Source organism: Necator americanus, chromosome III (assembly GCF_031761385.1).
Source record: "Necator americanus strain Aroian chromosome III, whole genome shotgun sequence".
NCBI classification, from domain to species: domain Eukaryota; kingdom Metazoa; phylum Nematoda; class Chromadorea; order Rhabditida; family Ancylostomatidae; genus Necator; species Necator americanus.
This window is the reverse complement of record NC_087373.1, coordinates 4,547,553-4,763,045: the sequence shown is the minus strand read 5'-3', so window position 1 is coordinate 4,763,045 and position 215,493 is coordinate 4,547,553. Positions and strand designations below refer to the sequence as shown.

At 37.9% G+C, this 215,493-nt stretch overlaps 18 protein-coding genes across 35 annotated transcripts; 11 read left to right on the top strand and 7 right to left on the bottom strand.

Moving 5' to 3' along the window:
- Positions 1 to 34,957: 34,957 nt before the first annotated feature.
- RB195_008620 (uncharacterized protein) lies at positions 34,958 to 47,131 on the top strand (the record flags this gene model as incomplete). Of its 2 annotated transcripts, XM_064195210.1 has the most annotated exons (6): positions 34,958 to 35,045; positions 46,134 to 46,357; positions 46,433 to 46,517; positions 46,599 to 46,672; positions 46,751 to 46,999; positions 47,063 to 47,131. In XM_064195210.1, 6 exons carry the CDS (start codon positions 34,958 to 34,960, stop codon positions 47,129 to 47,131), a joined length of 789 nt encoding a protein of 262 aa, XP_064046354.1. The 2 variants fall into 2 exon arrangements, with proteins under 2 accessions (XP_064046354.1, XP_064046355.1); XM_064195209.1 differs by lacking the exon at positions 34,958 to 35,045 and having other exon boundaries at positions 46,145 to 46,357.
- Positions 47,132 to 48,046: 915 nt separating this feature from the next.
- RB195_008619 (uncharacterized protein) lies at positions 48,047 to 57,784 on the top strand (the record flags this gene model as incomplete). Its single annotated transcript, XM_064195208.1, has 29 exons — positions 48,047 to 48,128; positions 48,226 to 48,392; positions 48,580 to 48,677; positions 48,746 to 48,905; positions 49,248 to 49,361; positions 49,424 to 49,507; positions 49,889 to 50,056; positions 50,197 to 50,267; positions 50,543 to 50,657; positions 50,831 to 50,928; positions 51,157 to 51,321; positions 51,640 to 51,754; positions 52,170 to 52,274; positions 52,601 to 52,714; positions 52,774 to 52,878; positions 53,144 to 53,262; positions 53,319 to 53,408; positions 53,527 to 53,640; positions 53,840 to 53,951; positions 54,005 to 54,112; positions 54,420 to 54,555; positions 54,918 to 55,024; positions 55,109 to 55,177; positions 55,295 to 55,467; positions 55,521 to 55,626; positions 56,949 to 57,139; positions 57,200 to 57,344; positions 57,419 to 57,541; positions 57,608 to 57,784. 29 exons carry the CDS (start codon positions 48,047 to 48,049, stop codon positions 57,782 to 57,784), a joined length of 3,531 nt encoding a protein of 1,176 aa, XP_064046353.1.
- Positions 57,785 to 60,987: 3,203 nt separating this feature from the next.
- Positions 60,988 to 68,509, top strand: RB195_008618 (uncharacterized protein; the record flags this gene model as incomplete). Of its 2 annotated transcripts, XM_064195207.1 has the most annotated exons (11): positions 60,988 to 60,996; positions 61,159 to 61,376; positions 61,434 to 61,560; positions 61,621 to 61,740; positions 62,785 to 62,859; positions 62,978 to 63,177; positions 63,575 to 63,664; positions 63,742 to 63,864; positions 63,984 to 64,140; positions 68,352 to 68,447; positions 68,504 to 68,509. In XM_064195207.1, 11 exons carry the CDS (start codon positions 60,988 to 60,990, stop codon positions 68,507 to 68,509), a joined length of 1,221 nt encoding a protein of 406 aa, XP_064046351.1. The 2 variants fall into 2 exon arrangements, with proteins under 2 accessions (XP_064046351.1, XP_064046352.1); XM_064195206.1 differs by lacking the exons at positions 60,988 to 60,996; positions 68,352 to 68,447; positions 68,504 to 68,509 and having other exon boundaries at positions 61,339 to 61,376; positions 63,984 to 64,146.
- Positions 68,510 to 71,584, bottom strand: RB195_008617 (uncharacterized protein; the record flags this gene model as incomplete). 3 transcript variants are annotated; one of them, XM_064195204.1, is made up of 7 exons in its annotated part: positions 68,538 to 68,560; positions 68,593 to 68,611; positions 69,527 to 69,630; positions 69,733 to 70,013; positions 70,085 to 70,182; positions 71,360 to 71,476; positions 71,546 to 71,584. In XM_064195204.1, the coding sequence occupies 7 exons, from the start codon at positions 71,582 to 71,584 to the stop codon at positions 68,538 to 68,540; spliced, it is 681 nt and encodes a 226-aa protein (XP_064046349.1). The 3 variants fall into 3 exon arrangements, with proteins under 3 accessions (XP_064046348.1, XP_064046349.1, XP_064046350.1); XM_064195205.1 differs by having other exon boundaries at positions 71,366 to 71,476; XM_064195203.1 differs by having other exon boundaries at positions 68,510 to 68,611.
- Positions 71,585 to 71,618: 34 nt separating this feature from the next.
- On the top strand, positions 71,619 to 74,067 carry RB195_008616 (uncharacterized protein; the record flags this gene model as incomplete). Of its 2 annotated transcripts, XM_064195202.1 has the most annotated exons (9): positions 71,619 to 71,668; positions 71,796 to 71,842; positions 71,900 to 72,006; positions 72,349 to 72,432; positions 72,510 to 72,634; positions 72,693 to 72,851; positions 72,910 to 73,043; positions 73,764 to 73,814; positions 73,955 to 74,067. In XM_064195202.1, the coding sequence occupies 9 exons, from the start codon at positions 71,619 to 71,621 to the stop codon at positions 74,065 to 74,067; spliced, it is 870 nt and encodes a 289-aa protein (XP_064046346.1). The 2 variants fall into 2 exon arrangements, with proteins under 2 accessions (XP_064046346.1, XP_064046347.1); XM_064195201.1 differs by lacking the exons at positions 71,619 to 71,668; positions 71,900 to 72,006 and having other exon boundaries at positions 71,837 to 71,851.
- Positions 74,068 to 75,868: 1,801 nt separating this feature from the next.
- On the bottom strand, positions 75,869 to 80,339 carry RB195_008615 (uncharacterized protein; the record flags this gene model as incomplete). Of its 2 annotated transcripts, none has more annotated exons than XM_064195199.1 (5): positions 75,869 to 75,909; positions 76,037 to 76,130; positions 76,525 to 76,670; positions 79,975 to 80,074; positions 80,148 to 80,339. In XM_064195199.1, the coding sequence occupies 5 exons, from the start codon at positions 80,337 to 80,339 to the stop codon at positions 75,869 to 75,871; spliced, it is 573 nt and encodes a 190-aa protein (XP_064046344.1). The 2 variants fall into 2 exon arrangements, with proteins under 2 accessions (XP_064046344.1, XP_064046345.1); XM_064195200.1 differs by having other exon boundaries at positions 80,148 to 80,288.
- Positions 80,340 to 90,520: 10,181 nt separating this feature from the next.
- On the bottom strand, positions 90,521 to 109,991 carry RB195_008614 (uncharacterized protein; the record flags this gene model as incomplete). 3 transcript variants are annotated; one of them, XM_064195198.1, is made up of 41 exons in its annotated part: positions 90,521 to 90,537; positions 90,640 to 90,801; positions 90,886 to 90,952; positions 91,014 to 91,171; positions 91,266 to 91,370; positions 92,215 to 92,421; positions 92,629 to 92,776; positions 92,849 to 92,995; positions 93,146 to 93,226; positions 93,689 to 93,846; positions 93,909 to 94,100; positions 94,198 to 94,314; positions 94,526 to 94,664; positions 95,615 to 95,788; positions 96,297 to 96,349; positions 96,460 to 96,530; positions 96,644 to 96,756; positions 97,721 to 97,806; positions 97,862 to 98,009; positions 98,072 to 98,212; positions 98,967 to 99,101; positions 99,239 to 99,332; positions 99,408 to 99,523; positions 100,289 to 100,368; positions 100,462 to 100,668; positions 100,732 to 100,810; positions 100,987 to 101,037; positions 101,596 to 101,691; positions 102,097 to 102,155; positions 102,229 to 102,325; positions 102,383 to 102,525; positions 102,961 to 103,099; positions 103,158 to 103,238; positions 103,297 to 103,362; positions 104,745 to 104,854; positions 104,918 to 105,037; positions 105,094 to 105,184; positions 105,246 to 105,361; positions 106,656 to 106,757; positions 107,271 to 107,354; positions 107,849 to 107,900. In XM_064195198.1, the coding sequence occupies 41 exons, from the start codon at positions 107,898 to 107,900 to the stop codon at positions 90,521 to 90,523; spliced, it is 4,602 nt and encodes a 1,533-aa protein (XP_064046342.1). The 3 variants fall into 3 exon arrangements, with proteins under 3 accessions (XP_064046342.1, XP_064046343.1, XP_064046341.1); XM_064195197.1 differs by lacking the exon at positions 91,266 to 91,370; XM_064195196.1 differs by lacking the exons at positions 91,266 to 91,370; positions 107,271 to 107,354; positions 107,849 to 107,900 and adding an exon at positions 109,952 to 109,991.
- A 493-nt stretch (positions 109,992 to 110,484) lies between these two features.
- Positions 110,485 to 114,971, bottom strand: RB195_008613 (uncharacterized protein; the record flags this gene model as incomplete). Of its 2 annotated transcripts, XM_064195194.1 has the most annotated exons (7): positions 110,485 to 110,538; positions 110,644 to 110,716; positions 111,759 to 111,840; positions 111,972 to 112,080; positions 112,219 to 112,586; positions 113,392 to 113,456; positions 114,895 to 114,971. In XM_064195194.1, the coding sequence occupies 7 exons, from the start codon at positions 114,969 to 114,971 to the stop codon at positions 110,485 to 110,487; spliced, it is 828 nt and encodes a 275-aa protein (XP_064046339.1). The 2 variants fall into 2 exon arrangements, with proteins under 2 accessions (XP_064046339.1, XP_064046340.1); XM_064195195.1 differs by lacking the exon at positions 114,895 to 114,971 and having other exon boundaries at positions 113,392 to 113,434.
- On the top strand, positions 114,286 to 120,699 carry RB195_008611 (uncharacterized protein; the record flags this gene model as incomplete). Its single annotated transcript, XM_064195192.1, has 3 exons — positions 114,286 to 114,326; positions 119,159 to 120,029; positions 120,079 to 120,699. 3 exons carry the CDS (start codon positions 114,286 to 114,288, stop codon positions 120,697 to 120,699), a joined length of 1,533 nt encoding a protein of 510 aa, XP_064046337.1.
- On the top strand, positions 119,319 to 120,245 carry RB195_008612 (uncharacterized protein; the record flags this gene model as incomplete). Its single annotated transcript, XM_064195193.1, has 1 exon — positions 119,319 to 120,245. One exon carries the CDS (start codon positions 119,319 to 119,321, stop codon positions 120,243 to 120,245), a length of 927 nt encoding a protein of 308 aa, XP_064046338.1.
- Positions 120,700 to 120,742: 43 nt separating the features above from the next.
- On the top strand, positions 120,743 to 121,258 carry RB195_008610 (uncharacterized protein; the record flags this gene model as incomplete). 2 transcript variants are annotated; one of them, XM_064195190.1, is made up of 1 exon in its annotated part: positions 120,743 to 121,258. In XM_064195190.1, the coding sequence occupies one exon, from the start codon at positions 120,743 to 120,745 to the stop codon at positions 121,256 to 121,258; it is 516 nt and encodes a 171-aa protein (XP_064046335.1). The 2 variants fall into 2 exon arrangements, with proteins under 2 accessions (XP_064046335.1, XP_064046336.1); XM_064195191.1 differs by having other exon boundaries at positions 120,860 to 121,258.
- Positions 121,259 to 122,421: 1,163 nt separating this feature from the next.
- On the bottom strand, positions 122,422 to 126,825 carry RB195_008609 (uncharacterized protein; the record flags this gene model as incomplete). The annotated part of the gene is made up of 3 exons (XM_064195189.1): positions 122,422 to 122,635; positions 126,647 to 126,749; positions 126,810 to 126,825. The coding sequence occupies 3 exons, from the start codon at positions 126,823 to 126,825 to the stop codon at positions 122,422 to 122,424; spliced, it is 333 nt and encodes a 110-aa protein (XP_064046334.1).
- Positions 126,826 to 129,365: 2,540 nt separating this feature from the next.
- Positions 129,366 to 137,464, top strand: RB195_008608 (uncharacterized protein; the record flags this gene model as incomplete). 2 transcript variants are annotated; one of them, XM_064195188.1, is made up of 10 exons in its annotated part: positions 129,366 to 129,533; positions 129,593 to 129,690; positions 130,834 to 130,894; positions 131,478 to 131,597; positions 132,625 to 132,771; positions 133,260 to 133,346; positions 133,516 to 133,564; positions 133,671 to 133,744; positions 133,839 to 133,986; positions 137,319 to 137,464. In XM_064195188.1, 10 exons carry the CDS (start codon positions 129,366 to 129,368, stop codon positions 137,462 to 137,464), a joined length of 1,098 nt encoding a protein of 365 aa, XP_064046332.1. The 2 variants fall into 2 exon arrangements, with proteins under 2 accessions (XP_064046332.1, XP_064046333.1); XM_064195187.1 differs by lacking the exon at positions 137,319 to 137,464 and having other exon boundaries at positions 133,822 to 133,881.
- A 2,722-nt stretch (positions 137,465 to 140,186) lies between these two features.
- On the top strand, positions 140,187 to 148,374 carry RB195_008607 (uncharacterized protein; the record flags this gene model as incomplete). 3 transcript variants are annotated; one of them, XM_064195185.1, is made up of 13 exons in its annotated part: positions 140,187 to 140,233; positions 140,293 to 140,386; positions 140,448 to 140,573; positions 145,367 to 145,466; positions 145,533 to 145,659; positions 145,710 to 145,833; positions 145,890 to 145,946; positions 146,047 to 146,108; positions 146,312 to 146,443; positions 146,502 to 146,636; positions 147,420 to 147,547; positions 148,147 to 148,249; positions 148,308 to 148,374. In XM_064195185.1, the coding sequence occupies 13 exons, from the start codon at positions 140,187 to 140,189 to the stop codon at positions 148,372 to 148,374; spliced, it is 1,302 nt and encodes a 433-aa protein (XP_064046331.1). The 3 variants fall into 3 exon arrangements, with proteins under 3 accessions (XP_064046331.1, XP_064046330.1, XP_013291000.2); XM_064195186.1 differs by lacking the exon at positions 145,890 to 145,946; XM_013435546.2 differs by lacking the exons at positions 140,448 to 140,573; positions 145,890 to 145,946.
- A 1,156-nt stretch (positions 148,375 to 149,530) lies between these two features.
- RB195_008606 (uncharacterized protein) lies at positions 149,531 to 154,663 on the bottom strand (the record flags this gene model as incomplete). 4 transcript variants are annotated; one of them, XM_064195183.1, is made up of 13 exons in its annotated part: positions 149,531 to 149,620; positions 149,724 to 149,831; positions 149,892 to 149,990; positions 150,050 to 150,128; positions 150,661 to 150,815; positions 150,951 to 150,998; positions 151,097 to 151,191; positions 151,261 to 151,306; positions 151,614 to 151,657; positions 151,724 to 151,762; positions 151,813 to 151,954; positions 152,043 to 153,698; positions 153,734 to 154,663. In XM_064195183.1, 13 exons carry the CDS (start codon positions 154,661 to 154,663, stop codon positions 149,531 to 149,533), a joined length of 3,531 nt encoding a protein of 1,176 aa, XP_064046327.1. The 4 variants fall into 4 exon arrangements, with proteins under 4 accessions (XP_064046327.1, XP_064046326.1, XP_064046329.1 ...); XM_064195184.1 differs by lacking the exons at positions 150,951 to 150,998; positions 151,097 to 151,191; positions 151,261 to 151,306 and adding an exon at positions 151,553 to 151,570; XM_064195182.1 differs by lacking the exons at positions 150,951 to 150,998; positions 151,097 to 151,191; positions 153,734 to 154,663 and having other exon boundaries at positions 151,553 to 151,657; positions 151,822 to 153,521.
- A 2,336-nt stretch (positions 154,664 to 156,999) lies between these two features.
- On the top strand, positions 157,000 to 158,959 carry RB195_008605 (uncharacterized protein; the record flags this gene model as incomplete). Its single annotated transcript, XM_013435547.2, has 4 exons — positions 157,000 to 157,109; positions 158,469 to 158,571; positions 158,648 to 158,759; positions 158,829 to 158,959. The coding sequence occupies 4 exons, from the start codon at positions 157,000 to 157,002 to the stop codon at positions 158,957 to 158,959; spliced, it is 456 nt and encodes a 151-aa protein (XP_013291001.2).
- A 1,168-nt stretch (positions 158,960 to 160,127) lies between these two features.
- RB195_008604 (uncharacterized protein) lies at positions 160,128 to 163,152 on the top strand (the record flags this gene model as incomplete). Its single annotated transcript, XM_064195180.1, has 6 exons — positions 160,128 to 160,148; positions 160,345 to 160,445; positions 160,501 to 160,620; positions 160,679 to 160,770; positions 161,775 to 161,909; positions 163,094 to 163,152. 6 exons carry the CDS (start codon positions 160,128 to 160,130, stop codon positions 163,150 to 163,152), a joined length of 528 nt encoding a protein of 175 aa, XP_064046325.1.
- A 3,007-nt stretch (positions 163,153 to 166,159) lies between these two features.
- Positions 166,160 to 199,466, bottom strand: RB195_008603 (uncharacterized protein; the record flags this gene model as incomplete). Of its 2 annotated transcripts, none has more annotated exons than XM_064195178.1 (13): positions 166,160 to 166,217; positions 166,704 to 166,720; positions 166,785 to 166,993; positions 169,408 to 169,470; positions 169,706 to 169,787; positions 170,037 to 170,149; positions 173,377 to 173,425; positions 174,095 to 174,187; positions 192,266 to 192,307; positions 195,570 to 195,654; positions 196,675 to 196,756; positions 199,142 to 199,182; positions 199,261 to 199,466. In XM_064195178.1, 13 exons carry the CDS (start codon positions 199,464 to 199,466, stop codon positions 166,160 to 166,162), a joined length of 1,140 nt encoding a protein of 379 aa, XP_064046323.1. The 2 variants fall into 2 exon arrangements, with proteins under 2 accessions (XP_064046323.1, XP_064046324.1); XM_064195179.1 differs by having other exon boundaries at positions 166,704 to 166,723; positions 199,261 to 199,415.
- Positions 199,467 to 215,493: the final 16,027 nt, after the last annotated feature.

The following is a 215,493-nucleotide window of genomic DNA, read 5'->3' as shown; positions in this document are numbered from 1 at the left end:
AGTTGAAAATTTACATCGTTCTCGGGTGACTCGTATTCATCTCCACTTAGCGAAATGCAATAATTTTTCCGAGAAAATTTCCCCTGGAGAATACCCGAATAGACCGAATATATAATGTATCCAGCCATGTCTCTAGTTTCGCTACATTATTCTCAACTAAGCACTTATATTCGGGAAGGGGAAAATTGAGTAGAATCTCATTTTTTATCTTTTCATTTCTCATTTTTATACATTATTTTTGAACGAATTGCTGCGTTTGAGGATGGCACAGTAGATCTGCGATCAAGCCTTGACCCTCGCTTGGTGCAATTGGACAGCAAAAATTAATAGTGGTCCAATATGTGTCACTATGTCAAAACCTAAATCCGTGAGGATTTCAATAGTTTGTCTGTATGCTCTCTTTTTTTATTGTTTTTTTTTTAATTTTGACTTTTAGAAAGTTTTGAGGTAGCCGAGTATTCTCGTTTTTTTTCTGAGGATCTGTGCAATTTTTTAAGATTGTTAGGTTCAAGGATCGCGCCGAGTAATTATTTATTATTTGTAAGTCTGATGACCTAGCAGGCAATGATTATGTGCTCAGGCACATAAATTAGTCTTCGAATCTTCTTCCGAGTAAATCAGGATCAACCCCTTCTGCTGATCAAAGGGGATAAAAGATGAGGTGCATGGCGTTGATCACAATCCGCTTGGGACCCGCGCCACCACGTTCACTTCAATTCAGAATCGTTTGAGGTTCACGTTCGTGTTCGTGTAACTGGCCTATACAACGACCTGCGGTGGCTAGCCGATGTGTCAAGTCAGTATTTTTATCCTCCCAGGTAAGTCTGGTACCAAATCTATCGATCCCGGAGAGATGAAAGGGTTGGTGAGCACTAGAGCGGACTCGAACCTCTGATCGATCGTGCAGTCACAGCGGAATCTTCTACCCGCTGCGCTACACCCGCCTATATTGACTATATCTCCTCATTTTCGATATAAATATCCGTACGGAGGAGAATTTCTGTCCTTCGTACTTATCTACGGATTAAAGCATACTGAAATAAATTTTACCGCATCCCCCGGTCCCAGGAGAATAGCAACGAATGCTCGCATTTCAAATTCCTTATTTTATGGAAAAGCGAAAGTTTTTCCGTTTTTATGTGTTCTTGGTCGAAAACAATCCTGTGTCATGCGCATATGTAATAAATCTTGCACACATATAACGTGGAATAAATCACTACATAGTTATCCAGAATCGTCAATTTTTCGTTAACGAGCTAACATTTGCAGAATGTACTTTAGATTTACAAAAATATTAAGTTAAAGCCACGATATTAAGCTATATATTAAAAATCGACGGATTAACTAGCTCATTAACTTCACAAATAGATATTAGACAAATATAAAAGTTTATTTCTAAAAATGACCTTTTTAAATAAGAAAATAAGGGACAATTAGAAGGTTTTCTGGAATGTGCAAGCTGCAAGCTGCAACACATCCCACGCACCTCCTCAGTCGTTTTTTCTTCTGCTCATTAAAAGCGTCGAAGATTATAGCGGACATTAATAAGCTATATAAATAAATTAAATTAATTGATCAAATTGAATTACTGAAATGATGCACCGTTGACACACGAAAAAAATAGGAGCTAGAGAGAAATTTACCTAATTATTCACGAAAGTTGGGAATAATCCCAGAATAAATTCAGTATCCAACAACTTGAAAGAAAAAAACACCCATGTCTCATGCAGGCATACTTTTTCACTTTCACAATTCGACGATTCTGCGGAACTTCTAATAATTTCTCTGACTCGTTGAATATTGATGCCGAAAAATGATGGAAGTATAAGGTTACATTTTGTACTTTTCAAAATTGTGAGCTTATCTTAAGCCTAATATGGGGCTGGTGTAGTGCAACGGTTAAAGGTTCCGCTTTCTGCACGATCGATCGAAGGTTCGATCCTATCCCAGTGAAAACCAAGCTCTTCATCCAGCCGGGGTCAGTAAATTAACATCAGAATCATCTGGAAGATAAAAACTCTGACCTTATTCCTATGGTAGCCCATCAAGTCATTGTATAGCTCAGTTATAGGTCAGTTACACGTTCATAAACCTCAAACGATCCTGAATTGAAGTGAACGTGGTGGCGCGGGTCCTAAGCGGATTGATTAACGCCAGACACTTTATCCTTTATTCCTTTTCCTTTATCTCACTATAATCTCATTAATTTTAAGGTCATTTTTGCATTTTTGTGTAGGGGCCACATGCGAGAATTACAGAGTCCTTAACATTTTATTTAAACAATACCCAAAAAGTACAGCAGCTTATACAGTTGAATCCTGTGCTCATTTATAATTTAATCCGTCGCTTTTTGCAGATTTTCTGGATTTTACTAGGAATCAAGAGAAGGGGAGCGTGACATTTAATAATATACATGTATTGTATTTGTGGTTATGGATAATATAATGGATAATATGATAATATAATGAATACTTCTCTAATCTAATCTCTTTTATCATCCAGTAGAAATCTGGAAAAGTTTTTTTTCTTGGAATTATAATGAAATCGAATTGTATCCGATGGAATTTTCTCGGATTTTGTTTTTCATTTAGCGAAGCAATGGAGTGAGAGCTTAAAAGAAATGAAAATAGAGGGAATAGTGAGGAGTTATAACCAGTAAAAACAAAGAAAGTAGTATTTATCCTCTGTAACTTGGTGGATATAGTCTTATAGAAGATGAATAATAAAGATAAAAATAAGTAAGGTAGGAAAAAAATGGAAAAAAGAGGATAATGAATAAAAAAAAAAGTGAATACAAGGAACCATAGGTTTGCATCAATTCTATGTCGTTTAGATGCCTACGGTAACCACCTACTCAATTCTATGTGATCTATGGTATTTTAGCGGTAGTTCGTGAGAAGATAAATAGATCTTTGATTTTTAGAATTGGTTAACTATACCACTGAAGTGATCTTTGTTACATATGTTAGTTGTCATCACTAAGCACTTATCAGCTAAGGGTCCACTATATCATTTACCTAGGGGAAATTACTAGTTACCATAACCAAGAGTGTCACATAACATTTAAAATAAATTACATGTAATTTATTTTGTGGTGTACGGTAGATTTGCTCGAATTACACACGTCGGAATTTTTGCTACGATGAAAAAAAAAATGCGGATAATTGTTGGGAATTACATATTTTTCTGGGATTTTTTTCACCTCGAAATAAATTCACCTTTAACAAGTGCTTTACAAATTATTAAATTAAATCAATTATCAGCAAAAATCTTTACAGAACTGCTCAAAAATTACTGAATTTGACAGCGAGACTACAAATTATTAGATTAAATAAATTATCAGCAGAAATGTTTACAAAACTGCATAAAAATTACTGAATTTGTCAGGGAAAACGAAAAAGTACAGATATATGTATGCTTTTGATGGATTGTGTGCATTTTCGTCGAAATTCGTGCGAATAACATGCTTCTCAAGTTACACGTTCCTGAATTTTTCGGGAAGTGCATGTGGGTGCAGTTGATTTAATTGCCTGAGCATGAACATGGGTCGGTAAACTAAAAGAAACGTGCTCCTGGGAGGGCGCGCTCTTCCGCCTCATTTCAACTAATTTTTAGTCTTTTTTTTCGCCATAGAAAAACAATCCACATATTTTAAGGATAGAATAATCGATCGAGACAAGAGCTGTAGCAGGGTAGAAGGAAAACACGGAGTATTTCGAGTTTTGCGGTTAAAATTCACTTGAAAGCTATATTTTTGTCGATCCCCCAGGGGAAATACACATATGTATGTGGTTGATGGATTCACTGTTCAAGAAACAATTTCTTATTCTCGGCCCAGATAAATAATCTTTCCTATAGGGTATTTCTTTTTTTTGCGAAACAAAATCAAAAAGTCGCACAAAATCACTACCGAATCGTATTCGCGAATATTCGAATGGCAACGTTTCGAAATGACGATAAATTTTTGGTGTGATTTTCTATAGAGAAGAAATTTCAAAGCAATTTTTCGGAATTGCCTTGCACTACATGGATTTTATAGATCTTTGAGACTGCTTAGCTAATCAATAATGTAGTTATGTATGCGTATAAATAATTTCAAATTTGAATTTATTACATTTCTATAATCAACAGATATAAGATTTCTGGGACTTCTGATGGCACGCCTGAAACGTTTTCAGGAATGCAGTGAGTTCGCCTCGAACTTGAGTCGAACTATCGTCAATTTCGTATGCGCAGTGAATTCTTTCACAATTCCTCTACACTCATCTTGAAAGCATCACCCCGGAATTTGAGGTGGTACGGATTTCAGGTGGAGTATTCGTATACGGGATCGTTGATTAGGGAGAGAGGGGTGATTCCGTCCAATTCTTCCTAATTCCCGTAAAAAAACGGCCTGGAAGATGCGGCGCGCGTGCACAAGGCTCGCGCGCTCCAATCGAACTCGTTGTAGAAAATAGCGCGCCGGAACGCTTGAACCCGTATCTTCCGGGCCGTTTTCCACGGTAATTAGGAAGAAATGAACGGAATCACCCTCCTCCCCATAATCTACGACGCCGTATACAAATACTCCACCGGAAATCCGTACCACTCCAGATTCGTGGGTGATGCCTTTAAGGAGGCTAGTATAGGAATAAAAGTTCTGGCTTTTTTTTTGGTTTGGTGTTATTTTCTTAGAAAAATTTCTTTTTCAGAATTTTAGCATGGAATGAACGAAAAGAAAGTTTTTGATCTTTGTTTTTTTTTTAAATTAAAATATGATGTAGAACTAAAGATGTATTAAGTAAGGAGATGTGGATTCTGCCACAAAAAAAAAAAAACGGATCGACAATACTGTTGAAAGTTTCTTTCTCATATGTGGTTCCTTTTTCTTTGCCGTTTCCCCATTATTTCGTTGAATTATGTACATTCCCAGAAAAAAAGCTTACATACATACATATATTCGGAAACATGAGCAGCCTAGGATTTATCCCCTTCAAAGTCGATGACGGAGAAATTTTTTCAAATTTTCATCAGTAGAAATATACTCGAATATGAATGTTAGAAGATTAAAAATGAAAACAAAACTTTAGCATGAATATCACATGTCCAAAGAGTATCCAGAGAGTTTAGAACTGATCAGGGAAAAATGAGGCCAGTGCTGTGAAATTGAATTCCATCCACTTGTATGGTTCATTCAACGAACACGGAGGGATGATGCTGCGCTTATGAGACTTTGAAATTGAATTTACGCACCAACACAAAACCGATCCATCACATATATTCACTCACGGAGCCATCTCAAAAAATAAGCAACAAGTCGTTGGTCCACGTATCTGCGGGTATTTTATATTTAGGTCCCGTTTTGCTTAATTTATACGTTTTCAGCTTTGCTTAATTTATGCGCTTTCAGTTGTGGAGAAGGCTACAAACGAATATCTTTTAAAAAAATAAGTTCGCTACAGATTTAGAAATTTAGTTTGAAATAGAAGTATTTCGTCGATTTCACAATTTTATAAGGAAATATTTATTTGCATGGGGTGGCGCAGTCGGTTACAGGTCCGTTGTAGCCACACGGTTGAGGGTTCGAAACCGTCCTAGTGCAATAAAAGACTTTCATCCCTCCGCGGGCGATAAATTGGTACCAGAATTTTCTGGAAGGATAAAAATACTGACTTGAAACATCGGCTAGTGCCCGTGAGTCATTTATAGGCCAGTTACACGTTCGTGAACGAACTCAAACGGTTCTGAATTGAAGTGAATGTGGGGGCGCAGGTCCCAAGCGGATTGATACGCCTGTGAATTTGTCCTTTTGACTTTATGACTTTATATTTATTTGCATAAGCGAAGCGAGGTGAAAAGAATAGTTCTAGAGAGGTTTTTAGTCCAAAACGAAACTGGTAATTTGTTAAAATTCGCAATCGTTTCCCACGGATCTGTGAAAAAAATAATTTTTCCATGAGATTTTTATGTGAAATTCGTTTCTTTTACGAATAGAAAAAGAAAGAAAAGTTCTGGATATAACTCATTTAAAAATGATCAAGACAGTGATAAGAACAAGAATTCCTCCTGAGGTTTAGGTTGCTAATGATGCTTCGTAAGCTGATTATTACTCCTACGCATTCCGTAAGTTGTATCTGTTTCTGACTACTGTAGCTATACTTACTTACTTACTTATTATATTTACTTATTAGGATTAAATACTTCGATTTATTTTCTCCTAACAGGAAGCTGAAAATATTTAGCAAATTAAGTCTTGGGTTTATTCTCTCTAACCACCTTGTGTTCTTTTCCAGAAAAAAAAGTATCTAAACGATAATAAACTAGGTAATTTCACATTTATAAACATGCTCCGGTTCAATTGAATTAATTAAGGTGCATAAAATTTAATAAAATAAAACAAAAATGAGAAAAATTAAATAAAAAATATATAATGATTAATGAAACAAAAATAAAATAAATAACAAATATAAATATATAAATTTACGTAGTGCATAATAAAAATAAAAAAATAAAAAAGAAAGAATAATAAAAATAATAATGAAAAAAAGTAAGTTTGGTAAGTACTTGTTAAGTGCTTCCTGTAATTAAATACATTAAAAATGTTGTTGTTGGAGCGAGCCTAAGCACGAAAAATTTCCGCAGATTAAAGCAATTGGCTTCGGAGATGAATATGTATTGGTAGTGCAATATTGCGTGTCTGCAAATAATGTCGCGACAAATTCGATTCCTATTCGTCGAGTCAAAACGAGCTGAGAAACTTGGTGCAATTACGTAATGGGGCTGCGCACAAAGCGGTGCGGTTGTGAAGTTAACGGTTGTGATCGTGGTGGGACCCTCAGTAGCTTCTCCCATCTCTACAGTTCATGTCGATCACAACCGCCAGCTCAACCGCGTCGCCGTCGCTAACGCAAATGCACCGTGCTTCAGGTCATTTTGATCCGACTATACAACAAACAACACTTGTCAGTCTGTCTAGGAGCACATTCACTGCAAAATAGTAATTTCATTCCTTTTTCTTTCGTTTTGTACTATCACATACTTATCAGGATTCATTTTTACGAAATTCTGGAACAGTACAAATGGGAAAATTTGAAAAAAAAAACAGTAAGCATAGCCAGAGAATACGGTCATTGAATAAATTTCCAGTCTTTGTTTCCTTTGTCTGTTTCCCATTCTATTTTCGTTCCACCATCCATCGAATACGGTAGGTAGGGGGGTAGAAAGGGAAGTACGGTAAATTATTCTGGAACTGTTTGAATGGGGCATAGATGGTACCAAAATATTCCTATTTTTGGAAGAATTTATTCACGTCGAAGATCATACAGTAATCCTTAGGAAGCAACGACCTGTAACTCAACCGTACTAGTATGTAGTAACAGGTGATATTTTCGAAAAAAAAATGTTTTTCCAGTGAATTTGAAGGTTTATAGTAGAGCTTAGTTGGTAGGCGACACCTTCACGAATCGATTGATTCCAAGATACATTGATAACTGATAAAGATCAATAAAGATCAAATTGAGGCGGGTTATAGGGAAAATACGGTTTTTTTAACCTTTTTTAAACGTTCTGGTGCGGTGTTCTATATTTATTTGCCTATTTTATGTTAGACTACTATATTTTTTCAAGAAAAATGAGGTTTTCTCAGGCATTCCGGGACGATACCAGATTACATCCATAGTTTTTCAATTTCTTCTTGTTTTGTTTGTTTTTTTTCGTTTTTTTTCCTACCCTTCTGACTGTTTTTCTTTCTACCTTTATTCCAGCGCAAAAATCCACCATATTGTTCCGCTATTCCCACGCAAACATCAGAAATTGACCGTTTTAACGCGTATTGAAGAAAAAAAACAAATCCCGAATCTTTAACGACCGTGGCGCATTTCTTCTGGGAAACCAATAAAATGCACCTGTATGCGAGGAAGAAAAAAAAAGCTTGGTTATATCATAAAATTGATGATATTTGATATTCAATATTTATTCTATGTATCATTTTATTTTTATATTATTATATTTATTTTATATTCTTATGTATTATTTTTGTTTATATATTGAATATTTTATACTTTTGCCCAGAGAGTTAAGAGATAGAGCCAGAATTAAGTGATATTTTATCGTCTACTGCTATTTCTGATGTTTGTGGTTTTCCGAAACGAACTGGACATGTTGTCCGCATCGAGTTTCATGGATTAGTCGAAAATAAAAAAAACTTCTGCACGAAATTGTGATGTGTGTCATGAATGCGAATGACGTCAACTAACGGTTTTCAACAGAAAAAAAAACGAACGAGGATTTACCACATGAGTTAGTGCTTAATGCATTAGTGGAAGCTGTATCGGATGGGGAATGACATAGAGATTCTGGAAAATTTTCACTATGCTGATGAAATTTGCTTGGAAATGTGGAAAAAGTTGCAAGGAACGATGAAAACAAATGAAAAGAGAATGGTGGAAGAATATTTCTATTGATTTCTACTCAAAAAACTCAAAAAAAAAAATGCGGAAAAAAACTGGAGAAATGTAGTGAAAAATCTCTTTGAGAAGAGGAGAAGAAATATGTTCGAGAACCCTCAAGGGTTGTGGCTCGAACATAGCCAAAAATTCGGCGAGAAGAAAATAAACGAGGATTTCAGCAAATTATCCGGAATGTTTTCGAAATTTCGCTTAAAATAACAAAACTATGTATAATTAGATCCACAACACTATTCCTACACCTCCCTTCCAATAATTATGAGTTTTATGCGAGAACACGTCCTTGAAAGGAATATACTTTTCATAAGGTGAATTAGTACGAGTTTCCAGAGTTGTAAACATGCATCGTAAGTATTATTTTCTTTTTCTACAGCCCGAAAACAATTCCCAGTAGAGCTAATCCCATTATTTTGATGCAACGGAAAACTCGTCCTCTCAAAATTATTATGGGCAGAAAACAAAAACAAAGACATTATTTTCTTTTGAAAAAAAAAAACGAATTCCCCTTTGCAGAAATCTTAGAAATTTCGAAAAAGAAGAATTCTATGGGCTGGTTCGATTGTCGAACGTGACCAAAATCTCGGCGAGAAGAAAAAAAGGAAAGAGGATTTCAGCGGAGAGGATTTCTGGAATATTCTCGAAACTTCGCATAAAATAACAAAACTGTAATGGGATCAAGGACACTATTCCTATTTCTTTCCAATAACAGCGATTTTTATGCAAGAACACGTCCTTGAAGGGAATCTACTTTTTTTTGCTGTTTGATACTTTGAGTTTTTCGAGCAACTTCCATTATCAACAAAGCTTTGAGTGAAAAAAAAAACGAGGAAACAAGAACGAGGAGGAAATGGGAAGGAAATGAGTGCTGTGCTGGAGGCAATTTCTCTTCGCGTGGGACTAAATTATCCACGTAACATTCTGCCCGATGGCTATACATATAATAGATCCAGAAATGTCGCCAGAACATCAATATCACCACCACCGAAAGCAAATTTTTATGTTTTCAATTCCATTTCTTTTTATCAGAAATTTATTTCAAGCATTGCGGAAAAACTGCGAGATCAAATGGACTAGGTTTTATTTAAATTAAACTAATTTTATTTTTTTTTTGAAAAAAAGGAGGAAAAATGAGCCCATAACAAGAATTGCCTTTAGTTTAACTGTTCAAATCTGCCTCAGATGAGTCGGGGATCCAAAAATAAAATAAAATTATACTTGTTATATTTCTTTATATTAATTAAGCGCTAATAGGATTTTTTTAAAGCTCCGTCATATCATTTTGACAGGAGATATGAGAAGATTAAATGTCATGTGGGCGATTCCGACAAAAATTCCGCGGAATTCCACAGGAAACGGTAATTGTCGGCTGAAAACCTATTTGTTGGCATTTTCTTCGTTTTCGAAGAACAATAGGGAAAATCTCGGGAAGTGAAAGCGTTTGCAGCTATTGTTCTCAAAAATTCCTAGAATATTTTACCCAGAAAAAAATGTGAAGACTCAAAATATGTGGTGGGCGGTCGGAAAACTTTAAATACGTTTAAAGTTTAAAAAAATTTATTGGAAATATTAAAGTGAATAATAGAGGAGGTTGAAGTAACTCTTAGAGCAGAATTTAGAGTGAATGAGTTCCTTCACGTTGTTTTTTGCACATATGACGGTGGAATCCGAAAAAAAAACCCCATTCAACACTTTTTTAAAAACCCATTCCGGACATCGGCGTCTCCATCACTTCCACACTATTCCTCGTCAGCCCTGATTTTACGATCGTGATGGTGTAACCGCAATATCTCTACCCCAGCACTTTCATCCAGCATCCATGAACTAAGATATTTTTGGTTCGTAGATAACAACACCCATGGATTTCACTTACTGCCGTCAAGATTTCCACCAAAATATCATTTTAACGAATTTAAAAATGAGGAATAAATGTTAGAATTCATGTTTGTGGTTTCATTTGTTTCAAGAAAAAAAATCATGTGAATTTAAGAAATATTTTTTTAGAAATAAATGTACGTAATTGCACAATAACGATGAAACTTCTCGTCTCAATTCTAACCGTAATTCCTAATCTCAGTTCCTGATTTCCTAATCTCTCTACCCCGATACAGATTAGAGAATTAAAATAGAGCTAAGGCACTTTTTTAAATGAGGATGTTTTTTTCTTCAAAAGTTACAAGTTTTATTAGTGTTTATTACTAGAATTTATTAGTATTAGTATTTTGGTTTTGACATTTTCTCAAATTTCTTTCAACAACTGCAACGTTTCGGGATTTTTGGCGAAGTGCAACAAAACAAAGAGAATTTGACGACGAGAGTCGATGATGGGGGTGGCTGCGAAATGAAACGAAGAGTCGCCCAGCCATATGGAACAGATTTTAAACAAAAGAAAAAGGCAAACGAAAGAATGCACATCAGAAAAAAAACCATGATAGGAATGGAGAGAGTTTAAATTCTACCCGGAAGCATCCGTAAATTAGCGAAATAAGGCTGAGCAAAGATCTCAACATTCCATCCGTTCATCTAATCCACGAAGTGTTTCTTGATCATATTCCTCTTGTTCTTTTCATGAATTAAAAATCGGAAAGAATCGGGACGTGGGAAGAACGAATAAGGAAGTATGTGGATGCTCGTAAGAATCAGAAATTACGAACAGATGACGCAATTTCTCCGACCATACGTCGTTAATTATTTAACGCATCAGTTTTTTTTTTGTTAGTATGTTATATACCTTTTTTTATTAGTATTGTACTATGATTACATTCTTAAATTCATAAGGATGTAGTCACTGGCGTTAATCAATCCGCTTGGGACCTGCACTACCTCGTTCACTTCAATTCAGAATCGTTTGAGGTTTACGAACGTGTAACTGGCCTATACAATGACTTGCGGGACTAGCCGATGAGTCAATTCAGTGTTTTTATCCTCCCAGACAAGTCCGGTACCAATTTACGGACCCCGGAGGAAAGAAAGGCTTGGTGAGCACCGGGGCGGATTCGAACCATCGACCGTGAGGCTACAGCGGACCTCTTGCCGACTGCGCTACACCCGCCTTACTTATTATTATGATATTCTCGTATTACTTTTAATATTACTTTATTATTATTGTTACTATTATTATTATTACTATTATTATTATTATAACTATTATTATAACTATTATAACTATTATTATTATTATTATTATTATTATTATTATTATTATTATTATTATTATTATTATTACTGTTATTATTACTATTAATATTACCATGTTATTATATTAATGATGAAAGAAAAGAAAGAAACGACAGAACAGGAACTATAAATTCGATGCTTCAGCCTGAGGATTAGAAGGAATTGTAAACAATACGTCTAAGCGAATAAATGAACGAAAGAACGAATAAATGAATGATTCAGAATCTGAAGCTTAGCTGGGCTCAGACTGCTAAGACCTCGTGAAAAAAAAAATTGGCAGATATCGACAAATTATCCAGCACACTCGAATTCACCTGCAAATACCGAAGTTAATTTTATAATGCACGATATAAGATAGATAGAATATACGATTGATTGAATGGATGAATGAATTAGCGAATGAATGATGAATGAATGAGCGAATGAACGAATGAACGAATGAACGAATGAACGAATAAAACAACTCGAACGAATTGAACGGCGAGCGAACTTGAGTTAGTTCTGCCTATCTATGTTCGTCCTGTAGACCACAGTGTGCTGTCGATTCGTCAGTGTGAATGGCATGGAGAGCACAACGCGTTGCGGATGCGTTGCGGTTGCTCGGGCGAACATAAGTGTCGATGGACATACATGGTTTTCGATACAGAATTGAACAAAAGAAGAAGAAAGAACAATAGTGTGGGAAGGTTTTGCTTTTCTCACTTTTTACTTTCTAAATTCTTAATTAATTCTTTATTAATACTTAATTCTTCTCTTAATTCCTTACTTTTAAAAATTTTGATCTGTAAATTAGAAACAAGTGGATGATTTCGAAAATGATCCGCGACATTAGCGCAGATAATCCTGAGATCCGGATGAAGTACAGAAGAATAGAAGGATGGATTTGAGGCGGATAGCATCAAGGAATCTTGACCAGCCAAACAACTAGTCACTGAGATGTAAAATAAAAAACAAATAAATATTAATAATAGTAAAGAATAACTAAAAGTAATGGACAGTTAATAGATGAAATTTTGAAATTTTTGGGAGAAAATTAAAAGAGGTTCGCGTGTCCAGAAGGGCATTCTAGTACTCTAGGAATAATTAACATCAGGAAAACATTTATCGGACGTTCAGTTGTCATGCCATGTCAGTATCAACTGACGCAACGAAGCGATTTCGGCCGAAAATTGGTGTACGATTAATTTTCCGTGTATGAGAGCCCCACCAACAGCTGTCAACAGCGAGAAACAAATGATTTACACTGTGAAGTTCGACGAACTCATGAAATTGGGAGTGATTTTTCTAAGAATTCAATAACTTTTTTTTAGGAAGATTTTTCTCGAAATTGAAACAAGTTTTCTCTGAAGAATCATAAAACTTCTTATAGAAATAATGGCGAGTGATCCTTTGAGTAATTCGGAAAGTTGACAATAAATTTCTTTTTTCTTCTTTTTTTTGAGCTCAGGTTTTTTTTGGAAATTGGAACAAGTTTTTCTTCCGAAGTATCATAAAACTAATCATAATTCTCTTACGACTCTTTCATATGAAAATTTCGGAGAGTTCCACTCTTTTTCGTTTAATTTTTTCCATCATAGAAATGGCGGGTGATCCTTTGAGTAACACGAAAAGTTGACAATAAATTTTTTTCTCCTTTCTAATGGTTAGATTTTTTCGAAAGTGGAACAAGATTTTCTCAAAGCACTCATAAAACTCGTCATAGTTCTCTTAACGACTCTTTCATATGAGAATTTTGGGGGAGTTTCTGTCTTTCCCATTTCAAGGTTTTTTTTTTCGTTCGTCGCAAAGAATTCATGAGAAAATACTTGTTCGTAGTTGAAACATTCGATAAAATCCCTCCAGACCAGAGGATTTGAGTCGATTAAGTTAATATTTATCCTGAAATTACCGCAATTAATCTGAAAAAAGGACTAAAATTTCTAAAATAAATATTCGAATCCGATGAGAATTACTGTGATACTGTAGTCAGTCGTGACATGTACTGTAACGTCAAAGGCGTGTATTCAAAAATTGCCCGCCACAAACAGTAAAAGCAGTAAAACCTATTTATAATATGTTTTTTTTTTCTTTTTGGTGCACTATCTGTGTATGCGAATAAATAAATAAAAAAATAAATAAAATCTATTTCCGTAACGATACAAATTAAAAGAATACCATAAAATCCACAAACGAGTAGAGACTGCAACTGAATCTATTGCCCCCAGGCGTTCGATAAAAAAATGAGTAGTTTTTGTGAACGACTAATACCCTTAAATGAAGCCAATAAACTCTTTACAAACAATCCCCTCGGATTCGTTGCTCTTACAACTTAGCAAAAAAAAAATCCGAAAGCGTAGGATTTTTACGATTATTAAGTTCCGCGAGAGTGGAAATGACGGATTTAATGACGTCATAGTGCTCTACTTCACTATAGTTTACAATATGTAGAAATCAACATAGAATTATGGAAAATTTCATAATTCTCCTCTTGAAATTAACGCATTTAATCTGAAAAAAAGAGTAAAATGAAATTTTAAGAAAAAAATTTAAAGGAAAGATTCAAATTTGAGTAGAAATAATTTGATTTAGAACAAAAGAAAAGAGAAACGTTGTGAACAAAAAAAGAATTCTGGAAAATTCCATCAACTAACTTACACAGTCAATATTAGTAATCATTAGTTATTGAAATTAAATCCCTAGCGGGGAAACATCTGGTTCTTTCAATTTTTTTTTTCATTGGTAGAAAATTGTGTTTACATGTCCGACAAGGACACAACGACGACAACCTTAAAAGACAAAATTAATTTTGAGATGAAAAAAATCGCCATCGCAACGTAAACAGTAAGCTGCTCATTTCTATATTCTCAAAAATTTCGAAAAATTCTCTATTCAAAAAAGAAGAGGAGAACAGTTGCGAAATTTTTTCTCAATTTTTTTTCTCAAAATTTACACAATTTTTCCGAGAAAAAATTCAAGTCAGAATTTTACTTTATTCTCGAAATCCATTCGTATGCACTTTTGTACTAAAAACAACCAGGTTTGAGACTTTTCCAAAAATTTTGCACCAGTTTTAAATGACCGGAATCAACTTTGTTGATTTATGGATCTTTAGTAATCCTGACTGAAAAGTGCTAATTCCATTGATACAAAAATGATGTGAAAATTACCAGAAATGCTGATAATTTTTTCTTTCAGACATCAACCTTTAAATACATTGAATTCTACTCAAGAAAATTTTAAAGAAAAAGAAAATATCCTGAATTATTTGAATACAGCAAGCGAGTCTTTCAAATTAGCTGAATTCAATCAAGGGTTCTTTTGGCGGAAAGACATGTTAGGCACTTTTTTTGAGTTTTCCTAGTTCGCAGTAGATACACTGTGGGATTAAAGATGTAGCTTCACAATTTTTCAACATAATTAAACTGGGAAAATTTTGAAACTACCATTAGAAATAAAACGAGAAGTTTTATCGCCGTTGTGCAATTATGTGAATTTATTTTTAAAAAAATATTTCATAAATTTGTTAGGTTCTTTCTAATGGATAAAATCACAAACCAGAGTTACAAATATCTCGGGAGCAAATTTTTGATTTTTCTGGATGATGAAAGCACCTAATCTTCTGGGACGAACTAAAAATAGTTAATGTTTACGTTCGACAGCATCAAATCTTTTGGAATTTCTTAAGATTTCTCCTCTAATCATTTAGGAACTGCTTTTAAAGAGGTTCACAGATCAGAAAAAGAGGCAGATTTGGCGCTGAAAAAAAAATTCCATTAGAAAATTAATTTTTCAAAAAGCTTATTTACGTGATTGTAAAGATTAAACTGAAGATGAGATGAAAGTAGATGAGCTGATAAGCTGAATTGGAGAGAAACAACACAACAATTATCCATAATCGTAGGAATTTTAGCTAATTACAAAAAAAAGAGTTGCTATTTTATCGCATAAAATATTAAATTTATGAAAATGTGATTTTCTTGGATGTAATTTGCCGTGTCCGGAGGCTACATATGTTCGTCGATGAAAGAATGGGGCCGGGAACGAATAGAGGCGGAGCCATTGAAGGTCTATTCTTTGGTCATACGCTTACTTCCCGTTTTCGTTCATTTCCCCTAATTTATTGATGTTCGTCATTCCGGAAAGCGAGCGAAAGGTCAAAAGCGCCATAATTATAGCTGCGGTAGTGAGACCAGGTACGCGAAGAGAAAATTGCGAAAAATTCGTTGTTTCCATTCGGGATCAGCTCCGAAGTTTCCATGCGATTTCAAATCATCGGCATCATGGAAATCTCGGAGCTGATCCAGATATGGTGTGAGTTCTTGCTGCCATAAAAGTGTAATTATTTTATTTCCCAATGTATATTGTATATTTCTGCTTATTCTTTTCTTTTCCTAGTACAGACGGAGAAAAGGTAGAATTTATGGTGAGAATTTTGATATCGTTCGCTAGTATTAACCATATGACGAAAACTGGTCCTTTCTCTGCGTCTCTGACCCATATTACCGGCTAGTCCTTGATCGATTAGCAGCCCCTACTTCTATGACTTCTGACATTTAATTGATTATTGGTAAGGGGTTCAGTGCATACAGATATATTAGAATTTTGACGTTTTTGAGAATAAAACCGCATATTTTGATTTGTTTAATTTTTTATTTGTATGCATACAAATAAAAACATATTATTAAACTAAACATAAACATAACATAAACAAATAAAACATAAAAACATGCATCTATTTACGTCTGCATTGATTTATCCATCTCTAATTCTCTTGCAGAAAATGTTATGTCACTAAAAAAAATTTCAATGAAAATGATGAGCTGCGTAAAAATTATCGGGAGAGTCAAACATACAGCGAGGCAGAATACGGATTTTTCTTAAACAGCAGGACAGCAGTTTAAAAGAATGCCGAGGAAATCCGAGAACATGTGACGACGAATATTTTGCGAAACAATGCGAAAGAAAAAAACACAAGTTTGTTTTTTGCAGTATTTTACACCCATACATATCATACGTGGGACTCAATTTCGAAAATTTTCCAGAAAATTATTTCTGGTGCACCATTGGTGCATGTGAATAAATAAATAAATAAATAAGCAAATATTATTGCTTAATATGTGATATTATTACATATATCATTATGAAGAATAAAGGATAAAGTGTCTGGCGTTAATCAGTCCATTTGGGACCCTCGCCACCACGTTCACTTCAATTCAGAATCCTCTGAGGTTTACGAACGTGTTACTGGCCCATACAATGACTTGCGGTGGCTAGCCGATGGGTCAAGTCAGTGTTTTTATCCTCCCAGACGAGTCTGGCACCAATTCATCGACACCGGAGGGATGAGGGGTTTGGTGAGCACTAGGGCGGATTCGAACCTCCGATCGATCGTGCAGGAAGTGGAACCTCTAACCGCCACACTACTGACATATAACCAACCGATGTGTCAGGCCCATCAATATCATTATATGTAGCCGTTATGGATTCGGGAGGGGGTGGGGGGGGGGGGGGGAGAGTAGATGTCATCAGAGGATTCTTCGCTTCCTGGATTCTGGAGTAGGAGAACGACATATCTGACGCGTTTTCCGCCACGAAAAAGACTGCGCCAGGTTTCACTACAATAAGTTAGGTGCCGATTTTTTTTACAAAATGTTCTGACTCAGACAATTGTGTTTTCTTCTCTCTTCTTTTTTTGTGCACCATTGGTGCATGTGAATAAATAAATAAATAAATACTATGGATATGATATTATTTATGAATTTTGTAATTACGGTACGGATTCTTCACCTGATGGTTAGCAAAACCATGGATTTTACGTTTAAGTTACGTTTTTACGTTTAAGTTAAAGTGGACATTGTTAGCCCACATAAATTTCGTTAAAATCCTTTGAAATTCCATGTTTTTGGTGGAATCGAAGATTTTAGAAGAGAATTTCGTCACCTCACGATTCCTCATAACTGCTTTCAACAAAAAAAAACATTGTCGCGTATCACGATGGTAGGTTTGCGTGGGTAAATTTTATTTCTAATTCATTCTGGAGCAGAATACCACTATTGTGATTCGGGTGAATGAATACGAAAGATATCCATGAAATATACGGATCTTTGATATATTAATCTCAAATAACTAATATATCACAATGCTTCACACAATAACATTTTGATATATTGACGAAAACATATTTACATACATGTGAAGCACAATGGAAATTCATTCGTCATTTCATTCGTCAGGATTCCATCCATGAATAAGAGAAATGAGTGCTTATCAATCACCAATGACTTTATGCCGTTCGTAACAGTCTGTGAGCTATAAAATTGTCCCATATGAAGTTCCTTAACACTATCCAGACATCAGTCCTTAAAGGCATCACCTCACAAATCTGAGGTGGTGTAGATTTCAGGTGGTGTATTCCCATAAGGGATAGTAGATTATGGAGAGGAGGGCGATTCCGTCCATTTCTTTCTAATTGCCGCAAAAACGGCCCGGAAGATGCGGCGCCGCACAAGACTGGCGCGCTCCAATTGAACTCCTTGTAGAAAATAGTGCGCTGGAACGCCCGAAGCCGTATCTTCCGGGCCGTTTTTTTACGGCAATTAAGAAGTAATGGACGGAATCACCCCCTCTCCATAATCTACGATCCCGTATACGAATACTCCACTTGAAATCCGTACCACCTCAGATTCGTGGAATGATGCCTCTAAGGATACTGCACAGTACGTAGATCTCATACGCCTGGGGTGAAAATCTGTATGTACGTAGTGGTTCACCAGCCCCGTTAGTCGGTGAGACTGATCAGTTTGGTTCCCTGTCCGGAGGTCTTGCTTGGTCCACCAAGAATGAGGCTCGAGGCTTGGCAGGGAGAGAGGAGGACATTGATGCGATGTGCTCAGCTCTTTTAGTAGTAATTTTTTCGTGGTAAAATAAGAGTCGAACCTGGATGACATTTCTCATCTATCCGAAAAAAAACGTCATTAAATTCTCCACCGACGAAGATCTCTGTGATGAAAATATGCATGTTGAATCATAGATTGGAGGAATTTCTCAAATCCTCCACGAGTACTTCCTTCTTCCTTCCTATCTTCACGTTATTCCGAGACTATGGATGATCTAATGGTCATGTCTGTGAGTGAAAGGTTTAACGTAGTGTTAGTTCCTCGAATTCAATTTGATGGTTCAATTTAATTACGACTGAATGAGTAAAACCAAAAGGAATTCATGCATGGACCAAATCGTGCCGCTAACTCCACGCCACCGATTGCTCCTAGGGTGAAATTTACTCGAAATTCTCGATTTCGTGGATGGCGCCAGTAATTTTTCAATTCGTGCCGCTTACGCGGAAGAATTCATTCAGTGGCTTTTTTCACCAAGAACACAAAGAGCATCGCATTTTTCTTCAATGGTAGGATACCACGAAATTGACGATGTTCCGATATCTTCATGAAAAGATGGGGATAAGGAGTGAAGATTACAAGTATGAGCGCGATGACGCTCAATTCTCACCAATCGTTCTGAAAAACAGCGTGGGAAACTCGGTCCTCATGTTCGAATTCTCCTACGAGACACGTCATAACGCCATCTTTCTACAAGCGCCACTTCTCTCTCCAGCATTTCTATTGGCTTTACCTGAAAAGGCTATCTGCTGGGATATCATCACTGGCTATTGTTCGCTTCCTCGCACGGTCGAATACAAAGGTGTAGCGTCTTATGGTGTTTCGTAGGAAAATCCGAACTAAGGTGTTTCCCACGCTGTTTTTTAAAACGGATAGCGGGAATATGGAATTATAGGATAAAGGATAAAGTCACTGGCGTATCAATCCACTTGGGATGCGCCAACGCGTTTCACTGGAATTCGTAATCGATGAGGTTTTGAAACGCGTGTTGGCCTATAGAATGACTTGCGGGGGCCAGCCGATGATCAAATCAGTATTTTTTTCTTCCCAACAAGTCTGTTGCCAATTTATCGACTCCGGAGAAATGAAAGGCTTGGTGAGCACTAAGGGGGTTTCGAACCCTCGACCGTGTGGCTACAACGGACCTCTAACCGACTGCGCCACACCCGCCCCAATATGGAATTGTCACGCTCATTCTCGTAATCTACATCTCTAACCACATTTCTGAGCGGGGAGCTCTCAGCATCATTAATTTTGGGGCATGCCTCAAAATCACATCCACTGGGCTTCAACGACAATTGATGCCTTTTGGCATCGCTCACGGCTCTGGTCCATCAATTGTCGTTGAAGCCCACTGGATGTCTGGAACATCTTCAATGTCCTCAGCGAACGCAACAACGTTTTATTTACAGTCACTGATGTAGGCACGAGCTTCAAACACAGGTTTCTTTCACTTGCGTGAGACTAAATTTTTCCAGGATAATCCTTTCAAGCACGCAAAGACACTGACCACATTTTCCTCCTGTTTACGAACTGCTCAGGTTTCTGAAGCGTAGATCAAAGCAAGAAATAATAGTAACATTCGTCAAAGCATACATGAGACATAGAATTCTAAACGAGCTTTTTTCCATTCTTGGATGAATGGAACCACAACGTAATGAGACAACAATAACGTACGCATATGCAACGGATACACTACTACTCACTGTTTATGGCTGTTTATGGATGTGTGTGTGTGCCTTATGGATGATACATGGATACGACAGTGATGGGAATGAAACCAGGAGTGGAGACGTCCGCAGTATGTTTGGAAGTCATACACAGAAATTACTGGAGAGATACGTTTTTTGCGCAGGTTAGGAAGGAAAGACTCAGTTCTCCAGATATTCTTGATGATTTACGGTTCCCTTAAAGAACGGAATTACTCATAGTAGGGCCAAAACGACATGGGCACGGTGCAGTTCGCTATGCGGCTGCGCTCGAGGCGGCACGGTGGGACGTAGCGGTTGTTATCGAGGAGGGACCCTTGCTACCACCTTTCGTCGCTGCAGTTCCCGATGATCCCACCTCGAATCCAATCGTTATTTCCACCTCATCGCTTCGAGCGCAGCACTTACGCAACTGCATCGTGCTTCATTTCGCTTTGACCCTATTATAACCACCGATAAATAGGAATTTGTGAAGTTATAGAAACCACGTCCAACTCGGCAATTGTGGCGCAGTGGGTAGAAAATTCCGCTATGACTGCACGATCGATTGGTGGTTCGAATCCGCCCCAGCGCCAACTCAGCCTTTCATCCCTCCGGGTCGATAAATTGGCAGCAGAGTTGTCTGGGAGGATAAAAACACTGACCTGGGACATCGGCTAGCCACCGCAAGTCATTGTATAGGCCAGTTACACATTCGTGAACATCAAACGATTCTGAATTGAAGTGAACGTGGAGGGATCGGTCCCAAGCGGATTGGTTAACGTCAGACACTTTATCCTTTATTATTTACGTCCACGTTTGGTGTGTTATGGTTGAATGCAATGAAAAAGATGACAAACATAATTCTTTACCTGTAATGTCTTTTTTTCTTTATTTGCCATGCTGTATGATAGTAAACATCTGGATAAATATTTTGCACTAATATCTTCTGGGATCCACAAACAATTAGCTCATGACTACAGTGTTTGCATTTAGTCAGAAAATTTAATCGCTTTAAGCGTGCAGCGCCAGCCGAAATGCACAAGCGATCACAACATCCAGGCGGCCGTAGGGGAGGGGTCTCTGGGAAGGAACCTTTTTAGAAATACAAAAAAAATAAATGAAAATAAAAAATAAATGGAAATAAATGGAAATAAATATAAATGTAGAATCTAAGAGTAGATATAGATATAAATACTTATATATGTACATTACAAAGTGCATATGAGAATAAAGTTTAATATAGTGTAGTATATTAAAGGAAATAAACAGAGTTTTCAAATTTTTACTTCTATACAACTTCCATAAATATAAAAAAAAAGCAGTTTCTACACAACTAAGCGACATTTGAGTAGAATTCCGGCGAAATGCGAACATAAATGCACGTCGAAAGAATGTTGACGCTTAAAAACAAAGGATTACATGGGTATTAAACAAGCCATTAGTTTGGGATTCGTGGAACTGGCATAATAGCATTTTTCTCCGAAATAACATCACATTTATACTACTTTCCGGGACGTAAAGGAAATGGAAAACTCGTGTAAATAGACTTTTTAAATCCTAGATTTTTTTTGAAAAAATCCTTACAGATTGACCATTTCCTGTAATAGGACAAGAGAATATGTCAGGAAATTTTGTCAATATCGAGAAAAAATTAAAAATAAATGGAGACAAGCAAGTGAAGTACTGGTTATAAAAAGAACAAATTAATGAATAAGTGAATGAAATGAAGAATAGAGAAATAAAATAAAAATAAATGAATGAAATGAGTGAACGAATTAGTGGGGGTTATGTAAATAAATAAATAGGTAAATAAATAATTGAACGTTCTCAATGTGCTAGGATTTCACTTCTGGATTCCAAATATACGTACCGCATTCAGTTGAATGGGTTCTATACGCGGATGCTAGTGGAATAATTAATTGTAATAATGGTCGAATGTATTTTGGCGAGGGATGGGCGAATGGGAAAGAGAATGGATAAAAGAAAGAATGAATATGTGGATGAATGGATGAGCGAATGAACGAATGAATGGGCGGATAAATGAGCGAATAGAAGTGATGAGGAGAAAAATTCCAGCGATTATCATGTGTCCAAGCCGGAAATAGTGGCACACGTGGCTGTGCTGCTTTAGTTGTATAGGTGATTAATCAGTGAAGGAACGAGTAAGCAAATAAGTAAATATGATGGTAATAAGCAAGTAAGTAAATAAAAAAATAAAGTAAATAAAAAATAAGTAAAATAGTAATAAGTAAATAAGTTAATAAGTTTATGCAAATGTGCTATTTTTTTTAAACTACTAATTGTTTGTATTAACTTGTTTATCCTTTTTTTAAATTCAAGCCGATCAATTTCGATTAAATCAATTAAAAAGATCAATTAAAAAAGGTTATGGTGGATTTTCTTGCCCAAGTTTAAATCCACGATCTTGCACATAAGCGCTTTGTATTTCGTGATGTATTCTTCGCGTTTTATTATTTTTCCTTTTATTCTCTCCTTTTATTCTTTCTTTTTATTCTGTTTATTCTTTTTGATTTCTCTCGTATTCTACATGATCGTCCTAAATGTGTGAGAGTAGCGAAATAAATGGGAATCGTGCGGTAAATTATTTTTATTTACCGTTCATTAGCGCCTAATTCAGTTCCAAGAGATGTAATCTGTTTGGGTATCATCCGATGCGTGGTCATTTTTTTAGTCCAACAAAAATTTTAAAAAATCAATATTCGAGTCAGAGCTCCGATATCCAAAAAATTGAGTTGAGTTTTCTGTTCCAGAGACTCGTGCTACTATGTTAAAGACATAGTGCAAACATCCACATATTTATTGATCGATTGATTTCCCGCAAATAAGGCTAAATGCACAGCAAGACAATTTTTTTACTATTTTTATTTTCGAAACGCAATCGGGTTAGGAATGGCTAAGCTCCGGACAGTTGGACAATTGACGTTCAAAGCCATCCACATGATAAGCGTTGGAATAGAATTTCCTTGAGAAAACTTTGCAATAAGCGGATATTTCCGGATTATTCAATGGGAATATGAAGCAGCTTCGGGAAGAAACTCTAAGAATTTAGGAAAACAGAACAGAGGGCACCGGGGAAAAAATCTGAAAATGGAAAAAGAAAAAGAAAGCGCTGGGAATGAGAGTAGAAGGACTTCCGAGACTAGAGAAAATTAGAAAATGTTTGTATTTTAAATTTACACATTAAACATAAAATTATAATTAACGTAACATATAATTAACGTAAAATATTAGAATTAATTTGTATTTTACACATTATACGTTCTTAGTGGAGTTTTCAATTAAATTTGGCCGTCTGTAAACCTGAAATAAAATTACTAATAAATTCTAAAAAAAAATTGATTTTAGTAAATTTTCAAGGAAACTTCGTAGTAAAGTATAACATTAATATTAAACTTTCAGAATTAGCAAAATGTTCCTCAAAATATCGCTTAGGAATCGAAAATCCGTAGAAAAAACTCGTAGAAGAGATTCTGAATTCTTAGCGATTCACCACTATGGTTCTTATAGTGGAACGCTTTGAATTCCTCAGGAATTTCTTCTCAAATATTCAATAACGGAAGATTTTTTCCCGGGAAAAGTTTTTTTCGGGAATTTATTATCATGTGAGCTTGCTGGAATAGAAAATTCCGCATTCAATGGAGTACAGCATTTATCGGCGTCAGTCGACTGAAAAATCACTAGCTAAAGGGCAAACATTCGAGAAGAATGGCAGTAATTTTCCACTAAGGACCTCAATTACTTTCGTTAGCTGTGAAGCATTGCTGGAAAGCTGTCAACAGCTGTGCGGAAAACGTACATATATTTACTTAAACTCCGCTACGATTCTCGTTGCTGTCGCCTATAAATGAATGTCAATTCCTGAACGAAACGGGGAAATACGACTTTAATTTCAGCGTAAGAACGTAAACAAAAATAATGTAAACAGGTGGAAATCCAATTACTATATCTCAGAATAACTTTCTCGAAGTTTTTAGATAACAGAATTAATGTTGAAAAAATTGTAAATGTTACAGAATGGAAAAACCGTGAATAACCGAGCCTCTACTCGTTTAACCCTGATATTTTTCTGTTTTGTTTATTTATTAGTTTCTACTAGTATTTATATTATTTGTTTATATTTTTATTCATATTTGTATTTATTATTATTACTTCATCTATACTTTATTTTTTATTATTATTTATTAGTTTCTTTTATTAAGGTTAAGAATTCTCCACCATTTTTTTTTTGATTTTCTTCGAATATCAGACTGAGGAACTGTGTATAATATCCTGATTAACTGCCAAAGTCGGCTTAGGAAAGCAATAAGATAGAAATTAAGGATAATTTTTTAAGAGAATCTTTCGAGAGAAAGAGAACTTTTTTAGAGAAATTTTTCGTTTTGAAATGAAATTTCTCGATTGCATGGAAATTTTCTGTTTCATATAAGTCGGGCCGGTACGTGAGTTTCATGAAAATTCAGTAGATAACAAAAATTTAAAAATCCTCACCCTCAGAAATCTAAAAATCCTCATCCTCAAAAATTTGAAAGTTCTTATACTTGTTATTTGTATTAATTTATTTGAAATTCTAAAATAGAAATATCTTTTGAAACAGTGTCCACCTGCCTTCAGCTCAACTCATCTGGAATAAGAAGAAGGGTGCAGTGACAGTCCAGGGATTCTTAATGTTCGATTCTGGCTTGAAGCTAAAAGTAGTAATTGGGAGCTTTTGTTCAGGAAAATTCTGGATTCCTTAATTCCTTATTGAGAAATGAAGGTAGGAAAAATATGAATAAAATAATGAATGAATATATGAATGAAATGTGAAGAAACAGACATGAAAAATAAATATGAGGATAAGAAGATTTGCTAACCATCCAGTAGTCTAACTCTGATATAATCGATCAACAAAATAATCAATAATATATCGGATCAGCTAGGAAAATAATGGAAGAATTGTGGTTTCTCATTTCTCAATAATCCCACTATTATTCCTGAACCTCTACTGACTCCTCGAGCCGTATGTTCTGGTGCCGAACCAGAATTATTGCTGCGTTTACCTATGGTGACTGGATCAAGGTTGTCCAGAGTTCTCAAAGCGTAGGTATTCGACATCATCCTCTCCGAAATGAGCATCATCGTTGCAGCGAAGATCTTCGATGAGAAAAAAAAATCCTTCAGTTTTTCCCTCGAAAAACTCATTTTGTCCGTGCAGCTTGAGGAGCTTAAGAGGGCAAGCATGAAATGAGGTGATGTCGTCCGCCGCAAGATCGTGTTAGAGCGAAAAACCCGGCCCTAGGTACCTTGGATTAGGTGTTCGGATATTTTCAACCACGATGACTAATGGATCGAGCTGATAGGAGAATTCTGGGATGAAACTGAAATACAGAAGAAATTCTGAATCCCACCGCAGTTGAAAAACAGTTGGAGTTTTCGCGTGCAAAATTCTGCAGACTAACAAGAATTAGCTGCAAAAGCGCAATAATTTTTTCCACATATTTTTTTGAAGTAAAAATTAAGAAAATGAGATGCGTATATAATTAGCGGCTAATATCTCATGATAATTAATTTCAACAAATTATATTTTGCATAGAATCCTGCACAAACAACATTTATTACAAAGAATCACAATTACCGTATCCAAGTCTGCAATCGGAGGGACCTACATGTTTTGTTTTTTTTTCCAGAAACGGAAAGAAAAAGAAAAAAAAGAAAAGGATAGAAAAAGGGAGATTGAGTACGACCACAGGTACGATTACATAGCTGAGGTAGATAGAAAAGTGCTGAGAAGAGAGGACGAGTGTCTTTTTTTTTCTTCTGAATGAGTACTTCAGTAATTTTTCTTACTGGGACCTGAATTGTGAATTTATTTTGCTTTAGGAATTTTTTGAGACGTATTTCCATTTTCTCTAGAAACTTCATTAGACGATTTTTTGTCAACGCTTTTATTACTTTTTTTAACTTTTAAAGAAAATGTTTTCTTCTGATGTAATCAGAATTTTTGGTTAGCTAATATTTAGTGAATAATAATTTTCAATGATTTTCAAGTGTGATAAATAAATAAACAATGAAAAACAATGATAAATAGTAGCAATAATAATAATAATAATAATAATAATAATAATAATAATAATAATAATAATAATAATAATAATAATAATAATAATAGTGATAATAATAGGTTGACAAACAATAATTTTAGATATAATAATAATCGTCCAGACATGGCCTTTTTTTCTATTTTTTTCCTTTTTTCACAACATTCTTAACATCTTCTTCGTTCATCCTCGCATCCGATCCCTTACGTTCTGAGCTGGGTCATGTTTCTTACAAGCGTAGTCACTTAAGTTGCTTTCAGTTCGGAACTTAAAGCGTCGGATTCGAGGAAGGTGCTAAAAATGTTGCAAAAAAAAGAAAAACAAACGGGAAAAACCGAAAATAAGCTATGTCTGGACTATTTTTATATTATTATTTTATTGACTATTATATTATATTATTGTATATTATACTATGTATTATACTATTATTGACTATTATATAATATATCATATTTTATTGACTATTAATATTTTACTCTACTGGTAATGTCCAGCGACGTATTTCTGGTTGAAGCTTACCATTAACGATATTATCACCTTTAGCCGGAAGTTGAATAAAAATAGCCGCTGTGTCGATATTTCTACGTACGAGGCCAGGACTGCCTTCTCATAAATTTTCTGGAAGCATGCATGCGTTGTATTTACAGATCATCATCCTAGTAATTGGGAGTCTTAATGACTTCCGTAATCCTGTCCTTCCTGTCGCTGCTGTATTAGGTTTTATTTCTCCGAAGTCAAAAGACTCTTTCTTGTAACTAATTTAATTTATTTTTTATTTTTTAAAGTTTTTATCTGATTTTTGCCTAAGTTTGGAATTTAATTTTAATTTCCTTCATCTAAACCTATTGTCCATGAATGCTAGTGGCGCTTGTTTATCGCTTAAACCCGCTTCCTGTCTCTATGCTGTGTCCCCCTTGCAGGAAATTCACAAAAATAAATAATAGATAAATAAATAAGTACAAGTACTCCACAAATAATAATAAATAAATACATATTGAGAAGAACTGAAAGTGAATAAGAGGTTGTTTTTCCAATCATTTCCCCTTTCCCGCTCCCGGATAACGTGTTCACATCGTGAATATCCAATGACTTAGAAGAATTAATGACTAGTGAGGCTCGATGAGTGACTTGACACATCGGGTGGTAAATAAAACATAAAAATAAACATGGAAATTGACTATGTCTGCCACAAAAACAACATTTTGATTAGTGATTGACAGACGAACGGACAGACAGACGGACAGTCATTTGAATATGCTGACAACGTATCAAATATTCGCGCGGGAATTTTTCGGTCTACAAAATTTTGGAATGTTTTTCTTCTGTCGCCATATCAATCAAATGTCATATGAAACATTCACGAAATAAGTTTTTTTTTTGACGAAGCTCAAAAAGTAAAATAGTGACTACTTTTCACGATATACAATTCATGGAATATGATGGATGATGGAAAATTTATGGATCATTCAGATGATATATATTTTTGCATGTGGAGAGCCAAAAAAAGGAGAAAAATTGCGAAAAGGTGGAGAGAAAGTAATTAATCCGTCTGTCAATAATTATCTAATCTAGTAATTATCCGCTATCTACTAATTATAGCACATAGCAACGGTTTCGCTTCACTCAATGTGTATATAATTTTGTTTATATGTTTACCCGTTTACGCAAGAGTAATTAAAGATGTTATTACACTAAAATATTTTAATAGAGTGAAACGACATCCATGGGGTACGTAGGGTCCCATAGCAGAGATCAAAAGACATTCAAGGCTCCTCCTAGACGGGTCTATGATTTTTGAGATTGAAATTGGTTCGTTGGCGACGACGACGACAACATCATGGGAATCGAGGGATTAGAGCGGCGCAGTAATGTTGAGCTCAAGGATTTTATGTCCACATATTTTTCCTCCGTGATATTTTCCTCCTTTCCTCCTTACTGAATCTTATTTTTTTCACAAAAGATACAAATAACTGCTTAAAAAGTAGTTAGTTATTTATCTAATATGTTGCTAAATGATTTTTTTTGTATCAGTATATTTGCAATTTAAATTTAAATCAGAGTTTTAAGTTGACTTGTAAATTGTAGTTTAAACAAAAGGGTCACAGAAGGTGCTGAGCTTCATCCAGTCCCAGTTAAACGAGTTCCCGAAAATGTGATCAATGAAATACAAACTTTACAAGTATGATATCGGGTTGAAATGGGTTTTTTTTCAAATTGTAATATTTTTTTGGGAATAAGCCACTGAAATATTCAGTTAAATCTTCAAAAATAGACAAAATAAAGTAGAGAAATATCCACGAAATATCCATGCCAGAGCGATAAGGCTTTGCTAATAGCAATTGTTTTGATTTTACGAAAATCGAAAGGTGGAAAATCGTGGACGCGGTCCCACGGTAGGCTTCAATTTTTCACACGTTGCTTAATAAGAGTGAAGTAGACACAACAAGGAAGCTGGGAGTCGAACATCAACCGTTCATTCGAATTTTATTCTATTCTAAATTTAAACGAATCTTTCATTAATTTTTTTATTTTATTATCACTCGTAGCATTTTATTTTATCTACACATTTTCATTGTTATTTTTTACATAATATAATGGGCGGCACTTTTATTCCTCGGCCAATCACAGCGGGACTCCGAAAAGCAGCGAAAAAACGCCGAAAAGTGAGTAAATATACTAATTTAGTATGGAAAAAATCAGAAAATAGAAAAACAAAAAATAAAATGAAATGAAAAATAAATAGTATAAGTAATATAGTAGTAAAATAAATACTAATATAAATATATCAAATATTAAATTATAATAAAATAAATATAATACTAGTAATATAAGTGTGTTCCATTTTTTATCTTTCTTTTCTGGTGCACCATTGGTGTATGTAAATAAATAAATAAATAAATAGATAAATAATAAAATAAGATAATAATAAATAAATCATTCATAGATTGTTCCAGTGTAAACAAATCTGACCATCAATGGGGACTTTCTTACACTTTCATGTATTATTACCAGTAAACTTGGAATAGTATTTTTTTCTGGATTTCAGGAACGATAATCCAGCATTTTAATGTACTCAACTGCGTCTCAAATAGTTTCCTTTTTTAAGTGAACTTTTCTAATCGATAATAAAAAAATACATAGTTATACAGTGATTAATCTTCATACATTGGTGGTAAGCACAAGTTCAAATTCGTTTAGTTTCTTTATGAACCAGTTTTCATGCGGTTATGGCTAGAAATGATATATCGTTTCATTTTCTTCTTAGGATTTCAACCGGAAACAGAATTTTTGCACGTAAAGCGGCATATGTACTTTGGGGAAAAAAAGGCAGGACGAAAATTCGTTCTCGACGCAGAACATAATTTTCAACGCTCAAAAGAGACAGCTGACGACCAAGCCGCTTTTTTCATCCTGGCCTGCCATGAAAAATGCAAAGTGGATGATACGGGATACGGCTAGCAGTGAATATTAAAGATCAAAAATTCAGGAAAACAAAACTAAACGGAAAACTTTTGAAAAAAAATAGAGGATTCACAAATTGAATTAAAAATTGGAAGGCATTGAAAAGGAGAAATTCTTGCACAGATACAGATGGAGAAAAATGGGTTGTTATGGATAATTTCGAGTTGGTGCGCATTTTTTTAGTTCATCGCTAAAGTTTCGAATTATAAAAAAATTTTAGGGCTAGATTTCGAGTTTATCTCAGCTTAAAATTCAAGTTATTCGAATTTCATAGAAATATAATGGGATATAATAGTGGGAATATTAATAGTAAATATAATAGTAAAGTATAACAGTACATTTCAAAAACAAACATAATGAAAAGGTTTTTTTTTCCTTTAAAAACTAGAATAGAAGCAAAAATGATTCTCTGCCAACTTGATGAATTATAAGATATTAGTTGACAAACTAAAGCATTCTGTTTCGGAAGAGTTTGGGAAGAAAATCAATACCTATTGTTTTCATGGAACGATCCTAAAAACACATCAAGAGGATAACGCTACTGGGAACCTCTCAACGTGAACATTTTACCATACTAGCTATTCTAAGGATAGGAAAAGAGGGCATAACATTCCAGAAAATCTTGCTTATTATAGGGAAGAGTTTTCTTTTCCAGCCATTCTTTTCCGGATTATTCGTCGTCGATGTCGATGTCGATGAAATTGCTTTGCATACTTTTCATTAAACGAAAATACCCCTCTCATTAAGGGAATTATCCGGGAAATTATTGTTTTTCCAAAGTGTTTTCATTTTATTTTTAACTAGAAAAAAAAGAATTAACCGTCAAGAAAACAGATTTTGTCGTTCGTAACTAAAATACGCTTAAAATAAATAAAAATGGACGGTATTCGGTCACATGTGATTTACACGTGATGGCAGAAATGAAATCCTTGCAAAGAAAAAAATTAACGTACGACGTACGTGGTAAACAATAGCAATATGTCAACAACATTATTGTATTATTTATATTTGTCACCGCAACAACAACGACAACAACAAAACAACTAGAAACAATCAACAACGAATGAACAATGAAAATAGGAGCTGTTGATGAGTTATGAGTTCCCGATACAGTACCCCACCGCAGGGGATTCAATGAATCAAAGCAGCTGTAAGTGTAGAAATCACTTCTTAAGGTGTAAACGGATACTTTTGGAATGTGGATGTCATGAGCAGAATAAGAAACGGTATCCGATTTCATGTCGGCATAGATGTAAGGATAAAGCGGCGACCTATAGAGATTCTATGAGAGTGAAGGTGTTCAAGAAAGAAAGTGAAAGAAAGTGAAGATGATGACAAGGTGACATAAGGATACAAGATAGAGGAGATAAATCCACGGATATATGAATAGGCATCCGATCAATCAATAGAGAGTGTCAAAGAAACGGCGGGATTAAGATGACACAAGATCAAATATCCTAAAATATTTTCCTTGAAAAAGATCGATCGTATCGACCCGAAATAAGAAATTACTAATCGCAAAGAGAGCGCTTTGTAGATATCCTTTTTCTCTTTTTTTTTTCCAAAAAAAAGGAGGTGCTTTGGAAAAAAAGAAAACGCTTCTTTCAACCTTTTCCGGATAATATTTTTATTTTAAGGTTTGGTATTGAGAAAGAATAAATTTTGGAAAGTTAACCAAATATTAGTTATTGAGAAAACTGGAACAAAATGTCAATTATTGTAATAAAATTGAAAATTTATTTCGCAAAATTTTGAAAATTTCGGCAAAATTTAAGAGAAATGATGAATAAATGAAATTAATTAAATTTTCTTTCAATACTCTTCGATTTTGTAAAAAAAAAAAAACGTTTAACTCACCAGATATAAATTTTTTTCTAAATCGTGATTGACTAACATTCTCTGTCAACCACATTTCCACTTAGAAGTTTCCCTCGTTTCCAGAGATTCCGAGAATTCGTAAGAAATGTCACTTGCGGTACAAATGAAATTTCTTAGGTGTGCTAGTTAGAAATAGTCCTCCTTTCGTCATATCGTTATGTTTCCAGTCGATCTGCTGCCGATTTTGAACACCAACGCCATTTCATGGATTTTTCCCATTTGACGCTATTTAGACTTGCAAGTTAAGCCCTAGTCCCACACAAATTTCCTGGATCGCATCCTCCTGTGTCCGAAAAATCGTTCTTTTTTCTGCTACAACCACCTATTCCAACGATGCACTTTTTCTTCTATGGGACCTAGACCCGTATCATGCTTCCGAGCAAAATTCCAGGCAAACTAAATACTTATAGCTTAAGAATTTTTCCTATTTCGTTTCTTAACGTTTTTAACGCAAAGTGCGTCTTGTGATGTCGAGACTACGTCTGATTAGGATTTATAGGAAATTTCCTAGAAAAAAGAGAATACGATTGAGGTGACATTTCTTAGAAAGTCTCTATTCAATTGCTTCCCATTTCTTAGGAATTTTCAATTCAAAACTTCCTCGGGATTAGCGGAAATGTACAAAAGATAGTAATTTTGACGGATATAAATGAAAATAGATAAATTGTACTACTAGAGGGGCGAGGTGATAAACAAACAATAACACAAAATCAAAAAATATTCATTGTTGAATATTTATTGATGAATTTATTTGCATGCACACAAGGAAAAACAAATACTCTCGGAACTGCCACGTGACCAGGAATGTAAACGAATTAAATTAATGGATGACGCTTTCAGGAGAAGCAAAACAAAACATTAGCAACATCAAGAGAATGGTAATAGCGGGACCAAAGCGGGAAGCGAAATGGAGAGTCGTGGACAACCTTACGGACATCCACGACTGTGTTTACGAGGCCGACCGCGACGCGTGCTGCGACGAGGCGCCGATGCGTCGCGGTCGCCTCTGTGAACATAAATTCTGCCAACTTAAGGAGTTTACATATTAAAATGTATGGGGAAAACTCATAACCGGTAAATAATTATGATTAAAAAAAGAGAAAAACGTGGTGATGATTGAGACAGAGAAAGAGGTGTTTGTGATCAGCGATTCCATACTCAGAATCGTAAATCTCTTTCCCCTCTCTTGTTAGCACGTTATTTTTTCCTGCCGTTATGATCTACTATGTTAGTAAATCAGTAAGTTAGTAAGTTAGTTGAGATTGAAGGGAGAAAAAAGAATCGGAAGAAAGAAAAGAAGGAAAGAGAGAAAGAAAAGAAGGAAAGAAAGAAAGAAAAGGTAAGAAAAAAGGCAAGATGGAGAGAGTGAATAAATAAATAAACAAATAAATAAATAAATAAACAAATAAATCTGTGTTTCTGTGCATAACTGCTCACCTGACTTCACGTTCACGTCACAAACGAGCTGGAGGAGGTGAAAAACGAACAAGCGGACAGACAGACAGGTAGTTGACGATCTAATATTAAATCAAAAGAAAGGATTACTGTACATTCCGGTAATTTTTTTTCTCGCTGAATTGAATAGTAATCTAATCGGGAACCCATTAGTTGCCTAATTTTGCACGAATTCAGTGATCATTGGATTGTATCGGACGAGTTTTCCACCTAAAGATCGTGGAAAAATCCTTAGAGTACTTCAAAATTTCTCTTAGTCATTGTTCCTTTTTCCTTCTCTATTCTGGACTTTTGCTGTCTACAGCTAATTTATTTTTATTATCTATATTAGTACTATCTACAGTATACAGCATTCTATATATATGGGTGTACGTGTACAGCAGTGGAAGAGTTTTTCTTTGAAATAATCTGCGACTCACGCGCTCAAGTTCTTCCGGACTAGCGTTAATCCCTTTCCGTAGGTTTTAGGTCTGGAATGCTTAAGGGTTTTTTCCCGAAGAGCTCGACTGATAAAATATGTTGGGAATGCAATTCCTATGATCTATGAACAATTCCTGGTTAGTGAAAGGAAATTGTTTTTTTCCTGATGAAAAGATTCATAGATTAATTGTGTAAGGCTCCACAGTCCTCCGAATACAGTATCCATTGGAGAAACTGGAAATTGTTCCACGTGACAAAGCATATAAATAGGATTCAAAGTGTTTTCGTCTATGTTTGCCACCAATTTATATTTATAGGAAAATCACAGGAATTTTTTTTATGGACGAATCACAAACATTGTTTCTATGAGAATTGTCGATCACATTAGCTTGGTCGTCATGAGTTTTCACTTTTTTTCCGCTTTTGACTGAGGAAACATAGCAACCAATAGCTGGAACAAGAAATAGGAAGCAGATCCGATGAATTCCGCCCATTCAGGATTTATAAATCTTGAAATGCAGCGGATTGTTCGGATTTGCATCAAAAAATAGAAGAAATTTCATTCTCTATTGGGGAAAATTCTATTTTCTATTGGGAAAACTGGAAAAGTCCTGAGACCAGGCATCATTGAGGAAGAAGAAAGGCCTGGAAGCACGATGACGCCATTAGGGCGCCACAAGAATGAGGAACGTGATGGAAATGAGTTCGAAATAAAGTGATTTGCATGCGAGAAAGAAATATCTGCCGGGAAGACGTTGGAAGCACTCTGGATTTCCGTCAGGAATCCATCCATGATCAACAAAATTCAACGCATATCAATTACCAATGACTTTATGCCGTTCGTAGCATTCTGTGAGCTATAAAATTGTCCCATATGCAATTCCTTAACACTATCCAGACCCAAGTACTTAAGGATACTGCACAGTGCGTAGATCTCATTCGCGTGGGGTGAAAATCTGTACGTAGCCCGTTAGGTCGGTTAGACTGGCCAGTTTGTTTCTCCTCTTGAAGTCCTCTTGGTCCACTTAGAACGATATCGAGGCTAGGGAAGGAAAGAGGAGGAGTTTGATGGTATATGTATGTATGACATCAAAAATTTCGGGATTTGAATATTTCAGGATTCTAATACTTAATAATTTAATAAGTTTAAAATTTTTACAATTTGGATAAAGGCGAGGTTCTCCGAAATGTCAGGCCATAAATAAAGTTTCACCGTAACAAGAAAAGAAAATTCAGAAAAAAAAAAGAAAATTTTTTGTTTCTTTTTTCACTAATATTGCCCATATGCTCCTTTGTCGGGGCTCTTTTGTTCGTTCATAAATGGATTTCACTCTAACTACAATTTCTTCAAATAGAATATTGCAGACGACAAAAAAAAGCAAAATTTCTAAACACCCAAAGGCAGAAGGATCACAATTTGTAATTCTAGGTAATTTCATTTTTTTCAAAAAAAAAATTAAAAGATGAAGAAAATGGATGGAGAAAGGAGGAGTTTGATGGGATGTGGATGCGCATCAAAGACTTCCAGCCATTTTCAGGATTTGGATAAAGGTGAGGTTGTTGAAATGTCAGGCCAATAATTCCATTTCACCAAAACCTCGTTGTCACGGCAAGAAAATTTAACTTTATTTTATTGTGTGTAATTGTATTTTGTTTTATTATACTACATTACACAAGTGCATTATTTTAGAAATAACCTGGAGCGAGGGTAAACGAGGGAATCTAATTCTTTATCGTCTGCGTCTCTCTCGCAATATTAATCTCTTGCATTCGTGATTTTCCTTCACTACGCGTCACTACGCGATAGGAATGCTCGTCTTCATTCTCAAGTAAGAAAAAAAAACTTGTGGACATACTAGAAAAAACATTAAAATTGACATTTCTTTTAATTTCACATCCTTATACTTTTATTTTTCTATTTATTATTATTAAAGGATAAAAAGGATAAAGTTTCTGGCGTTAATCAATCCGCTTATTATTATTATTTGTTTTTATTATTAATTAAAAGAATTATTTAATAATTTTTTATTATTTTCATTATTTTATTTTTACTTTATTTTTTATTTTATTTTTTATTTTATTTTTTCCTATAATTTATATAATTTTTGACATCGATGCTAATATACTATATTTGATTACCATATATTTATTATTATAACTGTTATATATTTGATATTTTTGACGAATTTTCCTGCTACTCCTTTTACGAATTTTCCTGCTGCTCCATCATCAAAACAAATTTTCCCTTTTTCATCCGGAAGCATGAATTCTTGTCCACATTAGAAATCCTTTTCTCCAGATAACAACATTGTTGTTAATTGGTTTCAGAGTGTGAACAGCATGTTAACCATCCATTTGCAGAAATGCTTCCGTAAACATCGTAAATAATGCAATAAACACAACGAAATTGCCCTTAATGAAAGACATCGCACTGAAACGACGACACGTTAGAGGGCGTTTATCGATTTTTGGGCTAAGAAAAATTTTCTGCACACTCAAAAAAATTGAAATTGAATTGAAACTCAAAAATTTGAAATCGCAAAAATTGGTAGGAATTTTCTTCTAAATTTGAAATCTGTTATATAATACTTGTTGGTGTTATTATTTTTAGAAATAAAATATATTTCACTTATTCAGATTGTGCATTCCATTTAAGCGTTTTTATGTGCTTCTAGAAAATTTCGATTTCGACTCGAATCCGGCTTCTCGACTTCTTCGAAAACATCTCCTCTCTTTTCTATTTTTACATATTTTAACTATTTCTTCTTTATATTTCATCTATCTTTTTATATTTTCTTACTCTTATTCTTATTGAAGAAAAATCTCCATTCAGTTATAGTTGTTCTTTTACTTACAATATTCTCTTTATTGAAACAGTTAGTAAAGTTAAACTTGACTTAAATTAAAAAATTATTTAATTATCAAAAATTGAGCAAAAAAAAATTAAAATTACGATTACTTAATTGACAAAAGTTCGGCAAAAAATACCTAATTGTTTTTTATTGAGAACCTCAAATACTCCTCTAATTTTTTTTCCGGATATTTATTTGCGAGCTTCTTCGTTTCTGAAATCGGATACCTTTTTCAATTTAAAAGAAAAACCCATCCGATTCCAATAATTTGAATAATCACTTCAAATTCAATTAAGATCGGTTTCCAAAAAATAGAAAAAAATCTTTCCAGCTTTTAATTTTGACTACATTCAGAAAGCATTCTACTTATTTTTTTATGGCTATTTCTTTTCACAATTCTATTTTTTTCCTCTTGATAGTAAGTTCTCAGCGCGGTTTCGCACTCGTTTCCACGTAATCACAGACTATTCATGATGGTAACGCAATCCTCGAAGTGTAATTACATATAAATCGAATGTTGACGTCGTAAGAAATGTCCGTAATTACGGTCACGAGATTTGATGACGGATAAAGTGCATCCGAGCAGCAAAGTTGATGTTATACATTCAGAATGGAGGTCACCGTAGTCGATTACGGTAACGCAGAGGAAAGCGGTGAATTAATTTTATTTCGAGGGAAAATGTCCTCTTTTTGTCCGGAGAAATAAATGTCTGGAGAGCGATTTGATTCAAACCGCAACAGCAGCGATATCATTTAACTGAATCGCAGCCGCATCAGATATATCTTGTGTCTGCAGGGAAATTACATCTATAATACTTTTTTCTTTTTTTTCCCCAAAATTCTGACACAGACAAATGTGTTTTGCTTTTTTTCCTTTTATTTCTTTCGGTTCACCATTGGTATATGTGACTAAATAAATAAATAAATAAATAGATTCGGTACAGAGGTTCCGAATCACTTACTATAGCGATAAAATTACGGTAATAGTTTTTGCGATGCCGTTTCCCGGGCGGCTCTTCAGTAAAGGCGCTAAATGCTGGCTGGCTCAAGGATTCAAGGATTATCGAGGTGTGTATGTATGAGAGCTGTGAGTCAGTATGAATCAAGGAAGGCGCGAAAGAAAAAACCCAAATATTTTGACGGATTAGCCAGTTTAAGGAAAGGAAGTCAGTCATGATGAGCAATCCTTCCATGCAATCATCTCCACACCGCCATTTTTCAGCTATCACGGTAAAATTTTTGTTTGTGGATTATGTAGTTTCTCTTTTCTATTTTCTTATGTTACTAATTTAAAACCTACAAAAGAAGCTTCCTCAATGAGCTGATGAGCGGTTAGGACAACAAATATTAAAGTTTAATGAATAATTGATAAATTGAACCAATAAACAAGGGAATGAACGAAATTTTCAATTCGAAAATGTTCAGCGAGGAAGTTTATAGTAGAAATTTACACCTACAGTAAGGTTGCTTTTTTGTAGTATTGACAGAAGTATGAAGTTGGATCTATTTTTTTATAAAAAAAAAGAATTTGAGGAATTTCCGTTCTAGGATAAGGTTTTAGGATTTAGGATTTTGTTTTGGGATCCACTTTGATTTTTTTCCATCTGACTTTACTGAATTAACTAAAACACTCCTTAAAACCTGGAGTCATACTAACTAGTTAAAAAGAACTATTGATTACTGTATGGAATTGTATTTTTAATAATCGTGAACTGTTTGGATACTAGACCACCGTGATATTTTCAGGAGAGTCGAGCTTTTATCATATTTTTCAGGAATATCCGAGTTTTTTTTTTTCGGGAATGAGTAAAGAGATGGTAGAATAAGGAAAAAATGTATTTTGATAGTAAAACGAAAACAAAAAAGTGAATGAACAGATTCAAGAGTGTAGAGGGACTCCTTTTTTGTTTCAGGATAGTGAAAATTGAATAACTCTGAAGTCAGCTGGAAATACGAGCTTTAAGAGATTTATCTTCGAAAAAGTAGCAAATTATAGGTTAACCCCACTTTCCAAACAGGACCCATAGACACGTCCTTTAAATTTACTCTATTGACCTAGTGTGCTTCGGAAAACTTTGCCACCGATCCAAATCGCTGTCTTCTGAAGACTAGATGAAAAGATTTTTTCTGCACCAAATGTCAATATGGAAAACTTTTGGTACAACAATTATTCTCCACCTTGTGAGAATGGGACCTTATTTATAAATGTAGTACGGTAGACCAGCTAAACAGCGTCAACAAAGAAACAAAATATTGCAGCCATAAGCGAATAAATCTGGAGGGGAGAGTTTGAATGTTAGTAGAATGGTTCGGAGGCGTTCCTTCGCTTCTGAGAAAAACGTAATCGCCGCCTAAGTCGCTCGAAAGTGCATACAAATACATGTTTCACATTTTATAAACGTGCAAGCGACTAAACGCTTTGGAAATTGTCCGGCGGAAATCCGACCATGCGACAGAACAAGCGCAAGAAATTGCATGTTAAATTGTTCAGCTTAGCTTTGAAAAAAAAATCCTACCATGTAACACAACAAAGCTTAGCTATGTAAGAAAAGAAAAAAGAAAAAGACGTTTTGAAGACTATATACATATGCGCACAAATCTACCATAAATGTCACCCAAATGTCAGAGCCAATGAGACAAGGGTGAAGCCACGCCCACAATGTCATTGAACCTATCATAGATGAAAGGTTAATAAATAGAACTAGTAAAACTGTAGTTTATAAAACCAATGCAACTACGCTAAAAAAAGATGATGGAGCTGGTTTAACTGTAAGGTTTTTTTTTTCCTTTACCTTGTCGAATTATGAGAAAAAAAGTAATAGACAAACAACAAACAAGTAAAAATGCTGGAATATTGGAAAAATTTATAATTCTGGTTAAAAATTTCTTGCCCAAATTGAATGAAACAGGAGAAAACGGGAGAAATCCGGCCGGCCGAATACTTTTCCGTTTCACCATCTCCACTAAGGATCTAAGTGTGTTTTTTTCCTTTTTTCCTTTTTTTCTTTTTTTTTTTTTGAAGATTATGTAGATTTTGAAAAGTAAACAAATTATAAATGTATGGAACAAAAAATAAAAAAATAGAAATAATACAATTTTTGCATTGCAGTAAAACGCGGCGGAGCATCCCAAGTGGTTTGTTACGTAAGAGACTTTATCTTTTTTCTAATGTAAAAATAATAAAATAAAATTTAGAACAAAATATGGTAGTTAGATTTCTAGAAAGTATTTTTAAAAGAATGTTCTTTATTCATCTTAGTGGCAATCCTTGGAAAAATACTTTCAATTCATCTTAGTTCCAGTTCATGGCACAGCCATCAGCTATTTGTAATCGTAATTTTTAATTTAAAAAAATCATACACTATAATTTTATTTTTGAAGTGTATAAATAGAAAAAGGGAATGAAGCTACATCGAAATTTTTGGCTATATAAGAATTTTAGCTTTTTAGAGTCAATGAGAAGGATAAAAAATGGGCGGGATTTTTTTTTTGAGCGATGACTATAGATTTCCCTTGCTGCTTCAATGATTCTTAGAATCCTAAATCATCCCGAAATTGAACATCAAGGAATAAAGTGCAATTTGCTATCAAATCCCAAACTATGCAAGTACTATAAGCCATAAATAGCGGTAAACTGGGCTGCGGTCCCATGGGGCCGTCTACGAATCGTAGGGCGGTGCTTTAGATGAATCGGATGTTGCCATCGCCGGCGATTAATCCTATGCGAAACGCATTTATCACCTCAAAACACATCGTATCCGCCAAGACGCTCATATCTTGAGCGTGTCATGAATCAGCGAAACGGTCATGAATCAACGAAAACTCGTCCCCGGAGGCATAACGTCTCAGACAAATACGAAATTTTCGTAATATAGGATTGTGGGGCATGTACGAAGTATAATCGTACCATAAACGATATGATTTTGACTGGAAAATCCTTCCTGAATGTGATCTCTGGACGATCCGGACGTCTTTCCAGTGCTATTTTCAGTCCGTCCACATAATTAATGGAATTACTGAATTTAGAAGACTTTTTCGCCGATAGCATACAAATAAGGAATCATCGTGAATTTCTCCGTGACCGATGATCGTCTGCAGATTACTTTTTTTCCAAGTTTAGTTACGATTTGACGAAGTAATTGTAGTAAACAGCTCTTTCAGGATTCACTAGGAAGAAAAATCTACTGTAATATGTAAAAAATCATGTTAAAGAAGAATGTATGTATGGAAAAAATTGTAGCCATAGAATTTGTATTTACTTGTTTATATTATCTATTATTTACTATTAGACCATTCATACATACATTGTGATTATTTATGTTTGTAAATATGTAATTATTATTTTATTATCCGTCGCGGATTTGAGGCAACTCTTTTCGCATAACATCTAAAGGACGCGTCGCGTAGACGTGGGAAGGTCCCAACGCTGTCCTTCGTTTCGCGCGCTTTACGCGCAATAGCCTTAGAGTTAGCCTCCCAAGCTATGCAGGGAGTGAACCATCGATGCCCGAACGCAAGCCTAGTGGCTACCATACTATGTGCACCAGCTTGTCGTACCCCTAGGATGTTAGAATCCGGTGTCAGTTCCTCACGGTACCCACACTTCAATGAGTCCGGTGCTGGACAAGGGTGACTAGCATTCGGGGACTCGACACTATCTATAAGGTCATTTGTTTAATTATTAATCTATTCTAGGAAGGTCTAGACATAATTAATCATGACAAACTGGACCAACTATGTGTGTGTGTCTCATCCAGAAATTTCAGGATGATTTTAAAATGCATGTAAATATCATAAACAGACACTAGTGATGTTACGTCCGCACGCGATTAGCCATGAATGGACAGCAATTGACGCGCCCCACGACATCACAACAACACTTTGTCACAACAAAAAAATGGTTATCGAAAGCTGCTGACAAACCAATCGGCTGAGGGTAGAACAAAAGTAGATTCTCATAAAAGTATGAAAAGGATAAAGCGTCTGGCGTTAATCAGTCCGCATGGGACCTGCACTACCTCGTTCACTTCAATTCAGAATCCTCTGAGGTTTACGAACCCAAACCCGTGTCAGCCCCATAGAATGACTTGCGGTGGCTAGCCGATGTGTCAAGTCAGTGCTTTTATCCTCCCAGACAAGTCTGGTACCAATTTATCGACCCCGGAGGGATGAAAGGCACTTGGTGAGCACTAGGGTGGATTCGAACCTCCGATCGATCGTGCAGGAAGCGGAACCTCTAACCGCTGCACCACACCCGGCCACATTATAATATTAATACTAATAAATCATAATAATCAAATATGTATATTAGTATCGATATCAAAAAAATATATAAAACATAATATCAGAAATTGAAAGAAATGTCAACTTTAACGTTTGTTCTAATATGTTCACAGGTTTTTAGGTGAGCACTAGGGCGGATTCGAACCTTCGATCGATCGTGCAGGAACCTCTAACCGATTGCGCTACAATCACCCCAAATAAATGAATAAACAAATAAACTGAAGTCGAAGATGCTCCTTTCACCAGGTGCCATTGCGTTACTATTGGAGAACAATGATAGAGCATTCGACTAGCGCTTGGATGTAAACAACGCAAACAAACAATGGGTGAGAAGAGGGGAAGGTGCTATTCCAAAAAACCTCGGTACTTCTGTGTGAACCTCATAGATTGATGCTGAATTGATCTGCCGCCCACGCCCTGCCGAACGCTCGTCTTCCCGTAGAACACGAATTGCCGTAGATTCTCGGTCCTCGGTTGGGACCATTTCAAAAATTGACAGGGAGGCGCGTTACGGACCAATGCATCCAGACGGGTGAGTCCGTATGATTCCGACTCGGCGGGCGTACGCGTAAATGCCCATCATCACTCGCCGTTCCCTGGCGATGATAAGCGTCCGACAGTCTGATCGGCCGCACTAATTGAAAGCGCACATCGAACAAGTGACGGGTGGATTTCGGATTTCTGAACACATGGAAATTCCAGCGATCGCGTGGATCCTGCTGGAAAATCAACTCAATCGTAGTAAAGAATTTTATAAGGTTATAGAGTGGAAAGAACACCACTTCCTCTTGTTCTTCTCTTCTTTTCAACTTCGTATTTGGAAATTGCGAAAAAAATTCTTCTTTTCTATTTTTCATAGAAATGATTTCGGTAATTTTATACTTAGGTTACTCGCCTATGTAAAAACGTTAATTTGCATTTGTAGGGAGAATAATTTTTTTTCGAAAGACGTTAATATTTTGTGGTCACGTTATTTTTTTCGTTTTTTTTTCTAGAAAATTATCCAATCTGGAGTCCAAGAAAGCATAGGGATAGGCGAAGGTTTGTCATTCCGTTGCTTGGTCCTGTGATCTATTTTCGCGCTAGAAGAAAAAGATTGGTGGTTTTGGTGTTCTCTAGGGATTGAAGCACGGCTAAACACCGCATACATTCACATCAGATAAGACAAAAAGGCCAGGAGAACAAAAATGACAACCTATGGAATCGAAAGATCAAAAATCGGGGATCTGGACGATTGGGACCTATGTCCAGGAATGTTAAGGAGAGAAAAATATGAAACGGATATAGTCAAGTCGAATGATAATTAGCTAATTTTCTTTTTTTCCCTCGAAATCAACTAGTTTTCTCCGTTTATTCAAAAGCCTTTTTCTTTTTTCAGGACCTTTTTTTCTTAGTTTTTATTTTTTTAGTCTCTTTACAATTTTTAAGCATTAATTTAGCGAGACAATTTCAATTTAGCAAGTATTCAGGATTTTTTAAAGCAATTTTAAGCAAACACGGAAACCGAGAAAGAGTTCCGGCGAAAAATTAGCGAAAAGAAACGGAAACCTGAGTTCTAAGGTAGTGAGGAACTTTTAGCAGAATTTTCTCGATCTAACGGTAGAAAAATAGAAAAAAATATTTTGTAACGGTGAAACCTCTCTTTCTTCTTTAACGATTTACTTTTGACGCATGTTTTGTTTCATTTCATTTCAATTTTCCTATATCTCTTGGAAATTGTTTGTGATTTCCTGCTTTCATAGAGCGATAAGCCAGGAATTCTATTATCGATCGTAATAGAGCAGAGGAAGATTTTCATAGGTTTGAATTGTAATGGAACTAAAAGAAATTCCCGCAAAATTTCGTGATTCACAAAGTCTCACGTCAGTTTTTTTCTTTCCTGGAACGGGTTGTTCCTGCTATTCCTAAATATCAACTAGCAACTTGTTATTGTTGTTGTTTGTTTGTTTTTTTCTTTTCTTTTCTGAAACTTCGTCTCTTCTTCTGACTGTTCTTTTCGGTTACTCCGGTCGTCCAGCGAAAAAGAACTCGGCAAAACCAATCCGTCGGTTACTATAAGCGACCGTGTATAATAAAACAGGACTAGGAATACGGTAAGACGTAGAAAATCCTGGGAAAATGTTGTTGAGGAGGTCACTCAGTTGCGCCCTTATTTTTGAACGCTTTACCTTACTTTTTTCTCCTAGTAACTTTAGCTTACATGTCACAGATCCTCTAAGACTAATGCTTAGGTCTTAGGGGCCTGACTGATGTAGTTATTTACTTCCAGAAATAACGGCGCCGCTGAGTGCCCTCTCCACAACCATTTTACCAAAAATCCGTATGTCTAGACTTAAATTCAAGTAAATTGCTAGGTTAATCATGTAGACGCGATCGGAGATAAACTTAGCGCTCTCGTTCTCTTCCTGCCGCTACAAGATTACATAGTTATAGAGGATAACGAAATCTCACACACACGAACGCTAGAAACCTATAGGATCTATACTTAAGATAGCGTTAAGACCCTCATTACATATAGTAGGGTCAAAACGACATGAAGCACGTACGCAATTGCGTATCTCTCGCACTTCTTCCCGCTTCCACCCATCGCTGCAGTTTGCGACGGGCCCACCGCGGTTCCAACTGCTGCCCGCACCGCGCCGTTTCGAGCACGTACGCAATTGCACCGCAACTACACCCGTGATTCATGTAGTTTTTACCCGACCCGATACAAACGATCCTCACCACCACTTTTCCTGCATGATTTTCTTCTTATTGCTCACTTTGGGAAGTGACGTGTAGAGCTTACGGTGATCTTGCGAAACTATCGAATGTCCATCTAGCCCGCTGGTCATTCTGCGAACTACAGATTACTCTTCTACAATTGTATTACTGTATTATTCTATATTGTTATTGTATTTTGAAGAAAATTCCCGATACTCTCAAAAAAAAAACGAGTTTTTCCTTCGCCAAATATTTCCTCATTTTACGACGACGACTAAAAGTTGGAGGTTGTGTAGTTGCACAAAGACGTGTCTAGCGCCGTAAATGGAATTCATTTCTGGTACAAGTATTCGAAAAATCCTTTAGTTTTCTTCGCTTCTTGTTTTCCGGCTGCTCTGAAAATTTTTAATTATATTTCTGATTGTTGTGCTTAACTTTGGAGGTTTATTAGGTTTCCTAGAGGTCCCTAGAGTATTTTTTAAAATTTGTATTAGGGTTATTCTTCCAAATATTTTGTTCTTTTTTATGATTTTTTCTTTTTTCTTTTTTTCTTTTTTTCATTGTGAGCGATTACTCTTGTTCCATTGTGTTGTTGTTGTGTAATCTGAATAATTTTTTTAGTTGTAGATGTAACTTAGGGACTTTTAGTGTAATTTATGGTGTTTGTAGCTTCGTTTCGGGACCCCTATTTCTCTAATTGGTCATTTTTTTCACCGTTTTTGTTCCTCGAGTGCCAGGATCCAAACCCGCAACTGCCTTATCCTGGATGTCACCTCTACTGTGCTGGAACTTTTAACATAAAGATAAAGAAGAAAATAAATAGTGAAATAATAAAATAAAGAGATAAAGAATAAGGCTGTAAGTGCCTTGCCCTGCGCTGTACTTGCGATAGTCAGACCACGTGCTCCGACCCCTTCACTTCTGGATGGTGGGCGAAGAGATCACAGGAGCTGCACCCCATCAGCCAGACCCCCTTCACCACCTGAGGTGGCTCCGGCTCCGCTCTGTCGCACCCATGGCACTGATCAATACTTATGAGGGTTGCGCCAGCGCGTTCACTTTATTCCAGAATTCATTTTCATTTTGGATTTATGGATTTGTACAATGTCTCACAAGCGAGCCGATGTGTCAAATCAGTGTTTTTATCCTCGCAGACGAATCTGCTACCAATTTATCGACCCCGGTGGGTTGAAAGGCATGGTTGGCACTGGAGCGGTTCCGAATAATCGATCAAGCAGTCAACGCAGGGCCTCTTACAGACTACGGTGGACTCAGGTCGATATAGGGGTAATAAGATTAAATGTTACGATCTCAGAAACTATTCTGATAGTCAGTTTATAGAAGAGGACTGTTTCTCTATACGGAATATATGTTATTGGGTGACTAGAGACTTAGGGATTTTACCATCCTAATTGTACAGAACAAAAGTGGTGGTTCAGTGGAATGTCTTTATTGTATGAATACAGGTGAGCAGAACAGTTGACAGCAATGCGATCCAAATAAAAGAGCGTTGTCTGCCGCACTCTTTGACGGTAGAAATCGTTATGTGCGAAAATAACCATAACAGCGAACGGTACTTTATACCACGCCCCTTATCTATCATCGGGGTCAGTGATAGAGTAAGTAATGTTCTAACCTTTCTCCATACGGAGTAAATGAAGGTCTAACGTAACTTAACTATTGACTACAGACTAAAGTGTTATTCTCGATTCTCAATGTCTTTTCGCTAAAGCTTCAGGTTATCTCATAGTGTTATCTCTTTCCTCCTTGATCCGCTTCATCATCAGAAGATATTTTTCAGTGTGTGCAGCTATGCGCACTTCTGCACAGTGCTGCGTCTGCAGAAAAGGTCCATTTCTGCTACAAAACTTGTACAAACACATGCGAAAAGTTCACAAATGCTCAGATGAAGAGGTAGATACCGTTAAGAACGCAGTGAAGAGGGCCATCTACGAAAAAGAGATGAAATGTGAGGATTGTGAGAAAATATTCTTCTCCTATGGTGGACTCAGAAAGCATAAGAAGGTAAGTGAATATGTGAATAAATGAAAAGTTTCATGTTTCACGAAATTAAATGACATGATTTCCGCGAATTTTCAGGATGTTCACGAAAAACCCGCCATGACAATATCAGCGGCGAGCAAACCAGACTCGAAGAGTGATCCTTCTATCGAATCCTCGAGAGGTGACCAAGCATTCCTCGACAATTCGAACATCGAAAGTGTCGCGACTCACTGTAAAGGGAAGCATAATGATGGATTTTCAGATTCTTCCATTGTCAAAAGAAAAGAGATCACAAGCTCGGATAATCACAAGGAAATTCTCCAGAGAACTGAAGAAGTTCGTTGAACTTTACTGCTTTCTTTTTGCATCAATTGTTTTGAAAAAAAAAGTTCTTTAAGATGTGTTTTTTTTTAGGTGAAAGCGGAACTCTCCGAGGTCATTCGGGAATTGTTCAAAGCGGATAGAATGGACATCTTGAATCGACTCAACATAGCAGTTTTGAGTGCATTGGAGAATGCTGTAAACGAGATGTTTGAAAATCTCGCAGATGAAATGTTGGAAAATGACGAAGAAGAAGTGATGAGACGTACTCCTAGAAAGATCACCATGCAAACGACTGGAGCAGGCCCGAAACCCCCTCGTACTCAGGTCCAGTGCAATGCCGTAAGTGCAAATTTGCTTAAAAAAAGGAATAATAGTGGATTACACATGCCTCATTCATTTCAGCAATTTCCAAAGATCGACAATATAAACAGAGAGGAAAAGGAAGAAAAAGAAATTTATCGATGTCGATAGTGAACTAGAAGAACGGGTGCAAGATATTCCCTGTAAAAAAAACCTCGAACTCCTGCAACATACTTTATCCTTATCTGTGGTAAAAGAAACCTATGTGAACAATGTGCAGATGAAGTGATTTGGATAAATTGCTCAGCCGATATGGTTTGTAAGTTTTAGACACATATTATTTGTTCTTTTTTTTTCGAAGTAGCCATTATTCCACTTTTCTAAAAGCGATCATTTGCGGCATGAAGAAGTCTAGTGTAGGAATTTCTGGTAGAGGTTCACTTACATTTAGTGTGTTCTTAATATTCAACATAGTTCCTTTTTTTGTTCGTTTTTTGTTTGTGGTATAGCACTCGCATATTAATCAAATGTCTATGTACGTACCTGAAATGTTTAGTCTCGTTCTTTCTCCGTATTTCTAGGAGAATTATTGACGCAGTATTTCCTCACGGTGTAAACGAGCATCTATTAATTTGGTAGCTTGAAAATGTTTAGTTAATCTGTTATAATTCAACACTTACTTCATCATTCGCATTCCAAGTCACTTCTCATAATATACTGATCATTATTGATACCGGTGATTCTGTTTGTTTTCAATTCTTTCTGTCTGTTTTGTTCGAGTTATACTGAACCACACTTTTTGAATGGATACTTTCGTTATTCATCACTGTTGCGTGTTTCCGTTTGTAGAAATTCATAGCATTTAGTAGAAATCATCTGTGAGTAGTTGAAGAATAATAATAAAAGTTCCTATATCCTTCTTCTGTTAACGCCATTTGGGTCGAGGTGTCCCCCCATCCATAGATATGACAATTGTCGCGCTCTATCACTAATATTCACGATCGCGGTCGACCCAGACGTGCCGCCCGACGGGGTACGGCCAGCTGAAGGTATGGATGTCTGTGCAGTTGTTTTTCAGATACAATAATGCCGAAAAATGATATTTTATATGACCCCAGTGGTGCTCAATCAAACAGCACTGATTCAAATCAACTTGTTCTAGTGCCTGGTTAGCTGACGTTTTGTTTATTTTTTTTAAATTTTATTTTTTTTACAGCAGCACTAATTGCATTCATTCCAGTTTCCACTTATAACTCTTTTCGTAGGGAAAAAACGTAAAAAAGATGATGATGGTCCGATACCGAAAAAGAAAAGCGCGACTGGTGGTAAAAAAGGTAAGAACTATGCTAAAGAGAAGGAGAAGCAAAAACTCACAAAGAAAATGAAGAGGCAGTTAGCGGCTGTTCAGCAAAGAAAGGCAAATAAATTGACGGTGGGTTGTCTCTTTCCGACCATCTCATTTCATGCGCAGTTTTTCATTCAAATTTCTCGCAGTTTGCATACTTTCATCAAAGTTCATTGAAAATATCTGAAATGAACTGTTTTTTTTCCACTGGATAAGTCGAGAAGTTGCGAAGAAATCAACTCGGTTATTCGCCCTAATAGCTTTCCCTGTTTAGCAAGAAGAATTGTTCGCAAGCTTAGCTGAATATCAGTTGGATGCAAAAAAGATAAATCAGCTCAGCTCATCAAGCCAAATGCAGAACAAATTGAAAGGGTTTGTCCTTGTTCTATTTATTATTCCGCTATCTTTTATAGTCTTTCTGACCACATGGTTCTATTTAGTTCCATCGACGAGGATGCTGACTTCCCAACGAAAATCAAGTCGATATCCTCAAAAATAAAACTGCCTGCTACGATTCATCAAAAAGAACGAGTGCAAGAAAACTATTATCCTACTGACGACGAAAGTTCTGATGAAGACGAGGAGTTTGACCACACTGAAGTCAGTCTTCGTTTGTTTTTTTTGTTGATTGTGTCCATTATATTCTTTTTTCTTACTTTGAAATGGACTTGAATTTCTCCTATATTTTTCATAGTTACATTTTAAGGTAAGACTCCTTATATGAATGAAAAAGTAGGATCAGTACAAGTAATCGAACATTTTCTATGCTACAAAGTTACACTTTTATTGCATCTGCACCTTTTTTGCACAAATTTCAAACCATTTCTTTCTTTTAAACATATTTTGCTATTGTGAACATAGAGTGACCATTGTGGTTAACCCCATAGTGCCTACCTCCTGTGCTAGAAAAGTGCGGCAAATTAAAATATCCTGTTCTTGCAGGACTGTGAGGCATCGACTTCAACACCTCAGAAAGAGCAAAATCCTGTTGAAGTCGAGGTAAAAGTAGAAGAGAACGATATTTGCCGAGAGTCAGAACAACATGTACCTGAACCGGTGAGGATATATTGCTGCGAATAGTTGTTTTGTGTGGATACCCCTGAGGATCATTTTTATAGGACGCTAGCAGTTCATCTGATGTGCAGATCGAAACTTCAAAGAATGCTTTACTTCCACAGGGAACTAGTACTCTTCCTCCACAGGTGAGTTGGCAATTGCTTTTTTATTTGAATCAGTTGTTCTCAAAATAGAAAATCTATCGGACGCCGCGCAGAATTACTGGTTTCAGCGTCTTTTCAGCATTTTCTTGTAATTATGTCGTTCACCCCTCTTTTTCGTGCCTTACTTTTTCCCTTTCTTGCTGACGCGTTAATATCACATTTTTACTTCTCTGAAACAGTATCATTCGAAAGTTGTTTGCTGGAAGAATTTCCAAAGAACTACTTGTACTAAAATTACGAGGATTTTCTGAAATTCCACCAAGTTCTTTTTCTTTTTCGTGCAATGCGCTTTCTTTTGTTTATATTTCCCACTCTTCTACATCTACACCTTATTGATCCCTTTTAAATCCAATCAACTTTTAGAAAGTAAAAACAGAAGATGGTCAAGATGCACAATCGAAATCCGTAGTACCAGTGATCCAAAGGAAACGCGTGCTGGTAGCTAGGGATCCAAATGTAGAAGCTAAACGAGCGCAGCTGCCTATCTATTCTGAAGAAGTGCCTATCATGGAGACAATAAATGAGAACATAGTGAGTTTAGTCAGCACATTTTATGTGTTCCCCTACTTTTTGATTTATGTTGCTGTCTTCCTTGAACTACGCATTGTATTTAATGTTTATTTCATGTCCTTTAAGATGTAGTTTTTCTTTAAAAAGCTCGAAATTTGCAGGTTACTGTGATCTGCGGAGAGACTGGTTCCGGAAAAACTACTCAAATACCCCAATTTTTGTACGAGGCTGGGTAAGCTTCTTATTCTTTAACATTTTTTTATCTTTTTTCGTTAAAAAAGTGGGTGAAGCACGTAGAGCGACTGTATTTTCTTCTAGCTCTACCTTTTATGAGACATAGAGTATTTTGGTACAGAGAAAGCTTGAAATAAGCTGATAATGATTGAACTCACGTAGGGTACGCATCTTTCATCTGTTTTTTTTTTTTTGAAGTTGTCGAGAATATTCGCAAAAATAAGAAGTGATGATGATATAATCGTTTTTCATAAATTGATCCACATATATTAGATATGCGAATGATGGTCAACTGATAGGAATCACGGAACCAAGGCGAGTAGCTGCAATATCCATGGCCAAGCGAGTTGGAGAAGAACTAGGTGCACCCGAAGAAGTGTCATACCAAGTAAGATGGGTTTAATGGATTTAATATTCTTTCATTTTGTTGTCTTCAGTCGATTTTCTTTCTAATTTTACCTGTTTCCATTCCTCCTCTCTGTTCCTTCCTTTTCCTTAGGAAGGAACATTCGTTCTCTAGCACCATTCACGAGCTTGAGCTTGGTAAAATTTCTAGTTCAGATACGTTATGAAGGAAATCGAACGGACAAGACAAGGATTTTGTTCATGACCGATGGTGTTTTAATGAAAGAAATGGAGTCGGATATTATGTTGAAGAAGTGAGTAACCATTAGATCAATCCCACCACTTTCTTATGGAGGTTTCGTTTAATTTTCTTCTATCTTATGAGTAAATAGTAGCTCAAAGTTGTAGCTGATATGTAATATCTGTTCTACTTACTTCTGCTTGCGTTTCCATTTCTCTCTCTATTTATATCACACGCCTTCTTCTTCTTTTCTTCATAATTCGTATAAAATAAACTAACAGTAATGGTCTTCACTTTCCAGATATTCCGCTGTTCTCATTGATGAAGCTCATGAGAGATCTATGTACAGTGATGTGTTGATTGGAATGCTAAGCAGGATAGCACCACTCAGAGCTAAGACATCAGATCCACTGAAACTGATAATAATGTCCGCCACACTACGATTGGCCGATTTCATGCATAAAAGGTGGGTCTTCTTTGGAAATTTCATGCCACTGGAAAGTTTTTGGAGGATGCTGTAATTGTTTTCTTCCTCTGTTCTTATGTATATTGAGTTGACGATTGATTTTGGGATCTTCAACAGTTTTAATACAATAATATAGGATTTTTAAATTTTCTTCAGTAGTTTACACTCCTCATTAATGTGAGGGGTCAAGGCAAGCGCTTAAAAGCATATTTTTACCAATGCGGTACAATAAGGTTTAGATAGTAAGGACTTAATTAATATAATTTTTACTATTACAATTCAGTTAGTTGATAGATAGTCTGATCTAGTTATGTTTAGATTGTTTCCCGTTTTGGAACCCAAAGTTATCAATGTTGAAGCAAGGCAGTTTCCAGTGACGGTCCATTTTGAAAAGCGCACTCCAGACGATTATATGGTGGCCGCTTTTAGAAAGGTGCAACTTATATATTCTTTTCTCTGATCATTTCTGTCTTTCATTCTTTTTTTGTTTAATGACCTCTTTTCTGGTTTATTTTGTCCGTCCTCGATTTTTTTTTCATATGAAACATCTGTTATGCGTTCCTCTATAGCTGTTTTATTTATTCATTCTTTTTACTTTCATTCTTTTGCTTTTTCTATGACTTCTCAGAATCAATAATCTCTAGTTTCGTACTAGCTTTATTCTCGAAATAAGTAAGTTCAGGACAGAAGTGCCAGCTGATTTTAAGGAATCTTTTTGGGTACGTAATTTATTTGTGACGTGAAATCTAATAGTCAGCATTCTCCCATTGTTCGCAAGCATTCTATTTTTTACGTTTCATTTTTTTTTGAGAAGTTTTTGATGATATCTTCCATCACTTCTTTCTCAGATATGTAGAATTCACGAAGTTCTTCCTGACGGTACTATTTTGGTGTTTGTTAGTGGTCAAATGGAGGTGCGACATCTGGTAAAAAAGTTGGTGGCAAGATATCCGGTGAGTTTTTCTTATCTAGAAATCCGCTTTAGTTATCAGTCCTTATCAGATTATCAAAACTTATTCATTTCGAAAATATATCGTCTATTGTCAATTCATTTTTGCGCTGCATCTTGAAACCTGTTAGAGTTTGAATTACAGAGTGGTGGTCCTTTAACTCTTACTAAGATACGATTTTTTAGTATTATGTGGTTCATGCCTGATTTCAGAGAATTTCTTATTGTATTTTTCTTTTCTGTTGTTTGAAGCTCACATCTGATTTGTTTTCAAAGAACTATTCTTGTGTTACTGGCCTTATTGTTATCAATTATTCGCAAATATTCAAGATTTGCTACGAAAAGAGTAAAGATGGCGAAGTGCTAGTAAGAGGCGGCAAAAAATGGAAGAAGAAACGGCTCGCTGAGGCGCAGAATTTAAAATTAGAGGATTTCAAAGAGAATGTAAGAGTTTGTTTTTCCTTTTCTTTCTCTTTTCGCGTTTATTCTGTCCGAAATTTCAGAGAGTACAGCAGTTTGATGGTGAAGATTTTCTGGAAACTGGTGTTGGAGACACGATGTGGGATGATTACGAGGATGATGATGTAGAAGAAGAAGAGGATCAACTGGTAAGTCGCTGTTTGTACATTTTTCTCAGTTTCTAAATCTGTGAAATGATTTTTATGACAACAGTTGCTTATTTTACCTATCAGGGTATTTTCTTTCTACTTTACCTAACATTTTTCGTATCCTTATGTGAGTGCAACATAATCATTAATTTTTGTATGCTAATGCAAATTAGTTTTACTACAAATGGGCAGCTCTAATCATAGTCGCTTTACTTTTTGTATCATTCTACCTCACGTTAAACGTTTTAATCTCGATTTCATTTAGAACAGTTCTATGCCAGTGCCGCCAAAGGATTGTCAGCCCCTCTACTGTCTTCCTTTGTATTCCCTGTTATCTTCGGAGAAACAACGTCGTGTTTTTGATCCATCTCCGGAAGGAGCGAGGTATAGTCCTCCGACGGCATTTATATACTTTGAGATATGTTATTTTTTCTTTGTAGAATGTGTGTAATTGCGACTAATGTGGCTGAGACTTCGCTAACTATTCCTGGGGTTAAATATGTTGTGGATAGTGGTTATGAGAAGAGAAGGTGAGTGGATTGGAGTTTTATCCTCATTGTCCTTCCAGTTTGCGTGAAGGGAATTCTCGACTAGACCAGCGTTGTAGATTAATGTCGCCTTTAACATGCTGAACACTTTTTTGTTAAGGCTTTACGATCCGATCACAGGAGTATCTCAGTTTGTGGTCGCTCATGTGAGTCAAGCTTCAGCTGATCAAAGAGCTGGAAGAGCAGGTCGAACAGCGGCAGGACATGCATACAGGTAGCAATTTTGATCTATGTTTATCCGCTTGCTGTTGTGAAAAAAGAGTGAAAGATCGTGCTTGTTTATTATATTTTACATTTTTTCTAATTCTTTCCTTGGTGCTAAGTCCTTTGTTAAAAGAAAGATGGGTAAAGTCCTGGAGGTTATCGATGACATGTATGCCATCTTGCACTTTATGCTCTCACAATCTTTATAGGTTGTACTCTTCGGCTGTATTCCAAAATTTCGAGAAGTTTTCACGGCCGGAAATCTTGGATAAACCAGCTGATCAACTTGTGTTGCACTTGAAATCGATGAATATTGTCAAGGTAATGTGTTCCAGATTATGTAGATCAGTTTTTCAACAGTTAGAACATTCAAGGTGGTCAATTTTCCATTTCCCTCTGCACCAGAACCTGAGACGTTAGAAGCTGCTGAGATGAGGTTGATTAAGTTAGGAGCACTAGCAACCACTACAAAGAATGGAAAGGTGAGATTTTTTTAGCATTTCCGAGCTATGAACGATATCATATATATTTATTATCTTCTAAATCTATCCTTTGCAAAAGTGCCTCTAAATACCATCGTAATGTAGTGGCAGATCGTTCGCATAGTCCTTTGAATTAGGTTTATGGCTTCCGATTGCATAGTGATTGGTGATTTGTTAGAATACAGTGTTTCAAATCTCAGGCAACAACCGAACGTCGATTTTATTCCATTTAAAACCTTTTTGTTGCTGAGTTTTTGCTTATGTTTGTGGAATATTTGTATTCAATTACCGTATTTGTGTTTTACAGACGGAAGCACGCATCACTCCATTGGGTCGAACACTATCGGTATTTCCACTTGCACCTGCCTATGCAAAAGTAATAGCGATGGCTAATCAGCATGAATTAATGCCTTATGCGATTTTATTGATAGCAGCACTATCTGGTTAGTTTTCTACTAAACATATTCATTTCTAGTCTTTACGTTTCGCTGTGTTCGTCATTTTTTCTTTTTTTCCAACCGTTACACTTTCTCTGCCGATTTTCATAGAAGTTTCCGTTTCGCTGTTACTCGAAAATTTCTCTATTCACCCTATTCGGGTTCATCCTTTTTTGTGTTCGGAATCCTACCATGTGCTCTGGATTTCTATTAAAAACTGTTTGATGCACAAGCGCATGACCTTTTCAATCATAGAGAAAGGATGCTCATCTGTGAAACCTTATCAGATATTGTTTTAAGTTTGCCTGGATAACCTTTATACGCATGCACAGCACCTCTACTTTCGACTTTTATTGTTTCTGCTTCAGTTCGAGAACCAATGATACCTGTTTCTTCAATCCGAGGCGAAAGTGATGAAGAAACAAAAGAAAAAATGACGGAAGTTTTGAAGTTAAGGAGAGGATGGTGCGGAAAGGTCAGTGCTACGGATACTTCTTTGAGTATCTTCTCTTATTTGCACTTCACCCGATAGTTGCGATTTTTACCTAGCGAATTTCAGGGTCCTGGACGTCGTCTAGGAGACCTGCTAGTTCTTATGAGAGCTGTGAGTTGCAGTGAAGCAGAAAAGGTTGGTGATTTCTAGCGACCTGCACCCAAGGATCACCACGAAATCCTTTTATGTCCTTGACATATTTTCCAATTTTAAGTTTTTGTTGTTTTTGTTCCAACAACCTTAGCCATTCAGATGGATCCAGAAGCTTGCACAAGATTGGGTCTCAGATATAAAGCCATGCAGGAAATTCGTAGGCTTAGGACACAACTAACAAATATTGTCAACACGTCCTTCAAACAAGCTGCTGACGTCACAATGGATCCCAACCTCCCACCACCCTCTGATGTTCAGGCTCAGATGTTGCGGTAGGTTTACAAATAAATATACCCTCGACTGTTGGAGAATGTACCACTTCCAGGCAGATGATAGTTGCTTCGTTAGCGGATCGGATAGCTAAACGTGTGGATCGATCAGCAGGTGATGAGGAGGTACCAAAAGGAGCTTATCAAACGATGAAACTGCAGGTAGGGATTGTTGTGCTGTAATTCTAGTATTGATTTTTTTATCACTTTTTTCTCCTTTTCACTTTTTTGTTGGGAAACTGCCTTTGTTAGAAACCATAATTGACAATTTTTGATTCTTTAGGAGATATTTTTTGTGGCGGAAACAAAATTTATTCAGCTTCAGAGAAGTGTACATTGATTTTTTTATTGTAGTTAAAGTTAAACTATTCTTGGGATTTTCTCTGTATGAATTTCTTTATAGAATCTTTTTTCGAGTGGTTTAGCAACGTGAACTCATTACTGTAGCCACTATTTTCCGTCTAAAGATAGAGCTGAAACGGAACTTCGTCATCTTTTTCATTATTTCTGTTGTTAATGCACACAAACACATCGTTTTCCCCATGGATTATAATTATTGATAGTCAGAAGTCAGGTTTCTTACAGTGTATTAGCGGAACATGAACGGATTTCTACGTCTAAAAGACTAAAATTTAATTTAAAGGCTAATTTATGCCAAAATAACACTAAAATCTCAAATTTTCCATCAGAGTTTGTGCTAGTAATGGGGTGAATTTTTTTTTTCGGGTCCACGGAGGACCCTTTTCAAAAATTGGCAGGGAGGCGAACCCATTACCAGCGTGCCTGGTTTTTGCGTTCAGTACCGGGAGTTGTGGGGTTCTTTGTGCCTTAATGGACCTAATACCCGACACCTCTGGCCACTCCCCGAAAGTGTCAAGTAGTGTAGCGCATTGGATGCGACAGCCAGCCGATAACGGCTGCGCCCTACATCGTGCGAGTTGTGGATCTATTTTTAGCATAGGCTAAAGAACATTAAATCGTGATTTCAAGAAATGTTGCTCCGATATTGATAAACTGTTGGAATATTTTTCTACAAAAAAATGTTTGTATGCTTGGAGAAACAAATAAAATTGGACCTCTACAAACAGACTGTGTTGCAAAAAATAAAGTGGATTGCGCTCCGTACTTCTGAGTCGCCCTATCGTCCACCTATAGTGCGGATTTATTCAAAAACACGGGATTTTGGAAGAGAGAATCCACTTTTTTCTTCAAATTTATTTGCTTTCTACGAGAGAAAATGGTCAATGAACTGTGGTTTAGAGGATCACTTAACTACTTCAATTACCTGCAATTTACTTGATTAAAGGACGCCACGCTGGGTAGTAATTGGAAAAGAGGCGTAGTTTTTGTTGATGATCTGCTCAGGATGGCTCTGTCGCGCAAATAAGTCTCTTCCCGAGAACAAATTCAATTATTATTTTATTTAATTTATCCAATTTTTTGAACAGCCATTTCTGCTTCATGTCAGCTAAGCCGCATTTCAGGAATATGTGTTTATCGATCCATGTAGTGTGATCTACACAGAAGAACCGGACTATGTGATCTATCAGGAAATTGTCCAGTTAAATGATCGTAAATGTATGCAAAACGTAATGATGGTAGATCACGAATGGTTGACGAGATTAGCGGAGCCATACTGTAATTTTGCACCTATGGACCAAGAACAAGTGCCCAAGTGAGTGACCCACCATAAAATAACATATAAATTTCTTCATTATCGAATGTTTCTGCTCAGATATGATTCGGAGAGGGACGAAATTGTGAAAAGTGTCGAAGTAACGTTTGGACCATTAGAATGGCGTCTGAATCCGGTGGATCGACCTGTTCCCAAAGATATTATGCTATATCGATATTTTGCTCAGTTTTTGTTGGCTGGAGAGGTAAGCGCATTATTTGTAGGGATCCTTGGTCGTAAATACGTATTCATATGAAGTAAATCTGTTGATGTGTTTAGGTAATGCCTCTATTAATCGAATACGTGCCAAAAATGTTGGCTCCTCCCACTACAATGGTGAGGTCGTGGGCAAAGTTGCAACGGAGAACGGAAATGTTGCTGAATGCTCTGATTGAAAAAGAGGTATTTGTTTATTGACTTGTTTATTTTCTTAGTCGTTTATTTGTCACTCATTTGTTTTTTTTTCAGGTGCACACCAGGGCAGAATTAATTGAACAATGGCACAACGACGAGAACTATCTGCTAGAAGAATATTTGGAATGGTTTCCTGAGTCCCTCCACGGTACGATTACAGTAATGTGGCCACCGATGGAGAAGAAAGCGACAAAAATGGGCAGAAATAAGATTTATAGCAAAGTTAAGTAGTGACGCTTTTGTAGATACATTTTAATTTGGTAGTTCCCATATCCCTCACTCTTGCACTGATCAATATCTCAAAATACTGGCGCTTCTATTGATTCAGTAAACTTATAGACTTTTTTATTATTGTGATGTGATATTGAAATGTTTTCGAGCGGAATGTTTTGAATCTTCTTTTTTTGTTATATTTGAGCACGATTTTAGTTTATCTGGCTCATTATTTGTTATTATTATTACTATTATTACTCGTTGTTAAGTTGTTATCTCCCGTTGTTATTCCATTAAAAGATTCTATTATACGTTGTTGTTTTTTTTTCTGTAAGAAGGATGTGGTCCGATTTCTTGCTCTCATTTAAAGTCGTGTTGTATATAATCAATCGAAACTAGTAGCAGTGATAGTTTCCACTCTTTGATCTCTTCTGCTTCATATACATCGAACTGAGGAGAATAGAACCTAGGTTTAACCTACTGATGGCAGTTTTCGCGTGCCTGGCACTCAGGACAAGCGCGTTTTGATATATCGTGCTACTGCGGTTCAACTACGTTGTCCGACGGTTACCAGTTTTTTTCCTTGTATAGAAATTTTTACATTTCTACGTAGTTAAATTTACATTTGTTGCAAATCGCGTTTATATAAGAGCTTTTTTTCTCTCATTAATTTTGCTTATATAGATATCAGAGTTTTAAGACTGAAAGATAAGTGAATATCAGTTAGACTATTTGAAGAATAGTTTTGAAAAAGAAAAAACTCGTTGAATCTGATGAAGATGTAATGGAAACCACAGAAAATGATTCTATCTTCAGTGCTGTCTGCGGATAAAGAGTCTGTTTCGGGAATTGATAAGACATTGTCGGTCTCAGATAGTGAGAACGGACAGACGAATGGTTAAAGGCATCACTCCACGAATCTGAGGTGGCTTCCGGCGTTCTGGCGCACTATTTCCTACAAGGAGTTCGACTGGAGCGCGCCAGCCTTGTGCGGCACCTCATCTCCCGGCCCGTTTTTTGCTGCAATTAGGAAGGATCATACCCCTCTCCATAATATACTGTGCCGTATAGGAATACTCCTGAAATCCGTACCACCTCAGATTCGTGGGGTGATGCCCTTAAGCGACGCAGAAACTCATGATGACTAGGAATTTTCTCATCAATTTGGTCCACATGATCAGTTACGTAACTTTCACAAACCAGTCGATTTTTACGAGCTATATTTGAACGTTTTGAATATTGTCACCAATTATCGAAGAAACGAATAAGCAGGACAAGGCAGATGGTCTGAAATTTCATCTCACATAACCCTCTGAAACCAAAAAAATTTATATATACAAACGGATGAAAAGTGGTACAATTGAATTCTTCAAAAGAATGCACAGAAAGTCTGATGTGCAATATGACGCTTGAATTTCTTAGTCATTTTCAAAAAATAGAAGAGACCTCCCTGCCCCACGTTTTGTGCAGTATTACTGGAAGATAATAAACTAGTTAAGCAAAGAAAAGTTTTAAAAAATTTGGGAAATTATGAAAAAGAACCGTTGGAAAGTGTGCGGCTCAACATTGAGACGCGTTGTCCCAAGCGACTAAAATAGGCTGTCGTCAGAGAGTTAATGGAAATTAATTATTCAGTTACAAAAGCTTTATAGAATATAATTTAATCAGTTAGAAACTATTAGCAGATTTGATGCTATTGCTATTCTTTAATTTATTTCTCTTGGTGCAGTTCTCTTCTTTCTCTTAATTGCTATTTGCAGCAATAATGTTGTGTCAGTTTTTTTTTTTTTGGTCCCGCAAACATGTGAAGTTGTAAGTTTTTTCTTCAAATAACGCAAATAGAGCTTAGTAAGAGGTTTTAAATTGAAATATAGAACAGAAAATTGCACTGTATTACATCCCTTTAATTGAGAAGGTAGTGGAAAGTAATAATCATAGGCAAGCACTCACATCATTGATCAATGAGCAATGACAATGACAGGTAAAAATGAATAAGATCAGGGAAGACATCAGTTAGAGGTGATTAAAGTCTGAAGTAGAAACGCTGAAGACTGAAATTCTACCATTGAAAGAAATAAAACCTAGTATACTAATGAAATCCGTTTAGGACCTTAGCAGAATAGCTGCTAAGCAGTAAATACCACGGTACCAGAAGACAACAATGGTGCAGTGCGTCGAATACGTCCCCGTTCACGGTCACATCCTTTAACCGTAGATCATGTTGCATCACTGGGGCAATCACTGGCGCTCTTATTTCCCAACGCTCTAGCTTACTTTTTTCTCTTAGTAACTTTAGTTTACATGTGATACATCCTCTATGACTAATGCTTAGGTCCTAGGGACCTAACTAATTTGACTACTTACTTCGAGAAATAAGGGCGCCATTGAGTGGCTCCCACAACTACATTTTACCCTAGAACCGTAACTTCAGAGCAGGTTAGGCTGAGAGGTACATGCAGGACCATCTTTCTTTTTGTTTTTTTTTTTTTGTTCGCATCCATTTTAGAAAAGAAGACTTTCACTGTTAGCTGGTTGAAACAAAGATTCACGCCCGGGAAGGGGGATTCTCGCCATAGCAAAGAAAACCGAAATGTACTAATCAACATGGTTAAACATTTATTGCAACTTTCATAGATGGTTAAGTAGAAGACCATCCACGAAAATGTGATCTACCGCTAGTCTATGCACTGCTGCTTTCAGATCTCAACATCAGGAATCGAACACTTTTTCTCCCGAACTTCCTGGTTTTCGCTTTAGGGCATAAACATAGGATATTTTAGCTTTAAAGAGTGGTTTTTATCGACCATAATTAATATTTTTCTCGACGTTGACTAGTGTGGTCCTAATCAACATCTTTTACCGGTCAGTAGACTTTGAGATTCACGAATTTTTCCTTCCTATTCAGATTATATGTATCGATCATAGATCGGTGATTGTCTAATGCATGAATGGAGTCGTTTATCATCCTTTTCTCACAGAATTCTGATACATTTTCGTACGATTGCAGCCTGTTGTGCAATCGCCTCAAAACCATCAGTCGATGGGAAGTCTTCCTGTTGCTTTTTTTTGCTCATTTTTGAAATTGATTCCTTTTTTCTTCTTCTTTTGTTCTATTGGATTTGTTTACCTGTCCTATTATTACAATTTTGTGTTGTTTCAATGTTTATACTTTATGATTTTAGTGACACGTGACGTCATTTTCTGTGGAACGAGTATTGGCGATGAATTTAGTGAGTTTTAAGATTCTTTTTACCATGAATTTCTGGAAATTCCCCATTCATTCGGTGTCTCGAAGCACCAAGTTCATTTCTTTTTGAGAATTTTTAACCACGTTTATTTAAATTGAAACTATTTTCTAGCAGGAAAACGCTGAAAAATATGATTGTTTTCAGTCAGAATCCCTGGCAGATTCAACAAAGTGCCAAACTATTGATCGTTTGAGTTATAACGCCTCTCCCACGATCCTAAGCGCTTGGCAGAATGTTGCCAACACCTTGGCTTTTACTTATGAACGAATCCTTCAACTTCCGTCTTTTTCGTTCTGGAGCAGTGTCGTGTACAGCAAAACAATTATGCAGTCCTTCGATGCGGTTCTGAATGCAATCCCGAGGTACATCTCTCCCTCTGTCGAGTTCATGTGGTGATAGAGCAAAGTTCTATGTTCTAGACATTTTGAAATTGATGAATATCGATTGATATTTTGCTACGACAGCTCTGTAGCGGTTGCGGCGGATCGGCTGTACAACTCAGCGTTGGCGATTTTTCTTCGCGTTGCAGTTTACAATAAGAAAATTGTACTTGTCTTTGTATTTACTTAATTACAACTGTAGTAAATCCCGACTTTGTCCACCTAGGATACTTCGATGCCGCCGAAGCAATTTCTGGAACTCGTTCGAGATCGAGGCGTGATGCCAGCCAGGAGGCTGGCGAATGCTCTATCGTTTTTCTCAGAATATGGACAGATATTAGTGGAGGTATAGATTGAAGAGATTTGAAATGTTAGTTTTTTTTTTTACAGTTAAAGAGTGAAGTTCTAAAACCGTCTTTTCTTGTTTTAACGGTACTCTCCGAAAAAGAGGAAGAAGTGTTCAATTACTTCTTATTTGTCTTAAAAGTGGAGAGAATTTCCTTTTTTGATGAAAAAAATCACTTTAAAACAGCTTGACCAGAAATAACTAGTTATTTTGTTCCGAAAACAATTATTCGTTCCTTCCAACTGTGTTCACTGAAAAAAAAAAAACACCTGTGCTATCTTTCTACTATCGCTACTATCGATAGAGTATCGGTAGTGTGCAATTGCGGTATATATTTAACTTGACCACCGTAATTAATTTAGATACGTAATTATAGTTGGGTCAAAACGGCATGAAGCAAGGACAATTGCGTAAGCGGTTACGCTCCAAACGGCTCGGTGGGGATAGCGATTGTGGAACCATCGCGAACTGCAGCAAGGAATGGTGCTTGCTGGCGGTCCCCCGCTCGATTCTAACCGATACGCTCCACACCGCACCGCTTCGAGCACAACTGCTTACGCAACTGCACCGTGCTTCATGTCGTTTTGACTCTACTATACTCAGACTTCCTATGTTCACTGAACATGCGAGCTCTAGCACTTTGCCCGTCGTTTCTTCCGCTCGCAATCGTCTTCAAAAATGTTCGTAGATTTTGTGAGTGGCGTTGACGAGATCCTTCAGCCGTATCCAGATTGACACCTCTAAGTTGGTCCATCCGTGTTGCGAACACATCAGTTCATCCTATTGATTCTCCCTCCATTCCTCTTAATGATGTTTAACATCTCTAGAGGTTCACCCTAGCGTTCTTTTAGTAAATCTATCGTCGACCCTCCTCATAATGTGACCTGTATCGTAATTCGACGCTGAGAATCACCTCTAAACTAAAACTAAAAAGCGTTCAACCATAGTTTGGGGTGTTTACGGTGAAGATAAAAAATTCGAAGATTTTCAAATTATTAGAAACCTAATTAAACCGAACTCGAATATTTTAAACTTCAATTCCAGGTAACAAGAAAGAGGGCACTTCTTGATCCGAGCTTCTCGAATGATTTAGCAAAGATTTGTGCAGAATTAGGAGTGGTGAGTGTTGCTAATTTGTGGATCTAGTTCCAGCAGTCATATTTATAATTATTATTGAAAAAAAAATCAATTCTATCTAGATAATTCGAGCTTTAGCTAAAAGTTATGTTATATATAGGCGATATCAACTTTGGAGAACGATGCAAGTCGTCTGGTGGACAAGTTTTATGCAGAAGAGGGTGTGGCCAAGCTGAAGGTGGCCCGATTTGTTGACGAGTGGCTTTGCACTGCGCTGGCATTGTGCCAGGAGGGTTACATTTTGGTGGATACGTTGTCTCAAGCAGGATTATTGAAGGATGCCGGCAAATATATATCCGAGTTGGTAGCATCGTTATTAAAGGCATCACCCCACGAATCTGAGGAGGTACGGATTTCTGTTGGAGTATTCGTACACGGGATCCAAGACTATGGAGAAAGGGGTGTGATTCCGTCCATTTCTTCGAAATTGCCGTGAAAAAACGGCCCGTAAGGCGTGGTGCGTGCACAAGCCTGGCGCACTCCAATCGAACTCATTGTAGAGTATAGCGCGCCGAAACGCTCGAAGCCGCATCGTTCGAGAAGTTTTTACGGCAATTAGGAAGAAATGGACGGAATCACCCCCCTCTCCATAATCTACGATCCCGTATACGAATTCTCCACCGGAAATCCGCACCACCCCAGATTTGTGGGGTGATGCCTTTAAAGGCGGTGCTGTCCACGCAATCTCCAGTTTTAGGATCCCCAGTCTTGTGGAATGTGTTGGTCGATTGTTCACTACGGAAATGATTATGGATGTTGCGATGACATTGTCGGATTATCCTTTAAGGTGACTATCTAGCTATAATCGTGAAATTTCTTTTTTTTTCTTGAAGAGATTTTCGTTTTTTTCCATCCATTTTCTAGGCGCCTTCTGCGATTACGTACACAGGTGCTTCAATACGGTGTTGATTTTTATCATAGTGTTCTGGTGAGGATCCCCAAGGATCAGAAAATCGCCACTATCCTTTCAATCCTAGAGTTAGAACGGTGAGATCTTTCGTTGGTTGCGTCTCTTCTCAGATCCCTTGCTAGAGTGTAACACTACAGCTCCACAGTTGTGGAAATTACACTCCGGTTGTTGTCTCCAACAATAAAATTATTTCCAGCTTCATTTTTCTGCTAAATGAGAAGCAGAATCTCCAGGAACTTCTGGAAGGATGTCAAAAAGAACAACAGGAATATATTGAAAGAGCACTCGAGAGTATATGTGAATCACAGAGAGCTGAAATAGTCAAAGAACTAGAGAAAAGCGGCTTGCTTACGGTATGATTTTTTGTTCATCTCATTTTTTCTCGTCAATTTCTTATTACAACAATTATACATGTACATCTTTATGAATATGATACTTTTTATTGATTGTTTGAGAACGAGAGAGAAAGGCAGAATGTATAGTTGCATAAGATTAAGGCTAGTAATTATGCCTTACTTTTTGATTTGGTGAATTTTCCCAGAATTTGACAAAGATTTGCATTTAAATCTTTCAGGAATTTTTCAATTTAGGTGTATATCACTTGGCTTTTTATTTTCACAGTAATTTTTTTCTATTTTTTTAAAAATGACTCTACTTGGGTGCACCAAAGAATGGTAACCGTTCCAATTTATCTGTCAGTCTAGTTTTCCTGTGTTAAATCCTCTAATAGCTTCAATGTTTCGCTTCTCGTTTTGTTTTGAACAATTTTCTGGAAGAAATCTAACATCTAACATAGCTTTTATTTTGAAAATTTGTAGATTATTATTTATATTATTATTAAAAATTATCTAGGCTGTATTTTGCAAGCAAATTAAATACAATTATTCAATCAAATTCGGTTCTTTTTGATTTCTTTTTCTTTCGTTTCCTTTCTTTTCCTTCCTTCGTTTCCTTCCTTTTTTTCTCTCGTTTCCTTGCTCTTCTTTCTTTCGTTTTCTTTCTTTTCATTCTCTCGCTTCCTTTCTTTTCTTTCTTTCGTTTCCTTTCTTTTCTTTCTTTCTTTCTTATCATCCTCTGGAAGTTGATGAAAACATGTCGCATCAATGTAATTAGGTCAGCTTGGAATTGCTGAGTGGTTCCAGGAAATTTTTGTCGACTTCGCAGTTTTTTTCTGTGAAGCAATTTCTGTCGAAAAATTTCTTTTCATCACATTTTCTCTATTATAGCGTATTATTGATTTAACTTACTGCTGATTGCTATATGGAATTATGAGCTTCTACTAATTTTGATTTTTTTTGCAGTTTCCTTTCTTTTTGAGTTTGGTAATGATTTCTCTTTACTTTCCTTACAGTTTCATGCAGTTTGTTTGCAGTTTTCAGCCTAAACCTTGTGGATCAACCAATCACTACTTGTTTAAGATTTTTTTTTTGCAAAAAGCAAGGGATGAATTTATTTTTTGTGACACTTTTCTCTCATTATATTTCTTCCTAATTTATCCTCTTTTACTTAGAGAATTTATATTTCGGTTGTGATTTCCCCGTGTTGAACGTTTGTCAGCATCCAGCACGATGTAGGATGCAGCGACGGAGAGCGATCGACTGATTGACAACTGAGTCGCCTACCATCACCAGGGAACGGCGAGAGGTGTTAAGCCATCGGTGCATATGGTGCATATACCATACGGGCGCATCCATACGGATGCTACGCTCGAAACTCGCCTCCCTGCCAATTTTTGAAATGGCTCTGAATACAGAGCCGACTGGATTCTTACAAAAAAGTTCTTACAAAGAAAAAGATTTTTGTTAGTTCTTCTCTTGACATTCAGAAATTTCCGGTGTAAAGACGATGATCTTCGTTCTGAGCCAACTTCAAAAATTGAAGGATTCAGACGAATTAAGGCCTTCCGGCAAAAAAAAAGGAGTTATTAGAGAGTGGCTGAGAAATTAAAAGAAAATAGTTGGTATTAAATTATTTGAAAAATAATATGAGTGGAAGAAGACCGAAAGTTACTTTGACATGTGTTTTCAAATGATTTGAACAAGTTTATGAAAATAGCGCTTATTTTCCGGGCTGATTCTGCTTAACAATGATTTTTTTCCATTGAAAATAGATTTTGTACCGGGGTTTCGAAAAGAATTCAACACGACTGACCACATTCTCACTATTTCAAAACTTATCTAGGTATCCCGAGAGCACCAGAAATCCGCCATTCTACAAGAATATCATCATTGACGTGAAGAGTAGTCCAACAGGGTTATATAATCTCACCTAAAATATTCACAGCCACTGTCGAAAACGCGATGCGAAAGCTGGAATTGGGCCGTGGCTCGAGGAGAAGAGTTTGAAAAGGTCAAATCACCATAAAATTTATCTAAGCTAAACTAATGGAAATGTATTGTCCAGTGATCTTTCTTTTTTTCATTCGGTTCTTATCGGTAATGACCTTTTCTCAAGAAAAAAAAAAATCGCTTCAGATGAAGGAAGTGCTCGAACTGTAAAGTAATTCGATGAGACGTTGGGTTCAGTCCGTTTAGGACCGTCCTGAAATTTTTTCTCTATGATCTGTCAACGCCCAGAAGTGTACATATGTACAATGTAGTGCTGGACACTGTTTAAATAATTAGTGAAGGTGGATAACGGTAACGATAACGTAATCGTTGCGATATTTTATGAGGTGTGAATACAAACCCTTTACTACTTTGAAATTATCTAAAAAGAACGGTATTCTAAAATGTATAACTTTTTTTTTTACTTGTCGATAGTCCAATTTAAGCAACGTTATTACGGCTAACGGCTATTTCGGCGTCGTCACCTTCGTTCCTTAGGGAATGATTACTTGTTCCGGATGAGGCATTCGAGAGGATATATCACAAATGTTCGGATTTTCCAAGCTCTGACGAAGGCGGCGACGTCGAAACGTTAGTCGTAATAAAGTTTGTTAACAATTTTGGCTGCTGCTTAAAGTGGACTATCGACAAGTTGCAATCACTATGCCAAGATTCAAGGAAAGTGGAACTTTGCACTTTTTTTTTACTCTTCCTTACTCTCCTTAGATCCATGAAGATCAAAGCGTCGTGAGTGTTTTCGTGCACTTTTTTCTATTTTTTCTTTTTTTCTTTTTCTTTTTTCTTTTTCTTTTCCCCTCTTTTTTCCTAAAATTTCTCGTGAAGCGTGATTAAAACCAGATAACGTTATATTTTAATATGCTAGTTGTTGATAGATAGCATGCTCTTAAATTTGCGATAAGAATCTGAAAATCCTTGCAGAATCGGAGGAATATTCGGCGCTCGAGAGGTGGATGAGATCTCCACAGACTTTTCTCCATTGCTATCAGTGATATCATTAGTCAGCGACGAATTCCTCTACTTTTTCCATGGTGAACTCTTGCAGCTGACTTGTGTAGTGTACGAATCACATTTTCTTCGCTTCTCCGATCGCCGGCCGCACGTCGTGCTCGGTAACTTCCAGGGACAGGCGAGAAGTGCTGGGTACACGTTCCCATGTGGGACGCAAATACCCCGCCAAAAAAAACCACCCGTCCCGTCATGCGACAGCGGTGGTGAACGCATTATGGCAGCCGACGGGCAGGCCAGCGTTCAAAGGGGTCGCCTCCCTGCCAATTTTTGAATTGGTCCTACGGGGCCGTTAAATTCTCGGCGGATTTCTGTAGTACAAGTAATTTTTTTGGCAAGATACTCCTGCAATTTGTATTTTTCCCCCCAGATACCTGTTTCTATTGGGATTTTTTTCTTATTTTTTTAACGTTTTTTTTTTACATTTCTTCACGTTTTTTTTCCAGATACCTGCTTTTATTGAGCTCCAGTGTAGCGGTCGTGCTCTTTCTCAAAATCATACCCTCTTTGCTTTAAATGTTCACTATTTTCTCATGCGGATAAAAAATTCCTAAACTATTTGGGACCACTTTTGATGTTGATAAACATGATATCATTTTAGTACTTTGATTTTCATCAAGCTTTTATATTTTGTTTTATTAATATTTTTATATTTTTGTTTTATATTTTATATTTATATGGATTTATTTTCTCGAATTTTATACTACAGTAGCTGTTCAGACAAGGTTTTAGTCAAAACTATCTTCTAATTGCGTAGATTCACCACTTCCACATTTCTCAATATTTTTTTTTTGCTTTTTAAGGTATTTTTCTTGGAAAAGAAGACAACAAAATTCCCTGTTTACATTTTTATTTCTGCATTCTGCCGTCCATTTTAGGTTTTCTACAAAATTCAATTTTTTCCTAAATAGACTGACTGATAGACTGACTGAAAATTATTTTTTTTGGTCACTACAAATCATCGTATTACTCATAGTTTATAATTTTGGGAATAAAAAGTGAAATTATGAGAAGTTCTATCAACGTTCAGTTGTGCAGTAGTTTCCTACTGTTCGGCTCTGTTTCTGCTTTGATTTTATTTAAAAATTTCCATGGTTTTTTTCTTACGCTGTGGTGGAATTTTTATTTCTTATAAATATATCAATTAATATTGTGCAGTTTCGTCCGGAGATTTATTGTGGTTCTACTGAATACTTATTCCACGATTTCAGAGTCTGGGTGACGTCACGCGTCTCAACGATGCCGCACGACATGCTATGGAGGAGATGTGTCAGATTTTCCCTCATTTCTCCCCGCAATACATCCACGTAAGTTGTTGGACCGATCAATATCTATGTTTACAAGAGTATTTCAAATCGTCCAGGAATAATTAAAGTTTAATAGGTGGAAAAAGATGATTAAAGGCTTTTTCTGCGACTTTCTTGATCATTATAAGTTCGCGGAGGTCGTCACGATTTCGGCATGGCCAGGTCTGAAAATGTTGCAAGACCTTAAAAAAACCAGGCGTTGTGAAACATATCCAATATCTACTAACTTTATACATGTAATAATTACATTTTTATTTTTATTTCATATTATTTAAGTGTCATATTTTTACACCTAATATTATTATCATATTATACTTTTGATAATAATACAAAGCACAACAAATATCCATGAATTATTTTTCGCTTCTCTTTACTATATCTACAATTCCATTCTTAACCTTTGCTATAATTATTGTTTTCCTTCACCTTATCAAACTTTTCCTTGTTTTTATTTTATTTCATCTACCCTTACGAGTTGTTCCACTCTTTTAATTCAATTAATTAACTTTTTTCCCACGTAGCTATCTATAACGATTTTCGAACTATGCACCTATCTACATCTTTCTTTATGTATTTTCTGTCCTAGATTTTCTGGAAATTTTTACTTCTCCCTTTTCTATTTTTCATCTCCTAGCTTTTCTTTAGTTTTACAATCTCCTTTTATCCATACTCGTTTTTTCTTAATTACACAACATATTTCGAAGACCTTTTTTCTACAGTTCCAGTGTTCACCTTTTTTGTTTTTCTTATATTATCTTGTTTTGGTGTTCGTTTAACTTTTGGAAGTTCTCTTATTCACGCACAGTCTCCTATTTATTTATTTATTTTTCATTATTCACTCATTCATGCATTTATTTTTTTTATTTATTTATTCATTCATTCACTCGTTCATTCATTTGTTTATTCATTCATTCCTTTACTCATCCGCTCATTAATTCGTTTATTTATTCATTTATTTATTCATCCACCAGTTTATTTATTTTTTGTTTATTCAGTTTTCTTCACTTTATTTCGTTCTCTCGTAGAAAACCGATTGGTACATTCTTAGTACCATCTTTGTTTTTCAATGAAAGACCAACCTGTCCTCTCAACTTTTTCGCGGATAACTGTAACAACATCCAAAGCGTGGCGTCATCATTCGCATCGATATCGCAGTATTGTGTCGATTGGCGAGCTGGTGTGGCTGAAACGAACAATTTTAACGGTTCTGGCTCATCCGAAGTGCAACCGGGAACCGGATAATCCAGAACTTGTAGCGTAGTGTGATGAAGCGAATAAGACGTACCAAATTCATCGCAAACGTCATTGTTTTTGGCCAACAACACACTTGTTCTCAAGAACTCTTCAGCTCTTCTGATTTGCCTTCGTTGCATTCTTCTCTGCATTACAGTCTCGTAAGCTGATGCATCGGTTGAGATCACAGTGGGTTTATAGATCTCGTCGTTGAATTCGTATTTGATCGAGGTATCGTCCACGGCCGTTGAGGTACAAGGATGAAAATCACACTGGATACTTTGCACTTCTTCGACCTCAGATGTTCCTTCGCTGGACATCGTCGACAAGTTGCTGAAAATGTTCTGCGTTGGCCATCTCGTGAAACATTGAACAGTCACAACTCGTTGGGCGTTGTTTTCTACCTTTCCTGTTCTGGATTTTCTTCCGTTCTCAGATCGTTTGAAGACGTCTCAGACGTTTGTGTTTCATCATCAGCGAGTGAGAATGATTGGTCTGGGAGCTGAAATTTGAAATATTTGTGTAAAAAGCAACTGGTCCACTGATTTGGAGGAAAAAATTCGGTAATCTCTGTCGATAAATTTTTAAAATAGGCTATTTTATAGGAAGTACATTATTTCTTTCTTTTTTCGCTGGAATTCGATGGAATATAAATGCCATTAGGGTCTCTGAGCTAGTAAATAGGAAAGAAAAATAATTAAAAAAGTTAAATAAATAAATAATAAAAACCAACGGAATAAAAAAACTAATGTTTTATTTTTAAAAAAAGCGAACTTCTGTTTCTATAATGAATTAGATCGCTTGGATGTCCATTATGGTGTGTTCTTTTTCATGTTGAACTGTCTGCTCACTACTTCGTCTATGATTTCATTTTTTATGGATATTGATAGGAAGAGAGTGAAGCGGTAAGATTGCGCGATTGTTTCACCCACCCCACCCCTCCCCTCCCATTCAGGAAAAGTATAAAAAAAAATTCAGGAAAAAAACTGTCTGGCGTTAATCGGTCCGCTTGGGATGCGCCACCGTGTTACACTTGAATTCAGAATCGTTTGAGGTTCACGAACGTGTAACTGAGCTATACAAACACTTGGGGGGACTAGCCGATAAGTGGAGTCAGTGTTTTTATCCTTCCAGACAGGTCCGACCACGGAGCGCTGAAAGGCTTGGTGAGCACTAGGGCGGATTCGAACCTCCGATCGATCGTGCATTCAGCGGAACTTCTAACCGACTGCGCTGCACCCGCCTTCCCCCAATCAGTACTTTCAAAAAATATCTTCCATTGTATGCAGCATAAAGTTAGATGTTCGTCGTTAATGATAGTGGAATGTAGCCGCATCCTCAGCATCCTCACTCATAATAACTAATTTTTAAAAATAATGTGGTCTTTTTGAAAAACTAGGGAACTGATGAATGACATAAACAGTCATTGTACCTTTGGAGGTTGATTAAGTTCAGTTTCACTAGGATTAGGTTCTATGGAAAGAGAATTTCACTGTAGATTGCGAAGCACCTGTGCTATGCGTACTTATTGATTGGCAGCAGCTTCAAAACGACACCGAATCGCTCATTTTTTTCGTGAATTTACACCACCGCTTTTCTTCTTCTTTTTTCGGTTAACATATTTGGTTTTGAAGCAGTATCTTTAGTTCTCATTTGAATCTAGTGTACAGTAATCCTACCGCTACCGTAGTTTGTAGTTCCATGCGTAGTTCGGAGGTGCAACAGGGGTCCGGTAGATTTCGATCCCAGAAGAACGAATACTGTATATCTGACGCTAGCTGTGGTGGCGCCTCGATCTAAAAACAAATGACAACAGTAAATTCCCTTGAAATTCAAGTGATTACTGTAAAATAATACTAGCGTACCTTTAAACTAGTAGGTTGATCAACATTAGTGGAGCTCATAAGCTAACCAGTACACGTGAAGTAACTAGTAGGAATGAAAATACAACCTCTGAAAGCTTCTTTTTATATCGACACGCTATCCGTGTGATTTTTAGTTATGTTTACGTCACTTTGGCTATGACACTACCAATGCGATCGATGCGCTATTAGCGCGCGATGAACGGCTACCGTTGACGTTACGTCGTGTTGAAGCAGCAGATCTGACGCCTAGATCAACATCGGCGCCAACACTCCCTTCGCTATCGTTCCAGAATGATGGTCAGTCCGGTGATTGATGCTGAATTTTTGGGACAAAATACAAAAATTTTGTTTTAGAATTGATTTTATCAGCGTTACCGCGACCAAATCGGACTGATGCGACGCAATTTTCGAGTTCATCGACTCAAGCTCCGAAAGAACCTGAGGGGAAAAATGTATTCAAGGTATTAATCTCTCCGTGTTGCTTTATTTGCTTGTTTATTTGCATTTTATTTGGGTGTCTGTGGTTTTTCTACATGACTGTTTATCTTTCGGGCTTCCTATTTGTCTTTTCTCCCGTTTGATTATCCCTTTTTTACGTCGCATTGTTGTTAGCAGCTATGTTTACCTGGGCGACCGCGACGCGTCTGCGGTAACTCGCCTCCCTTGTCTGATACACGCTCTCCGTGAACTTTATCTGTTCCCTTCTCTTTGTTAACATGTACTGCAGCCTATTCGTATGACTGATTGATTTTCACTAACGTCAGCTATTTCCCAATCGATAATATGTAAATTTTTCCGTTCAGGGTCTGATAAGTCTCGCGCCCATAGTTCCCGCCGCTTCCAGCGTAGTCAAAAACCCCGAAGCGGCTGAGAAGCCCGTAAATGAGGTAAGCGAAATGTTGTTCCTTTCCATCCGCTCTCCCCCTCCATATCTTTTGTCCTTTTATCCAAGATTATATTCTAGGTGATGAAGAAACTTCGAGAAGCTCTGGAATCTCTAAAATTACGAGCAGCTGGCATCGAAGATGGCTTTGAACCACAATTTGGAGTAAACGGCGAACGTTTGGTACCAATGCCGACCGCTAAAAAGTATGAATAGCCAACAATGTGAACCTTAATAGGAAACTCAGAGCGGATTCATTTCCAGATATGCTGGGATTAAGAAATTCAAAATATCCGACGCAGACAAGGTGGCGATCCGTCCATCATATGAGAAATATCGTTACGAGACACCAGATGACGATGTGTATGATGATGAATATGATGATGGATACGAACAAAAAGAATTTCAAGTGGAACCACTAAAGTGAGCTTAGTTTAATGCGTAATTTATGGGACAACAGCTCTGAATCGCCTCGTTTTAGTGCTCAGTCTTCAACAGAAGAAAGTGGCACGGAAGAGTCAGAGAGCCCGGAAAGCACTTCAGTGAGACTCGCTCAAGGAAAAGCGTCACGTGGTCGTGGATCAGGTCCAGCTCCAGCTAGAGGCGGGTCCAGTAGTAGGTTTTACTTATTTCTTTGAATGTTTCTGGTTTCGAGGTTTTTTTTTCTAATATTTGGGACCTTTTATTGCTTTATTATTTTTCTTTTCTAATTACTAGCTCAGAGACCATAGTGACATTTATATTCCATCAAATTCCCGCGAAAAAATGTGCTTCCTCTGATGTCGCCTATTTTATTTGCGCATTTTGTCGAAAAGAGTATAAACACAGAGGATTTTTGATCAGATTGATTTCAATTACATGCATAATAACGGGAGTTACTGGTCCATTACTAGTTTGTTATGTGGTTCTCATAATTCTCGAGGTTTTTTTTGCGATATTCACTTCAAATTATAAAAATTATAGAATTGTTGTGTAAAAAAATAAAGAAATATAGTGGAAAGAAAGAAAAGAAAACAAAATGAATGAAATGCAATAGAATAATATAATACAATAAAAATAGAAAACAATAGAATATTACAATATAATATATAATAAAATATAATAGTTATAAAAAATATAATATATTAATATTGAATATGTTATTAATATATTAAATATATAATATTAATATGTAAATGTAATAAAATATAAAAATATATAATAATTATAGAATCATAAAAATAAAAGAATTACCCGATAGTGATAAATAATAAAAATTAGTATTAAAAATACTAGTACATAAATTTAAAGAAACATATTTCTAATATAGATCATTTTAATTCACTCTTGTTCTAGCAAGCAATGGTAAAGGTGGAACAAATGAGCACTCAGCAGCCGCAACAGGAAGTAAGTGTTTGAGCTACGCGGATTTATGACCTACCAATCGATAATTCGATTTTCTTCACTGGCTTCTTTGCTTTCTGTTTTACTCCGATCGCTTTTTTTTCCAGAGGAAATTTTCTGATCCTAAATTAAATTCCACTTAGGTGCGACGTCACGCACTAACTACACCGGTGGCAGGCAGCGACAAATGAAGGAACGACATAAGAATGCGTTCAAGCAACGTGGTGCCGATCGAAAGATGCGTGGAGCGTACTAATCGATTTATCGATTTCCTAGATTGAATTTGTTGTTAAAGACATTCTCCTGCGTTATCGGTGAGCTGGGCTAACGATTGGGCACTTTCTTATTCTAATATTGACTTAATATTGACTTCTAATATTGATTTTATAATAACATGCAGCAATAAACGAGGATTATAGATAAATATTGTAATAAAATAGGATTTATGCCGAAAAATACCGGAATTTTCTGAACTTGGGTTCTGGTGTAGCAGTGGTGGCTAAGTTTTCACATACTAAAAATATAAAGTGATTAAAATATAAAATGATTAAAAAGAATCCTCTCATCTCTACTACAAAATATTCAAAAACGCCAACGTCAACTAAGTTAACTAAATTTTTATCCGTCACTGCAGAACTATATTTGATTTCATTCAAATCGGCAATATGAATACGCAATTAAAATCGTTCATACTCCATGGTTTCCGCCTTTTTTTAAAACCTTCATTGATTTGCTCATCGATGCTGTGATGTTTTTCTTTCTCCTTGTTGCGCACAGTGTGCTAGTAAGCTCCATTGTGCGTACCCATGTAAATTTAATATATGCATTTTTTTATTTATACTACATTATTTATTTTTATTATAAATTTAATAGATGCATCACTTGGTGGTGGCTAAAATCCGCCATTTTTTCGGTTGCTTATGATTTTGTGTACTATTAAGTATTAATCCCTGACAATAAATTGGGTTCCGGTTTTAGTAAAGCTTGTAAATTTTTTTTCGTAAGATTTTCTGACTCGGACAAAGTGTGGTGCATTTTTTATCCGCCTTTTCTGGTGCAACATTGGTGTATGTGAATAAATAAAATAAATAAATAAATCCATTCTATAAATCTTCCAAAATTATTTCTTCTATTCTAAAAATTTATTCCATAAATCCGTTCCATTAAATAAATCCCTAAGAGTTTTTTCTCCCATTCTTGTCCGTTTGCAGGTTTTTTCCCCATTGATTATTTTCAACCTTCGAGACAAACGTCTTTCCTTCTACCTACCACAAATAAGTATGTCCGCGGGGAATCCTTGTACGGATCATCAATGACAGATCCGAGATCATTCACATCCTTTCCCTGCCCAACACAACACATTCTCGGCCGTGTGCTCTGCTCTGACCTAAGGTAGAGCGCGCTGCGGTTGTTCGCGTCAACATAATAAGTTGGTCGAATATTCTAGAAATTAGGCAAAATTCTCGGATAAAATTCCACATCTGCATTTTTCTTCTTTTTTTTTGAATCTCCAATGGCGTCGTTCTTCCATATCTACCCGATCTGGACGAAATAATCTGGAAATTGCTGTGATCTGCCATACGACGACGGTTATTTGTAATTTGGACAGGAAGCAGACGTGTAGATGTCCAGAAATTTCTTCCTTCCTAAAAAAAATCAAGGAATGAAAAATGTGCTGCGTTGGACATTTATTGAAAAATTTATTCAAAACATTCAAAAATTTGTTGTCGGTCTGTGTTGAATCGTATGAATCTTTATTAGCCTCATTTTAAAGACGACAAAAAAAAAACCAACGATCTGATAATTCGTACCTCAGCATTTTTTTCAGTGCTTATCACAGAGTTTAGAATTTAGAAAAAAAAACAGCAAAAAAAAAAAGAAAAAGAAGATTATAGCACCAATGATTGTGGCAATTGGTGCGGAAGAAGCATGAGTGGTATTTTTTCCCGATATTGACGAATTACGCATTTTATTGACACAATCATTGAGTCACAAATTTTGCATACATTTACACGTATGATAGGAAAAAAAAAACCATTTCTGATGGTTCCACCGGCTTAGATCGGATTCCCGTCTGGACTCATTCGTGTTGGTAGTCCTGAAACGAATAAAATGGTGAGATTTTATGCCGTTGGCAACTCGCCAACATTCATTCTGTCAGCCGTATTCGCGGTATTTACACTCGGAAACTCCGACGTAGTCCACATGAATGCTATTTTTGTTACCATATTTGATTCGATACGATTCCAGTTCTTGTTCACGTTGTTTTGTGCGAAGGGAATGTCGATTCTGCATCTCTGCTCGTTTCAACTCCTGCTGCTGAAATTTCCCGATTAGATTGGATTATTGAGCTTTTAGGAAAATCGAACTAGATCAAGAGATGTCCCTTGTCCCGTAAATCGCGCATTAAACACATCTATTCCTAAGATCAGCCCCTAAGATTCCGTTGTAACATCGTTATAGTCAAAATGAAAGAATTTCCGCCGCCGCTGTAAACTGTCTCATAAGTTGCGCATGTGTTTCTATTATTGTGACGCGGTGTTTAGCGGTGAAAATAGTTCATCTTTTTGTCATCCATGCGCAACTTCTGAGACATATTCAGCTACTGCACCGCAAAATACGAGAAATTCCAACTTGAATTCTACCCCTTCTTCTTCTGGTTGTTTTTTTTTGCATTTAAGCTTTAATGAAAGAAAGCAAAAAAAGAACTTACAAAATTATATTTTTCTTGTTGTTTTTTGGCACGTGCTCGTCGATAAGCGTGACATCGACAACAACAATAACAAAAACAAAAGACGAAAATCACGAGTAGAATGCCAGCAATCACGCTGACCACAGCAACTACTGCTGAGATGTTCACTGAAAATGTACGTTATCGATTTCTCGTTGTTGATTAAAGGCAACATGCCATAAAATTGACGATGTTAAGATTTCTCTTTAAAACGATAGGGTTAGAGGTGTAGATTACGAGTATGGGTCCGAACTCGCTTATTTCCTTGTAATCGTCACGAAAGACGGCGTGGGAAACATCATTCCTATGCGAATTTTCCTACGAGACACCTAATAACGCTGCTTTTGTGCGTAAGTCCTTCAACAGTCCATCCACTGATTTTACTTGAGCAGGCTGTTTGGAAAACCTCATTGATTATCGTCTGCTCGTTTGCAGATACGGAGTGTATAGAGGTGCTGTGCGTTGTATGGTGCTTTGTTGGGGAATTCGTTCAGGAAGGTCGTTTCCCACGCCGTTTTCATAAATAATCGAGGGGAACTGAGCGTGGTCGCGCTCATGCTCGTAATATACACCCCTAACCATATCTTGTGAATTATGAATGTGAGGCTAGAGCCAATTTTGTTAGCACTCTTTATTGTAGCTTTTTCAGCGTCGTCCCTTTTGTCAGAGCATGGAAAGTCAGAACATTTGTAGCATACCCTCTTAAATCCCTCATCCAGAGCAGCTCTTCATGCATAAGATGCTTCATTCGAAATGAAGATCAAGAAGAGTCCAAATTGTTGTGCTTACCTAAGCACCCGCATCGCCGGGATGTTAGGGGACCTCCGCTGTGACTCAGAATCGCTCCGCTAGTACTAATTAGAATGCGACCGCGTTATGACCCTGTAGAACGAAACTGGCAAGGTCTTGATACGAAGCTAGTTTGATCTGCGGTGAGCGTTGAGAGGAATTGCTGCGTTTGAGTGTTTCTGCCCATTTAGATGTTCTTCGATACGAACACGAAGAGCTCCTCCTGTTTTGCTAATGTCTTGTTCCCCACATGTTTTTCACGAAATAAAATAATACACCAGAAACCATGCAGTCGCCTGCCTTGCCGTATTAACATATTACAGAGCGAAACGATCGTGCATTCTATTTCGAATTAACTGCATCCAGATTTTCGGGGGAGTTGCTTCCAACACACTCGCTTGGTCTTCGGAATCACACCTTACAAGACTATTCCTTACCGCTATTCTCGCGTTGTCGGCTACGATAGACAAGCAGAAGTTGATCCTTCTAGAGTCATACACCGAAGCAAATTTTTCCTGTGCAATTAAATCTGAGCCCCGTGGTATATTAGCAATGTACCCGTCAGAATTTGCGAATAGTTGTGCTGTATACCAGATTTCATCCTTACGACTGTACTAAACATGTTCTCAATGACCGACTTTCGGGATTTCCAAGGGTAAGCGGAAAGGCAGTGGACTAATATGTTTTCATCACTGGGTTTCTGGAATCATCCTTCTGCGTTAAAGGCATCACTCAACGAATCTGAGGTGGTGCAGATTTCAGATGGAGTATTCTTATAAGGGATAGTAGATTATGAAGAGGGGGTGATTCCCTCCATTTCTTCCTAATTGCCGTAAAAAAACGGCCCGGAAGATACGACGCCGCACAAAGCTGGCGCGCTCCAGTCGAACTCCCTGTAGAAAATAGTGCGCGAGAACGCCTGAAGCCGTACCTTACGGGCCGTTTTATACGGCAATTAGGAAGAAATGGACGGAATCACCCCCACTCGATAATCCACTATCTCGTATACGAATACTCCACCTGAAATCCGTACCACCTCAGATTCGTGGAGTGATTCCTTTAAGAAAGCACAACTAACTTCCTTTGATTTTTCTCGTGTTAACCATCCGTGAGGGGACTCCTGTTTTAGAAGCTCGAAATAAGTGTCCATCTCATCTTGACTGGGGCATGTAATGCAACAGTCATCAATGTAAGGACAAAGATTTTTTCTAGGATGGGTTGTTTTACTTTGGATATGAATACAATGGTTACTGGGAGAGCTAGTATTTGACACATCGCCAAACGCCTAACTTCTCCGCAGACCAACAGAATTTGGAAATTTGAAATAGAATGTAGAAATAGATCGGTTCTGTTCGATTTCAAACTGTGTGTTATGTCTATTCGGCAAAGAAGGCGACTCTATCATGTCTGGTGTAGTTTATTCAACTTTGTGTGAAACATGTGGGGAAGAATACATTGGCGAAACAGGCCCGGCTCTTTGTGTTCGTATCAAAGAATCATGAACATGGGATGAACCACTCAAGCACTCTAGCGACACATCTCGGGCTCTACAAGCAGACAATGTCATAAAAAAAGCTCATTTCTGCATAACTGCCACGATCCTACGGCTCGCAGAACTTTGGAGGCGTTCTTGATAAACATTAAAGGTCCAAAAATGAATAGAAAAAAAAAGAGTCCACGTTGCTGCGATCAACGCGATGGTTCCGCATCAAGACCTTTGCAGGCTTTCATATACGGTGTTATTTGCGACTCGCATCGTAATTGCTAATAATAATATTAGTTGAGCAATTCTATCCGAGTCCGCTAACGTCACAAGATCGCGGCTATTTGGTTAAGCACAATGAATTGGGCTCTTTTGGTTTTTCGTTTTGGTTTTTTTTTCCTTTTTTTCCTCTTTTCTTTTTCTTTCTTTTTTCCTTCTGGTTTTTCGGTTGTAGCATCTTATGGAATGATGAGCTGCTTTCAGTGAGGCATTTGGGAAGGAGCATTACAAATGTTTTGATTTGCCAGGATCTAACGAAGCCGGCGACGCCGAAACGTTATCCTAAAGAAGAGCTACAACAATCTTGGCTCTTGTTTCACATTGATAATCGACAAGCTGCAGTCATTAAAGGCATCACCCCACGAATCTAAGGTGGTACGAATTTCAGGTGGAGTATTCGGGATTGTCGATTATGGATTATGGAGAGAAGGGTGATTCTGTCCATTTCTTCCTACTCTCCGTAAAAAAAACGGCCCGGACGATATGAGTTCGAGCGATCCGGCGCTCTATTTTCTACAACGATTTCGATTGGAGCGCGCCAGCCCTGTGCACGCGTCGCATCTTCCGAACTCCGGATTTTTTACGGCAATTAGGAAGAAATGGACGGAATCATCCTACTCACCATAATCTACTATCCAGCATACGAATACTCCCCTGAAATCCGTACCACCTGAGATTCGTGGGATGATGCCTTTAAACCAATATTCACAGAACGTCGAACTTTTGCGCTGTTCACCATATCTTTTCTTTAAGAAACCCTAATATTGTCAAGTCCGTGGTTTGCTGCCCTTAACTGGTCAATCAATCCGCGAACAAATCCAGTACCAGACAAATACAGAAACTAAAAATTATTAAGTGAACGGGATGAATTAGCTATTTACCCCAGCATTTGTTGTGTTTGACATCGTTCAGCTCGCATCCAGGAAAATACCAAGCATACGGTAAACAACGTTCAACAGTCCCACCGCAATAAAAACATTCCTAAATGTATGAATACATATGGAAACGTGGAATTAGGGCGATTTATAATGCTCGTACTTGTAAGTTCACTTACACTTCCTTTTGCCACACAATTCTCGCATGTTTGTTTCTCTCCTGGCGCAAATTCACAGTATTTCCGTTGAGTCTCAGTGAATTCACCGAGACCGACGAGATCCGTCAATGATTGTGCATTGCCGACCGCTATTAGCGGCATCCACAACAGCCATACACCTGTTGGTGCCGCAACTGATATTCGCAGCAACATTTTGTTTATTGGCGAATAAATGTGGCCGATGATTGACGTATCTTTCTGAAAATACGCAAAAGGTGGTCGTGAATGGAATTCAAGTGATACACGTTACGGAGGCAAAGTAATTTTTTAACAGAAAAAAAAGGAAAGAAAAAAGAAAAAAAAAGTGCTCCAGAAGAATTAAAACACGACAATAACAGTATTATCCCCCAATTCAAACGCAAATAATGGATTAGTTTAGAGTCTGGATACTGTTGTGATCCTGCCTCAAATCCCAGTCAAACGAGTGATCACCGTGTCTGTTTCGATTCATCGATTTAAATTATTTTTTTCCGACTTTTTTTTTGGCGAAATTGTAGATTTAATTTAATTTTTCAGATCTTTTTCTTGATAAATTTTCTAGTATTTGATCTCCTAATCGTTTGAAGAAATACAAAAATTACAAAAAGCCATGCTAGTTGTCGAGAAGTTCGCGCTTAAAATTCGATAAATTTTCCAAATCAATGGATTTTTTAAATTTTTAAAGTTTTTTTTTCTCATCTGTACTGATTCTGAAGTGAAAAATTTGAAAATAGTTGAAAAAATACGTAACGCTACTGGAAGAGTTTCAAACACTTGGAACAGTTATCCATTTTTTCGAGAAAATTTTCTCGAATGCGCAGTCATTTGTATCATTAAAGTAGCTAGGGAAGTTAAGCGGTTTATGATAGTTTTCCGTGGAAGGATAACTCTAAAATTCTCTATTTTATTTTCTCACTTGCTAACCTACCGATTTCCTTTAATTGGGAAATTTTCGCGCTAATTATTTTGGAAAAAGAAAGTTTCCATATTAGAAAATTCCGTTGTTTCAAGGACCAAAAAAAAGAGCTGATGGATTTTCTTTTTTTTTGAACAGATTTAGCGCTGTCGGATGCGATTTATGCGATGAAGACGTGATCAATTACTCAACTTGCTCAATCGATAATTGATTGGTTTCATTTCGTCATACACATAGCTTTCTAAGGATAGATGAATTGGGAAACACAATTTGTCGGTGTTTTCTTTTTTTTTTGTAGATGACAATGACAATAAGAGAATTTCGTAGAAACGGGGAATCGATCGGTCGACCGATCGATAACCGCACCCGTTGATCAGACGATCCAACAGATCAATTTCCATGGATCAATAAGTGATTAAAGAAACAAAAAAAAGAGATGGGGATCGGTGAGGTTGTACACACATAGGTTCATGGATTATACTATTATCCTATCTCGCTTTATAAAAGATGCACTCGAATGGAACGTTGTGAAATTTTTTGTGGATTCAGCTGACAGGAGGTACGCTAGCACTAAATTCGTGCACCTCTAGGTCTCTTGGAATTCTTTATCGATTTGTGCTAGTTGTCCTAAATCACGCCTTGTCCACACGTATTTTATATGCATACAATTTGTGGACGTCCCTAGCACATAGCTAACACGAACACAGATAGATCAATGCTCAGATCAATATGTCAATGAGTGATCAATTATCTCTTACGGTTACGGTAAGTTGATTACTACTTGGAATAACATATGTTCACCTCCTATAAAGTGGAAATGAACTGAATGGCAAGAAAAAATCGATAATTATATGAATCATGGTCGTTGCTTTGATTACATAGCATATGTATGTTATATGAATAGCTAGAACAGGAGTAATAACGATAACAACAAGTGCATTATCGATTTTTTGTATTTATTCATAACTACACAAGCACGTTAGCCGACCTCTACCTTGAAGAGCACGGATCCGGATGTTTCCAGAAGAAAAGGTCACACAAGCATTCAATAATACAATATTTTTCGGGGAAAAACGGCTGATACATGGTTGAAGTGGCATGCTCAGAGAAAGATAAGAAGACAACTGAACCCTGAGGGTGTGTCACAAAATTTTCTTAGAAAAAAGTGGAAAAAAAGTCACTTGGATTTTGCAGAATGTCTGAAAAAACGAGATTCCATCAGAATTTTGTAGGGTTTTTGAAACCAAGCTTAAATGACTTTGAAATTTCCACCTATCGGCACATGTGGTAAGCGGAAAGGTACAGTATTCTTTTTGCTTAAATACCTGTACGGTAGGCCCCTACATGGGGAGTGAAGGACTTCTGAAGTGGTTTTTTTTTCAGCAAATTCCCCAGATCTTCGATTCTGTTGAGAGTTGAGAATTGTTTATTTGGGAATTTTTAATTTGATTTTTAAGTTTTTAAAAATTCACTATTTTTCTTTTCTGGATTAGTTCTCCCAGCATAACAAATAAAATTCTGGAAAGATATCGTACAGTAACGAAATAGAATCGGGAGGAATTAATTCGAAAACTATTCGGGATTTGGCCAAATATTTGTGATTTTTTCTTCCAGTGGAGGATTGTTGGTGTCGATCGATTAATACTGAAGAGTTTCAAAATTGGAATCGTTACAGAAAAATATTACTGGATAGCAACGCTACAGGGACTTTTTTTTTACTTAGTTACGGTTTACTTTTCATTAGCATCATTTTTCAAAATTAATTTTTCCTCCAGTTTGACTTTATTTCATGTTTTTTAAAATCATTTCCTGAAATTTGTATTTTTCGTAACTTTGAACATTTGTGAGTTATTTTCAGGAAAAAAATCTTTTTTTTCCATTCTAGAGCATTTCATTCTTAATGAGAATGTGAGAAAAGAAAACCAATACCGAGAAAAAAAATAAAATATAGAAAATAATAAAATAATTCAACTGCTACAACTGCCTTTACGGCGCATTATATAGAAGAGAAAGTAGATCGTTGTACGAGTTTTCCGGATGCCTATTTTCTTCCAGTGAAGCGGAATACACAATACACAAAAGAATTCCGAATGAGGGAAAGGATAATGAAACGGAAACGAGTACTGAACGACAAAACGTCAATAAATCTCTGCGATTCGAAGAAGAATGAAGAAAAAAAGGAAATGAAGCGGAATACATAGATGTTACAGTGCGATCATATTTGTAATTCTATAGGAAGAAAAACTCATGAATATTCATTCCGAAGAAACATGTCATGGTGTCAGAAGGAGAGGAGAAAAATATTTTTCACAATTTTACATAAATATATATATGTACACATGTAACTTACTAGTAATACTAATAACTAGTTATATGTAGTGTGTGTACATATAAATGTTCATTCATATTTTTCACGATACGCTTAGTGTGTACGGAATTGGAATAATCCACGAGTTTTTGTCCGGCTACAACCCCTCCTCGCCCCCCCCCGCGCCTCGCTCTTCCTCCCATCCCTCCTATAACGCGCTCTGCCAGATGGATGCAGGCGCAGCAGCAAACACAACGGTCATATTCAGTATTTATTCATCAGGCATATCGTCATCGATCGATACGCCATGGATATGTGTGTGTGTGTACGACGAAATGTTCGCCATGAATACGAATAGTACGTGGATTGAAGTAATTAGTCATAGTTCATAGGTGTATGGTTGAGTTGAATTAGAATTCCCGATCTGAAACCAGGATTGATAGAACAAAAAAAAACAATTGCTTGAACTGGAAAGTTGCGAATTTAAATGGTGCGAGAACTGGTCCCCTTACTGATTGGCTCCACTTTTGCATCTGCTTCACATCCTGGACTGAACGTATGCCTGTGATCAAATATAATATTGAGGTGTCGGGGAGGGGAAACACTAAGAGATCTCAACATTAGAAATGCAATAAGAATGGGTGGGGACCAGTTCTCGTGGTTACTACAAAGGTTAGCATAAAGATATAATGCTCGAAAAAAGTTTTAAAAGTGATAGGAGAGCAAAACTCCTTCAAAGACTGTAACCGTTCGCAAAGGGTTGTTTGTTATCTCTTTCGTGTCGCGTTTAGGTTCAGTGCGAGAACTGATCCTCGAACATGGATTACTTGATGATATGAGGGAAAAGTCACACTTCTCCGTTGCAGAACTTCTGAACGCTAAACTCAAGGAACTTTGCGACTTTTGACGATTACGCCAGTGCGTTGTAAATTAGAAGAAATAGAATAATAGATTTTAAAAAAAATATTTACAAAAAAAAAAGAAATCTTCTAATAGTGTTCATGTTCCACTTGAGTCTGGACAGATTCGATAAAACCGAATACGTAGCTTTGATTTGCTTAAACCATAAACAGGATGGGAATTTTGATGAAGATTGGATTTTTTTTTAATTTTTTTAAAATTAAAAACTTATCTAATTTTTTAATCTTCTAATTTTTGGCGTATCTGCTTCGTTCGAGCTTGAAATGTCAAATTCACAAACGATTTTCCTTTCAAACGCTTCATCACCTTATCGGAAACATTCGGATCGCATGTAGAATCAATAGAAACATATCGACAAGCGCCTACTACCTCGTACCACATCTTTAAATCACAATAATTTTTATAATTTATTTATTTTATTCTTTGTTCGTATAGGAGAAATCAAAACTTTCCACAATATTCGGAACACATCGTAAAATACGTTTTTTTTTTGAAGGCGCAGTCCTTGTTGTGTAAAACTTAGGCGAAATTCTAGTGAGCTCGCTTTCCAACTTTTTTTTTTGTTTTGTGGCACACCTGTAGCTGTTTTTAAATAAATAAAATTCTATATATAATAATTCTATGCACACTTTGTATTCTACCTTATTTTTCTCACATCCATATAGGTCATTATACTTAAAATAAATAAAGAAATAAATAAATAAATAAATATTATATATGATCTCATAAATATAAGATAAATATAGATAATAAATAAATAAATAAATAAATAGAAGTAGAAGTTGTGATGCTACCCTTCAGATCCATCATAGAAAATAAATAAATAAATAAATAAATAAATAAGTAGAAGTTGCAATGCTACCCATCAAATCCGAGATCATAGCACGCAGAACAATAGAGACATTCTGGATAACTGCCAAAAGTGCAAAAATGAACAGGAAGGATGAGCGCATTGCGATCATAAACGTACTTGCCCCTTCTCGAGATCTGTGCGAGTTTTGATCTACGGGGTGGACAGAGAGGTCCCTACTGAAAAAAAATCCCTCAGGTCTATGTCTGGTCTAGTTATGGTACATGGTGGTCTGTTATGATACCAGAGACTAAAAAAAAATGAGATTTCAGATTTCAGGAAGTAAGGTAAGCACCAGGCGATGGGTTCTCCCTCGAGTTTCCCTGAAACTTTGAATCCTTTTGTAAGGTGATGAGGCGCTTGAGGGAATAAAACATCGATGGCTCCGATTTTTCCAGGCTCTGACGAAGCCGATAACGGCGAGACGTTAGCTGTGAATTAAAAAAGATCAATGCTTGGGTACAGATCACAGAAATCGATAAAAGCCAAAACCAATTCATGGCAGCGTTTTTGGAAGAACGCTGTAGGCTAAAAACTAATTCAAAGTTTTTTTTTAACGAAGTGAAAACGTAAAATCAGCTATAAACACTGTAAGAATAGTACAAAAATATAGAAAAGTAATATGAAATAAATAAATAAGTAGTAGTAATAAATAATATGTAGTCAATAAAATAAAATAAAGCAAAATAGAAGTATAATAGTATAATAACATTGTAAATATAATAATATATAAATAATATAAAAAGTAAAAAGTAAAAATAGTAAAATCACTCTATAATGCGCAAAAACGTGTCCACTCCCATTACACACTTTCACTTTCACTAACCATTCAGTATATCTATTATTATTTATTAATTATTTAAAAATTTTATATTTATTTACTACTTATTTATTGTTTACGGGTTCCAGTGAGCACATTAGTGATTAGAGATTTTTTCGCTTGTATCTCTTTTTTTTGAATGATTTTTTAAAATTATTTTTATGTTCATTTGTTTTCTCCGTTCATACACAAAGAAATAACTATACTATGTAACGAAGAAATATTTATATTTATTTATTATTCATTTTTAATCGTTTAAGGGTTTCAGTGGGCAAACTAGTGATTAAAGATTTTTTCGCTTGTATTCAGTAATGTATCTATATATTGTCTGCTGCTCTTTTTTTAAAATGATTTTTTTAAATGACTTTTATATTCATTTGTTTTCTCTGTTCATACAGATAGGAGTAACCATGCATGGAATAAATAAATAAATAAATAAATAAATAAATAAATAGACAAATAAATAAATAGAATTGTATGAATATGAATGATTATGGACGGAAAATAAAGGTAATGTATCTATTTACTCTCTGGTACTCTTCTTTTATAATGTCCATTTTTCTATTTTTATTTTCTCTTAATGTTTTTTTTTGTTTTCTCCCGTTCATACAGACAGAAATAAACGTGTAACAAATAAATAAATTAATTAATTAATTAATAGACAAATGAATAAATGGAATGGTGTGAGTATAACTATGCAATCAAATACAGGTACCGTATATGTGTACTCTCGGCTACTCATTTCTTAAATAAATTTTTAAAATGATTTTTATGTTCGTTTGTTTTCTCCGTTCATATTGTCAGGAATAAACATCTAAGGAAGAAATCAATAAAATGATAAATAAGTAAATAGAATGGCACATAAATATGAATGATTATGGACGGAAAATACAGGAGGAGGAGAAGACGACGACGACGCAACTCTCCAACTCCAACAATACAGGGGGTGTTCAGCTGTTTGGCAACGAGAAACGCTTATGCGCTGGCGGTTCGGCGGCGTAGATTTTTATTGACTGAGTTCTCGCTCTCGTTCGAATACGTGGAGGATGGTGGTGGCATGGCAGCAGCGGCCGACGTGCCCGATGTCGGTAGCGTAGGTAGGTGGGTGGATTTTCGGGAAGAACAAATAAAGAACGACATGTGAGGGTGAGAATCGAGCGAGAGCGGCAGCAAAAGGCGGGGAGGAAAAAAAAACCCCGCCGACCTACCTGGTACCTACACACACACACACACACACACACACACACACATCCGTCCTCACTCTTCAATACAGTTGTCATCTGTCTCATTTGAGTACACGATAATGCACTCGAAAATTCTCCCCTCATCCAGTTATACTTACCTCGAATCACTAACAGTAACGTAGATCACGTAGAGAAGAAGTGGTGTGAAGTTGTTGAAAAATGTGGTTGAGAAGAATTTCATCGAAATTTTCTTTTCTTTTATTTTTTTATTTCTTTTATTTTTTTATTTTCATCCAAATCAGAGGATTTTTTTGCATGAATTATGAAAGCGACGCACAAACAAATAAGTATGCTTCTCCACAGTCATCCTAGTGTTATTTTGCTGTGTTGATATCCTAGAAAGGACGGGGAATCCATCATTCATCATAGTTTTTCCCCCTGTAAAAATTCCCATTTTCTACTGAATCCATTATTATCGATGGCCGAAGCCATATTATAGATTAGAAAAAGAAGATTTCTTCAAAAAATAAAATTCACGACTTTTCGGGCAGCCGGAATAATTCCACACTACAATTATTCTAATTATCTGTTGTAGTGCTATTACTGGGACTTCCAGTACTTCGCCGTCTTTGGATTTTTGATTTTTTTTTTTGGAATTTGTTGTGTTCTTTTTTTCGACGAGAAATGAAAAATTATCCATTTATATCGTGTTCGCCTTCATTTTAAGAAGAATCCTGGGAAGCGGCGAACGATCATTGATCATTCCACCGTCTTCATCTCTCATCATGGAAGACGGAACAGGGATCCTTCCAGAATTATTTTTTTTCCAAAACGAAATTCCATTCCTTACAGCTGTACAGCTGTATTCCTTACGTGTACAGCTTCGATTTGAGCCAGTTTAAAATCGTCATCGATTTGAACGATAATCTTCTAAAATACGAAATTTTCTCGTAATTTTCGCAGCTCATGCGTATTCAATGCAGGAGTTTATTTGTTTGTTTGTTTTTATGTTGTTTATGTTTTGTGTTTTCATGTTAATAGTATAATAAATAAATACAAAAGCAGTTTTGTATGTTTCAATACCTAAAATTCAACTTCGTTTTACTACTGCTAACTAGGACTATTTTTTTAACAATACAATACAATAAGAACACTCATTAATTACGTTTACATATTTATTCTCTTGGGCGGGTGTAGTGTAGCGGTAGGAGGTTCCACTTCCTGCACAATCGATCGGAGGTTCGAATCCGCGCTAGTGCTCACCAAGCCTTTCATCCCTCCGGAGTCGATAAATTGATCCCGGACTTGTCTGGGAGGATAAAAACACTGACCTGGGAGATCGGCTAGCCACCACAAGCCATTCTATGGGGTAGACACGAGTTCGTAAACCTCAGAGGATTCTGAATTGAAGTGAACGTGGTGACGTAGGTCCCATGCGGATTGATTAACGCCAGACACTTTATCCTTTATCCTTACTGATTCTCTTATTTATCTCATCTTCTCTTATTTCCTCTCTCCCTCTTTCTTATTTCTTATTTATTTATTTATTAATGAAATAATGTTATATGCACGTTGTTTTACGACCCTGCATACATATTTAAAAATTCCATAATCCATCGAGTTTCTCACAAAAACGCTCGATAAGCTCCGTGAAATGAAAAAAAAATATGGACGAAATAAACTAATCGAACGAGAAATCATCCATTTTGTGTTCATAGTGCATAACACCACTACACCAGGAAAAAAAGGATCATATACATGTTCGTTGCACGAAAAAAAAAGATGATCGGTCTGTAATAGAAAAATTGACTAAAACACTCAACAACATAAACAAATAAATAGACGAATAATAACGAATAAATGGAATATTCAACTAATTAATTAATAAAGGATAAAATGTAGGATCAATTAGCTCCAGTTCTCCGCGGTATGCCAGTACATTTTTTCATTTCTATTCGAATTTTTGTTAAAAAATTCAAAATAGCATTGAGCTGAATTTTTTCTTCAATCTCACCACTAATGAATATTTCTAGAAAATTCCAAGGATAAAGTAATGGTAAGGTGTACGGGATTGACGAATCCCTGGATGGGGATCCGCGTTCACTTCAATTCAGAATCATCTGAGGTTTATGAACTCGTGTCTGTACCTCATAGAATGACTTGCGGTGGCCGGCCGATGTGTCATGTCAGTGTTTATCCTTCCAGGACAAGTCCGGTGCCAATTTATCGACCCCGAAGGTATGAAAGGCTTGGTGAGCACTGGGGCGGATTCGAACCTCCGATCGATCGTGCAGTCACAATAGAACCTTTCACCGCCTGCGCTATACCCGCCCCCTATGTTTTTCTTCAAATCCGTGATGACCAAAATACTTGAAGAGTAAAGAAACACTGTTGCACGATTCCATTGCGAAGATTTTCTCCAAGATTCCATCAGCAATCAGCCGAATCAATAATTTGATTTTTCATTTTGTTCACATTCTTTGGATGATCTTTCTTCTGAGAAAGAATGGTCCGATGGTCTACTCACTGAGAACCGAAGAAAAAAAAGGAAGAGAAGAGAAAGGAGACAAGGGGCTCGGAAAAGAAAGAACAGATGTTGAGAGATGGAGAGACAATGAATTCCCCAAACAAACGTCAAGGGTTTAAGGTCAAATTCAGAAAATAGTAGAAAAAAAAGACCTGCAAAAATTTGCGAAAATTTTCATTTGAAAAAAAAACACTAGCAAGGTGAATTCGGCTATCGGTTCGGCTGTTGACGGCTACGACGTGTTGCCCCACAAAACCTCTTCGAAGAATCTCTTGAAGATTCCTTGATCTCTCGCGAAAATTCTTAATTTCACTTCTAAAGGTTTTTGTAATTCAAAATAACCAAATAATAAGTTGGATATGGATCGAAAAAGTCTTAATAATTTTTCGCTTGCTGAACGAACTTCTTCCATTCCAGAGGCTCGTCGAGATTATCAGCTGCTGAGAGGGATTTATTCGTCTTGATGGGCTCGTAGATTCGGTTTTGTCGGTAGTCGTTGATAAAGATGGTCGTGGCTGAGAAGGAGCGGAAGAATAGTAGAAAGAAGGGAGAAAGAAAGGAGAACGGAGGAAATTTTCCGTTGAAGAAAGAAAAAACGAATAGAAAAATCAAAAAGATTCTCCAAAACAGTGTATCCAGTCGCCGAATGAGAATTTTTTTAAGAAAATACTCAAAGATTTGAATGTGCAATGTACGCCAAATCAATAAAAATCAATAACAAAATATACATTCTACATCTGTATGAATGTGTGAGGAAAAAACATAAAATTAAAATTTTATTTAAATCGAATGAAATGAGTAGTTTATCGCGTTCTTCGCCATTCTACTATCAATTAGGCGAGGGAGCTGAAATCGAAACAGTGAATATTTCCGCGGTGAAAAATTCAAAATTTTATGAATAGAAAAAAATGAGGATCCAGAAAAAAAAAACGAGAGAAATGATTTAACCTTGACAGAAACGACCACCATAAGGCCAGAGGTCGCTATTGCACACATCACCCCATGTATTCAAAGTACCCGTTTGGCAAACGGGTCGAGAACAGTCCGGTGCCGAAAATCCTATCGGACATGAACATCTATCGACCTTCTCATAGCCACCGTTTTGACAATCTTAACAAATATACATTATGAAAGTTACTTTTGGCAGTAAATACAGTAATTTTTTTTTTGTGACAGTACCGGTAAACAACTTACCTACAGCCGACGTTGACGGGATTGGTAGTGCTCGTTGAAGCGCTGAAGTACCGTTCGTAAGTGTGACCTCAACAGTTCGAGATTAGTTGTTACCGGGAATAATCCTGAAAACATTAGATCGAACTTACCGTAATAAAATTTACAGCGTTTTTCATGGATGAGAATACGGTAAAAGTGTCGTAACCAAAAGTACATGACTGTCGCGAAGCGACACGATAATTTTTGTCCGCGTTGTTTTGAACCTTCCAACCGTTTGACATTGTGAACACGATCGATGGTCCAGTAGCTGAAATAACGGTAGGATCATTACATCGGGATCGTAGATTACGGAGTGGGGGGGGAGTGATTCCGTCCATTTCTCCCCGATTGCCGTATAGAACGGCCCGGAAGATATGGCTTGGAGCGTTCCGGGGCGCTATTTTCTACTTCGAGTTCGACTGGAGCGCGCCAGCAGTGAAATCCGTACCACCTCAGATTCGTGATCCCTTTAAAAGGAACAATGTTCAAATGAGTATTGAGGGTATCTCCTTATTGGAAGTAGAAACATGGATGAATAAACGAATGAATGAGTAGCTGAATGAATGAGTGAGTGGCTGAATGAATGAATGAATCTACAAGAGAATGAATGAGTAAAAGTATGGATGACTGCTAATAGTTGGCGAACGAATGAATGAATAATGAGTAAATGGAGGAAGGAAGAAAGATAGCGAGGAAATTGAGCATTTCGAGTAATGAATGGGAACGAATAAGTCACTGATTGAATGAATAAATCGACGAAACGATGGATAATTGAACAAGTGAAGTAGCGTACGAGCGAACGAATGAACGATTGAACAAATGAATGGATGAATGATTGAGTGAATGAGTCAACGAATGAATTAATGAATCCACGAGGGAATGAATTAGTAAAAGTATGGATGACTGCTAATAGTTGTCAATGAATGAATGGATAAATAATAAATAAGTGGAGAAAGGAAGAAAGGTAGGGAGGCAAACTAGCATGAATGAATGAATGAATGAACGAATAAATGTATGATTGAATTGTTAAATGAATAAATCGAAGAAAGAGCGGATAAACGAACAACTGAGTGAGCGGACGAGCGAGCAAATGAACGAATGAACAGATGAATGAATGAATGAATGAATGAGTGAATAAATAATTAAATAAATAAATAAATAAATGAGTAAATGGATGAATGAATGAATGAGCCAGCGAATGAATGAATGAATGAATGAATGGATGAACGAATGAATGAATGAATAAATGAATGAATGAATGAATGAATGAATGAATGAATGAATAAATGAATGAATGAATGAAAATCCCACTTCTGTTCGGTGAAGCCAGCGCAGTATTAGCGTCGTCAGTTCTCTCATCAACTATAGAAAATGCTGGCGTGAGCCCATTAAGGACAACCACTGAGATCGAGTAATCATCCTGAGAACTGCATAAGATGGTATACATAGAGTTCCCGTTGAGTTTGTACACCGAACTGAATTTCCCTACAGGTATCGGACTTACTGAAGCACCATTGGCTGAAAATAAAGAGATTTTTTCGTGGATTCTAAGAAGCATCTTCGACGAATATGTTCAGCGAGATGACCGCGACGCGTCATCGATTGAAGCGCCACCGCCAAGAGAATATCTGGTATGCGCTGCGGTAGGCGCGTCGCGGTCAGCCATGGTGGAACGCATCTGTCACCGAGTGTAGCCCCGTCGAATATTTTTTTTAGAATTCTCACCGTTCCTAACTCCTATTAATGATTGGTCTTGGTTACTGACAAAAACATATCCAGTAGCACCACTATCGATAAACGCTGAAACACGGCCAGTCTGACGATTAGCGTGCACGGTTAACGAAACGTCCGAGGAGAGCATTTCAGTGTAAGCCTTAACGAAAAACAGTAGAAATTGGTAGGTGAAAAGCTGAAAAGAAAAATGAAGGGAACGAAAAACCCCTACGTTCATCGGTTGTGGCTCGCCGTCATCATTAAAATCACCGAAAAGAATATTCCCACCAGTAATATACGCTGCATCACGTACATCATTGAAATTCTTGTACACAACTGAATGACCCGGGTATTCCGGATCCACAGCATAGATAAATAACTGAATTGGACAAAATCATGGAAAAAAAACACTAGGAAATAAAAACTTTCTAAGAACCTCTGACAACTCTGAAAAATCTGATTCGTTCAGCTCATTTTTGAGAGAGCCGAACTTTAGCGCATTTAGATTTCAGCTAAACAATAAAAGTACCTCCTGTCGGTAAACCTTGGATATCGCAATAAATTCCTCCAAATCCACATTCATCAAATACGGTGCTTCATTGTAGAAAATCTACAAAAGGATCGGCTTTTAATTCCCTCAAATTTGATTTTTCAATTTTCATTTAAAGGCATCACCCGACGAATCTGGAGTGGTGCGGATTTCAGGTGGGTGATGTCTATACGGGGTCGTAGATTATGGAGAGGAGGGTGATTCCGTTCATTTCTTCCTTACTGCCGTAAAAAAACGACCCGGAAGATGTGGCGCGTGCACAAAGCTGGCGCGCTCCAATCGAACTCGTTGTAGAAAATAGCGCCCCGGAACGCTCGAAGCCGTATCTTCCGGCCCGTTTTCTACGGCAATTAGGAAGAAATGGATGGAATCACTTTCCTCTCCTTAATCTACGATCCCGTATAAGAATACTCCACCTGAAACCCGTAACACGCCACAGGTTTATGGGATGATGCCTTTAATTTTTTGTTTTCAGGCGTTTTCATTCAAAACAATCTTTATCCTGTAATCGTTATCGCTCACGATCATTCCGCGTACGAATCGTCCGAGCCCAGTGACAGCAGCACGATAGATATTTGCCAGATTAAATTCGTCATCCTTGACTTGGCTACAAAAACCGGTCCGAGATGACATGGCAGCATTAAAGTCCGTAAAATTGCCACCAATATAAAGTGGTAGCACTAAAAGGGGGAATTTTAGAGCGTTTTGAACGAACATTTTCGCCACACCAATCGATATGCACCGTTTCCATTGCTGCAATAGAGAATCAACTGATAACGCCAAATTGTCGTTGGTTCCTGTTTCGGTCGTGCGAAGATAGCAGCATCATCTAACAGAAGACTTTCTATACCATATTTATCTACACCGATTATTACCGTGTAGGTACGGTAACGTGTATCCGCTTCATCAGGAGTGTTCTTCTCTTGACAAATGCCTAAAAGAACGTAATTCTTGAACATCGTAGCAGTAAAAGAATAAATAAATAAATAAATAAATAAAAATCAGTAATAAATGAAGAAAAAAAAACCTACCAATTTCACATGATTCTCCTGTATAACCAGGATCACATTCGCAGGTATAATTCGTCGTTTGCACATCATAGTAAAGACGTCCATGACGAGAGCAATCTTTTACGACAGCAGTAGGTCCTACAACGAAGCAGAATATGTTGTAAGGTTAAAGGTGTCGCAATAAACTTTTGCTGAAATTAAATTATTTTCTTGAAAAATCAATCAAATCGACCAAATCAATAAAATCATCAGAATCCTCGCCACGCTCCTGGGAAAAAATTACGGAGAGTTACAGCCAAGACATAAACATATTTAATTTTTTTTCTCGAATAAATGTGTTTCAGCAAACCTCGGTAGAATGGAGCTCGATCTCCTATACATTCATAGTTTCCGTCGCTGTCTTGCTGTTGGCAGCTCGCCAAGATACTCATTTGACTTTGTGAGCACGCGAATGAACGCATTTCGGACAAACCATTATCTCCCGTGAACTGAAAAGTGGAGTGTAGTTGGAGAAAAAGTGCACATAACACTCTCAGGCCAAGAAAATTCCCTCCCCCTCCCCTTGACTGTACAATTTCACGTATTTTTACGTTCTATTGTACAAAACGGTTCTAAGTACCTGACGGTGATGATCCAGAACATGTCATTATGACATTGCGAATGATTGATTTTTGGTTTGTAACTCAGAAATGGGGTTAAGGCTAGCACATCACAAAATGGACGATGATGGGACCTCTTATGGATATTTCTAGCTCGAAACGGCATTAAAGCCAGTACATCATAAAACCGACAATAATGGGACCTTTTATGGATATTTCTAACACAGGGACGGCGTCAAAGCCAGCATATCACAAATGGACGATGGTGGGACCTCTTATGGATAATCTCGCAGTTTGGGAAACCTCTGCGATACCTGAGAAAGCGTCACCTTCGTAGAAGTGTCCGCATCGGTTTCCACGAGCCGTTTTCCAAGGCGTTTTCAGGACAACTAGGATGAACTGGGCGTGGCGGCTATGTTCAAACTCTTGATCTATGCCCCTAACTCTATATTTGCCCACTGTGACCCCAACATAGTCAATTTTTTTGACATGCTCCCTTCGAGCGAGAGTTCAGCAGCGCTGGTGCATATGGTAGATCCTTTGGAAGCAGACACGCGACGGCGGGATGCGGGCTGGCGGCGGCCGGAATGCACCTAAGCGCCAACTCGTCCTCAGGGAAACATGTGAGATGAATTGTCTTGGATTGGAATCAGAAAAAGAAGAAGTAATGAAGTGGATGAGAGGAGACGAATCACTATGGGATCATTTTCTTCTTTCTTTCCGCTTTTCCTTTGTAAATTCAGAACAAAATCGTTAGCGTACGCATCCAGAAATATACGAGAAGTACATTAATTGCGGTTACGGGTTAACCACGAGAAAGAATCATTGTCATGATTCACCTGTACGTCGTATTTGTTCTGTGTTCCAGCCGGACAATCCTGGATCGGTGAATTATCGCTCGTACAGAAATATGGCACAAAGAATGCGTCTCCTGCCGCTGTCATCAGCGTCCATTGTTTACGATCGAAGAGTTTCACCTGGTTTCCCGCACAACCACGAATTTCGATTGACAGCTGAAAAATCCGCAAATAAACAATAATAATATGCAGTGGTAGTAATTATAAATAACTCAATAATGAGTATAAATAACAACAATAAACAATAAATATCTGCACAAATATTTGCCAGGCAAATGAATAAGTTCAGAGGTTAAAAACTTTCCGACAAACTATCGTTGAAGTAAAATCATTTCACACCTCAACAGCGCTTCGTCAGCGAAAAAAATCAATAATAACTACTGCATTTATACTTTCGCCAGCTCTATTAAAGCACTAAGGAATCGCAACGTGTTCACCCAGAATGTGTCTTTCTACATACATGTTATCAGTTTGTTTAGCAATTTTCCAGATTGAAGCCGCGCCGCGAGTCGGTCAGGCGGCGCGTTTTTTTGTCGCTACACGGATGCTGCAAAGTATAGAGCAGATTTTAAATTCGTCAGGGTTCATACTCATAGAAATCGATACGTACATTCTAAGAATCTTCAAATTATATAACTTCATTATAAAACGGAAAAAAACGTACATTTGTCGGTTGGACACCTCCAAATACCGTAGCACGTACAGCAGCTCCATTTACTGGAATGATATTGATCGATTCAGTGGAATCTCAGTTTAGTAGTCCAATAGCAATGATTGGTGATAGTAAATAGTTATTCTACAACAGAAAAAAAAAACCAGGAACAAACTTGTGTCCGGTCCTGTAGAGAGAATTTTGTCCGTGAGGTCGGCATATCCTACCTTTAACCGCTGATTGCTTCTGCAAGAAATAGAAAATACCCAGATTAATTTAATTATCGCCATATGTTCGATATTGTCGAACATATGGCGCTCATTAAATTAATGATACGGTGCGATCGATTTTAGAAATACCTGGGAATCCACATTCGAATATGAATGTCCTTGTCGCTATCAGCCATATCAAAAAAGACGTTCATAGTTTGCGGTTTCAATAGGACGGTGTTCGCGTAGAAATTTGATGCTTTCTACGAAAAAAAAGTACCATTTTCACATATTTTTCTGACACGATCTTCTATTTTAGAATTGTCGACAAAATACAATAAATAATATAATCCTGGACGGGCGGGTGTAGTGAAGCGGGTAGAGGTTCCGCTTCCACCACGAACGATAGGAGGTTCGAATCCGCTCTAGCGCTCACAAAGAATTTCATCCCTCCAGAGGTCGGTAATTTGGCACCAGACTTGTCTGGGAGGATAAAACTACCCGGCAAGTCATTCTATGTGGTAGACACGAGTTCGTAAACCTCAGAAGATTCTGAATTGAAATGAACGTAGGGGTGCAGGTCCCAAATGGATTGATTCGCGCCAGACACACAAATTTATAATCTTGGACATATGACGACAGAGGTGATTATTATCATAAAAGAATAGCATGGTTTATATTTTTATTATTATTATATTATTATATTATTATTATTATTTATTATATTTATTTTTTTGTTTTTTTTTCATTTTTATTTGGACGAGTTTCCCGTGAATCGTTTGTCTGAACGAGTTCTTTGCGGAAGTGACTTTGGTGGGAAAACGGAATGGGAAGAGCGAGGATTGCATATCCTACTGTAAAGATGTGCGTAAGATAATATACGGTAATGGTTTACTAAGTAGATTTAGGGCAAAAGAATCATCATTAAAAGGTTTGCTTCTCGAAAAAATATATTGCCATTTATTGATTTTCTACTTTGATCTAATCTTTAATTTTTTTTCATCTATTAGCAAAATTATTTTTTGCAAAAGTAGGCCGAAGAAATTTACTAGGGGTGCGTTTCATTGCAGTACAATAATGTGAATATGTATAGATTTGTTGAAAAAATATAGTGCCATTTATTGATTTTCTACTTTAATCTAGTCTTTGGACTTGCAAACAAGTTTTTGTTGTTTATTTTTTTAGAAAGTAAATAACAATAAGCAGGAGTGAATACGAAAGACTTACTGTATAAAACAGCGTTGTGTTCACTGTCTCATTGTCAGACCCTACGAACATCAAACTTATGTCAAGTGGGCGTAAATCGCTAGAATCTGAAATATTGCTGGATGCAATGGAATAAACAAAAAATGTCCACATGTTACTTACTGTATACGCTTGTGGTTACGGTAATTGTGACGTTTATCGGTTGTCCGATATCGATAGTCCCCAATGAGGTGAGCTTTTGTGACGGGTTCACGCTACGTGCAAAAAGTAACGATTGAGATGGTCCTTGAGTGTAGAGCATTTGTAGGAGCTGTAATTAGAATTTATTCCAGAATCTTCTGGAAAACTTCTAAATCTAGTTGTTATTTGTACCGCCAGGAAATCGGTTTGATCGCTTTGATCGCTAATGATAAGATGTCCGTTGGTCGAGGCTGCGATTTCGCTCAACGGTCCCGAAGTTCTTTGATAGCCTATTTCCCGATCCAATGTCTTCCTATCCAGGAAGAATAATGTCTGGAATGGAATCATTACTATGCATGTACATTGTTTTCAGATTTTGTTTAGATACTGGATTTTCGGATCTTTTCGGGGTTTTTTCCGGGATTTTCGGGGTTTTCGAGTTAGGCAGCTTTCACTTATTTACTTTTATTTCTTATTTATTTATTATTTCACTTGTTATTTTTTATTCACATATTCATTTCTCTTATTTTAATTGATGGTTTTAGGAGAACAAATAAAAAAAATTGTATCGAGACTGCAAGTATTGTAAAAAGTATTTTAGTAAAATTTGGCTTAGGATAACTTATATACATATTTAAATGTGTTGTCATTCTATAATTACAACAGCAAATGGTGAGGGGTTCCATTTGGGGCGGAGTCTACGCATCCTCTGATTGGCAGCTAAAAAAGTGGGCGGAGATATGATTGTGAATCACTATTGAATCCCCGAGTAATGAACAGCAAAAAAAAAGAAGGATGAGCAACTTTAAGCTTTTTCTACTTCCTTGTTGTCTTCACTTAAAAATGAGTTTAAAGTTTCCCTTTCTTCCGATCTTTGGCTCAAAACTGTTTCTTTTCTTTGTTTTTCTTTTGTAACCCGGCATGGAACGAGTGCACTGAAAAATTAAACTAAAACTATTGAACTAACTAACTAATTAAACCTGAGTTAACTGTAAATTGAAAATCACCCTTGAATCCGGAAAAAACGGTAGAGATCCTCATTCATAAGAAGGCGATACCGTACCGTACGAGCGTAATTAGGATTTACCTTGACGTTTTTGTTCACCAGCGACGAATACGGTACCGTTCCATATTGAGTCGTAAATTGAGCGGCTGTTGGTAACTTGTCCACACAAAATGAGACAAGCGAATTCTCATATAAATTCTTTGAACTGGTGACCTTCTAAAAAAAACCACCCATAGCTCTTCTCTTGAGAATTAAAGTGAAATAATCAATTAATAGTGAAATCAATGCAGTTGTCAAAATTTCCCATCAGTTTCGACACGCACAAGATACGCTAAAATGAAAGCACTGCTTACCACCAACGCATCCAGAACCTGTGAGTCGACATATTGCAGACTTGACGATATTTTTCCCCAAGCATATGTGTTATAGACATCGTTCGTAAAATCTCTAAAATAAAGGAAAAAATTTGAGAAAAAAAATTGGAACCACAAGTGAATATCTCTTATCCAATGGAAAACTTACGCTAACGTATCCTCAGGATGATAGACGACCGCATTTGCGTTACTCACTTCGAATCTTATCATACCATAGTTGCCAAACAAGGAGGTCACATTATTTAACGAAGCGACGAAGAATGTCTGACATTTAAACGCATCACACCACGAATCTGAGGCGGTACGGATTTCAGGTGGAGTATTCGCGCACGGGATCGTAAATTGTGGAAAGGGGGGTGTATTCCGTCCATTTCTCCCTAATTCCCATGAAAAACGGCCCGGACGATACGGCTTCGAGCGTTCCGGCGCGATATTTTCTACAACGACTTCGATTGGAGCACGCCAGCCTCGTGCACGCACCGCATCTTCCAGACCATTTTTTTACGGCAGTTAGAAAGAAATGGACGGAATCACCCCTCCTCTCCATAATCTACTATCTCGTATACGGATACTCCACCTGAAATCCGTACCACCTCAGATTCGTGGGATGATGTCCTTAAAATCCATGAGCCTGTGATAATGATTTCTCGTTTCAATTTTAAAACAAGCTTTTTTTTAGCATTGCAATTTTTCAGAAACGGTAACTTACTCTTGAGGCTTCTACGCTTTGCAGCGAGCAGAATAATTAGTTGTTAGAACAGAGTGGGCAAAGAGAAAACAGAGAAAAAAAAAACGTGGGCAGCCAATGATGGATGGCTGAGTGGGCGGAGCATATGCGCTGCCTCATTGGATGAACCAGATTCCGATATGAAAATTTTGCTTGCTTCAATTCGTTAAGTTACACCACCTTGTTTTCTCACTTACCTTTCATTGCATATTTATTCACTATGCTATGTTTTGTTTCGAACTTTAAAAAAAATTGTTTCAAAGTAATAATAGTTAAGTAATAATATAACCATATACAAATACCTCATAATAGTACTCAGGAAGAGTATTTGCGAACCCATAAGCGAATGTACTTGGATTATCCTGGGGGAAATTTTTTGGCACTGGAAAAAAAATTGCTTAGTCAGTATGCAGTATGGAGCTAAAATCACAACACGTGAACTAAGGGCAGTTATGGATTTTGTCTCGAACCTGACCTTTTGGTGTGGTTACGGTAGTCTTGCTAGTAGAACTAGTGGTGTCACCACCGCCAGAACTGGTTATTGTAGAACTGGTTGCGCTTCCTGTAGTGGTTACGGTAGAATCCATGATGGTACTGGAAGTAGATCCAACGGTAGTGAAGATGGTAGTACTAGGTTTTGTGGATAAGGTTGACCCAATAGTGGTCCCATCGGCCGAGTTATCTTAACACATCGTTGGTTGTGAATTCAACTGATTTAGTAGATCAATACGTAATCAATATTCACCTGTGTAGCATTTAAATGGGATACTTCGTTGCATATATTGTACTGTATCGTTCCCTTTTTGTATTACACTAAAGCGTACCTAAAAACAAATCTTATTCGTTCCAATCAATACGGATCGTGATCTCTGTATAATATAATGGATGATTGTGTGAAGTGATCGGAGTAGACTCAGAGCTCGGAGCTGCCTTGGGGCTATTCCTTGATTGATCGTATCGGCTCTCGGGAATAACAATGATCAAATCAGACTCAACTCACCTCAGCCCACCACCATTGACACCCGCCAGTCGCGTTGCAAACGAAAGAATCCTAAAATACGAGGAAAAAATTCTGACAGCAATACTCCACATAGCTTATTTTTTAATTTTTAATTTTAATTTGATTTCTTCTAATTCCTCAAGCATAAATTTTCTTTCTTTCATACTTTGGTCTACTCAGAATTTTTCACTCAACCTTCTTCTAGAATATGAGAAAATTTTAAATTCAACGACTGAGCAAGAACAAACACATAGTACATAATTCCAAAGTCTGATGGATCTCAGACAGAAGACAGAGCAGCGACGATCGCGTACAATGTGAATCCATAAAAAAAAGTGAAAGCAACTGATCCCAGGGGCGCATCGGAGACAGAACATCCGTCGTCCATGGGTCGGCGTGCAGTCACTGCCGAGTGGCCGCTTCATCCACGGATGACTGGCTCACAAATCCACCACTTTTCCCGTCGCTTACGTGCGCGTCGAGCACTTCGAGTCTTAGTTGGAGTATTTGAATGAGGTTTACAGTTAACCTCTGTCACCCACCCGTATGTCATGGCTGCGAAATATTGACTTTCTATTAACATTCAAGCAAATTCTCGTGTATACTTACATCCGTCACAAAAGTGAATGTCGCTACGTCTGTCCTGTTGACGATTACGATTTCCTTAGGCTGCCCTTCGCTACTATAGACGGTGCTTGTGAAAGGCTAAAAATTCCCAGTGATTATTATCAGCACAGACGTTTAAAGGCATCACCGCACGAGTCTGGGATGGTGCGGATTTCAGATGGGTTATGCCTATACGAGGTCGTAGATTATGGAGAGGAGGGTGATTCCGTCCACTTTTTTCTAATTGCTGTAAAAAACGGCCTCGAAGATGCCAAATGAAGCGTGCACAAGGCTGGCGCGCTCCAATCGAACTCATTGTAGAAAATAGCGCCCCGGAACGCTCGAAGCCGCATCTATCGGGCCGTTTTTTACGGCGGTTAGAAAGAAATGGACCGAATCACTCTCTTCACACAATCTACGACCCTATAATCCACCTGAAACCTGCACCATTCCAGATTCGAGGAGTGATGCCTTTAAGTATCAGCGAAAAGTACTGTAATTCACCTGTATACTGTACGTATCACTGTTTACCTCCGCCCTCATTGTAATGTAAAATTTGTTGCCTAGGATTACAATTATTATTGTATTTTCCAGCGCGCTAATAGCGCACGGTAGAAAAAATCATCAAAAACGTACTCGTGGTCGGTCGATAGCTCGATGAGTCAATGACAGGATCTTCGACAAAGGACGAATACAATCGAACGCCAGTGTTGCTAACATCGGACAAGAACACCTGAAAAAAATCGATATTGTTGCTGTTTATCGATTTTGAAGAAAATTTTACGGCAACCTTCGCTGAGCAGTGTCCACTCTTATTGCTTAGGATGAGTGTACAACGTTGTCGTGACGTTGTTACGTTAAAAATACGCTGTCCACTTGAAAGTTTGTTTGGAAGTTCCATCATCGGGCAACCTCTCATCGAAACGTCGGCACCTGCAGGTAATTCGTTGCATTGAAGGACTTTTAGCGAGAAAAATCCGGAAAATTTCTTCAATTTTTTGAGCACATCTACTTTTCACTCATTGCTATTGGTTGATATACATACAACTGTAATTGGATAGATCTTACTAGTTCTTATTCAGTAGTATTATTTACTAGTCCTTAATGTTTTAGTAGTGCTTATTTATCAAGTTGGCAGGCAGTTTTTGTGGACATTTTATTGCTAGCAAAAGCCCTCTCGAAGTTCCACGCCCAGATTTCTCATTTTTTTCTTTTTTTCTGTGATTGGTTGTTGAATGAAGCACTCTCATTGGTTGATGACACCCTAGCTCCTCCCCTATTCATTCGTTGATGTTTTAAGCATTTTTTTTTCAGTTGATTTTTTCTTGTAGAAATGTATTTGAGCGCGGGAAAAATTAACAAACCAACCTTCTACCACTAGATACGTTGGAATAGGTTGAGGATCCGCCTGCCATGAGAAACTTCTCCTTACGCTGCTGCAATCCCCAAACGCTCCAAAACCAACTGATTGATATTGATAGTGCGAAGCGATTACAACATCGGTGAGCTTGAAACGATTGACTATCGATTTATCGATTTTATTCCTGGTTCGGGGGGACACTTACGAGCGGCTTATCATCTTTGTCATACATTTGTGGCACAAATAATCCTCCTGTATTAAATGCTATATGTGAAAATTCGTCGTACTGAAACAGACTGACGGAGTTTTCACTTTCCTCTACGTCTCTAACCATTCCTACCTACCTGTTTGTTCACATTATCGAATAAACAACGCACATATATCTCATCTGATATCCAAATAACATTGATCTGAAATATTAAATGTAAAGAATAATAAATAATAGTAATAAAATATAAAATTGTAATAGCAATAAATAATGTAAGATGAAAAAGTGCAACTAAAAATTGTAATAAAAATTGCATATAAAATTGTATAAACAATGATAAATAATAATAGTAAAATAATAATAATCATTATATATATATGTGTGTGTGTATGTGTGTGTATGTGTGTGTATGTGTGTATGTGTGTATGTGTGTATGTGTGTATATGTGTGTGGTGTGTGTGGTAGGTCTGTATGTGCCACGAAACTCCAAAAAGGGGGTGTGACAGGTCCCAGGGCGTGAAATTAGTGCGCCGACGCCACAGAGCTATAAAATGGGTAAAAAATACAGCGGGTCCAACGGAGTATCACACAATATTAGTAATAGTTAAAAATAATTAATAACAACCCAAAATAATAATAATAATAATAATAATAACAATAATAACAATAAATAATAATAAAAATGATAATAATAATAATAATAATAATAAATAATGATAGAAGAGCAGCTAGACTAAGAAATCTTAACTATAGAGACGAGAAACGTACTTACAGAAAAAAAGGAAATTCAAGAAAACAGTATGATGAAAAAAAATTGGGCTAACGAGAACCACAGCAACCAAATGTTGCTCCAATGTTATTGATTGCCTCTAAATGTTGAATTGATTAGGAAATAAATCTAACGGAAAAAAGATAGGAGTAAAGGAAAAAATAGTAGAAGGAAATAGGATGACTTAGTCGTCAATTTAACGAATAAAGTTTTGTTAAGAAAAAAAAAACAGCCTCGGCTGGTGGTGGTCACAGAAATTTTTTCCTTTGAAAATTCTGCGACAAAAAGAGAAAAGCGATGAGAGTGAAAAATTGAACGAATTGAGGTTAGCGGAATGTAGACCTTTAATCAATCTGCAAAAAAAAAAGAAATCCCTTCCCATGTCCCTCGCCTCCATCCTCTCATCCGTCGATCTTCACATCCCACCCTTCACCCTCTCATCCGTCGATCTTTACAATTTACTATTGAAGTGTGAATCTAGAATTGGAATACGGTAGTTATATAAAAATTAGAATAGAATAGAACTTAAGCTAACAATTGTACCAAAAAGTAGAATTTGAACCAAAAAAAAAAACGGGATCGTTAGGATTTCATAGATCGATGAGATTTGAGAGCAGACTCAGAATATTTCTGATTGATCAAGAGATCAAATGAAAGGAGTCACTAAACAATTGATTTTTCTGGATGATATGCAACCGAAAAAAAAGAAAAAGAAAGATGGATAAATTATTATAGGATTATTTGACTATTGTGTTATTATTATTATTATTATTATTATTATTATTATTTGATTGATGATTATTAATTAGACTCACCCGAACATTGAACGCTGAGGCTAGCCGTTGAAGTTCATCCCTGGCCGTATCATCGCTTATCGGTGGGAATTGAGTGACAACAGTCAACGCTGTGTCGCGAAGTTTCAACGCTAACAAAGAACTCTTCACACACCTCTAATGACAATGACAATGACAATGACAATTCGACTTACACTTAATATAGTCGTACATTAAAGCGTAAAATGGTTGATTAGTGCATCCGTATGATTTAGGATATATGGGATTTTGACTATGCAAAGTAGCTAAGAACACCTCCTTCGAACTACTGGTGTCTGGAAAATAATCGTTCGCATCGTAATGCGTCACAGATTACTGTAATTCTTCTTACTTGTTGTTTTAAATCCGTTCGGGTTGTCTTCCGTGAAAACAGCTATATTATATTGGGTGTAATTGAATTTCTCAAGATGATTGTTCACCGACTAAAAAGTTTTTCTCTGAAGTGTCGAAAAATAACGTGCTCCAATGCCGATCTCCTGTCACCTCCTTAAATTTAGCGAATCCAGCTCTTCCCCAATAGTCTGAGAATGCATTATAGATCACAGTATTGAACGTTAATCGTTTGGCGAACGTTGATACTGACGGTCGCGAAGTGGTTACTGCAATATTTTTTTCAAATGAATTTTTGCAGTCATAAATTGCAAAGAAAAAAAAAATACTAAAGATGAGTTGTCGCTTTTATTCGCTTTTATTCGTTTACCTCACCGGAGGTCCTTGTTTGTTTTTGGGATTTCTTTTTTTTTAAATACGTCGACTTGTTCATAGTTGATAGAGGTCATTTCTTCAGGTTCGCCCGAGCGACCGTGACACGATCAGCGACGCGACCGCGACGCGTTCGCCGCCGCTCGCGCATTTCCTCTGCGTGGTTGGACCCAAACGGATAGTGCATCCCACAATTATTTTTGTTTATTTATTATTTCAATTTGATATTTGTACTCTACAGGAAAAGAGGGGGCGGCGAACTAGACCGCGGTTATTCATCACTTGACCGTGATATGAGACTAGCTAAACGCCTTTCAAGGGTTTATTTTGAGGAGACATCGGGACAGTGGAACGGTATAGGAGGTTATTGTGTGCACGGTTTTCAAAAAAAAACTTTTTTCTGCGAATTTTACGGCGAAAGCGACCTTCGACGTTCATCACAATTCCCTGCGGAATGATTTGGGTTATCCAAAACTGGTGTTTAATAGTGAGTCGATGCTAGATGTTGCCTGCGTCACCATTCGCTAAAATCTCGCTTCCTCTGTCCATTAATGTTGCCTAGCCTGAATTACTCTTCTAGACTCTGAATGATTCCCGACATTTACGGATATGGAACCAAAACTTATAGTAATTTTGTCAACTATCAAATCAATCTAGACTAATCCAGCGAATATTTGCACCGTTTAGGTAACCGTACGTTAAGCTATCAACGCTCACGCGTATTTACAGAAAAATTTCAAAATTTCAAGAGGGAAAATTCGATTTCTATGGGTGTTAGCAGTCTTTACTCGAAGGGAACTCAACAATGAGTACGAGCACATGATATTTAGATTATATAATGACGGGAAGATGAGAGAAACACTCGTGCTGTGTGTGTGAATTAAATAAATAATCAATTAAATAACTTAATTAATTTCGTAAATAATGGAACTGTCAAGATGGATGCTGGATAGCTAAAATCCTAAAAACCACGTACTGCTAAGTTGTTGACCACGCAAGCGGATGAATATCCCCTTATATCACGGACGATAATCCACAATTTTCATTTAATATGATACCGCTGAATAGTTTTTTTTTTGCTGTAGGATTACAGGGGATTCCTTGCATTCTCTGGATAATCTCCTTGTCATTTTCAAGAATATTTTACAAATATTTTTTGTCACATCGAATTTTAAACATTCAAAAACTTACCGGCATCACAATGTGGTCCAAGATATCCGGTTGGGCAAATGCAAACCTTGTTGTCCGGTGAATAACCACCATTAATACAAACAGTTTCATTACAATTGTCACCTTAAAAAAAATTCAAGATTAAATTATTGTTTCAAAAAACTCCACGAAGACCGAAAACTCTTTTCTTGCAATTCATTTAAATTAAAAAAATTCCGGGATCGTGAACTTTAATGAAATTCTCACGAAAATTTAAATTTACAGCACATTCATCCTTAACATTTTAGCAGCTCACTCTTCCAGTTTTTTTTTTCCTTTCTTTTTTTCCCAATTGCCAGATTTTCAGAAAAAAAATGTCGTACTTTCAGAAATTACAAAAAAAAATCCGTAGAGAAGTGTAAAAAAACAGTTTAATCCTGGTAAGATTTATAAATATTGTATTGTATTGTATTGTATAATATTTATAAATATTTAAATATCGATTTAGAAGAAAATACTGGAAACTAAGAGGTTACGTTTTTAAAAATAAATCGTCAGCTTAAATATTCCTAATAAATTATTCTATTAATATTTTAAATTAAGCAATTCTTAATAATAATATTTATTTTGATAGTAATATTCGATAGTAAATAATACCTGTCCAGAATCGATGGCAAACACAAGTTCCGTTCGGTAACAAGAAACCTCCAATGCCACAGCCGACACTCCCTTGGGCATTAGCTGAACAAAGTGTGCGAAAAAATCGATACCGATCAATAAAAGCAGCGGTGAATAGTCCCAGTTCAACAATGGTCGCGCTTGGATCCAATAAGTTATAATCATTCCTTTCAGGACCTCATTTCAAAGCACTAATGAAATCATTCTTTGTTGCTTTTCTCTTCAGGAGCCATTTTTAAAACGTTGCGGATCATTTAAGATCGCAATCGTAAGATAAGGACGTGATCATCTAAGCAATCGCAAAAGATTAGAAAAAGAGTTTGGTAAGCAAAGAGACGCAGGCATTAAAGCTGAGACCTCGCAGGATCCATGTTGATATTCAACTATTTATTAGTTGTATAGTTTTCCTGTTTTTACCGTAATTTTCAAGTATTCTTTTTTTTTTTTCTCTGAGCGACAATTAAACAAAAACAAACAAATATGGTTTGTTTATGCTTCAGAGAACTGTTCCGATGCTACAACACTTGGTAGAAATCTAGTCAAAAAAAATTTCTTACCTCTCCAAACAACAACAAATAACGCTGCTATGAGGATTTTTATCCACCCCATTTTCTGGAAAACAGCGATTTATTCGAGAACTTCGTTTGTTAAAAATTTGATTAAACGAAATAAAGAAATGAAAAGAGTTAAACGTAATTGAAAAATAAGTACAAGCACGGTTCTCCACTTAGGAGAAGAAAATACGAAAAAAAGTTCTCCTAGGTAAAAACCTGATAAAGTTGCTGACTTCTAAGATGAGCTAAGCGAAACTGTCGTCGACTGAGTTCTGCTGATAACGTTGGTTCCGATAAGATTTTAGTAGGGGCCTATGAATGCATGATGCTGTCCTCCCGCGCCACATTTAAGTTCCTTGGAGTTTTTCACACACCCGAAGCCGGCAGTTAGTGAGGATCTCAGAGTTCAGGAAAAAAAAAACCTATTATTCGATTTTAACATTTAAAAACTGATTGCCTTAAAGGTATCACCCCACGAATCTGGGTTGGTGCAAGTTTCAGTTGGGTTATGCCTATAGTTGGGTCGTGGATTCTGGAGAAGAGTGTGATTCCGTCCATTTCTTCCTAATTGCCGTAAAAAACGGTCCGGAAGATGCGGCGCAGCACAAGGCTGTCGCGTTTCAATCGAAGTCGTAGAAACACATGCATATATGTAGTACTATACCATTGTACTTCAAATAAATAATCAATAAACAAATTAATTTATCAATAGATGGATACATAAATACAGACGAGTAAATAAATAAATAAATAACCAGTTTTCGGACACTTTAAAAACCTCATCTCACCTTCGCTTATTCTGACACCTCAATTAGTTTCTTCAACGAACCTCTTCATATCAGTCGTCCCCGCTGGAAAACGTGCGAAAAACCATTTCGATGCAAAAAAAAAATGCTAAAACATTTTTGGTGCTGACAACGGGCAAATTCCTCACCTTCTCGGGGACCGCTTGTTACTCTGTATATGATTATTTATGTTTATAATTTATTTATATGTTTGTGTTATATATTGTTGTTTATACTGTTTATTCATTTACTCATACATTTATCTACTTACATAGTGCTTATTATTTTTACACTTTCTGTTATATTTATTATGTTGTTTTGTTTTATTTGAAAAATTATTTTTACTTATTTATATTTTGTAATGTTCAATTAATACATAATTGTGGAATTCATGCGACCACTTTTTTCTTTTGCAGAAAAATTATTTTTTTTTTCGAGTTTCACGTCCCCATGAGAAGAATATATAGAATATTCATATTAGTGGCTGCTCCTAGAACTTATTTATTTAGCCTATTCTATTTTATTTTATTTTATTTATCTTATTTACTTCACTCGCCTTCACCGAACAAAAAATAAATCAGGAGTATTGACACTTTCTCGAAATTTTTCCTACTGAATCGAACTTTCTTTTTTTAACGCTTTTCACACAATATTTTTCAAAGGAAGTCACAAACATTGATGAATTATTTGATAGTTTTCTTTCTCGAGCGGTCCGTACTTTATTTGGAGAATATTCAAACTCGATTTTACGCCTTTACTCCTTCGGTACCGCTTTAGAACATTATTCGAAGTATTAGATTTTCTCCTCTTTTCTTCAACAATTAAAAAAGAAAAGAATGTTGTGGCAATATGAAATGGAGTGAACCTCATCTTCATATTGATATACCATCAGTGAATTTTCACCAGATCCGTGCACTGTCACCTACTATTTAAAGGCATCACCCCACGAATCTGGAGTGGTGCGGGTTTCAGGTGGGTTATGCCTATACGGGGTCGTAGATTATGGAGAGAAGGGTGGTTTCGTCCATTTCTTCCCAATTGCCGTAAAAAAACAGCTCGAAAGATGCGGCGCCTGCACCAGGCTGGCGCGCTCCAATCGAACTCCTTGTAGAAAATAGCTCGCCGAAACGCTAGAAGCCGTATCTTCAGGGCCGTTTTTTACTGCGATTAGGAAGAAATGAGCGGAATCCCACCCGTTTCTCAAATTTTCGTCCCCATATTGTCTTTGACCATCGGAAATCACATCAGATTCGTGGGGTGATGCCTTTAAGCAGCTTTTTCCATCCTTACTTCCAGTTTCTGAAGAAGGGATCTCACCAACCTGATGAAGCGAACTCTCGCCCCAATAATCCGGACACCATCCAGTCTCCAATGGTCACTAGGCGTCGGCGCAACAAATCCCGTGACACTGTGGGACCCGTGGGACCCGTCTCACACCATTTTATCGCTTTCGGCCGTTATTATGCAGCATGATTTTATATAGAGTTGGAGAATAATTTCTTCTTCATATTTATTTAATTTTTTTTATGGTTTTTATGTTTACGATTTGTTAATCTATTTAGTTTTTATGTCTATTTAGTTCTTATATTTATTTTATGGTTAGTTTTTATGTTCACTCTATGGAATTCCCACAGCTGTCGAATAATGATGTTCTACTTTAAGGAATTATTGGAAAAAATATACTAATAGTCTGGATATATCACAGTTCTCAACTCTTTAGCATTTTTGGTTCATTTCCGAAAAGAATAAAAACTATATTGTTCCAATTTCAAGAGGAAAAGAAATTCTTAAGACTATCAAAAACAATGCTAGCTTATATATTTATTCGGAATTGATACTGTGTTACAATATTTCTTAAGCGTTGCGGATAGATGAACAAATGAATCCTTTCAGCTCCAATAACGATAGCTGGAAAATGATTTTTTAAAGGAAATTGGTTCCGTCTCGCATGAGAATGTCGATATATATGTTTTGAATTTCAAAAAGAGAAAAAAACGCTGTTACAAAGCTTACTCTATGAGGTTTTGGCTTGCGATCGCATTCCATGCCAACTTTTTGCTCTCGTAACATCGATACCACCACACATCTAAAGCATACATAGTTGTGGGTAGCAACAAAAAAAAAGAGCACAGTTTATGATTTCGAGTTTTATTTTCCTTTAAACAAGTCCCAACAAATAATTCTCCAACGTGTCCAGAAGAACTAGAATTTGCTGGTAGAGAATTTGTATGAGTGCGTATGAATAAGTGCCGTCCATCGTACTTGTTAACTTTCTAATTTTATAGGATTTAAAAAAAAAGTACAGCATCTATCTTGTTTAGCTAAAAGAGGCATAAAATGGTTTGTTTGAACTCGTTGTAAGACAGACAGATCTACATCAGAAATCTTCAACGTTCCTTGCAAAGGTTGAATAAATATAATTCAATTCTAAATAATAAATAAATCTTTGTAATGATTGAATAAGTTAAATCGTTAAGTTAAATCGTTTAAATAATATTAAAGAAATTTAATATGAAAAAATTGTACTCGGCAGGTGTCGATTGAGTCTTTCGTTCCAGAAGCAGTTCTACTTGGAGAAGAAAAAAGGGAAAAAGGATATTCTTATATTATTATATTATTATATACCAGAATATTGCATAAGCATTCTAGTAACGATAAGTATATCCATCGATCCATCCATATATCGAAGTGGATGCGAGAACATCTATCCTATCTAGTGTCTAAGATAATAACCTGTTATGGATTACTCTTTGTTTACAATCACGTGGTTTTTTTCTCTGTTCTTTCCAAATTATTATTTTTTATTTCTATGGCCTTCCAACACTTTCATATTTTCCATGGGTTTTATTTAATTCCCGTTCTGTTGAGTTTATGTTTTTTTTTAATTACTAAATCGTCCCATGCCTTTACCGTTACCGAGTGACTAATCCCTCATTCTCATTCTATTCTTTTCTTATTGCTGGATACTTCTATCGTTTATTTGTAGTCGATCCCTGCCCCTTAATCTCGGCACGCCTTTGAGCGTAGTAAATAAATAAGTAAATAAACAAATAAATAAATAAATATCATTTGCATTTTTTCTGGACTATATTAAAAATTGCCTATAAAAAGAAGAAAAACGGTGATACTTTGCTTTTCCGTCGACGTATAAATGTTCTCCTATCGAATACAAGCCATTACACTTAGAACAATACAAGCGATGAAATTCACCTGAAATCGTTCGATTCTCACTGATGATACTCGAAAATGTGTATGTGATTTCAACGAAAACCAATGAAAATTTTTGTCCAAGAAGCAAGAATATTTTAGGAAAAAGAGAAAAAAAAGCACAAGAAACTTACTAACGACATGTCTGATCTCAACATAATCCTCCAGAGTGGCAAACTGATATCCCATTGCTTTACATGAATTTCGTGCATCATCCCAACTTGCAGATTTATTTCCAAAAATCTTAAAAACAGCTACAAAATAACGAGATCTCTACCATCCATATGATCCAAGAAAATATTCTCCGTTTGAGTTCTTCTATTTATATTTTTTTTGCACATGAAAAAAGAAAAAGAGAAAATCCTAACGTTGAAAACTCACGTAATGATCAACAATAGTGCCGTCTTTTCGTCTGTACGGGATCCACATTCCATCGTCTCGAGGATCATGTGGAATTGATTCGGTTGTAGCTTCTTCGATGATTTCAGGTGTTTCACTGTCACTGTCGGTCTCTTCGGTCGTCATCTCGGTGTCAGATTCATCGGTCGTCATCTCCGGAACAGATTCGTCGGTCGTCATCTCCGTGTCAAATTCATCGGTCGTCATCTCCGGGTCAGATTCATCGGTCGTCATTTCCGGCTTAAATTCACCGGTCGTCTCAATCACCTCCGGTGCATCGCTCGTTATTTCCGCTTCAGATTCTTCGAGATTTTCAAGAGTTGTGCTATTTTCGCTTGTAACTGACGACACTAAACACTCGGTTCAGAGTTATGCCAAGATTTAACCAGAAATTCAAATTCTTGGAAGAAATGTTGCGATGGAGGGTAATTTCGAATCCAAAATTTAAAAAAATGAAAGTATCAATTATCTCAATCTATCTATTTTTTTTTTGCTCATTTTTTGTAGTGATAAGGAAAACTGTAACAATCTTAGCGCTAAATGTTTCACAATAAATCAGTTCATTTTTAACAAAAAAAAAAAGAAAGTCCTATAGTCTTTTCATTCTGTACAACTCTTCTTGCGCGTTACTGGATTGGATTCCGGAAAATAAATCCCAGAAAAAAAGGGAGGAAAAGACAAAAATTTTCTGAAATTTGCCAAATTCTTTGCAGCTTTTACACGTCACCAAAAAACCGAAGTGTGCATTTCTCTCATCCCCCAAAAATTTCGCTTAGGACAATAAAACATTGCAGAACAACTGGGAAAATATCGATACTAAATATTCTATTCCATTGAACCGATTGTTTCATTCCACAATACTTTTTTTCTTAATTTATTAATTTAATAATTTATTCATTCTTAATTTATTTATTAGCTGTAAAATAATTGCATTGTACACGTTATTCTTTTCCAAATATCATCGACCTGCTCATTATTTTGTGTTCACGAGGAATTCGCTTACTGATTGCACATGTGGCACGTGAATTTTTTTTCGTCCAAAAAAAAATATTGTACAGCACATGTTATTTGAAAAAAAAATCTCCGGTTCGTGAACAGTGTTTTGTGATTGCGAGAGACGCTGATTTCAAATGTGATGGAAACATTTTTCTTCACCTAGTAAAATCGTTCCAATCCACAGAAAATGAGTGAACCACATTGTAGGATTACGATCCACAACACTGAAAAGATTTCATACTTAGTCTCACGTAAATATATAAACTAGAATGACAAAGACATGATCACTTCGATTTTTTGTAATTAAAGACATCACCCACGAATCTGGAGTGGTACGGATTTCCAGTGGAGTATTCGTGTACGGGATTGTAGATTATGGAGAGGGTGATTCCATTCGTTTCTTCCCAATTTCCGTAAAAAACGGTCCGGAAGATACGGCTTCGAGCATTCCTGAGCACTATTTTCTCCGAGTTCGATTGGAGCGCGCCAGCCTTGTGCACGCGCCGCATCTTCTGGGACGTTTTTTGCGTCAATTAGGAAGAAATGGACGGAATCACTCCCTCTCCATAATCTACTATCCCGTATAAGAATACTCCACCTGAAATCCCTACTACCCCAGATTCGTGGGGTAATGCCTTTAAGAAAGATGAGGCACAAAGAACATTTTCTGGAGAAACAAGAATATGTGGATTTCTCCAGAAAGAACATTTCCTGGAGAAATCCACATCTACTTGGTGATGGCAGGTGCAAAGGGTGGGATTGGGTGTTTTTTGGAAGACAAGACTGGATGTTATGAAACAATAGCAGCACTTATATATGTACGGTGCCCCGTGAATGTTTTCTTTCCGTTGGAATCGATTTTTTCTCATGAATTCACTGGAAGGTTCATTAAAACACGATCTGTTTAAAGAAAGCGCTTGTTTTTATGCACTGGAGTACTTCAGCACGGATATTTCTGAATTAATTCCCCGTATTAGTATTGTTTCCCTCCTGTGGATCCGGAAAAAAAAACGTGGGACAAAATCGAGAAATGTCGTGCACGAGATGGACAGCATGGACCGAGTAGCCGTATCCGGCCGAGTGCTAAGACGAGGGTACGACTCAGGAATGAAAATGTGGACCTTGTCGACGTCATTTGCGTCATAGAATTTACAAACTTCATGTGAAGGAAAGGACCGACTGAGAATTTTGGTGGGGAACAGCTGTTCTGTAAAGATAAACTATCCGGATGAAGGATAAAAGGATAAAGTGTTAGGCATCAATCAATCCGAATGGGATGCGCCACCACGTTCACCTCAATTCGGAATCGTTTGAGGTTCATGAACGTGTAACTGGCTTATACAATGACATGCGGTGCCTAACCGATGTGTCACGTCAGTGTTTCTATCCTCCCAGGCAAGTCTGGTACCAACTGATCGACTCCGGAGGGATGAAAGGCTTGGTGAGCACCAGGGCGGATTCCAACTTCCGATCGTTCGTGCAGACTGCGGAACCTCTAGCCGACTGCGCTACACCCGTCCCGTAAATCCAAAAAACTAAGTATCATTCTTGATTTGACACCTAATTGCTCGGATCCTTTTCATCTTTCTGTCGCTCCTTCAACTGGACAAACAAAGCTTAAACACATCAGTCAAATCACAACGTTGTGATTTCCACAGGTACCCTCTGAATTGGACGGGTGTAGAGCAGTCGGTTGGTGATTCCGCTGTCCACACGATCGGTCGGTGGTTCGGATCCATCCTAGTGCTCACCTAGCTTTTCATCCCCCCGAAGTCGATAAATTGGTTGCAGAATTGTCTGGGAAAATACAAACATTGACACAAGGCCCCGCAAATCATTGCATAAGCTGAAGTTGAGCGACTGGATCACCATAGAGGTTGATCAATGACGTACACCTTATCCTTAATTTATGCTCGGAATTCCTTAGAAATATCCATTAGTGGTAAATAATATAAAAAATTTGCAGCTTAGTGCTACCTCTCTTTTTGGATAAAAATTCGCATAGGAATGAGAAATGAAAGACACATTGCAGAGAGCTGTAGTTAATCGATAGAACTTTGTCGGTACACAAGAGATCCATAAGTTACCGTCATCCTTTATCGCATCCTTATATGCAAATTCTCATCTGTTGACTTGAACTTCTTTGTACTGTGCACACACACATGCACCATCATCTATTACCGCTGTACATACAAAATTTTCCCTGCTTTTGTGAATGATAAAAGAAAATTTTATGGATTCGATGATTGGAGCTATGGTTTACACTTATACTTCCATGTATCGTTGTATAAACGCGTTCACCGATGGATAAGAAAAAGTGGAAGAATCTTGATTGCAGTAAAGCGACGCATTTCTATGGCGTATATTAGAGGAGGAGGGAATTAACAGGAAATATTGTCTGTTCGCTGTCATAATCGATACTTCATCTCATCAAAAATTCGAAAATTCAAAAATGACATCGATACTTTGTCAGGGTTGAGCTGTATGTTGTGTATCATCTCGTTCAATCGGCAAAACCATATTTTATCGGTATCTTATTTTCATTTATCTTAATTTAAATTGTAACATTTATAATAAGTGCTGTGAAGAAAAGATGAACGACAAGCACGAACTTTTTTTTATCTTTTTCACTGCACCTGAGCCTTCTACAGAATACATATTTGTTAAAGCTGCTACCTTATGGTATGGTATGGTGGAATTGAGAAAAAAAAATAGAAAACAAAAAGGTCGACTGTTGGAAAAAAAGGAAGAAGAGAAATTGGAATGGGAGGAGAAAGGAAAGAAAAGGAGAAGAATCAGGATTCAAGGCAGGAAGCAGTTCTATAAGAATTGTGATGTTCTGCGCTTTTGGTGGTTTCAGGCATTGCTGCCGTATTATTTATACCTGTCGTTGTCGTGATTTACATATGTTATTGGTATAATAATTTGTTGACTTTGTCAATGAGAAGATCTCATTGAATTTTGAAAGTCATTATCATTTTAAGGACAGTTTTTTTGCGTTCCCGATCATGAAATCGTAACGAGAAATTGATCGCGTTTTTTCTAGCTGATTTTATAGACGTCAGAAGTTGAACGGTTCGTGTGAAAACTTCCATCAGGATTTCTTTTTGTGAAGGACAACCCAAGAAGAACAAAATTCATCAACATAAAAAGAATACTTATTTTTCGAGACTAAAGTAACAAATAGCATTTTTGGGATATGTGATGTGGTAAAGTTTGGGTACCGTATCTAATGTCATTTACTCAGCTAAACAAACGAGTTTTGGCCAATAAATGAGCCTACATTCAATATGCTCGCGTGCAATAAATATCTGTCCTCTCTTAGAATTTTTTTTTTGCAATTTGATAAATATATTCATGCAGCGAAGATATATGTATATCCACCGATTATCTGTTATTACCTCGGAAACGTTCATCCGACAAACGGGTAGAGACCTGCAACAAATTCCCATTACACCAGGTGAGCACTAAGGGATCAAATAAATTATTAGGTTGTCTCGTACGTTTCCTAACTATTTTTCCAATTTTTTTGATTTTTTTGTTCAGCTACAGAGCTTCTTATCAATAATCTAATCAGCAGAATAGTCAATAGTTTTCATTTACCAACGTGACGAATTGTTCGATCCGTTTGTCCTAAGACGCTAGTAGCTGTGATTTAAAAATGTTGACGACCGCTAAAAGAAACTTTTCGGACAACGCAATATAGCATACTGGATACCATTGCTGGATAGAAAAGTCCACCGTTGGTTTTGTTTAAAGTGTATTTATCCTCTCAAGGAGAAATTAAAAAAACTGTAGTGGTCTCTGAAGTAATTTAATATTTTAATTTCTAAATCGTATTGAAATATCGAGATGTAACCTATGGGCTGTAAAGAGAGTGAAATTCGTGAAGATTCCAGCCGCTAAAACCCCCTTCATATGTTCTTTCTTTCTATTTTTCAAAAAAAAACAGCGCTTTTTTAATTTCAGATCAAATCAGATCCACATGTTTGCTCTTGGCTACGTTTCTCAAAATGCCCCAATAACAGACTTTTTGTGAATCGCTCAACTTTTGACGATCTAGAAAAACCCCATTCAATATTCCCGTTATGACATAGTGTTAGGGAATGCGAAAACTGCTTTGAGATGGTAACGATGTCCAAAATTGAAAGGCAATCTTCGCTAATTAAATTGTCAAATGATCAATAGCGATTAGAAATCACGTTAACAACGACAGGTATAAATAATGCGACAGTAACACACTCAGGTACACACCAAAAGCAAAGCAACAACTGTCGTGTACTTGGTGTTCCCTCCTTTGGACTTCTTACTTCTTTCTCATTATCTGGATGTCGAACAGATGAGATCGCACCCAACTGTTCGAAATCCAGATAATGAGTTCTTCCCGCACTCTGCTACGCAGTGCGTGGCCGGACACCACTGTCGCGTCCAGGAAGCTACATACAACCCACAGAGCCCCGGAGAAATGTCTTCTGAAGTTCAACCGGCGCACACAACACGCTGACGGTCTTCGCAGCTCCGACATAAGAAAAATGTCCCGTCTTTGTGAACCAGTGGAATACATATCAACAACACAGCATAGATGGGCGTTCAGATTTCGAGAAGAATCGACGATAGATGAACTGAAAGAACGCTAGGGTGGATCCCAGTAGTAAAACGCCATCGAGGAAGGCCAATGGGGTGCTGTGTTCGCTGCACGGATGGACCAGCTGAAAGCTTAGCTGGATAGAGCTCAAGGACCTTGTCAACATCACTCGCGAAGCTTTAGAACATCTTAGATGACGATCGCAAGGGAATGAAAAGAGAGGAAAAGATCCCGGGGACGGGACATTTAGTAAAGATGAGCCATTCAAGTATATCAGTCAGTATCTGGATTATTTTTTGTTTCGAGATTCTCAATCTTTCAGAACCAGTCTGTAATGATATGACGAGCAGTGTGATCGCCCTAACCTTATCAGTTGTTATAAAGATACTATTAATTTCACAGCGTTGTAGTTGCGGTGAGGATACAGAACATTCTGTCTTTTGTTTTCTACCACAATTACCTTCTAACTGCTATGATTTAAACGTTTTACCAAAATGAACCACGCTTCTCCTAAGGGCCTCGCCGGTTAGTGGGGCGGCGAAGTGGCGCCTCCCCGGGGCGGGGGGGGGGCATACTCGGGAACAAAAGGGGCCCTGGCCCTCCCCCGGGGCGGGGGGTGGTTCCGGGGGGGGGACCTTTTTTTCTGCCCAGGGACGCCTGCCTCTTCACCCCTTGGTCTCCCCCTCGGGCCGGCCCAAGCCTCCCCTAAACTGCCTGGGGGGCGCCAAGGGGGGCGGTTTGGGGCGGCCCCCCAAATAATTGCGCCCCATGTCCCCCCCCGGGGAAACCCATTTCTCCCAAAAACTCCAGGGACTAGAGGCCTGGAACCCGCCCTTTGGTTTTTAATTTTAGGCAAAACCCAGCAATAGAAGGGAGTCTCCTGATTCCGGAGGAAAGCCTGGTACGGTAGCGCCAGGTAGGCCGGGGGTGGGGGGGGTATGTAGGCGCCAGGAAGGGGGGGGGGGCGGGGGGCGGGTATCTTTTCATACCGCAAACGCCCTCGCGCTCGGATCGGAAACCGTAGAATCTGTGTTGGCACCCGAAGAAGACATCGAGGACGGGGTCCGGGGACCCAGGGAGACGAAGCGACGGCACCCTGACACCGGCGTATGTAACCCGGGAAGAGTTGTTTTTATTAGGAGCAGGCGTGGGTTTGGGGGGGGGGTGGGGTTGGGGGCCACACCAAGGAGGGCAAAGAAAAAAGAACTTTTTGAAATATTTACCTTTCCGGACCGACCCGGCCGCGTGCGGAGGGGGGTGTCCCAAAACAGCTTTTTTTTTTTTCTTCGTTTTCCCCCCTACAACAACAAACGAAGAAAAAAAAAAAGAAGCTTTTTTTAGACTGATAGAAGATTTTCTACAAGAAGATCATGCCTTCTACAAGGTCATAGTTGGCGATTTCAACGCTAAAGTTGGCCCAAGAAGAACGCCGGAGGAACTTCACATCGGGACCCACGGCCTACAATGGAATGACCAGGGAGAGAGGCTCTCCGAGTTCATCATGACGACTAAGACCATCCATGGGAACTCGCAATTTCAGAAGCCCTCTTCTTTACGCTGGACGTGGGAGTCACCCTTTGGAGGGTACCGTAATGAAATAGACCACATCATCGTCAATAAAAGGTTCTGCCTGACGGACGTCGGTGTTGTACCAAAGTTCTATACGGGATCGGACCATCGCCTCCTCCGAGGAAGATTTTCCTTCACAAGGAGAGTAGAGAAGGCCGCCAAGTTCAGAGAGAGAAATCCCAGGACTACCATCAACTGGGATCTCTTCGCTACGCTAGCCGGCTTTTGGGAAGATTCCGCAATGGACAACATCGACGAGGAATATGACCGGCTTGTCGAACACCTTCACGACTGCGCGAAGAAGGCTGAGAGTTTTAAAACCACCAAGAGGCGCCTGTCTCTTGAAACTCTTGAGCTGATACGCCAGCGTGGAGCAGCACGAGCCGCAGGGAACCAAGAACTCACGTCCGAGCTCGCAAGGCTTTGCCGAGAGGCGATAAAGGAAACCCTTAAAGAGAGAAGAGCAGAACGGCTGGCTGAAGTTGCAGAGGCGGGGAAAAGCATCCGCTATGCCCGTCGAGACTTCGCCAGTCGCAAGACGAGGATGACTGCTCTCCGGAACCCAAACGGAACAGCCATTGCATCGAGAAGGGGGATGGAGAAAATCATCTACGACTTCTACTCTGATCTCTTCGACAGCCATGTCCACTTGCCTCCTCACCATCTGAGGGAAGATGGACAAGTCATTCCAGAGGTTCTCCCCGTCCGAAATACGACATGCTATCATGTCGGTAAGAAATCGTACGGCACCCGGTCCCGACAGAATAAGACCAGAACACCTGAAGAGCCTTCCGCCAGTACTCATCAACACCCTGGCGAGGCTCTTTACACGTTATCTGTCGGAATGCAAGGTTCCTAAACAGTGGAAGACCAGCAAGACCGTGTTGTTGTATAAAAAGGGAGATCCACATGACATCGGCAACTATCGCCCAATCTGCCTACTGTCCGTCATCTACAAGCTCTTTACAAGAGTAATCCTTAATAGGATTGAAAAAGTCTTGGATGAAGGACAGCCATGCGAGCAAGCAGGGTTTCGAAAAGGATTCAGCACGATTGACCACATTCACACTGTTTCGAAACTCATCGAGGTATCACGAGAGTACAAGATGCCGCTCTGTCTCACCTTCATCGACTTAAAGAAGGCTTTCGACTCGGTTGAGACGGAAGCGGTCGTGGAAGCCTTGGACAACCAAGGCGTCTCTACTCAATATATAAAGGTACTTCGAGAGCTGTACAGTAACTTCACGACCGGAATTTCGCCATTCTACAAGAACATCATCATTGACGTGAAGAGGGGGGGTTCGACAGGGTGATACAATTTCACCCAAAATATTCACAGCCACCCTCGAGAACGCAATGCGAAAGTTGGAATGGGACGACATGGGAGTGAAGGTTGATGGTCGGCAGCTACACCATTTGCGCTTTGCTGATGACATCGTACTGATAACACCTAGCATCAGCCAAGCGGAACGAATGCTGACCGAATTCGACGAAACATGTGGATGCATCGGTCTTCAGCTGAATCTACAAAAGACGATGTTCATGCGGAACGGATGGGTCTCGGATGCCCCATTCACGCTCAACGGAACGAACATATCCGAGTGCACCAGCTACGTTTATCTGGGTCGGGAACTGAACATGATGAACGACCTGACCCCCGAGCTGGGCAGGAGGAGACGAGGGGCTTGGGGAGCGTACAAGAGCATCGAGGATGTAGAGAAGAAGACCAGGAACACCCGGCTCCGTGCTCACCTCTTCAACACCACCGTACTTCCTGCATTGACCTATGCTTCGGAAACCTGGGCATTTCGCAAGCAGGATGAAAACGCGGTGAGCGTCATTGAACTTCAGAACCAGTCTGTAATGATATGACGAGCAGTGTGATCGCCCTAACCTTATCAGTTGTTATAAAGATACTATTAATTTCACAGCGTTGTAGTTGCGGTGAGGATACAGAACATTCTGTCTTTTGTTTTCTACCACAATTACCTTCTAACTGCTATGATTTAAACGTTTTACCAAAATGAATAACATCCATCGATTTCGCGCTGAGTGACCCCGCATAGCAAGTAATTAGAGTTTGAATAAATTGAGGTCTCCTGTAGTTCGGACAACGAATTGATCACAGCACCAAGGAACGAACTCTGCAACATCGATTTCTCCTTTATGACGACCCTGGTGACATAATCTGGATTTTCCATTTCCGTCGTGCTTCCTCTCTGAGCTAATGAATTCCACTTCCCGGAGAAAAAACTGTGAAGAAGGTTGTTCGTGTATATAGCGGATGCACTAGTCGGACAACCTCAAGCAACTGCGTTGGAAACCACACTTTGTACCTCGAAATTACTTGGATCAACTTAAATAGAGATTGTGATTATTTTTTTCCACTAATTACTACTCTGATAGAGGCGGGTGTAGTGTAGCGGTTAGAGGTTCCGCTTCATTAAGGATCGATCGAAGGTTCGAGTCCACCCTAGTGCTCACCAAGCTTTTCATCCCTCTGGGGTCGATAAATTGGTACCAGACTTGTCTGGGAGGATAAAAACACTGATTTAACACATCGGCTAGCCACCGCAAGGCATTGTATAGGCCAGTTATACGTTCGTAAGCCTCAAACGATTCTGAGTTGAAGTGAACATGGTGGCAGGTCCCAAGCGGAATTGAGCAACGCCAGACCCTTCATCCAATTTTATCCTTTGATTACTACCCTGATATCAAGTGTGACTAGGAAAACACCGTTTTACGTCGAATTCAGCTGCAACGCGTAACCCTTGCAAACACGCCGCATCCAAGTGCGAGTGGTCGAAGATTAATGAGGTCTCCTCAACCAGCCTTCTCAAGTAAAACTAATGAATGTGCTGCTGAGGGGATCGGAACGTGTGCATAGAGGCGCGTTCTAACGTTCCTCGTAGGAAATAAAGCGGCTCATACGCTATTTCTTACCACGTTTAGGGACAGCTGAGCGGAACCATCCTAGATCCCGCAATCTACAACCCCATTTCTAGCTATTCCAGCGAATTTTACCTTTCCCCAGATCATATTCGTGGTATGCTGCTTTTAACACTCTTAGCGATCGTCGTGCTGTATAAGCTAGCTGTGGCACCGTCTAGTTGGAGCCACATGTGAACGGAATCCAAATCGCCTAGTGTGGGACACAGAAAGGTCTTCAACATTTCTGCGTAGCGATCACCAGTCACAGTTACCATTACACTATCTTTCCAAGAAAAATATTGGCCGATCACATCAACCCTTAAAATTCAATGAACAAAATGAAATTTTGTGATGAATCGCTCATCGCTCCTCATAATAATAGATGCCGCGGTCCGTCGCACCTCCAACCGATGTATGCGCGTTCATATCAGCGAGCTGGCTCATTGGATGCTTCCTCTTGTGGAGCCGCGCCAACTTGCGAACATAAGTAGGCGTGCAGCTGCAATAATTAAATCCCGGATTCAGTTAAAAGGATCCATGTTAGGCATGTTTCTCTCGATTGCATGTAGTCTTCTCGTACATTTGCATTTCGCAACCGTCTAGCGGACGCATATACTGATGTGGTTGTTGTGTTGTGTTTCGTAATTGTGTTAATTATTATTTGAATTATCTACACACGTACCTCGCACGCGCTGGAAAGTACACTACCATCATGGGAAAGAGTTCGAACATCGACGCAACGCAATAGAGAGAGCCGCGCCGTTACCGCAGGGTTTGTGAGTAGGCGGCTGGGACCAGCAGGCTTAACCCAAATATATTTCCTTTCCTAAGAGTAGTGTCTTCATACTTCCTCATTTGTCGCCAAGACAACGTAGTCTTATTGTTAGTAGAGATGCTAATAAACATGAAATATAAGTCGAAGTACCCTGTCATATGGAAATACACAAGAAACAATCTTGGTTCAGCTTAAGAAAGTAGTACACAATCAAACTCTACGAGGCCAAGATTCAAAGAAGGTCGAACTTGGAACTTACACAAGAAACAGTTTGACCCATGATTGGAGACAAGAACAATTAGGTGTTTAGGAGGGGTAATTTCAACTGACTATCAGAAAGAGAATCCTTTGGCTATGCACAGCCAGAACCCCGAGTCGCAATATATTTCATGTACTTTTCAGAAGTATATTCAGTTTTTCTTCTGTGTAGGTTCTCCTTATTTTTATAGCGCTTTAAAAAGTGTGAGATCCAACCTGCAATTCCTGCCTTCCCATCAAAAAGTTTATGACGTTACGAAATTTTAGTTTTTCATCCGCATCATCTAAGTCAACGTTCAAACTCAATGATAGGAAGAATAATAGTGTTTTGTGTGCACAGACGTGAAAAGTATAGGTCAACAGACGAAAATTGATGCATAAGCATAGAAAAAATAGTCGATGATGGTGACATTTGGGTGTTCTGTGCACACATCGTTTTATCAGCTTTTATGCTTCTTTCAAAGGCAAAATTCTGTGCAAAATTTGCAGCAATGTTTGATGATGTTTGATGTTTATGGTGGCATTTTGAACCACATTTTCTCTGAGGGATCCACACTGTCTCAACGTCAGTGTTCGCTCCCTCAGATAAGAACATTTACATAGATTTGTATTTAGTATGTCTGTTACTGCACAAGCACGATCAGACCGTAAGACAAAAATGAGAAAAAGTTGTGAAACACCTCAGCACTTTCTACAGTCGGGTCAAAACGACATGAAGCACAGTGCATTCGCGTACGCTCTTGAAACGGCGCGGTGGAGGCAGCACTTGGAACCGAGGTGGGACCATCACAAACTGCAGCGATGGGTGGTGCCTGCAAGGGTCCCAGTACGCTCCTAACCGCACCGCTCCACCCCACCGCCTCGAGAGAAGCCGCGTACGCAACTGCACTGCGCTTCATGTCGTTTTGACCCTAATATATATTCCGCTTGAAAACGCTTTTTGAATCCGGTATATTCCGAGCATTTTCTACGGGAGCAAAACATGACTAATTTTTCTTTCTGAAATGACGATGGGAAGCGTTGGATTCCCACAACTTACTTTGCTTATTGCTGTTTGTGTTGTGTTTATCGACTGTCAGTTACACTATATCAAGATTTTTTTGAAGATTTAAAATCACGGTAACAGTAGTGTTAAAGAAACATAAAAGCGAGGACAGCTTAGATGAATAATAGTTCATAGTATCGATAGTATTCATAGTATCACTGATAATAGTTGATTATCAGTGAAAACAGAACAAATGGTAGAACCTTTCTTTTTTCGATCTCTTTTTTTTTCAAAGAGAAAACAGGGAATTTTTGAAGGTAATCCTTCAAAAATTTGCTGTTTTCTCCTTGAAAAAAAGTGTACCACTGCTATCGTAATTAAAGGCATCACCCCACGAATCTGAGGTGGTGCAGATTTCAGGTGGAGTATTTGTATACAGGATGGGAGACTACGGAGAGGGGGGTGATTCCGTCCATTTCTTCCTTATTGCCGTAAAAACGGGAAGATACGGCTTCATACGTTTTGGCGCACCATTTTGTACAAGAGGTTCGATTGGAGCGCGCCAGTCTTGTGCGGCGCCGCATCTTCCGGCCCGTTTTCTACGGCAATTAAGAAGAAATGGACGGAATCATTCCCTTCTCCATAATCTACGACCCCGTACAGGAACTCTCCACCTGAAATCTGCACCACCTCAGATTCGTGGGGTGATGCCTTTAATCGTTATATCATCCGTATAAAACTTAATATGTAAAATAAGGTAACCATTAGCCGATGTGTTGCCGTTTGAGTTTACCTACCGCTTATAACCCTTCTGTGGAGTGATAAGGCGCTTAAGAGAATAAACCACTGATGGCTTTAATTTTTTCCAGGCTCTAGCGAAAGCAAAAATGCCGAAAGGTTAGCTGTTAATAAATATCAATACCAATCTTCGCTACAGCTCAAGTAAATCAATAAGAAGTAAAGTTTTTATCAACTTTCAGAGAATGTGGAATGAAAATTCAGCTGCTGTGGATTAGAGTGATTGTGCAAGGGAATAAAAATTTGAATTTTAATTTGGATTAGCAACTACGTTTCACACGATCATTACGTAATAAATTAGTTATAAAGTTTGAAAACAATGAATAGCATAAATACAAAGTGATACCAGAGCGGCCGTGAATCAATCGATTAAGCACCACGCATCCTGCAACGCACGCTCTTTATCTCCTGTGACCGGTTGAACAGATCTGATTTTACATTTAGACGTATTATTGTGCGATTATTTTTATTATTAGCCTTTTTACTTGAAAAAAACATCAATTAAAATCTGTTTTTTTCTTCGTCAATGCACCTCGCAACTAAATCTTCATTAAACGTCATAGTACATTCCTAATTCTAAATCTACTCTGTTATTATCCACCCACTATTGCACTCTAAAAACAATGCACCGGTTTATTTGCTACAGCACGCAAATTGAATCGGAATAGCTCTCTCTTCAGTGCAAGTTATAACTCGATTTCCTGATAAACTCTTGTACCAACTCAATATACAGTAGAATCGCTATTTCTTCAACAGAACAGACAAAAAATCTTCTTTTTTCGTCTTCTCTTCACTGCCTCAAACTGATATCTGTTTTAAAATCTGGACAGCAATGGTAAAAAAAGTGTAAGGAAATGTTTTTAAGCTAGTACTGATGTCGATCGTTCCTGGAATTGAAAAATGTTGCTTGTGTCAAATTTTCAGCATTTTTAAAGTTATGATATTAGAGCTGTGAGAAATATCAAATTGTTCTCAATAGTATGTACATAGATTACAAATATGTAACAATCATTTTACTTATAGGCCAGTTACACACGTTCGTAAACTTCAAAACGATTCTGAATTAAAGTGAACGTGGTGGCGCATCCGAAGCGGATTGATTAACGCCAAGAATTCTTTCCTTTATCCTCAGTCCACTCAAACAATTATGGCAGTTTCTATGAGTCTCTGGTAAAACTTTTAACGACAACTATTGTCCTTTCTTCTTAATACCAGAGCACAGCCCAGAGGTTTTCCTGTCAAAACCACCGGAGCTACTCAACTAACGGTTCTTCTGCCAGAAATCAGTGGTTTTTTGACTAATTTAATTTCAATAGTGACTGTTTATTGATGTAAGGATTTTTCCTTTGTCCTATCAGTAACTTAATGACTCATTGAAAAAGAGATTCACGACAGTTTCACTGCTTTTTCACGTCAGAGATGATTTCTGTCATTTTCCTCGAGAACCATAAACCGATTTCGTTGGAAGCACATGGAAAAGAGAAGACAATAGAAGATAAAACCGTGTTCTCACCCTGGAACTCGCTTCTTTTCATTAAAAATCGTAGCAGTAAAAGGAAATAGTGTGGTAGCGCAGAATTCAATACCTTCTTCATTGCAAACCACTTGCACATTTCCTGAAAAAGAAACAAAATAAGGTGGTTCTGATACAGTTACTTCTGATAGAATTCGAATACCTCGCACACAATTCATCACTTCAGCCCTGAACCTGGACCCTGGATGGTTGATGAAAGAGCATAACTTGTGGTCGAAAGAGTAGATGGAAGTGTCGATAACGTTAATATCATCCAAGGAGCTTCAGGTGACGCCGAGGTTGTCCTTAAAATCAAAAAAAGTCACTCTGGATAAGAGCAGAATGAGGACGACGATCCACATGATTCAGAAGTATTCTGTGATGGACTGAATGGTGTTGTGGACTAAGAGGATGACGTGACCTGAGACTCTGAACTAGTGCATGAGAAGCCAAATATCGTCTCAAATTCAGGTCATGAATTCAGGTGGTATGGATATTGATGAAGAAGGCTAGGGCTGGTTTGTTTCTGAGTGGAAATCCCGCCAGTAAATCCAGCGCCTGCCAGAAACTTTTTTTTATGTTGCTGATTCCTCAGTTTGATAAACATTCAATTTTTCACATGATGTCTTGTCTAGCCAATGTTTTAAGAATTGTTATAGAGCATAATTAGGTATCTGGAAATATTGCAGATAATGGCCGAACAGTTTTATATGTTGGAAGCCATAAAATGGACGGATCCTTCGTCCAGTGGTAAACAATCGAAAGAACACTCATTCAAGTGTTAATTAATTTTTTTAGTGGATTCGAATTGGAAAAAACAATTTCAAATGTTAACGAATGAGCAATTACAACAGCCGAGTTTTCACAAATAGGATGAGAAAAACAGATAAGAAAATTTTGCTTAAAAAAATCAGAAATTCGTCTTTGTCTATTAGATTTTCTGGTGAATTCGCGAAGAATGTTCTAGTATTGGCAACGGAACAGTATAGTGGACCAAGCTCAGAGGTAATTATAATCGAAATAACAAGTGAATTCATAATCAAATATTCATAAAGTTGACGTAGTCATGAACATTTTGGTACACCACTTATGAGTATATCAGAGTTTATTCACGATTTCAAGAAGTTAGAAGAACTTTGAATTTGAAAGCTTGAGAAAAAAGGAGTGCGAAAAAATAAATTTAAAGCAGAAAAAGTAAAATTAAAGAAAAGAGACAGGATCAGAAACCTAGTCGAACAACACTATAAGGCTTCAAAAAATGTTTGTGTTTAAGATGGTAATTTTTGTTTATTAGCTAAAGGAAAACCTCTAATTCTGTCCATAGGGGTTGTTTTCATCCATCCATTTCATTCATTTCTAATTCTATTGTTATACAATTGCTTGGGATATTCACTGACTCTTCAATTCAAATGCTTTTTTCAATTCAGTTCTTTTAAAAATAAAATTTCCCTTATAAAATCATGAATTTGACAAAATTTAAAGGGAGAATACCACGAATTTGGGGTAGCACGGATTTCAGGTGGAGTATCCGCCTATATACGAGGTCGTAGATTATGGAGAAGGGGTGGTTCCGCTCATCTCTCCCTGAATCACTGCAAGCAGCCGCCCCCTGAATGCTGTTTTGTACGATGCCTTCTATTGCAGCGGGCCACCCTCGCACGAGCAGCGTCCCTTACTGCCTATCAGGCCAGTTCGAATTGATTTTCGACGAATCGCAACGGGGAGGCGACGCAAAGGGTGGAGCGTTGCAATAGATGGCGTCCGTACAAAACAGCATTCTGGAGGCGGCGAGGCGGCTGTTTGCAGTGATGCAGGGAGAGAGGAGCGGAACTATTTCAGGTGGAGTATCCGTCTCCATAGTCTACGACCCTGTATACGGATACTCCACCTGAAATCCGCACCACCTCAGATTCATTTGGACCATATCGCTACGCTAAAGTTAAAGAATTCGAGGGAGAACTTCTCGAACTTTACAAATTCAACTGAATTTGATATCGGTCGATATCAAATCAGGGTAGGGGCTGGAGTGGCGCAAACGGCGAGAGGTTCCGCTGCGATTGGACGATCAATTCATGGTTCGGAACCGATGCAAAGATACCCAAGGCTTTCACCCCTCCGAAATTGATGAATTGGGGCCGAACTTTTCTGAGTGGGGCAAAAGCACTAACCCTATGTACACATCGGTACACCCTCGCAAGTCATGGTATAGGTTGCGCACGCGTTCATTAACTCCAGCCGTTCTCGAATTAAAGTCGAACGCATAAGAGCATCCCTATGTAAGATGTAAATGTTACATATTACACCTACGAAATGAGAATTAGCGTTGTTGAACGTTGTTAATGTTAAATAAATCCGTATGCTCTAATCTGATGATTTAATTGGCATCCTAACCATAGAAAAATATCAATGATCTCATCTAATTGCATTCAATTACCACTTAACAACATCGAAGATCTCAATCAATGATTGAAACCACTTATATATTTGAACCTGTCTGCAGGCTTGTCCTTCACAATTCGGAACATCTGTTTATGATTATCTCTATTATAAGTTTGTTCTTATGTGTTTTAACGTCATAATATGCAGTTTCATAGGAACTCGCGAAAAACCTCAGGAATTGATCTACATAACTTAGTGCATCTCCAACAATCTTTTCTGGAAATAAAAAATAAACAATGAAAACAAAGTACTTAAACTTCATTTGAAATATTTGTTTAGGATGTGGTATCCGCTTACTCTTTTATTCGTCACTCTAGCCACTTGTTCCGAATATACGGGCATTCAAAATTACACGGATGATTTCGCCAGGAATATAATGTTCCCATTGAGTGCTGCAGTGTACACATATTCGACGAAATGTGTGAATTCTAAAGTAGACAATAAAAGTGTAAGTGCATCTGTATCTGATCTAATCTGATACCTAAAAAAAAGTTCCTTCTGTTTAAGGAAATCACTGGTTATACAGTGGATTGTGGAAATCAAATGAAGTGCTCTATATTTGTTGCCGTTCTACATAGTCATAACGCCGTCGCCCTAGCGTTCAGGTAAGTTGAGCCTGGAACATTTTTTGGAGGAGTATGATAAAGAAAAATAAAAGAACTAGAGCTCAGGGATTCTAGCGAGCCCATTCGAGGATTCCGATTGTTTTTACGCCTTATCTTAAAGGCATCACCCCACGAACCTGAAGTGGTACGGGTTTCAGGTGGAGTATTCAAATACGGAATCGTAGATTATGGAGAGGTGGGTGATTCCGTCCATTTCTTGCTAATTAGCATAAAAAACGGGCCGGAAGATGCGGCGTGTGCACACGGCTGGCGCGCTCCAATCGAACTCGTTGTAGAAAATTGCACGCCGGAACGCTCGGAGTCGTTTCTTCCGGGCCGTTTTTTACGGCAATTAGGAAGAAATGGACGGAATCACCTCCATCTCCTTAAACTACGATCCCGTATACGAATACTCCACCTGAAATCCGTACCACCTCAGATTCGTGGGGTGATGCTTTTAAGTAAATTTGCAAAACAATTGTAGTGAGCTGCTAATGAGCGGCACAACGAACTTAAATTTTTATCGCATGATTCTATGCGTAGCAATAGATACAAAACCCACACAGGCACCTTCCAGAATTTTTTTTTATTTTGCGTCAATTTTTGACGCATCATTTATTAGTATGGGAACGTTTAATAAGACAGAGCAGACGAATTAGTTATTAAAAAGGACAAAATCTCTTACGTATCTAACTACACTTTTGGGATGCGTTTGGGATGCACCAACGCGTTTTACTGCAATTCGTAATCGTTGAGGTTTTGGAACGTGGGTTGGCCAAAAAAATGACTTGCGGGGGCCAGCCGATCTGCCAAGTCAGTGTTTTTTTTATCCTCCCAGATAAGTCTGGTACCAGTTTATCAACCCCGAAGGGATAAAAGGATTGGTTCGGACTAGGATGGTTTCGAACCGTCGACCGCGGACCTCTTACCGACTGCGCCTCGAATTAATTGTACTTAATTGAAATGAGAACAAATGAGAACAGATTAGTGTACCGGTCAAATAATCGCAGAGAACCCCCAAACGAAATTAAAAAAGCTGTTTTTAACCACCCACAACTTATATATTCTTAATTTCACTGAAGAGGTCCAAGTGTTGAAAGCACCACTTTATATGGGAGTATATGTTAACATTAAGCATTTCAGTGCAAGATTTTTACGAGAAATGAACTATCAGCAAGAATTAACCGAGATACTCAATGAACTGGTGAGTTCTATAAGTTCTATTGATGAGATGGATGAGGTTAAATCCTACGATTTTCCTCTGCTTCAGGATTGCTGTAAATTTCTCTCTTTGCATGCAAACTTCCTTCACGTTTTTCGGAGTGTTGCCTTACCCAAAAAAGAAAAATTGAACGCTTTTATTCATGCCTACTTCGGTATTATAGTCATTTTACGTGAAGATAGACTTTTCCTTTGAAAAATGCTTCAACACCTCTATAATATTACTTAATACTTCACAAAAAAAAATTAGTTAATCTTACAAGCATTTCGAAATGTGTTCGATATGTGCAAAAACTCGCAGAAAACATTTTTTCGTTAACTAGTGTTTATTCTCATAATCAACTCTCAAAGTAATATCCATATGTCTCATTTCCGAGGTATAGGTACAGAAAAACCGATGCAATCATGCGAAATCCCGAGGATATTCACAACAAGCGTTCCCAAACATTCATATGGAATTTTTTTTTAAATTTTTTCATCCAATTTCAGAGCCATTAAATTCATTCACAGGGTCACGCTTTTAGATACAATTCCAATGAAAAATTTGCCAATCGATTCATTTTCAGAAGGAGGTGAAATCAGGAAGAGTGTCCAAGTATTTTTACGATGCTTTCAAGAAATTACCCCAAGATGCGTTTTTGAATTACTTTGGGGAAAAATCAGAGTACAAAGATTATGAAGTTTGGGTAAGTTTCTTGCTATCACTATCTCTATGACAAATTTCTGTGAACAATACAATATTAATCAGCAACATCTACAACTGGGTCGGTGCATAATTATGGCGGCTTTTTTTCCGGAACTTTTTGCTTCGTTAAAAAAATGGTGTCTTATTTAGTTCTTTGTGCACGAATAATTCCTTTTCATTCAAGGAAAACCCTATCCTATCCACAAAACCTAAAATCATATCCACAGTAAAGATTGGAATGTAGCGGATTCCGCGATCTCAACGAACTCTTTGGCGAACGAACAATCGGCAAAAGCAAAATTGAAAAGTAGTTCAAATAGTTGAAATCAGGAGGTACAAAGCGTGCAGATAAAGTGAGAAAAGATCGACTATATCAGATTTCGACGAGGAAGTTGGTTGGATGTGTTCACATCACCTCGGCGACAGCAACAAAGTCGGGCGTGCCCGATTTTTCACCGATTTACTAAAGCGAAACGACAAAACTCCACTCTTGAAGAATCTCGTCACTGGGAATCAGTCGTGGCTAATATAAAATAATAATAGATATAATTAAATGATTATTAGTTTGATGAGATCGCGAAATGATTCTGCTGCACTCCAAGATTTCTCGAAGTACTAGAGTATAATATGGTAACGTGGATATGATTCTGGTTAGCATTTTCATTGATTAGAAGAAAAAGATCATTTTCATGCAAAACAGTCAAAGAAAAGTCAATTTCAAAGAAAAGAGTCGGGAAGAAACCAGCAGTAATTATGCACTGACCCAAAAGTATTAGGCTATCCCATACCACGGTCGTCAACATTTTTAATTCACAGCAGCCTTAGTCATAGGCCAAAAGAATCAAGATTCTATTACGAAGACTCGAGAATGACTATTCTGCTGACTACATCGCTGATTGGAATATCTATTGTTGAATAAAAAGATAAAAATATCAGAAAAGCAGCAAAGAAGCTAACATCCTCGCAAAGTTATCCAATGTGATTTGAATTCCAATGAACTAATTTGACTTTAGAACAGAAAATTCCAGATAACTGGATATTCGCATGGAGGTGCTCTGGCAACTTTAGCTGCTGCCCATTTTGTTGCCAACTATCCACAAAAAATTCTGAAGTTGGTCACGTTTGGTCAACCTATGGTGGCCGGCGCTGTTTACGCAAGATATCTTACTCTAAAGGTAAAGTGGCTTCTAACTGCTTGTCGTGGATGAAATATATTCAGTTTCAAAACGAATTAGCAAGCCTGTCGTTAAAAAAAAGTGAAGAAACAGATCTATGCAGAATATAAAAACCATTCTGCTCGAAAATGATTGAATTCTTCCGGTCCTTTTTTGAATAAAGTTCAAATGGAAACGTCATTTGCTACGTAATATTCGTTGTTCAAAAGAGATGAGTCTACGGTCTTCACAGCTGAGAACACATGAAAGTATTTAAGTAGTTTAAGTATTTACTGTTCTTTCGTACAACTATGATATCTTCACTGCTCACTCCACATTCCCTTAGAAAATGATGACCGTAAATGCTAACTTATTGCTTGAATAAGCAGATATATATATATATATATATATATATATATATATATATATATATATATATATATATATATATATATATATATATATATATATGCCTTGTAATGTAAATCAGGTGAAATCATATGATTAAGCTAAAATATGGATATCATGTTGTTCGCGAAAAAGATCTGATGCCCTTCATTCCAGTTCGTATGGACTACTATCCAATAGGACAAAAGGTAACGACCTAAACTATTTTCGTCCAAAATTAAATTTCCAGGTAGTTCTTTAACGTCTGTTATCTAATAAATCACCCCAGCAAGTTTAAATTCTGTTTAAAATGGAGAATTTAGAAATTCTAAATTAAAGGAATGCAGCAGACACTAAAAAAAACATTTTTCTTCACAGGTTTACTATAATTTGTCCATGGCTCCTGATCAGTTTATACTTTGCAAAGGTAAGCACTTATCCTCTTATATATTTCTTATAATACCCATTATAAGTGCTGTAAATGAATGACATCTAAGAATCTGGGCTAATACACACCCTTTAAAACCTTTTAGGTCAGAAGGACCCAAGATGTGGAAGCAGAAAAAATTCCAGTTTGACTAATCACTACCAATATTTTGGAGAAAACGTCAGTGATTATGCAGATAAGCATAACTGTGGATTTCCTAAGTTTATTTTTGACAATAAAGGGTAAAAATGTGGCAGACAAATAAATATTCCAGACGTGTCCATATGGATGTTCAACATTTGATACTTCAAAATTAATCAATTTATCATGGCAATGGAAACACAAACGAAATCAAGGAAGAGGTTCTGGGAAGCTCATCACAGAGTTGTCTCAGGACGCAAATGTTTTGCTGGTACTCAAATGTATAGATTGGAGTTTCACAGCTGGAAATATTTCTTGTTCACGGAAATATTCATTATTTAGATAATTGAAAAAAGAAGACAGAAAAAAGTTTTTCGAATTTCCAATTTTTGAGACCCAGGCTTCTTTGAGTAAACTTTGCTTATAGTAAACTCTTAATATAACGTTAATGCACACGTGATTCAGAAGTGATCAAAAACTATTTCTACCCCAGCAATCTGTGGTCAAGTGAGACAGTCCGTGTTGATAAAAAAGATCCATTTACTCGCAAAGTACATTACGCAAAACATGTCCTTTTCATATTAAACGAGAGAATGGAGCAGCACGTTCAACAGTGTCGTAGTTGACTGGTGATGATTAACAAGACAAGGTGCGAGGAAATCTGCGAACATTGCCCTAGGCAATTATTTCCTTGGTTTCTTCCTTGGTTTCTCATAGAAACCCACAACTAGAACTTTACCATTATGGGTAATTGACGATGGTGATCATGGATATTTTTGAGTAGTCCATAGACGATATTTTCTAGGTCATAATGGTCGATTTCACAATTTTTTGAGCTTTCGGTGCATACCTTACCACTTAGTATTTGCGGATGCAATGAAATGATATTTGACAGCGGATATGGGAATGGAAAAGATGATCAACAATGGGGTGTTCTAAAGGAGAAAACGACGAGACGAAACCAATAAAGAAAAGCTACACCTTATCATTCTTTGCAAACCGTCCTTTTATGCGATACCCTACAAATCTGTTTCCAGGATATTTCCAAAACAAAAGTAGTTCCTCGACACCATCTCAATGCCAACAACTGACTTGTCTGAGCGAAATTCGAAATCTCACGTCTCGTCGCATCAAAACGACCTTGAAATTGCAAAAGGTTGTGCTGAAAGCGGTGCGGTAGAGCCACAGAGACGGGAAACCCGCCTGCTGCGACGGGACTTTAGAAATGAGTAAGGTCCCTCCTCGATCACAGCCCCTAACTCCGCCGGCACTTCAATCGCTTAGGTAAAGTTTCAATTTGCGGTTTTAAAGGCATCACCCCACGAATCTGAGGTGGTGCAGATTTCAGGTGGAGTATTCGTATACGGGATGGGAGACTACGGAGAGGGAGGTGATTCCGTCCATTTCTCGCTAATTGCCGTGAAAAACGGCCCGGAAGATGCGGCGCCGCACAAGACTGGCGCGCTCCAATCGAACCTCTTGTACAAAATGGTGCGCCAAAACGAATGAAGCCGTATCTTCCGGGCCGTTTTTTACGGCAATTAGGAAGAAATGGACGGAATCGCCCCCCTCCCCGTAGTCTCCCATACTGTATACGAATACTCCACCTGAAATCTGCACTACGTCAGATTCGTGGTATGCTGCCTTTAACTTGATTATAGCATTAAAACAGATGATGACGACAAAAAGTTGCAATGTCATCGGCAGTTGATGCATATCTCAATCAAAAGGGTTTCCCTTCTACAATACTATGCGTGAAGATTGGAAAACCGCCGGTGAGTGACGGTGCGGCAGCGCCTGAAACCGTCGCTTGCTCTCACCCTGTCATAAAACAGAAATTAAAAACACTTAGATTCCCCTCCATCCAAAAACTGGCATGTCGTTGAGAATGAGCAAAATGAAAATGACCCAACAAAATAGACTCTATATTTCTAATAGTGTCCCTACAAAATTTTCAGATAGAACTTTTGAGGATCAGAACTTCAGAGGCCTAAATAGAGGGTAATTGGAACAGTGCAAAGTTTATCACGACCCTGCACAGAACTCAAATAATATGCTATATTAACCAACTCATATAATACCAGTCTGAACGTCCGGCTAAAGCTAGACTTCAGACATTCTGTTGTGTTTGCTTCGCTCGCCTTCACTGATCAAAGAAAATTAATATTATTGTCGTTTTCTATGAAACTGAACTTGTGTATCTCCAACAATCTTTCCTTCTTTTTTATATCATAACTAAAAGAGAAAAATTTCATTGTCTTCTTTATAAAAGCGTCAGTTCTACATTTGAAGAACATTCGAACATCAACATCAAACACTCCTCATCAATATATTATAGACAAAATTTAAAAGTATCAAGCGGACTATGGGTTTCCCTTCTGTTTTCTGTAAACAGTCATCAAAGAATCACGTTTTGGCATAAAATGACGTGAGAGATATCATCCTACTGATAAAGATAACGTTCTAGATCACATAAACATCTTACTGCTATTTAAACAGCAGTTTGCATGCATGCTTCCACTTTCTGAGAACGGCATGCTACAAACTTGAGGCGAACGAAGAAGAAAATGGGCACGCGGAGGAATCATAAAAGTGAAAAGAAAAGCGCGCAGTGGCCACGGATATGAAACGGCTGCAACTATTTAACTTTTGCATCATGCACACGAAGTTATTGCGCACCAAATCGACGCTGGTGGACACGTCGCACCCCATTTTACAGCTATCTGGTACCGGCGCACCAATCTGGAGCCGATGGACCCGTCGCACCCCCTTCCACATGTGTCTGGCGCCGGCGCACCAATCTGGCGCCGGTGGACCCATTGCACCCCCGTGTATAGGTGTGTGGCGCCGCTGGACCCGTCGCACCCCCTTCCATATGTGTCTGACGCCACTGGACCCGTCGCACCCCCTTCCATACGTGTCTGACGCCGGTGCACCCGTCGCATCCTCTTCTACAGGTATCTCAAAGTATACTTCGGAGAAAAACATTTTAAAGTCCTTCATTAAGTGATCAAGTTATCAGGACAGTTCATAAAAAGGACTCTAACAAAATATGACTGTCAAACCTGAGATTCTTTAAAATAGCAGTTACAACACTAATCACAATGTAAATAATTTCATCATCAAAATACTAGTCTACCAGTGGACGAATACTAACTAGCTTCATGGAGTTTAAAAAAAAGACAGCAGAAATGCTCAACAACTAATGCAAAAATAAACAGTTGAAAAGTTCGACTTTCAATGAACCTCGGCATAGTTCAATTTATATTATCAAGTTTGATAAACTGTACACGAGGTTGTTATACAAATTTATTGGCTAACGTTTCGGCTATATCGCCTTCTTCAGAGCCTGAAAAGGGCGATATTCAATCTACAATTCAAACGACCAACCTCTCCACAACTAAACTGATAGACTCCACGCCTACTTTCAATCACAAATTCAGCGAATACACTGAATGCTCACCTTATATCGGAGACGCCTAGCATGGACCACTGACAGATCGATCACGAGGACGAATGGTTCGAATGTCACATTCGGATCGGACGAACCATTCGAGATATGGCGCGAGTTCCCGCGTTATCGACAGACATTCACCCTTGCGGTTCATTTTAGGGTTTTTGGCTTGGATCTGTGGCGACGAGTATATCGGTGAAACGGCACGACCGCTGTATGTCCGCATCAAAGAGCATTCTCGTAACCTATTCTTGCCACGTGAGCAGCACGTGGCAAGAATAGGTTACGAGAATGGACACCTTTAGGTGCCCATAGAACACAAAAACACGACGGAGCCGATTTTGAAATTAGGGTCCAAATCTTAGCGCACGAATCTAAAACGTTGGCTCGAAAATCGCTGGAGACATTTTGGATCCAAGCCAAAAACCCTAAAATGAACCGCAAGGGTGAATGTCTGTCGATAACGCAGGAACTCGCGCCATATCTCGAATGGATCGTCCGATCCGAATGTGACATTCGAACCATTCGCCCTCGTGATCGATCTGTCAGTGGTCCATGCTAGGCGTCTCCGATATAAGGTGAGCATTCAGTGTAGTCGCTGAATTTGTGGTTGAAAGTAGGCGTGGAGTCTATCAGTTTAGTTGTGGAGAGGTTGGTCGTTTGAATTGTAGATTGAATATCGCCCTTTTCAGGCTCTGAAGAAGGCGGTATAGCCGAGACGTTAGCACACAAAAATTAACCATTAAAATTTTCTCGTCGTGAAAAGCGCAAGAAGTCCACACTACGACAGCAGAAATAAATAAATCTAATGTGATAAAATCAGTAACTTACGATTTTCCTTCTCGCTGACTTCATTTAACATTTGAATAGTTGTTTCTGCTGCTGAGAAATGATGATTACGTTACTTGAAACAGAAAAAACGATGACGACACACCAACCATAAAAGTGAAAACCCTGCAAAAGAAGAAGACAGACATTAGGGGAGAGAAGTACAGTGAAAAACCTACAAAAGAAAATCAATGTGAAGGAAGCCACCTCACCTCTTGACAATCTATAGTCGGGTCAAAATGACATGAAACACGGACTGTTGCGCAAGCGGCTGCGCTCGAAGTGGTGCGGTGGAGATATCGGTTGGAATCTAGGTGGGACCATGGCGAATTGCAGAGATGGGTTGTAGTAGCGAGGATCCTTACACGATCCCAATCGCTACGCTCCACAACGCTGCTTCGAGCGTAGGCGCTTTCGCAACTGTCCGTGTTGATCCAACTATTCCATTACACGTTGCATTACATAAAACCTACTTTTACATGTACACTAAATGATCAAGAGGAGCAACTTGAGTAATTGAACCGATTTTCATTTCACATAGCGGATAAGGAATTTCGGATTAGATTGCGTGATAAAATCCTACACATGAAACATATGAACGGAGGTACGGAGCAAAACGTTCAGTGGTAATGTTGTGACCGGTGATTAGGCAAAACGAGGAAAGCGGTAAACATTGCCTTAGGCAATTAATAGATTTCCTTTTTTGGATCCTATGAATTGAACGGATCTTGGGTGGGTGGGTCGACGTTGATGCTCACAGATATGCGCAGTCCGTTGGAGATATTTTCCTTGTCCTAATGTTCAATCACAACTTTTTTTTTGCGCTTTTGCTGCAACCCTATCTTCAAGGAATTGTGGGATGTGAAAAAAAAACTGCCAAGATATTTAGTTGCGGATATTTGAATATTCGACGAATCTCCTTCATTAGAGGGATCACAGCCGGTTACTCGTGTGGCTTCATGGTGTGCCCCTAGCTGGCGGGTAGGGGTTAACCGCGACCCAAGAGCGACCTTATACCTGGATCTCCCTCACTAGAGGAATCACAACTGAATCACAGGCTACGTGGCGTGTGCCTAGGTGACGGGAGTGGGCTAATCGTGGACCAAAAGTGACCTTGTAGCTGCCCTGAGACGCAGGTAGATTCAGGGGATGGACTGCCTGTTTCTGCTGTGCCTGGATCGGCTCATAGTACCATTGTATCCCGCACTTCAGTCCAGCCAAAAGCTTGCAATCAAGTGACTGGGAGCTGCAGGAGAGCCGGTTTGGAGTCCTCTACAACAAATATGCCCCACTCCGGAAGGACGAAACGTTCTTCCAAAAACTCATGGGACTAGAGGCTTGCAAACCTGCCTATAAGTTTTAAATTTTTATGCAAGGCTAGGCTACTGAAACGGAAAAGGACTAGGAAAACGATCTGTACTTATAGCGATCGAACGTTTGCATCGCAACCGGCAACGGGACGCCGCCGCCATCTCAACGGCGTGTATGAAACTGGAGTGGAACTGTTCTTCGAAACATGCGACAGTAGATGAGTTGGTTGAGTTCATGTCCTCACCATCACGAGTATAGCAATGAACATCGACTATTTCGAAAAACTTACTACCTCATCCTTACGTTTACGGATGTTGTGCTCCACATTGTGACGCTGCAATGCAGTCCAGTCAGCACTTCACACTATCGATCGAAACACAAACCCACGTGATGGTTCCAATGCTAAGCTAAGGAGAACAAAAATCCGTACTGTGACTGCGTGTATACAAAAGAAAACCACATAAATCTGTTGAAACAAGCAACTATTCAGTCATCATAAATATTTACCTGGTTCCACAGCATTTTGGGCAATCGCCACCCATCATGCGACATAATGATGTCTATTCTTAAGCGTTAGAGCCCTGATTGATTTGATTACTTACTTCGAGAAATAAGAATAATAAACAGTAGAATAGAATAATAATAATAAGAAACAACTACATTTTATCCCTCATGTCGTTTTGACCCGACTATACTAATCGTAAGAAGAGGAATGTTTGGAAGAAAAATTCAAAGGGATATTGTAGAAAACAGAAAATCTGTTATGTTAACAATGTTAGAAAATCAAACATACCGAACGTGTTGTTCCAATATTTAACAGGTGTTGCTGTGTGGAACATACACATACTTTTCATTTTTCCCCTCCATTTCATAGAGTACAACTCTGAAATGCGCTACCTACAATTACAATCGGTGAGAGAAGGAAGAGCTTTACGGTAATCTGCTATTAATAACGTTTGTTTTTCTGGCTTAGAGTCTACACCGTAAGTTCCAGATGGCTAAAACTTTCAATATTTACCGAAGCAATTTTTTACATTGTATTTGGAATATTTGTTGGATGGCATCTCCCGATGATAATAAAAACTGGAGTAAGTTCACAAGTTTAACGCAGGAATACGTACATACAGTAAATTCGTCTTATTTTCCCAGTTAATCTCCATGGATGTGGAGAAAAAACGAAATATTGAAGATTCCGGACAGCAAATGAGACAGAGTAAAGCACCGAATCCATTTTTGTTCAATATAAGGGTATCAGCGAAGAACATGTTATCAATGGTAATTAAAGTTCAGTTTGGTTTTTACCGCCAACACTTCTAAAAAAAAGTAACAAGGCGGTAAATTAAATGGATATTTCCTGAAATCAGAAAAGAACTACGGGATTCAAACACAGTAAATGAAACTTCAAGTGGGCATTGTGTTATAACTTATAGTCGGGTAGTTGCGGTGCATTTGCGTACGCGCTGGAAACAGCGCGGTGGAAGCAGCACATGGAACAGAGTTGGGACCGTCGCAAACAGCAGCGACAGGTGGTGTTAGTAAGGCTTTCACCACGCTCCTAGCCACGACGCTCCACCGAAGCGCCTTGGGAGAACCTGCGTACGCAACTGCGTACGTGGTTCGCGTCGTTTTGACCCTACTATAGGAACTGTAGCATATGCATCGAATTAAACGTTTTTAATATGTTTTGCTTTTACACGAAAGGAAAAATAGTCGGGTCAAAACATGAACATGGTCAAGATATGAGGCACAGTGCAGTTGCGTAGGCGGCTGCGCTCGAAGCGGTGCAGTGGAGCATAGCGGTATATAATCGGATTAAAACGATATGAAGCAAACGACGTGAAGGACGGAGCATTTGCGTACGCACTCGAAAAGGCATGGTGGAAGAAGCGGCTGGAACCGATGTTGGACCATCGCAAACTGCAGCGAGGGTGGTGCCAAAAAGGGCTCCTAACCGCTACGCTAACCCTCACCGCCTCGAGAGAGGCCGCGTACGCAATTGCACCGTCCTTCATGTCGTTTTCACCATACTATATGTACCATCGTATGAGGAGACTGCACGCGGTAGCGTAGCGCCGCGCCTTGCTCTGTCAGACAGTAATCTGATGCCTAATCGCTTTCTGTCAGTATGTGGTTTTAAGCGCCTCTGGTGGTGATACGTTCATTGTTATGCTCAACTGGGAGTTTGTATTCTTGTTAATTGTATTTGTGAATGTTATTGTGTTATAGAGTTTTTTTTTCGTTTCTGGTCAAAAGATGATGTACATTGTTGAAATGCTCGATTAATTGACAAATGGCTTTCCCATTTGAAATGGCAGAAAAGCATTTGAAGAGGCGATAGTTCATCAAGCAAAATTCATCGTTGAAAGTAGGTAGTTAGGTGGTCGAGGAACCCGAAACCCAAACGTTAATCTTAGGGCACCTATGACATTTAGGTTAAGCTACTAAGAAGAAAGGAAGATAGAACTGGAACTACTACTGCCTTAACTTTACTTAAAGGCATCACCCCACGAATCTGAGGTGGTGTATTCGTATACGGAATCGTAAATTAAGGAGAGGGGTGTGATTCCGTCCATTTCTTCCTAATTTCGGTAAAAAAAAACGGCCCGGAATATGCGGCGCCGCACAAGGTTGGCGCGCTCCAGTCTAACTCCTTGTAGAAAATAGTGCGCCAGAACGCCTGAAGCCGTATCTTCCGGCGTTTTTTTACGGCAATTAGGAAGAAATGGACGGAATCACCCACCTCTCCATAGTCTCCCATCCCGTATATGAATACTCCACCTGAAATCCGTACCACCTCAGATTCGAGCAGTGATGTCTTTAACCTCCGAAACAAGCTTATCATAAGTGAACAGCTAACTAATGTCAAGTAGCACTTTCAACGAAAAGAAAAAAAACCGAAATTTCTTCGCATGCAACAACTTTTATCCACATATTGATCTATTTTCCCAAGGGTATTACCCTGAGGAGAGCCTTTGGATTACGTGTTGTAGCTTTTATGAAGCCTGTTGTATTACAAAATTCTCAAGAAATGCGATAGATCGAGGTTATCTACTATATAATAACGGGCTTATTCTGTCACGTGTGTGTGTGTGTGTGTGTGTGTGTGTGTGTGCGTGTGTGCGTGTGCGTGTGCGTGTGCGTGTGCGTGTGCGTGTATGTATGTATGTATGTATGTATGTATGTATGTATGTATGTATGTATGCATGTATGTATGTATGTATGTATGTATGTATGTATGTATGTATGTATGTATGTATGTATGTATGTATGTATGTATGTATGTATGTATGTATGTATGTATGTATGTATGTATGTATGTATGTATGTATGTATGTATGTATGTATGTATGTATGTATGTATGTATGTATGTATGTATGTATGTATGTATGTATGTATGTATGTATGTATGTATGTATGTATGTATGTATGTATGTATGTATGTATGTATGTATGTATGTATGTATGTATGTATGTATGTATGTATGTATGTATGTATGTATGTATGTATGTATGTATGTATGTATGTATGTATGTATGTATGTATGTATGTATGTATGTATGTATGTATGTATGTATGTATGTATGTATGTATGTATGTATGTATGTATGTATGTATGTATGTATGTATGTATGTATGTATGTATGTATGTATGTATGTATGTATGTATGTATGTATGTATGTATGTATGTATGTATGTATGTATGTATGTATGTATGTATGTATGTATGTATGTATGTATGTATGTATGTATGTATGTATGTATGTATGTATGTATGTATGTATGTATGTATGTATGTATGTATGTATGTATGTATGTATGTATGTATGTATGTATGTATGTATGTATGTATGTATGTATGTATGTATGTATGTATGTATGTATGTATGTATGTATGTATGTATGTATGTATGTATGTATGTATGTATGTATGTATGTATGTATGTATGTATGTATGTATGTATGTATGTATGTATGTATGTATGTATGTATGTATGTATGTATGTATGTATGTATGTATGTATGTATGTATGTATGTATGTATGTATGTATGTATGTATGTATGTATGTATGTATGTATGTATGTATGTATGTATGTATGTATGTATGTATGTATGTATGTATGTATGTATGTATGTGTGTATGTATGTATGTATGTATGTATGTATGTATGTATGTATGTATGTATGTATGTATGTATAAAGAAAATGGTCGATTACGAAGATTTTGTTCCTGCTCATTTGTAAACTTTTCCACAACCTAAATACGTGGAGAGTTGCTCACAGTGTCGCTCCTTTGTTTCAGGTAAAATGGTCAACATTACTTTGAACGAATAAACTTTTCGATATACTATTTTGTTTCGTTTCTGTCTTTTTTTTAATAAATCCACATGTTGCTTATGTTCTACATCCTACATTCTACTACATATGTGTGGTATTCTGGAACAGTTAACGGAAATTTTGATTTAAAAAATCTTTAGGGTCAGAGTAATTTCAGTAGAAGTGCTGTTCAGCAGTAAGAAGAGTTGTGCAAGCGAGGGGAGCACATTGAAAACCCGAAAGCTGTAAAATTGGGTGCGACGGACAGCGTGGAACTGTTGTACAGTATTATTTTGCAGTAATTTTTTTTTGCGTGTCGCAGAAGTTAAATGGCACGTTGCAGCCGTTTGATACCCGTGGCTACTGCGCGCGTTGTTCATCACCTCTATGACTCCTCCGTGCGTTTGTTTCCTTGCACGTTTGCCTCAGCTTGGTATTGTGTTCCTCAGAAAGTGGAAACACGAATGAAACCGGCTGCTTAAATAGTAGCCAACAGCTTACATAATTTGACAAAGAACGTTACCTTTATCAGTACGATGATCTTCACATTATTTTATGTTAAACATCATTCCTTGATAGCTGTTGAGGAAAATAGGGAGAACACCCATTCTTCGCGTAATGCTTTAAAATTGTGTATATATTATATTCGAACCGAAGTAGTGTTTGAAGCTAAAGTTTGAATATTCTCAAAATGTAGAACTGACGCGTTTAGAAAAAACTATGAAATTTTTTGTCTTTATATACATTAAAAAAGAAAGAAGAAAATAACAAAACAACATGAAAACAGAACTCTTATTATTTAAAGAAAATATCACTACCACTAATTTTTGAATTTCAATTTAAAAGTATATTTTGGTTAGTTGATGAAAGTGAGCGAAGCGAACACCACACAAGGTCTGAGAGTCCGGCGTAAGCCGGACGATCAGACTTGTATTTTATATCCTTCTCTTTACCCTACTCGACATGGATCCTCAAAGACCAATGCTTAGGTTTTAGGGTTCGGAATGACAGAGCTATTCACTTCGATTGATGATCTGTCGGTTGATAAACTATCGCTTTCTCCGATGGAAACGTGACACCGCATTTAAGTGGCAGACGGGGCGACGTGGACGTGGGACGTTATTAGGTGCATCGTATTGGGACCTGGATCCCAATACGATGACAGATCCGTTTCCCCGACGTTTCTGTGGATAATGAAGGAGAATTGAGCGTGATCGCACTCATATTTGTGAGCTACACCGCTAACCCTATCTGTGTAGAGACCCTAATACCTTCAGTTCAGTGCTATGCTGCCTCTGACCATACAATGGCATTGAGGACTACCGTAGCACTCGCGGGTGAGACACATCACCGTATTTTACCGTGATTTCCCGACTGAAATGTATCTTTGGAATGATTTCGGCTATGTTCATGCTACTTTTACATAGATAGAGCAGTGATTATGCCTTACATGGTCATCAACTGATCCAACCTAAAGGAGCATGAGGGAAACTGTAGTTGGGGGCCACTCAACCGCGTTCTTATTTCTGGATGCTCTATCTTACTTTTTTTTCTCTCCTAGTAGCTTTAGCTTAGAGGATCACTTCAGAGATCCTCTAAGGCTAATGCTTAGGTCTTAGGACTCCAACTGACTTATTACCTCCAGAAATAAGAGTGCGACTGAGCAGCCCTCGAATTACACTTTACCTGGGACATGTTCCTACGAACGGAAACCACAACACCATAAGCATTGCATTTGCAAAGTTACAGATAATGCAATACAAAATAAGATCAGGAAAACTGAATGGAATTGATGAACTCCATAACGAAACAGCGAGAACATTCCCATTGGAAGATGACGCACATCGAAGTGAGTTGTACGCAATTACGTAATTTCTCATTCTACCACGAACACAGAACCTGTCAAAAATTGCAGATGAGAGAATAATTGCGGATTATGTGGCATCTGAGGTGTATGTGTTTTGCTGGATAATGACGGATGCATCCAGGCATCGTACGTATGTGAGAGCGGTGAACACGACATGGGCTCAACGATGCAATAAGTGAGGATATTTGTTGAGGGACGTTTCCATGGACTGTACAGAAATTTTAGGCACTTGTTTGTCTCATCGAGCGATGACAATACGCTTCCCACGATAAATTTAGGTTTTCATAAAAGTCGGAATTCATGGCGGAAAGTGCGATCGATGTTGAAATTCGTTCATATGCATTATCTAGTAAGTGGCATTGGAAAAGTCTTTATTTTTTTTTTTTACTTTTTTATTTTCTGCAGTTGCAACAAACAGTCCAGTGCTACCTATCTCTATGTTATATTCGTGTAATTTTCTTGGTATTTGTTTGATTTTTCTTTCTTCAAATGGTGGGGGACATGAGGATCGATGATGTGCTGGGGTAATCGCATGCGATTTTCAGATCAATTTCGTTTTCAGGATCAGTACGATTGGTTTCTTGCTGCCACGGATGATAGTTATGTAATTCTTGAGAATTTACGGTATCTTCTTTTTGATTGCAAGTGGATTTTGTCGAATTCTCAGTAGTAGTTTTTTTTCACTAGAAACATCATGATACCATTTTTTTTTTACAAAGATTCGGGAAGAATTGCTAGCTGACGCTATGACCATCAACAACACTCGTTGCGATTACTATGTTACTATTGTATAGCGGTAGTACCGCAGACCAACTCTTAATTTTCAGATACCTACTTCTCCAATATTCACCTCAAGAAGCTTTAGTGTTTGGATCTCATATATTCACATTTCCAAAGCTAAACAAAAAATCGTCTTATTCCCTACAAGGATTTATATTAAGTAAAGAAGCAGTGAGAAAGTATAGCCTTTAATCTTTAAGACAACTCTGCCTTGTTCTCTAATTAACTCAGCTTTAGAATTGTGATTGATGGTTTGAAGTCCTCAAAAAACTGTACTAAAGAAAAAGGAAACGAATTAGAACTGATGTGGATGTGTTTCCAGAATAGTGGCGTTCGATTTGTGGATTCACGTGATAGGGAGAATGCCCATTTGTGAGTGCTGGTTTCGTTTGTGAGGAATAGGTAACATCATTGAAGGATTCCATGCACCGATGAAGGATTTTCGGTTGAGCACGTTACGTACTAGACGGATCAAAACGACATTAAGATAGGTGCAATTGCGGGCAGGCGGGTCCCATGTCGATTTAAACCGCTACGCTCCACCGCGCCGCTTCGAGGCCAGCTGCTTACGCAACTGAACCATGCTCCATGTTGTCTTGATCCAACTATAGCTGTTATGGTTTTTGTTCCCTTAATCGTGGCGTTACGGCCAGTACGCGCGGAATCTGCTCGCGCTTGGTCGTGGTCGCGGATCAGTACCCCGAAGAACGCATGCTCTGCCAATCGATAACACGATGCGTTAGGCGGGACCACACTCCTACATAGTACTGCATAGCAGATCCGCGTAAAGTGGTCGTAGTGCGGTAGCTTATGGGCTAGAAATTTTGGAAGTTACAAGTATAAGTGTTGTTTTGACGTCGTAGTGATGGGAAGAAATCTTTTCGGATAAAACTTGAACCCTTCATTTATACGTATGTCTTCTCACTGTAAGACCATACTTAAATAGTGTACAGTCCTAGTGAAATCCTCGACTCCTCTATTGTTTATTTAGCAGAATTTTCAAACATTATTCTAGACGCAGTGTTTTTCCTTCTTCTTCTTGTTCAGAACTTCTAGTCTTCTTTCTAGTTCAAAAAACATGGATTGTGACAAAAATATATTCACTGATTGGACGAATACATTATAACAATGATGTACATTTCTTGCTAATTTCAGAATACTACCGCTGAAACCACAAGAGCATGTTGCACCATATGAGCTGGTTTTTAATACTACCGCTCAGAAATGGCTGGAAAATGCGTCTGATCGAGCTGTTTTTCCATCCGGAATGGATTGCTGTTCAGGTGAGGACGTCATTATTAATTAAGCGTTTGTAACTCTCCCTGAGTGCTTGTGCGGCACAGTTCCATAAGAGCATTCGGTTCGGCTCAATTCCATAGGAACCTTTTTTCCTTCTCCTTTTTTTGCTTTTGGTGTTTTTTTTTTTCTTTTTGGCTGTTTTTTTTTTGAGAGTTTTAGCCTAGTTTCGAATAAGATTTCCTTTGTGCTGTTCAGTTTATGCGAGTTCATTGCATAGAGTAGGCCTATGTACACAGTCTCCACCAAAATTTTTGCACCATAACGTTCAGCCCACGTTCTGCTACAACGCGGTCCAGCCAGCCTTAAGCCGTGCCTGCAATTTCACACTATTGATCGGTGGGCATAACCATACAGTGGCTGCCAAAGGAAGAAAAGTTTTGGATTTTGAACTGTGGCGTCTTCGAAAAGTCGCAAAATATCTATGGTCTATAAACTCAGCAGGCTCAGAATTCTTGCTAATCATGCAAAAACCTCATATTTTTGTCGTCGCGTTATGTATGGGATACGAGTTTTGATCGTACTGTATCCACCAATTTCTAATGCAAATATTTACTTGTCTATTTCTTAATTGTTTCGTTTTCAGAATATCCAATATCCTTTCACACTATTCCATATCGTGGTATTTACGCTTTAGAATTTTTAATCTATCGGCAAAGAATTTTTGGAGTGGATATGCCAGCGATGAGGTTAATTGGTCATACTAATTCCCAGTTTTGTAAAGAAAATGAACAGATAGGATTACAGATACGGAGATGAACGTATGGTGTGGTCAAGTCTTTTCGGTGACCTTATTGAAAACCACGAGTTCTGACAAGCTGAACTGGAACTCTCGAAGTACCATAATTATTTGTACTGCAAATAACAATTGTAAAATTATCACTCACTTTTCTATGTGCTTGTCGTCATCCGTTATAATGTAGAAGTATTTTTTTAAATACGTCAGTAAGAATAAAGAAGTTATGAGAGATAGGAAAGAAGTATCTAGTTATAATTTTACCTCCGGATATTGTTTTTCATGCAAAAAGAAGAGTTCAACCCTCTGAAATGCTCTGGTAAAATTTAGCTACATGTGTCTCGAACCTGAACCTGAGGTTACAAGAATTCTGACCGAAACGGTACTATATCAGTAGATCAAATGCGCCAATGATCGCTTTTTGAGATTTCATGCATAAAATAACTTATAGTAGAGATAAAACGGCATGGAGGCGAGTAGGGTAGCGGTTAGAGGTTCCGCTTTCTGCACGATCCATCCGAATTCGAATCCACCGTAGTGCTCACCGAGCCGTTCATCCCTTTGGAGTCGATAAATTGCTATCAGAGTTGACTGGAAGGATAAAAACACTGAGTTGACACATCGGCTAGCCACCGTAAGTCATTGTATGGGCCAGTTACACGTTCGTGAACCTCAAACGATTGCGAAAGGGAGTGAACGTGGTAGCGCGGGTCCCATGCGGATTAACCGCCAGACACTTTACCCCTTATCCACTTTAAAATGACATGAAGCACGGTGCAGTTGCATCGGCGGCTGCGGTCGAAGCGGTGCTGTGGAGCGTAGCGGTCAGGATCGAGTGGGGACCCATGAAGCACCTTTCATTGCTGCAGTTCACAATGGTCCCACCTCGATTCCAACCGCTTGCTCCACCGCAGCGCTTCGAGCGCAGCCGCCCATGCAATTGCTCCATGTTTCATGTCCTTTTGACCCGAATATGTGCGATCCTTCATCCAATTAACTATATGCATTTTTTCATAGAAACTTTCAGTGGATTCTCTTCCATAACCGTAATTTCTTTCTTCCATGATCCTGCAGAGGTTTTCTTAGAGAATTAAATTCAAACGCTGAAAACAATTAAGTTAAATAGCTTTATTGCACTTGTTGTACATAATCGATACATATGACATATAATTGATTGAAAGGTGCTAGCATAGAGTAACTGAAGGGGATTACTGACAAAAATCGATAACTTTGATTAGGGTAAATCTGCATCTTCTCCGTCATCCTCTAATGTTAGCTGATCCTTTGTTTCATACAAGACACATTTTGTATCACCCCATTTCACCTAAGAAAAAAACTTCAAACTTGACAAAACCAAAAATTGACCGATTGTCCCAGTGATCGATATTGATTGATGCGAAACTTGTAGGACAAAATACTCCACGCACTCCTTGTAATGGTGGTTTCTTAGGATCCTTTTCTTCATCAATTGTATCATTTTTAGATCTCATTTGTTCTTCTAATTTTTTAAGTTGCTCTTTTTGCTTTGTTGGATCCTGCATTGGAAAAAAAAAGTGAACTTGGCGCCGATGTTTTAATTAGCCACGCCCACTTACTGTTTGCTGATCGTCTATGTTACCGATTTTTTTCACTAGTAATGGGTTAACAACAGTTTGTGCGATCGCTGCTTTAACAATGAAATCATTTAAATCCACCTGAACATTAGATCAAATACAGTAAGAATATTACAGTCAGCAACCATAAGAATACTCACATCAGGTGGTGGATTTTTTAAAAGTTCTGAAAAATCAATTTCCTTTTTTGGTTCCACCACTTCCTTTTTTACTGGTTTCCTAAAAACGAATACATCGAAATTGAAAAATTCAAAAAAAAGTGATTTTCAATATGGAAATATTCCGATTGATGCACGTTTGTATATGGTTTCAGTGGCGAGAACTAGTCCCCAACTTTCTTATGAACTCTTTTTCTCGCTCAAAACGTAACCTAACGGTAGAAGGAATAGGGCATGGATTCGCTTTTGTAAAGCAGTTCGTGATCGATGGGAAGACCAATTCTATGGTTCCTTAGAATTTAGTTTTTTTTTTCTTTTTGAAGTCTACAGTCTCGTGTCAATTCAATCATAGATGCAAACTTCGGAATGCTTTTTTTTACTGTATTTTTTTTTCTGAGTTTTTCGCATGAGATAAAAAAGTTCTTGCCGTTCAAAAAAAAAAGAATTAATCAATTCTGTACCCTCAACTTTTGGTCTGTTCCATTATCACTTAGCGTCAGGATTAAAGATCCTTGATTGATTGATAAGAACAAGAAGAAGACGGGATTTCGCTACACAATCCTATCATAATTAATTCCATCGACATCACTTACGGTTTTTCTTTCTTCTCTTTGCTTTCCGTGGATGATTGTGACACTTTCTCATCGCTTTGTGTGTTTTTCCTCGTTTCTTTTGATTTTAATTTTTCAAGCGTTTTATCGTAATCATCCCATACATCCGCTCTGGCCGAAATTTCCGTTATTTCAGTCTGAAAATTAAAAATAAATCGAAAATTACGCAGTAAATGGGTACCGGCTAGTCAGATCTCATGGAAATCACTGATATGAATAAAAAATGACTGGCAATCATGGAATTGTTCAATAAACTAATGGAAGAAACTTACGGAGGGGTTATTATTCATATTTTTTGTTTCTCTCTCAAGAAATGGTACCTGAATAACTAATCATTGCGCTTCGATGACGCCCCATTTTTTATATTTACCCCATTTTTTATATTTACCCCATTTTTCATTTAATTTTCTTTCATTACCTTTTTTCCTTTCAGAAATTTCCGAGTACAAATAACAATATTCACATGAATTAATATTAATACTAGATGTATAGTGTAGAGAAGAAATGGAGTTACTGAAAAATCGATGAGATATCGATCCATGAATAGATCTATGGGACACACAGAGAGCAAGCGAGGCCTACCATTGCTTGAAATTGTGCAGAGTGTGTGCATATCCGCACCGAAAACCTAAGAAATACAAATGAAACTATATTCTGGAAGAGAAGGATAATTGCTGGATATTTGATAAGAATCTAATGCATAAACAAGCTATTTGGATTGGGAACTTCGACTTGGAGACACCACGCGAAGATCAATTCCCTCGATCAATTAATTAGTGATCAGTGGATTGATTTATTTATAAAGCGATAGTATGCCGAAGACTGTAGCTGCGCACAAAGCAAAAAAAAAATCCAGTGTTAAGAGAATAATCACCTCGATAATGGCAGAAATCTGGATAGATAGCGCTGAAATCGATCGATATCATCGATCTGACCCCGTGTACTCGATATAATACAACAGAATTGACCAAACAGACATCTGTAACAAGGATCCTGTATACTTCCATCGATCCAACGAAGAAAAAAAAAAGAAAAAAATAATTACTGTGGTAACTCAAGTGATAATCCATGTCCAATGAAAATTCTAAATGGAATAAATGAGCGTTTTACAAAATATTCAATATTAAAAATCACCTTGATCACCTTGACCTTGACTCCCGTTGATCTTCGAACTGGTCGAGCGGGCGCCAGTAATTCTTCCATTTGTCCCGATCGCGTGCCAGAGTAGCCCAGTGGTTCCTCCTTTCGCGTGGGACACGAAGAGCATCATATTTTTCTTTCAAGGACTTCGTGAAGAAATCTGACCATCGGGTCGGCGGTCTTCCTGTAGTGCGCTTAATATCGCGGGGAACCCAGTCGCTCACGGCTCTGGTCCAACGGTTGTCATTAAAGCGCATCACGTGTCCGGCCCACCTTATTTTACTTTCCTTGGCAAACGCGGCGGCGTCTCTAATCTTCGATCGCTGACGTAGGAGAGAACTTCGAATCCCGTCCCTCACTTGCGTGAAACGGGATACTCCTAGCATCACTCTCTCAATTGCGCGTTCAATGACGCTCACCGCGTTTTCTTCCTGCTTGCGAAATGCCCAGGTTTCCGAAGCATAGGTCAAAGCAGGAAGTACGGTGGTGTTGAAGAGGTGAGCACGGAGCCGGGTGTTCCTGGTCTTCTTCACTACATCCTCGATGCTCTTGTACGCTCCCCAAGCCGCTCGTCTCCTCCTGCCCAGCTCGGGGGTCAGGTCGTTCATCATGTTCAGTTCCCGACCCAGATAAACGTAGCTGGTGCATTCGGATATGTTCGTTCCGTTGAGCGTGAATGGGGCATCCGAGACCCATCCGTTCCGCATGAACATCGTCTTTTGTAGATTCAGCTGAAGACCGATGCATCCACATGTTTCGTCGAATTCGGTCAGCATTCGTTCCGCTTGGCTGATGCTAGGTGTCACCAGTACGATGTCATCAGCAAAGCGCAAATGGTGTAGCTGCCGACCATCAACCTTCACTCCCATGTCGTCCCATTCCAACTTTCGCATTGCGTTCTCGAGGGTGGCTGTGAATATTTTGGGTGAAATTGTATCACCCTGTCGGACCCCCCTCTTCACGTCAATGATGATGTTCTTGTAGAATGGCGAAATTCCGGTCGTGAAGTTACTGTACAACTCTCGAAGTACCCTTATATATTGAGTAGGGACGCCTTGGTTGTCCAAGGCTTCCACGACCGCTTCCGTCTCAACCGAGTCGAAAGCCTTCTTTAAGTCGATGAAGGTGAGACAGAGCGGCATCTTGTACTCTCGTGATACCTCGATGAGTTTCGAAACAGTGTGGATGTGGTCAATCGTGCTGAATCCTTTTCGAAACCCTGCTTGCTTGCATGGCTGTCCTTCATCCAAGACTTTTTCAATCCTATTAAGGATTACTCTTGTAAAGAGCTTGTAGATGACGGACAGTAGGCAGATTGGGCGATAGTTGCCGATGTCATATGGATCTCCCTTTTTATACAACAACACGGTCTTGCTGGTCTTCCACTGTTTAGGAACCTTGCATTCCGACAGATAGCGTGTAAAGAGCCTCGCCAGGGTGTTGATGAGTACTGGCGGAAGGCTCTTCAGGTGTTCTGGTCTTATTCTGTCGGGACCGGGTGCCGTACGATTTCTTACCGACATGATAGCATGTCGTATTTCGGACGGGAGAACCTCTGGAATGACTTGTCCATCTTCCCTCAGATGGTGAGGAGGCAAGTGGACATGGCTGTCGAAGAGATCAGAGTAGAAGTCGTAGATGATTTTCTCCATCCCCCTTCTCGATGCAATGGCTGTTCCCTTTGGGTTCCGGAGAGCAGTCATCCTCGTCTTGCGACTGGCGAAGTCTCGACGGGCATAGCGGATGCTTTTCCCCGCCTCTGCAGCTTCAGCCAGCACTTCTGCTCTTCTCTCTTTAAGGTCTTCCTTTATCGCCTCTCGGCAAAGCCTTGCGAGCTCGGACGTGAGTTCTTGGTTCCCTGCGGCTCGTGCTGCTCCACGCTGGCGTATCAGCTCAAGAGTTTTAAGAGACAGACGCCTCTTGGTGGTTTAAAACTCTCAGCCTTCTTCGCGCAGTCGTGAAGGTGTTCGACAAGCCGGTCATATTCCTCGTCGATGTTGTCCATTGCAGAATCTTCCCAAAAGCCGACTAGCGTAGCGAAGAGATCCCAGTTGATGGTAGTCCTGGGATTTCTCTCTCTGAACTTGGCGGCTTTCTCTGCTCTCCTTGTGAAGGAAAATCTTCCTCGGAGGAGGCGATGGTCCGATCCCGTATAGAACTTTGGTACAACACCGACGTCCGTCAGGCAGAACCTTTTATTGACGATGATGTGGTCTATTTCATTACGGTACCCTCCACCGGGTGACTCCCACGTCCAGCGTAAAGAAGAGGGCTTCTGAAATTGCGAGTTCCCATGGATGGTCTTAGTCGTCATGATGAACTCGGAGAGCCTCTCTCCCTGGTCATTCCATTGTAGGCCGTGGGTCCCGATGTGAAGTTCCTCCGGCGTTCTTCTTGGGCCAACCTTAGCGTTGAAATCGCCAACTATGACCTTGTAGAAGGCATGATCTTCTTGGTAGAACTTCTCCAGGTCCATATAGAAAGCTTCGACTTCTTCTTCTTCGTAGCTTGATGTTGGAGCGTAAACGACGAAGATAGTCAAAGCTGGTATTGGGCCACATCTTCTCATCCGCAGACGTCCGATTCGGGTCGTAAGTTGTTCAAAAGAGTCGATGTTCTTTGCCATACTCGTGTTGACGAGGACGCCAACTCCACCAACACCTCTACTGTCGCATGTTCCTAAGAACAGTTCTTCTCCAGTTTCATATACGGCGTTGAGAGGGTGACGTCGTCTCGTCTCGGTCAGTCCGATGACGTCGTACTTGATCTTCTTGGCTTGCATCATCAGATCTTCGATGGCCGCTTCCGATGCAAGCGTACGTGCGTTATAAGTACAGATCGCCATCCTAGTCCTTTTCCGTTTTGGTAGCCTACATGACTCCTGCAACCCCGTCCTACCTGGCGCTACCGTACCAGGCTTTCCTCCGGAATCAGGAGACTCTTTTCTATTACTGTGTTTTGTTTAAAAATTTTAAAACCCATGGGCAGGTTGCAAGCCTCTAGTCCCATGAGTTTCTGGGAGAACTTCCGTTCTCCCGGTGTGGACATGTGGAGCTTATTTGTTGGAGGCGACTCCAAACCGCCTCCCTTGCACCTCCCAGTCACTTGATTGCAGGCTTTTGGCCGGACCGACGTGCGGGATACAAGGATGTCATGAGTCAGTCCTGGCTCAGCAGAAACAGGGAGTCCATCCCCTGAATCCACCTGCGTCTCTGGGCAAGCGCAAGGTCGCTTTTGGTCCGCGATTAGCCCCCTATCCGCCACCCGGGGACGCGCCACGTAGCCTCGCGACTAACCGGCTGTGATCCCTCTAGTGAGGGAGATCCGTGGTATTAAAAATATTATCCGAAAATGAGAATACTATCTACTCCTAAGATCTCCTTGACTTGAGAGGAACCAAAAATTCTCTAATTTGGGGAGAAAAAGTGGCGAAAAAAATTTCTGCTAAGAAACAGAATTAAAGTAGAAACAACGGCAATAGTAAACGAGCATAAAATTTTCCACTATAGTAATAATATCAATAATAACAATAATAATAATAATAATAAATATGAATATCTCTGACATAATTAAGAGTTAAAGGCATCATCCCAGTAATCTGGAGTGGTACGGATCTCCAGTGGAGTATTCGTATACGGGGTCGTGGATTATCGGGAGGAGGGTGATCCCGTTCATTTCTTCCTAATTCCCGTAGAAAATGGCCCGGAAGATACGGCTTCGAGCGTGCCTTCGCACTATTTCCTACAAGGAGTTCGATTGGAGCGCGCCAGCTATGTGCGGCGCCGCATCTTCCGGACCGTTTTTTTTACGCCAATTAGGAAGAAATGGACGGAATCACCCCCCTCTCCCCACTCCTTTCCATAATCTACTATGCCGTATAGGAATACTCCACCTGAAACTCGTATCACCTCAGATTCGTGGGGTGATGCCTTTAAAGATCACAGTACTATGGTGGAGGATTCTAAGGTGAAAAACTCCGCATAAAGTGGAAAAGTTCCAAAAAATTCCTGAGCAAAAGTGAAGCAAAGCGAAAATCTAATGGAACTGTGGGTGAACGAGTGGCCATAAAGTGCGAACGTCAGGAACTATAGCTAAATGAACTATTTGATTTCAGCTACATATATCCTAGATGTGTATAGCGGAACCTTATCTGAAGATATGCAACATTGTCAAAGTTAGAGTTAATCCCGAGAGAAACATGAAGAATTTTGTGAAAATATAATATGATAACGGAAATGGCAAGGCAAATAAACAAATAAATAGAGATCTTCTTTAATTTCTAGCAGTTCTAGCCTCAGTTTACAGTGTTTTTTTTTTCAAATTTTCAAAGACAACGGTGTGAAAATGAGAATTAATCCAGTGAGAAACATGAAGAATTTTGTAAATATAATATAACAACGGAAATGAGAAGACAAGTAAACGAGTAAACAAATAAACAGAAATTTCTTCAAATTCTACCAGTTCATACCTCATTGACAAGGTATCTATTCTATTTTTAATCTTTGAAGGTAACACTGTGAAAATGAGAGTTAATCCTGAGAGAAACATTGGAGAATTTTGTAAATATAATATAACAACGGAAATGACAAAATAAGTAAATAAATAAATAAATAAATAAATAAATAAGCAAATAAATAAAGATTTCTTCAAATCCTAGCAATACTTAACGCATTGACAATGTCTTAATCCAAAGAGAAAGAAAAAAGAAAGAATGAATGAATGAAGAATTGTGTAAGTATAACAATAACGACGAAAAAGACGCCATAGAAATAAAAAAGAATGAAGATTTCTTCGAGTTATAGCAGTTCGCAGCAGCAGCACCTCTAACTCACAGTGCCTTTATTCGAATATTCAAGTCATAATTGAACCATTCAAATGCTGACCAAATGTTGTGTGTAAACACGAACGGGTGTGAATTGAGCGGAGATTTCTTCGCTGGGCACAATATGTGTGTTTCTTTGAAGTGTCAAATAGTGTCTGGATCTGTCAATGTTTGATCTACGGGAATCAACACCTCCACCCATGGTCATTGTTATTGAACGCCATGCTCACTTATGTACATAATTCCACTAACCCACTACCGAGTCAAAGAAGTTGATTTTAGAGCTGATTTATTGACTACGTGGTTTTTTTTTTTTGTTTCTGCAAAAAAAAAGATAATATAAGTAACATTTGTTGTAGATGTTATTCCGGTCAATCCTCCTCCTCGTCATATCGAATGGTGTTCACGCTCAGATCGCTGATATCGATCGACTTGAACACGATCTATCCAGATTTCTATCGTTACCGAGGTGATTTTTTTCCGCAACTTTGGGTATTTTGGATCGTGGGTCGCAGATTTCTCAGACACAGATATAGATTTCTCATGCCGTTATAAATATGTTTATTCCACAAATAAAGGATAAACGATAAAGTGATAAGTGCTGGCATAAATAACTCTTTTTCGGATGCATCGCTGCGTTCAGTTCAATTGAGAATTTTATCAATAATTATTATTTAATTATTATTAATATTATCTAGTAGTAGAAATAATTATTTATATTTATTATTTATAGAGGATAAAGTGTCTGGCGTTAATCAATCTGTAATCAATCCGCTTCGGATGCACCACCGCGTTCAATTCAATTCAAAATCGTTTGAGGTTGACGAACGTCAGTCCTTTTATCCTTTCGAACAAGTCTGGTACCAATTTATCGACCTCGAAAAATAAAAAACAAATAAAAAAACAACATAATATAATGTATAATAATAAATGAAAATAAAATATAATAAATAAAAGCTTGATTGACAGTAGAGAGTAATCGAATCTCTGATCGATCATTCTGCAGTCACCGCGGAACCTCTTACCGTTTGCGCTACACCCACTCCAGAAAAAGTCATGGATATCCAAAATATATGCATATTATATTATATTTTTGTTTATTATTATACATTGTATTATGTTATTTATTTTTTATTTTTCGAGGTCGATAAATTGGTACCAGACTTGTTCGCAAGGGTAAAAGGACTGACGTTCGTCAACCTCAAACGATTCTGAATCGAATTGAACGCGGTGGTGCATCCGAAGCGGATTGATTAACGCCAGATACTTTATTCCCTATCCTTTATTTGTAAAATAATTATTTGTTGCGGTATGAAAAATCTGGTTTCAAGATAGTACGGGGTTATTGTGCTCCGCGTCAATTCATCCTTCATACAACCAAGTTTTATGCCTTTATGAAATTGACCTTACACATCTTTCGTTTTCGGATCAGCATAGTAAGAAATGTTTTAGTCATTGTGCAATAATAGTCTATTTACCTCCACAATATGTAGCGATCGCAGTCATGGAAAATTCTGGAAGAAATAAGACTAAGTATTCATTGAAAACTATGCGTATTGATTAAACGCCATTGGTCACTGGTACTACTTTATCTCGAATTTCTTTTAGAAGGAGTATCTCGAATTTCTTATCTCGAATTTCTTTTAGAAGGAGTTTTGTATGGAGTAGTTGACTAACGTAGGAAATGTTATTTTCATCAAATTTTCAGAAAAAAAATTAGGGTTACGGTAGGATTGACAAGAGTTTGCGCGTTGCCCCTGTTGCAATTCGCAGAATTATGCGCCCAGATCACTAGTTTTGTTGTCTAATCGTATATGAATCCCTGAAGGTATAACTCGTCCGAAAAATCTCGTGCAAGGATGGGAATACGTCAAGCGCTCTCCAGTGTAGGTCTGCAAACAACATCGCACGCATTTATACCGGATGAAGGGGTAAGTGAATTTGTGATTTTTTGATTCTGAGCTAGCATAGAGATGCAGAGGAATTTAATCAATAATCACATCATAGGACGACCTCGGAGTCAATATCCTTGCAATTCAACGTGGTCCGCATTACGATACAGAGAATGACCGAATACTAGTGATATGTGCAAATTATGATACCGAAGAGGATAGCCCAGGTACGATGTGATAAGGACAAAAAGAAGTGATGAGAAATGAGAACGTCAAGTCGATATATCGATTTTTAGGGATCGACGACAACGGTTCCGGTGTTGCGGCTGTGTTGGAGACAGCACGAGTGATGACTGGATTGGATCGATTGTACAAAAGAAATAACACAATAATTTACGCATTTTTCGATATGAAACAACAGGTTTGAATATATTTCCACAGAAATTCCAGTTGCACGTGTAGAAGGGGCGTGACATTTGGCCGCGTTTGATTGGCTGGCACGATTTACACACAGGATATTGGGTTCTCACGCAGTAAATATTATTTTATGCATTATATTTTCGAACATTATTATTTTTTGTTTGAGGCCACTCATCTTATTTGATTGAATTAATCAAAAAAAATGAAAATCATTTTATTTTCATCTTAAAGTAGTAGTTATTTGTAAGAAATTATCGTACCTGTACGATGTGAAATATTTTATAGCCTTAAATCTGTGTTTGCGAGTGAACGTGAGGTTGGTATGATCCTCATTTGACTAACATTTCGATAAATTCATCTGCTCAGGAACCAAAAATGATTAAAGACATCACCCCACGAATCTGAGGTGGTACGGATTTCAGGTGGAGTATCCGTATACGGGATCGTAGATTATGGAGAGAGGGGTGAATCCGTCCATTTCTTTCTAATTGCCGTAAAAAAAAACGGCCCAGAAGAGGCGGCGCGTGCGCAAGGCTGGCGCGCTCCAATCGAACTTGTTTTGGAAAATAGTACGCCAGAACGCCCGGAGCCGTATCTTCCTAGCCGTTTTTTACGGGAATTAGCAAGAAATGGACGGAATCACCTCCTCCCCATAATCTACTATGCCGTATACGAATACTCCACGAGAAATCCGTACCACCTCAGATTCGTGGAATGATGCCTTTAAATCAATACATCCCGTCTGATCGCTATGGTCTATTTATAGAAATCGATATGTCGATCCTACTATATGCCTTACCCGTTTTCAGCCCATTGTGATCTACGAATAAGCGAATTCTTTAAAAAAATCAATCTAATAAAGATCATATCAATCTTTAGTTTTTTTAAACAGAGAAAGCTCTTAAGAAAAAGGTGGAAAGAAAATTTTTTCCCTTTAATTTATGAAGGATTTTTTAAAATCTTCTAAAGAAAATCTTCAATTCATGCTTAGTTTGAATGGAGTTAGGACCTGATCGCTAATACTTAAATCAATTTTATTTCATGTTCTCGCCGGTAGCCATGCTTTCGTCGAAGAAGTACTGCTACCGTATTTATGGCGTTCAAATGCTACGGTTGTCGGTGTAGTTGTGCTTGATGGTGTTCTACATTACGATCCATTTCCCACGGCTCAAAGTATGCCAGAAGGTTTCGAGGAGGTTCAGAAATTTTTATGCATTCGACCGGATTCCGGATTTTTTGGACAGTGTACGGGCGCGAAGACGTGCATATCCACTACCCTAACTGTTGTCCCCGGGCACTTTCCCACATATTTTTTCCCGCGATTTTTTTCGTACAAAATTTCTCCCTTTGTGCAGTTTTTTTTTCACAGTAACAAAATCCACCTTTTTTCAGATTTTTCCCACGGCAGCACGTGAATTACATGAACATAATCATATGGGTGATTTTATTCAGCTAATTGGACGTGTGAACAGGGACGACACGGTCGTTCAACAGTAAGTTCTTATGTGTTTTAAGGTACAAAATTTAGCATAATCGAAATAATCCAAGTTTTCTTGCTGCATTCGCTCGATCGATTAGTATGAACACTATTGATTGGTCGTTCCGCCCATGGTTATTATTGCTTCGTTTACCTATTCAAGCGGTTAATTCTGTTCAAGATATTTATAGGTATGTGGGTACTGTTTTCTTGTTACTGTCCCATAAGTTATATACATATGGTTTTTAGAATGCATGCGTATTTATTCGCTGATCACTCTTCATTCTTTTTCCATTCCAATCAGGACCTACACTTTCCCACGATTTACATCTCGGACACGTGTAAGTGAATTTCAACCAAAAAAATTTGTTTATCTGTTTAAATTTCTTGACAACATTGTATCCTTAGTTTCTTTTTCATTTTGATAGTCTCCAATTATATCTACGACAATAATTCGGTCCATCCGCCTACTATAAACATAGCAGTAAAAAAATCAATAATCAGAAAGGATCAGTAGATCTATTAAGAAGTTTCTCAATGTTGTAACGGAGGTCCCAAGTTTGCTCCTGCCAAAACTACGCGAATTTAGTACTGGAAATATAGGTAAGTTTATTTTAGTGAAATAAATTTAAGAAATAAAAACATATATTTTGAGCTCGATTCTCACTAGGCCTTAAGGCTAGTATTCCCCATGAATCTAAGTCGATTCGACGTTTAACGCTAGCATTAATACTACCACAAGGACGTCCAACGAGTTCAAAGGAATCACGCCACGAATCGGAGGTGGTACGGATTCCAGGTGGTGAGTATTCGTATACGGGGTCCTAAATCGTGGAGAGGGGGTGATTCCGTTCATTTCTTCCTGTATCAGCGGAAACGGTGGATAAACCCGGAACGCTGTTTCTTACGACGTCCTCAATTGCAGCGCGCCACCCTTGCGCCGTCCCCCGCCTGCGATTGGTCCAAATGGGTTCTCGACGAATCACAGGCGAGGCGGGGTTGAGCGGAGCGCAAACGTTGCGCATTGCAACATAAGCAGTCATAAGAAACAGCGTTCCGAGGTCATCCTTTTCCATTGATACAGTAATAAATCGACGGAATCATCCTCCTCCCCACAATCCACGACCCCGTATAGGCATTACCCACTTGAAACCTATACTACCCCAGATTTGTGGGGTGATGCCTTTAATTAGATTCCTTGTGTCTTTCTGGATAAGATTTAAGCTACGCATATCTGTGAGCGACCCTTAGCATTCGACACCAGTGTCCATCCCCAAGCTTTTTCCATTTTTAAACTATCATTATTAAATATTATTTTTGGGAAGAAAAAAAAATCCCTTTTTAGTGAATCGACGTGGGATTCGTCAATATTGTACGTATTGTGATGGTTTATACATGCTAACCGAACAAAATCTACGATTCCTTACTATTATCGTAGACAGTGTGATACGAACTGTGATTCAACTCAGTGATTCTGATGGTAAGCAAGAATTTCAAGTGTTGCGGACTATGCTTTGTAAAATACGCGTCGTTATCCTAACGTGAAATTACGAACATTTCGACTCGTTATCGATCGTACACATACTCAACAACTTCCCCGTATTCAATTTAAGAGTTTAAAGGATAAAATAATAAAAGGTTTCTGGCCTTAATCAATCCGCTTGGGACCTGCGCGACCACGTTCACGTCAATTCAGAATCGTTTGAAGTTTACGAACGTGTAACTGGCCTATACAATTACCTGCTGGGGCTAACCGATGAGTCAAGTCAGTATTTTTATCCTCCCAGACAAGTGTGGTACTAATTTATCGACCTCGGAGGAATGAGGGGTTTGGTTGGCACTAGGGCGGACTAGAACCTCCAATCGATCGTGCAGGCAGCGGAACCTCTAACCGCTACGCCACATCCGCCCCAATTTAAGAGTACTATAGGGGGAAACGGTCAAATCCTCCCTAACGAATCTCGTTAACTATCACGAGCTCACGGAATGAAGCTGAACAAACTATTTTTTAGTTTTTACTTCTGTATTGATTAATAATTTATAGATTTATAATTTCTGTTTTTTGACCTCAGACTTTTTGACCTTGGGTAATTTGAAAGGTCTTGGACTAGAAAAAAATCAAGCTAAAACGTCAAAATTTCTCGTTAGATCAGAGTCATTTTTCACTATCGATTCGTTCTTAATGACAAATGTCATGTGATAATTACCGTGAAATTTTTGGTGAAAATTCTGGATCGTCTTAAAATCAGTGAAGAGTTGTTTTTTGATACATAGCTCCTCATTCTATCCATTCAATGAGCTCTTTTACTTTTTTTTTCCATTTCCGCAAAGTCACACAAAAGTTCGCTCTACGGCAAAAATTATGACAATCTCCGAGTTTTTCAAGAGGTTTAGAATAAGGATTTGAGAAGAATCTCTCTCGCCAGCTCAGCGTAGCGGGACGAGTTTCACGCTTAGAAACCGGGTATTTGAGGACTGAGCTGGAACCATGTCTAAAGCTCAGAGCACGTATCTATACATAGTTTTGAAAAAATCCATAGAAAAAAAAAACTTTTCCTCAAAAACCACCGACTGACTACTAACTTCATCAAAATTCACTTATTTCTCCGTGAGAAAAATAAAAATAACACTTATTTCTCCGTAGAAAAAAAAATAAAATTGCAGCCAAGGACATCGTGGACGAGTTGTACTTTCATCAAATTGCAAATCATATTTCCGCATAGGATTTTGCTAATGGAATTGCATACGTCATATATCATCTCATCCTAATTTACTGGTCATCTTGAGTATAAAATATACTATATTTTGTGGTAAAATTATTATTATTATTTTTATATTTGTGAAGATCACTTCGGTCGATTGCATGTAAATATTTCACGAACTTTGCTGGGACTGTATTATACTGTATTTTTCTAAAGCATTTCTTGTTCTTCTCGAGAAAAAAAAAATATAAACAAAGGGACCCACCTATGTATATGACAGTTCTATATCCATATTGTTTCTTGTAGTACTGTACTTTGTGGTTTTTTCAGTTGAAAAATTTTGAATAATACTTTGTTAATAAATCATTTCCTTAACTATAAAAGTTCTAGTGTTTTTCGAAATGTCACATAAATCTGACGGATTGAGAGAAACCTTCTCAAAAAAGGACCCCGAGCAGATTTCTGGATTTTCCACAAGAATTTCTTACCATACGAAATAGATTCAATAGCAGATAAGTACATGTTAGTAGAGCTTATAGGTGTGCAACGTCATAGGTACCCAAAAGTCAATCTGATCCGTGGAACTGTAAGCCATATCTGCAGTAAAACTTGGAAACATCACATTTTCCAACGAGAAAACACCGTTTTGTGCCAGTTTCATACCGAAAAATCCAGAAACATGTACAAATAACAATCCAATTAATAATGATTTATTAATTCAAAACGTACATATAAACGGTTACTGGGTGATAAAACACCCCGCACTGGGTAAAAAGGAGAACGACATCACTTGCTGCTGCTACGCGTCGCGCTGCGACGATCAATATTCATCCGCAAGCGTTACGCATGCGCACAGCCGAACGTTAACGCAACCGGGGAGATACTAGTGAAACGATGTTATTATTATGATGATTTTTTTTTAAAGAAAACCAATGCTTATGCTATCCCGCGTAACGTTGGAGTTTGCGCTTGCGAGCGCCCAGCGGTATAAGCGCCACAATGTACACGCATGAGCAACGAGGGAGTAGTACACAATGAAAATGTGTTGGACGACGAGGATAACTCACACGCTCCGCCCACACGCGTAAACGCTATTGATTGATTACATTGGTAGGAGAATGGGACGGAGGTTGTGATGAAGCTCTACGTCCACCAAGAGAAAAAAAAAACATACAGGCGATGACGTCCGGCGTCGACGCAACTCGCTCTGGGCACAAAATGGCGAAAGACGGCCGTCGAGCGAATCGCGCGCGGCGCCTACGCGTCCCTTCGCGGCACAGCACTCAATTCCCACCACAGTATGCCAGATTAGAGTACACACACGAGTTTGGCCACGAATCTCATCACATCGGTTGAACAATTGAGAATGAGGGCATACGTAGGCAGGAAAAGTGTGCGTGTAGGAAGAAGAGGGGGGAACTACACGAATAACTGGTGACGTTGTTAGTTAGTAGACACTAGTATGAATGAATGAATGAATGAATGAATGAATGAATGAATGAATGAATGAATGGACGAATGAATGAATGAATGAATGGGGATAGTTAGCGTTGCCCGCTCGGCATATTTTTCTCTATACTTATATGGGCAATACACGGATACAATCATACTCATGTAAAGGAAGGACTGGGCGGGGCACACTCGTAGACGGCGGTACTCGAGGAGTAGCAGGAGAGCAGGGACGCAAACGAAAACGGGGAAGGGATAAATGGGGCGCTGAGGGAGGAGGAGGGAGGGGGGGGGGGGGCAGAGTTTTACAGACAGATGATAGAGAAGAGAAAAAAAAAATGAAAACCAGAGATGTGTATGATTGACCGGGTGCTTTGAGGAGGTAACAGAAACACAAGGTGCAAATCAGCAAGGATAAACGGGGATTGATCGATCGACTTTATGTGTATGTGGTATGTGTATGTGTGTATGTGTTGGTGTGGTGGTGATGATGATGAATAGTAGTGCATGCTGAATGACAATGACAGTGACAATGACAATGACAATACAACAAGCATATATGACATTGTGCATTGATCGCATAGATTTCGTCAGGGTGAAGAGATATTAGACAACAAAAGGATGAGGAAGGGAAATTACAACTTATTGACGTCATTGATCAAAAAAATCGATTAGCTTGCAAATGTGAATTTGTTACGGCTTACGAAAGAAACCATACAAAAAAAAACATTATCGTGGAAGACGCACGATCCGCAGAGAAAAATCAATAAATTTCGAAAACATAATATAACAACATACACAAAAACACACCGGACACGAAGGCCTGTCGTTGGGGATTACGTTTTGTGAGGAACACGCTGCGCGACCGCACGCAACACGCAGCGCAACCGCCATGCGTGCGCCCGATCAAAACTCACGTTAGACGTACATGAGTAGTGGTAGTAGTGGTAGTAGTAGTAGTAGGAAAATGGAAAATATGAAGAATACAATTCTCGATTACAGTATAACCGCTAGAGAGAATATTATAGACGAGTAGTAGACACAGATGAATAGCAAAAAATCCTCAAGAGAAAAAAAATATATGAAAACACAAACATCAAAGGCGACTGACTCAAACTACGAAACGTCTAGTTTGATTTAGTACGTGTAGTGCGAATGTACGCAACGAAAAAAAAAAATGGAAGGAAAAAAAAATGAATGTACACGGTCATCATTGTGACTGATTGACTTATTGACTGAATGAAACGATGCATGCATATACACAGCAGGTAGAAGAAGAAAAGATTGTGGATGACGGTCACTATCGGGCCCTAACGCCTACGAAATCTTCTACGACCAACGAACGAACAAACGAATGAACTGTATCTGTGTATGTATGTATGTGTGTATGTGTAAGGGTATGTGAGAGTGTGTGTGAATGTGGAAGAAGAGCACTCTGCGATTATGGTATATAAATGGATACTGTATCTTCTGTGGATGAGTGTTGGTTGGTTGATTGGTTGGTTGGTGCGTTACTCAACCGTTGGTTGTTGTTGTTGTTTATGGTAGATAAGTTGGATAGAATTTGGTGTGGACGCAGTTAAAGAAGGGCGGGAGAGAAGGGAGTGCCGAGCATCTTGACTGCACGCGGCTGATATCTGAAAACACGAGAAATTAGAGCAATAAAACCATCTTCACATATAAATAACATCCTTTTAAAGGCATCACCCCACGAATCTGAGGTGGTACGGATTTCATTGGAGTATTTTTATACGGGATAGTAGATTATGGAGAGGGGTGTGGTTCCGTCCATTTCTTCCTAATTGCCGTAAAAAAACGGCCCAGAAGATGCGGCGCCGCACAGGGCTGGCGCGCTCCAATCAAACTCCTTGTGGAAAATAGTGCGCCGGAACGCTCGAAGCCGTATCTTCCGGGCCGTTTTTTACGGCAAATTAGGAAGAAATGGACGGAATCACCCTCCTACCCATAATCTACGACCACGTATACGAATACTCCACCGGAAATCCGTACCACTCCAGATTCATGAGGTGATGCCTTTAAAGCAAAGAAAAAATTGAGATGTGCAAAATGTTTATCGGATTGAAACGTAAATAAACATAGTAGAAAAAAAAGCTGCTACTAACCTGGTGCTAACCACCTGCTGCTAATTGTCTGTTGTTGTTGTTATGTGCAACTGTGCTTCTTTTTTTTAAATTTATTTACACCTTATTATGATAGGTGTGCAACGGTTGCGGTGAGACGTACAGGCCACCATCGCCGAACGGTTGACCAGCGCTCAGATTTGCGTACAACGCAGCAGTCGCATCGAATGGTTGTCCGGCGGCAGCGTTTCGAGCTGCTACGGCGGCCGCCGCGCTCGACGATGAACCTGGCGACGACGGCAGTCCGGTGTAGCCAGGCACTTGATTGAACACTAAAATTAACTAACATTAGCGGTAGGTAACCGCTATTACCTATAGAAACTAATAATTATTGATTAATTCGTGCTAAATTTACTACACATATCATAGTGAACACGACCACTTTGACAGCTAATGAGCATTGCTGGCCAGCACGACAAAATCGGGACCAATTTTGTGTTCGACCCGATTTTGCCTATATCGTACTTCCTAATTATGCTATATATTTGCTATAATACTGTATAATTTACATATTTATAAATTATAGTGTATATAATTATAATTACTGCTAATTACTGTACGTAATTATATTTATTATACTTATTATACTGTATAACTTTCGCCTATATGATACCTCCTTATTATACTATTGTACGACTACTATATTATATATTATATACATTATTACATATTATTATTAAATATTATTTATTATTTATATATGTATTATTATATTAGTTTAAAGTTAAAGTTATAGATATTAGATATTTAGTAGATTGTATTATTGTATCATTATTTATTATTTACATATGTATGTATTATATTATATATTATTATATATTACTGCTGCTAACTGTTATTTTTGCTTAATTCACTATATCGGTACATATTTGCTTAACTGCAGACTTTACCTAATTGCACCTTTTATCAGCTTGCGTTCAATTTAAATGGATTAATTTATTCCCAGCAAAAGAAACCACAGACTAACAAATCCCCATGAAAAAAACTCCCATCAAAACATGCACTTTCATCTTTAATGATGAAGTTGTTTTTTTTAAAATTATCTCTTCTATGAAGTTATTTGTTCAATTATCTCTTCTATTCTGTAGAACTCAGCCAGGCACTAGACGCATCATCTGTCAAGCAGAAACAATTTTTTTCTTCTTCAGTTAATTTCCGTCGCCTCATTCCTCTTAAGGCTAGGGTTTTTTTTTTGGCGCTCATATATGTAGTGCATAGTTCCAGTTATTCCATTCGCCTATCTGAAAATCTATGTCAATTCACAATTATCCCCTGGAATTCTTTAAAATAATCATGAGAAAAAGGACATCTCGTCTGAATAAGGCGAAATAACACACACACACACACACACACACACGCATACGGGTACAGGAAAATCCCTACGGCTGGATTGAGCGAGCTAGCAGACATAGGAATACGATCGTACGATACGATTCTCGAAGTCGAATGAATTCGTGCACCAAGTTCTAAGTGCTCATTATTTAATTATATTTCTTAATTATTAATTATTATTTTATTTTATTTGTTAATAATTAATTTCTAATTAATTTTCAAGTTATTGTGCATCAAACATCAAACAAAAACACATTTGCTCGAATAACATGTTCATATTAATGTAAAACTAACACAGGAAATCTCCTCCAGCTTTACGCTTTTCTTTTTTTCATTAAAATTCCTCTTTCTCTGTTTTTCCTCGCTTTCTCTTAATTCCATTTCAATTCATCTCATTTGATGTTTTGTAAGTAGTTGATTGTACGAATACTATTCCCTTATAGTACGACTAGTATTTTCTTTTTTCTCCCATTTTTTCATTCTCTTTCTTTTCATCCTCTTCTCTCTTTTTGAACATTCTTCTTTTATTTTCTTGTCCATGTTTTGCTCTTCCAGATAAAATTATTGTCTAAAGGTGCAAAAAACACATTTGTACACACCAACATATCTATTCTACGAAAGTGTGCATGCTTCCGATTCACCACATCACGACTACTAAGTTGTAGGCCAATCCTACGTCTCACACCAAGACTCAGGGGTTTCGATTAAAGGTCCCGCCTCAGGGAAGAGTGGTACACAATCACATTCTCTACATATTTAAACCACACTTTCTATTGACCTGCCAGCTCCAGCGGCGGAGCGCATTTCACAAGCATTGGCCTGCCTGCAATAATGTTATTGCGTTTCGTATCAAGCCGAATTCAACGACATTCAGACACTTTTGTAAACAACAGAACACGATAAGATAGAAAACGTAGAGGAGAACGTAAGAAAAAGCAGGCCTCCACCGCAAGAGCTGCACAGTTATTCCAGTGGTATCGTTGGGAAATTTCTGTTGTTTCTTTTTGATGAACTAAAACAACTAAAAGAAAAAGTTGCCTAGCGGAAAAACACGTTCTCAAATGAAAAACAAGGCCGAGACTGCCCCCAACTTCCTCATACTAACGGATATACCTATTGGATCTTCTGGAACCAGGGTACAGTACATAATCATTTACGCACCAACGCAAAATTTGCCACTGAAAAACCTATTTCAGAAAAAAAATGGCTTATGCTCGCATCCACAAGAAAGAAAGGAGGGTAGCAGTGTCTGAGAGAAAATTCGACATTAAAAATTAAATCCTACTACAATATATGATCAATCAATATCCTCAATATCAATTAATCAATCATGAAAAATTGCATGAGAACTCACTCGACGTCATGTTGGGATAGAGCAGGTTACCGTACCCGAATCGAGGTAGATAGGTAGCATACGCTAAACGAATAGCAACGATGAGGTGTTATGAATGGGACTGAGCAGAAAAAAAAAGAAAAGAAAAACTATTAGAAATTAGGCTGATTGCTTCATAGACACAAAAAATAGTTTAAAAAAAACAAATAAATAAAATAGTAGCTAGCTTCAATAAAATCAAAACAACTTTACAATAATCTGATAATACTATTTAATATATAATAACCGAGAAAAACAGGTTTAACAAGCCGAAACCTACCGAGCAGTTGTTCCGGTGGAAGTCCATAAAGATTTCGAGCAGCAGCAGCACGTGATTTATTCAATTGCACAGGGAGCATTACCTTTAAAAAGTCGAGAGAAAAAATTGAATAACATAATGTTATGAAAGAAATAATAACAATGTTGAATGAGACCAAAATTTGTATTCTACTTTTCTTTAATCAACTAGTGATTTCTACCTTTAAAAAGTCGAGGAGAAATTGAACACCATAATATTATAAAAGAAATAATAACAGCGTTGAATAGGACCGGAACTTGTTCAATTTTTTTTCCCGGGATTCACATCATAGGCTTCGTACATGTACACGTACCTCTTTCGGCTGTGCTTTCTTGCATTCGACCATTTTTCCGTTGATTTCATGGAAATGAATTTCGCAGACTTTATCAGACACTTCGTCGTTGTCGAATGTGATGAAGCCGAAACCTAAAACATGTTGATCGTTCCATGAGCAGCTTAAATTATGATGAAAATTAAAAGTAGAAGAGCGCTATGAACTGCTGAACTACAAGTGATAAAAACGGAGATTACTGTAGGGAAGTTGAAAGACCCTAATTGTTTGTAAATGTCATGAAACCTTTCAAAGAAAAATAAAAAAACTCTTAATAGCTCAAGATGAAGAGAACAGAATGTTTGAAATTAAAATCACGTAAGCAAATGTTGTGTCGGAAGAAAAAAACTCATGTCTAAGGATACAAACTGCAAAACGAATTTCTCAGAAAAAAATTCTTGGTTCATAGTGCAGAAGGAATATGTATCTAAACAGGTTAATTAAAAAAAAAGAAAAAACAACATCCGAAACTAAAATAAGAATTTCGAGGCTTTCCTTAAGTTAAATGTTTTATATCAATGAATAAGAATTGAATGTATGGACGAATAACAAAAAATCAGAAAATTCAAGGGAAAAAGGAAAAAAAGGAAATAGATGGTCAATCGTAGGTTTCTATATTAATCCTATGTTCTAGAATAATCCGTTTAGATCCAATCTTGTAACACCAGGCACAAAGTCTAAACACCTTTAAAAAAAAGAAAAGAGACGAAAAAGAATTTGCAAGCAGAATAACTTTTCCGAGAGAAAAATAAATGCTCTGTTCCAGCGAAACTAAGGACGATACCGACACTTTTCTGGGTTTTTGAAAAATTCAACGCTATAAATGGAGTTCCTTATTTCGGAAAAAAATGGCATCCTTTCATTTTTTTTTCTAAAGACAGCACATTCTCGTGATCAGTACTCATCACAGGTACGGTATCGGTATATATATATATATATATATATATATATATATATATATATGCGTTTTAGTGCTGAGTGGGTAAATGGATTCTTGAAACCTTGGAACCTATTTGCATAAGCAAAAAATCCAAGTACTTCGGAGAATTCTTAAAATAACGAGAAAAATCAGGCGGTCAAGCACAGCGCATAACAACCCAGGTCCACACAAGCTCTGCTATCTCCAAGAAACTCCCACAATCTTCCCATAATCCCATCCAAAACAGAAAAACTGTTTTATAAATGAGTTCAGGGGAAGCCTGACCCCCCTCCCCGGAAAAACTCGCCCTGTTTCTTTTGCAGTGCAGCAAACTTTTGTATTAGAGCAGAAATTAAACGAAATGGCGGTCAGTTCATCAAGAAAATCGCTTATATACTGGATCCTAAGGGTAACGACCTCTCCGACTTGTCGGAAATCGAGAGCAGATGGCTGTGAAAGGTAATAATCGTTGTTCGACCATTTAGACGAACAACTAAGGACTACGGTAATATTATAAAAACGGACGAAACTGCTAGTCTTCTATTACGCTATTAATTTTTCTTGTATTTTTTTACTATATACTATTTATTTACTATTACTACTACTTACTATTACTACCATTATTTACTATTTGCCTTTTACAATATTAATTTTTCCTGTTTTTTTTCACTACCTACTACTTGAATCATCCAAAATAGCCAAAGAAGTAAGACCGCAGTAAGCTGGACATTTCTCCCAATAATCACTCCTATCAATCCTCAAAGAAACTTCTCATCTACGCTTTTAATCCGAACGTTTCCAAAAATGACAAGATAATGCATAACGTGTTACGTTTTCTGCTCGTCTCCGGAGAAATTCGTGAAAAACACTCCGAAATCCCTCTCTTCATGGACAACTCTGAAGCAGCAACAGCAGCAGAAATTCGGCCCGGATTCCAGCTTATGCGTCACGCAAAGCGAGAGAAAAGTGCAAGAACACTCGTGCAACATATATTAAATATGTGCTTCTGTAATTACGTATCGTTATCATTGCGGGGAAAAAAAAACCGCGATAAACTCGATGTAATTTCCAGTGTCCTACACACAAAAAAAGTGGTGATGTCTATGGTGGGGCGAATAAATCCAGTTTTCTACGTATATGTGTGTGTATGACGAGTGGATTGATCTGATCCACAACCTGAGGATCCCGGTTCAAAAAAAATTCTGGATTCATGCTGTTATTCATGCGTCGGACAGCTGTTGTTTTACATTCATGTTACTTCTGCGATTACATGGTAAACAACAGTTGCTGTAGACATTCACAGCACGTGGAAAATAGTAGCACAGAATCAAAGATGAAGTCGATTTTCTTCGTTTCGTTCAAGTTTGACTAAAAACATTATATAATATATCATATTTAATATACATATTTATGTATTCGAAAAGTGTTGGCAGAAAACCTCAGGGTGAATTGGGAAAAGGTCTTCCATTTGCTGCTTGGGGATCTCGAACTATTGGGGATCTCGAACTATGTATTCCTAGAGAAGCGGTCGGTTTATAGGTCATGATTTACGGTGAACGGATTTTCCAGGATTACCTAACCCAAGGACAATTTTCAGCAAAGATTCAAAGTACTTTACGTCAATCATTGAAGCCATAAATGACTGAAACACATTTGAATGTCGACGGGAATCCAATAAAACTCCTAAGAAATCCATGAATTTCCACTCTATAAATTCCACAAAAATATTATTTTCCACCTGTTATTGAAAGCTATGAATTTGATAACATTTCGCAAATGTTACGGCTAAACAAAAAACTCAATAAATCACTCATTCTCTGTGGTGAGTTTAATAGCTGAGTTAAATTTATCGCAATTATTCTCGGAAAACTGTCACGGATTTAGATATGAACTTTGCAAGATACGATATTATTAGCAGAAAGAAATTTCTGCACGCTGTAATTTATTATTCAAATTCAAGGTGTTATAAGCGCTGGAAAAACTAGGAAACATCCAGCAATCTTGAAAATTCTGTAAATTTGCATGGCTAATAAAAAAAAAGAGAAATTTGAACGCAAGAATCACAGGGAGCGGCAGCCTCGACAAAGAGTATTTTGTCAACAGAAAATTGTTTAATTAGCAAAGTATGAGAAAGAGAAAGAAGAGGAAGACATGGTGTATAATTAATTGTTGCACACAAAACGGTAAATAAACAAATTCTATAAACTGATTTGAACGTGTTTAATGGGGGAATAAAGGCTTATGAGACTTTGGAGTGATACCAAAGTCAATATTTTGAAAAAAAAAGTCATGAAAAGAAAGCTCACGTTTGAATAAATCATTAAAATTAGAGAATTTTGTTATGTTTGATTTAAAGAATGGAAAAAAAATTAAAATTTAAGATTTCAAAAAAAAAAAACCTACCCCTGTGACGTTGTGTTGCTTTGTCGAACATAAGCATTGCATCCTCCACCTTAAAACAATGGAATTTTCCAGAAACTATTAAGTTCACTAATTACACTAACATAGAATGCTGCTGGCTATATACTGCTCTACCGAATCCTCCAGAATTGTTCTGGAGACCTAGCGCCTATCACCTCTACATAGGTACAGTATTTACAGGATATAGCTATTCAGAGAAGGTAACGGGCAAATGGTGGGAAAATCAAAGTTCCACAGAATTATTCTTTAAAAAAATTGGAAACCATGGTTAAAGTACTGTAATGTATGTACGCAAATGTGCGTCACAAACTGCACAATATATTCGATGACATCATCGACCACTACTTGCTCGTTACCCACTCCGAGTTTTTACGGCTCGACTGCTGACTGCTTCTACACTGTATGTGCTTTTAATCTAGCAACTACAGTACCCTTTGGTTGTTATGCTGGTCTCGCAACGAATTGCTGCCCGCCGTAGTGCTGGGCATCCATCACCCAGGAATCCGCCATACCACGCACAACGCTCGAAAAACAACAACATGCGTCAGGTTCATGTGAAGCTCTCGTCAATATTATTAGCCAGTTGACTATCTAACTTTTTTCTTATTACATTTACTTTACTATATACATATACCTCAACGGGTAGTTTAAAAAAAAGAAAAAAAAATAAAAGAACAAAGAAAATGGAGGAGAAATCTACCTTTCCATACTGTTCGAAGTACGTCTTCATATCCTCAAGCGTCGATGAGGCCGACAATCCACCAATGAACACTTTCTTCGTCTTTGTAACCATCTGAATTTATAATCGTAGAATTTTCTCACAGAAAAAAAAAATTGCCACAAACAGGGACTGTTTTTTTTAGAACGCTTTCGTTCCGTACAACTCTATCACACCACCACTCTACTTCATAATTTTTGTGCTACGGTAACGGGGAATTTCTGTGTAGCAAACTATACACAGCATTGGTGACCATAACTCTCATAACCTTTGGCCACTGTAAAATTCTATCTACAACGATAATACACGTGAAAAAAAAAAACACAAATGAATCACGATTGTTTTTTTTTTTCAAATATCTCTACAAAACTGTACATACCCAGCTGCTGGAAACTACTCGAAACTACAACACTACAGTATTCCGCTACTTACATCCATACTACAAAATCTACACATTCTACTACAGTCCCTTATTTTTAGGGTTGGCCACTTCGCTACAGTCACGCCTTACTGGAAACTCGTAGTGAAGTGGTACAACCTGTAAACGGGTTGTTCTACTACTAACTATGAGGTTCAGCATGAAGAAGAAAAAAATCCGCTGCTTCTGTACCATTCTTCGCTAATCTTTTTCTAGGATAACTGACAGAAAATTCATCACAAACTAGTACTTGGTTCACACGTGTGATCTGTTGAATACAAAGCTTCACATATTAGTTTTTCTACGGGGGAAATGCAGCGGCTTTTCATCCCAAAGATTACAATTACACACTAATTACGGAATCATTAATTACACCTATGTAGTTCTAACAGTACAAAGCTACCGTACATAGGCGTCCGCAAGGACCTTCACCTTTATTGTCTCGAAAGAATGGAAATTTGGGAATGATAATAGATGTGCACAAAAGATATGAAATTTTTTTGGAAGGTCGAAAGAGGAAGGGAAAGACTACAGAGCAACTTCTCGCTCTGAGACCTAACAGAATCATTTTTCCAGAAAATGCAACAAATTCAAATATAGAAATTCTCGATTTCATTGGCTCAAATTTCACAGAGATTCATCCCGTGTAATTTCATAACACAAAAATAAAAAAAAACAGCAAAAATTTCAATATGCTTGATTTCAATATGATACTCGCACTAGTTATCATGTTAGTTAGTTATGAAGATACTCGTTCATACTCGTTCGTTTTCCAATTTGTGCATTTTTGCGTATTTCGAGTGCAGTTTAGCGTGAGTCGATGCAATCAGTTAGCGAAGAGAATGCTTCGATATTAGACCATGCCATTAATAACGCAATTTTTTCCAGTCGCATCTTTTTTAAAATCATAATTCTTGAAAACATAGCTGCAAATTTACCAAAAAGCTTTTTTGGAAAACACTGCAAATAATATTGAAGATAATATTTTTGTTTCAATGGAGTTCTTTTCATTTTAATTTCCAAAAAAATAAGAGGATAAAACGAGGTCGAAAAATTCTCGAAAACGACAAGGCGTTATTTATAGAATATATACCAAATTAGTGATGAAAAACTAATTAACTGACCAATTTTTTATAGCTTTTTTCAAAGTGGAAATTTCCAGTGCAATTCAATGCAAATGTTCCTCAAAAATCCTCCTTTTTTCACATAAAATTCTCACGATTTTTATTGTGAAACTGTTGTTTTGCTATCATTATGCGGATCTATTGTTTTCTCATATAAAGAAAGTAGAACAATTTTCATGTGTTCAGCAAATATTTTCGAGTTCTCAACATTGCTTGCTTGAACACTCCAGGCAATTATAATACTCGCTGCTTGTGAAAGCATTCACAATTGAGTCGGTTGAGCAGTCGGCGCAAAATGCCGGAAGCAGGTCCGCCACGGGGTATGCGCCAATTGTCGCCGCCGACACTGCTGACGGGAGGAAACGAAGGTGGTGGAGTGGTGGACGGGGTGGGATTCATGGTAGTGAAACTATGAACAGAAACAGACACACAAAACGCACAACGCCCGCCGATGGATAGAGCGGTGTGGCAGCGAGCGCCATTCTTCCACCACGACGTATACGGTGACGAAGTGGACCGACGCCGGCAAGCAGTTGAGCAGCGTAGTCCGGTAGCGTTGCCGCTAGTAATATGTCGTCACGGTACAACGTTGTGTAGTTTGCGATAGTATGCAGCTCTCGTGCCTATTTAGTGAGTTGGGGCGACGAGAGTCAGGTCGGTTGGTCGGTCGGCCGGTCGGTCGACAAGTGTGAGAGTAATCGAATCGACGTCGATTAGCACTAGCACGCAGCACTTACGTTGCTGCGAATAAGCGGAATAGCACAGGAAGACGAACGCGGGTTGGACCAGCTGGAGCAGCCGAACACGGCCAACTGCAATTATAATTGTGTAGTTGCAGATTAAAACACTAATCTCTATGGTAAGAGTGACGCACAAAGAACATAGAAATACCTCTAAAAGGAAACCATAGGGAAAGAAATACATAAGATGAAATTTCTCCCACTATTATAAGTGGTTTCTAAGCACGTAACAGGCACAATAGCGCTACAGAGGATAGCTTAAATTCGGTTAAAAATAGCAGTAATTTAGTTCCACTAATACGCAACCCTATTTATAAAGTAGTAGAAAAGTTTAGAAAGAAAAGTATAAAGAAAGAAAAAGAAGAGAAAAGAAAAAATAGAAAGACAAAAAATAGAAAGAAAAATAGAAATAGAAAAGTATAAAGTAGTAGAAAAGTTTTCTGACCAAAAAAAAAACCAAAAAGATACAGCTAAGAAAGAAATGTTTTAAGCAATCTACATATTAAAGAAATATATGAGCCCTATCCACTTTCCTCGCAATAACGTATTCAATAAAAAGTGGCCGTTTCCAAGAGACTGAACACAATCAGCTAAATTCATTTAATACATGCCGACTCTGCATAATTATTACGAGAACACCATCATATATGATCTAATGAAAGATTTAGAATATCTGGAAGAAAAAGCTAACAAATCCCAAGCATTGCCAGTGTATTGATCACAAGAAAATCTCGTGCAAATAAAAGTGGAAAAACTACTAACAAGTTTTACAAAATATGGAGAAATTCTTGGCAAATCAATCGTTGGAAAAATCCCGGGCAGATCCTTACGGAAATTTCCGGGAAGGAAAAAGCTATTATAATTTGGTCTGAGCTCAACTACATATGTTAACGCGAATGTTAGTAAAAGAAATTAGTAAGACGAAGGGAAAACGGGTAGCTTGCTAACCAATATGTTTTTCTACTACCGATTCTTGTGCTTTTCCAAGCATGTTCCACTAATCTTGCACATAATCCACCGTTTTCTTGATTCTACTTCTGAGAGTCGGACTAGAAAGTGCACCAAAAGTATTACTTTCGGGATAAAACACCCATATAGTACTGTTTCTAAGGCAGTAATCAATTGAAGGAGGTAAAAAATGTTGGAACTGGGTAGTCTTAGCGAATAATGAAAGTTTAATAGAATAATAGAAGAATAGAACAGAAAGAAAAAGATTAGAATAGAAAATAAAAAATAAAACATAGAATATAAACAAAATAAAGAACAGAAAAAATAATAGTATAACAAAATAGAAAGTAAAATATGTATAAAATATAATAATAGAATAAAATAAGCACTCACTCTGTTAAGATCTAGAATTAAAACGCGCTAGAAGAAGGAGTTCGACATTCATTTCATGACTGCGGAATAAATAAAATAATCTAACAGAGAGAGAGAGAGGAAAAAAAAACAGAAATATCCAGCTATAGTGAATTTTCCCAATAAGATGATGCCACAAATTGCTGTCATCGCTGAATCGCTCGGCGAAATCTGATACCTCATCAACACCAAAAATGGAAATTCGACACGTACGTAAGTCGTCGCGGTCATGGAATGAAACGTTGCAAAAATTTAAAATTTAATCGAAATTTTCATCTAGTTTCAATACCGTATACATGTACTACAAAGCATAACAGTAGCACTATATAGCAGTAATGTATTAAGAAATGTAGTAATGTATGTATTAATAAAAACCTTCGGAAAATTCCGAGAAGAGAAAGATGGAGAGAGGTAAGAGTTACATACTTACAGAAAATCACGAACAGAACTTACTGGAACGCACACATGCACAAAACACGTCGCCTGACCAAAAACATGCTTTTGCAGCACAACAACTGCACGCACGAATCGGGAAGAAATGAACGAAACGAGCACGGAGGCTTAGACCAGATTTCTACGCCAGCAGCTACGATGACGATGGTCGCAATTACGGAACAAGTTCGCAACGCGTCTTGTCACACACACACACACGCACACATACACATTCAGATCAAAACAACACCTTACCAGTTATATAGAAAACCCCCGCGTATGTTGTTGTTGTTGTTGTTATTATTAATGAGGCACAATGGAGGATAGAACACGGATAGTTTTTACACTACAACAAACCAGTTTGCACATCGCGTAATCGCTATGGTCCAGAAAAAAAACAAGAATTAGAATCATCGATCTTAGCCAGGACAAAAAAAAACGTTTCGCTAAGCTTCTTCCGTCCACAAATATCCTAGTTCCAACGCCCTCGAAACCAGAGTGTCAGTAAAATTTTTGTTGTCTTCCTCTCAAAAGTGCAAGAGATAGGAGGATTTAGCCTACGGGAAAAAACGTTAAGCCCACTCTTCGATTGCTTCGAGGAAGAGGAGAACGAAGAGGGAAACAAAGTGGATAAGAAATACTTATTATATCGTATTAGTATACATCAGCGACAGGGAAATTAACCATGGAAGTAGAGAGAGAGAGAGTGAGTGAGTGAGAGAGGCAGAAAACTAAGAACTTCCAGCTTCACAGACTCTGGATACAGATAGTCAATTTCCGGTCTTATTCGGGAAGCAAAAAAGAAAACAAAGAAGTCGAAGAATACCCCGAATCTTTCGATATTTTCCTTCATATTTTCTATGCAAACAAAGATTTCCTTAGTGCATTCCACCATTTTCCCACGCCATCGGTTAAGCACATAGCTCGGGAAGAAGGCGGCATGATATCATCCTAAGTTATGATCCAAAATATTTCCACGTTCAATTATCTGTGAAAGAGAATTTGAATTTGAAAAAATATCATCATAACGTTCCGGCAGCTCGCAGCGTTTGGAGATCAATTGTGAAAATTTCCAAAAGGAGAAGGGGGAAAAAAGAGAAGAAATTCTATTCACAACATAAGGAGCTCTCCTCGAATTCAGTAACTAATGTGAAACGGGTTCGTTTGACGCAAACAATTCATACTAGATTTTCATTTTTGCTCCTGTCATTCAGCAGGGGTATATAGCAGCTCGATTCTCCGGCGATCAAATTTCCATGACATTTTTTCCTATGCAGCTGTTTCTCAAGCGATAAGGAAAGTCTATTTTATTTCAATTAATAATTCTTGAGTAGATTTATGTACGTTCACAGCAACGAAACAACACAGCGTATATTTGATGAAGTAAAAAGTGCCGAGAGTTTTCGCCAGATTTATTTAGTTATCCAAATCTGACTACATATTTAAACATAAAAACATGAAATTCCCATCAGAATTGGCAAAAATTCTCGAGAAAAAAAGGTGCATATTTGGAAACTAATTCGGTTAGTCCTCACTACATTAATTTCATTGTCGAAATAAAGTGAGAAAACCCTGAAAGCGCTTCTTCCTTCATCTAACATTAACTTTCTTATCTCTCCATTGTCCAGCTATGCATCGCAGAAGAACTTAGTCTTTGCTGGGGATTCCATCAAAATTTATGCATAACACATGAAAATTTATGCTGTTAAATATTTAAGTATCCAAAATTCATTTTTTTTCGTTGTTATTTGAAATTCTTCAAATTTCGAACAAATATAAATAGTGGATGTAGAAAACAAAAGAAGAAAAACTTCAGCTAATTGTTTGAAACATTGATTTCTTTAGAATCTGTTTTTTTTTTTTTGAAACTATGGGACCAAAATGACAATTATTTTATTGTTTCCTCAGTAACTTAACAATAATTTAATTCTAACACTAATTTTACCTCTAATATACCTTTATCTCTGTGTGCAATATAGTTTAAGTAAAGAAATAAGAAAGAAATTCCTAAGAACTCCTTCCTAAGAAATTCACTGACTGAAAACTGAAACGTGAATTGTACGCAAAAGAGGGCGGCAAGAAACGACGGTGAAATTCTGCGACATTCAGCGAAGGAGGCGAAAAAAAAACCCCTGGTAGCTAAGGTAAGTAACCAAGTTACGCAGGCAATCAACAAGCAATGTGCGCAAATGAGAAAAGAAAACTTCGTATCTTATTTCGTGAATTTATTAAGAGGGGGTTGAAGAACAGGTTCCACCGCCGTGAAAAAAAAGAACACAATACAAATGCGAAACAATTCATTTGCACTTCTTGTTTGAAATCATTGAATTGAAATTTGGCAGGAGAGGTTGAAAGAAGTACGGGCAGAAGCAGAAAAGAAGCTTAAGGGATTCTTTGTAAGTTTAGCAAGACGAATAAAAGAAAAAAAAAACACGGAGAGCAATTGCTGGCTCATTTATGTTCGTTCCCTTAGCTATGGATTTAGGGAATTGCTAGGATTTTGAGCATTTCGCTACTATTTCACCAAAGGCTAGCAGTAAACGCCAATTCACTCACACACTCTCAAAATTCGAAGGCGGAGCTACGCATGCTGTGTGTGTATGTGTGTGCGTTTTGCTGTCCTGTGTCGGTCGAAGCATAAAATGTGGAGATTTCGCCCCCCGTCCGAAAGCAATACATAGTTACCGTACACGCAAAACTCGTATTCAATCAAAACAACGTTTAAATATAGCGCGTTGAGGTGGTTAGGCAAATTTGAAGCGAATCACGCCGATTCGGCGTTGAAGAGCTGCTGCTGCTGCTCCACACAAGTGTCCCACTAGAACTTCATCATCACATCCGAATGAATCGCTTAAGAGGGTCACTAGGAGAATATGCTTAAGCACGAAATGCATGTTGAGGATAATTCCTAACACTAGGAACACTAGGAAGGGAAATGAGGCTCGGGAATGAAAATTTAGCAGAGTATAAAACATATTTAAAAAAAAAAACAAATAGATAAAACGGCCAGTAGTTCCGCTATGTATTAGAGTTGTATTGAAAAAAAAATTAAATAGAAACGGCAAAACTAAGTAAAAATAATAATAATATGATTAAATAATGAAAGAAAGAAAAAAAAGAATATGTAAAATAAAAAATAACATGTAAATTAGATAAAGGAAAAAATTAATTAAATAACTAAAATTTGCATTAAAGTCAGTCAGTTCCTGCATGTCGCGCTTATTATGCTGCATTGTACCGTTACTTTGAGTTCCTCGAGCTCATGAATGAAAAAAAAGTCAATTAATTAAATTAAATGGAGGGAAAAACTAATTAAATAAATAAAATTTGCATTAAAGTTACTAGTTAGTAGTTTAGTAGTTACTGTCGGTTATTACGCTGCATTGTGCTGCTACCTTGAGTTCCTCATTCCCATGAAATGAGCAATGTATTGAATTTGATGAATACGCTCGCTCAATGCGGAAATTTTCGAACGCACAGCTCAGAATGTAAGTAGTTGCAAACATTCGTTGTCTCTTATTTTACGACATAGTTCTTGTCCTTTACGGCCAGTTTAATGTCCGTTCTTTAATTACTGCGTAACGTTACGCCTACGAAAAAAAAGGTCATTCTATGGCAATCAAATTTCAGGTTCTACTCTTCCAAATCTTTCAACAGTGTAAAACAATGAGCAGTATTTTTGTTGTGAAAGAACTTTAACTGAAAGAGAAGAAGTGAAAACGACTTTCAAGGTCGCTGAACTTCGATTGATGTTTCATTTCTAGTTTTCAGTAGTTGTTCCCTTGTCAATTTGTCTACATATTCGCATATTCCAGTTTTCAATCAACCAAAGTGCAATGTCAATTCGAAACGATCTCAAGTTGCAGAAATATCGTGTCAAATTTCTTTTAGTACTGTTTAGTGGAGAGGTGAAAAACGTTCAGTTGGTATTGTATTTCTACTAAAAACTAGCGCTTTCCTTCTTTTCCAACCACAAAACTCCCCAAAATTCCAACGCTGAAGGACTATTCAGAAGTGAATCTTTGCCTCTTCAAAGACGAATGTTTTTCGAATTGTTGAGCCTCTTATAAACTCGTCCATTGTTTGTCAATGCGTCATAACAATCAATGTGGGCATAGAAGAACCGAATGAAAATCCCGAACGGCAACACAGGGGCCCAGGCCCAAGTTGACGGAAATCAAATTCACCACAAGCTACAATAAAAGCAATCACCGTGGTTCGCCTCCCAACACTTCACCAGCGCATAACAACAAACGGAGCAAAAAGCAAGCATTCCACCTAAAAGTAGTGGGGGGAAAACTTGTCCACTCCACAACTTTTTGGGACCTAAACAAAGCAATGCGAACAAAAATTGTTTTTCTCTTCGATAATTTTTTCAATGAATGTAAGAACAGTACAGAAAATCTATCCAAGTAAAAACTATACCCAGGTTATCTGCTATCCCAAAAACCAAAAAAAAACGAGTGGGCAAGATTTCTCTGCTTGAAAAATTTCAAGCAAAAGCTTTTCGTATATCGCATGAAGTGTCAGATATTACCTCAAATTCAAGTACTCAGTCAACTAATTGAAAATTTACTAACATCTCCTTAGAGTATTGTTCAGAAAAATTAAAAAAAGGACCTAAAGCATAAAATATGAACACGAAAAATATTAGGTCACTAACTCTTTCCCAGCGTGGCCTTAAAGAACAAAAGGAGGAAAACCGGTTCAAGCCAATCCATTTAGTATCGAATCCCAGACAAAAAAACAACTCGACCCGGTTCCGAAACAACAGCGAAGAATATGTCTCGAAAATTACGAAACATTTTATAATACCTAAAAACAGAAAACTTAAGTAAACGTAAATTTTATAATACTTAAAAACTTGAAAAAGTTACTGGAGGATACTGTTTAAATGAGTTTTTTTGCCTAAATCAACAGTGCTTAGAGAAAAAACGAATAAATTCATTAGCATGTAATGCGGTACTTAAAAAAATTATATAATCTCCTTTACTGCATAAATCAAAGGAGATATTGTCCTGAAAAGAAAACAGAAAACTAACGGCAAATGGGTAGAGAGTTGATTGAGTTTGATAATGGAAAAAAGGTGGAGGCGGAGCCGTGAACCTTTCATCGCCGTCAATTCCAATTCTCGAAAAAAAAACCCGTTTTCTCTTCGTCCTCAATTCTATCCAGAAAAGACAACAACAAGTTTTCTTCAAACAAAAACACATTAATGGACATTACTCCCGTTATTACGTACGTGTACGTGTAGTTGCCGAGTTTCTAATGGATCGCTGAACATATTTCAATGTATTTTATTTCAAAAAAAAAGAAATGTCACCGATGTCATTTCATTATGAGCATTCCAGCTGCAAGAACAAAAATGGTATGAAAAAATGAAATTTAAAGAAAAAAACTCGACATGCAGCCGCAAAATGTGACATCAGTGAACGGATACAGTAAAAGCTTCGAACGGATTAGAGACAAGCATTTCCGTCGATGATCATCCATATCGATAAGTAGAATGCATGTGTGGTCCGCAGTTGCAGACTTCACATTGTTAATCACATTTTATTTAATGATGTTCAAAAAGTGCCTTCTGGGAATGCGCTATTCGTTAAACTCAAAATTTCACCAAGGGCATCTAAACGCATAAGTTAGACCTTCTATATTCGTTTAAGGTATAATATTAAATTTAAATTAAGCTACAAATAAACTATAAACTGTACATATTTAACTTATATTTAACTTATTATTTATTTATTTATTTATTTATTTATTTAATATTTAACTTATTCTTACTCAAGCTTATTACCCTACATTTCAATATAAATTATATTAAATATATCTCAATAAATATAATTATGCATATAATATAATATAATATAATATAATACATTATAATATATTCCAATATAGATTTGAGGAAATCCTCCAGAGCACACCATCACGGGTGTTTTTCGAGTCCCACAAAACGAAACTGTTGACACCTCTACTGAGTGGAAGTGTCAAAAGGAGTTGTCAACGGGATTGAGGTTAACTGCTTGATCCGGTCCCGTCGGTACGATAAAAGAGATCTCAGCGCTCAGGCTACCCGCGCTGAAACCTTCAATACAGTGTTGATCTCGCAGTGGATCCTGAATTCGGTTTTTTTTTGGTACGGTAACTGAAAAAAGGTGTTAAGTTGTTGAACTCCAAGCTAACATAGTTATCTTAGAGTTCAACAATTCCCACGTAGCAACTATCAACCTAAGAGTTCAGACTACCCGCCGGGATCCATGATTTTAAGAACTCTTTCAACTGTGGAGGTAATTTATAGGGATTTCCTTCGATACAAAGAAAAATTTTGAAAGAAGAATAAACAGAAAAAAATGGCGCGAAAGAAAAATACTCCGGACATTGTTGCGATCGTCGAGAGTTCATTTTTTTGCTGCTGTTTTTTTTTCCAAATTAATCTCACCCTGGTTTCCCAAAACTATGGTAAAAAAAAATTCTGAGAAGATGGTCACGGAATAAACCGTCTTTGACTGTAACTAATGCTCATCTAAGCTATTAGAGCAGCTGTAAAAGGAAAAAAAAGAGTACGATGAAAATGTTTTCTTTTTTTTCTTCTTTAGAATCCTATCAGATATGGAAAGACAATTAATCCTGATAATCGGATAAATTCAATAAAGCTACAGTTTTTTTTCTGCTGGCGATTGACGCTGAAAATCATTTCCTAACATCTAAAACATATCTATCACATAACGTCCACGTCTGTCTCACTAACGCACGAATTAATGAAGTTTTTAGCGGAAACGCACGTCAAGCACATCGTGGTGCTAATATTTCACGATAAAACGTCGACGAATGATGTAATTGCAGAATAATGCGTAATGTTTGGCGACATACACGATCGTTGCTGAAGACAAAACGAACGAATTGAAAAACGACCGTATCAAGCGGCTGCGCGCTCGGCTAGGCGTCGCGCATATATTCACCGACGGATTAAATGCGCTTAAGGGACGTCGAAGGATGAGGATGAGAACGTCTTCGAAGTTCGTCGAGCCAAGCTCATTCCCGGCATCCTACCATTCCATCAATACTAGCTTTTTTTACGGATATTATCTTCAAAAAGCAGTAACTACATAATCCAATTTTATTTAGAGAGCAAAAACCTCATTCATTGCGTTTTCGTAAACAAAACAAAAAAAAAAGAGAGAGCAGCGTTTATAATAACAGAATTAAATAAATTACATAATTTAATTAAACAGAATAATTTTTATCTATACAATATATCTTACATATCTCATATCTTTTATATCTATTTGATTACTTTATCCTGAAAAACAAGTACAATGCAGTTGAAATCATCACAGATGCAGAAATATAACAGCAAATAGGAATCACGTCACTGAAACACTATCTTGCTATTATTTTATTGCATTTCACGGCTATGGAGATCTATCCGGCGCGAAAAAAGAAAAACCCCATCGCAATCCAGAAAGAGATGAATTAGCTGCAGAAGGAAACTGATAAGCTTAGAGGGGAAGAAAAATCGCAGCAAAGGAAAGAATTGACCAGTTGATTGGATAATGACATCTCTTCCCGAAGGGTATTCCCTATTAAGAACTATATATTAATCTCTTTCTCTCTTCCATAAGGGTCCCATCTCAATGAAATAATCCCCTTCGACACGAAAATGAACGAAGCGCAGCAACTCTGTTCGATGTGGATTTATTATAGGAGAGTCAAACCTTTCTAATCTCAGAAATTCCAGAATAACCGTGATGGGCTAGCGATAATCTCCAAAAAAACTCACAGCTTTTTCTTTAATTCCTTTCCTTCACCGGGTTTCGCGGATATTGCATTTATAGCACTCATAGCACCGGAAATCCCAAGAGAAAAGTAAAACACCAGAAAAAAACTTCTCTATGAATTTCCCAAGCAAAAGGAGAAACGTTCTTAAAAGAACTACATATATGTAAAGCAGAAACAAACTGATTCTTTCTCAAGTATAGGAAATGTAGATAAGATTGAGAACAAGAAAAAGAAAATGGGAGAAAAAAATTATCTACCGAATCTTCGAGCGCAAACACTTCGAAAAATGATCAAATGGAGGATAAAAGCGGTAAAAACCCGGAGAAACTCGTCCTCGTCTTTCAAGAACTACATGTTTTTCTCTCTGTTTAACGAATTCCTTCACTTTATAGTAGTTTTTTTTCTCTCTCTCTCTGTCTCACAAGTACTGGAACTCGATTGTTGTCAGCTCGATAAGAACTGACAAGTGCAACAGTATGTGAGTCGGAGCTGCTGCAAAGCTCGATCTCGTAATTAAATTTTTTCCCCGTCAATCGAGAAAAAAGAAAAGATTCTGCTTGTGTTTCCGCTCTAGAGCTAATCAATTGATAAAATCTGCTGAGAAGCACAGACAGACATACACAAACACTGTGAATTCTCTACTAAAAACACGATCGCCACACAATAAACGTTAATGGAAAGCGTTGGAACGTTTTTCGTTCGTTGAACATAGCGCAACTAATCACCAAACGACGACGACGAAGACGACGACGGCGACGACAAAACAACGTGTCACTCGCACGCTTCGCCGCCTCTCACTCTTCACTCTGAAGAGTGAGAAACGACGACTGCGCCAGACCTATCTATCTACCTACCTACTACATTCATTCTCATTGAATCGAGTGTGTAGAACGCGACAGCGACACGCAGCGAACGCATCGACGACCCCCGCCAACCGTAAACAACAACCTCAAACGTCAACGAGTACGGTACGCACAACGCACCCACATCACATTTGATTGTGTACTACTTTTTAAGCAGAACCAAGATTGTTATTGATCTTTATTCTGGCTAACGTCGTTTCGGCGTCGTCGCCTTCTTCAGAGTCTTGATAGCCACAAAATCGTGATGTTAGCGGACCACCAGTTGTTAGAGTTGCGCCGCTAGTCAAGTAAAAGTAGTACACAATCAAACTCTACGATGTCAAGATTAAAAGAAGATCGAACTTGGAACTAACGCACCCACCACGGTTTGGCTAAGGGTTTCAGAGCATGAGAGACTTGAATGAACGTGGGTACGGTACGCACAACACACCCACCACGGTTTGGCTAAGGGTTTCAGGGCGAGAGAGACTTGGATGGTGAAAATCTGGACAAAAACGTCTTCGATACGTATTTTTGGTCAACAAATTGCCTAAAAAGAAGATCATGGGGACGTTTTCTCCCGTTTTCATTTGGAATGGATAGAAGGCGCTTTGTAATTCTAACGAGCAACTTATAAAATATTTATATATTATCGTTATATTGTTATTATTATCTATATATTTATATATTATGATATTATTAAATATTTATATATTATCTATGTATATCAAGCTTTTGAATAATTTCGCCCTTTCACAAGAAAAAAATCCTCAAAACCCGAAATGAATCGTTTTCGTTACGGAAAGAAACGCGATGAAAATTTCGAAAAACCTAAAAAAAATTCCTTAAAATGTATTAGTTCCACACTAGCCACGACCCATTTCGTGCTTTCTGTGGATTCTTCGCCCCAGTTACCTATTTCGCTAGAAGCAAACGCCAACTCAATGCATTAATTGATCCTTAGGCAGCTCTTGCCGTAATTAATCCATCGAGCACTCGCCTCCGAGAAATGAATGAACGGTGGAAAATTCAAATTAACACCGAAAACCTAGCGGATGAAAAAAAAGTACTTGGTAAAACTCTCGTTAGAACAGAAAGGAAGCCAAAACAGTAGAGGAATTGTTGAAACCCTTCCAGAAAAAAAGAGCAAGAGATACAAAAAAAAGCCAGCATGATAAGGTAAAGGAGCACTGAAAACAACAACAGGGAGTCATATCTTTTACACTATTTTTAGAGCTAGAATCAGGTTACTTTTAGCATACAAGTTCACGGAGAAACTAGACGAAAAAAAGGAGGAAGATCCATAAACCAGCATTACTTTGCTCTGAAACCTCTAACTTATAGATTTAGAAGTTACAAAATTTAAAAAAAGCTTTTCGCCTCCGAAATCAGGCTGGAAATTAGATTGAAGGTAGAGGGTCGAAACGTCTGCTGTGATTCATTGCTGAACTCTCTAGAGACTACATCTTCACGCTCATTCATAGAATTGAAACTGAACAATCCTTGAAAATTTCAACCTATTACCGTAAAAAATTCCAACCTATTTTGTTAAGGAAAGTTTGTGTTAACTGTGGTGTTCATTTGTTAAAAGTTTTTCATTCGTTAAAATGGTGTCCTTTTTTGTTTTGCTTCGATCATTTTCTTAGAATAAATATTTTTTGGATTCCAAAATTTTTCCCTTAAAACCAGCACTTAAGCGAGAGTTCAGTTCAAACCGTGTAAAATGTTATTCAAGAAAATTCTCATCACGACGAAGCGAGAAGCCAAGAAAGTGTTAGGAATCCAAGAAATCCACCAAAAAAAAACAACGTTACAACAACACGGAGAACACAAACACGCGATGCCAAGAGACAACCGCTATGCGGCGTCATCACATCATCTCTATCGTAGCGCTCGCAGCAGCGCTGCTAAAGCCGCAAGAAGCCGTGCAGGGATTATGGGCGGACGAACAGAGATAACTATCTATGGATGCATTTTGATGAATGCTTTCCATATGCCTGGTGGCGGCGGAGGAGAGAAAGATTGGAGCGATATTCTATGACGATGACTTCGACGTTCGGCGACATAACCGCCCCGTAGGTCTGGCGCGGACGGATTTACGGGACATTATTGCCCCCCGACTCTAAACTCATCGCTACAACAAAATCCTCCCATCTGGTTTTCCTGTTATTCAGCCCAATAATGATCCTACCAATGATCCCTTAGAGGCATCACGCCACGAATCGGGTGGTGCGGGTTTCAGATGGAGAATGCCTAGACGGGGTCGCAGATTATGGGAAGGAGGGTTGTTCCGTGCATTTCTTCCGAATTGCCGTAAAAAACGGACTGGAAGATGCGGCGCGTGCACAAGGCTGGCGAGCTCCAATCGAACTCGTTGTGGGAAATAGCGCGCCGGAAGGCTAGAATCCGCATTTTCCGGGCCGTTTTTTTCTACGGGAATTAGGAAAAAAAGGACGGAATCATCCTTCTCCCCATAATCTACGATCCTGTATACGCACACCACCCACCTGAAACCGGCACCACCCCAGATTCGTGAGGTGATGCCGTTAACATCGTAAACAGACATCGTATCATCGTCGAACTCGTACAAATCGAATGAGTATGAGAGGAAGTGACTTGTTTGTCTGGACACATACACACACACACTGCCAAACAACGACGATGCGGCAGCGACACAGCGTCTTCGGGGTGGGTAACAACAACACTTGTCATTTCTTTACTCAAATCACTCTTCCTTGAAAATAACTAGTGTTGTTAGTCGTGCTCACTGCAGTAAACCCCCTTCAATAACTGGAAAAATACAGCGAAAAGAATGAAAACCCTCGAAAAATACATTTGAAATCGTTATTTCACATCATATTTACTTTTCAAGTTACTTAACTTATTTTCTTTCTTTATTTTTTCATTATTCTTTATTTACTTATTTTATTTTTATTTTATCTATATTCTTATTTTCTACTATTTTTTGTCCTTTTTTCTCAGGGATTCTAATTTCGGATCTCGCAGCCGCAAACAAATTCCAGAATCTCTTAACCTTGAGCCAATACGACATAATTGTAGCGACCCCAAGACAACTATCACAAAAGTTCCCCATGAAATCGATTCCCTCCTTCTCGCTCAGCTGTTCAACTGCACATAACGTAAAAAGTGTGCCGCCGCCGCCGTGATCGCATATTGCACGCATGTTTAAGGGATACTGTAGGTACGATGCACAATACCTCTCTGTCATACTTCTTCACCTAACATATACCGTAACCTCTACAAATAACAAAAGAAGTAAACATTAACCGAAAAATATGTCAATATTCATTCATGAAGTCGCAAGCTGCGGACCATCGCCGAAGAACTCCGAAATATAGCTGAGAAAGAACAGAAAGATGAAGGTGTAGTGCCGTAAAAATGAATGATACCGTAATGGATTAAAATTATGAATCGTCCTTCAAAAATGACAATTTCCACGTTAGAAGTATTGGAGTCAGCTTGGATTACAGGGTTTTTCTTCTATTTTAGAAGATAAATCGTTGAAAAAGGAAACCTGCAGAATATCTACAGTAATCTACAGTATGAGTGCGGGGCGAATCGACATTCAACCACAACTAGGGACACTTCAGCGAAAAATTATTTTTTAAATAGTTTTAGATTTATTTCCATTTCACAAGAGATCACTACGGATAAATGTTCCCAAAATACAACGTCAACGGTAATTATTGTGCTGAAATTAGCAGTACTATCACAGCAATTGCTGCTCTTGTCCGTGAAAGTAGCAAGATTGTGATTACTCCGCAATAAGCAGATGAAACCAGACATTGTAGAACATGACAGAAAAGAAAAACGTAAGGAAAAGTCTTTAACATGGTCAGATGCAGAACGCAGAAAGAAAAAAAAAGAATTTGAGAAAAAGAAAAAACTTCTCAAGAATGGATCCTAGGCAGTGGGATCGCTGACTCACAGAAAAACAGTTTACGTATTTGCACAAATGATAGAACAAAAAAAAGGAAAAAAGAAAGTTCTGGTGGGACGTGTGATGATTGCCTGGTGGAACGTACATACCATCATTTGGCGGTAATTTCCCATTCGACAGTGCTACTAGGATCGACGCGACGCCGAACTAGTTATATGAAAACACTCGCACGATGTTTAGTTGTTTTCCCACGATCCCCACTTGTTATGGCACCCTCTTATTCCCCCCTCCACCCCCTCTCCAAAAAAAAACAGGTTAAAATCTAAAAACATAAGTGCAAACAGCGCTCAATCACAAAGAAAGTGTATTAAAAGGCTATTCTGGTAGAAAAAACGGTTCAATTGATGTATGTAAACAGGGGGAGAGAGAAGGCCACTCTCTACCTATCACATCTGTTGTAAGCTGACTCAATTTCAAAACTTAAAAGGAACTTAAGTTCCTAAATCTCTTAGGAACATAAATCTGAGCGAATCAACACGACTTGTGGTGTCCAGAAGTTACCCGGACGGAAAATTGAGTGAAAATTGAGTTGTGCTGCTGAGGCGGCGAAAAAAAATATGCATATTCAATGCAAAAAAAAAAAACAGTTTTGTTTTCAAGATCAAAAAAGAACGAGATCGTAAAAGGGGAAGAAAGTAAAAAGTAGAAAAAGAAAGTGCGAAATAACACGTAAATATTTTAAAATAGCTCAAATTACTCCTCGAGAAAAAAAAGTACAATAAAACACCGTCGATACGAGAATTATACTCTTCGTGACACTTTATATCCATCACAAATAGCCAGACATTCGAGCGAGAAAAAAAACAAACATTGACTGCTGCTTGCCTGTTCGCCTACTGCCGCCAGTTCACCTAGTGAAATATGACTTCTTTACTCGCGAACACGAACGTGACTCAACAATTTCTTCCTCACTTAACGCCGACGCGAGTGACAGAAAAATGCAGACCTCATCGAGACATATATGCGAAGCACATTAAGGTCTCATAATTACACCACCACCACCACCACCACCACACACTACACGAACTGAGGAGGGACACCCCGTGGCTAACCTCAATTACTCGCTTATCGCCGCCGCGGATGTGCTGCTGCTGCGAGAGCGCCGTGTCTAAAAGCGTCCACAGCCTTCGTGGAACTTATCGTCGAAATTCCCCCGAGGGATCAGTCGAAAAATCTGCCGACTGAGAAGACCAGGATGGGAGGAAAATTAAAAGCGTAAACAACTAATATGCGAATCAAAAACTTTCTTCTAGCGTTCATCGAAAAAAAAGAACAGCTCTTCTCAAGCAGACAAATAAAAGAAAGGATCTTGTAGACACTACTGCAAACAAACCTATTCATGCGAACTAATCCTGACAAAAAACAAAGTTCCTGAAGAGAAAAACACATACACATCTTTCCTCGCTCCCTCTCAATAACTTCACTCTTAAAAACGGAGAAAGAAAGAAAAAAAAACCAGGAACTAGTTCGGCGATGCCGAAAAAAAAACGCATACCTTTGTCTGCGATCTCTTTGGAAAAGCGACCTTCGGATCGATCTGAAAACATTCATTAATAAAATTGAATAAAATAGAATTTACTCATAACATTTAAATTAAAGTATTAAACAAATAATATCAAATTAAATATCAACAGAATAAGACATCACGGGGAGCAGCGGAGAAAATCGTCACATTATCAACAAATGTGCAGATGTGAATGCTGTGGAAAGGACGCTCCAACCAATAAGAACTGAATTGGCCTCAATTTACACATTCAATTGATGTATGTAAATTTATGTAACAATATTCCCGACAAACACTTTTCCCTCGGCCATAATTTCCTTCACTTTCCTATGAATTTTCCTTCACCAAAAATACAAAATATGTACGGCAGATGGCAATACAGTAAGAAGCAGTATGAACAAGGAGGTCCCAGAAGGAAATCGCCCATTTACATTACTCCTCAAATTATTAGATCCCTCACAGATCTCACATAGGTGCGTGAGAGTGTTCTCGAAACTTTCGCTGACTGCAGGCTGTTTATCTTTTGCGTAACGCAAGGACTACAGGAAGGACTGAGTCATTCGAAATGATGAAATCCAGGATAGGGTAACTAGAAAAAAAGATGATCCCGTGAAGATTTGGCACCGGCAGTGGAACGGTTAAAAGCATCACTCCACGAATCTGAGGTGGTGCAGATTTCAGGTGGAGAATTTTTGTACGAGATCGTAGATTATGGAGAGGGGAGTGATTCCGTCCATTTCTTCATAATTGCCATAATAAGGCATGGAAGATACGGTGCGTCCACAAGGCTGGCGCGCTCCAATCGAACTTCTTGTAGAAAATAGTGTGTCGGAACGCCCGAAGCCGTATCTTCCGGGCCGTTTTTTTACGGGAATTAGAAAGAAATGGACGGAATCACCCCCTTCTCCACAATTTACGATCGCGTATACGACTACTCCACCTGAAATCCGCACCACCTCAGATTCGTGAGGTGATGCCTTTAACTAAGGTGCACAAAGAGAAGCGCTTCTACCTCAAATCTAAACCAACGCTATGAAGGAAAGAGTCCGACACAGAAATTTTGTTTGAATTCATCTTTTTTCTCGTTAATCTCAAGAAAAAATCAGGTTATTGTGTCTGTGGAAATAGATGCAAACATTTAGAAGTTAAATATTTGAATATTAATGAGAATACGAGATGAATATAGGGATAATTATTGTTGGGAGCAGCGATTTTTGTCAGAAGAATGATAGAAAATAATAGAAATCGTCTTTACATTGAAGAATTGGTTTCAGACTCATAAGAGACACATGGAAGGCAGCTCTACTTCGATTATTACATGAAAACATGGAGAAGAGCTGTATCCAAGCGTTATTATTGCGTTATTTTTCCTTATTTATTTCATTATTTTACTTTTGTGTACGCCGTAGTTTAACTTTGCTGGATCCATCTGGTGCAACTTCCCTGGCCAGAAGAAAAAATCCAATAGGTTCGCTTTTTTTTCCAATTTTTTATGGCGTTAACAAGTTGTAATGACCCCGGCAGAAGCGACAAATGATAGTTTTTACCGAAGAAAAAACTTTTGTGAAGGAAACTGCACTGCTCGAAGTGTCATCGCAACTGAAGTTGTATTTCTAAAGATCTTTGATACGTCTAAGACGTCTTCAACAACAAAATCTCGTCTGCAAACACAATAATCCAATCATCTATGCTAATCAAACAAATTGAGAGCGGCTAAGCTTGCTGAATGTCAAAATTTTCAAAATTTCCATCAGCTCATCAGGCATCAGACCACAACATGGAATGTTTGGAGCGACATGGTGAGAAATATTTACGCCAAAAACGTGCAATGCAATTATGTGAAAAACGCTGAAGAAAGATACAAATCGATATGTGGAAAAAAAAAAGCGAGAAGTTCGCCTCATCATTAATTTCTCCCAGCAAACAGGTCCGATCTTTTTTTCCTGATTACAGAAAAGAGAGAACGACTTACCAATTAATAATTTTAGTTCTTTTTTTTACGAGTTTTATGAGCCCAATGTTCAATTTTAAGTGTCGCGATGATTTTGATACATCGTTCCACTTTTTCTTTCGAAGATAATATATGTATTGCGATAGAATCAAGTAAGAGCGGAGGGACTTGGGGGTCGGGCGGTAGATCGGGGGGTAATTTTTCTTGGGGCTATTTTACACTGCGATTCTTGGAAAAAATAAATCTGTTTTTGATCACTTAAATGGTTTTGGAGCTCGCTAAAAAATTTAAAAAAAAATTGAATTAGAGATTAAAAAATTAAATTTAAAAAAAAATCTAAAAGTATTGTACTTATTGGCATTGCATACTGGCCAGCCATCAATGCTAGGGAAGTTGGTTAAATACGAAACCTGCCAGAGATTTAGCATAACCTCATTCCATTTTCACTACTTGTAAAATATAGTTAAACTTAGATTTAAATTTTTAAAACTTAAAATTAAATTTAAACTATTTTTTTAATTCAGGGAAGAAAAATCTCAGGAATAATTAAACGGGAGAGTTTCGACAACTCTCGAAACATTCAGATCCAGACCAACAATGCTGCAAACTTGGTATGGTGAAGGTATTTTCTTGAAGTTTTCCATATGTAGATGGAAATTAGTGAGGAAATGAACGGGTAAAAATTTAGCAAGAATAAACGTATAAAAAGGACTATGAAAAGATTAGAATAATTGTAAAATGATTTTAAAAGGATAAGAATAATTGTAATAAAGTAACACGCACCTCAAAACTATGTACTTAAAACTTGAATTTGGAGAATAAAGAGAATAAAAATCGATTTTGACTAAACAATAATACTTAAGAAGGGTTGGACCACAAGTGTTCATAATTTATGGGAACAGTAGGCTACAATCATTAAATTATACTCATTTGTACATTCCCACAACGAAAAACAAACTGTTGCAGCTGCGCTCCGTAGGCCATAACATGAAAACTCGTACACGTCTCTGTACATACGTTCATAAACCTTGCCACCGTAAATCGATCGAAACAAAAGAGTAGAAATTTCCAGAAATTCATTTATAAATGCAGGAGAACTATACGAGGCGAATCCGTTAAAAAAAAACCTCTGGAAGAGATCTGAGGACGCCCTATACATCAAAATATTCATAGAAACAGGTGAACTTCTGCAGATTTTTTTCATTTCGAGAACAACACAAACCTATGAGCGTAAAATTAGACTATTGGCGTGAAATAATTATATTTCGAATAGATTTTTTTCAAGAGCGTTTTAAACATCACCGAAATCACTAACCACTAAAAATTTTTAAGGTAAAAACTTACCTTTTTACCATCTAATTCGTGTTCTTCTGTAGCCAATACCCTATCTACACTAGCCGGATCGACAAATGTGATAAACCCGAAGCCTCTGAAAGAATATGATCGAGAAAGGCATGAATTTTGCACGTATTTCCATATATTTTTTTCATTTTTTTTCATGGAATGGCACTGAGATTATTGATATTGATTTAACACCTAAAAACAAAAAAAAAATCAACTATAGGGAATGACTACAATTGCAACTATAAATCTTTCAATCTACGAAAAATATCTTTTTTTCTTCGTCATTTAAATAAAGAATAGGTTGGGAAACCCAAACCTTTACATTTTTGCCACTACAAAAATGGTTGCACGCCTAACGTCCTAGAAAATTATCTTGCAGCAAAGAATATAAAAGCCAAGAATTGAGGATAGAATTGAGCGATTTCCTGGGGTTTTCTGCAGGAAAAAAACAACTAGAAACTGCAACGAGTTCTCAAATAGTGAATAAAAAAAGAAATTTCATTAATAAGGATTCGAAATAAACATTTAAAGCTAAAGAGCACCGCTTAGCTTCTGTACTTTTTGCCTAGATCTCAAGTAAAAACACAGTAAACGGATACTGTTTCAAATGGAAACAGTTCCTCTTGTTTTTTTTTTCTTCGAAAAAAAAAACACTCAATTTTAGCCGGAAATATCAAGGTTCAATAGAACCAAAGGTGAAAAAAGTGACTCATAAATTTTCTGCTCATGTAGTTATGTTTTCCTCAAAAGAAAAAGAGAAGTGCAGCGTACAGTAGTAAGAATAATTATTATAAAAAATAATTAGAGTAAGCAAGAATAATTGATGGAATAATTTAGACTCTAGTTCTCAAATAAATTGTGGCCAAACCACTAGAAAGGTAAACGTTTTGAACCACAAAAAAAATGGAGAAAATAAAACACAAATCACTCCTAAGTACAGAAGCCATACCAACATAAAAGCAGTGTTCTTATATCTAAAATCTAAGAAAAAAGGCCTAGTTGCTGTCAAATTTGTGGCCTGAAGCAATAGAAACAGTCTAGGAAGGAAGTTGATCCACTTAACATCAAAACCCCATTACTTAGAGATCAACAGATAGAGACATACCTAGCCCGTTTTGTCGCTGGGTCCCGCATAACCATACACTCGTTAACCTCGCCGAAACGGCCGAAATAATCGCGTAATCCTTCTGAAAACAACGTAGATTTTGTTTGTGAAGCAACGAAAAATGTTAGCAACTAATCCCAATTCTTTTATCATTCCTTCTAAATGATATTTAAATTAAATTCCTAATTCCTTAAATCATTCTATATACTTCAAAAGTTAAAACAGAGAAGCATTCGGTACAAGTCAAGAGAAACGAGCAGCGTGATGTTCTTCGGTTATAAAAATTCTTATTTTTTTAAAGTACAAATTGTAAAAATTCATCAGTTCTAGGTTATAAAAACATGAAATTCTTCTCCATAAATTTTATTTTCCTTTTTACGTCAAAAATTCCCCCTTAACTAATCGACTCAACATCTTAGAGTCATTATATGCAGCTTACGCGGACAACTAACGAGTTGTTTTTTCTACAAATATTCTTTATTCTATTTTTTCCTGCAAATATTCTTTATTCTACTTTTTTCTACAAATATTCTATATCGACTCAAAATTGTTCTGGAAAGAATAAACAATGGTTTTCTGCCCAGATCTACTGAAATGCTAGAAAGAAAAGGTTCGTAGAAAAGCTTGAAAAAATTGGAATCGTCCTCCAAGACTCAGTTCTCCATCCAAAAAAAAACAACTTTAACGTCCTCGACACTTCTCAAATCATGACGTTACTTTTCCGATTGTCGATAACGTTTGTGAAGCAAGAGTCGTGATTGTTAATTAACATTCTTTATTACGTTTCCCGATCGTTGTCTTCGTCAGAGATTGGAAAACACAATAACTGTGATATCACTTTACATCGATAAGAGCCTTTCATGTTCTCTTCTTAACTCTTTTTTTTTAACTCTTTCATGCCCTTTTAAACCAAAAGTTTTTTTTTCCAAAGAGAAAGTTATCATGGTCTCTTCGTTCGAATTGTGTCTAGCGGCATTCTTCTTAAGGGCTCAGACATGTTGTGTCTTTTCCTAGGTACTAGAAAAATGATTTCCCAGTCATTTAACCAGTTTTTCACGAATAGAAAAGCTGATCTCTGCAATCCCTCGAGCAGCCTAGATTCCCGGAAGCTTTTCTCAAAATCTATGAGTTCCAAAAATCCTCCATTCGTTCATATCTTTCGGTTTCCCCAATCCTAGTTTGTCGTTCCTAGCAACTCGTCAACGCCCTGCTCCCCGTTAGTCTTCACTGGACTCGAGCGTGTTTTTGGTACAGCTGCGATAGGAATCGATGCGACGACAACGACAACGCGACAGAAGAAGAAACCAGCCATCCACCAGCAGCCTCCGCCAACAGCACCCGCGCGCTATGCCACTCGCTCTCAAAAACATCAAAACATTCTAGCACGATGGTGGTGGATGTGGTTACGCTGCTCCACTGCAACAATAAACGCTGCATAAAATGATGGAAAAACAACTACACCAAAAACCAGTAACCTCAGAATTGGGATATCTGGTTCCGGGTAACCATGAAAGTGTTACAAAAGGAGCAGAATAGCCAAGAGACAGAGGCTGAATTCCCGAAAACTGATTTCAAGCTGAAAACCTGCATAAGGCAGGGAATATCCAGGATGCAGAGGCTAAATTCTTGACAAAAGATTTCAAGGAGAGGTAAGAACATCATTATCACCATCCGATGCTAAACCACAAACTCTGTTACTTTGACGTTTACTGTAAGCGCTATGGAAAATGGGCCGGTAGAACCGCAGGTCACGCATCCTCGCGTTTTTTTCTTTTCTACATAATGCAAATTTTCAAAATTTGAGCAAAAACTGTAAGAGGCGATCAAACGATCGCAAGTTTTCATAACAAACTCAGAGGAATGGGTCTCATGAGTTCCTCAGCGATTAAAACTTCCAATTATTTCTCATGGATATTTCGATCGAATATGAAAGAATTCCCTATGAATATTCTATAGCTATTAACAAGATGGTTTTCTTATTGCTTCAAAAACAAGTGCTGCAGACAAAAACATATCTTAGGGATGGGGAATGCGATCAAAATGAAGCGGAACAAAAATGAAAATTCCTAGGCGATTATGGTAATAAAGAATCGAATTATTGATTTTCCGCAGCAATCACGGTTTTGGAAAACTCCCCGGACCCTACACGTCTTATGTTCCTGCACAATTTCCTGTGTAGAATCCGGTCTGTCTGTCTGTCATAGCTTGAACTATAAACAGCAGTTACACTTCTTTAATGACTTCCTTCCGTAATAGCAAAAGCAGTCAGTCAGCCACCGGTGCCAGCTACTACTAAAGCACGCACATATCACTTAGTATCTATCATTTCGACGTCGTTGTCGCTGGATGAGCGCGATTGGGGGCGAAAAACAAGCGCTCCCCGTTCCTCTTCGCCTCAAAACAACAACACCACCCCTAGCCAGCTAGCACTAGCACTAGTAGTAACAGCCGCTGCTAACACACTCACCAGCCGTTGTTTGCCAGCTCAAACCACCGATGAACATCTTCCTGTAAGTAACAAAGTCAAAAATAGAACTAGTATAGCGTCAACTGTGCCTTCACGATACCAGGTTATACGACGCTCACCCTGGATCCTGTGCTTGAGATCCGTCATCCGAATCTGCGTTCAGTCGGGCCTCTTCGTGCTTTCCCGAGTCGCCTGTCGGGCTGCCGCCACCGCCACCGCCGCTGCTTGTACCGGTACCGCCACCACCGGACGGTGTGCTAGTCGAGTTGTTCATCGCAGCCGTCGAGGTCGAGCCGCTGGTCGCCGTGTGATGGTGCTCGTCCATAAAGCCACAACACTACACCTCTGAAACGCTATCAATTGATCAGTTCAGCGTCAGCAGACAAATTTCAGACAGTAAAACTTATTAAGAAAATCCCTCCACGAAAAGAAAACATGGGAAAAACGACGTTTTTTTTTGATTCGTCAAGAAACTGATCAAGAGTGAAAGAGCAATGACTTGCTATCATAAAATAAAATAATATATTCTTCCTTTTTCCCAGCCTCCCAACATTTCTGCCAACAACTGAGGGTATAAAATGAAAAGCAATGCTTCGATAACAAAACGCGCTCATCGCCCTAAAATTTTTGACAGACTTGTAAAAGAGCAAGCAACTCAACAGGCGAACATTTTGAATTCATAACCATTTAAAAATTACTTCAAGAAACAAATGATTGTAAAGTTTCGATTAGATGAGAGATGGAAAAAGATGAAAGGAACAGGATTTTTACGGGAAAATCCCTTAGCTGAACTTAGGCGCTGGGATTTATAAAATAGGAGGAGCCATGGTTCTCCTCACTTCCACTTTCTAACACAAACCCCGAGGTGGGCCGCGACTTTTAAAGAGAACTTCAAGTGAACATTCACCTTTTTGCTGCGAATTCTTCACTTTTCGCCTTTGTCCGATGCCATCCTACATTTCACACCCGGAAGTTTTCAAAAACAAACTATTCCGTGAAAATTTCCGTCCTTGTTCCACTGGTCATCTATTACTACTGCTGATTTCTACCGCAGTTCACTTACTGATCGAATTTTCTATTTATTTTCTTTATTGTTTACTACGATTCTGTGGTTTTGGGAAGAAATTTATTTTCAGTGACGAACAAATTTTCCACGATTTTCTGCGTTACCTCTCAATATTTCTCACATATAAAAGTGAAAATGCCTAACTCTTCAAAACAGATCCTTGAGAACCAAAAAAAAAAAAGAAAATTCTAGAAAGAAAATCACTACGCATAAATTTTTTCACATACTTTCAGCAATTTTTCCCTTTGGAGTTCTTTTTTTTACAGAGATTGCGGGCTTCCAAATTCTTACTCAGAAATACATGTTTAAAAGACTGAATTGAAAAAGGAAATAATAAGGAAAAGAGAAGAAAAGAAAAGAGGAAAAGAGGTGAAAGAAACCTATCGAGGTCGACAATAATTCAACAAAATGATTCTTCCATATTCTTATCTGAATCTTTCATAATACTTCTTTTTTTTTTTGTAATTTCTTCTCTGATACTAATGCAGTAGAAAATAAATCATAAGAGGGAATTCTTCTAAAATCCAGTAAAAAAAAAATGTGGCTGTAACTTTGAGAACATACAAAGAAGCTATGGGGAAAAAAACGAATTTCACCAAAACTGCGAAGAACTACTTGTAACATAAAAACAGCTGAGAGGCTGAATTTCAGCGACAGCTGTTCGCTGGCTGACTTGAAGCGTGAAAAACAATTGTTCATCGCTCGAAGATTTCGGGAAATGATCCAAGAAATCAGTGGTCCCGTAACGAAAGACCGGGAACTAAAGAGACTCGAATGACGGATCTAAAGACTGGAAAAACAGAAATTTGAGCAGAAAACAACTGTATGTAGCTATCGGATACGTAGAACGTGTGTGTGTGTGTGCGTAAATCTCGCATGATCTTACAGTAAAGCGGAGATGGAGCCTCGAATCACCACCATCCTCGAACGAAGAAAGATGAAAACATCGGAATTTGTTAACAGCTGTTCCCCTGGATCTCTCTCTACCATGTACCTCTAGAGCGTAGAAAATATACTACGAAATGCTTTTTCAGCATATAATGATACAGTATTCACAGAAAGTTGTACCAACTATTCTGAATATTCGATAACAATTGAGTACATTCGGGAAAAAAGCTCACAGGGATAGAATGATGGAGAAATTCGCAGCTTGGAGAAATTGCAGGTTAGAACTCGCCTCTCAAAGAGCTAAGAATTTCCAGGTGATTAAAGCTTTCTTTTAAAGATTTGATGAAGTAGAGAGGAAAATGAGGGGAAAAAATACACTTGAGAAACTGGGACCAAAAAATAAAATAAAATAAATTTAGAAAAAAAAACATCTTTCAACTGAAGGTTGCTTTTTTCAAAGAATTTCCGAACTATGGCACAATATACATCAAGAAATCAGAAAGAATATCAATCAAAATCCAAAAAGAAAAATCCAAGGAATCACAAAACAAAGAAGTTATTGGAAATTTTCAAAATCTATACTCATTCTCAATGCTAAAAAAAATAGAATAAAATTTTAAAAAGCAGTTAGTTAAAGTTAAAAATATTAAAATAAATCAATTATATTACTATATTAATATCCAAGATATTATGTTCATTACTACGATTCTAAGAGTTCAATAAGCTTAGGTGACAGAATGTCAATAATTTTGGCATCTCCCCTAAAAACTCTGCTTTACATCAGTGCTCCTATTTTTAGGAAAAATTAAAAAAAAAATTAATGTAAAAGCCATTCTACTAAAAATGATGTCAACCACTATATAAATGAAAGCAATCAAACTGAAAAAGCCATTTTTAGAGCCTCTCGTGAGCCGCGTCGTCACGTCAAAAAGAATACACATCATTGGATCAATAATATAAAGACCCACACGTAATGTCTTTTTTTTTTAGAGATTTATGACATCCGCGTAGAGCAGTTCAACAGCTCAAACCGAATAGCTCGGAATGAAAGTAGAATCGCTCTCAAAACCAATTAAAGACATCATTCATAAACTACGATTTTCTGCAAATTTATGGTCGAAAAGCCTGATGAATGAACTAATGATCGAGTTTAAGAATTATCACAAGAAATTTTTGAAATTATTTTAATTTGATTTTTGAAATTAAGAAATCATGAAAGGAATTTCATGAGAATTTTGACACAGGCAGAGCTTGGAAATTTGGAAATGGTAACTCAGAGTCTATTCTAAAGTGAGGTTCCTGACTTGATTTTCTTTGCTCGAAGTTTAGAATAACACCTTAGAAGTTTCTTTCGAGAAACCTAATCACCAAAACGTTCGCCAGGTGACACCTTCTCGAATTTATTCTCGAACTAACAACAAATACGTATGTGAGGGATTATCATAAAGACATGAAATTTTCCGAGAATTTTAAAGAGGTTCAGAATCTTTTTTTCTACTGAAATCCTCATGAAATATGATAGTTCAACTCAATTCACATCTTATATGGTAGTTTGAAAAAGTTGTAGATGAAAATTTTAGGTATTCCCCCGTGAAAAAGAATTTCTCACGTTTTTTTTAAACACACTCATAGCTATTTCTTCAACAAACTCCCTCGAATATCTCTGCTCACTAGTCCTTGCAATTCGCTCGAGAAAAACGCAACGAGGCTAATGCATCGCGACCATGACGAAGCACCCTATTTCATCCAAGACATAGCATAGCAGCAAACTCGGCTGCACACACACCACACACACACACACAAACACGCATCGCTAATTATGCGCACTAATTCATTCTAAATTGAAATTTATACTTTTTTCTCAGGATTCAGGATAAAATCTGTCTGATTGACCTTGACTATCCAGTTCAAAAATAGATTCTTATCTTATCAGAATTCAGAATTTCCCATTGGGAGAAGAATTCCAAAACAGGAAAGCAAATAGGAACCGTTGCCGTTCTGCATACGTTCCTTCCTCAATCAATCAACATCTCTCGCGAGCGCACGCGCGCGCACACGAGTGAACGGCCGTCCGGCCATCTTTGTGCATGTGAAAGTATTTCCCCCCTATACACAGCAAATTTCGTTCAAGGTCAAAACAGATTTCGTTCGATTACGATTAGAAAACGAAATACTTGTCGTACGCCCCCCTCTCATTCAGTTACGAACCAGTTTCACAAAAGAACACGAATGATGTTCGACGCAATTTTGCAGGAAAGATATTCGACGCAATTTTACACAAAATCTTCTACAGTTCCTCCTAGATCTTAGGATAGCCACGGAAAGTCGCATAAAATGAAAAGAAAACGCATAAAATGAAACAGCCTTATAGAAAAAGCCTAGAACAATGAACACAGAACCAGAAATCCATGACTGTAGCGCTCCCAGGCAAACACGCTATGTTTTTTTTCTCCAGCAGATAAGAAAAAAAACTCACTCATAAACTCCGTCAAATTAAAAATAACAAAAACTTGGCAATAACAAAATGGAAAGGAAGATAGGGAGTTATGTGACAGTTCTTATCGGATAATATCGATTTCTCACAAAACGTCGATCGAAAATGTGTTTTTATTGAAATTTTGAGAAGAAAGAAAAAAAAACTCGACTTAAACAAATTAGAATAAGGAGTAATGAGATCAAGTGAGAATAGCTACACAAGAAAAAAACTCCGAGCGCATTCCAAACATTGTGAAGGGGATGCGATGAGAAAAAAAAACCCGGGAAATCCATGAGCGTCGCCTCTCAGGCAAACACACGAAGCGAAATCCCCAAGAACTTTGTATTTTAATGGGTACACTCTCGCCCATTCTCTTGTAATTGCTAATGTCTCCGCGTATTTGAAACAACAACAAAAAATGAAGAACATCAAAAATAGAATTAAATAAGCGGTTATTTTAAGAATATGGCTTTGTAAGAGAGAAATTACTCCATTTCTTAAAGGCATCATCCCACGAATCTGAGGTGGTACGGATTTCAGGTGGAGTACTCATATACGGGATCGTAGATTATGGAGAGGAAGGGAGGGGATCGTTCCGTCCATTTCTTCCTAATCGCCGTTAAAAACGGACCGGAAGATGCAACGTGTGTACAGCGCTGGCGCGCTCCAATCGAACTCGTTGTAGCGCGCCGGAACGCCCGAAGCCGTATCTTCCAGACCGTTTTTTACGGCAATTAGGAAGAAATGGACGGAATCACCCCGCTCTCCATAATCAACGACCCCGCATATGAATACTCCACCTGAAATCCGTACCACTTCAGATCCGTGAGGTGATGCCTCCAGCTCTTCAACGAGAATACAGGCTGAATAAAAGCTTCGGATCTCAATGCGTATACATATCTATCGTGAAACAGGAAGAAAGAACAGTAACAAAGACCATACCCATCCCATATATCTTGTTTATTATTTCTATCATTGTTATTTGATTTATTTTTTATCTTATCTTATTATCTTTTCCATATCATTATCATATTTTTCATTTTTAAAATCGTTGACGAGAAAACTTTAGAAAAAAAATAAACTATTGTTGTGGCTGATTTTATTCGAACGTTTTTCAGTTCTAGTTTTACTTCTTGTAGCCTTTTCAAACTTCCAGAAAAGCTTTTTTTTCGACAGTGAATTCGGAGAAAAAAAAAGCTTTTTTTCCTAGTTGACGACAGATAATCAGGGGTCACAGTCAGGAAAAACCATGCAAATCATTGGTTAAAAAAGAAAAGAAGCATTTTTTTCCGCGTTGACAGACAATCGGACGTAACAGTTAGAAAAAAAGATTTAAACCATTGGTAAAAAAAAAATAAGAAAATAACAACAATCACCGTACGGTATAAATATTACCAGTAGAACAGCGTTCACAAAGACAGAAACCGAATCGAACATTGACACACACATGTTCTTCGGTGCGGGGAGAGGGAGCTGCATAGCAACGATGCTTCTATGTACGTTACCTAGCACTTCCTTATTCATTATTTCTTTGCTCCTACATCAAAAAAGGTCATTCTCATTGAAAAAAGGACGTTAAAATGCGAGGAACACACAGGAACATCACCACACAATCACACATTACGTGCTCAGGGTCTCCCCCCTCCATATAACACAAAGAGAGAACTGGTTTTCAAAAACGTCGTACTCAGTCAACCTATAATGTGGATGGCGTCCATCGTCCAAAATAAAAGAAAATGTGCGTGAACGTGGAGCGGGGAGCGGGTGGGGGGGGGGGATTGCTGTCAAACAAAAAAAAATCGAACCAAAATGGTGTCGAGCGAAAAATCCGAAGTTTTTCTTAAGAATTAAGCTCTAAGTAAGGATGTTCTCCGCTTCAAACCCTTAGGTTTCCATATTACCTTAACTCGGAAAAACCAGTCTAGTCACGCTATACAAAATGAAACGGCGATCAAATAAAAACACATTCGGAAACTATCGGGGCGAACACATAGGAATCGATAAGATGAAGATGGTAAGAAATAGTCTGAAGATAACGGCAGCCATGTTAAACAACCACTCGACCATACTCACCTAATAGGGGCCTGTAAACAAAAAGTTCCATCCCTGAGTAGAATTCTTCAATCTCGATGCGTAGAAAAAACCTAGAGAACTTTCCCACTTACTTCAGTTTACTAAAGAAGGATATTACGTTAGGAACCTAACCACTAATTCGTTGAAAATAAATCGATTGAATAGAGGAGTTACAATACAGAAGTCATTTGTTGCTGAAAAGTTTGAGGAGCACGGAGGAATGAAGAGAAAAAAATTAAAAGAAAACAACGAGCATGGCATAAATAGAATAGTCGTTTTGTTTTTCTTTTTTTTTTGCAGACTAGCGCCACATCTACGGCAAACTTTCGCAGAAAACCACTAATATCTCTAACGATCAATACCAATCAATCGCTTCGATGCCTTGTTCAACATGAATCAATTTATTGCGAACAATTCTACAGTATAACAAACATCTAACAATTTTGTTAGATGATGAAATTACAAATATTTCAAAAACAACGCATCAAAAATCAGTCTTAAAAAGGGGAAGGAAGAAGAAACGACAGGCAGGACGACAACATTTCTGCAAGTCTATTTTAAACAGTTGGGAATATGTAAAAGAAATGAAATTTTAGAATAGTTCCTTCACAGACTGTCACAATTACTGCAACAATAAGTTTTGCCTCTTTTTCCTCCTTCCTTTTTCGTTTTTAACTTGGAACAACGCTACGCTGAGAAGGTCTGAGCTAAATAGGATTTTTTCCAATAAAATTAGGGATGTGAATTAATCAGCAAGATCTAAATACTTCGGTTGAGCCTATACTTTATGCGAGCTTCTTTCTACGACAAAAATCACAACCGTCTCGCTGTTTTTTCTCCTGTATTCACTGGCCACTAACTCATTTTGCAAAAATAAAACGTTAGGAGTTTTAGAACTTAGCTAGGCATGAGAAAATGTAGCTATCAGAGAAGAAATTTACTTTTATATGTAAGAATGTAAAAAATTTGAATCCAGCGAAGAGATCCAGAACAACAAAAAGAGCTAAGAAGAAAAAAAAAACTCATAGAAACATAGAATATCTATTTTAAAAACAAATATAAAAGATAAGAAAGATATACATGAAAAAAGTCAAATATGTATAGAAAAAAATAAAAAATAAAAACCATCGATTGGTACTGAAAAAAATGGAAATAGAATAAAGTAGAGATCCTACGCTAGTTAGTTATTCCACGAAAGGACCTAGCGCACGGAAAACACCTTAATCAGCTCAGAAAACAGATTAGATAATGTGGCGTGAGCTGAACAACACCCCGTTTTCGAGTTGAGTTTGGCTTGATGGTGTCGGGCAGGGCGGCCGATCGCCCGCCCGCCCGTCCGTCCGTCCGCCATGCTCAGAGCAGCCTAGTTCACTGAGTTTGGAGCGTGCCAAAACAATTTGGTTTACGAAGATCACAACACGCGCTAACGCCTCACATTCCTCAACTACTTCTCCTCAACTCTTATGTATGTAGTTGACTTCGAACCGTAGTTTTTCGAATTCACAACACAAACATTAAACATTCCTGTCCTACTCTGTATTAATTTTCCCTTTTTAATTAGCTTTCTAACAAAAACAACTGCAAATATTTTATTTTTAAATGATATTTTTCTTCCACCGGTTACAGGTACCAGATTGCAACCAAAAACAACTTTGAAATGTACCAAAAGCACAGCAACCAGTCAATAATTCACAGAAGGATAGTAAAATCTGAGAACATGTTTTCTTTTTTTTTTTAATTTCTCTTCCCTCGGAAACCGCTGCGTCAAGCTCATCGGGTTTTTTATCTACGAACATCGGTTATAAGATTGCACTGACAACTTTTTGCAGGAGTAACAACAGCCAAAAAACAAGTTGAACGCTCGAAACGTCTCTGAGATGTCAACAATAAAAAACCTCAAATAAAAACTGCATACGGGCTGTACGGCAGATTTACAGAGCATGTGAACTTCACGTGCTCTGTTAATCAAGTACAGAGTATGTGCTTAAAGCAGTACCTTATATAGCACCTGAAGTAATTTGCAAGAGAAAAAAAACCAAAGAGATATTTCAATCAGCCCAAAAAAAGAGAACCTTGCAGAAAATCCAACCAACTTCCTCCCATGAAGCTAGTGGTTCCTCAATAATAAAAAAAAAATCATTCAAATTGTGGAAATACTTAAAAGTAAAAAGTAATTATTAGGTTATTTTAAACGTGTCGAAGTACATACCACGAGAATTTCCAGTTACACGGCTCTATTCTTATAATGCTAATTTTGAAAGCGGTAAACAACCACGGACACATTTGTACACAGATGAATGAACCATTAACTGAGTAAAAAAAAAAGATTAGAAAGAATTTTAAAAAATGTCAAACTGACCACAAAAAAAATCACAAAAAACAATCGCCCTGTTTTCCCCGTATTTGATATCAAACACAAAACAGCGGAACACACTCGTTGTTGTTCCTGTTCAAAAACAACAACCAAAATGAGAGCAATCAAATGTAAATCCTCTACAGAAATTCACTGCCTCCGTTCGAAATCTATTCATAGACATCATTATCGCCATTCATCCATTTTTCTCTAATTCCCTTCCTTTTTTTCCAGAAATCATCACTACCTCAAGAGCTACAGGACAATAAATTTCCTTATTTAGCGCCAAAAAGGACCTCATTACCGGCATGTGCTCTTTTTGCGTTTACTAACATTTTAACACTCCGTTTACTTCTGGAATAATTCTCGAAAATCCCTCTTATCAACTCCTTAGAGGAATTGTTTCCCTTTCTTTCATCCTTTGATAAATTCATAATCGCGTAGGAATCGTTTTTCGTACAGTCCTTAGCATAGTTAGCTAATAGCTCCTATTTCTTCTTTCTTTCTGTTCATCACCTCTATTTAATCGAATTTTTCTCAAAATCTTCTTATTCCTTACTGCAATAAACATCAACAGTAAAGATGAGTACCACCGCCGAACGATGTTCGGCAACGGGAGATGAGAACGGGCGATTTGCGCTGAACACAGCATGTTTTCTATCAAATCTATCAATCGGCGACAGCAATCGGTAGCGAGCGAGCGACCGACCTACCGACCGACCGATCGAGCGAGCGACGTTGGCAAACGAACACTACCGATATTCGAACGTGTCGCTGTGTCTTAGCCGATAAAGAAGCGTTGAGCAGTAATCAATCGAAAATCACTGATTAAACAACCACAGTCACCGTCGACCCGTCTAACTCGAAACGAAAATCAGTAGAAATTTCGTGGATTTTTGCTCTTTTTTTTTTCTTGTCGTACGCGTTCTAGCTTTACTACATCCAGAAAGAAAAAATCTCCTTTTCAAGTATTTGCTCGAAGCAACGAATTCTCCGACGAAAACAAGCAATTTTCGTGCCACACGCGGGCAATTTCGGGGTCGCGGATAGAACAGCACCACACTCGGTGCCGCCGCCGACGCTGCCTCAGCGACTGGCGATTGTTAGTGTGTCGACCACGACGAACAATGAATGCATCGGTTCACGGCACGTGGGGGAATGTTCCTTTTCAACAACGCCATTGACTGACTGGAACGTAGACGTTCGCGGGGAGGGAAAGGAAAAAAAAACAGAACGTGAGCTGCCGTAATGCGAACATTACACGTTACACGGATCCACTGAATATTGATCTGTAACTGACTGTAACTGCATTACTCGTAGTCATGGTGGTACCAGTTCCCACTAACCAACAGTTTCTGAACTACTCTTATATATGATGGAAAATTTTGAATTTTCGTCCTATGTAAGAGGAATTTTGTAGATTTTGAATTTTCGTCATATCAGCTCAACCCAAAACGTTCTTATTACAGAGAAAGCATTATATTTAAATATTAATGAGCCGTGACGACAATTCTACACAGTTCTCACTTATAAAATTAGCAAGAATTTATGAAAAAAAATTGTAAAACTTAGATTAATTTGATAATTTGATACGTGTACGAAGCCTAATCGATTTATCAAATTTATCTAAATATATCACTAGTGTTCTATTGTTTTCTCATTCTGTTAATTTCAAGATTTTCCTTTCAAAATCAAAAACCTCCCGAGAAATGTAAACCTTCTTCCACGAAGAAATTTTAGAGAATTCTGATCTATCAGATCTTCGCTTATCAAGAAAGAAAGGGTGTCTAAAGGTAAATATGAAAAATTTCTGCTTAGCTAATCAAATAAACGCGACACTAACAAAAAAATAGGGTACTGATAACGCTGATGTCCGAATCGACAAAATGCGACGACAGATTTCCAACGAAAAAAACACTATTTAAAAAAAAGCGACAATTAATGAACCCATCTGACCTACTTGAAAAGCATAGTTTCACACAAACTGCACTCATATATGTTTAGAATAAACAAATCCATGATTATGATGATTATAAAGAAAAAAACGTTAATCGAATCGGAATGGCATCTAAATAGAAAATCAAAAAAAAAGTAAAACTACCATCGAGCTCTAACGGATTATTTCGAGAAAAAAATGGGTAGAAAACCCAATAAGAGCATTAAACAACTACAGGTGAACATTCCAATATAAGCAGATTCCAAAGCTAATCTTTAAAAAAAAAGTCGGATTCAAAAAATTTATATAAATGAGACCTTTACAATGAAAGCGAGAAAGCTCTCAAATTTTGTCTGAAATATCAATAGATAGGGCGATTTTTCGGAATACAAGCGGAGATTTTCAGATGCAAAAAAAAAACGATTTAAAGAAAGATATTATTCTTGATGTTTCTGATGAGAAAGAGAAGAAACGATGGGAAGAAGGTAAACAGGAACTTGGATGGAAACGGAATAGCAAAATTTCAAACGTGAACATACTTTTTTCCATAAAAACGAAGAAAAAATTCGCCACGCAAAGAAAATCAGACTGAACGCAATCTTATGACTAGCCCACCTTTTCAATATCAAGATACGAAGACAACATAGCATTTATCTTTCCTTTTTAAGTTCTAAGAAATTCAAATGAACGCAACTGGGTTCCTCCTATCCCTGTTAAAATCCAACAAAAAAAAAAGTGGCGAAACAAGCACAGAAGCACTAGAGCAACTCTTTTGAACCGGACCTTTAAACGAAAGAAGCGCTACGATGAGGCTCTCTCATTTTCTTCTATCGACGAAGTGGAAGGAAAGGAACTGGGAAAGGCGGCAGCAATCCGACAACTTCAAGCAAGCAAGGATAACCCGCTTCACTCGAGACTAAGTGCTATGAGATAGTGAAGTAGTGGTGGAGTTGTCGTCGGTGTTTTGTTCGGGGCGGTGGTGCAGTCTGTGCCATCGTCGTTGACGGGCGCACGCAGGGCATATTACGCGCAATCAAAACAAAAATGTTTATCGTAAACAAATATGGTCGAGGAGGAGTCAGGCGGAACAGACAGAGGTCCACGATGCCGCGAAGAGGAGCGCGGAGGCAAATTTAGTCCCCTTAACGAAAATTTATCGCTATAGAGGACGAGGAAACGATGATGATGAAGCAAAATTACCACATTCGAAACTAGTTCAGCACATGTGCTCACAATCGAACACACCATGTCGCTTATTTTCCCAGAAATTTCTTACTGTATGGTAAGAACAGAACAAATGTTCTCTTACCTGCTCTACGAAACTAGTCTACACGTAGGGGGGCACACGTCGGGCCGTCGTCGACACAACGAACACCTCGCCTCGCCTCTGCTCTCGGCTCGTCGGTCGGCAGGGGCGCGGCATGCAAACGGCATTGAAAACCGCGCCGCGCACGCGTAGTCCAAGCGATGAGCCGGTCAGTCAGTCGGCGAAGTCACACAGCGAACCGACAACCTAATTCGAAGAGAACGAAGCGGATAATCGATTCCTGTTGTTTTGAGTGGAATCGACAACAAATTAGTTAACCTGTCCCTGTGAAACGACACTCCATGTCAGTCCTTGTCGTTCCTCCACATAAGAAATAGAAATAATATCGTTTTGGTTGAGAAATTGCATGCGATATCATTCACACGCTTCAAATATTCTTCCAATGAGGAAGTATGGAAAGCTCTTCTAATAATCAAAGAGTTAGAAGTAACCTCAGCGTTCTGTTATCACTTCTGGGGAAGATTTCTATTCGAGAGATGTCTAGCAAGAAAAAAGAGACCATCCATGACCATCTTGCATAATAAGACCTCAGTTTTTTTTTTTTTTTTTTTTGGAAATTCTTCTGCAAACCAAACTCTTATAGCGAACTCTGATAGATAAGAATGAAAATGAAAAAGTGATCTCCGAAATGAAAAACACCAGGCTCTCTGAGAAAAAAAACGCTTTTCAAACCCGCTCGTTTCGTTTCCGGATTCCTCAAAAACCCTTTAAAAAATTACTCACTAAAAATTATGGGTTGGCCACGTCTAAAGAACGATGATACGACAAAATAACGGTTTCACAATCCAGCGCGATAAATATTTCTTCTTTTTTTCATGGAGAGTTTCAAACTGATCGGACAAAAAAAAACGAAAAAAAAACAGCACTAGGAATTGTATTGAGAACAAGAATATGCCAATTGTCAATACTAGATTATTTATAATTTATTTTTCACTTATTTTTATTACCTTTAGTTTCCGCAAACCGGTATCAATTGATTAGAACGAAAATGGCTATGAATCTGAAGCAATAAGAGATCAAATTATATCGTTTAGAGCAGAAAAAAAAACAGTAGACGTTCTTTAAAGGGTAGTTAACTGAAGTTAACTGACCGTTTATTATGTCATTTATTTAATTTATAGCACTCTTAACCATAGCTCTATCCTCTAATTTATTCATTCGAACACACAAAGGAAACAATTAAATTTCATGCTAATAATATGAAGTAATGCTCAATCTACACGAAATTCAAAATTGCACTGAAATAGCCGCCGTAGAAACCAGAAGTGAGAAATTAAAGGCATCACTCCACGAATCTGAGGTGGTACGGATTTCAGGTGGAGTATTCGTATACGGGATGGGAGACTACGGAGAGGGGGGTGATCCCGTCCATTTCTTCCTAATCGCCGTTAAAAACGGCCCGGAAGATACGGTGCGTCCACAAGGTTGGCGCGCTCCAGTCGAACTCCCTGTAGAAAATAGTGCGCCAGAACGCCTGAAGCCGTATCTTCCGGGCCGTTTTTAACGGCAATTAAGAAGAAATGGACGGAATCACACCCCTCTCCATAGTCTCCCATCTCGTATACGAATACTCCACCTGAAATCTGCACCACCTCAGATTCGTGGAGTGATGCCTTTAAACAAATTGACGACATACATACGAATTTTCAAAATACGCTTGGAATTTTCTCGGATAGAACAGATGAGAACGAACATTTCCGCAACCTCTTAGACCTAAGTGGTTCTTGCTTGAATGAAAAAAAAATCTAATCGGAAACAAAAAATTGATGGATTTGTTCCACACCGGAGAAATAAGCAGATAGATTACATTACGAAAACGAGAAAATAGAAGGAAAAATCTGTTAAAAACTGATTTTTCAGAAAACCTAAAAGTATCGTAAAGTTAATAAAGGAGAAAAGTAAAATCACGTTAAAAATTCAAAGTTATCCTATTCGTCCACCTTTTTCCGAGCAGAAAACCGGAAAAAATCTTAATCTCATCCAACTCAAATGGATTTTTCATGAAAATGAGGAGAAATTCTGAGCAATACGCTCGTGTCGAACCGAACCAGCCCCATCCGATGCTGACAGTACAATTACCGTCTCAACTTGCTGACTCAACTTACAAGTAAACTGCATAAGTAAACATCCGCCGCAATGCTATGACAATTATGTATGTATACGGGCGGGGGGAACGCGGACCTCGCTGCGACGACGAAAAGAACGCCGGCTTTTCGGCGATGAGTAAACATTCGTCCCGCGTTCTTCACTTCCTCACTTCACAGCGAACCCCGACTGCCTACCGGGGATTTTGCAGCAGTTTTCGTTCTCCACAACAAGAACAAACGTTTGGAAAAGAAAAGTATCTTCACTCTCAAAAAGAAAAAGAGAGAAAAACTACGACTCCAAGAGATTTATAACAAGAGAAATGAATTTCAAAAAAAAAAGAAAAATCTGAAAAAAGAGCACTTTAGTTGGTGGCAGCACTACAATCAACACAAATAATCGGAAAAAAAATCTGGAACAATCTTGCCGACACACATTTTACGAGACACGATCACGATTTTAAGGACGAAATCCACCCAAACATATCAAAACAACCTTTCATGTTGAATTTAATTTCTCATCGTCATAACTAAAACTTTGTATCGATTACACATGCGAGGAAATCTTACTGCAATAGCATGATCAAAGCACTGCGAGCGATAACGAAAGATCACGTTCCCTGAAATTTCGTCAAATATATTTTTAATGCTGCCTTTGTACGTTACAAGTATTATACCAGCATCATACCGACCATAGGTACGATAGGGAAGAGCCGGATCCCCCCAGATGAAAGGGTCTCGCTCATGGGGTGCAGTTTAAGTGAAGGGAGTCCCTTTGCCAACCGTCCAAAATTGGAGAGGGTCCCTTTACAAACCATCGAAAAATCAAGGCGTGTCTTTTTCCCAACCGTCCAAAATTAAAGAGGCTCGTAGCACCGGGTCACGCCTATTGCATGTATGATATAGACACATATCACATGGACAGTCTCTTGATTAAAATATCAGACGAATTTTCGGTTGGCATTAAATATGTTGGCATTAAAAATGAACTTTTATGCGATAAATCATTGTTCGCAGTATTCGGTCCCACAACTCCATCAGAACAAGGAAAAATTGAAGAAAAATGTGGAAGAAAAAGGATGGAAATCTCAAGGAGAACGCTGACGAGTAGGATAGATGATTCAGTTAGCACAAGAATTAAGCATCGCTTCAGCACGCAACAAAACAAGACTACCATAAGGACTAAAGGAAAAAAAAAGCCAACGTATTAAAGAAAACTAACTGAGACATAGATTCTGATAATAGGATTATAAATAATTTTCTAAAACTAAGACCAGTTGATCGAATTTCGTGCCGTGTTCCCCGCAGGTGCCCCTTTTTCTCGCATGACAATTTTTGCAAATAAAAGAACAAAAGTAAAAAAAAGAAAGGAAGCGTTAAAGTTAAAACAAGACTACTGACGACGAGAATTGAAAATGAAACCAAATATTCCCTTTAGTCTCATCCCAAGGTGACCAAGAACGGATTTCTGGAAATATTTTATCCGCAAACTCGGCGCTAAGGACACCAGATTGGGGGAAGCGATTAACGACAGACGGCATCCCGTCCAGAAAACACACTTATTACAGAAAATTATTTCCATTTGCTTCCCAAAAGTGAGAAATAAATGTGAGTGACAAAATTTCCTTAAAATCGGTACTGAATTCACTCACCATAATTTTCAACAGTGCATGTCACATTCTAGAACTGGATAATTCTCGAACATCTGCCATAATTGCTAAATCATGCCTATTCGTGGAAAAACTGACAGTTTCATATGTCAAAGTCTTTTTTTCCATATGATAATTATATAAGGAAAAAAAAACCGGCTGTGCTCTCTGTCTATCGCCGCAAAACGATGAACACTGATAAAGGCCATGAGAATTGTTTTTCGTTTTAGAGACAGTAAAATTCCCTGACACTTATCTATCATGTTGTAGTGAGCGGGGGAAAGACGAATGAAATGGGGATTGTTTAGTGTAAATTAAGTTCACTTCAATTCTTAATGGTGAAGAAAAACCACGAAACTCAAATAGAAGTAAACACGGCGAAGGAAGGAAAAAAAATGTTATGCAGTGTGGTTAAAACATTCAAGTCCTTCACACTTCAACTAATTTGAACCAATTTTAACTCAATTCCTTGAATGAATTTAGCTTTGCAAGCCAAAAAA